Source organism: Camarhynchus parvulus, chromosome 14 (genome assembly GCF_901933205.1).
Source record: "Camarhynchus parvulus chromosome 14, STF_HiC, whole genome shotgun sequence".
Classification (NCBI taxonomy): domain Eukaryota; kingdom Metazoa; phylum Chordata; class Aves; order Passeriformes; family Thraupidae; genus Camarhynchus; species Camarhynchus parvulus.
This window is the reverse complement of record NC_044584.1, coordinates 4,387,382-4,663,311: the sequence shown is the minus strand read 5'-3', so window position 1 is coordinate 4,663,311 and position 275,930 is coordinate 4,387,382. Positions and strand designations below refer to the sequence as shown.

The 275,930-nt window shown below is 57.7% G+C and overlaps 7 protein-coding genes across 11 annotated transcripts; 6 read left to right on the top strand and 1 right to left on the bottom strand.

Annotated features, from left to right (window-relative positions):
* The first annotated feature begins 1,847 nt into the window (after nt 1-1,847).
* LOC115909265 (delphilin-like) lies at nt 1,848-35,448 on the top strand. Its single transcript, XM_030958438.1, is given in 23 exon segments — nt 1,848-2,531; nt 5,196-5,350; nt 15,021-15,272; nt 17,535-17,620; nt 18,372-18,441; nt 19,554-19,648; nt 20,975-21,158; nt 22,109-22,279; nt 23,737-23,859; nt 24,908-24,998; nt 25,606-25,723; nt 26,757-27,088; nt 27,595-28,008; nt 28,787-28,874; nt 29,773-29,850; nt 30,760-30,908; nt 30,910-30,957; nt 31,480-31,635; nt 32,121-32,207; nt 32,645-32,774; nt 34,172-34,290; nt 34,768-34,932; nt 35,377-35,448. Coding segments are annotated over 23 exon segments (3,867 nt in total).
* Nucleotides 35,449-44,459: 9,011 nt separating this feature from the next.
* Nucleotides 44,460-55,770, top strand: SLC5A11 (solute carrier family 5 member 11). Its single transcript, XM_030958029.1, has 14 exons — nt 44,460-44,489; nt 45,043-45,147; nt 45,312-45,371; nt 45,740-45,844; nt 47,383-47,488; nt 49,033-49,113; nt 49,569-49,774; nt 50,511-50,646; nt 50,944-51,051; nt 51,312-51,462; nt 52,096-52,264; nt 52,338-52,553; nt 54,150-54,282; nt 55,556-55,770. The coding sequence occupies exons 1-14, from the start codon at nt 44,475-44,477 to the stop codon at nt 55,768-55,770; spliced, it is 1,806 nt and encodes a 601-aa protein (XP_030813889.1). The 5' UTR covers nt 44,460-44,474.
* A 1,235-nt stretch (nt 55,771-57,005) lies between these two features.
* Nucleotides 57,006-98,895, bottom strand: ARHGAP17 (Rho GTPase activating protein 17). Of its 4 annotated transcripts, XM_030958214.1 has the most exons (21): nt 98,783-98,895; nt 81,386-81,425; nt 77,811-77,915; nt 76,466-76,542; nt 75,256-75,367; nt 74,981-75,057; nt 74,212-74,323; nt 73,389-73,457; nt 73,153-73,234; nt 70,917-71,044; nt 69,965-70,076; nt 69,357-69,438; nt 68,865-68,945; nt 68,110-68,223; nt 67,657-67,748; nt 67,377-67,533; nt 65,736-65,957; nt 63,822-63,982; nt 62,582-63,184; nt 59,507-59,551; nt 57,994-58,104 (listed from the first exon to the last, which is right to left on the bottom strand). In XM_030958214.1, exons 1-20 carry the CDS (start codon nt 98,833-98,835, stop codon nt 59,544-59,546), a joined length of 2,487 nt encoding a protein of 828 aa, XP_030814074.1. In that variant the 5' UTR covers nt 98,836-98,895; the 3' UTR covers nt 57,994-58,104; nt 59,507-59,543. The 4 variants fall into 4 exon arrangements, with proteins under 4 accessions (XP_030814075.1, XP_030814072.1, XP_030814074.1 ...); XM_030958212.1 differs by lacking the exon at nt 59,507-59,551 and having other exon boundaries at nt 57,007-58,104; XM_030958213.1 differs by lacking the exon at nt 59,507-59,551 and having other exon boundaries at nt 57,998-58,180.
* Nucleotides 98,896-99,363: 468 nt separating this feature from the next.
* LCMT1 (leucine carboxyl methyltransferase 1) lies at nt 99,364-116,764 on the top strand. Its single transcript, XM_030958036.1, has 11 exons — nt 99,364-99,469; nt 100,402-100,493; nt 101,013-101,134; nt 103,117-103,193; nt 103,970-104,031; nt 110,307-110,409; nt 111,599-111,719; nt 112,409-112,510; nt 113,181-113,272; nt 114,446-114,543; nt 115,989-116,764. The coding sequence occupies exons 1-11, from the start codon at nt 99,393-99,395 to the stop codon at nt 116,009-116,011; spliced, it is 969 nt and encodes a 322-aa protein (XP_030813896.1). The 5' UTR covers nt 99,364-99,392; the 3' UTR covers nt 116,012-116,764.
* A 5,665-nt stretch (nt 116,765-122,429) lies between these two features.
* On the top strand, nt 122,430-127,714 carry AQP8 (aquaporin 8). The gene is made up of 5 exons (XM_030958351.1): nt 122,430-122,641; nt 124,743-124,869; nt 125,448-125,662; nt 127,224-127,358; nt 127,672-127,714. The coding sequence occupies exons 1-5, from the start codon at nt 122,430-122,432 to the stop codon at nt 127,712-127,714; spliced, it is 732 nt and encodes a 243-aa protein (XP_030814211.1).
* Nucleotides 127,715-143,093: 15,379 nt separating this feature from the next.
* Nucleotides 143,094-238,862, top strand: PRKCB (protein kinase C beta). 2 transcript variants are annotated; one of them, XM_030958277.1, is made up of 17 exons: nt 143,094-143,276; nt 143,517-143,548; nt 185,348-185,430; nt 192,352-192,463; nt 193,652-193,780; nt 203,804-203,960; nt 204,468-204,602; nt 206,639-206,735; nt 209,166-209,312; nt 214,163-214,336; nt 218,604-218,695; nt 219,460-219,522; nt 221,008-221,146; nt 223,632-223,712; nt 223,968-224,075; nt 226,541-226,681; nt 238,035-238,862. In XM_030958277.1, the coding sequence occupies exons 1-17, from the start codon at nt 143,104-143,106 to the stop codon at nt 238,185-238,187; spliced, it is 2,016 nt and encodes a 671-aa protein (XP_030814137.1). In that variant the 5' UTR covers nt 143,094-143,103; the 3' UTR covers nt 238,188-238,862. The 2 variants fall into 2 exon arrangements, with proteins under 2 accessions (XP_030814137.1, XP_030814136.1); XM_030958276.1 differs by lacking the exon at nt 238,035-238,862 and adding an exon at nt 233,219-234,848.
* Nucleotides 238,863-247,469: 8,607 nt separating this feature from the next.
* On the top strand, nt 247,470-272,048 carry CACNG3 (calcium voltage-gated channel auxiliary subunit gamma 3). Its single transcript, XM_030958183.1, has 4 exons — nt 247,470-247,727; nt 268,078-268,161; nt 269,734-269,874; nt 271,001-272,048. Exons 1-4 carry the CDS (start codon nt 247,517-247,519, stop codon nt 271,510-271,512), a joined length of 948 nt encoding a protein of 315 aa, XP_030814043.1. The 5' UTR covers nt 247,470-247,516; the 3' UTR covers nt 271,513-272,048.
* The last annotated feature ends 3,882 nt before the right edge of the window (nt 272,049-275,930 follow it).

Genomic DNA, 275,930 nt, shown 5'->3' with positions numbered 1-275,930 from the left:
GTGCCGAGGTCCCGGCTGGCCCGGGTGCCCCCGGTGCTGTCCCCTGCTCCGCACGGCGCTGTCGCTCCGCATTTGCCCTGTGGCTGAAGGATTTCCCTCCACGGGCACTAATCTGTTTTCCCTCCTTCCAGCTCCTAATTCCGCCCAGATCTGCAGGCTCAGGTCAGCGCCAGGCTCAGCCAGGACGAGCACGGCAATCAGTGTGCCCGCGCTCCTCTGTGAGATGGAGATAAAGTTAATTAGGAAAGGAAAAGGCCAGAAAGACCTCAGTGCGTGTGTGGCGCTGAGCTGGAGCCTCTGGAAGGGCTCGGGGCTCCCGTGAGAAGGCCGGGAAGGGGCGACCACCCCTGCCCGCTGTGTCCCGGTGCCACGGCAGCACCGGAGCGGCTCCGGGGGCTCAGCGAGGACGGGGAGCCGGGAAGATGCTCCCAGGAGCGCTGCGGGTACATGGGAAGCGCTTCCAGGGCTGATGGAGAGTCAGGAGAGCTGCGAGCCCTCGGTGGGACAGAGCTGCCGCCGCTGAGAGCCCCCGATGGCCGCGGACTTCTGTAAGTGCTGGAGACCGGGGCGGCGAGGTGAGGCAGAGTAGAAATTCTCCAGAGTAGAAACAGCAATGCAGGGGTGCAGCTCCCCGCTGCTCTGCCGGGCTTTTCCCTGCAGCACAGCCCGCAGCAGCAGTGCTGGGACCATCCCAGGGCTTACCGGGCTCCCGATGGAGCTGACAGAACCCGTGCTCCGGGGATGGGGTTTGGGCACAGATGGGTTTCATCCCGCTGCTGCCAGGCTTGCCCCGAGCTTCACCCTCAGCTCTTCCCCTCTGAGTCTCATCGTCTCTGTAGGATGATTTGCCCAGGTAAAATTGTCTGGGTTTCATTTTTGTAAGTGCTTAATGTGTGTTCAGTGACACAGATGGAATAAACACGGGGGTAAAAAGCTTCTTCACAGACAGCTGAGATGAACTGCAGAGGAAAACCCCGTGTGGATTACTTTAGTGAGTGTCACAGGACGGTGCAGGCACTCACACATCACAGAGTCACGGAAAGGGAGGCCTGGAAGGGACCGTGGCAGGGTCATCTGGGCAGCACAGCTTGGAAAGGGCATCCGAGAGCGCTGTGCCCATCAGCCGGGCGGGTCACCTCGGGCAAAGGCAGCTCCTGCAGATGTTCAGGGCTGCTGTGCCCCATTCTCCTTGGGCATCCTGGAGCCAGTCCAAACCCTTCACGTGAGCCACAAACAAGTCCTGCTGAAAACCATCATCCTGCCATTTCAGGATGCTGCTGTCAGGACAGCTCATACACGGGACTGAGAGGGCACAGATTAATGATCCTGGGAGAGCTGAGAGGATCTGGAAAATTCTAATTTACAGTAATTTTCTAGTGGCAAACAGCTAAAATACTGAGTGTTGAGAAGGGCTGGTTAAAATGAAGCTGCTTTAAGTCCTTGGATCATCTATCCATTAATGTAATATGTCAGAGAAATGAACGAATCATTTAGATAGGCAAATAAATACAAGAACATGCCTAAGTGAGGCTCCTGGTGAGGGGGTAGGTGGGTGCCCCAGGTGAGAGCAGGGCTGTGCCAGGTCACAGCTGAGTGCCACGTGTAGCCCCAACCTTCCCAGCCAACGTGGCCTCCTCAATGGCCCCACCAGCAGCCAAAGATAGGGTATAAGCTGTTATTTTAAGGAGATCTAGAGGAAATACAGGCTCTTGGTGTGTTTCTTCCCAGGGTGAGGGGGACACAGCACACACTGCAACCCCCCACCCGACGGAACGACCCCTAAGGATGGAAAAGGCACCACAACTCCTCTCTTTTCCTCTTTCCCTCCTTCTTTTCCAGTCGCAGCCATGCCGGCAACCAACCAGGGCTGGCCCGAGTCCTTCGGGTTCGGGATAAGCGGCTCGGGGCCGTGCTACATCCTGTGGGTGCAGGAGGGCAGCAGCGCGGCGCTGGCGGGGCTGCGCCCGGGGGACGAGGTGCTGGAGCTGGAGGGGCAGCCCGTGTCCCGCCTGGGCCGAGAGGCGCTGCAGGGGCTGGCCCGGCGCTGCGGCAGCGTGCCCCCCAGCATCGGCGTGGTGTCCCGGCTGCAGCGCGCCAGCATCCCCCCGGGGCCCCGCGGCTGCTTCGGCTTCGAGCTGGCCAGCGAGAGCCCCCCGAGGGTGGCCAGCGTGAGCCCCGCGTCCCCCGCCGCGGCCTGCGGGCTGGAGCCCGGGGATCTCCTGCTGGAGGTGGACGGGACCCCGGTGGCGATGCCCGAGGCGGCGGCCGCGCTCGTGGGGTCGTGCCGCGGGCGGTCCCTGCGGCTGGCGCTGCTGCGGCCGCAGCGTGGGGACAGCGCCGGGGACACGGCCGGGGACAATGCCGGGGACATCGTGGGGGACAGCGCCGGGGACAGCGCCGGGGACACTGCTGGGGACAGCGCCGGGGATATCACGGGGGACACCGCCCTGGACAGCGCCGGGGACCCCGGGCCCTGCGCCGGCCCCGCCCGCCGGGACAGGAGGCAGAAGGCGCAGGAGTTCAGCAGGAAGGTGAGGCCGGGCTGTGGGATAAGGGGTCGGGGCGCTGGGCACCCCCCGTGCCCTGCAGGGTTGGAGATTTGCCACCTCCCGCCTTGGCATGCGGATGGGGAATGCTCCCGACTTGGTCATGTGGGGCTGGGGCGCAGATTTGGGGGACAATCACCCGAAAGAGGAGTCTGGTAATTGCCTGGGAGAACAGATGGGTGCTGCAAAGGGCTTGGAGAGTCCCTGGGGATGACCCCAAGTTCTTGTTCCCTTGCTCTACAAGAGCGTGGAGAGAGCCACAGGGCAGATCCTGCTCTGGCGGTCCCTGGACGTCCCTTCAAAGTCTGAGCCTGTCACCCCGCAGACATTTTAGTTCTTATTTTGTTGCAAAAGGGAAAACATCAATGTGATTACATCTTCATTGTGCTCCTGAAAGCTTCCTAGTGGGTATTTTAGCAAACACCTCGCCTTGTGCTAATTATAAATTTGATCACAGTTGTTTTTTTCAATCTTTCTAATTTCCATTTCAAAGTAGCCTTTTAAAATGCTGTTATGAAAATAACCAGGCCGGTAGGGCTTTTTTTTGATCCCAAGTTAATAAAGGAACAAGATACCCATAAAGAGATTTGTGGGTATCAGGCGAATCCCCTCAGTCAGCTTCTCCATTAAAGATTCACGAATACCCTCTGAGGTTTGGATTCATGGGCGTGGGAAACAGATACCTGCTGATTACAGGAGATTAGCGAGGAGGGGCGGTTGTTCCGGGCCGCCTCCGCCTCTGAAGGCACAACCAGCCGAGTAAAAGATTCCTGCATGATCACAGGAGAGCAATTCTGCTGTGGTGTTGTGAGCACCCCATCAGCACCTCTGTCCCCTCCCTCCCCAGCCCCAAAAGCAGCCGGGACAGCCCTGAGCAGCAGCGTGGGCCGGAGCAGGAAGGCAGAGCTGCTGGAGCACGGCTCAGCTGGCAGATTCTCTCCAGAGGGAATGCACAGCGCAGTGTTTGGAGTGGCTTCAGTTTCTGTGTGATGCAGCAAACACTAAATCCAGCAGGGTGTTTTACCCCCTCCTTTCCCGGGACCCCAGCTCTGGTCAGTGCCGCTGGTGCTGGGAGCTGCCGGTGCTGCTGCCAGGCTGCAGGGTCAGAGGGTGCTGCTGGTTTGTGTTTCACACTGCACTGCCCGCGGGTCACCTTTTCCCAGCCTCCTTTCTGCGGTGGAGCCCCAGGCTGAACGGCCTGGCAGGCAGACAGTGGTGCCAGCGGCACTGGGGCAGGGCTGTGCCAGTGTGCCACAGCCCGGGGGCACCACCAGGGAGGTGCTCACGGTCCCAGTTCCAGGGCAGTGCCTTCTCTCGTCCCCTGTGTGCTCAGGGACACGCTGGGGACCCCATGAGGGCTGGCAGCACCCCCGTGGTGCTGGAATCCCCATCCCTGGGGTGTCCAAGGAGGGGCTGGACGTGGCACTCGGGGCTCTGGGCTGGGTGAGAAGGTGGGGATCGGGCACAGCTGGGACTCGAGGATCTGGGAGATTCTTCCAGCTGAAACTATTTGTGTTTCTGTGATTCCCACCCACCAAGCCCGGGCAGAAATCTCACAGCAGCCCTTTGGGATCCATCGCACCAGGAGCACCACAGCGTGTCAGTCCTGTGCTGGACATGGGGACCGTGCTGACGAGCCAGCCCAGGGGACACTGCTGCTGTGGCTGCCCCAGATTTGGTAACCTTGAAGTGCTGCTGCTGCCAGGAGCGCCTGCAGTGCCTGCACAGAGCCAGCAGCACCAGGGGGCTCTGCCGGGGTCCTGGGGCCAGTGTCACCCTCCCTGGGGAGGGACAAGTGGGACAACACCTGGGAAAATGGCTCTGAATGGCTCTTCCCCTTCCCCAGGCAGGGCACGCCTGTGGCTCCCTGGCAGCGCCACCACAGGGGTGCACACAGAGCCCTGCACACCCCTCAGTGCCCAGGGAAGGGTCAGGGGCTCTCTCCCCTTCCTGCAGGCAAACGCTGCAGTCAAACCTGCACAAAACATCACCTCGCAGGAAATCCCAGCACTCACAGGTGCAGAGAGATAGTCACAGGGAGTTCCTGCACCCCACTGGAGAGGTCCAGGTGAGGAACCAGCTCCCACTGCCCAGGGACGGGGCAGGAGGTGAATAAGGAGGGTCCCCTGTAGGGTACTTGGCTCGATGCTAATTAGCTAATTTCTCTGCCTGTCCCAGCTGGAGAGGATGGGCCATGGCTGGGAGCTGTCAGTGCTGGTTCCAGGGCTGGCACTCACCGTCATCTTCTGTCTCCCCATTCCCAGCAGCTTCCCGGGGCTAAGGGCAGGATGGGCTGCCCAGAGGGATCAGGGAGTGATGCACAAAGCTTAAATAGCTCCAAAAGCCCATTGCAGCATCCTCTGCCAGGCAGGCTCCAGCCTGATCCCATCCCAGCTGCGACCCAGCAGAGTTTGGGAGTTTGGGGTCACTTGTGGACTGTTTGGACCAGCAATTCCAGGGCTGTGTGTGCGAGCAGAGCAGAGCTGTGCGATGGGCTGACCCCTGAGGTGTCCCTGTGCTCCCTGCGTGGTGCCTCCACCTTGGCTGAGCAGGGAGTGGGACACATTTTCCGTGTGCCAGAGCCCCTGCCCGCGGTCCCACGCCCTCCTGCTCAGCGTCCCTTCCCTCTGTGCCCTGTCCCGCCTGCAGGTGGATGCCGTCCTCGGGGAGCAGCCGGAGCTGAAGGAGAAGCTGTTCGCGGTGCTGAAGCAGTACGCGGCCGAGAGGAGGGTGGAGCGCCTGGCGCACGCCCTGAGCCTGCTGCTCACCCACGAGTCCCACCAGCCCCTCATCGACAGCATCAGGTACCAGCGGCACCTCCGCGCTGCCCTGGGGCCACCAAACCGCAGATTCCTGTGCCTGCTGCTGCCGGGGAGCCGGGCTGGGCAGGGCCGCATGGGAGGGTCCTGCAGGGAAGGGGTTGGGGAATCCTGCAGGGAAGGGGTTGGGGAATCCTGCAGGGAAGGGATTGGGATGGTCCTGCAGGGAAGGGATTGGGATGGTCCTGCAGGGAAGGGATTGGGGAATCCTGCAGGGAAGGGATTGGGATGGTCCCGCAGAGAAAATGCCAACCAGCTTTCCAAGGGACAGCTGAGCCCAGCTTGGTGGCACCTTAGCCCAGCACAGGGTGTGTGGGGAGCGTGCAGCCGCCGCCTCTGCCTGCAGCAGGGGATGTGGCTCCCGTTCTGGGCTGTGATGTGGAAGGGAGATGGGATTAGCTGCAGAGCCACTGGAGATTCTCCAGCAGCCTGGCCACGAAATAGTCTGAGTTCTGCAGGGTGAGGGCTTGGCCAGCACTGCCAGCAGCCCTGGAACTGAGGGGCTGGGGGGTCTCTGCTGGGGCCATGGGCTGCCCGGGGTGCCAGGGGATGGTCACTCACCCCGGGGTGCCCTGGCAGTGCTCTGCTGGGGCTCGGGGACCCCAGCGCCTCTGGAGCCCCTGAGCCACGGCAGCAGATCTGGCAGCGAGGCCGGGGCTGGGGCTGGAGCTGGGGCTGGCCCAGGGACACGTGGTGGGATTACAGCCGGGCTGAGACCATGGCCATTAGGGAATCAGGTCTCCATCTGGCCTCGCTCCGGGCCCAGCTTTCCAGTTGCAGCTTTAATCAGAGCAATTGCAGGATATTACAGTTTCCATAACAACGTCCCCGTGCGGGGTCTCTGCCCTGACCCACCATGGCAGGGTGGGGGTGGCTGGGGGCCCTGGCCATGCAGTGTCCCCCTGCTGTGCTGGGACTGCTCTGGGTCCCCCAGAGCCCTGCATGCCTGGGGCCAGCAGGCACAGAGCCCTGCAGGGCCGGGGTGCAGAGGGGACAGCCAGCTGCCCACGCCAGCCTGTCCTGAGCATTCTGGGGGGATCTGAGCGCCAGCAGCTGGGGCTGGGGGAGGGATGGATGGCACTGAGCCAGGCCTCAACCACCACCCCAAACTGAATCACAAAATAAGCCCCCACCACTCACAATTCAGGAAAATTCTTTCCCCCAGCAAGGTCCGTGAAAATATCTCAAATGCCTCGGATATCCCCCCTGCCATCATCCCCGGGGAATTATACAGGATTAGTTCCCCTCACAGAGGGGATTTGAGTAAGTGTCCAAATCTTCTTCCGGACCCAAGCCCCTCTGTGGGGGGCACAGCAGGTTCCCCCCAGCATGTCCCTGTCCCAGCAATCCCTGTGCCAGTGAGGAGAGCATGGCTGGAGCCGGTGCTGCCATCCCCAGCTCGGATGGGGATCATCCCATGGCATCCCATGGCATCCCATGGCATCCCATGGCATCCCATGCCCAGCCTGTGATGCCAGGGGCAGTTTTGGCTCCCCAAAACAGGGTCAGACCCCCTGACTGCCCCCTGCCCCCATGTGAAAGGTCAGCCCCAGGGCTGGGGCAAGGGGTGCCCCAGTGGATCTGGCAGCTAATCTGGCTGTAATGGAAATGAAATATTTAGCTCAGGGAAAAGATTTACCGTCTAATCTTAATGAAATGAAGCCAAGAAAATAAATAGAAGAGATGCCGTGCAGAGCAGGTTTCCCAGCTGTGGGTGCTGGGGCAGTGCCAGGCGTGCTGCTGTGCCTGACCCCAGCTGCTGCTCCCGGGCTCTCTGATGGCTTCGCTGCCAAGCAAGAGCTGTCCCTGCCTTTGCTGTCACTGCGGGTGCTGAGCAGCTCCAGCAGCTCTGGGTTCAGGGTGCTGTGAACTCCTCGGGTGATTCCAGCCCGCTCAGTCTGTCTGTGACTGGGGAGGGGTCTGGGGTCTGTGCCCTGAGGCAGCACCCGGGGCTGGGAGGGCCATGGGGGGGGTCATGCAGGGTGTCCCGGTTCCAGCTCTGGGGTGGGGGCAGTGTGGGGGTGCTGCTGTGGCCGTTGTGCTGTCCTGGGGCACAGGGCAGCCACCCCGGGCACTGCTGTGGGTGCAGTGTGGGCAGAAGGGCCCATCAGACCTGACCCAGCGAGTGTCCTGGGGCTTGTCCTGTGGGATCATCCTGGGGGGACCTCGGGAGCACCCACCGTGCATCCCCGTGAGGCTGTGCCCGGTCCTGCAGGGACCGTTTCCACCTGAGACGGGACAGCCCTGCGCACCCCGGTGATCTCATCGCTGTGCTCGCCCTGAGGAGCCCCCGAGGCTGGGATGAGCCTCTTCTCCCCCGGATGGCCGTGCCACCGGCCAGGGAGGGGGTGGGTGCGGGGTGATGGGTGCCCGCCCTGTTCCGTGCCCCGGGCAGGCGGCTGAGCCCTGGCACGGGCAGGCGGTGGTGGCAGACTGTGTGTCCCCTGGCACTGGCAGGCTGTGTGTGTCCGGCTGTGTGTGCCCTGTATCCCCTGGCACTGGTGGGCTCTGTGTGCCCTGTGTCCCCTGGCACTGCCAGGCTGTGTGTGCCCGGCTGTGTGTGTCCGTGTGTCCCCTGGCACTGGTGGGCTCTGTGTGCCCTGTGTCCCCTGGCACTGGCGGGCTGTGTGTGTCCGTGTGTCCCCTGGCACTGGTGGGCTCTGTGTGTCCGTGTGTCCCCTGGCACTGGCGGGCTGTGTGTGTCCGTGTGTCCCCTGGCACTGGTGGGCTCTGTGTGTCCGTGTGTCCCCTGGCACTGGCGGGCTCTGTGTGTCCGTGTGTCCCCTGTCACACAGGGCCAGCCGCCGGTGAGTCCCCGTCTCCCACTGACCCTGGCGCTGGCCTGATTGGATCTTCCCTGTGCACCAGCTGTATTTATTTTTGTGCTGGTGCTGCTGCCGGCTGTCCTCTGCTGTCCCCTCCCCTGCTGTCCCCCCGGGCTCCCCCCGGGCTTTGCCGAGCTCCCGGCCAAGTGCTGAAGCTCAGCAGAACCCCAGACCCGGCTGGGCACACGGATCCTCCCGGGGCTGCAGCCACCTCTGCTCTGCCCTCCAGCTGGCCTTTTCCACTATTGGATATTTCCCCCCCTTTTTTATCTCAAATGGATTCCATCCCATTTGCCCAGAATTAAGCTCCCGCAGATTTTAATTTGCTGACATTTTTTTCATCTGCCGGGCTGTGGATAGCGGGGATGCTGCAGGCGCTGCGCCGGGTGCTCCCCGCTCCCATCCCCTGCCCGTACGGCTGATGTGCGCAGGCAAAGTGCACAGCTGTGCCCGAGGATGCCGAGACCCGGCTGCCAGGGGGGAAGATGAGCTGTCTCGGGTGAGTAACGAACGCGCCTTCGCTGCGAGTGAGGGAAATGGGTTTAAATCAGGTTCCTCCCGGAATGTGGCAGCCCCTGGCACGGCGAAAACAAGGTGTGCTGGAAGTTAATTAACTCTCAGCACCCGCGCTGCCTCGGAGCTGCTCCGCTCGAGGGATCCGCCCGGAGGGGGAGGCTCCAATTGGGGTTATTCCATCGCGGCAGAGCGCGGGGTTTCTCCCCGCTCGGGCTGGCCCCGGATGGGTTATTCTGGGCCGGTCTCGGGGGCTCACGTCCCTCGGTGCTGCTCCGATTCCTGAGCTGGTGTCAAAGCAGGGCAGAGCTGCGGTTCGGCGGTGCCGGCCCCGCACCCGGTGCTCTGCGGAGCTCCGCCAGCTCCATCCCTGGGCTCTGGGGGCAGGAGCCACCCTCGGGGCCCAGCGGGACACGGGGGATGCCCTCGGTGCCACCCCCACGCCCCGGGCACCCCGTGTCCCTTTGCAGCGCGTGTTTTCCCGGCGGAGCCGTGCCAGGGAGGCGCCAGCCCCTGGCAGCACCGTTTGGGTTAAAAAGATCTGTTTGCAGCGGAACTGGGGGAAATTCAGATCCCATCCTCCCGAGCCGCAGTGCTGGGGACAGCCGCGGGCACAGCCGGTGACACAGTGACACAGGCGGTGTCCTGTTACCCGGGCTGGGATGGGGATGTGTGTGCCCCAGCCCCTCGCCCCCGATGCATCCTTAGGGGAAAGCTCTGGCTCTGTTTGGGCTCTGAGACGTTCTCTTGGCTCTCCTGTAAGTCGCGCTGTGTTCAGGGCTGCGGGCAGGACAGTTTGGGGCGGTTTGTTCCTCCCTGCTTTGGTTTCGCTCCGTTTGCTCCCGGGGCAAAGCCAAGGGGGCCGTGCTGGGAGGTGCTGGGCCGTGCTGGGCCGTGCTGGGCTGGGCTGGGCTGGGCTGGGCTGGGCTGGGCTGGGCTGGGCTGAGCCCGCTCCCAGCCCCGATCGCCGGCACAGCTGAAATCGCTGCCCTCGGGGGCTCCCTTAGCGCGGGATAAATTCCACCGAGCCCGTGTTAATAACGCTCCCAACACAATCTATTTGTCTCAGCTTGTTTTTCACGGCAATAAAACTGCCTGGCGCGTTCCTGTATTAAACTGCTCCAGCCATCTGTGACCGGCCCTGGAGCAGAAATTTCATTTCAGCCGTTAGGATTTAAATATTATGGATTGTGCTGCTTCCCTGCTTCTCAACCCCCTCCACGTACCCACTCTCCAGGGCTGGGGGAGCCTCCCAGCTCTTTTGGGTGTGGATGGAGCACGAGAAACCCCCTGAGTCCCTGGTGCTGATATGCACACAGTCCTCCTGTCCACGGTCCCTTCATTCCCACTGGAAAACCACCTGGGTCACGGGATGGTAATGGAGGAAAAGCAGCTCTTGTTCGCTTCCATTAAAAAAGAAATCCCTAATCTGATGGCCCAGCATATGCTCAACTGCCCAAAAAAGGGGGGAATTAGGGCAGCAGGGAACAAAACGTGCCAGCAGTGAGACAACTGGGAGCGAGTTCCTTTTTTATTGGCGGAGTTCAAATAGGTCATGACCAAAATGCCTCGGTGGGAAATCTCCTGATAGGAGATTAAATTCCTTTGGTGAATCAAGCTCCGGCTGGGATGCAGATGGGATCAGCCCGGCGTCCCTGCACCCCGCTGGAGCCACAACTTTTATTTTGGGAAGGGGTTACTTAGCATGAGTTTTCCAGTGTCTTAAAGAAAGCAGGGAAAGCAGCCTGGAGCTGCAGGAAAAGCCTTTCTGGGGCTCTCTTGAAGGTCTCCGTGTCCCCGGAGCTGTGGGATCGCCCGTCCCTGCCAGGGCAAGGACAGAGCCAGCAGGTCGTGGTGCACAGCGTGGTTTGGGCACAGGGACAGTGGGTTTGGGGCAGCTGAGGGCACCCTGATGCTGATGGGGAAGGGGACAGGCTGGGCACGGGTGTGGATCTGCCCCGGGGCACTCTGATGGATCGGTACTGGAGCTGGGGCAGGGATGTGTCAGCAGAGGGTGTTTGAAGCTCTGCAGAAGCTGCCGGGGGTTCTGGGCTGTCCCCAGGGGCAGCGGGGTGGGCAGGGAAGGGCTGAGAGGGGCTCCCAGCCCCGTGCTCAGCCTGCCTCCCGGGCAGAAAAGCACCTCCATCCCTGCTAACTGGTGCCACTGGTCCCATCGCAGAGCACCTGCAGCCCGGTGAGGGATTGTGGAGCCCCCAGCACGGGGATAACAGGAATGGGATCACAGCTCCGTGCTGCAGTGAGTTCTGCTCCTGCACAAGGGTCTGGAGGCTCCTCATCCCCCGGGCTGTGCCCCCGTCCCACACACACGCAGATAGGTTTGGGAATTTGGGGTTCCTAGGCAGAATTCCTGCTCTGGGGGTAAAGCCTGCAAGAGTTTTCTCTCCTGGATTTTAGCACTTGGCTGGACCAGCAGGGTTTTTCTGGTAGTGGTTTCCACAGCACAGTTCAGACATAATCCAAGTGTAGCTCAGTGTTTTAATCCATTCTGGGACGTGTTTTTCTGCACAACTGACAAACTCAAGGTCAGGTCTTTGCTGGTTGTTTTGGGGCCAAACCGTACATTTTTCATTTCTCCTTCCTTTGCTGCTACCTGGGGATTGTGAGTGATGTTGGCAGCTCTGGGAAGCCTCACATCCTCTTCATCAAACACCGGTGATGTGCGTTATTTAAATTAAAGAAGGGTTTTCTCTTTTATTCCTGCTGAAAGGCACTGCTGCGTTAACCGGGGGGTAAAGGATGCTCTGTGAGGGTTTGGGACCTTGACTCTGCTCCTGCTCCTGATCCTGCTCCTGCTCCTGGTCCAGCCTGGCAGCTCCACCTCCGCACCCCTGGTGCCGTTTGCCTTTAAGGTTTCTCACCCCTTCCCGCAGCACGTAATTTAAACACAAGCACTTGAGAAGTCAACTAATTAGCACCAGGGAGGCATCCCCCCGGAGTTCGGCGCCGAGCCGTGCCCTCCTTTCTGAGGAACGACGAGCTCGTTCCGGCTGGAAACCACAGCGCTGCAGTTTTGGGGGAGAGGAAGGAGAGAGGGCGGGCAGGGCTGAGCTGGGCACCGGGGCAGGAGCCCGGCACAGGCCAGGGGGGCTCTCGGCCGATGCTGGAGCCGCACCGGGGCTGGCAGCGTGCCGGAGGGGCCGGTGCCAGGTGCCGGTGCCAGGTGCCGGTGCCAGGTGGCAGTGCCGGCGCTCGGGCCCGTCTGGCCGCGCTCCCCGGGCACGGTGGGGGTGCCACACGCGGGGCGGCACCGGCTGGCACCGTGGGCGTGAGCCGAGCCCCAGGCTCAGCTGCATGAGGATCTGAAGCGTCTCCCTTTTGTTCCCGCCGCACCCCGACAAATGGGAAAGGACCGGAGTTTCTCGCGGCATTTTCGGTACGTGTCCCTGCTCCGCTGCCCGCCCGGGCCGGTGCTGGCAGAGCCCCCACGGGCATCCCGGGATGGCTCGGCTGCCTCTGGGCGCTGGGGGGACCCCGCTGTGTCCCCGGGACAGCCGTGCCACCGCACAGCCCCGCGGCACCGGTGCGGAGGGAGTCGGGCAGAGCTGGGGTGGGAGCGCTGGGCAGAGGCCGAGTGGGGCTGCGGGCCGGCAGGGCAGCCCGGGGCGATGAGGATGAAGGGCCGGGGGTGGGATGGAGCTAGGCTCGCTGTCCCCTCGCTCCCCCGGCTGAGCAAACTCGTGGCAGCTTCACCCGCCCGGGCAGGCTGGAGCCGGCCCTGCTGCCCTCCCGGGGCCACGTCCTGTCCCGCTGGGCCCCAGCACCGCCATCCGGGCTGGGACCGGCCGGGGCAGCTCTGCGGCCCCCGCAGGACATGTGCGTGTGGCACAGGGGCTGGCAGGACATGTGCGTGTGGCAGGACACGTGTGTGGCACAGGGGCTGGCAGGACATGGGCGTGTGGCACAGGGGCTGGCTGGAATGGAGAGGCAGCTCCCAGCAGGGTGGGCTGCAGGAATGGGACTGTCTGCCCAGTGCTGGGTGCCCGGTGCCCCACCTGGCAGCTGTGGGACAGGAGTGTGGCACAGGCTGAGAGATGCCAAAGGGAGCCCTGAGGAGCTGAGGGCAGGAGATGGGCACAGTGGCACTCTGCCACCCTCCTGGCCAGGCTGCTCTGGGGGTGGGGTGAAGGTGAAGCAGCCCAGAGCATCTGGGGCTTTTCCTGGCCTGGAAAATGCCCTGAATTCACATCCATGTCTTCGAGCAGACTGAGCTCTCCCAGGCGAGTGCAGGAGCTGCTGCAGAGGAGGGCTGGTGCCCCGGGACACAGCGGCACCGGGCATGGGAGCTGGCACAGGGCTCAGGGGTGGGAGAGCCTTTCCCATCCCTGTCCAGCAGGAAACAGAGCTAGGGCTGACCTGGAGCACCCGAGGAGGGAGGAGGAGGAAGCAGAAGGCACGAGGGCAGCGCTGTAGCACCCTGCCCCTGCCTGACCTCCACAGACAGGATGGGCACATCCCTGCTCCGTGAATCCCGGTGGGATTTGCTGGGAGAGGGAAACCCCAGCTGGGCACTGCTCCTTGGTGCCAGGGCAGTGCACAAAGGCAGGTTTGTCCTGGGGGATGGCAGCACGCTGCAGGAACAGCCACAGAAATGGTTTTGCCTGCTCTGGTGGGATGGTTTGTAGCAGTGAGTTGGGTCTCTCCTGTCTGGGCCCTGCTGTGCCCCAGCTCTGAGCCAGTCCTGGGGCAGTGCCAGTGCCAGGTCCTGGGCTGGGTCTGAGCTCCTCAGCCCAGTGCTGAAGCAGAGGCTGGTGCAAAGTGGGACAGCTCTGCTGGAACGAGCAGATGTAATTTGGCCAATTAAATGGGATTGTGCTCATTTTGCCTGTGAGGAACCCGGACTTCTCCCTGGTGGGTGCCCAGCCCGGAGCAGAGGCTTGGGGGACCCACATCCTCCAATGTCTCACAGGGTGAACTATTTATTAGCAAAATTTCACTCTTTCCTTGTTACTGCTTAATCACAAATCACCTGTGAATTGCACCAATGTGTTACTTGTTTTAAATTGTCACCAGATGCTCTGCGTGAGCATCTGCCAGCTTTGGGTGGCATGTGCTCTGTCTCCTGCACCAGCTCTTGTTTTGAGCTCTGCCTTTGGCTGGGGGAAACAGAGATGTGCTGCTCCCGGCAGGTTTGGGATTTGAAGCCTCTCCTCCTCTGTCTCCACCCAGGACTTTGTGTTCCCTCGGTGCAGCTGCCCGAGGGAGCCCGGTGGGATCCCCTGCCAGCCCCGGCTGTGTCCCGCCTGCGCCCCTCGGAGCAGCTCCTGTGGCACCGCTTTGGCCCAGTTGCTGCTCAGGTGGGACACGCGGTCCCCAGGCAGCCGAGGTGAGGTGTGATAACCCCCCTGGGGCTGTGATAACCCCCCTGGGGCTGTGCTCACACCCGCCCTGCTCCCTCTCACACCCGCGAGGTGCCGGCGCTAACGAAGCGGCGCTGCCGAACCTCCCGGGATGGTTTTGTGCAAACGAGCTGCAGCTGCAGGAGTTGCTATAGAAACGCTCGGAGGTGCCAGCTCCTCCAGAAGCCCCTAAACGCGCGAGCGGAGGGCAGGGGAAGGTGAGCAGGTGCCGGGGTCTGCCTGCGGTCAGGCACAAGGAGAAGGAGAAGATGAAGTGTCTGCCTGGTTATGGAGCTGCCCCCGGCCCAGGTGGGAGCGGCGCCTCCTCCTCGCTCCTGGGATCCTGCTGCGCACTCCCCGTGCATCCTCTGAGTGTCCCGGGGGTCCCTGCGGGGGCACAAAGGCCGCTTGGCTGCTCCCACCGGGCAGAGGGGAGGTGACCCGAAACAGAGCTAGTTCTGGGACTGTCCCCTTGCCTGCGGCATCACCGTGCCCGTCCCTGCAGCACCAACCTCTCCCAAGGGCCGCCAGGCTCCTGCCTGGCTGTGGAGGAGCTGGAATGAGGGAATATTCACGGCTGGAGCCCAGGAGAGCAGAGTCTGGGGCAGGAGATGGGGGCAGCCTTTTAGGGTCCCAGAGGAAGCGGGGCTGGAGGAAAGGTTCCAACATTATCATTGCTCCAGCTGAGCTCTGCATGGCATGGGGGAAGAGATGCAGGTGGTGTCCCGGCGGTGTCCCCAGCCCCCTCGGTGTCCCCAGCCCCCTCGGTGTCCCCAGCCCCCTCGGTGTCCCCAGCCCCCGCGGTGTCCCCAGCCCCAGCACTCTCAGCTCTGTGAGGACTGAGGCCAGGCTCACAGGAGGCGTTCAGCTCTTTCCCTTCCAGGGGCGCCCGGACCCGCAGCTCTGTGTCACCCCTGCCCGGCCCCGCTCCTCACTGCCCTCCCTTGCCTCATTTCCCAGGATTTTCATCCCCAAGAAGCACCGGCAGCGCTTTGACGAGGTGGTGTCGCAGAGCCTCATCAGCAAGCTGTGCCGCTCCCGGAGCGAGCACGGCAACCGCCTGCGCCGCAGCCGCAGCGAGGACCAGCAGGAGCGGCTGCTCGTGTCCACCCGCGCCAGCTCCGTGCCCCGCAGCCACGAGGAGCTCAGCAAGAGCCTCCGCAAAACCACCTCGCTCGTCAGCAGCAGCGTGGCCTCGGGGGCTGCCCGCAGGTACCGCCCTGCTGGCTCCGTGCGGATGGAGTGCGGGAGGGGAGCTCGGTGTGCGGCTCTCCCGGCGTCGGGATGAACAGGGATCTCTCCCTCTGGAAGGCTGGGCGGCTTTGTGCCCCTTGTCCCAGCTCTGCGTCCCCTCAGCTCTGCAGGGCTGCCTGGATGAGCTCTGTCAGGAGCTGGGGTGGCACTTGCAGCCTGAGGGGATGTTTGCTCCCCCCTGGGTGGGATGCAGGGTGTGCCAGCAGGATCCGGGGTGCCCAGCTGTGCCAGCAGGATCCGGGGTGCCCAGCTGTGCCAGCAGGATCCGGGGTACCCAGCTGTGCCAGCAGGATTGGGGGTGCCCAGCTGTGCCAACAGGATTGGGGGTACCCAGCTGTGCCAGCAGGATTCGGGGTACCCAGCTGTACCAGCAGGATCGGGGGTGCCCAGCTGAGCCAGGATTCCTGGTTGTGCCAGCAGGATCCGGGGCACAGAGCAGGCTGAAAGGAGGATGGAGCCAGGTTGGGGTTGGTCTCTTTCCCCAGGTAACAAGGGGCAGGATGAGAGGAAACGGCCTCAAGCTGCAGCAGGGGAGGTTTAGTTTGGATGTCAGGAGAATTCCTTCCCACAGGGGCTGTCAGGCACTGTCACAGGGCAGTGCTGCAGTCCCCACCCTGGAAGTGCTGAGGAAATGGTGAATATGGCACTCGAGGACATGGTCAGTGGTGAGCACGGGGTGGTGCTGCCTTGCAGGTGGGTTCCATACCCTGAAAAGTCTTTTCCAGCCCTAGGATGCCCTGGTTCTCCTGGCTGGCCCTGCCCTGCCCCAGCAGGTGTCTGGGAGGCTGTGGGAGGAAGGGCTGTGCGAGGAAGGCAGGACAATCCCCAGCACAGGGATTAACCCACTTCCCTCCGTGCCCAGATGGCCAGACTGCAGTGCCCCCGGGCAGGGAGCTCCTGCCCACCCTGCCCCAGCCAGCCAGCACAAGAGCAGGGCAGCCAGGCTCCTGCCCACCGTGCTGCCAGGCTGAGAGCCACTCCCACGTGAGGGCACCCAGGGGCACCCAGGCTCCTGCCCACCGTGCTGCCAGGCTGAGGGCACCCAGGGCATCCAGGCTCCTGCCCACCGTGCTGCCAGGCTGAGAGCACCCAGGGCAGCCAGGCTCCTGCCCACCCTCCTGCCAGGCTGAGGGCACCCAGGGCAGCCAGGCTCCTGCCCACCGTGCTGCCAGGCTGAGAGCACCCAGGGCAGCCAGGCTCCTGCCCACCCTCCTGCCAGGCTGAGGGCACCCAGGGCAGCCAGGCTCCTGCCCACCGTGCTGCCAGGCTGAGAGCACCCAGGGCATCCAGGCTCCGCCCACCTGGAAACAGAAGGCCAGCTTCCCACCGTGCTGCCAGGCTGAGGCACAGGGCAGCCAGGCTCCTGCCCACCGTGCTGCCAGGCTGAGAGCACCCAGGGCAGCCAGGCTCCTGCCCACCGTGCTGCCAGGCTGAGAGCACCCAGGGGCAGCCAGGCTCCTGCCCACCCTGCTGCCAGGCTGAGAGCACCCAGGGCAGCCAGGCTCCTGCCCACCCTGCTGCCAGGCTGAGAGCACCCAGGGCAGCCAGGCTCCTGCCCACCCTGCTGCCAGGCTGAGGGCACCCAGGGCAGCCAGGCTCCTGCCCACCCTGCTGCCAGGCTGAGGGCACCCAGGGCAGCCAGGCTCCTGCCCACCCTGCTGCCAGGCTGGTCTTCCCTGTGGCTCGTCCACAATGCGCTCCCAGCCCAGGGTCCCACCCTGCCAGCACAGGATCCTGCTGGTTGGAAGTGATCTCGGTAATGCTGCCTTCCCCCAGGTCCCTGCAGGAACAGCCCCCAGCTGCAATCAGAGATTTCCTAATGCTCCTTCCAAAATTTCCTAGAGGAATTTAATTCCTCTCTCGTCAGCCTAGGAGACCTTTGCTCCCTGAAGCACATTGTGTCTCTAATTCTCTGTAATAAAGAATCACAGACTGGTTTGGGTTGGAAGAGCCCTAAAGATCATCCAGTTCCTACTCCCTGCCATGGAGGGTTGGAACTAGATGATTTTTAGCTTTTTTACATATATTTATTCTTTAAATCTATGTATTTATTCCATATTGCACATTTGAAAGACACTTTGGTATCAAATGGGGCCTTGGGAGTGCTGGGGACTTGAGCACTCAGGAGAACCTGGGCTGACAGGGTTGTGGAGGGCTTGGGGAAGGAAACAAGGGCTGGGTTTTGTACTCTGACATGCTGTTTGCCTTTTTCACCCCCAGGACCGTGCGAGTTTATAAAGGCAACAGGAGCTTTGGCTTCACACTCCGCGGCCATGCCCCGGTGTGGATCGAGTCTGTCCTGCCAGGTAGGAACACCAGATTTGGGGCATCACTTCCTGATCTCCGCTCTGAACTTGAAATGTGAAATGCTGTTTGCTAGAAAAGAACAAAAGGAACTTTCCCAAGGCCTGGTGATGGAGTTTTTCCAGTGGAATAATGAGCACCTTTGGTGCAATTCAGTTTGGCTTTATCCACTCCTGTGGTGGTGTTTGAGGCTCCCCAGGACGAGGCAAGAGATGAGAATCTTGACTCCATGTTTCAAAAGGCTGATTTATTATTTTATAATATATATTATATTAAAAGAAAATGATATACTAAAACTATACTGAAGAAAGAGAAAGGAGATATCAGAAAGCTAGAAAGGAATGAATAATAAAATCTTGTGACTGACCAGAGAGTCCATCACAGCTGGAGTGATTGGCCATTAATTAAAAACAATTCATATGCTGGGTAAACAATTCTCCAAATCACATCCCAAAGCAGCAAAACGTGGAGAAGCTGAGGCTTCCCAGCTTCTCAGGAGAAAAGACCCCGGCGAAGGGATTTTTCAGAAAATATGTCAGTGGCACACTCCTTGTTGGGAGGAGTGGGAAATGTGTTCAGTGACCACCCTGACATGCCGCCAGCGCCCCCAGTGCAGGCTGGCCGCAGCACCCAGCTGGGTGAAGGGTGCCAGCCCGCCCAGACAAGCCAGGTGCAGGGGTGCCCTGCCTGGGGTGCCCCTGGAGCCCCATGCCAGGCAGAGGAGCTGCAGCTGGAGCCCCTTTGTGCCCCCAGGGAGCCCGGCGGAGAAGGCTGCCCTCAAAGCTGGAGACAGGATCCTGTTCCTCAACGGCCTGGACATGAGGTACGAGCTGTGCAGGGCACCCAGGGCTGGGCACACGCCGTGGTCACCCTTGGGCGAGGGGAGCAGGAGCTGCTGCGTCCCTGTGTGCTGCCGTGCACAGGGGTTTGCCCTGAGGGGACAGCTGGGGACAGCTCCTTTGGTGCTGCTGTACAAACCTGGCTCTAAAGGAGCATCTTCTCCAGCCCTGCCCTCCTCTGGGCTCTCTGTGCAGGACAGTTCGTATGGCCCGGGTTCTCACTGCAGCCCACCCCAGTCTCAGGCACTCTGAGTTAATCTGTAGGTGTTAAACACCTGATGTTCTGCTTTGGAGAGCAGCAGAGCCCCATCCAGCCCAGGAATCACTCCCATAATGGGAGCATAAGGTTAAAGCCAGGTGGGAATCCCATTTGTACCCAGAATTTAATTCTGTGTGTTGTTTGTGCACAAAGCAATGGGACCAGAGGGACTTGTGCCCCTCACCCATGCTGTGTCCTTGGGTGTGTCTTTCTGCATAAAAACCAAGAGCAAAGGGTTAGAGGAGGCTGCAGGACAAGAGAGAGTGATGAATATTTAAAGGTTAAAGCGATGCTGCTTCTGTCAGGGCTCAGGTTCTCACGTTTCAGCTGATCCAGCGAGCTCTTGGCTGATGCAGCAGTGCCAGGAAAAGGAGACCGGGCTGAGGATTGTGCTCTGAGCCCTGGTTTTGGCAGGCATTGTCCCAGCCTGGCCCATACCCTTCTCCAAGGGCATCCCGAGAGTTTTTCACCTACAAAATTACACTTCGTGTTCACCTTGCCTTTTCTTTTCATGCAGAATTAGGGCAGGCGAGGACAGAGCTGCAGCGCTGTGTTATTTAAAGGAAAAATAATTTTCTGGGTCTGGGTGCAGCTTAACTCTGCCATGGCACTCCTCAGGGTGGGCGCAGGCATTGCCATGGTTATTCCTTGGTGCCCACCCGTGGGGCAGGAGCCAGGCTCTCCCTCGGGGGCAGCACAGGTGGAGAGAATGCAGGGAACGGCAGTGGGGCTCTGAGCAGCACCAGGAGGCTTTCCCAAGACAGAGGAAGGCAGCTGCCAGCTGTGTGCGCTCCCTGCTGCCCCGGGGCTGCTCTGACCGGGCTCTCTGTGCTGCAGGAACTGCTCCCATGACAAGGTGGTGTCGATGCTGCAGGGCAGCGGGGCCATGCCCACCTTGGTGGTGGAAGAGGGCATCGTCAGCTTCTCCAACGGTAAGAGTGCAGGGGAGGGCTCTGGAGAGCAGCCAGCCCAGCCAGCTGCCCAGTTCCTGGGGCAGGAGGGAGTTGCTGGGCACCTCCATGAGCTGAGCAGGGTTAACAGTGCTGGGCACCTCCATGGGCTGAGCAGGGTTAACAGTGCTGGGCACCTCCATGGCTGAGCAGGGTTAACACTGCTGGGCACCTTATGGGCTGAGCAGGGTTAACAGTGCTGGGCACCTCCATGGCTGAGCAGCGTTAACACTGCTGGGCACCTTTATGGGCTGAGCAGGGTTAACACTGCTGGGCACCTCCATGGCTGAGCAGGGTTAACACTGCTGGGCACCTTTATGGGCAGAGCAGGGTTAACACTGCTGGGCACCTCCATGGCTGAGCAGGGTTAACAGTGCTGGGCACCTCCATGGGCTGAGCAGGGTTAACACTGCTGGGCACCTCCGTGGGCTGAGCAGGGTTAACACTGCTGGGCACCTCCACGGGCAGAGCAGGGTTAACAGTGCTGGGCACCTCCATGGCTCAGCAGGGTTAACACTGCTGGGCACCTCCATGGCTCAGCAGGGTTAACAGTGCTGGGCACCTCCACGGGCAGAGCAGGGTTAACAGTGCTGGGCACCTCCATGGCTCAGCAGGGTTAACACTGCTGGGCACCTCCATGGCTGAGCAGGGTTAACAGTGCTGGGGATGCTCCTCTCCCCAGGGCACGCGGCCCCTGCACGGTGGGATCAGGCCGGATCCCAGGCTTGGCTGCTCTCCAGGAGGGCTCATGCTGCTGTGCTGTCCCTGGTGTCCCTTGCAGTGTCCTTCCTGTGCGGTGTGTGCTGTCCTTGTCCGCAGTAACCCAACCCCTGGCTGGGGGCTGAGCTGGGCAGGATTGCCATCCTGCTGCAGGATCAGTGCCTGCTGAGAGCCCAGCGTGCTGGGGCAGGGCAGGGTGCCTCTGGAGGGCAGGATCCCAACCTGGGCACAGCCCAGGTGCCTGTGCTGCTCCCAAATGGCCAGAGCTGGGAGCCAGGCCTGGCTGGTCCCTCTGGAGCAGCACTGGGCTCCTCTCAGCCCCAGTGAGGAGCCCTGGGATGGCCCAACGTGTTTGCAGGTGCACTCACACCAACCCCAGCAGCTCCCTGCTGCACAGAGCCCAGCACCTGGAATGGTTTGGATGTTCTCATTTCACCCCTCAGCCTCGGGCAGGGATACCTTGCACCAGAGCAGGCTGTTCCAAAGCCCATCCAGCCTGACTTACTCCAAAGCACGCGGCCAGTGGCCCTCAAACTGCTGCACTGCCCCCAAGAGAAGCCAAGGAAAGACGGAATATTTATTTTGCAGACTCTGACTCTGCTGAGTCCCCGAGCAGCTCCTCGGCCCTCACCTCCCTGCAGTGGGTGGCAGAGATTCTCCCCTCTAGCATCAAGATCCAGGGAAGGACGTTCACGCAGCAGCTGGAGCACCTGCTGACCCCCCCCGAGCGTTTCACCGTCTGCAAGGCCCTGGAGGGCTTCTTCCACCACCGGTAACTCCTGCCAGCTGGGACCCCTCCCCTGGCACCGGCACACCTGGGGCACTGCCAGGGTGGTTCAGGCAGGGCACACCTGGCACAGGAGCTCTGCTGTCCCTGTGCTCTGCAGCTTCCCCAGCCAGGTGTTCCCTGTGCACCAGCTCATCCCAGCCCAGGTGTCCCGCCTGGGGACAGGACAGATCCTTCAGTTTTGGTTCCTTTAGGTTAAGTTGGTCACCTCTTATCCCGCAGTGCAGGCTGTCCTGCAGCCTGGCTGTCCCTGGCAGCTGCGGGTCCTGTTCCGCCTCTGTCAGTAAATCAGATTTCCTCTGTCAGTGAATCTCTCCACGTTCCATCCCTGTCTCCTCGCTCTTCCCACAATCCTGGCTGCAGCACAGGAATGGCTGTGGCTGGCAGAGCCCTGCTCCTGCCAAGGAGCACATCCCCCTGTCCTGTGCAGGGATCCAGCCACATCCCCTGGTACTCTCCAGATCCCATCAGTGACCTCCTTTCCTGCCCTTGCTTGGTCTCCCAGCAGTGCTTCATCAGAGGCTGTCACAGAATTATGGAATGGTTTGGGTTAGAAAGGACCTTAAAGAACATCTTGTTCCACTCCCTGCCATGGCAGGGACACCTCCCACTGTCCCAGGTGCTCCCAGCCCTGCCCAGCCTGGCCTGGGGCACTGCCAGGGACCCAGGGGCAGCCCCAGCTGCTCTGGGCACCTGTGCCAGGGCAGAATTTCATCCTCTTCCAGGCTGTTCTAACCTCATGGGATGGGGCGCTCAGCTGTTCCCAACAGCCCTTTTCCCCAATCTACACACCAGAATCAGATGGAGCCTTTGGCCCCAGGAGCTGCCAGCACAGCCACTCTCCCGTTTTTCAGGAACAGCGACACGGTCACTGCCCTCTCCTGGTTTTCAGGACCATTGTCACCCTCACTGCCCAGCCCTCTCCTGTTTTCCAGGACCATTGACACTCTCATTGTGGATGTGTACCCGGTGCTGGACACCCCAGCCAAGCAAGTCCTCTGGCAGTTTATCTACCAGCTGCTGAGCTACGAGGAGCAGGAGCACTGCCAGCAAAAGCTTGACAGGTTTCTGGGGTGCAAGGCCTTGGCAGGTGAGAGGCAGTGCCCGTGCTCCAGGATGGACACGCTGTGTCCTGACGGGTGCTGGGAGCTCAGTCCCTTGTGCTGGTGCAGTTTTGGAATGAAACTGGATGGAGAGGAGAGCTGGCACCTGAGAGGGTGACTCTGGGGGCTTTTGGAAGCTGCTTAGGTGTCAGAGGTGAGGAAGTCCAGGACAGCTGGTGGAAGGGCAGCATCCAGGTCAGGGAGGTGAAATAAGGGTGGCACAGTGTCCCTTGGGATGCCACAGAAACATCCCTGCTTGGAAGAGGTGGTGCTGCTCCCCCAAGAAGACACAGAGGCAGTTGGTGATCTCCCTGTTCCCTCACCATCACCCTCACCTGGTTCTGTGGCAGCACAAAGCCAGCGGTGGACTGGGGAGAGCAGGTTTGAAGTGAAATGTCCTAATCTGTGTGTCTGCACTCTTAATTGCTTCCAATTCTGCTATTCTCAGCTGCTCACACAGATGTGCTAATTTTAGACTCAGCAAAGGTAAAAGAAGTGTTGTTTTGGAGGAACACAGTGATTTTAGCAGGAAACAGAACAGCCCCAAGTCCTGGTGCAAATCCTCCCTGTGGCACATGGGACCCTGTGCTCTGTGCACCTGGATCTGCTCACTGGGTTTGCACTCAGGCACCTCTGCTTTGTGTGTGCAGGATCACAGCTCAGCCAGGGGCTGTGGCATTCCCAGGAATTCATGCCCTGCAATTGGTGTGCAGTTCACAGCTGCATTCCAGGAATGCAGAGCAGCAATCCCCAGCCAGGGGAGGAGGGGGCACAGGGGCAGATCTCCCTGTCCCAGGCACAGGGGCAGATCTCCCTATCCCAGGCACAGGGGCAGATCTCCCTGTCCCAGGCTGCTGGTCCCTGGCTCCTCTCAGTGTCTCAGGTGAACGGGGCAGTCTCTGAGCATGAGCAGTGTTGGATGTTCTGGTCTGTTCTGTGTCTGTGCCTGCACCATGGCCAGAGATCTCTGGGTTTGGGCTGGTCCTTCCCCTGGGCTTCCAAACGGGTGATCTCCCATGTCCCAGTGCTCTGCTGGGTACCTCAGGGATGGATGCTCCATCCCTCCATCCCGTGAGCCTCCCTGGGCTGCACATGGACAGTGCATGGGCCATGTGCTCCTTGCACAGCATTCCAGGGCTGGCCCCTCTCCCTCCTTCTGCCTCGGGGCAGGAAGGGTTTACAGGAACCAGCCCAGCTCAGGGCTGCAGTTCCACGTGGGCCATGAGCTGCTGGATGCCAATCCTGCTGGGAAAAGGGACTGGATGTCCCATCCCTGAGCATCCATCCCTGCCCTGGCCTGGCAGGAGCACCTGAACCTGCTCAGCTCCAGGGATGGAGCCAGCAGCTACCTGGGAGTGGCAGCTGCTGTGAGTGCCCTGGGGAGCTCTGGGGGGCTCTGGGGGTACCTGTGCAGGGTGAGGAGGAGCAGTGGGAGCTGTGGGTCTGGCTGGGCCTCACAGAGATGTTTCCTGTGCAGCCGAGGCAGAGGCTGAGGATCGGTACCGCAGCTCCATCCGAGGGGCCTCCCTGTGCCGGGGCAGCCTCAGGACCCCCCGCCCCGAGGAGGGGGCAGCAGGTGGGTGGTTTGGGCTGGATTCCTAGCCGGGGGGGGCTGTCTTCTGCCCCAAGACAACTATATTTACAGACAATGGAAAAGGTAGGAAAAGGAGAAGTCAGAGCAGAGCACAGAATTTTATACAGAATTATAGAATGACAGAATCATTTAGGTTGGAAAAGCCCTCCAAGATCATCGAGTCCAACCTGTGACTGATCCCCACCTCGTCACCCAGCCCAGAGCACTGAGTGCCACACCCAGGGGTGCCTTGGGCACCTCCAGGGACAGCAATTCCATAAGGAAAGAACCAGTTCAATAAGGGAGCACTTGATCATAAGGCTGAATGTTATTTCCAACCCCTTCCATCACTCAGATGTGAACTGCTCCTGCTGGTCTGGGCCCCCCCCGCCTTCTGGGGGTAAAATTTATGGCTTCCCTCTGAACATTCTCAGAGTCCATCCAATCAACAGGGAAAACCACACTTGTGAAATCCACGTGAGGAAGGAGATCATGGTTCAGGGCCACTTTGAGACTCCTGGCAGGCCCCATTGGTGGCCCCAGCCCTGCCTCCCTTCAGGGCACACAGACCTGCCTGTCCCTCTCTCCTGGCTGATGCCAAAGGGCCCCGGAGCTGTGCTCCTGAGCACGACCTCCCCCTGACCTCCCTGAGCACCTCCTGGCCGTGTGGCGTCCCTCAGCTCTCAGGGGCTCCGAGACACTTCCCAGGGGGAGAAGATCCTCTGCCCTGGCTCCGAGGAGCTCTTCTGGAGGGGATTAGAGCCTGGAGAGCAGCCGACAGCTGTGTGTGCTGCAGGGGAGCTGTGCCTGGGCAGATGTTGGCCAGCTGTGGGAGCAGCCCTGTCCTCAGCTGCCCCGAGGGAAGAGCAGAGCAGCTTGGAGCTGTCTGCTGACCCCAAACCCGCCCTGCACTGCTCCCTCGGGACCCCCAGAGCCGGGAGCTGGGGCACGGAGGTCACTGTGTGTCCCAGCAGGACACAGGGGCCCCGTGTGGCTCAGGGCTGTGGGCTGGGGCACAGACAGAGCAGGGACTGGTTTGTCTCTCCCTCTGCAGGCAGTGACACCGTGGAGGTCCCCGTTCGCCTGATCCCCGGAGAGAGACAGGCTGGAGATGGCACGTCCCTCCCGGAGACACCCAACCCCAAAATGGTGTGAGGGGGCAGGGGACACCTCTGCGGGGCTCTGCCCACCTGTGGGGGTGGTGTGTGCACAGGGAGGCAGCCTGGTTCCTTTGCTGTGAGCACAGGGCAGCAGGAAGAAGGGCATGGTGTGTCTGTGGGTGCATACCTGCAGGGGCTGAGGGTGGCCCTGCCCCTCTCTGAGGTCAGCTCCCTGGGCAATTAGTCACCCTTAATGACACTGATGTCTGCCAGTGTCTTCCTGCAGCCTCATCGCTGAGAGGTCTTGGGGGGGCTCAGACAGGGCACAGCAGCCTGGGCTGGGGTGAAGCCTCCCTTTATAGAGTAAGAGATGGGTACTGGTGGGCCAGAGAGTCCCAGAAAGGTTTGGCTTGGAAAGGACCTCAGAGCCCACCCAGTGCCCACCCTGCCATGGCAGGGACACCTTCCCCTGTCCCAGGGTGCCCCCAGCCCTGTCCAGCCTGGCCTGGGGCACTGCCCGGGATCCAGGGGCAGCCACAGGTCGGGCAGCCGGGTCTGTGGGGACTGTCCTGCCCCAGGGCATGGCGGGTCTCTGGGGCGGGTCTCTGGGGCTCCTCAGGCCCTGGCCATGGCAGCAGCTCTGTGTCCTCCCCCAGATGTCAGCTGTGTACGCGGAGCTGGAGAACCGCCTGATCGGGGGCTTTGCCGGCAAGGTGGGCAACGCTGCCCTGCACAGGACGTCCCCCCCTGCCCCCGAGCTGCCACACGCTGCAGGTACCTCTGGGGACCTCAGGGCACGCTGGGTGGTGCTGGCCAGGCGGGTGGGGGACAAGGCAGTGTCCCCTTGGTGCCATCGCACAAGGCAGCAGCAATGGCTCCGTGGGGCTGGCTCTGCACTGTGGGATTTTCAGGCACTCCGAGTGGGATGAGATGAGAATTTGACTCCAAGTTTCAGAAGGCTGGTTTATTATTTTATGATATATATTACATTAAAATGATACTAAAATAATAGAAGAAAGGATTTAATCAGAAAGCTAGCAAGGAAAAGAATAGGAATGGAATCATAACAAAAGTTTGTGTTTGACTGAGAGTCTGAGATAGCTGGACTGTGATTGGCCGTTAATTAAAAACAACCACATGAGACCAATCAGAGATTTACCTGTTGCATTCCACAGCAGCACATAATCATTGTTTACATTTTGTTCCTGAGGCTTCTCAGCTTCTCAGGAGAGAAAATCCTAATGAAAGGATTTTTCATAAAGCATGTGGGTGACACTGCAGAGCGCACTCCACTCTAGCACCATAGTAGTAGCCGGAATCTTCCTACTCATCCAAACTCACCCCCTACTCAGCAACAACCAGACTGCCCTAACCCTATGCCTGTGCCTGGGGGCCCTCTCCACACTATTTGCAGCCACATGTGCTCTTACCCAAAATGACATTAAAAAAATCATTTTCTTCTCCACTTCGAGCCACCTAGGACTAATAATAGTTACAATCGGACTAAACCTCCCCAAACTGGCCTTCCTTCACATCTCAACTCACATATTCTTCAAAGCCATGCTCTTCCTATGCTCAGGCTCCATCATTCACAGCCTAAATGGTGAACAAGATATCCAAAAAATACGACCCACAACCACTGCATGCCTCACCACAAGCAACCTCGCTCTAATAGGAACAGCCCTGGCTGCCGGAGGGCAGTGCTGAGTGGGATGGCTCATCCCATGGGAGCGCAGCCTGGCAAGCTCCCTTCTCCTCTCCTTGGGCCCTGCCTCCCATGCCCGGGGGCTGCAGGATGCCCACGCAGCTCCCCGGGCTCTGTCTGCAGGTGGCCGCAAGCCGGGGCTGGCGTGGCCGAGCGAGCTGGCGAGCCAGCCCTGCTACTACCGGCTGCACAGCAGCGTGGCCTCGCCCTGCAGCACCGAGTCCAACCCCTACGTGAGCCTGGACAGCAGCCCGGCCCCGTCGCCCAAGCGCCGGCCGTGCTCGCCGCTGTCGCGACGGAAGAAGCTGTTCACCTTCTCGCGGCCCCCGCGCAGCCGCGACACCGACCGCTTCCTGGACGCGCTCAGCGAGCAGCTGGGGCACCGCGTCACCATCGTGGATGAGTTCCTCACCCCTGAGAATGACTACGAGGAGGTGAGAGGGCCACGGGCTCACCAGAGCACCGGCTGTGGTGTCCTGGGCATGGAGATGGCCGTGTGCGGGGTCAGGGGACATGTCCTGGGCTCTGCAGGCGGCAGGAGGGGCAGGACACAGCGGGGTGGTGGGGATGGATGGATGGATGGAGGATGAGGAGCATGGAGGATGAAGAGCATGGAGGATGTGGGTGAAGGACATGGAGGATGGAGGATGTAGGATGAGGAGGATGGAGGATGAGGAGGATGGAGGATGGTGGGTGGAGGACGAGAAGGATAGAGTATGGTGGGTGGAGGATGAGGAGGATGGAAGGTGTGGATGGAGAACAAGGAGGATGAAGGATGTGGATGGAGGATGAGGAGCATGGAAGATATGAGTGGAGGATGAGGAGGATGGAGGATGGTGGGTGACGGACGAGGCGGATGGTGGGTGGAGGACGAGGAGGGTGGAGGATGGTGGGTGGAGGACAAGATGCCACCCTCAGCCTCTGCTCTGTGCTCACCCAGATGAGTTTCCAGGATGACCAGGGCAGCTACGTCACCAACGATGTCAGCAGCAGCGAGTACATCAGCAGCAGCGACGAGGGCAGCTCCCTGACCTACTCCACGCTCTCGGACCACATCCCGCCCCCTCCGCTCAGCCCCCCGCCCCCGCCGCCCCCGCTGCAGTTCCACGACCCCCAGGGCGGCCCCGCCAAGGCCGAGGCCCCCAAGGGCAGCGTGGCCCCGGGCCCCAAGTCCCTGGGGAGCCTCCTGCACCCCGTGCCGCCGCCGCCCCCGCCGCCCCCGCCGCCCCCCGTGCCCTGCGCCCCCGCCCTGCACCGCGGGCTGCTGCACCGCCGCAGCGACTCCAACCACATGAGCGTCAAGAGGCTGCGCTGGGAGCAGGTGGAGAACTCGGAGGGCACCATCTGGGGACAGGTATGGCCCGGGAGAGGGGAGGGGGGGAGGTACAGGGGGTCCCAGCTGTGCCCCGGGGAGCAGTGACCTGTCTGAGGCTCTGCAGGGCTCCCGTGCATCCTTCGGTTGTTTGGAACAAGCTGCTGGGATGGGAGGGACCCTGGGAGCCTCCGAGCTGCTGATTTTGTCTGCAGCATCCTGGGCAGCACTCGCCTGCCCTCAGGAGCTGCCTCCAGATGTGTTCTGCAGCTGTTGGGGGGCATTCAGTGGGAAAGGATGGGGAGGGGTGGAGCAGAGAGATGGGAGAGCCCGGACAGGGCAGGACAGGGGAGGGGACAGCAGAGGTGAGGGGTGACACAGGACAGGACCATCCTTTGGCATGGTGGCCATCAAGTGGTGCAGAACTCTGGGGTGGATCCCATCCCTTGCCAGGGTTTAACTCCCAGCCTCTGGTGTCTCCTGGACATGCCATGTTCCCTGTGCCCTGAGCAGCCAGAGGGGAGCTCTGGGATCATCGTCCAGTCCCACAGGCACGGAAACCCTGCAGGTCCCTCTCCCCAGCTCCTGGAATTCCCATTTATCCTTCAGTGAGGGGCTCATGTGCAAGGGGCAATGAAGACAGGGGTGCTCTGTAGGGTTTCAGCTGTGCAGGAGCTGAGTGAATCTGCAGGGCAGTGGCCGAGCCTCTGGTCGCAGGAGGTGCCACCAGCCTGTCCTGGGGACAGGGAAGGAGCCAGCAGAGGTGGCACTGAGGGGCTGTCCCTGTGCCAGCACAGCCCCTGACTCCTCCTCCCCACAGCTCGGGGAAGACTCGGACTACGACAAGCTCAGTGATATGGTCAAATACCTCGACCTGGAGCTGCACTTTGGCACTCAGAAGCCCACGAGTAAGTACTGAGCCCCGGAACAGGTCCTGGTGCCAGCAGAGACCGGTGCCAGCTGGGAGGGACTGGGAGGGGCTGGGGCTCGATGGGCAGCACGGCAGTGCCTGTCTGTGACATCACCCGTGCCATGAATTTGTTCATCCTCGGGATTTTGTGGCTGGGGGCACAGTGGATCATTAAGGTGGAGATGGTTTCATTATCTCCCTTAATTATCTCTGCTGCCATGGTCTATTTTCTCTCCATATTTCACTGGGCACTGAAAGCTTGAGGCTTTCACCAATTGCAGCTCCACTGCTTGAGAACTCTGGAAATGCTGAAAAAGCCACGAAAACATTCCTGTGTCCAAAGAAATCACCACCAGCAGCACTTCACTCTTTGTGCAGATAATCAGTGGATGTCCCCCAGAGCTGTGGTGATGGCTCTGGAGCTCTGTGCCTGTGCAGCTCCCATCACTCCCAGCCCCACGGGATCCTCACCCAGAGGAGTTTTTGGGTGCCACAAGCCCAGGCTGAGGTTGTGGAGTGGTGGTGATGCCGTGGGAGGCATTCCAGTGAAGCCAGCGGGATGTCTGAGCTGTCCTGCAAGGGCCAGGGTGCCCAGCTGGCAGTGGGATGAAATGGGGCTCATCTCAGGGGACACTGCTTGTAGGATGTTTCTGAGCAGTCTGGGATTTTCTGTGTGTTTCACCTCTCCTTTTACCTTTTTCAGCTCCAGCTGAGCCCTCCATTGGGGAGATCTTTGAATTGCAGAATTCAAGGATTCCTGGAGCCATTGCTGTGTGCAAAGCATCCGTCCTCCTCTCTCTCATTCGTGGTTTCATGTTTGCAGGACAGTTTTCTTCCCGCTGGAGCCGCCTGAGCCTGTCCTTACCCACGATTAAATCTTTCAGTTTCTCTTCCAGAGCCAACTCTCATGCCTGAAAACTTTAAAAAGAAAGACGTGGTTGAAATTTTGTCCCACAAAAAGGCCTACAACACATGTAAGTGAAGGTACCCCCAAAAGGGGCCCACAGGTGGGATGTAGAGAGCTGGAAAGGTAAAGGGAAGGACCACGAGCTCCATCCCATGGGCACAGCTCAGCTGCGATGGACTGGACTCTTCCTGCAGCCCAGAGCTGCCCCAGGCTGTGCTCAGCCTGGGCAGGGCAAGGAGGGAACGTTCTGGGCAAGGATGGAGCTTTCTGGGCAAGGATGGGGATGGGATGTGCCTGGTGGTCCTGGGGACCCCTAGAGGGAAGCGGGGCAGTGGAGGGGCGGTGCTGCCTCTCCAGGATGTGTTTCTGGTCGGGACGAGGGTGGGAGGGCTCGGTGGGACCCTGCCAGGGCTCCCCCCTGGCTCTGGGGGGTGTGGGAGCAGGGCTGGTCCCAGGGCCTGTGGGTGAGGTGCACGCTGTGCCCTGGGGGTCTGCGGGACCAGAGCCACCCCGTGGGTCCCCACGCAGCCCCTGCAGGGTCCCAGGGAGGGGACAGCCCTCCCTGAGCCAGGGCTGTGCCTGCCGGGGCCCCCGTAGGGGTCTCACTCTGTGGGGAGGTTGGTGTCCCGCTCCTGTCCCGCTCCTGTGCCCTGTCCTGCTGAGCTGTGCGTCGCTATTCCTGCCGGGCAGTGTGTCCCCCTGTCCTGTGGGGCAGTGTGTCCCTGTTCCTGCCGGGCAGTGTGTCCCCTGTCCTGTCCCCTATTCCTGCCGGGCACTGTGTCCCCCAGCACAGCCGGGCAGCGTCCCCCTGTTCCTGCTGGGCAGTGTGTCCCCCTGTCCTGTGGGGCACTGTGTCCCTGTTCCTGCTGGGCAGTGTGTCCCCCTGTCCTGCCGGGCAGTGTGTCCCCAGCCCTGCCCCTCCCCGGGGTCCCCTCGTCCCCCCGGTGACAGTGACAGCGCTGTGCCTCCTCCGCAGCCATCCTGATCGCCCACCTGAAGCTGTCGCACGTGGAGCTGCGGCAGATCCTGATGACCATGGAGACGGATCGCCTGGAGCCCTCCCACATCAAGCAGCTGCTGCTCTACGCCCCGGACGGGGAGGAGGTGCAGCGCTTCCAGAGCTACAAGGGAGAGCCCCGGCAAGCTCAGCGAGCCCGACCAGTTCGTGCTGCAGGTCCGTGCTCTGGGAGTGGGGCTGTGTGTGCCTGTCCCTGCCAGCAGCACACTGACACCTGGGAGATGCTGTGTGTGCCTGTCCCTGCCAGCAGCACACTCACCCCCGGTGCTGGTGGCACTGGGACCGTGGGGGTGATGCTCAGTTGATGCCTGAGGGGTCTGGCAGCTCCCAGGGGCTGGTTCAGAGCTGCAGAGCCACCGCTGTGTTTGCTCCCTGGTGACAGTGGCTTTGCCCAGCTCTGATTTATTTTCCATTGACAAAGTCACCCGTGGGTGTTGGTGTGGAAGTGCCCATCCTGTGGCAGCACACCTGCCCTGTGCCACCTGTAGGTCCTGTTCCATGCCCAGGGCAGCAGAGGCTCTGTGCAGGGGGACTGTGGCACTGCAGATGGTGACCCTGCTGACGGTGACCCTGCAGATGGTGGCACTGCAGTTGGTGACCCTGCAGAAGGTGGCCCCTGCAGAAGGTGGCACTGCAGTTGGTGACCCTGCAGAAGGTGACCCTGCCCTCTTTGCCCAGATGCTGTCGGTGCCCGAGTACAAGATCCGCCTGCGCAGCCTCCACTTCAAGACCACCCTGCAGGAGAAGACCGAGGAGATCAAAGCCAGCTATGAGTGCATTTGCAAGGCCTCCCTGGAGCTGAAAAGCAGCAAGAAGCTGGCAAAGATCCTGGAGGTCAGAGCGGTCCCTTCTCCTTGTGACAGCCACCACTGGTCCCTGTGCACCCCCACACTGCCCTTCCCCCTGAGGAGGCATTTTGGGGTCCTGGCAGGGGCTGTGCCTGGCAGAGACAGAACAAATTCCACTGCAGGTCCTCCCTGACCCTCCTCAGATGAGCTGTCCCAAATTGCTGTTAATTCATTTGGGTTTGCTTTTAAAAAAAAAAAAAAGCAGGTGGGACAAATGAGGTCGCTGTGTGCTCAGAGGCATTTGCAGAGCAGTGATGAAACTCCTCAGCAGCTCCTGGCCAGTGACCCCCCCCACCAGTTCCTTAAATCCATGGGGACAGTGTTTGTCTGCACATGAATGGATGGGGAACAGAGATTCAGAGTCCTGGGAGATGGGAGATGGGAGGACAGTGTTGGTTTGCACATTAATGGGTGAGGAACAGAGATTCCTGGAGGTGACCAGCCCCTCACGCCCTGCTCTCCTCTTTGCAGTTCGTGCTGGCCATGGGGAACTACCTGAACAACGGGCAGCCCAAGACCAGCAAAACCACAGGCTTTAAAATCAACTTCCTCACCGAGGTGAGGAGAGCAGCTCGCTCCTGGGGCAGGGCACACCGAGCTGGGGGCTCCTTGTGCCCACAGAGCTGCTCTCACAGGGACCCTGGGTGCCAGGGAGGGTGCAGGAGGCTGGATTGACCCGCAGAGGGGACTTCAGGGAGGTTCTGCTGAGGGTCTGGTGGGAATCCCGCCCAGCTGGGGCTGGCCAGGGCCAGGTGTGGGCGGGAGCGGTGCTCACCCCACAGGGGCTGCAGTGGGACACCTGAGGGGTGGGGACAGGGACAGCCCTGCCCTGCAGGAGGGGCATCTCCACAGCCCTGATCTGTGACCGTTAACTGGGTGTGAACATTACATGTGAGTTTAACCCTTAACCCCGGGCACGTGGAGCAGCCCGCCCCGGTGTGTGCGAGCCCCGCTCCCTCTGCAGGGGGATCCTCACTTGTTCTGCTTTGCTGCAGCTGAACACGACCAAGACTGTGGATGGGAAATCCACCTTCCTGCACATCCTTGCCAAATCCCTCAGCCAACACTTCCCAGAGCTCCTGGGCTTTGCCAAGGACCTTCCCACGGTGCCGCTCGCTGCCAAAGGTAAAGGACAGAGGAGCTGCAAGCCCCGGGTGTCCCTGCACTGCCCCTGGGCTGGGTGTGAGCCTGGGCTCAGCCGGGAGCTGCACAGCCTGGCAGGGGCAGCATGGGAGCCTGAGCAAGTGAGGAAAGGTCCTGAGCAGCAGGAGAGCCTTAGGAAAGGCTGAGCTCAGGGACAGTGAGGTGTCACCCATCCACCCCACACTGCTGCCCCTGGGCAAGGCTCTGCTCCAGGGAACGGGGACAGGAGCACAGGGAACAGCCTCAGGCTGGGCCAGGGCAGCTCAGGGTGGGATTTTGGGGAAAATTCCTTCCTGGAAACGCTGCCCAGCCCTGGCACAGCTGCCCAGGGCAGGGGTGGGGTCCCCATCCCTGAGGGGATTTAACAGACCTGTGGATGTGGCACTTGGGGACAGTGCTTGGGTTAGTGGTGGCTTTGGCAGAGCTGGGGAAACAGTTGGACTGGATGACCTTGGAGGGCTTTCCCAACCTAAACGATTCCACAGTCTGTGATTTTAAATGATGCACTGAATCCCTACAAAGCACAAGCTGGATTCCCCTTGCCCACCATCCCCTGCTGTTTGTGAGCAATTCCCTTGGGAATTAGTGCTACAGTGCATAAACAAAGGAGCAAACTCCAGCCTGGAGCTGTAAATTTCCACTGGAGGAAGGTCTGTACCTGGAGCTTTCCCAGCTGGAATTTGTATCTGGCCTAACTCTTAAATAACCCTTCCATCACTGGACGCTCCCAGCTGCCCAAACTCCTGGCACTGTGTCCCCCCTGTCCTGGTGTCCTGTGTCCCTCCTGGGTGTCCATCACCATCAGCCCTGTGTGCTCCTTGCCGTGTTTGGACCCTCCTGACTGCTCTGGGTGTTAGCACCAAGGACTCCTGGTGACCTGGTCCCAGCAGGACTGTCTGTCTGTCTGTCCACCCTGCCTGGACAGCAGGACATGGGCGCAGAGCAGTGCGGACAGACAGACTGACTGTCACTGTAGGACACAAAAGAACACGAGCGCACACCGCTGCTCTCAAGGTGAAGAAAAGAGAACGTTTATTTTCTGACTCCAACATTTATAGTTTCCCTAAAGTGACAGAGGATTGGAGGGTGACAGTGCCACCTCTCCAATGACACCGGACAAACCAACGGCCCATCAAATTCCTCCTCCTCCATAAAATAATGCAAAACAATGAGTTATTTACAGAAAGCGTGTGAGGAAGTTCGTTACAAGAATGTCAACATCAGAAGGCTGAGAAAAACTTAAAAAATCAGGGCGACAACTGCCCCCTGGCCCACGCTCCTCACCTCACCTGTGGGAGCAGAGCCAGCCCCGCGTGTCCCACCCCGCGTGTCCCACCCCCGCGTGTCCCTGCCCTGCTGACCCCGCTGTCCCCCTGCAGTGAACCAGAGGACCCTGACAGCCGACCTGAAGGACCTGCACAGCACGGTGAGTGACATCCAGAAGGCGTGTCACAGCATGCCGGCCACCGCCGAGGACAGGTTTGCCATTGTCATGACCGTATCCTTCTGTGAGAGGGGAGCCCAGCTCTGAGTGCCCCCGGGGAACCCTGCCGCTGCCTGGGGCTGTGCCTGGCACCCCTGGGAGCCAGCCTGGAGCAGGTTTGGTGTGTCCCTGTGCGGCACAGCCCCAGGAACGTGCTGGGACATCTGTCCTTGGGAGCTGTGCTGACAGCGACAGCCAGCACCTCCACGTGTGCCTGTGCAGCATCCCCTGCTGCCAGCTGGGCTGGCACCCAGCCATCTGATAAGAGATTGATAAGGGGGGCTGGGACCCAGCCATCTGATAAGAGATTGATAAGGGGGGCTGGAACCCAGCCATCTGATAAGAGATTGATAAGGGGGGCTGGGACCCAGCCATCTGATAAGAGATTGATAAGGGGGGCTGGGACCCAGCCATCTGATAAGAGATTGATAAGGGTTGGGACCCCTGCCAGAGGTGTGGAGCAGTTCTTTGTCCTTAAGCCAAGCCCTGCAGACCTTCCTGGAGAGTGCCCAGCCTGCCATGCGCTCCCTGGACGACCTGCAGCACAAGGCCATGGAGGAGTTCAGCAAGGTGCTGTCCTTCTTCGGGGAGGACTCAAAAATGACAACTTCCGAAGCCTTCTTTGGCATTTTTGCAGAATTCATGAGCAAGTTTGAGGTGAGTTGAGCCTTTCCAAGGCAGCAGGTGCTGCCTGTATCTCCTGTGGGGTGTCACTGAGGTGTGTTCTTGTGTGTCACTGGGATGGGGTTTTGGGAGCAGCTGTACCCAAGTTAGAGGCAACTTTTCTGATGATGATAAGGTGCAATTTTTCTAACACACAAATCAGCTGGCCAGGGTGGGACACTGAGGGAGGCCTCAAGCCCCAGGGGATGTGGTTGTTCATGGAGTCCTGGAATGGTTTGGGTTGGAAGGGACCTTAAAGATCACCCCATGTTCCCATGGCAGGGACACCTCCCACTGTCCCAGGTGCTCCAAGCCCTGTCCAGCCTGGCCTGGGGCACTGCCAGGGATCCAGGGGCAGCCAGAGCTGCTCTGGGCACCCTGTGCCAGTACCCTGAACCTCCTCCTGCCCCCCTGAGCGCTGCCCTTTGTGTCCCACAGCGGGCTCTCAGTGACGTGCAGGTGGGCGAGAGCCAGCGCAGCCCCAGGATGACCTCTCCCCTCGCCTGGTGACAGCCTGCAGCCACCTGAGGTGCAACAGCTCCTTGCCAACAAAGTGCAATTTGCTCCTGTCCAGCCTGGTTGTAAATACGCTGCTGCCACCTGCTCCCACCCAGCAGGGTCACGGACCGAGGGGTCGGGGCAGGCGGGCACTGGGAAGGCACCACAGGTCACAGAGGGTGACACGAAGACAAACCCTGCACTGGTCCTCACAGAACTTCCTTAGCACCCCCCACCTCCAGGGGATCCCTGAGCCCGGGGTTCTGTGTCCATCTGGTAAAACCCCACTGTCCCACATTCCCCAAACACCTGTGACTGGTCCTGTGACTGGAGACCCTCCCCACGGGCCCTGCCCGAGCCTGGGGGCTCTGCCCAGGCAGCCCTGGGCTGGGGGAGAGCCACAGAGCCCCTGGGCAGCCAGGGCAGCTCAGCAGGGAAGGGAGCAGGGGGATGAGCAGGAGGGAGGGCACCTCCAGCTCCTCTGGGGCCCTGGGGATGCTGCCGAGTCCTGTCCAGTGCCTCTCCAAGACCCTCTGCCCTGGGCCAGAGCACAGGGGGGAACGGTGGAGCAGGGACCACTGGAGGTGGCCCAGAAGCTTCAGTTCCCTTCCCCTGGCAGCCAGTGGCAGTGGAAAGCAGCAGGACCCTGCAGGACCCTTCTGGCACATCCCCGTGGTCCCGAGGACGGATCCGGTCTGATCCTTCCAGCTCACGAGTCCTTCCTGGCCCTCAGCTCTGCACAAAGCTGTGCCAGACGCTGACAGGCCTTGAAACCCTCCCAAGAGAGCAACACCATCAGCACGAGGTTATTGGAACTCGCCAGCAGACAGCCCTGAGCATTTCCATGCCTCCTTGGAAAGCACAGGATCCCCGAGAGCCTGAGAAGGAGCAGGAGTGCTCTGCAGCCCCAGGTGCTGCTCTGGGGCATGGCAGGGGCAGTGGGGAACAGGGCATCCCCCCTGCTGCAGTCTGGAGGGGTTTAAAAGCTGATAAAACAGCTGTCAATCTGTCTGGGCATGTGGCACCTGGGGACAGTGCTTGGGGGAGTGGTGGCTTTGGCAGAGCAGGGGAAGCAGCTGGACTGGATGACCTTGGAGGGCTTTCCCAACCTAAGTGATTCCACAATCCTGGGAGAGCCCCTTTACTGTAGGAGCAGTTTTCATGGGGGATATCCCAGGGAACTCCAGAAGTGTCCAGGACCACCTCCCGGTGTGCACACCCCCCCTCCAGATGTGCACAGCCACCTCCCGGTGTGCACAGGCACCTCCAGATGTGCACATCAACATCCCGGTGTGCACACCCCCCTCCAGATGTGCACACCCACCTCCCTGTGTGCACACCCCCCCTCCCGATGTGCACAGCCACCTCCCGGTGTGCACAGGCACCTCCAGATGTGCACATCAACATCCCGGTGTGCACACCCCCCTCCAGATGTGCACACCCACCTCCCTGTGTGCACACCCCCCCTCCCGATGTGCACATCAACATCCCGGTGTGCACACCCACCTCTCACCATGCACACCCACCTTCCAGTGTACACACCCACCTCCCGATGTGCACACCCCTTCCCGCCGTGCCCATCCCTCTGTCCCCACGGCCCGGCTGTCTCTCAGTGCCCGGATCCCCCCGTTGTGCCCCCGGCACGGAGGGACAGCGTTCCACGGCCGCTGCATGCACCCGCGGGGGCTCTCGAGCTCTCCATGCTTCGTGAGCATCCCCTCCGTGCGAAACCCACCCGAATACCTCGGTGCAAAAACCCACCCGGGTCCCTCCGAGCAAAACCCACCGGTGTGAGTCCCTCCAGCCCCACCCGTGTCCCTCTGTCCCCCCGGTCCCGCACCGCCCCGCAGCCAGCGCCGTGTAGGTCCCGCCTGCCCCCGAGGCCAGAGCAAGGGCTCTGTGTCCCGCAGCCGCGCCGCTCAAGGACACAATCACCGACCGGTGCATTATTTCATTATTTACGGGAGACCTTACAACCCTCGGGTCTCCGGGTTTTGGTATTTTTTTAAACCCCGCCGTAGAAAGTGAGGTATATTTTCACAAGTGTTCTCCGTTTATACAGCTTTAAGTGCCAGGTAGTGGGTAGCCTTGTGTTCCCAGAGGTCCAGGACAGGGCCACGCTCCCTCTGCTCCTCTTTTCCCTTTTGAATGTTGCACACTGCATTCCGTTGATTTTTTCCCCCTTTTTTTTAAAAACACATCCAATATTTAAACCACCAGAGGTTCTTTTGAAACTGTCCTGACAGAAGATGCTGTACATAGATTTTGCTACATGTTGTAACTTTCTGAAATAGTTAGAACTCCAATCCCTTTGGTATTTTTATGTGAATATTTTCAAAGAGCCAGAACTTCTGGTGATATGATTTGATAAGGGGACGATGTATATTCACAGTTCAGTCTCTACCCAATGCCTATGTGCTATTCCTAAAATAAAGCTACTGCCTTCTGCCTCCTGACTGCACAGACCTCTGTCTTCTGTCCAGAACTGCTGCTGGTCATGGTGTGAGGGATTCTGCACCTTCTGCACTTGTTGATCCTGGCTCTGGCACCTGCAGGGTCTCACCTGGCTGGGCTGGGGCTGGTGTGGAGAAGGACCTTCCTGCCCCACACCATCCGGGCTGGAGGGATCAAAATGAGCAGCAAATTCTTAAAATAGTACGGATTTTTAACTGCAGCCTTCAGAAGAAAACATTTAGTGAACTGTATGAGCCAGTGGATTGTTTCCCTCTGAAAAAGAATTCTTGGCTGAGGCTGAGTTCATGTCCCGGGGCGGTTTATCTCCCGTGACACTCGGAGCAGACAGACAGGAGCAGCTCCCTATCAGGTGCTGTGCTTCAGCCGGTTCACAGCAGCGCTGGGAGCTCCCCGGGGCTGGAGCAGCTCCGTGCAGAGCCACCCTCAGTGTCCCTGGCTGGGCACGTCACCTCCTTCCCTGCAGGCACTGACACCACGGGACCCCGGAGATGCGCTCCAGGGAGCGGGGAGGGCGGGTCTGGTGACCTCCGAGGGGCCCGTGCAACCTGAGCCACCCTGAAATTCCGTTTGAAGTGCTCCGACTCCTCCTGCCCCCAGGGACCGGCCCAGGCGGCTGCCACAGCTGCAGGGCCGGGCTGAGCCCATAAAGCAGCAGGAATAATGCCCAGAGCCCCCATTCCCCACGTCCCAGATGAGCCCATAAAGCAGCAGGAATGGTGCCCCAGAGCCCCCATTCCCATGTTCCAGGCTAAACCCATAAAGCAGCAGGAATGGTGACCCAGAGCCCCATTCCTGAGCCCATAAACCAGCAGGGATGGTGTCCCAGGCTGAGCCCATAAACCAGCAGGAATGGTGTTCCAGAGCCCCATTCCCCACGTCCCACACAGCACCCACACCATTCCCTGCACACCCCCCCTCTCCTGGGCTCTGGTAAGTTTTCTGCAGCCACGAGGTCATTCCTGCCCAGAGCCAGCACCTCTGAGCCCCTCTCAGGATTCCTGGGTCATCCCTGCCCACGAGATCATCCTCTCAGGAAAGCCTGGCCTTGGGAAGGAAACACCAGCCCGGGCAGCAGCCAGGGCAGGGCAGGGCAGGAGTGCAGCCCTGGCTGCTCCTGCTCCACGGGCGCCACTTCCATCCTCTACAAACACCGGGAAATGGTGTCCCTTCCATTCCAAACCTCAGGTGATTTGGGGATTTCATTCTTTTGTGCAAGAAACAGAGGGAAAAAGACATCAGAGAGGAAATGAGCAGCTTGAGCACTGTCAGGGTGCATCACAGCTGGGCACATTTGTACCAGGCAAAGTGGAACCACCTGGGAACCTCCCTATAAGTACCTTGATTGTGGCTTGAAGGGCCATGATCTGTAATTCCTCTCCAGGTGCCATGAAGGATGCCAAGGGACAAAGAAGGAGCTCAGTTTCAGGCTGGAAGGGTGGTAAGTCAGGGGGAAAAAGGTGGCACAGACTGGGAGGCAGCGCAAGACACCTGGTGCTGCATTTGCAGCCCTTGAGGATCCACCTTTAGGAAAATTTGGGGTTTCCAAATCATAGCAGATCAAATTAACACATCTCCAATTGCAAGATTCAAAGAGCTACAGTTATGCTCGTCAGAGCTGTGACTGGGAAACAGTGAGATCAAATACAGACAGGGAATTACATGGAATTATCAAGTTTGCACTGGAAGGGACTTTGAAGATCATCCACCCCTAACATCTTCCCCTGTCCCAGGCTGCTCCAAGCCCTGTCCAACCTGGCCTTGGACATTCCCAGGGATGGAGCAGCCACAGTTTCTCCTGTGCCAGGGCCTCCTCACCCTCACAGGGAAGAATTTATTCCCAATTTCCCAGCTAACCCTGCCCCTGGCAGGTTCCAATGCCCTCAGCGGATCACCTGCAGTAAAATCTCTGCTGGTAACTTCAAGGGTGGGACAAGGATTAGGCTTGTGAGGGCACAGTGCCCATTCTCCATCCACCCTCCAGGCTCGTGGGTCACCTGCCCAGCAAGGGGCTCCTCAGCAGGGCTCCTGGGATCTGGGCACCCCAATTCTGGGGATTTATGAGCTGCTCCTGCCATGGTCACCATGCTGTGAGATCCCTCTTCAGCATCACTCTGTGTGTTTTGGCCCTGATGGTTTGTCAGGGTTTTCAGACAGATGATGCTGAAGACAAACCTCCAGCCTGTTGCCAGAGAGGGGCTCAGTTCTGGGATTAACTCCAGCCCCAGCAGCGTGCTGCAAACCCCAGCCCACGGATGGATCCTGCGCTCTGCGAGGCTCGGGCACAAACACAGACACAGGGCTGGCTGTCAGCTCCTCCCTGTGCCACGGGCTGTCAGCTCCAGAGGACATCAGCCCTGATTTTTTATTGTTCTCTGTGCCTCGCATAGAGCACAGATTGCTTAAGAGAATGGCACTCCGTGGAGTTTGACCCGGGAGCCCTGATAGTGAAAATAATGCACTTCTCACCAGAGCCACGGGAGACCAAAAGAGTAACTTCGGTCAATTAGTTTAACTTTGACTATAAATATTCCTTCTCATCCCTTGTGACCCTGTTAACAGCTCCGCTGGCAAACCCCGATTCTCTGGCAATATTTAAGCTGCCTGTCAGTTGGCAGAGCCCTGCTGGTGCCCGGCGCGGGGAGCAGAATAAGACCCAGCTGAGCGCAGTAAGTTCCCTTTCAGTTCTACCTCGAGTCGGGAGCTCCGCGGGGTTCGGGGAGCTCTGCCGGGCTGCTCCGGGCCCCGGCGGGCCGTGCTGGCCGCAGGACGCGGATGGAGCTGGGGACGCTTTAAAATCCCCCCCGAGGAGGCACTGGGAGCCGCGGAGCCTCGGAGCCACGTGGGCTGCGCTGCTGATTGATACAGCGCCGGCCGAGCGCTTCATTCCCATGCCACGGCTGTCCCTGCTCACAATCTCTGGCGAGGAAAGCGCCGCCGCCTGTGCCAGGCACCGGGGGACAGCGGGCTGTGAGCTGAATGCACAACACGGGCAAAATTTCCACTGGGCCGCGGCCGAGTCGGGATCCGGGAGCCCGCGGCGGGAGGATTCCCTCCCTGCCCCGGGAGGAGCCGGAGCGGCACCTGCGGCAGCCCGGGAGCGTCCCTGCCTGCGGGGCATCTGCCCTCCCTGCCCGTGCCCGGGCACGGCAGGGGCTGCGGGGCTGTACCCCGGTCCGACACCTCTGGGAGGGACAGACAGACACGGCTGTCACCTGTGCGCACACCTCTGGGAGGGACAGACAGACACAGCTGTCACCTGTGTGCACACCTCTGGGAGGGACAGACAGACACGGCTGTCACCTGTGTGCACACCTCTGGGAGGGACAGACAGACACAGCTGTCATCTGTGTGCACACCTCTGGGAGGGACAGACAGACACGGCTGTCATCTGTGTACACACCTCTGGGAGGGACAGACAGACACGGCTGTCCCCCTGTCCGACCCCTCTGGAAGGACAGACAGCCGCAGCGCTGTCCCCCTGTCCGACCCCTCCGGGAGGACAGACAGCCGCAGCCCCGTCCCGCCCCGGCTCAGCCCCGCTCTCCCCGCGTTGTGTGCGGCTCCGCAGCTCTGGCCGAGCCGCGCTGTGACCCCAGGCAGACCCGGGTGCTCCCTGCGGGTCCCTCCCAGCCCAGGAGATTCCCCGATCCTGGAATTCTGTGGGATTCTGTGGCCCTGCTCCGCGGGGTCCGAGGTGGTGCGCTGGGCTGGAAGGAGCCAGGGGGAGCTGGAAGTGTGGAGCAGGGTGAGCAGCTTCCCCAGGCTGCCATACCAAACGCTGTTTGTCCTTTCCTAGTCAGAGGTTGGGCGTGCCAGCAAAAACTCAGCAGCAGCCAAGACACATTGGCCTTCAGGAGGTGAGAGAGCAGCGCTCTGGCCATCAGTGCATCCCTGCCAGGAGGGAGCTGGGATCCACAGGGATCCAGGAGCTCACAAGGCATGGAAAAGGCTCTGCTGTGTGTCCCCAGGGCCAGCCTGGTGCTGGGACCACTGCCCTCAACCAGATCACGGCTCTGGCACTGGAGGCTGCAGGGCCAGGATGCAGCTCCCAGCTGTGGGAAGCTGGTGCTGGGATGGTTCCTGCCCTGGGAACTCCTTATTTATTGCCTGACCTTTGGTAAAGGGATGTGCCCAGGGGTGCTGCAGGACACAGGGCAGCCCTTGCCCTCCTGCATCCTCCAGCTCCTCACCCTGTGCTCTCCTGGCTCACCCCCCTGGGCAGCCCTGCAGTGCCACCAGGGCAGGAGTGTGGCTGGTCACACTCTGGGTGAGTCCCCAGGGCACAGGTGAGCTGAGGGCAGGCCCAGCTCAGCCCCACACCTGTTCAGAGGTGTTGTGGGACAGGAGGCTGCCCCGGGCTGGCTTTGCTGCCCTCGGCTCAGAGGCAGAACTCGTCTGACCGCCCGTGATCCGAGTGTCTGTGCCGGCTGTCCCAGCGCCCTCGCCACACCTCCCCAGCCTGCTGGCAGGGACAGCCTATAAGTGTCCCCTGACAAGTGCAGGAGAGGCCAAAGGAGCTGGCCAGACGTGCAGGAAGGGAGCAGCAGACCCCTGGCCCAGGTGTGCAGCGCCACTGGGGCTGGCCTGGCTGCAGGGCTGGTGACTGCTCCTCCTGGGAACCCCTCCTCGGCTCAGCAGGGCAAGAGGAACATCCCGAACCTGCTCTGGGCAGGGCAAGAGGAACATCCCAAACCTGCTCTGGGCAGGGCAAGAGGAAGATCCCGAACCTGCTCTGTGCAGCTCCCAGGGCTCCTTGGGCACCAACTGTGGCCACTGCTGAGCCAGGGACTGCCCAGGTGGCCTCAGCTGCCTCCCACCTCCTGTCCTGCTCTCGAAGTGTGCCCGAGCTGAGGTAAGGAGGACACAGGGAGGAACTGCACTAATTCAAGCACCTGACCAACCTCCCTGCCTGGACTTCATTCTGCCCCTTCTGCCAGGGGCAGCACCAGGGGATGCTCCAGGGAGCCCTTCCAGGGATTTCCCCAGTGCTGCCACACCTCAGTCAGGTGTTTCTGCAGAAGAAAATGGGTTTTTGTTCCCCTTGGAACTTGGTTGCCAGTCTCTGTTCCTGACAAGGAGCAGGGGTGGGACAGTTTCCAGCTCAGGAGGAGACCCAAGTGCTCTGCACAGGGCTCGAGCTCCTGCTGTGGCAAAGGAGGGAAATGCCAGCACTGCTGGGGTTGTTCATGTGCCACCACTCTCTGCTGCCTTGTGAGGGACACGTTCGTGGCAGCAGCTCCTCACTGGGGCCACTCCTGCCCTGCTGCCACCCTGGGCCCCCCAGGCTGTAACCCCCAGCTCTGCTCCTTCCCTCTGCCTGCTCCAGCTGCTCTCACCTTCTCTCTAATGCCCCCATCTCTCACCAGTCAGAAAACCAACAGGAGATCCAGCAGCCCAGCTGGCAGCATCTCCCCATCACAGCAAGGGGCTCCTGGATGGGGCAGAGGCAGGGACAGGAGCCTGCCCAGAGCTCTGGCAGCAGCAGCACCTCAGCACCCTGAGCTCCTCAGTCCCACCTACCCAGGGCTCTCCCTGGCCACCCTCCCATCCTTCCACAGGTGTGTGCAGCAGGCCAGAGGCGTGCCCAGACAGCCATGGAGCCCAGCAGCGTGCCCCCAGCCTCTGTGACCCCCTCGTGGGACGTGTTCCCCCAGCAGACCCTGGAGCCCGTGGACATCGCTGTGCTCGTGCTCTATTTCCTCTTCGTGCTCGCCGTGGGGCTCTGGGTGAGCAGATACCTCCAAAACTCCCTGTGTGTCCTGGGGTGCTGAAAAACGGGGCTGCTCTGGCTGGAACTGGGCTGCTTTTCACTGCACTCAACAGCTGCAGGGGGGAGTTTGCAGGTCCTTGTCCTCTCCCCAGCCTGGGAAGTGCCCTCACTGTCCCTGGGGAGTGCCCAGGCCTGTGTTAGCCAAGGTTTTGAGAGCCCTGGTGAGGAAGAGGCTGCCTGAGCACAAACTACTGCTAACAATGATGTTTTGTTCATCCAGGAAGGAACTGCTGTCCTATAAATCACCCGTGCTTGTCCACAGGGGTCCTGACAGCAGATTCCTTAAATTATTAACATTGTCTAGATATAATTAGGGCAGAAGGACATCCTTTGGCATGGCTTTTGTGGCAGCCTGGCTGTCAGGAGGCGGAGGGGAATAGCTGCTCCCTTTGGGTGTGGTGCACAGCTCAGAGCATTGCATGGATCATCTCTGGGGAAGGGGAGTCACATGTGCAATGCCCAGCATTCCTCCTGAGTGCTCCTGACGCCCAGGGATTCCGCAGTTCTTGCCCAAAATCGCTTTCCTTCCTTTCTGACCTGGAGGGATGGAGTTTGGTTACCCAGAACATTCCATCAGGGCGCCCAGGTGATGGAGAACTGCCTGGGGCTCAGGGCACTCCCTCGGCCCCAGGATCTCCAGCAGCAGGTGTCCCTCAGGAAAGCTTTCTGTGGAGCTGGGGGCAGCTCAGGGGCTGTGCAGGGCAGCCCTGAGCCCGTGCCCCTTGTGTGCCCGCAGTCCATGTGGAAGACGCAGCGCAGCACCGTCAAGGGCTATTTCCTCGCCGGGGGACAGATGGTCTGGTGGCCTGTGAGTACCCCTGTCCCCCTGGGGCACTGCCCCTCACTTCTGCTGGGGCACTGCCTGCTTCTCCAAACAGCAATAAGCAGCCAAAAGTCAGTCCTGTGCTTTGCCAGCTTCATGTTGGCTTTTCCCCCTGGATTTCAGACTGCAGGGCGAGGCTCAGCCCTATGCCCTGTAAAACCTGGCTGCTTCTGGAGATTTCCACATTTCCCTGGGGGCTCCAGCACGGACACAGCTCTGTGCTGGCTGGGCTGTCTCATCTGGGCTGGGCTGGTCCCTCAGCAGAGCTGATCCCAGAACCTGACATTTCTACCTGCTCCTCCCACTTTCTCTGCTCACCCACAAGAATTGGATGCTTTGCAAGCAGGATGGTCCTGAGCACAAGTGGGCAGTGAATGGTGAAAGAGGCTGCAGAGAGGTGCCAAGGCCACTGAACCTGTAGGGAAAAGAAGAAGGCGGCAGAGGCTGATGAGGATTCCATGTCCTGTGCAGCCAGGAGCAGGGACAGCTCCCTGTGCCCCCTGTGCCAGGGCCAGAGCTGGTTTCTCCCTTTCCCCAGGTGGGTGCATCCCTGTTTGCCAGCAACGTGGGCAGCGGGCACTTCATCGGCCTGGCAGGCTCGGGAGCTGCCTCGGGCATTGCAGCCACAGCCTACGAGTGGAACGTGAGTGGGCACGGGGGCTGGAGCCCTGCCCTCCCTGCCCTGCCCTCCCTGCGGGCTCAGCCCCGCTCCTGCTGCAGGGCTGGCAGTCCCCAGCTGTGGGGGCACTGCCCCAGCCCAGCCCAGCCTGGAGCCCCTCTCTGACCCTTCCCTTCCCTCCCTGGCAGGGGATGTTCTGTGTGCTGGTGCTGGCCTGGCTCTTCCTGCCCATCTACATCGCCTCGGGGGTAGGTGGGGATGGATGGATGGATGGATGGATGGAGGGACAGACGGACGGATGGATGGATGGATGGATGAGCTCCCTCCGCTGCTCCTGCCACTGTTCCCCTGGCCAGGCTCGGGTGGCAGAGCTGCTGGCAGGGGGCTCAGGCTGCCCCCAGCCCCTGGCAATGGGCAGAGTCCCCGAGCACAGGGATGCATTCTCACGGTTGATGGAGAGCCCTGTGCAGCATCACAGCAGAGCCAAACCCCAGCCCAGGGCAGCCCCCGGGGCCCTCCTGCTCCTGTCCCACTGCAAACACCCCCGGAGCCCCTGGCAGCTCTGGGGGTGCCCCAGGGACTGTCCCCCCTTCCCTCACTCTGTGTCCCTCCGCAGGTTACAACCATGCCAGAGTATTTGCAGAGGCGTTTTGGAGGCAAAAGAATTCAGATATTCCTGGCCATTCTCTACTTGTTCATCTACATCTTCACCAAAATATCTGTAAGTAAGAAAAAAAAAAAAAAAGAAAAAGGGAAATGGGTTGGATTGAATTCACTTTGGAAATGTGTGCTGAGCAGTGAGGCTGAGAAATGCAAGGAGTGGCTGTGCCTGGATGACCCTGGATGAGCAGAGAAGGGTTTGTGATCAAAACACCCGAGGAAGAGAGACTGTGTTTTAAGGAGTAGCTTCTCTTTTTTTGCTCAGCTAGCACCTGAATGCTTGTTACAGCAGGAGGGAAAGCTCGTGTCGGTGTCCTGAGCAATAGTCCATGCAAAGGTGGGGCTGTGAGGGAGGATGTGGTGGTTGTTAGATTTTGCACCCCTGGCAGCTCCCCCAGCTTCTCCCCTTTGCACGTTTATTGCCTGTGCAGACACAGGTGCTGTTATGGCAGGATGGAGGAGCTGGGACAGGGTTGGAAGAGAAGTCTTCATTCCTTTATTGCACCTGTTTGAATAAATAACTGAATGAAGCCTTGCACAACAGCCTGGTGGCTGTTCATTAACAGCCAGCCAGGGCATGGATCCGTGGAACAGACAGATCCCTGCTGGGGTTTATCCTGTTCCGGGGGGAACACGGTGTCTGACCCTGCCTCTGAAGCTCCCAAAACCTCTGACAGAGGCTTGGAGTGCCAGGGCACAGGGAATGGCTCCCCAGTGCCAGAGGGCAGGGCTGGATGGGGAATTGGGCAGGAATTCTTCCTGGGAGGGATGCACAGGGTGCCAGAGCAGCTGTGGCTGCCCCTGGATCCCTGGAATGCCCAAGGCCAGGCTGGACAGGGCTTGGGGCACCCTGGGACAGTGGGAGGTGTCCCTGCCATGGCAGGGTGGGAATTGAATGGGATTTAAGGCCCCTTCCCACCCAAAGGGCTGTGTAGAATGGATGTGAGTGCTGGGTTCAGATGGCACCAATGGGGAAGGCTCAGCTTCTCCTCTGGATCAAATTGAATGAATCCATTTCCATCTGCTGGAACGTCTGAGTGCAGCTCCTGTGCTCAGGGTGTTTTACCCCTGCCTGCCCTCCCTGGGCCTGTCCTGGAGCTCTCCTGTCCCATTTTCAGGTGCTGCAGAGCAGGTTGGGCAGGGCTGGGCCCAGCCCTGGGGACATTTCTGCTGCTGATCCCGCTGTCCCCATGGCAGCAGGGACAATTCTGGGGGGGCTGGGGAGGGGAGGTTTGCAGGGCAGATTGCCCAGGCCCTGCCCAGCCCAGCTCCCCAACCCTGAGCTGGAGAAGGAGAGAAGCTCACCCCATCCTCTGTCCCAGGGCTGGGCACGTCCCCTCTCGTGGCACCCCTGCCATCCCCTGGCTGTCACTGCTGGGAGCAGCAGGAGGGACAAACGGCTGAGGAGGGGTCCTGGGGCTGCTGTGGGAATGGGAGCTGGGGCTGGGGGGCCGGGGCCATGAACAAACCAGGCTGGTCCCAGGAAAGGGGGGTTTGGGGGCTGAATGTGCACACTGGGAGGGGCTGGTGGTGCTGTCCCTGCAGTGTGTGACTGTGCCATCCCTGCACTGTGTCACTGTCACTCTGCTGTCCCTGCAGGTGGACATGTACGCTGGGGCCCTGTTCATCCAGCAGGCCCTGCACTGGGACCTGTACATCGCCGTGGCCGGGCTGCTGGCCATCACTGCCGTGTACACCGTGTCTGGTGGGTGCTGGGGACACTCCTGCACTGACCCTGCCACTGCCCCAGACCCTGCACTGACCAGCACTGACCTGGCCCTGACCTGCCCCAGAGCCTGCCCCAGAGCCTGCACTGCCCCTGTCCCTACCCAGCCCCTGTCCTGCCCACCCAGCTGAGACATTTCAAGTGTCCCAGGCCAGGCTGGACAGGGCTGGAGCAGCCTGGGACAGTGGAAGGTGTCCCTGCCATAGCAGGGGCGGCACTGGGTGGGCTCTGAGCTCCCTTCCCACCCAAGCCCTTCCAGGACTCCATGGTTCATGCCATGCACCACGTCCAGCCTGGTTTTGCCATGAGTGTGGATATTGGGGTGGGAAAGCAATAGGAAATTCACCTTTTTAGAAAAAATTGCCGGGTGAGGGTAAGTGAGCGCTCCTCAGAGGCCGCCTCAGGTGGTTGCAGGCCGCCGGCGCCTCGAGGAGAAGCCGCGCAGGGCGGTTGCAGCATGAGGCAATTTCCTGTTTCAGTCCTTTCCGAGGTGTGCCGATACCTTCTGCCTTCCCCTCCCCTTGCCTCCTGCTAAGTGCTGTCCGTCAAGCTTAACCTTCCAGCAGGGGCGTCGTGTGGTTGGCTGAAGTTCAAAAGGTGCCCCTCAGGCCCGGGGTCACTGGCCTGTCTAGGTGTCATTGTCCCCTGAGACTGCCCCCCTCGCACCTGGTTGGTGGCACACCTGCCCCTTCCCCTGCCCCTTCCCCTGAGCTTAAAAGGACACTGAGACCACGCGGTCGTCATTCTGTGGAGCTGTTAGCAAGATTCAGAGATGAGTGACCGTGGAATAAAACTCTGGATTCACCCTCCGGCAGAATCCGTCTCCTTTTCCTCTTCACCTGGCCTACAGCCTTGCCATCCGAGGTAAAGCCTGAGTTCCTCCCTGCCTGGACTCGTTCCAGGTACCCAGCTGCAGCATCCAGCTTAGCCAAAGGTGTCTGAGGTGAAAACACCTCAGTTGCCGCCTCTGGTCAGGCAGCAAGGGTCAGACGAGCCCAGGCACGCTCCATCCGGTAATATTGGGATCATATTCCAATACAGGGCATTCCCAGGGTCCATTTCCCCCTTTCCTCGGAGGTGTGAGGGATTTGCAGCACAATGAGCCCTGTAATGCAGAAAGACTCCGGGCTTGGATGCCCTTTCAGGGCTTAGGAGTGGCCAAATGGAAAACAGCCACACAGACAGCTAAAGGTTATTCCTTTCCCACTGCTCACCCCCAGTGATGTAAAATCACAACCCTTTTTTTTCCCCTCCTCCTTTTTCAGCTTGGGCTTTGTTTTAGAGCTTTTCCATGTATTTCCTGTAGACCTGCTTCTGCTTTTGGCTTCTAGTGACACAAGGGTGACTCATGATGAGTCAGATCCTGAGGAATTCCGAAATGCCGCTGGCCAGAGCTGCCCCCAGCATGGACAGAGCCCCCAGCCAGGCTCGGGGCTCAGTTTGTGCTCGGGAGCCTGTGCAGGGTGTGAGGCGCTGTGGCAGAACAAACCCAGCTCACCCCGGTGTGTCCCTCTGCCCTGCAGGTGGCCTGGCAGCTGTGATCTACACGGATGCCCTGCAGACCCTCATCATGCTCATCGGGGCCGTGTCCCTCATGGTCTTCAGTGAGTGCTTCCCTGGGTCCTTGTCACTTGCACTGTGACAGAAACCTCATAAAGTTAAATACTGGGGAGAAATCCTTCCCTGGCAGGGTGGGGAAGCCTGGCACAGGGTGCCCAGAGCAGCTGTGGCTGCCCCTGGATCCCTGGCAGTGCCCAAGGCCAGGCTGGACATTGGGGCTGGGAGCACCTGGGACACTGGGAGGTGTCCCTGCCATGGCAGGGGTGGGATGAGATGGATTTTAGGGTCCCTCCCACCCCAAGCCCTTCCAGGATTCTGTGATTCCATAGCAGAGGCAGCACCTGCAGTGAGTGTCTGCCCTTCTCCAGCCCAGAGGGAGGATCAAGAGCTGCTGGTTTTCAAGTAATGCTCCTGGAGCATCACCCGCAGTGACCCAGAGGCTGCAGTCAGAGTCCTGACCTGGGGGGATGCACTAACAGCTTCTCATGACCCGTTCCAGGTTTTATTGAAGTCGGTGGCCTTGAAGGTCTGCAGGCAAAATACTTTGATGCCATCCCCAGCATCCGTCAGGAGAACAGCAGCTGTGGGCTGCCCAGGGCAGATGCTTTCCACATCTTCAGAGACCCCGTCAGCTCTGACCTGCCCTGGCCAGGAGTCCTGGTGGGAATGACCATCCCCTCCCTGTGGTACTGGTGCACAGATCAGGTGGGTCCCTGCCTGTTCCTGTGCCTGGGTGGATCCCATTGCAAACCTGGGGGCTGCCACCTCACCTGGACTGATTTCCTGAGGGGGATCATCAGTAAAATCTCATTTTACCATCAGCAAAATCAGAACTAGTCAAATCAGTCCTAAAGAAGGAAATCTTGATGTGCACAACTAAATGTTAGTAATCATCTCCATGGAAAAAGGGGTAAGAACGCGTTTGTGTGTTAATCCCAGTCTATAAAGAAGTCGTTTGTTTGTTTGTTTGCTTTTTGACTTGATCCTTTGTTCCTTGTGAGCCACCTGTGGATTTCTTCTCTCACCTTTCCCGGGTCTGGCTCCCATCCCTCCCAGGGACTCCATCAGAGCCCTCAAACCCCTCCTGCTGCCCCAGCTGTGCTTTCCTGCTCTCTTATTTAACTCTGCCCACTCCAGCTCTGTCCTGCTGCTTGGCCAGGCTCCTCCACAGGGCCAGGGAAGTGCCCAGAGCAGGAAGAATGGAAAACCCTGGGCATGGGTAGGTGAGGGTCAGGCCCTGCAGCACAGAGCCCTCCCAGCTCGGCTGGAAGGGCACAGAGCAGTGCCTGTGTTTCTGAAAGGAGCCAGGGTCCAGAGCACAGCCAAGCTCTGTGATCACCCTCTGAGACTTGCAGAGTTCACTGGAGATCAAAGTCAGGATGCTCCATCCCAGGCAGCCCCTGCTGCTGGCAGCCAACCAAAGCCATTCCTTCATTCCTAGGTCATTGTTCAGAGATCCCTCGCTGCCAAAAACCTCTCCCATGCCAAAGGAGGCTCCTTGATGACCTCCTACTTGAAGATTTTGCCCCTCTTTATGATGGTAATGCCAGGCATGATCAGCCGGGTTCTGTTCCCAGGTAAGTGCTGGGGGAGAGTTCTCCTCCCTGCCCCTGGCTGTGCCACCTGCACAGGGCTGGAGGAGCCTTTCCTCAGTCACCTGGGAGGTTCCAGTGCATCAGATGCCCAACACATGCAGAAATGCCCTTCCAGTCAGGAGCTGGATGCTGCCAGAGCAGCCCCAGCCAAATCTGAGCTGAGCTGGCCCAGGGTCACTGGCTGGGAGCCCCCCACGCTCTCCCTTAGAAAGAACGTTTTACAGCACTCAGCAGAGACACTGTGCACTGCTGCCTCTCACTGCCCACTGCTTCTTTCAGACCTGGTGGCTTGTGCAGACCCAGAAGTTTGCCAAAAAATCTGCGGCAACCCCTCTGGCTGTTCTGATATTGCTTATCCCAAGCTGGTGTTGGAGCTGCTGCCTGTAGGTAAGAGCCTGGTGATGGTTCTGGCATGGTGGGGGCGGCACGTGGCAGCCACAGGTGCCTGGGAGGAGAGCTCAGAGGGGCAAAGAGCCTGGGACTGTCATTTAGAGGGGTTTGAGTGGGATGAACCTGCCATTGTCATTTTGAATCAGAGCTAAAACCAGTTTTAAAAGTCCATTCTAGCCCACAGAAGACCTGGAGGCCACCCTGCAGTGGAGCCTCTGAGGGTTCCTCAGGGTGGCTCTGCCTCTCCTTGTTGCCAGGGCTCAGGGGCCTGATGATGTCCGTGATGATAGCAGCCCTCATGTCCTCCCTGACTTCCATCTTCAACAGCTCCAGCACCATCTTCACCATGGACCTCTGGAAACACCTCCGCCCCCGCTGCTCCGAGTGGGAGCTGATGGTCGTGGGCAGGTGGGCACAGCTGGGAGGGGCTGGGCCAGAGCCTGGTGCCAGGCACAGCTGGGCACAGCTGGGCACATCTGGGATGGGCTGGGCCAGAGCCTGGTGCCGGGCACAGCCCCTGAGGTGGCACCACCTGCCCAGCTCAGGCAGGACTGCAGCAGAGGCTTTAGGGCTGTGGGACACCTTGGTCACCCTGAGCAACAGGAGAAGCAGGGCCTTGTGGTGTTGTGGGGTCCCCAGGATGAGGTGAGAGATGAGAATTCCATCCTCCATGTTCTCAGATGGCTGATCTATTATTTTATGATATTATATTTTATTAAAGAATGCTATACTAAAACTATACTAAAGAAAGAGAAAGGATACATCAGAAGGCTAAACAAGAACGATAATGAGATTGTGACTGACTCAAGAGTCTGACACAGCTGATGAATTGGTCATTAATTAAAAACAATTCACATGGAACCGATCAAAGATGCACCTGTTGGTAAACGATCTCCAGCCCACATTCCCAAGCAATCAGATAATTATTTCTCTGAGGCCTCTCAGCTTCCCAGGAGAAAATCCTGGGCCAAGAGGATTTTTCAGAAGGTCCCATGGTGGCAGGGCCTGAGCTCACAGGAAGGGCCTCTCTGTGTCCCGCAGGGTGTTTGTGCTGCTGCTGACCGTGGTGTCCATCCTGTGGATCCCCCTGGTGCAGGCTGGCCAAGGTGGGCAGCTCTTCATCTACATCCAGTCCATCAGCTCCTACCTGCAGCCGCCCGTGGCCGTGGTCTTCATCCTGGGCTGCTTCTGGAGGAGAGCCAACGAGAAGGTAGGGGCTGTGCTGGCCCTGCAGCCCTGCTGGGAGCTGCTCCAGCGCTGAATCCCCTCCCGTGCCTCCCCAGGGCGCGTTCTGGGGGCTGCTGCTGGGGCTGCTGCTGGGTGCGGTGCGCCTGGTGCTGGATTTCATCTACCCCGAGCCGCGCTGCGGGCAGCCCGACGGCCGGCCCGGCGTGGTCAGGCACATGCACTACCTCTACTTCTCCATGGTGCTGGGCGCCACCACCAGCCTCACCGTGCTCCTGGTCAGCCTGGCCACCGAGCCCCCGGCCCCCCAACAGGTGCGTGTGCCCCCTGTGTGCTCCCTTAGCCCCCAATGCCTTCCTGGGTTTTGTGCCCCCTGTGTGCTCCCTTAGCCCCCAGTGCCTTCCTGGGTTATGTGCCCCCTGTGTGCTCCCTTAGCCCCCAGTGCCTTCCTGGGTTTTGTGCCCCCTGTGTGCTCCCTTAGCCCCCAGTGCCTTCCTGGGTTTTGTGCCCTCCGTGTGTTCCTTAGCCCCCAGTGCCTTCCTGGGTTTTGTGCCCTCCGTGTGTTCCTTAGCCCCCAATGCCTTCCTGGGTTTTGTGCCCCCTGTGTGCTCCCTTAGCCCCCAGTGCCTTCCTGGGTTTTGTGCCCTCTGTGTGTTCCTTAGCCCCCAATGCCTTCCTGGGTTTTGTGCCCCCTGTGTGCTCCCTTAGCCCCCAATGCCTTCCTGGGTTATGTGCCCCCTGTGTGCTCCTTAGCCCCCAGTGCCTTCCTGGGTTTTGTGCCCCCTGTGTGCTCCCTTAGCCCCCAGTGCCTTCCTGGGTTTTGTGCCCCCTGTGTGCTCCCTTAGCCCCCAGTGCCTTCCTGGGTTATGTGCCCTCCGTGTGTTCCTTAGCCCCCAATGCCTTCCTGGGTTTTGTGCCCCCTGTGTGCTCCCTTAGCCCCCAGTGCCTTCCTGGGTGCCCCTCACTGCATCCCCGGAAATAGGTGCAGATGGGAGCCCTGCTCATTCCTGGGTATGGGCACACCTAGGCAGTGAGCCGTCCTCTGCTGCAGCCCCTTTGCTGCTCCTGCTTTGAGGGCCATAAATGACACTGATCCACAGTAGATTTCACCAAGAGCTGTTAAGTTTGAGTGTGTGTGTTTCATCTATGACAAATTAGCAATTTCCCCTCTATTTTCCAAGAAATTCCAGCTTCTGGGGCATCTTTACCAACTCTCTTACTAATTTAGCAAGGAAACACTTTTACTCACAGAAAGAGAAACCCAGTGCAGGGAGCACCTCTCCCCTGGAGCAGGTTTGGGCCACTTTGGCTGTTTTCAGTAGATGTGCTGAGGCTGCAGGAAGGCCCTGAGAGCAGAAAGGAGGGGCAGGGGAGCTGCAGAGCTCACAGAGCAGCTCATCCTCTTGCTTCAGGACAGGACTAACCCTGAACCCAGAAATGCCCTGCAGGTGTCTGATCAGTCCAGAGCTCACCTGTCCTCCCTGTAACAGCTTCTCCTCATCTCCAGCCTGAATCTTTCTAGCTTTATGTGGTGCTCATCCCTCTCTATCCACACTGCCATTGAGAACATCCCTCTATAATGAATCCTTTAGCTGTTTGAAGAAAAAATCCCCTATTTCCCACCTGTTGTCTCTCAGCACCCCGACTTCAAGCCAGCCCTCCCTGGCCACAATTTCTGTTCCTTTTGCCCCTCCCTGACCTAACTGTGCCCAGGGACAGTCCTGCACAGAGCTGTCCCCTTGGCACAGACCTCACAGACTCATTTTTGGGGGTGGAGGCCAAGCAGCTGCTGCACAGAGGACAGAGCCCTGGGTCAGGGGGGAAATCTGGGCGCTCTGAGCCCCGGGCAGAGGCTCCTGAGCAGCACCCTTGATGCCCAGCAGTGCTGAGCAGCACCCTTGATGCCACAGATCACCCGGCTGACGTGGTTCACCCGCGGGGATGCCCCGGCTGGGCAGGAGGTGGCAGCAGCCGGGCCCGGCCCCACCAAGGAGCAGCTGGAGCTGAGCCCCGCTCCGGAGAGCGGCCCCGACCCCAGCAAAGGTCAGTGGCCACAGCCCTGGGTGCTCCTAACAGCCTGCAGGACAGGGAACATTAACACTCCTTGCTCTGGAACTCTGGAGATTCGGGGAGTGCTGAAAGAATCATAGAATTAAAGAACAGAGAATGTGCTGAGCTGGAGGGACCCCCAGGATCGCCCAGCCCTGTCCCTGCCCAGACCCCCAAAACCCCACCCTGGGCATCCCTGGAGTGATGTCCAAACTCTCCTGGAGATCTGTGGGGCTGTGCCCATCCCTGAGGAGCCTGGGCAGTGCTAGCACCTTCTGGGGAAGAACCTTTCCCCGAAATCCAACCTAAACATCCCCAGCACAGCTCCAGCTCTGCCCTGGTGCTGTCCCTGTCCCAGGGCAGAGCTGGGACCTGCCCTCGGGAGGAGCTGCAGAGCACAGTGAGCTCTGACCTCCATCTCCTCTTGTGCAGGGGCAAAAAGGCTTTACCTGACATTGTACCTAAGCAGGAGTTCAGTTCCTTTTCTAGTTCTGGATGGATTACAAAGGAGCTGGGTGGGATACAGAGCCATGGCCACTATCCCGTGGCTGGTGCTGTGGCACCTGCTGCCAGAAGTGGCTGGAAAAGGGGAGGGTGGAGGAAAACACAATAACATTGATGAAATTCCCTCTCTGTTTTCCAGCGGTGTTCTCTGATCAGCTCTAGCAGCAGGGAGAGCCCAGAGCCTTGGGCTGAGCTCTTGGCAGACCAGCGAAGGAGAATGTGCCTGTTTGAAATCTTGTGCCTGTTTTAAAGCCTGTGCCTGTCAGGATTGGGCACAGCCCTGTGCAGAGCTGCCCGTGCATTGCAGCCAGGATTCCCATCCCTGTGTTTGCCAGGCTCAGCCCTGTCTGTGTCAGCCTTGCTGCTGTCCCTTTGATCTGTGCCAGGCTGTAGAGAGTTAATGAGTTACAGTGCAGCTCCCCTGCTGCTGGGCAGCCTCACCCTGTCGGACATGAGCGTTGCCTTCCAGCTTTAATGAGGTGTCCCAAGGCATGGGGAGTCCAGGCTCCAGCTGTGGCAGGGCTGGGCTAGAGCAGCACTCACCTGGGGGCACCAAGCAGCTACAGCTCGGGTTTTAGGTTTGGGTTATCGTTTCTGTGCCTGCTGGAAGGGCAGAACCTGAGCTCAGAGCTGCAGGGAGCATGGACTGGTGCTGCAGGGGTGCCAGTGCAGAGTGCTCAGTGAGAGCAGGGGTGTGTTTGTGCACCAAACCCTGCACTGCAGCACCAGGCACTCCTGGCTCATCTCTCACCTCCTGTTGCAGGTGCAGCCGAGGCCAAGGGCAGCTCCAAGCTGCTGAGCACCGTGCTGTGGCTCTGTGGGATGGAGCGCAGGCAGGAGGGGGCTGAGAGCCCGCCCAGGGCTGAGCCCCTGCCCGTGGTGTCCCTGGAGGAGGAGCCCCTGGTGAAGCACATCCTGAACATCAACCTGCTGCTCTGTGTGTGCGCTGGGGTCTTCCTCTGGGCCTACTTCGCATAGCCAGGGGGATGCCAGGCACACACCATCATCTAATCCTAACTGGTGTAAATATTAATGATTAGAGAGGGTTAATGTAATTCTTAATGCTTTCTAAATGTTATTTCTTTATTTAAGACATTTTACAGACGTCATATTTTCCTTATTTCTAATGGGGGCCTGGCTGTGCCCGGGGCCGAGTGCTTGGCACTGGCACCGTCAGACCCCACCTGGCACCAACCAGCTGAGGAAGGTTGGTTTGGTTATTTTAAATATTTAATTTTGCTCTTTGGCCTTAGAGCACTGCCTGGAATTCAGGAAGCCTGGAATCTCTTCCTATTTATGCCTCTATAACCAGCTACGCCCCCTTGGGTCCCCTCTGCTTCAGCTCCTCTGGCCTTGGGGGACAGCAGTGACACCTCGAGTGCCCAGAGCAGAGCCAGGGGCTGTTCTCTGGGCTCTGGTGTGCCTCTGGCTCAGCTGTGCCTGTTCAGCTCCTTCCCTGTGTGCAGTGAGTGCTGATGGACCTGTCTGGGAGCTCTGGCTGAGTTACCACCACTGACACTGCAATGGCAGCACCAGCACCAGCGTGGAAACTGCCCCACAACTGCTGCCAGGGGCACCTGAAGGACCTAAACCAGCCAAACCCACCAGGTGTGCCAGGGCAGGGGTGCCCAGGGCCAGCCACTCACGGCCTGGGCACCCACAGATGTTCTGGGAGTGCCTCAGAGGAGAGCCCTGGGCTGGGCACCATCCCTGGCCCTGGTGCAGCTGCAGAGAAACATTAACGAGTGACAGCTGGTCCCTGCCTGCCTGGAGTCTGTGGGATGGCGGCGCTGCCAACACCTCTGAGCCCCAGGGCCAGGTTGGAGGAGGCTCCTCCTGGAGCCCCTCAGCTGCCCTGGCTCCCTGCTCCCCTCCCCAGAACTCAATAAATCCTGCAGGGTCGTAGCAAACCTCACCCCAGAGCTGGCAGCACTCCCTGTGCAGGCAGTGACAGTGAGACCAGGCAGGAGCACCTGGAAACCTGGTGCATCCCACAGAGCCAGGAATTCCTCCTGTTAAACCACAAAATGGGAATTGGGTCTGGGGCATCCTTCCTGAGCCTGTGAAATGCTGCTGGAAACCCTGGGACAGAGGCACTGACAGTTTAGGGGATAAACATCAAAAGCAGTCACAGGACTGGAGTCTGTGGCTCTTCAAACTGAATTGAGAGTTACAAAGATTTGTTACAGGGCTGGTGTGGTGACGGAGGAAGTTCCCACAGTGCTCCCACTGAAGTCCTTAAGGGAAAAGCAAGCTGATCACTGTGACCTTCAGTACCCAGTGAAGTAACAAAACTAGAATAAAGACGCCTTAAGTTGACAAAAAACAATCTTTAATTTTATAAATGTTCACTCAACTTCTGAATCCATACACCTGTTTCAAAGTTCTTTCAAAATTCAACCGTTTTCAGCAAAAGCACAAACCCCATTTCCACGGTTTCCTCATGAAACAGTTGCCAGTTGCACATGAACAAAGCAGGTTAATACAAATAACTATGAAATCAGGGTAAGTACTGCTCCTAAGTAGCAATGAAATGATTAAAGAGACAGAAGTTCCTCCTACAGCATGACAGTCCTTCAAGGCACTGGATGCATCCACAGCTCCATGGGTGACTGAGAACCAGCAGTCACCACCAGCACTGGGGCAGGGTTTGGTTCATGGCTTGAGGGGAATCTGCAGCAAATCCGAGAGGGAATGTCCCCTGGGGAGAGGAATGTCCCTTGGCAGAGAGATGTCCCTTGGGAGAGAGCTCCTGGGACGGGCTAAGAACTACAAAGAACCTCTAACCGTGCCGTGAGAAGGATTATTTCCCTAATACAGACATGCACTTTAAATAACTAACATTCTGCTTCTTATTCTTTTGGAATTTCTGCTCATACCACCTGTATCAGCACTGACCACGCTTCCTAGGCAGGTTCCTGCAGGAATTCATTCCTTCCATCCAAGAGTTTGAAAACCGTTGTCCAGACCCAGATCATTAAACTTCTTCTGAGGGCGAAACCTGGCCAAAGGCTGGGCTGCATTTTCTGAGAGGTCTGCTCCGAGCCAGGCCAGCCTGGAGCTGGGTGTGCCAGAGGCCCCAGCGCCAGCTGTGCCCAGCTGTGCCCCGCTGCCAGAAGAAGCCTTTCCCTGGTAGGTCTGGGGGTTTTCCAGAGGAGCTGGAAGGCGGCGCCGCAGCGCGGGGTCACAGCGCCGTGCTCTCCGTGTCATTGTCAATGTCCAGCAGCAGGTGGGTGTGCAGCTCTCTGCCCAGCTCTGCAGGAGGCTCTGGAGGAGGGTTTGCAAGTGGCTCTGGAATACTGGAATTAGAGTCTGCACAAAAAGGGAACAGCAAGTTTAGCAGCCGGGCCAGGGCCAGCTCACTGAGTCGGGGCTTCCTGGGCATCTCCTTGGGCAGAGAAGGGAAAGCAAAGATCAACGAAGGCTCTGGGAACAGAGCTGGCCCCTTGGGCACGCAGGGCTGAGCCCAGCTGAACAGCTCAGACCGCTCCTCCTACACACCCTGGGCCAGGCCTGGGCACAGGAACACAAACCCACTTCTTCCTGAAGGAGGGAGGACACCGAGCCTGATCTAGGATCAGATTCCCCAATGCCCCCAGAGAGCTACTCTGGACTTTCATGTCAAAACACTCAGCAAAATAATCTGGCACCTAAACCATCCATCAGGGAACACCACCCGTGACTCTGAGAAGCAACAGGAACAAGGATGGTGTCAGAAGGAGGCAGAAGTTATTTACACCAAGTGCAGATTAAACCTCTCTCCTGGGTGAACAGGGCATGCCATGGTCTTTGCCTCTTCTGAGCAGAGGAGGATTTTATTCAAGGTGTCAAAAAAGGATCTCTGCTGCATCTCTGGTGACTGACTGCCCTGGCAGCTAGAATTATCAGACCAAAAAAATCCCCAGCAGCTCAAAAAAGGGTAACTGAAAATCTTGTCAGGATTTTGGAAAGCTGATTTACAACGTGCCATTACTCCACACAGGAAGTAATTTAGATCACTTAGATCAACAAAAAATCCAAATAAATGCCTTGTTTTCAAGCACAGGAGGCGCAGACAGGCATCCTAGAGAGACTGGGACTCATAACTCTACACGAAATCCTGAGGTTAACCCAGAAGTTACTGCAGAAAAGCTCAAATTAAAAAGGTTTCTGAGCTAAATGACCTGGAGGAGGGGGAAGCAGCCCTGAGTGCAGCCTGCCCTGCTCCTGAGCCCCCCAGCCTGCAGGGATTTGGGATCCTGCACAGAGCAGCTGCAATCCCACCCTGCTCTGGCTTGGCACTGAGCAGGAGCTTCAGCCACAGAACCCCAGAACGGTTTGGGCTGGAAGGGACCTTAAATCCCACCCCAGCCCACCCTCTGCACGGGCAGGGACACTCCCAGCAGCCTGAGCCCCAGGCTGTGACACGGGGAGGGGGCACTGGTGACACAGGACAGGGCAGTGACACCGGGAACAGCAGGAGCCTCTGCACGGACACAGCAGCTCTGGGTGTGTGCACAGACACAGCACAAGGTGACAGTGGCCAGAGACACCAAGAGCTTCACATTCTGCTCTCCAAGGCTTAGTGGGTTAATGGAGCAGGGGCAGCCCCTCTCTGGCCATGCCAGGGACACACACAGCAGGGCACTGGGACGGGGGGTTAGTAGTTAGCACACACATCATTAGCAATTAGCAATTAGCAGCAGTGTCGGCCAATCAGGGGCCTTTTCCTTACCATTGCACTTGCCAATACAGTTCCTACTGAATGCTGGTCAAACATCTGGATTATTTAATAAAACCTTTGATTAGAATATTCTAGGGCTTCTTACTCGAACACCATAAACAGAATTTGAGGCATTACTAAAGCCCAGTACATGGACAAAGGAGTTAACAGTGTCCTGAGGACAGCTCAGGGATCATTATGAGGTTTGCAGGCACCTTAATTTTGTTCCCTCATTCCACTTGTTAAGGTTCAAATTAAAACCAGCAGCTGCACATTGTGAATTAGTGAGTCTGTCAGTGCTTGTATGTGCAGGTGTGAATATTAGAGCAGACACTCTTATGTGACGGGTAGTGGTGTTAATTCAGATTATTAATCCTTTAAAAACACATTGGTCTGGAAAAGGTGGATGCTTTAGCACAGGGTGTACTGCTGGAGGTGAGCCTGAGTGTCACTTCAATCCTCCCCAAGGGGATTTTAGCTGAACAGGCTGGATCTTCTAGGTCTCTTCACCAGTTGTGGAGAGAATCCTCCCTCAGCAGCTTTCCTTTCCCCCTTTTCCTGCACGGCAGCTCCCATGCTGTGTTTACAGCACACACCTGGGCCGATCTGCTCTGCTTTGCAGCCCCCTCTGGCAGGTGCTTCCCAAGCCCAGTTCTAATGAAGCAGCCCCAGCTGGATGTTAATTACAAGATAAGGATTTCTCCCATTACACTGGGGTAAAACAAACCCTCCCTGTCTGCTATCACTGAAGCAATTTCCTCAAAACCAGGAAAACCCTAAAGCGAAAATAAATATGGTCAAACTGTGAAACACTTGGAAATTCAGATTAAGTCTTTCCTTGAAGTTTGACTCATTAGCACAGCTGCTGCTGTTAACTTCATTGAGAAGTGCTGGCAGGATTCAGAGCCCAGCTCCACTTCTGACTTCATCTTGGGAATAAATTATCCCCTTATTTTAAAGATACTGACAAAAGTACAATCAGAAGTCATTTATTTTAAGAATCAAAGCTACTTTTCAGTTGGTTAAGCAGCTCATTTACTGCAGGTTTCTTCATGGAGCCCCATAATGGGCAGGGACACCTCCCACTACCCCAGGTTCCTCCAAACCCACCCAACCTGGCCTTGGCCACTTCCAGGGGTCTGGGGCAGCCTCCAGGCCACCTCTTTCTCCAGTTAACAGAAACCCCAAACGGGAGTGATTTCCCTCCTGATTTCTCAGTGCAACACTGATTGCAGGTCCTGTCCTGCTGTAGCTCAGGCAGGCAGTTTTGAGTCCCCAGCTGCCGGGCAGCTGTGCCACAGCTCAGGGGGCAGCAGCAGCACCCAGGGGCTCCCACCCCAGCAGGGACATGAGAGGGGCGGCCGTGAGTGGGACTGGGCAGGCAGAGCCCCCAGGGAGGCTGGCAGCCAACGTGCCATGGTGCAGCTGCTGTTCTGCCATGGGTTTAGTCACATCAGCCTGGATTTTGCAAAAAAACCCCAGGTGGTTAAAAATAACTGCAAAGCTGAAGTGAGAGCTACATTAAAAAGTAACCGCAAACCACCAAATTGTAGGAAAAGTCATATTTGTCTGCAGTGAGGAGAACAAACCTGCTGGAAACGGGTCACCCATCACACCTGGGCTGGGGATAACTCTGGGGGCCTGGTGTGAAGAGTTAATTCTTTTCAGGGACTTAAGGAACAACTGAATGTCCACAGTCCTACCACAGCTGAGCAGCAGAGCCTTAAACCCTCTTGCAGGCAGAATGCTATGGAGGGACGAGGTACAGAGCTGGCAGAGCACAGTTCCTACACAGGGCTGAGGACACAGAGCACAGTTCCAAGCACATGTCTGAACTCAAGCTACAAACAGGAGCAGTTGAGCTGCAGGCTCTGTGAGTACAAACCTTATTCGCAGTAACCATCCCCACCTGTGAAGGCATTGGGGTAGAGCTGTTAGGCAACAGAATTGATACTCTGCATTCCAACACATCAGGCTAATTCTAGAGAAGCTGCAGTGTCATGGGAAAGTTCCAACCATTATTAATTATAAGTAGATTTAAAAGCATTAGTCTCCCACATTCAGTATCTCTCCCTTCAGAATTTCCCAGAATAAGCAGTGACTCAGCAGGAAAACATTCCAGAATCTGCTGGTTTTCAATGGCCTCAGCAACTACATTTAAAAAAATAAACTTTATTAAAGTAACATTATCCCAACCAAATTGGTAACTACAAGCTTCATGAAGCTTCTGTGAGAAGACAGAAGTTTCTCTTTACTTCATGTCTGTCTTAAAAACAAGGACTGCACTTAAAATGTGAGGCTCTGTAAGTACTGACTTAAGAAATACAGTTTAATACAGCTGATTGTTCAGCTTCTGGATGTCCAACTTAAATGCACATCAGAAGGCTCTGTTTCCATAAGGTAAAACATTCTCTGCGTGTTTTGCCTACTAGAACACGTGTCAGTGACCACTTGTGCCCTTTTCTTATCTCAGTATGTGCTGAAATCCACCATCCTTGGCTACATCTTCTCCCTCCTCTAAATATTTGCTTTTTTGGCAACAGATGTCCAAGCAGAACTGACTGCCAAGATGCTGAGCTGGAGCTGCTGTCACAGCGTTAAGCTTCCAAACAGGAATGAAAAAACCAACAAAAGTTCATCTCCACTTGCCCCCAAACACCTCTGCCTGAGGAAGGACACCCTTGTGTGCAGAGCAGCTGGGTGGGCACTAACTGGAAATGAGCTGTGAGCATTTCAACTGAGATTTGTGCTTCCCCATGGCCCCCCAGCTCCATCAGTGCTTTGGGGTGGGCACTAACTGGGAACGAGCTGTGAGTATTTTAACAGAGATTTGTGCCTCCCAGCTCCCCTCAGCTCCATCAGTGCTTTGGGGTGGGCACTAACTGGGAATGAGCTGTGAGTATTTTAACAGAGATTTGTGCCTCCCAGCTCCCCTCAGCTCCATCAGTACTTCGGAGTGGGCACTAACTGGGAACGAGCTGTGAGTATTTTAACTGCGATTGGTGCCTCCCAGCTGCCCGCAGTCCATCAGTGCTTTGTGCCCTGCCACTCCCCAGCTGCAGCAGCCAGGGGAGGGGACGCACTCACCTGTGACTATTTTCGAGGCCGTTGCTGAGGGGTTTGCAGCAGTCCCGTCTGCAGGCGGCTGCGAGGGCGGGTGCGGCGGGGGCGGCACGCTGGGTCTGTTCCTGGGCTTGGGCACGGGCCGGGGCCGGGGCAAGGTGCCCCCCTGGGGCGGGCAGGGCTCGGGGGGCACGGCGGGGGCACTGCCCGGGTGCTTGCCCAGCGGGGGCGTGTCGGGAGGGGTGGGGGTCTGCGGCAGGGGCACGGACGAGGAGCAGGGGGGCTGATCCAGCCCCTGCTCACCGGGAGGAGATGCTTGGCTGCTGCTGCTGCTGCCCTTGGGCTGCAGGGGAGGAGTTGCCTGTGCTGGGGGCTGCGGGGGTGGGTGGCTGGGAGCCTGGAGTGGGGACAGGCTGCTGGAGTATCTGCGAGGTGCAGACACCTGGCAGGGAGAGGGGGTCTGGGCTGCTCCTGGGGCTGCGTGTTGGGCAGGAGGGGAGGAGCTTCTGGTCGGGGGTTTTGGAGAGACAGAAGGAGGCTGAGCAGCTGGGGAAGAGCTTTGGCTGCCTGGCTGCCCCGGGGGGGGGTTGGCTGGCTTGGGGGGGGCTGGTGCAGGCTTCTTCATAGCTGTGGAGAGAAAAGGGGACATGTCAGCATCAGGGACTAGGGTTTTAGAGGACAGGCAGTGACAGGATACAGGGAATGGCTTCCCACTGCCAGAGGGCAGGGATGGATGGGATAGTGGGAATTAGGAATTGTTGTGCCCTGGCACAGGGTGCCCAGAGCAGCTGTGGCTGCCCCTGGATCCCTGGCAATGTCCCAGGCCAGATTGGATGGAGCTTGGAGCAGCCTGGGACAGTGGGAGGTGTCCCTGCCCATGACAGAGGACAGAACAAGATGAGTTTTAAGGTCCCTTCCAACCCAAAGCATTTTGGGATTCTACGATTCCAAACCAAGCTCCCAAAGAAAACAATTAGCAGCACAAAAAACCCCCAGCTATGTTATCAAAATGAAGTGGTGCATTATCAAGTACAAGCATTTACTGATCAATAGCTTTTGAGAGTTTGTTAAACAGCACTGGTGACACTGTCACCATTCAGAGAGTCCAAAAGTCACAGCTGCCTTACAGCCAGGCCCTGGGGACAAGCCAACAGATTAAACTGCTGTCTGTGTAAGGGCAGAGATGCTGATAAAGTGATTTCAGCAGCATTTCTGCACTACCAAGGCTTGGAACACAGTGGCTTGGGAAGCAATGAACACCCACCTCTCCTCAGGGCGTGGGGACTGGGACCAGCAGCGTTCTGGGGCTGGCTGACAGAGAGCTGGGAGCTGCTGGGCGCTGCCTGGCCCGGGGCTGGGCCTGCCTGCCCGTTCCTCACCGGGGGAGGAGTGGCTGCACTCGTGCTCTCCTTGCACTTGGAGGCGCTGCAAACGAAAATGAGAGAGCCCACGTTAGAGATGGCTGTAACCCTGATGCCTTGTCTGGCTCAGCCGCAGCTGCTCCCTCACAAACCGTGCTGTGGATCAGAGGAAATAATTCTCATGGAAAGCATTGTCAAGCCCTGGCACAGGTGCCCAGGGAAGGGGTGGAGGCAGAGTCCCTGAAGTGTTCCAAACACGTGGATGTGGCACTTGATGGCTCAGCGGTGAACGCTGCGGCAGTGCTGGCTGATGGGGATGATGGAGGATGAGCCAGCTGAGGTGGGTCTGGGCAGGGTCCCCTCCATGCACCTGCAGGCTTCTCGCACTGCTTTGTATTTAGAGTCACCTGCAGCAATTCAGCCCTCCAAAGGGCTGACTTCATTCACTTCCACTGGCACTGTGCAGCCCCTGTTTCTCCAGGTGCTGTAACAAACTGTGAGTACTGGTACAGAGCCTGAGCAGATTTTAAGTCAACTTTCAGACATGACCCCTGAGGTTTCATTTCAGCTGCCTCTGCCACAAAAACCATCTGTGGAGGAAATACTGGTGTGCAGGGGATTTCCAAACGAGCAGGTTTTGTAAATATGTCACCTGAGAACGAGCTCTGTGCACAAGAGTCAGTGCTGCATCAAACCCCACGGTGGGGCTTCACCCTGAGGCTGACATTTGGAGGCACTGCAGGCTTCACACGTGGTTTGTCACAGCTCTCAGAGCACTGAGGAGCTGACAGCAAAGTGCTGCTTCCACCCCTCACAGGGGGAAGTCAGGCTGCTGCAATTAGCCTTGGAGTTCAGGGACACAAGCACAGAGCTTCAAGAGAAATTAAATAGCAAAGAGCCTGTGTACCTATTTGTCCTACAGGAACTAATCCTGAAATATGATAAACTGACTGCCAGTTCTCTAGTAAGCAAGTCTGCTCATCACTAACACCTGCTGCAGACAAATAAACAAAACAAGACATAAACAGATAACAACAAACAAGAAACAACAAACAAGACCAACAGGTTTCTGGTATTGCCACTGTAAGTTTTGCTCTTTCAGCAGCAAACTGGTATCACCTGTGTGCACAGCTCCAGAACATAACCTGGGAGGGTCAGTGTGGGCAGCAGAAACAGAGTGTATTTTTATCATCATCATTTTTTCCCCCAAGAATTGCAGTGCATTAGAAGATGAGCTCCAGAACAGACAGAACTGTGTACGTTATATTAGCAGATGAATTGCAGAACCATGGATGGTATTTTGTAAGACCAATTCTGTGTGCAAGACCAATTCTGTGTGTTACTTCAGAAGCCCAATTGTGGAGCCATACCCGTGCCAGGAGAGCTCCTGCAGGGTGCTGCTGCCCTCACCTGCAGGGCACATCCCAGGGGCACAGGTGGCACCAGGGCAGTGCTGCCCACACCTGCAGGGCACATCCCAGGGGCATGGGGGGCACCAGGGCAGTGCTGCCCACACCTGCAGGGCACATCCCAGGGGCATGGGGGGCACCAGGGCAGTGCTGCCCACATCTGCAGGGCACATCCCAGGGGCACAGGTGGCACCAGGGCAGTGCTGCCCACATCTGCAGGGCACATCCCAGGGGCACAGGTGGCACCAGGGCAGTGCTGCCCACATCTGCAGGGCACATCCCAGGGGCACAGGTGGCACCAGGGCAGTGCTGCCCTCACCTGCAGGGCACATCCCAGGGGCACAGGTGACACCAGGTGGCTGCCAGAGCCGCTGCCAAGCCGCTGCCAGTGCAAGCCATGCCTCTTACCTGGCATCCTCAGTGCCTGGAGCCGGGGGCTGCTCTGCTGGGGCAGCAGAGGGAGCAGGGCCAGCCCCGGGGCCGGGCTCAGCCCCCGAGGGCGGGCAGGGCTCGGCCCCCGTGGGCTCGCAGGGCGGCAGGGGGGGCTGGAAGGCGGGCGAGGTGAGCTTTCTGCTCACTGTGCCACACCGCCGCGGGGTCACAGACAGCTCCAGCACCTTCACACCAAAGCTACAGAGAGAACAGAGAGTGAACACAGCAGGCGGCCACCCCAGGGGCTGCTGCAGCAGGACTCGGGCTGTCCCACCCCCAGACAAACCCCCACATGCAAAGCAGCGACGAGGAAAGCTCTGCTGGCTGCACCACACCATGATGTTAGAGCCACCACTGGCTGCACCACACCATGATGTTAGAGCCTGCACTGGCTGCACCACACCATGATGTTAGAGCCCGCACTGGTTGCACCACACCATGATGTTAGAGCCACCACTGGCTGCACAACACCATGATGTTAGAGCTTCCACTGAGCCCCCACTGGCTGCACAACACCACAATGTTTGTTAGAGCCTGCACTGGCTGCCCAACACCAGCACGGTTAAGACATGCAACAGGATTTGGCTTATCCCCACAGAGGGATAAGCTCAGCGGCAGGGAACAAACGACTCAATGACATCTGGAGACAAACACTGATGACAATGAGGTCAGAGCACTCGAGATCTCACATGTAAATACAGACATTTCCTTACATACCATGGTAGCTCCTCACTAAATGTATTGTGCCACATGAATTTTGTTTCTATCACACACTAAGTTGCAGCAGAGATTTTTAAAAAAGCTACTGGATACAGGCTGTGATTTGGGGGCTGGAATGAGAGATCCTTACAGTCCTCTCCAACCCAAATCATTCTATTTGTGTTTCAAGGAGAACAGTGGAGAAACAGACCCCAACTCTAACAGATCTTAGAATGCATACAGCACATTCATGCTAGAAATTATTTTATTCTTGTTGTGTTAAACACTGAATCTTGAACTGATTTTCTTCCTCCTCTGTGAGTGCTGACAAATTTGCATGTGGCTGGTCACAGCTAACAGGTAACAACATTTGCATCAACAGCTAAAAACAAGCACATCACTTGAATACTCATGATGAGTGATAAGAATGAACGTTACACTACATGTTATATGGGAAACAGCACGTTTTACTGGGAGTTTTTAGCATTCTACTGCTTGCTGTGGCAATACTGTACCATCATCAACTCAGAAGTCCTATCATGAAGGCACCAGGTAACACCACCTCAGCTCATGGGCTTTGAAAGAGAAGCCATGGGATACCAGAAGTTAGAGACTGAGAGAGGCTGCTGCAGACACTTCTGTTCCAGTGACTCTCACACCACCCCCCACGTGTACAGGAGAATGGAGACTGGGAGCAGCAATATCTGCTTGGGATTTGTCATGCATGGAGTGTAACTGGAAGGAAGTAACAGTACATTACCTTTGAGCCATCCTCAGGCTGCAACAACAGGGAATAAATCACTATTGTTATCTACAGCATTTCCATGAAATTCCTCTCCTGACACCAGCGGAGGTGTCTGATTGAAGCCCCATTGGAAGAGGGCTGTAATGGACCCCCAAGGTGAGAATTACACCTACCTTTCCTTCTTCAGCAAATCCCCTTCCATCACAGTCATGCTCAGGGGCCTCTTCCTCTCCAGGGTCCCACATTCATAGTCATTCCCAGTGTGTGACAAGTGATTGGAATTTACAGCAGGAACTGCCACAAACGCCCCAGACACATTGAAATCTTCATCTGAAGAGGGACAGACAGAATGCCTCCTCAGACACACACACATCCCAAGGGTGCCTCACTGCACAAGCCACTGAGGCTGAGCTGGAGGGGAGTGTAAAACTGCTGGGCTGTGGCACAACTCACCTCCAGGGAAGAACCAGTCTGCATGCTGAATGATGGGCTCAATAACTGCCACCACATGCACCGAGGTGGCTGCTGCCATCTCAGCAAGGGATCTGCAGGAGAGATTTGAACAATGCTTTACTCAGACTTCCATCAAAGTAAGAAAATTAAAATCAATTCAGACGACCTAAATAGCAACTTAGGCTAAGCATGATGGATCAGCTGCTCAGTACCAGAGAAAGAGCAACTGTGCTGGACTCCAGACCATTCAGTAACATTCAGAGCTTTTGGAAACACCCCTAAAACCCTCCTGCCTCAAAGGACCTCGAGGCATGGGCTGAAAGAACACTTAAAATATTTTTTAGGTAAACAGTCTGTTGCTGTGAATTGGTAAATTCCTTGCCAAAGGATTTAAACCCATCAATTCTACAGCTTCACCCCATTCTGCTTTGTAGCCTTCTTAAAAGAACTCACCCTTCATTCTTTGCCCACAGCAAGTTGGGGCCCAGGACTATGGCGATGTTGCTCGGCGTCATTTTGTTAACGTCACTGTTCTGGGCAAGCTTGGCCAGAAATTTGATTAAATACCTTCAAAAAGGAAAGAAATAATTAAACAGCAGGAACCACGAGCGTTTCTTGTTGAAAACAAGTAAATAAAAATTCAAGAGCTTGTACAGAGAGCTCCCAACAAGACGGAAATGAGATGAGCAGCCTTCTTGCTTGGCAGCTGCCCAAAGCTTCTGCTCCTGACTCATAAAAGTTGAACTGGGTAGCAGAGAAAGCAGCTCCCATCTTAGCAAAACAGAGCCACAGAAATATTATACTTCCAGAGAAAAACCCTTAATTTCAGCTAGTTTTATGTCCTGTGATGGAAATTCCATGCTTCTAGGAATCACCAGAGCTGGTTTTGCTCTGGTTCATTTCCAAAACACAAAACCAAAAGGAAAAATGAGATGTTTAAGGCAGATCCAGGTGATTTCTAAGACTGGAAACTACAGCAAAGAGCAGAGCATGAGCCATAAGTAGAAAGGCTCTGTGCATCACTATTTCCTGAAAGCCAACAGGGAATCAATCTGAGGACACCACCTATGAATGGCCACTGCTGCATGAAACAAGAGGTATTTTAATAAATCTCACTGAATTTGGCCAGAACAGCACACCTGGATTAGAGTTTAGTTTAACTGGCTTTGGGGTGCCAAGCAGCTGAGCTAAGAGGTGCTCACACCTACCTGAAGTTAACACGGTAATGCTCAGGTAATCTGTTACAAATCCTCCATAACTCCTGCAGCTTCTTATCCTGGTCCTGAATACTGAAAGGACAAAAAAATGCCATGACATCTTACTTTCAGGGCAGGAATTAGTTCCTGCAGTCACAAAGAGATGATGGTATCAACTTCCATTTATGTCAAATAATCAGTAACCTGCTTGTCAGATCCCTGAATTATCTCTACCTGCAACAAACCTGCTTGAGCATCAATACTGGGCAGCCAGCAGCTTGAAGCAGCCCTAATAGTTAAATAAAGTAGATATTTCACCCCATTTTGTGCAATTTTTATTAAGCTATTTATTATTTTAAATAATTTGTTATACAAAATACCCGTCAGTGAAATAATAAATAACTGTGTGAGCTTGGCTGTTTCTTTGAAATTCATCTGTGAAGAATCAAATTTACCAGAGATATGCAGCATGACTTCCTCCACAGCTATTTCTAGCATGCTTACTTGGCAGCTTGTGTCCACTCCTCATACAGGCTGTAGGTCATGAGAGGCTCTGGCAGCTCCCTCAGATAGGATTTCAAGGCACCTGCAATGCAGACAGGGACAGATTGGCTCCTCAGCCATTGCTTGCACACTCCAGGGAAAATTCTGCCCTCACTCTGCAGTTTGATCTGTGCAGTGAATTCCAAGTACCAGGGAAAGTGGCAAGACCTGACACTTGCTCAGACCTCAGCACAAAGGGTCTGTCAGGAATTGGTGCAATTTGACAGAAACATGCTGTAAAACTCTGAATCATCTCTTCAGGACAAAGGACTTATAAAGATGTACTGAAGGTCTAACACAGCTCTAACCTACCTTGACCAGGTTAACACTCTTGTCATGAGAGATGTGGCAGCTGGGCCACTGTGACCACCTGAATTTTACACACCATTATTACAAATACAGCAGCTGTGATCAGCATGGGCACCCTACACTTATCTGTGTCAAACTGTGCAGTGAACTTTCCACTGACTGTCCCTTCTCCCAGTGTAACTGTGGAGATCAGCCCCTGAACAGCAGGAACCTGTGTTGTGTCAATTTACACCTGGTTTGCATTCAGAACACCCCAGTACCTGCCACAGCGTGGGGATCTGAGTAAAACTCATCCAGCTGGGATGTGGAACAGTCCAGGGCAGCTTTCAGCTTTTTTAACTTGGAGGCTCCAGCAGCAATTCTGAACAAGCCCTGCATCAGAGAAATAAAATGCACTGATTGGTAACCACACATTGGCACAGCTTCACAACAGAACACTCCAGCTTTGGCGCCTTCCCCTGACAGCTATGACCCAGCTGGCCCTTCATGTGCCCTGTCACTGCCACCTGACCATGGTTCAGCTCTGTCCCACCCTGGGCACACCCCTAATTTCACTGTATGTGCATCCACTTCCAAAATACTTCACACAGTGAAGTGCTGAGGTTATCCTGTTGCAAAACATTTACCAACTACTAAATGAAGAAATTAGTTAAGCAACATAACAAACAGACCCCAGTTTATGAGCTTCACTGGGCCCTCTTTCCCCCGTTCCTGGGCTGTGATCTGGAATCACCCACCTCCTCTCTCAGCCCTGTAATCTGGAATCACCCAATTCCTCTCTCATCCCTGTGATCTGGAATCACCCACCTCCTCTCTCAGCCCTGTGATCTGGCCAGGAATCACCCACCTCCTCTCTCATCCCTGTGATCTGGAATCACCCACCTCCTCTCTCATCCCTGTGATCTGGCCAGGAATCACCCACCTCCTTTCTCATCCCTGTGATCTGGAATCACCCAATTCCTCTCTCATCCCTGTGATCTGGAATCACCCACCTCCTCTCTCATCCCTGTGATCTGGCCAGGAATCACCCACCTCCTTTCTCATCCCTGTGATCTGGAATCACCCACCTCCTCTCTCATCCCTGTGATCTGGAATCACCCACCTCCTCTCTCATCCCTGTGATCTGGAATCACCCACCTCCTCTCTCATCCCTGTGATCTGGAATCACCCACCTCCTCTCTCAGCCCTGTGATCTGGCCAGGAATCACCCACCTCCTCTCTCATGCCAGTCTCCAGCAGCATCATGACACAGGCTTCGATGGGAACTGCGATTTCCCGCCCGCTGCGCTTCAGGTGCTCTTCCAGGGGAGTTCCAAAAGCTGGTTTTTCAGTCCATTTGTCTAAGTTGGAGAGTATCAAAACACTGAGCAGGATATCTACCAAAGCCTTGAATTACAGCCCAGGCAAGAAGAGAAGAAAGCCTCTAGTACAGCACAGAAACGTTCAGGCTACAGCAGGAGTTTTACAGCCCTTGATTGGTAAAGTCCCTTGGATCATGAGCAAAGAGAAAATGAGCTGCTGGTGGTCAAGGAAAAAATACTTCTGCATCTTTCTGGATGGAATACCACATACAAATTCTGTGTGTAACTGGAATTATAAATAACAAACCTCAACAAGTGCCAGCACAAGGCCGCACGTTCCAGTAGCACTGATTTGTCTCTGCAAGAATCTGTGAGGAAAATTTTGTCCAGACTGCATGACCTGGGCTGATTTTGGTTTTAACTGTATTTATGGTGAATAAAAATTGAGCTGTTTTATTCCTTAAATTTGATCCCTTAAATCAGCAAATTACAATGGATGTTAACAGCCCCAGTGTGTCACATCAGAGCTACCATGGTAACAGCCCAGCACCACAACGTTCAAATTTTCAATTTAATTCTTCACCTCTTGCTTAACTCCAATTTGCACAAATTTCTCCAAATTGAATGTGAATTTCTTCTTTCCTATAATTTACGTTCTGACCCATTTCTGCTACTTTAACTGAAAAAATGCAGATGTAAAAGGTTATTGTTAGTACAGATGTGTTATTTCTTTAATGTGGAAAAGAGGCCAAGAAGGACAAAAACTTCAGAGGACTTCAAAGAGTGCTCTGAAGGCAAAGTGTTTCTGCAAAGGATTTAATTCACCCCTTTTCTTTACAAAACCACATCAATCACCTCCCTTGTCTTGTTTTAGTCCCTCTCGTTTGTTAGCACGCCATGAGATGCACATGGCATTTCCCAACCTCTGCAAATTACAGCAAACATTAGGAAAAGAAAGCTCAGCACTTGTTCAGAGTCCCAGCTCCATCCCTGGCAGTGCCCCAGGCCAGGCTGGACAGGGCTTGGAGCAGCCTGGGACAGTGGAAGGTGTCCCTGCCATGGCAGGGGTGGCACTGGGTGGCTTTAGCGTCCCTTGAACCAAACCTTTGTGGGATTCTAACTGACACTGCAGCTAGGAACACAAGGTGAGAAATTCCCTGCATTCAGCACTTGGCCACCATGACTCCCAGCCCCTTCTAGGGAGGCCAGCTCTGAAGTGTTTGCTGCTCAGCTGCTCTGTCCCAAGTTTCCATGCAAAAATAACAAATTTCAAGCAGCCATATCCACAAAGAACCTTCTGCACAGCCCTGCTGCTGTAGCAGCATCCCCTCCTCTCCCACAGAGTACAGATATCCCACACCATTTTCCACAATGCTCCCACTGATTTATGTCTTGGATTGGTTCATCTTTAACAACCTGCATCAGCTGAAGATACCTGAGCCTTCCTCAGCTCAGACTGTATTTTCTGTATTTTCCCTCAGACTCTGTTCACCTACAGCTCCGAAGACTCAGGGACAGCACAGCCAATATTTTGGGGAGTAGTTTCCAAAACACACAGTGCATCTTCATCCCAAAGAAAGTCCCCTGACAGTGGAAGCTTGGCAGCAGTTCCAGTTCTTCTTAGGGAAGAAATGAAGCTGTACAATTCCATCTTTTAAACAGCTGATAATCAGCACAAGAACCCAAACTCTCTGTTTCCCTGCATGAAGTGCACACTGGGGAAGAGGACTGCACAAAATGAGGGGGAAAAAAATCCAGCTCCTTAAAATCCATGGAGTTTTCCTGATAATCACCTGTAATCACTCAAGAACCAAATCACAGTGACACTTCCATTGGCCTGAAGAGCCAGCTGTGACTCAGCAAAAGGGCACAAGGAAAACAGGTAAGCAAATAGAAAAATCCTTCCTCTACCCTCCTGGGTATCAGAGAGATCCTTAATTAACATTTGATTAGTGTGTTAAACATGGCTGGAGAACTCTGGAGAACAGGAAGATGGAATTATGCTTGGGAATGTAAAATTGTTAAGCAGATCAAAATGGCCTCATTAAATCAGTCTGCATGCAAGAGAATCAAGATAGAGGAGGAGAATATTGTGCATAGGTGGCACAGGCAAGGAGAAGCATCAGCCAGAGCACAGGTTACTTTACCTTGATGGGCTTGAATTTCGGGTAGGACCTTTTCTATGACTGCTAATGCTTTTCTATGGTAATCTGCTTGTGCTTCTAATAACTGAGAACAGAAGCCACATTTTAAAAACAAAAAGAGCATTAGCTTCTGATGAGCACATTAGACAAGACTAAAGGTTTAGCACACAAATGCCACCTCTGAGAACGCAGTGTGTGTGCCCAGCTGTGCAGGAGCAGAGCCCAGGGGCAGCACTCACCGTGACAAAGCAGCGGGCGTACTCCCCCTCCTTGGACACAAAGCTGTACATGTCTGCAGCCAGCTGATCCTTTGGGGAACATGCAAACCAGGACAGCACATTTACTCATCTCAAATCACACAGACACATTCCTTGTGTTCATTTTGCCTGCAGGAAGTTTGAACTGAGAAGCTGTAATGCACCTGCTCTGCTCCAAGTGCTCTTCAAGCTTCAATCATTTCTTCAAAGTGATTTCAGAATCTTAACTCTGGTTTATGCAGCAAAGCAATTTGCCCCCTTCAGTCAAGGACATATTGCCATTCAGCCCAGTTATTTATAGCACTCAAAGACAAGTGCTAATAAAAATGGTTTCAGTTCTCAGTACTCAATGGAGCATTTGCTGCTGAGAAGTGAAAATGAATGTGAGCTGCTCAGGGGTGTCACAGGTCCTGGGAGGTGTCACAGGCCCAGCTTCAGCTTCCTCCAGGTGCCTCCTACTGCACAGCTGCTCCATGGCCCGGAGCACCCAGGCACCCTGAGCACTCATTCATGGCCGGGACACAGCTGGCTCAGACTGAGACTGAAAATAATGTCCAATAACCAACTTAGAAACACCCTGGATGGAGTTCCTCATTGAACTACAGCAATCCAGAGATCAGCTGGCACGAAAATGTCCAATAGCCAACTTAGAAACACCCTGGATGGAGTTCCTCATTGAACTACAGCAATCCAGAGATCAGCTGGCATGAAAATGCCCCCAGGACAGTCACAGCCACATGATTTGCAGCTGCACAGCTGGGCAATGCCGTGGGAGCTGTGGAAGGGACACTCATCCTGTCCTTACCTTGCACTGCTCTACTTTATTTCCAGCTTCATCCATCTCCTCCTTAAGAGATTCTATTTTTGAAGGATGCACTTGGAAATTTGTTCCTGAAGTCTTGTGGGCTTGGTTGTACCTGGGGAAGAAAAGTTTCATTCTGTGAGAATCAATATTCAACACAGATCTGCTTTTATGGCTCCCTTGGAATTGGTTTCTCTCTACAAGAAACAATTCCCACAGTTCCAGAGGTTTTCCAACAGAACCAAAAGGTTCCAAACACACCATTCATGACATGCTGACACAATCCACCAGCAGCTATAAAAATCACCAGGGATCCTGTGTCTGCCCCATAACATGGGTGTGGAAATGCTGAAAATGGCACTCAGGGGTGAGATGAACGGCCCAGGAGCCTCCCAGGGAGATGGCTCCACACAGGGCTGTAAAAGCACTTGGTGTGGTTACACAGAGAGCTCCTGCTCCCTCTTTAAGCTGAGAACTTCAGTGATTCCTTATTTAAATTAAACACTTGCATGAACTGGAAACTGGATGAGTTTCCAACATTTTTCCAACTGTATACAGGCATGTAAGAACTCTGAAATCTTGATTCTGTTTGGATCTAGCAGTCATGGGTCCTCTTCTGGTGTAACTGAAATGTAAGTTTGTCTTTTTTCACCTACTGCCTGCTCCCAGCAGCACTTCAGGAGCAAGCACCAGAGCAGAGCAGGTGCCATGAGATGCCAACAAGGAGTTCACATGGACAGAAAAGCACACAGGAACTAAAATGCTCTCCTACCTTCCCCTTGCAGAATCCCAGTCCAGCACCAGCTTTGCAAGCTGCTTCCTCTGCTTCTGAATGTTTGGGATCTCTGTCTGAAATGAGAATTAGGGGCTCACATTCCATTTTAAATTGTGCATTGTAACAAATTACACGTTGTAGGTTTCATACCCACTTTCCACCACTAACACAGGGCTCCTTAAAGCAGTTTTTAATACCAGCACTGAGATGAACCACTTTTGCTCAGTTTATGCATCAATCCAGGTGTGTTCTCCCAGGCTGAGCTGTCTCACCTCTGTCAGCAGGCACAGTGGGTCTATAACTTCTCTCTCAATCTGTACTTCATGCTGCGAGAGCTCCATTGCCAGTTTATTCTCTGCATCCCCACAGGTATCCAGCATCTTCCTGTAAGAATTACAGAAATTGTCACGGCAGTTGTTGACTGAAGAAGGACTGAAGGCAGAGCAGAGCTCTGCAAAGCTTTGTGCTGTAGAAAGCAATGCAACCCTCCATGGCCTGAACCCGACTGCTCTGTGCTCTCCTGGAGCTATCTGCGACAGGCAAGTGCTGTTATTAAACCTTTTTCTTCTAAATTCCTGAGCCATGACAACACTTTGGAGGCTTCCAGACATCCAGGTGATTGCAGCAGCCCTGAGGGCACAGAACTCAGTATGTATTTCCAAGCCCATCCTTCCATCTCACAGAGAAACTGCTCAATGCAGTATTTCATTTGCTCCTAAGGCCCTTTAATGTGAAGGTCTTAACACCTTAATTCCCAGCAATGCCATCCCCAGCATCTCAGGCTCCAAAGCCATGACTTGACCTTCATTTTATGCTTGTTCTAAGGAAAAGCCCCATTCTGTGAGATTTTTATCCAGGTTTAAATCTCCTGCAGTGGCTCAGAAATATGTTCTCAGAGGTTTCTGAGGTCATTCTACACTGTCTCCATAAGAATTCCCACCAGCAATGAAAAAACCCACTTGGCTCCAGGAATTCAGCTCAGGGAGGTTCATTTGTTTCAGCCACTTTCCTGTTAATTGTAAATAAGCACTTTTCCAGGACAGATAAATCTGGGCTACTTTGAACTAGGAGCCATTAATGCACATTGATATTATTTTAAGTCATCAATTCAAACCTGCAGAATGCAGTTTAAAATAAAAATGCAGTTTAAAAAAATGCAGTTTAATTGTAGAATGCACAACATTTTAAACTTCAAATGGAGATGATAATTCTACTAAGCCACAAAGAAAAAAGACATTTTAAAAGCTTTTATGATAGCAGAGAATCAGAATCCTCTGGAATGCAATTCAGCCTAAAGCTTGTCCCCAGATCATTCCAGAAAAACTGCTTGCTCACAGTTCCTCCCTTTGGATTAGAGAAAGAATCTAGAAATACTAAGTTTTATTAGACTGAAACCAGCCTTTGTGCACCCAGAGGTTCTAATTAGAGCCCTGCAGGCAATAAGATGTCAGACAGCAAGTCAGGGAAAAGGCAAACACTTACCCCAGCAGAGTTTCATCACTCAGCTGGACGGAGCCCTCCTGCATGTTTTGAGCCAGAGCTGTTAGAGGAAGCTTTTTCTGTGGAACAGAAGGAACAGTGCTTAGCTTGGTGCTGCTCACTCTTTCCAGCACATCCCCTCTCAGGTTCTGCTCCCCTTCCATATGGTTTCTATTACACAAACAGCTCATTCCTGGACTCCAGGAAAATGCCAAGTCACAAAAAGTTTTGAGCCCAAGACTCCTATTCTCAGACACTCTGAAAAGCACTTTCTTCTCAGTTTTAGCTGGAATCACTGGCCCAAAGTGTATCTCAGCCACTGCCAAGGAGAGATAAACAGCTTTGAGCCAAGATTTAAGCACCCAGCTTGTCACCTCTCTCTCCTGTGTGCCCCTGCTCCAGGTCTGTTACTCAATAAAAGGGAAGTGTGAATGTGAATTCTTTCTGGCTCTGATGCTCTAAGAAAACCCACCTGCAGCTTTGCTAAGGAGGGCAGAACCAAATGGGTACAGAACAGCATTGCCAGCCAGCTCAGCTGTCAGGGCAGCTCCAGACCTGAGGAGCTGGGGCAGAGCTGCAGAGCTGCAGTCATCTGCCCTGGCTGGGGCACAGCTGCAGAGCTGCAATTACCTCCCCAGGCTGGGGCAGAGCTGCAGAGCTGCAATTACCTCCCCAGGCTGGGGCAGAGCTGCAATCATCTGCCCTGGCTGGGGCACAGCTGCAATCATCTGCCCTGGTTGGATCAGAGCTCCAGAGCTGCAATTACCTCCCCCAGCTGGGGCAGGAGAGCCCCCAGCACCCAGCAGGGACACGAGGTGTCCTGGCACTGCTGAGCTGCTCCAGGCTGTGCTGGGGTGGGCTGGCACTGGTGTGTCACTGGGGTGTCACTGGGCTGGCACTGGGCTGGCACTGGGCTGGCACTGGGCTGGCACTGAAGTTTCACTGGAGTGTCCCTGGGGTTTAACTGGACTGTCACTGGTGTTGCACTGGGCTGTCACCTGTCACTGAGATGTCACTGGGGTGTCCCTGGGGTTTCCTTGGGGTGTCAGTGGGCTGTCACAGCAGTGTCACTGGAGTTTCACTGAAGTTTCACTGAGGTGTCACTGGAGTTTCATTGGGGTTTCATTGGGGTTTCACTGGGATGTCACTGGGGTTTCACTGAAGTTTCACTGAAGTGTCACTGTGGTGTCACCAGTGGCAGCAGCGAGCTGCCCTGGCAGAGCTGTGCTGCCCTGGCAGAGCTGTGCTGCCCTGGCAGAGCCAGGCTGCCCTGGTGGCACTCTGGCAGAGCTGTGCTGCTGCTCTGGCAGAGCCAGGCTGCCCTGGTGGCACCCCCAGCTGTACTCACGTGTCTCTTGTCAGGGTCAGTGCCATGCTGGCCCTGCAGACAGGCAATCAGCCTCTTCTGGGCCAGGTGGCACACGGACCTCACGGCATCCAGCCGCCTCTCGATCTGCTCAGGCACAGGGAGGAAGAGAAAACAACACAAAAACCAGAAGTTATTTTCCTGGCCTCAGCAGAAAACCTTCCCCCTGTACCACACGCCGCTCTGGGCTGCAGATTTCTCAAATTCTCCAGCTTACAAGAAGTGCAGCTGCTTAGCAGAAGTGCCTGACAGCAAAAATGCTTGGGGGAAACTGAAATTGGTTTTCCTCTTCAGTGGCACAGAGATTCAGTCAGAGCTCATGGCACTGGAAAGTGGGAAAGGGAAAAAGCATTGCCCTGCTTGGCAAAAGGGAATCAGGGTGGCACTTGGCATCTGAGATGAATGGCACATGCAGGTACCTAAGACACTAATTTAGAGAGAAAACTCTGGGAAAACTCATCATTTTCACTGTGACCTTGTGAAGTAGGTGCTGAAGACACATCTGACAGCTCCTTCCCACTGTACAAACCTGGACTCCAAGCTGCTCCTGCATGTCCTTCCCTGGCTGCTAAACACAAGGACACAGCTCCCACATGCTGAGCAAAACAGAATCTCCAGGGAGAGACCACTGAGGTTCAAATGGGATATGGAATTAAAAAATAGGAGTCAAAGCCCAAACAAGAGTTCTGTTTATCTGCATCTAATTCAAACATGGCTTAATACACAGTCTGTGAATAGGACAAATATATACACAATAAACTGTTCTTTTAAGGGATTTTAAGGAAGGAATTTGGACTATTTTATTTCAAAGAACAAAAACAAACACAGAGATGAGCAGTGGGACAGAACTGCTCATGGCACAGAGCTCTCTGTGCACAGCACCCAAAGAATGCTGTTTATCTGCATTTTGATGACTCACCAAGAATAACAGGAGGCCCTTTGGAATGGGTTCTATTTAAAAAGCAAGGGAAAAAAAAAAGTAGATTTCATCTGTAGAAATAATCTGAACATATTCCAGTTTTTGACACAGCTCTAAAATCACTTTTATTATATTTTCAGGAGGACAAAATGAACCTAAGCTGAAGTGCTCAAAACTATCATTAAAAATCTATTGGGGTAGAAAAGCTGCAGAGAAACTGCCCAGAGATTGCTCTGAGGGCACAAGGCTCTGCCTTTTATCTACCGAGCACGGAGCAACAAATTCAAAATTAAATCCAGGTGGGAAAAGTCTATAAGGAGATCAATGAACAAGCAGGTATTGCTCTGCTCTATTGTTGCAGCTAAGATTATTCACTTCTCTTGTGTTATCTTCAAAATGAAATTCTGGAATGGTTTGGGGTGGAAGGGACTTTAAATCCCATCCAGGGCCTGGGACACCTCCCACTGTCCCAGGCTGCTCCCAGCCCTGCCCAGCCTGGCCTTGGGCACTGCCAGGGATGCAGGGGCAGCCCCAGCTGCTCTGGGCACCCTGTGCCACCTCCGTGGGAGCAAACACCACCACCACACTCTAAACCATCCTCTTGTTACAGAAGGATTCACTTCTGCAAGGCCAGGCAGTTCGAAGTTCTAACACTGAGCCCAGGGTGTCCCACACGTGGTGCAGGTGCCAGCCGGGGGCTGAGGCACCTCTGAGCCCCTGGCACAGCCTGGGCAGCCCTGCCTGGCGCTCCCTGGAAAGCTCTGCAGCTCACACATTGCCAAGGCTCTTTCCAGGCACCTGAGCTGCAGGGAGGGCAGATGACCGACAGCAGGAACATGACCCCACAACTTCAGTCCTACCCTCTCCTCTCTGATCTGCCCTCTAGGGCACAGAGGGCAAGAACACCACAAAGGACATTAATCTCCTTCAAGCCACCTCTGAAGTGACAGTGTGACCCAGGGGCCACGCTGTCTGTCCCCTCAGGCCATCCCCAGAGTACAGCACATCACACAATTGCTTTATTATCCGCCACAGGGCCGTGCCAGAAAGCAGGGCTATTGTAAAGGCCTTTTGAGCACTGAATTACAGCCCTTGTCTTCAGATGAAACACACTGAACAGACACTTGAAATGGAGCACAACCCTTCAGAAAACAGAACAAAAAAAAGCTGCAACAATCCTGTGGCAAAGCTTGGGCTAAATATAAAAAAGCCCAACTGTGAGCCATGTTTGTGAAGTGAGCAGCACCATGTTTCCAAACTCGTGGGTTAGATAAGAGCCTCCTGCCCCTGCTCAAGCCCCCAAGAGCAAACAAACAAGTGAGTAAATTCTTCCACTTGGGTGTAGCCAGGCTGCTCGGGGCCTGGGAAAGCCTTGCTTGCAAAATTTTTTTGGCAACGAGCAGCAGAGCTTTTGGCTTTCACTTCTTGTTACTATTCTGCAGCTAAGCAAGAAACCAGCTGGGCTCTCACAGGCTACCAAGGTGTTTAACATCCTTTGTGCCTCTGAGCTGCACACCTCCCCAGAAATTAAGAACAGAACTGTCAAGCTGGGAGGATTATTTTTAGTTTAAATAAATTAAGAAATGTTTGAGGTAATTACACTGGCACGGGTGGCTGCCTGGATCCTGTCCAGGTTGAACAGGGCTGGGAACACCTGGGACAGCAGGAGGTGTCCCTGCCATGGCAGGGGTGGCACTGGATGGGCTTTGAGGTCTCCTCCACCCCAAACCAGTCTGGGACTCTGTAATTCTGGGTATTTGTGCTGAACTCATGTCTGAAGGCTGGCACACTCCCTCAGCTGCCTCCTGGACCTGGAGAGCTCTGAAGCAGAGGCACCTCCATCACCTCCCTGCTCCACCTGCAGGCCCTGAGCTCAGGTGAGCTGCTCTGTGATGGACCAGAAATGAGCACCACACTCGAGTCCAGGAGCAGCCAGCCTGACTTCCCTCCCTGACTCGTGTTCCTTTCACAAACCCTTCGCAGAGAAACCAGGGGAAGACAGCTACGTGGGACAAGTCTGCAGGCAAATCTGCTCCATGGAATCAGTCACCCTTGCTAATGTGACAGTTGCAGCTTAAATTCCACCACGAAAGTCGTGTTTGATGAGATGATAAATCTGCACAGAGATGACAAGTCTGCAAACAAATCGATGTCAGCATGACAAATCTGAGAACAAGTATCACAGCTAAACAAGAAGCATTTGTACACTACTTCAAGCAGTAACAGACATTATTAGTGAGCAGTTAGGATGATTTTTGTGCCACTTCTCTTAAGGCCCAGTTGATGTGTCCAGGTGAAAGCAGCGAGGACAGAAATCAGCTGTGCCCAGCAGGGTTTCCTCATCCTCCCCAGCCAGACTGGCACAGCACCAATGGCTCCTGCTGAACAGCAGGCCTGTTCATCTCATTAAAAGCAGGAATGGTTCCTCCTCCATTCTACCAAGCCATGTGATTGCACTCAGAAACAGAAGTGACTGAGTTTTTCTACTCAAAATGTACCTGTTTTTTCAGGTGCCGAAAAATCCAGGGTTCCATCCCTGACGTGTACAGTGTTTCTCCCCACATCAGGTACCCCACAAACCTCAGAAAGCTCACACAGCACAACATTAAAAAAATACATATGAAGCATGTTACAATACCTGCAACAGGTCTTCACTGAGTACCTCTGTTCTCTCAGCCCTAAGGGAGGAAAAAAGACCATTGTCAGACAACTGGCATGTTCAGGGTCACAGATTGCCTCAGCAATTCCAACAAAACCTGCTCAGTTCCAAGTTATGATGCCATGATTGCAAACAGCACCATGTTCACCTGTCCCAGGGGGTTTGGGAAACCCTGACACCCCTGGAGTGCCCAGCCTGCAGCACAAATCCACTGCACCCAGCCCCAAATGGGGATTCCAACTGCACGTGGAATAACCCAAAGCAAACTGAGCCAGTGCATCTGAACCACTGCACCCAGCCCCAAATGGTGATTCCAACTGCACACAGAATAACCCAAACTGAACCAGTGCACCTGAACCACAGCACCCAGCCCCAAATGGTGTTCAAGCACACAGAATAACCAAACTGACGTGCACGAACCACTGCACCAAGCCCCAAATGGTAATTCCAACTGCACACAGAATAACCCAAACTGAACCAGTGCACCTGAACCACTGCACCCAGCCCCAAATGGTGATTCCAACTGCACGTGGAATAACCCAAAACAAATTGAACCAGTGCACCTGACTGTACAGGAATATAAAGCCATGAGAAGAGCAGGGGAGGCAGCATCCTCTCTCTGTGCTGGAGCACTAAAGCAGAGCTTTACCCCTCAGAAGCAGTGGGGATGGCAAACTGAAGCTCCCCACACGCACAGCCTCCACCAGAAATCCCCATCCCCTCATCCTGCTGAACTCCCAGCACTGAAGCAGAGGCTCTGGTACTTGACAAGCTCAGCAGAATTAATGGCATTCCCAGGAAAGGCTGCCTTCCACAGAAAAGCCCTGATGGCTTCCACACACTTCCAAAGGCTGCAGACACACTCCTGTCCCTGCACACACCTCCCACCCCTGCCAGCCCAGCTCACACAAACTTTAAATTGTTCAGTGTTGACACAGGTTTATTTGTTGTTGGCTCTGTGGCTCTAGCAGTGATCGAGTCTCCCTTTGGCAGGCCTACAAAATAAAGATAAATTCAATTTGCCCAATCTCTCCCTCTCTGTGCTCACCGTTACTACACATCTACACCAGGGAGCACTTGGAGGGACTCCAGCACACTCTCTTCCTGTTCTGAGAGTTTCCCCTGCTGCTGCCAGAGTCCCTCAGCTACTCCAGCCTTTATCAGCTCCTGCAATCTGTCAAATAACCCACTGCAAAGGCAGGCATGCACAGCAAGCTCGTGTTCCCGATCAGCCCTCCGCAGCTGAACGTGCCAAAAGCCTCCAAGGACAAGATTCCTTCAGGTTTGGGTTGGTGCTTTTAAAGCATTTATCTGAATTCAATTTTACAGCACATTATCTGCTTCAACTAGTTGTGAACCATAAGGTGTTTAATAATTAAATGCCAGAATAAAGCAAAAGCTCAAAGCCTCAGCCAGACTCAGGCAAAAGCAGCTGAAATACTCTGACAGCACTGCAATATTTATTTGTTGAGGAAAACACAGACAAGATTGATAAACTTTTCTCCCACCCAAACAGAAACATTTCGTCTGACGGAAATTACATCCTGTCAGAGAGCAATTATTTATACTTATTATTTATATATTTATATTGTATCGCTGCATAACGCACTCTGCTGTAACCACAACTTTAATTTAAACCCCCTCAAACATTAGAACAGAGCTTCCATACAACTTCAGAGTAACACACAGTTTGATCTCTCCTTCCCTTCCTTTTCCCTAGAATATTTGATCCACTGGAGCGAACAGAGGCTCAGTATTGTGCCAGCAGAAGTTTGCTCCCAGTTTAAATGCGCTTACCCACATATTGTGGATCATTTGTGAAGTGCAAAACAATTGTATTTATTTTTCTCAAACTGATGTGGTTTCTGCAGGACCCAAAGCCCCGTGGGACAATGCAGGTGTCCTCCCTGGGGATGCTGTCCCAGCCCTGGGTGGCAGCAGGAGCAGGGCCAGGCAGGGCAGAACAGCCCCTGCTGGTGATGTCAGGCTCGGAAGTGCAGCCAGGGAAAACCTCACCCTTCCTGCAGGCCCACATTCCACCTTTAATAAGGAAGCCAAGAAAGAGCCACTAAATAATGTTGTTTTTCAGTGATCACAACCATGAAAGAGAAAACTCAACCCTGTGATAGCAGCACAGCCCATCTCCTCTCGGCACAGGGGAAAGCAGCAAAACCATCAAAGGGACCTGGCTCCCTTGGCATTAACCTCTGTCTCCCTGGAATTAACCTCTGTCTCCCTGGAATTAACCTCTGTCTCCCTGGAATTACAGGTATGACCAGTTTGAAGTTTCCATCCAACTGCAGCTTCGAGGGATGCTAATTCCCTCTGCCAGCTAACCAGGGAAGCAGCAAACTTCTAAAAAAGAACAGATTTTCTTTTTCACTGCTAAACTTCTGTCCTCAGCCCTTGTTAAGGCTTATTTGCACCTTACCTAATTGAAGCAGTGAAGAAATCCTCCTGGAATCAAGAAGTGGAAGCCTGAGCTGCAGAGTGCTCCCAAGGGCTTCCCCAAGGAAGGCCACCAGCCTGGACACCCTGCACTGGAGCTTCCTTCCCCCTGGGCACCCTGAGGCTCTGGAAGCCAGGCTGCAGCAGCCAGGGCTGTCTGCACTCCCAGAGCTGAACCCCACTCAGCCCAAGCAGTGCAATCTGCCTTGCAAAGCCATTAGTGACAGGTGCCCTGCCCAGCCCCTCCATGGGACGGCCCTGCAGGAGCTGTCCCTGTGCCTTGGGGGACAGGATCCCCAGGGAAATGGGGACCTGCCTGTCCCAGAGCCTCCCCACCCCTCTGGTGACAGCAGTGACAATCCCAGAGGTGGTGCTGGCACAGGGACACAGCAGGGCACGGGCAGCACCCTGGGAATGCTGGATTGGGCACACAGGGCTGGCACCCCACCTGCAGCAACAGCACAGGCTTCAGCTGCCCAAACCCCAAATACCTGCTGTGCTCCACTGGAGCAGAATGGAGCTGCTCCCCTGGGAATGGAGCCCCTGAGAGCTGGAGCTGCTCTGCTGCACCACAGGAACCTGACATGAACCAGCTGGCACCGAGCTCTCAAGCCAGCAGTGCCTTTTAAAAGACTGATTGTAAAAAACACAAGGGAACAATCGTTTGTTATGGCTACAATAATCCTCTTAATGACAGAAGGGGATAAAACTACTGAACTCTCTGAAACCAGCACTTCAGGCTGGCAGCAGGGCAGGCTCTGAGCACAGCACAGCTGCCAGGCTCAGCCAAAACCCCGAGCAGAGCCAGCCGTGCCCTCCTTGGTGCCAGGACACTGAGAAACTCATTTCTAACAAAACTCTTGGTTCTTCAGGCAAATTTTCTTTTCAAGACACTAAATACAGTACTTAGCATGGAATAGGATATGGGACAGAAATGCTGGTGCCATTTCCTACTTGTGGGTGGCATGGTCTTAACTCAGTCCAAGCAAAAATCCAATTGGTTTTACAGGGAAAGACTGCACCTTTTTATTCTAGACATGTTAATCACAATACTTTGGCTGGCTGTGACATTTAAAAAATGCATTCCATGTGGCCCTAATTGAACTCCTGTCAGAGTGCTTTATGGTATAATTCCTTTTAATTCCCTTTACTTTTTCCCTTCTTTCTGACCTAGCCTGAAGCCCAGCCCAGCCACAGGGCTCTGCTGCAGCTCAAAGCCTGGCTTGGCACAGGCAGGGTGGGCACAACAGCTCCCAGCCCACAGGTTAAAAACTTAGTCATTTGTCCCCAAAATGACTTGGTCATTTTTGCAGCTCCTTCACACTTCCAGGCCAGAAGTCTTCTCTGCACATCTGGAAAGAGCAGATGGGAATTCCTGAGACAAAAGTGTTTATCTTCCACCAGGAAAGAATATACATTTCCATGTATAATGCTTCATCTAAAGAGTATCTGAGAGCCCCCTGGTCCTGCCCATCAATGGGGCATCAGTACTGAAGCAGGGCTGATCTCCAAGGCAGGTGAAAGCTACAGAACCACTGCAAGAGACTTTTTACAGGGCTGGGGGAATCCCTCTGTCAGATACAGGAAGGAATTCCTCCCTGGCAGGGTGGGCAGGGCCTGGCACAGGTGCCCAGAGCAGCTGGGGCTGCCCCTGGATCCCTGGCAGTGCCCCAGGCCAGGCTGGACAGGGCTTGGAGCACCTGGGACAGTGGAAGGTGTCCCTGCCACGGCAGAGGTGGCACTGGATGGGCTTTGAGGTCCCTTCCAACCCAAACCATTCCAGGATTCTGTGAAATCCACACTCCTGAAAGGCTGACCAGGAAGGAAGGAGAGCTAACCTGCCACATGAGCCATGAAACCCTGGCCAGGGGCAGCAGCAGCAGTGACTCAGTTGAAATGTCACCGTGGAGACAAAGCCTGACTCACCCAGCAGCTGGGCAGGGCGGGGGCCTGGCAGAGGCGATGCCATGGCAGGGCAGGGACAACTCCTCAACCCTGGAAGGCTTTCAGTGGGAGCAAGGAGACATCCAGCCCAAGCTGGAGACAGAATTACAGCCAGCCTTCCCTGCTGGGTGGTTTTTCCTCAAACAAAGCTGTGTTTGTTACCAGGAGGAACCAGCCCAGCCTCTGGTGAGGTAACACCGAGCACCTTGGCGGGCTGGCAGCACATCCTGCCTGCTTTCCACATACAATAGGCAGCACTTGCTGCCAGGAAAAATGAAAGAATCAGCAGCTCTGCTCCAAAACAAGGAATCCAGAATTAGATGACAATTTCCCTTCAAAAAGGTTTGCTTTTCTAACACTCACCAAGACAAACTCCACAGAAAATACAACTCCAAGGTGTTTCAGGACCAAGTCACTCCTGCCTGTTTGATCTTAGGCTAATTTTTGAATGGAAACCAGCATGACCCAAGGTAAACATCAATACTCTGAAGTGGGTTTCAAATGTTCACAAATAACTCAGAGAACACTGTCAGGTGCTAGTCACCACTCACTTTCAGTATTAGTATTCAGGGAACACCACAACCAGCCAGCAGCAGGACTTTTAGCTTGCCTCCTATTCTCATTTTTCACCCAAATTAGAAATGTAAGCTTCTGTGCATGTATTAAAATTGATTTAACTGTAAATCTGATGACCACGGATGTTTCAGTGATGCAGAAGTCCCACCAAAGGCTGCTGTTCTGCAGCTCACCCACCAGCTGCAGCTCCTGTGCTTCCAGTCCTTTAAAAATGGTGTGTCACCTCCAAATCATTTCAGTGACCCAAACACCTCAGAGCTGCACAACTACAGCTCAGGCCGTGGGTAAAGAAAGATTTCTGCTCTTTGCCTTCCTTCTTTATGGTCTGTACTGAGCTCCCCCATCAGACTGTGCTGGTCACCCACTGTGCAAGCTCAGCTGTGACCTCTCCCAGCTGAGGCCTGGAGTGGGAGCTGTGTGCTCTGCTGAGAGGCAGAGCAGGCTGCAGGGAGATAATCATCTTGGCAGGAGAGCAGAGAGCTCCTGGGCAGGGCAGGGAAACCCAGGACAGGCCCTGCACAGGAGGGGATTGGAATTCCTGCCTGGTGAAATGGATCCAAGGCCGGGCTCCGGAGCCAGGCAGTAAATTTAGCCCCGGAGAACAAGCACAGCTCAAGCCAAATCCTATTTTCAGGCCACTCTGGGAGGGACAGGCACTGCAGCAAGGCCCTGCACAGCTCCTCCCTCAGTGGTTTTAACATCACACCTTGAGAGCTCCACCAGACACGGCGCAGTTCACCAAAAGCACTGGTGGCTTCAGTCCAGCAAAGCTGGCTGATCACCTCGAGCCACAGCACTGCAAACCTGAGATGAATTTGAGCTGAACTTTCTACAGGCAAAAATACAACTGTGGTCTGAAAGCAGAAGCCGGTTTACAGCAGTTTTGTTAGAGGGAAGGAAGCCATGTTTCAGTGAGCAGCCTGATGAGTCCAACAACTTGTAAACCTCTGGGTACAAATACAGATTTACAATTCAGTAAATGGTAAATCCAATTGCTTCCAATCACCTGCTATCCCAGCAAACTAAACACTGACTGCTGACCTCCTATTCCGTACCTGGGACAAAGTCACAGCTATTAAAGCTCTCCCCCATATTCTTTTTGACTTTGAAAAACACCAGACCTCTGTCAGGCAAATAACAATGTGACTTCTTTTAAAAAGTGCATTTGACTGGTGAAACTTACTCATAGCTTCTGAAGGAAAGGTGAAGTGTGCTGCAGGGGATTAACATTCTAACTGCTAAAACCCAGCAGTGGTCTCAAGGTTTGTTCCCCAAAAAAAAAAGTCCTATGACAAGCTGTCATAAATTAGTGACCAAAAACCCCAAAGAACCTGAGACAAACTTTTTAAAGTTTCTGGTGTAGCTTATCAAATGATGATGTATTTCCTATGCTTTGCTTTTCCCCCCTTAAATACTAAAATCTACATTTCTTATGCTATACTCTACTACAGAACTTGAGCTTTCCAAACATGTCAGTTTATTAACATAATTTATTTTTAAAAAAGGTACACAAACACACTCCACACCACGTCTTGGCAACTGCTTTTAATATTTAACTGCCAGGTATTTATTTACATTTAAAAGTTTATCCTCACACAAGGTCTCTCCCAAGCAAGCAACAACCTCTCACTTATGCAGAATCATTCATGTAAAATTAGCTGGGTACAGTTCTGCTAGAAGACACAGTCCAGAAAGCAATCTAAGTAATTCCTGAATTGTTATTCCTGAATGTCAGGTGTAATTTTACAACCCCTGCGTGCCAACAAAGCAGCAGGTGCTGCCAGAACAGGGATTCCTGTGCTTTGGGCCACAGCAGCAGCTCCAGGTGAAATGTAACCTGGGCACCAGGAGCAAGAAACGATCCTGCAGCACCTGGGGGCCAGCACCTGGCCAGGGCTGCTCACCTGGGCCCTGCAGGCACCCAGGTGTGTGCTAGGGCACAGCCAGGGCACGGAGCAGGGCTCCCCACAGCCTCTGTCCTGCAGGGGCCCTGCCTGGAGCTCTGTCCTTCCCAATGTGAGCTGTGGCTCCTTCCAGCCCTCCAGGGGCCCTGCCTGGAGCTCTCCCCTTCCCAATGTGAGCTGTGGCTCCTTCCAGCCCTCCAGGGGCCCTGCCTGGAGCTCTGTCCTTCCCAATGTGAGCTGTGGCTCCTTCCACCCCTCCCTGCCCCACGGCAGCTCGGGCTGCAGCCACATCCAGCGCCCCAAACTGCTCCCAGCTGCCAGGGCCTCTGCTTGGCATGGGCTGGGCAGCAGCACCACGACAGGCTGGATAGGGACAGGGAAATCTGTCCCTTTCAGCAACAGCAGCCACTTAAGATCAGCTTAAACTGATAATGGAACTGCACCCTGGGGCTGACATTTCATTTCCAGGAGGTGACATCAGCTGGCAGGGCTGCTGCCACAAGGGGCTGTGTCCTTCTGCTCCTGTCCCTGCCCCGGCAGGAGCATCCCCACTGCCAGCTGCTCCAGGACTGGCCTGGCTGCCAGAAAAGGCATTTCCCACCCTGAGTGGCCAGAGGGGCAAGCTCCAGGACTGACCTGGCTGCCAGAAAAGGGATTTCCCACCCAGAGTGGCCAGAGGGGCAAGCTCCAGGGACTGGGACAAAGGGAAGGGCAGCTGGAATCAGGCTGGCAGGACTCTGGGCACCGAGGCAGCCACAGGTGCGAGCAGAGCCCAGGGCTGGGGATGGCAGGAGGGCTCAGAGATTCCCCCTGTGACTTTGGGAGCTTGTAGGTTTAAGGGATGCAGTCCCCTTGCCAAACCACCTGCTGACACGAGAACTCCTCCACATGTGAAAAGGGAATTTTAAAAACTACCAAAACACCCTCCAACATCTCCTGAACTTCCAAGCAGATCCTGATTTCCACTCCAGCCATAAAACAGGTGGATTAGCACAGACTGAAGACATTTTTGAGCTTTGTGATTTCTTTTCCCAGAAGTCTTGCATTGTCAATTGCTGGAAAGGGCTCCAAGAAGCAGCTCTGCCTTTTCCACAGACAAGCTTTCTACAGGACAGACATGTCTGAATAGGAAAAATATGCACTACAGGAATGAACAAAATTCACTGAACTGCTGAAAAAACCCTGGGCGTTTTTTGTGTATTTTGTTTCTTTTTTTTTTAAACTTTGACAAGGGGGAATGGCTTCACGCTGACAGCAAGTAGGTTTAGATTCGATATTAAAAAGTAAGTTCTTCCCTGGGAAGGGGGTGAGGCCCCAGCTCAGGGCACCCAGGCATTCAATGGCTTCAGTCTTGCATAAGTATCAAAAAGCTCCAGTCCAGAAATTATTATTTCACCAAAGGTAACACTGCTCTTTTTTAATGTATTGCCCAGCCTGATCTATTTTAAGTCTGGGGATTCACAAAACTGGCAAGAGAAAGCCTTGGAGAAGGAACCAAACTGAATCAACACAAGAAGCAAAACAAGGAAATGCAGAAAAGGCAGAACAATGAAGCAGGAATAGAAAGTCAGGCTGCAAAAAGGAGCTGGAAGCATTGAAATAACAGCCAAAAGGCTGCAAGGGAATCCGGGATCTGAAGTTATGTAAAGTCAGCTGGGGACAAACCAGGCACTATTCCCTATGCCCACGGTTTCACAACGGAGCCTTTGCGCTGATTTCCTGATTAACAATTAATGGCTGAGCCCTTGATTGTGTTTCTGCAGGAGGAGGAGGAGGTGAGGCATCCCCGGGATCCCACAGGGCTCCCGCGCTCCCGTTGCCTGGACACAGCACACACAGAGCCAGGAGCGCCCCGCACCAGGGCTCCCATTGCCACCCTGCCCCTGAAACCCAAGCCCTGCCTGTCTGAGGAAAGCAGGAGCCTCACACTAACCAAAGTTTATGATCCTGCACTCGCACACACGCCTGGACCTGCTGTTACAAAAGCAGGATTACTCTGCTGTCCCACAAAGCCCAGCAGCTCAGAACACTTAATCTGCCTGTGAAACCACTCTGCAGCAGGGCACAGCAGCTCCACGCTTGACCCAAAGAGAAGCTGCAAGCTCAGCTCACACACTGATTTCTCTGTGTGAGAATATCAGGTTTTTATCAGCTTCATTTCCTACAGAAAATGGAATTTTTAATCTGGGGATTGATGTTTCCTAACAATTGCTTGATATTTATATGTGAAGAGTCTGCATTTGAATAACTGCTGTATTTCCCACAGCCATATCTCAGCTGTGACTTTTCAAACTGCCTGCAGGACAATTTCTCTCCTAAAAACCAGCCCGCCTTTGAAATTAACTCTCCTATCACTGGCTAAAGTAGCTTTCTTAGCTTTAAACACGGAGGATGTGTTACCTGTGTGTACAACAGCATTTTCAGCTCTCACCAGTGACCTACCTTGTCTGTGCAATATCCAGCTGTACAAGCTACCACTTATCAAAAAATTAATTTTAAATTTCACTCTGGAAGCATCACTGGGGTCCTGAGAAACCAGCGAGGTTATGTATACAAAAATCCACTGCAGCAATGTGGAGCACGGGACAATTTGCAAGACAGAAGGAAAAACTCCTCCTCTATTGAGCCCCAAATGCCATGTGGCCATTCTGCACGCCCTGGATTCACCGCCCTGCAGTCACTGCAGGATGTCCCTGGCACTGTGCAGTGCAATAACTCCGGCAGACAACAATCCCTGTCCAGGAAAGAGGCTCCACCTCAGGCAGAGGAGCTGTGCTGACCTCACCCAGCTGGCCCGGGCTCGAGGAGCTGTTTCCTGGTGAGAAGTTGCACAAGGATCCCGACTGTCCTGTGCATCAGCCATGGAATAGCAGCTTCCAGCTCCAAGGTTCTACGGCTACTTGCTTCCTAAGGAATAAATTTTAATCAAAACCACAGAATCCTGGAAGGGTTTGGGTTGGAAGAGACTGAGGATTGAGTTTAGCCTTCCCAACTGGTACCTACAACAGTCAAACAGCCTGAAAAATGAGGAATCTAGTACAGTAATCCATCCAAATCGCTTGGTATGTCACCACCAGTGCTGTGAAGGCACTTGGCTCTGAATTACTGAAATCAGACTTCCTTACCGAGTTGAGCTGGTGGTTAATCAAACTGCCCTGGTTTCAGATCAGAGCTGTGCCACAGCCAGCTGCTGCCTCAGACAGGGCCCAGTACTGCGGGCTGGAAGCTCTCCTAAATGCTGAAAATCAGAGCTACCTCACTTCAGTTACAATTCCTTTCTTTCTAGAAACTGTGCAGAGTATTAGAAAACATTTCTAACACACAAAGACACTTTTCATTTAACCCCTTCCTAGGAAGATCCTGTTGTTTGGCATTTTGTCATTGCTAATACAATGACCTCTAACAAGCAGCTCTGGCCACAGATCTATGATCATAACCTTAAAATAACATTCAAGCATCTAAGAAATACATTTGCCTTCATCAATTCCAAGTGTGTCCCATTACAGCATCAGGCTGGAACAGACTCTTACATCACTTCTGGCTATTTCAGCAGATCAAATCATGACTATTTCAAGATTTTGACTCTGGGCATAACCTGATACTAAAATTATTCACTCTCAAGAGCCCCCATCAGATCAAGTGAGAATCAAGGAATCATCCATGGTGTGGATTACATTGTTTATATGAATAAACATCAGGAGGAAAAGAGGCCCCTCCTGTGCCTTCAGCCAAGCCACTGCCACAAAAGCAGATCCAGGGGTACTTTTCCTTCCCTATGCTGATGTTATGTCAGATACCAAACCCTGCAGCCTGGATGCACCTAAACCCCTTGGACAACATCCCTTCCCACTCCCCCAGCAGCTCCAGCCAGGAATGGTGACTCAGGCTCTGGTTTCGTGCTGTGGCAGAGCACGGCGTGCCAGCTTTGGCACTGCCCTTCCTGCTGCCCTGCACCTCAAACCCTCCTGGAGCCACCTGGCAGGCACCTGCACAGAAAGAGAACCCTTTATTCTTCATTTTAAGGCACTGTGAGCCAGGCTGTCTCGCGACAGAGGCTGCCTTTATCCTCACATTGTCCTGACCCTGGCAGAACAGGGAGCTGCTGCAGCAGAGCAGATCCCAGGGTGTCTGTCTGGATTGTGAATATTTTATCAGCCCTCTCATCTGCTTCATCAAGCAGCAGCTCAAACACAGCCAAAGGAGAAGAGGACACGCATGCAAGAAGGCAACTAATATTACCCAAATCCCCCAGCTTGGAATCTTTTAATTTCTTTTTCTGCAACAAAAATCTCAAGTATTTTACCCACTGCCCACTCAGCACCTGACATACAAAGTTATATAGTTACTTTTTTCTTTTCACCAGCAGGCTTCAGCTGGTTCCTACTGGAATTCACAACAATTTACTATTCAAGTAAACAAAATTTAATTTGTTGTTTAGTTTAGTTCTCTCTGGGAAAGAGAAGCTTTGGAGTGACCTAATTGTGGCCTTCCAGCACCTGAAAGAGCTGATGAGAAAGATGGGGACAGACTGTTCACAGGGCCTGGAGTGACAGGCCAGGGGGAATGGCTTCCCCAGGTTAGGTGGGACACTGCAGACATGGGGCTGCCAGATGCCACCCCTGGCTCAGAGCTGGGAGCACTCGGGTGGGAAATGCCACCCATGGGATCCCTGGGCATCACACCCTGCCCTGGCAGCGCCTCTGGAGCTGGGCAAGGCATTCCCAGGTTTCATGTGGTCTGGAAGCACATCACAAGCCGTGAGCCTTTCACACTGAGGGCTGAGCAACCACTTACTCATTGATTTAAAACCTGCTGCTGCCCTTGTAAGGACATGACAGAGAAGTTTCTTAAAAACACAACGTAATTTCTGAAGTGTCTAATCTTCAGGACTCTTCGTGACCTGGACTTTAAACATGAGATCATCTTGGCCCATGAGGAATTACAAGATCCTGATAAACTCATTGCCTTTACAAAACCTAAAGGAAACACCAGAACCAGGCCAGAACACATTGTTTTCTTCCCCATTTACAGATGGAACCTCAGGTCCTACCAGGGTTCCAGCACAGCAACCCAGCAGCTCAGCCTCACAGGCCTCCCCACGCTCTCCACCAAACAGAACACTGGAACAAACTCACTACAAAGTCCTCACCTTCAGTGCATTCAGGTGATTTTTCCTTTGCCTTCAGCAATCTGCTTTGAAGGGGACATGAATCAATGGGATTAACAGACATGCTCACAAAATTCAACCTAGACACAGCTTGGATCCAACTTCCAACATCCATTTCTGGAATTATTCCTATAACCTGTGGTTTGTGACTGAGATAACACAGTCCCAAACCCCCACGGGTGCCAAGTCTCACCACAAGCAGCAGCCCCAAACTGAACACAGAAGAGCTGCTTTTCTATAACTGGAACTTCGTCCCGCTAGAAAAATCCAACTCCCAAGCTGCACAAGCCATTCCATTGTGTCCCAGGTCCCCAAAGGGTGCAGGAAACAGATAAATGCAGCGATATGGAGACTTTGTTGAGCCTGCTGGGGTAACTGAGCTCTTTCCCTACTCCCACCCCGCATGGAAACTCCACCTGGCCGAGTTTTGTGCCTGTGCAGAGCCCCCAGTGCCGCTCCTGTCCCACAGCCCCTCCCCAGATGTTTATTCCAGCAGTGACCCCTGGGCTGTCATTGCCCACACTCTGCTCCCACCAGGGCCTGACCTGCAGCCCCAAACCCTGCTCAGGAACAGCATCCCCCTAATTAAATCCACTCCGACTCCTTTGAACCCATCATTGCATTCAGCTGCCATCCAGAAAGAGCTAATGCAATTTCCTAATTAGAGACCTGGAACTTCATTTGGAGATAAACAGGAAATGCTTAAGATAACAATTATAAACACTGAAATGAGATTTTTCTTCTCATGAGCAGTCCGATGGAGACAAATACCAACCTGCAAACGCCCTGTAAATATGAAATATTTCAACCCTGTTTACCACTTCTTCACATACTTCTGCCAAACACAATGAGCAGTGCAAGTAAATAACACTCAGCAGATTTAAATTCTATTAAAGGATGTTTGGGTGAGCCAGAAATTTTCAAATATCCAATTGAAATCATATTCAATTTCCCTACCCCACAAAAACCAGAAAAACATTAAAGAAGAAATTCTTTGTTATTAAATGGCACTGTAAGGTTAATGTTATATTAATGGAATGTTGAGAGAGATGGATGCACTCTTGTTTTATCACCCAGGACACATGAAAAAGCGAGTTTCAAAGTATTATCAACACAACATGACGAAGCAGAAAAACCTTCCTTAAGTAATAATAGGCAGAGCAATTCTGGGAAAGACAAGAATCAATGGATAATGCTTTAGCAGGAAAAAAAAAGGAATAATTTGGATCATCCACATTTTCCATGAAGTACTACTAGAAATTATTGCTTTCCAGCAGGTTTTCCATGTACAGATAAATGTAGACAGCTCCTCCTTGTACAATATTTCAGTATCAGGCACTTTAACATAACTTGCTTTAATGTAATAATTATGTTACAACTCCAGTTCCAACTCAAGACTCGGACATTGCCAAGTGGCTTGAAGAAACACTAAATATAGTTCAGCACAGTAACTTTTATGCAGGACACGAGCTATTAAAAGCCATGTTCCAAATCTCCTGGTGAGTCACAGCAATGCCATGAGTGCAGGGCCTGGAAAAACCTATTTGTACACAAGGAGTTGTATTTGAGCAGTGGGAAAGGAGCACAGAAGCTACAGTAAGTCAGCCTCTTGCATAAAACCAGAGCCTTCTGAGGCACTCTCTGGGCTCTTCCAGATTTCTAATTAGTCAGAGCTGCCTGTCTCTGGTTTAAATTACTGCAAGAGCCTCAGGGCAGATCGAGTATCTCTCCCAGCAAAGGCAGTAAGAAAATCCACCTGTCTGATCTTGGGTGACTTCACCGGAGCCAAACCTCCCCAGCAGTTGTCTGGAATCATTTTTAATCAGAATGGTACTGAGGGATTGCACCTGAAGGATGAAGAAAGAACCTGATGGCAACAACAGCAGCAGCAGTTGGTCCCCTGTGGCCGGAAGCCCAACTCTGGAGATTGTCACAGCCTGAAATGCCATTCATTACCAACCTGAGCTCTGTGAGCAAACAGCACCATGCAGACCTCTCCATGGGCTCATTCCTCATGGAAATTACTCAGCTATGTAGTTCAAATGCTTATTAGTGTATCAGTGCAAAGCTTTGATGACAATAGCTCTGTACATTTATTTTCATTAGGGATGACTGCAGCTATAAAGGAGAATATTCCCAAGCTTCCAATCAAATCTGTCTCCTTTGTAATTTACAAAAGGGTAAAAGGAAACCAAGACAAGCCCTTGTACACAGGTGAAGAATTACTTTGCTGACATCAAGCACAATGCCATTTAAATTCCTGAGCCCAACACTCAGGTGCTCTGCTGGAGTGAGGATCTGCTCAGGGAGCATCCCAAGGGAAGGAACAACCTCACCTCCTCAAACCTGTGAGACAGCAGGTCCCAAACCAGCCCTCAACTGCTCTGTGCCCGGGCCAAGCACACACAGCTGCTCCCAGGGCATACAAGCCCTGGGCCTCCACAGAGATGAAGGTTTAGAGGAATTAGGACAGAAATCCCATCAAAAGCAATCCCAGCACGTGGCCTCGAAGGAATCACAGGCCACCTGAAATTCATGAAGCTCAGAAGTTACTCCTTTCTTCTCCACTCCCTCCCCAGCTAATTTTTTCAGCCTAAGTGAAACTTCCCAGCTGTTTGCAGCTGGATTCAGGATGTAGCTCAAGGTAAAGTCAGCTCTGAGCTGGTTCCTCTGGGTGACCAGCCCTGTGCCCATTGTGGGCAAGATGCCACTTTATGGCAATGCACTACTCCAGCTGATGTGGAACTGATGATTTCCTGGCCAGCCCTGCCTCTGCCCTGCTTTTTGGGAATTATCCTGACTAGGTGTGAGAGCCTTTAGGATGCCATGAGCACCTACACACACCAGGACTCCCAGTCCACTCCTCCAGCTAAGCCTGCCCTGAGATCACCTTGTGGTGCCACCTCCAGTGCCAGGCTGTGTGTCAGTCATCCTGCCCAAGCCTGATATTTCACTTCTTAGATTTCCCAGAGCTTGTGCTGCTCCCCTCAGCAGCACTGACAACAAATCTGTCCAATATATGAAATATAAAGTCCTCAGCAGCAGATTGAACACTTAAGGCAGCCAAGAACATCCATGAGATAATTGCTGCAAAATATTTAACACATCTATTAATTATTGTGGAATCCTGTTCCACTGAGCTAATCCCCTCTTTAATTAGTTTCCTACATGTATTTCATAACTCCATATAATTCCATCTGTGGACTCACAGCCTTCTCATAAATGCCATTCCTCAGCTTTGATGGAGCTCTTGCCCATCCATTCTTATTTCCCATATTGAGGTGCTACTTCCCTGATGCCAGGTGTGATATTTGGGGTCCAAGGCCCAGGATGGCAGCCCTGGAAGCTGGCTGGAAGAAGGGCAGTGGCATTCCTCCCTGCACTCCCACAGCCCCTCATTGAGGCATCACCCCCAGGGCGCCCAGCCCTGCTGAGCCCAGGGGAACTGGCTGCCCTCCCACAGCCCGGGAACCTCAGAGGGACAGAAAGGCAGGGCAGGAGGGGACAGCCCTTCCACAGACTGCACCAGGAGTGGCAGCAGCCAGGCAGGGATCAGCCCCAGGGGATGGACCCCTGCACACATCCCAAATTCCTCCCAGCAGCAGCTCCTTCCCTGCAGGGTCCCCACGGCGCCGGGCCCTGGAACACTGAGCCACCACCCCTGCAGGCATTCACACACCCACAGGGATCCTCCTGACCCCCTCACTCCATCCCAGGGTAAAAAACCAACAAACGGGTTCACCAACTCAACAGAACAAAATACAACTCAACAGAACATAATACAACTCAACAGAACATATCCTACAGCCTGCAGGATCCTGCTGGATGTCTGTCACGTCTTCATGAGCCCTGCACTGCTTCTCAAACCAAATCTGAAAGCCTCAGCCCTGATACCTGGAAGTGAACCCTGTTAAAAGCCCTCCCCGCTATGGGATTTTACTCTGGGAAACAAAATAAGGTCCTGGTGACTACAGGAATGCTTGAGCAGCACATGAAACATGAGCAGCAGGTGAGCAATATGAAACAGTCACCATGAACGAATACCAAACGTGTAAAACCAAACGACTCGGTGTAATTTCTGTAGCTTTTAATGAAAACCAACGACAGCAGTGTAATTTTTAACGAAAACCAACGAGAGCAGTGTCAGCACTTGAGTGAAACCAGCCTGCCCCAGCCCTGCGTGCCCAGGGCACCCAGAGTCCATGGCACAGGTGTGGGGCAGGAACCTGCCCAGACACCACACCCAGCACCCGGGCAAAGGTCAGTGCCAGCCCCCCGGCTGGCTCCACGCTGCCCTGCATTCCTCTGCAGCTGGCCCCGGGGCACAAAGCACCCCGAGCTGCTGATCCTGCCCGGTACAGCCCGGATTGCTCCACATTCCACCCGGGATTTGGAGCTGTGGGGCTGACACATGCAAACAGGGAATGCCAGTAATCCCCCAACAACATCACAAATCCATTGATTCTCGTGAAATGGGAACGAGAGGACGAGGTTGGTTAGGAAGTTGTCCCTTCTTTAATAGCAAAACAAACCTATTAAAAATCTCCTCCTTGGGTTTATTAGCTGGCACACCTGCCCTGGGCTGCGTGGGCTCCAAGGAAAACAAACACCCCGTGGAGGGAGTTCTTGGAAAGGAGGCCACCAAGACATAAACTCAGATAATAACTTTATACTATCAGTACCAGTACACTTTCAATATATACTCTCAACATAAGAACTGATTTTCAAATTAAATCTTTGCTAAAAGCAGGAGGAAGTTTCTGCATTGATTTCTGCCAGAGAAGCAGCGCGGTGACATTTGCATGCTGCGCTCGGGGACAGCCGCGGCTGCGGGGCACTTCCCTGTCTGGGCACAGATTTGTTACTGCCCAGCCGAGTTAAAAACCTTCCGAGTCAGACTCGGACAGCTGGAAACTGGTGGCAATCGTACCCACAGGGCTCCTGGTGGTTTTGTTAAAATCAAGTCCTGGGGAGGCGAGTGAACTCCTGGGGAGGCACTCTCGGAGTGTTCTCAGACGGGAGAGAAAGCAGAAATGGGGCAAACACCTCGGCAGAAAGGAAGCGAAAGGAAACGAAAGCCGCCAGGGCGCAGACAGGCAGCGCCCGATGCAAATGGCCCCGCGGGGCCCGGGAGGGGCTCGGGACCCCCGAGAGTCCCCGGGATCCCGGCGTGGCTGCGACCCCGGGCGGGCGAGGCAGAGCCCGGCACGGCAATGACCGAGCCTTCCCCCCATGGCCCGCCGCTCCCCGTGCTCCCCCCGAGCTTCGCCCCCGAACGGCCCCGCGGCTGCGGAGCGCAGCCCCCGCGCCCGGCCCGGCCCCGGCGCCGCCGCCCACCTGCCCACGGTCTGGTTGGCCAGCTGCTTCATGCGGTTGAACTGCTTCTTCATGGCGGCGGCCGCTGCCCCGGGCTGCCGGGCCCCGCCGCTTCGCGCCGGCCGCCCCCGGCCCCGCCGCCGCCCCAGCACCGCCCGCCCGGCCCGGCCCGGCCCGGCCCCCGCCGCTTCCGGCCCTGCCCTCCGCCTGCACCGCGCGTGATCGGCGCCCCCGGCCCGGATGTCCCGCCCGCAGCCCGGATGGCGCTGCTGCTCAGCGCCGCGGCTCGTCCTGCGCCGCTCGCCCGCTGGCGCCGGGCGCTGCTGCTTTACGAGGGGCAGTCGGACCGAGCCCCCGGCGGGGCCGCCCGGTGCCGAAGAGCCGCAACCCCGTACCCTCCGCATCCCCGCTGCTCCGCCGAGCGGCTCCGGACTACAACTCCCGGTTCGCCTTGCGCTACAGCCGCCGCTTCCTGGTTGAGGCGCTGCATCCCGCGCGCTCTCATTGGGCTCTGTTCATTTCCATGAGCTCACGGACCAATGGCCGCCGAGTTCCGGCGGGGGCTGCCCAATGAGCGGCGGCGGGGGGCGGGCCGCAGGGGCGGTGGCAGCGGCCGGGCCCCGCGCGCTCCATGGCGGCCGCCACCGGCCCCGACGAGGCGGACGAGGCGGTGCGGGGCACCTGCGAGGACGCGTCCGTCTGCAAACGGTACCGGAGCCGGGCTGGGCTTTGCCGAGCCGGGCCGGTGTTCCCCGCGGCGGGGCTGGGCAGTGGGCGGGCGAGGCTCGGGCGGCTCCCGGGAGAGCAGAGCGGGAGCGGTCCCGTCCCGGTACCGGGCTCTGTGCGTGCGCCCTGGGCTCCGGTCACGCTCGGAGCTGGTCCCGCGGGGGAAGCCCCGGTGAGCCGCGGGATGTCCGGGACCCGCGGTGCGGCCCGAGCTGCCCCTGGTGCTCCGAAGCCCGGCGGGCCCGTGCTGAGGCGGCTGCAGTGCTGCCGTGGCTGGCGGTGTCTGATCGCTGAGCCAGAACCCGCCTGGCGCTTTTCCATCTCCTTCCCGCTCCCGCCGGGATGGGCGCCGGCAGGGGATGGGTGTCACTGCCCTGCTGTGTGAATTGAGCCTCTCTCTTGGTCGGGCTGCCCTTGTGGGCTTTAGAGCAGCAGAGCGTTTGTGGGGTGGAGAGTTTTCCCTGGGGAATCACTTGTAAAAGCCATAAGTTCTGTTAAAGAGAACTGTTTTACTGTAACTGATATAGCAGCTCGGGAATCAGTGCAAACACCTTGTCATATACAGCAGGTAGAAGTGAAGCTTCATTTGTGTGCCTGAGGTGCTCCAGACAGACAATTCATCTTCTGGGCCCCCCAGGAGGGAATATTTGAGATTTGGGTCTTTGCTCACAAAATTCTGTCCAATAGTGGAGAGACCATTAAAAGGATGCTTGTTGAATGTGGTAGCAGCTAAAATTTCTAACTAAACTTTATATAATCTCTTAATTCAAGTAGTTCCACACATGGAACAGATTTTTAAACGGTGTCTGCATGTGCACACCCAGGGCAGAGGGACCTTTCCATCGTGTGTATCTTTCAGGGTAAATTTTGGGGGCCTTATTTCATAATTCTCTCTTTTCCCTGCTGCTGCGCAGGTTTGCTGTGAGTGTTGGCTACTGGAAGGACCCTTACATCCAGCATTTTGTGAGACAAGCCAAAGAAAGGAAGGCACCTGAGATCAACAGAGGCAAGTTGGAACAGGGATGGGAACACCTCACCTGTCCTGACAACACCTCTGCACCCTGGGAGCTGGGGGGAGGGAGTATGTGAGAGAGTGAGAGGAGGTTTCTTCACAGCAGTAATTCCACCCGTGCTGTGTCTGATCTTTGAAATATCAATCTGTGAGTCAAAACTCTCTTCCTTTGCTTTCTGAGTTCTGAGTGCGCTGTCTCTGCATGTCCCAGTGTAGAGATCTCCTCAAAGCAGTCAGAAATGTTGGTTTGACCCAGGACAGTTGGGTCCCTGCAAGTGCAGAATTATTCTGCTCTGCTTGAGGTGAAACTTGGCTAAAACTTCTATTTACCCAAGCAGTTGGGTTTTCATCAGTGCATGGGGTTTTGTTTGTAACTAAAAAAGGAAAACAGAAGCCCTTAGGTAGTTAAAAAGAGGGCATTATTGTCCCTGCAGAGTGCCTGGGGACCTGCATGAGTGCTAGCCATGGGGAGTTGTGTGCCAGGGGTGACTCCCAGCTCTGTGTGTGCTGCAGGCTATTATGCTCGAGTGCACGGGGTCAGTTACCTGATCAAGGCTTTCCTGCAGAAGACACAATGCAACTCTCAGATTGTCAACCTTGGGGCTGGCATGGACACCCTGTTCTGGAGGCTGAAGGTAACGAGGGCTGCAGGGGCTGGGGGAGCCCTGGGGGCTGGCCTGGGCTCTGCAGCCTGGCTCTGTGCCACAGGGCAGCACAGCAGCAGCTCCCACACAGGCCCACAGTAGCTGGGCTGGGAAGGGACCGCTGGGGATCATCCAGTGCAGCCCCTGGCCAGGCAGGGTCACCTGGGGCAGGTGACACAGGAACGTGTCCGGGTGGGTTTGGGATGTCTCGTGAGGGAGGCTCCACACCCTCCCTGGGCTCTGCCATGTCAGGGCTCTGCTCTGTCCTCTGTCATGGAAAGAGGTTCTTCCTCATGTTAAGGTGGAACTTGTTGTGGTTTAAGTTTCTGGGCACTGCTCCTCATCCTGTCACCGAACAGAGTCTGGCAGCATCCTCTGACACCCCTGGGAGGGATTTGTATGGATTGATGGGATCCCCTCTCAGCCTTCCCTTCTCCAGACTAACCAGGCCCAGCTCCTGCAGTCTCTCCACATCACAGAGATGCTCCAGACCCCAAATCATCTCTGTGGCCTCTGCTGGACCCTCTCCAGCAGCTCCTTGTGTTTCGTGGGGATCAGGACTGGACCCTGCAGCTCTCCAGGGACGAGGGCAGGGGCAGGAGCACTCTCTGACCTGCTGCCACACTTTCCCCACGTCCCCTGGGATTCCAGTTATGGGTTTATTTATGTAAATCATGGAATCACAGAGTGGTTTGGATTGGAAGGGATCTGAAAAATCACCCAGTGCCACTGCTGTCCTGGGCAGGGACACCTTCCTCTGTCCCAGGCTGCTCCCAGCCCTGCCCAGCCTGGCCTGGGACAGCCCCAGCTGCTCCGGGCAGCCTGCTCCATATGTAAGAGTGTTTGTGTGTGTGTAATTCATGGAAATTCAGTTACTCAGGTGTTGTTTGATGGTATCATTCTGGGTGAACACACCTCTGAGTGAATTGTCTTCCCATTAGCATTTACATGGGTAAATTTGGGTTCTGGAGGGAAGCCTGAGGAGCATTTTGCTTGGTCACAATTTATTGTATTCCATCAGTGGAAAGGAGACAATTCTAATTTTTTTTTCCCGAGATGTGAAGCTTTTCTCTTACCTGCATTTCTGCAAAAGCTCTGCCCATATACTGTTTTGGTAACAGTGATTTTAAGAGCTGAAGTGGGGCCTGTAATGCCAGTTCTTTGTCCTTGCAGAGAGCAGGTGTGGTGCAATGAATGAGCAGAAGCTGGGAGGCAGTTCCTGGAGTGTTGAGTGCTGGTTTCATCTCAGACAGCCACGGGGTGACAGCCAGCACGGGCAGCAGCATCCATCACAACGGGGCTGCTGCAAGGGACAGGCTTGGCACAGCTTCTCCAGCAGGCTGGGAAACCCTGCCAGCATGGAATGAAGAGCTTTTCTCTCTTTTGTAGTCCAGGCAGGCTGGTGTGCCTGTGCTCTGGCTGTGGGCTGGGGGAGAGCTGCAGTGTGGTCCCTGTGTGGGTGAGCCTGTGCAAAACCTTCCTGTTCTTCCCTGGAAGGCTGTGCTGCCAATGCTGTGCTGCCAGTGCTGGTACATGCTGTGGCAGCGTGCTGTGTGTGCTCTCCCACAGCCCCAGCACAGGCTGCAGGGTGTGTTTCAGTGTCTGTGGCTGGGGTCAGAGTCCTTCTCCTCTCAGGTGACATCCCAGCCCCCCCTGGACACGTTCCTGTCGCCTGCTCCGGGTGACCCTGCCTGGGCAGGGCTTGCACTGGGTGAACTCCAGGGGTCCCCTCCCATGTCATCTATGCTTCTGTGATTACATCAAGTGTTAAATAATTTCTTTAGCTCTTAGAGGGCATTCTAACGTCTCTCAGCTGCTTTTTGTTGGGATTTAAGCTGTGGGACACTGTTACAGCACTGTTACAAATGGCACTGTAAGCCAAACCAGAACTGTTCAGGATTTGAGGTTCTGTCTTGTCCTGTGCATGTGAAACTTGAGTCTCCCTAATTCTAGTGTCTTCCTGCAATTCCCAGGATGAAAATCTTCTCCCTAGGAAATACTTTGAAGTGGATTTCCCAATGATCGTTGCAAGAAAAATACATAATATCAAGTAAGTCTGTGTTCCGCTGTGGAGACTGCCTGTCAGTCAGGGCCATTATTTCATCTCTGCTGAGAAACTCTTCATGTTCTGGGGTGTGAGGGTGGGCAGGGCCTGGCACAGGTGCCCAGAGCAGCTGGGGCTGCCCCTGGATCCCTGGCAGTGCCCAAGGCCAGGCTGGATGTTGGGGCTGGAGCACCTGGGACAGTGGGAGGTGTCCCTGCCATGGCAGGGCTGGCACTGGGTGGGCTTTGAGGTGGTTTCCCAAACCATTCCAGGACTGCATGTGGAATAAAGGCTCATTGTGCAGGCAGGCTCTGCAGCCACTGTCCCAGGCTGCAGAAGGGGTGGGTGAAAGCTCTGGGGAGCCAAGCAGAGCTTGCTGTGTGGCAGGGACAGTGTCCTGGCAATCAGAGGTGGTGGAATCTTCTCTTAGGTTGAGGACAGCACTGAATTCCCAGATGTGCCTGTTCAGTTGGAAGCAGGACAGCCAGGAATGTCCTGTTGGAATGAATCCATCAGGGGTTATTGAGGGCTCGTTACAGACTGCCTGGGTTTCTCTTGAAAGGTTCTCTCAGAATTAAAGAAATTGGGTATAAAAGTCAGCTCCAACTTCACCAGGCTTGCAAAGGTTTTCCTTTCCAGCAGAGGGCAGAGATATTCCCTCAGCTGCTTTTGACACACACACACACACACACACACACATATATATATGTTAAGAAAAAAGCTGTAAGCACACTGTTCAACAGGCTTAACTGCTCTGAGATGCTTCTTCCTTCTTCCCACAGATCAAAACCTCCCCTGTCAAAACCAATTATGGAATCCCATTCAGGGGACTCTCTTCTAATAGGTGAGTCATCTTCAAACTCAGTCAGTGATGTACTGCAGCACTTTTAAAACTTTTCTGATCATTTTGTTCTGCTATGTGGGCAGGCTTTTAATGTTTGAAATGCTGTTTGGACAGAGAATTGGGAGAGAAAAGAGGCTTTTTTCTTCTCTTACAGACTCCTGCCCATTTGTTCTGTGTCATGTTAGAAATGTCTTCTCTTTAAGTGGTTTTATTCTGGCAGAAAGTTGTTGGGTTTTTTCTTTTTCTCTCATATGTAGCTCCTTTTCTGTCACAGGAAAGGAAAAAAGTGCTACAGAGAGGCATGGATACTGGATTAAAATATCTGTTGAGTGTTTATCTGCTTTCTGTCTCATTAAGAGCACAAATCTTTACATTTAGCAGAGTTTTCACAGCAGAAACACAGCCTGCACAGTCCAGGCCCATGAGCCAGTGCTGTTTGTTACATTTTAGCGTTAAAAGGATAACAATTTCAGGTGGTGTGCTGTGGTGTGGCTCTTGGTTTGTACCCTCATTAGGGAGCAGACGGCTGTGGGCTCCCATCCCTGGGCAGGGCTCGGAGCCCCCTGGGACAGTGGCAGGTGTCCCTGCCATGGCAGGGGTGGCACTGGATGATCTCCAAGGTCCCTCCCAGCCCAAGTCATTCTATAATTGTGTGTTTGTGTCGGGACTGCACTTGAAAACCGTTTTACCTGTGGAAAATTCCCCGGGTTCCATTGAGTTGATGTTCTCAGTGCAGGTGCTGAGCTGTAGCAGCTGCCTGGGACAGGTCAGGAGGGGCAGCAATGCCCTGCATGCCCCCTCACCTGCTCTGTGTGAGCAGTGTGAGCCTGGCACAGCCTGCTGGGACCACTGTGCCCTTCCCTGGGCACAGCTCTAGCCCAGGCTCTGGGCACATTCTGCAGGTTTCATTGCTGTTATTGCCCTTCCCTTCCCTGCAGATGTCCTTCCAAGGGCAGAGTTCTCCTTGGCCCCTCAGGCCTCCAGAGCCCCAGGTCAGAACAGGGCTCCTGGGGACCCCTGGCTTGCAGCAGGCCCTGCTGGGGCACACCTGGCCCCAGGGGGATCTGCTGCACCTGCACTGTGCCAAGGCAGCCCTGGGTCCGTGCCAGGGGCTGGGTTTGTGTTCCCAATGAGCTGCAGGTGCATCTGGAGCAGCAGGACCCCTGCAGGGCTGTCAGCCTGCACTGCTGGAACCTGGGGCTGTTACTGGCCTGTTCCACAGTCCCAAGGCTCTGGGTTTGTGTTCCTGAGGAGCTGCAGGTGCATCTGGAGCAGCAGGACCCCTGCAGGGCTGTCAGCCTGCACTGGGGCTGTTACTGGCCTGTTCCACAGTCCCAAGGCTCTGGGTTTGTGTTCCTGAGGAGCTGCAGGTGCATCTGGAGCAGCAGGACCCCTGCAGGGCTGTCAGCCTGCACTGTGCAGTTTGTACAGCAGTTCCCACTGCACTGGGCTGTACTGGTGGGACTGGTTTCTCTGGAGCTGCTTGCTCCCCTGCGTCCTGCTCAGGCCTGGGTGTCCCAGCTTCAGTCTCAGCCTGCTCCTGGCTGGTGGAGGCTCTGCTGCACTGCGATCTGTGGGGTGTAGCAGTGCCCAGGACGTGGGGAGGTGGTGGAAGGGCTGTGGAACTCCAGCTTGAGCTGCCCCCAGCCACAGGAGATCCAGTGAGAGCCCTGGGAACTCTGGTTTAGGGTCAGTTAAGGGAAGTGCCAGCAGAAGGGGTGCTGGAATAAGTGGATAAATCAAACAGGTGAGCAGAGAGCTCTTACAGGTCTAAAGGGACTTGACAAGGAGTTTACTGAGCTGCTGCTTGGTCTGTGCCCTGTCATTTAAAACTCCAGCTGGGAGGTTGTGGCTGTGCCTCACATGGCTCCAGAGGGGATCCAGGGAGCCCCAGGGCAGCAGGACTGATGTCTCTAGTGAACAAGTCATGGGAGCTCTAACAGACAGCCTTAGTGGAACACAGAATTCATAGGATGTGTTGGGAAGGAGCCCCCGTGGCCTTTGCAAAGGTAAGTTGTGCTTCCCAGCTCTGTTGAAGTTCTCTAAATCAACACAGCTGTTGGAAAAGGACACCAGAACAGTGCCTGGATTTCAGGAACGTGTTTTGACTGTGTCCTGTGCCAGAGAAATGGCGCAGTGGTTGTGGGGAGGGAATGGTTCTCATATGGATGAGGAGCTGGGATGGAGGGCGAGCATATGTTGTTCATTTTTGTTATGGAGGAGAGGGAGAGCTGTGCTTGAGGGTATGTTGTTGTTCAACACTAAGAAAAAATTGGGAAAATAGTGATTAGTAAGTGGCAGCTTGTTGGCAAATCCAAACTCTGAAGAGTGGTAAAGAACTGTAGAAGTATCTTGTGAAATTAGTGACTTGATGATGATTTCAATGTGGATTAATAGAAAGTGATGCACATAGGGGGGAAAACAGTTTGTGCCTCACATGTAAATGATTATTGCTGCCTTCCTGCAGGATCTGGGTATTAGAATAAATAGATGGATGAAAGCATGAGCTCAGTAATGGTCCAGAAATACAAAGCAATTCTAAGTACTTCTGAGAAAAAGCTGGAAAACAACTTAGGTGCCAGTGTTAGTAGATGTTTCCTCTCTTTGACCTTTCCCTTGGGAGCTGCTGTTGGCCTCTGGAAGGGTGGGATCATCCTAGGGAGACCTCTGGTCTGAGCTGGTACGGGTGTTAGACCTGCAGTGTTGTGGGATTACCACTGGCACAGGGAGCAGCATTGCCAGGTGGGGAAAGGTTACTCAGGGTTTTGGAATCCTGTCCCTCCCTGTGCCTGCCCCCTGCCTCAGTCACACTGCTGGCTCTGTACACCAGGAATGGTTTGTTTAGGCTGTTTGGAACCTTGGTTTGAGTTGTGCTGCTATGGAGTGGCACCACTCGGGCCCTCTCTCTGCTCACCCTGATGCTGTCATGCCATGGCTGTTCCTTTGTGTGCCTCTCACCCCTCCTGCCCTGTCTGGGCCAGCTTGGGCACTTGGTTCTTCCAGCTTCCCTGCATCCCCAGACTTTCTTGTGGCCAGTGTAGGTGCCAGGGGGCTTGCAGGGCTCACCCTGGCCTTCCAGCACAAGCTGGGAGTGTGGCAGTGCCTGCTGGGCTGCTGGATGAAGCTGCAGCTGGGCAGAGCAGCGTGCAGAGCAGGCTGCAGGGGCTGCTGCTCTGTAAAGCTGCACAGATACCTTAGCATGAGCATCCTAATGAAATCACTGGGAGTCAATAGTATCCTGCATGCTGCCTCTTGGAAAAGCTCCAGGAAATTGTTGCACTAATGTGAGAAGGGAGTAAGAGGAGGGAGCTGAGTTGTTGTGGCAGAGGAAGAGCTTGGTGTGCCTGGGGGCTGCAGGGCTGCCCCACAGCTGGGTCAGGACAGCAGGCAGGGCCTGGGGCCTCCCTCCAGCACAGCAGCTACTGCTCCTAACACAGCTGGGAAGAAAAGATTCAACGTGGTCAGGTCAAAAGGCAGCTATAAGCTGCTACTACTCAGTTACTACAAGCTTGTCTTGTTCTGTGCCTGAGAAATCTGAACCACTTGTGTTCCTGTGTGCCAGAGCCTGGACAATAACCACACAGTGTGTGCCCAGGGCAGAACATTCTCTGTTGATCATCCCTGGAGAGCTGAACCTGTGCCCTGGCTGCTTGTCTTTCCCCCCTTCCCCATCCCCTCCCTTGTAGTTCTCCAGTTAAATCTGAGTTTGGTGTTTCTCAAACCTTCCTTTCAGCCAAGCACAGAGAGAATCTTTGTACATGGCTGAGGGTGAGCATCACACAGATCCCCAGGGCAGCTCTAGAGGAGAGCACCCAGCCAAACAACCTCTCTAAAAAACAGCAGGTTTTGGTGGTGGTGCCTGGTGGGAGTTAGTGCCTGGAGTATGGGATTTGTAGTGGTTTAAGCCACCAAATATCACTGGCTGTGCCAGCAGTAGGGCAGCTGGCCTGAGTCACAGCACTGCAGTAAGAATGAGCAGAGGGGTTTGAACACACGCACAGAATCAATTCAGGTAAAACAAACTCTTGTTCCTCAGAAGAAATCAATGGGGAGCATGTGACCGTGCTGCCAAGCTGGACCTGGCTTTTCCTTTTCCAGCTGCCCTGTGCATGGGCAGGAATTGTCAAATCCATTTGCAGCAAGGCTGCGCAGCCTTGGGCAGCACACTGCTCACTTCATAGTTCACAGAACACCCTGAGTGGGAAGGGACCCGCAGGGACATCCCAGTGCAGCCCTGCCCTGCACAGCCCCAGGAACCCCCGCTCTGCAGGGAGGTAGGAGTTGGTGCCAGACCGTGTCCCAGCAGTTTTTGGGGTGTTTGTGGATGGATTGTGGCCTCCAGGCTGGGGACAGTGGCAGTTCCAGCTGCACTCACTGTGTGTTTGCTCCTAAGGGGAGGTGATGGAGCAGTTGAAGTTTGCCTAGTTAAGTGTGATCAGAGTGAAAAGGGGGAAATTTAGGTGAGATGCTGAGGAGAAATCCTTCCATGGCAGGGGGGGCAGGACCTGGCACAGGGTGCCCAGAGCAGCTGGGGCTGCCCCTGGATCCCTGGCAGTGCCCAAGGCCAGGCTGGAGCACCCTGGGACAGTGGAAGGTGTCCCTGCCCATGGCAGGGGTGGCACTGGATGGTCTCTATGGTCCCTTCCAACCCAAACCAATTCAGGTTTTATGATAAAAATGCTCAAATCAGTGAGCTGTGAGCAAGGCACATTTACTTCCACCTTGAAGTGTTTGTGCTCCTTCTCTTCTGGTTCACTTAAAAAGTTTTGTGGTTTATTTCTGGCTTTTATTTCTGTTCTTTATTGAGGTATTTGTGTGACCCAGCCTCCGAAGCCGGACAGGGAGCTGGCATTCATTCCCTACTAATTGTGGTGGCTGACGCTCGCTGTGCCGTATCCATGGACAGAAACCAGTCCCTATTTAAACACTTCCCTGTGTGTGGTGGGGTTTTTGGGTGGCTTTTTTTGATGCCATTATCATGGCCTTGATGTAATCACTTAAATAGAAGGGTGTGGGAAGTAGTAAAGCTATTACAGAACATGCACATGGAAAAAGCCTTGACTCAAAATGTTGAATCATTCAACATGCCGCACAAGTTTTTTTTTTCTCTTTTCTTCCCTTGTAACTCTCTTTCTGAACTGTTTCTGATTCCTGGATCTGCTCCCAAGTGTTGCTGGAATGGCAGCTATTTTCCTTGCTAGTGCCACTTCAGGGGTGGGTCACTTGAAAAGCAGAGGTGCATCCTCTGGGATGTTTGGTCACTGCGTGTTGGAATAACTGGGGAAACCCACACTTGTTCCCAGTTGTTTTGTTCCTGAAATGGAAACCCCTTTCATCCTGCCCCTTCAGCCACTTCTCTGCTCACTCCAGCTGTGCCAGGGGAGCTCAGGCTGGACATCAGGAGGAATTTCTCCATGGAAAGGGTGGCCAGGCACTGGAAGGGGCTGCCCAGGGAGGCCTGGAGTCCCCTCCAGAGCCATCCCAGTATTGTGCAGGACTTTGGCTCTGGCTGGGTTTGCTGGAGCACTTGGGAAGTGCCTCCTGTGGGCACTGGGCTCCTCTGGGTGCACTCCTTGCTGCTGGGTGTCAGAGTCACTGATGGCAGGAGGCTCCTTGGACTCTGGATTTGTCCCTCCTTTGTGCTGGGGAGCACCACAGGATCCTGTTGTATCCCAGGAGAATATCAGCAAAATCAGAATACCTTCTGTCATTTGACTCTTTCCCTAAATGCCACCACTAAATCATACCAAAAGGCTAAATGATATCTCTTTTTTGGCCCCAGGTCTCTGGCTGCTCCCCATATTTATTACATAACTACATATGCAGTTAATTTATATTGCTATATCTGTTGTTAATATTTGATATATTGCCACTTAGCTTGGCTTTTCAGAAATTGATGTACTTTTATGTAGTTCCTGTGTACATACATCGGGCCATCTAAGAAGACTCCCCAAACAAAACAAAACCCTGCCTTTAATCTTGCCATTTTCCTTCTCTCTGCATTCCTGGAAACCATGGTAACAGCTGGGCTAACCTCTCTGCTTCAGCGTGGCTGCAGAGGCAGAGGAGGCTCGGTGCAGGGTCTGCTGGTGATGGAGCCCTGCAAAACACAACCAGGAGGGGAATTCATGGCTTGAAAAGAAGAGCTTGCTGCTCACAGTTTGGTGTAACAGAGCAAACTTGGGCTCCCAGTTCCTGTGCTCCTGGGCACTGTTTTTGATTGGTAACTCCACATCCCTCACTTGTAACGTTGGTCTCTCCACATTTCCTTGCAGATTCCCACAGCCTGGACTCCAGTCGATATTCCATAGTAGGGGCAGACCTCCGTTCCTCCTCAGATCTGGAGGAGAAGCTAAGGAAACACAGCTTGGATATACAGTAAGATCACTGGGGTTTCATTGGCTTTTTGTGGGTTTTTAAGTGCAGGCTTGTGGAAGTCCAGGGCCAGGCTGGATTGGCTTGGAGCTGGGACAGTGGCAGGCGTCCCTGCCATGGCAGGGGTGGCACTGGGTGATCTCTGTGATCCCCCCCAACCCAAACCATTCCAGCATTCTGTGATTTCTGAGTTTTAGCTCTGTAGTTCTTTTCTGTGGCCTCCTCTCAAACCCCTGTTGTTTCCTAAACGTTTTGGTGGGGCTGCAGTGGCGTCCTTGGGATCTGAGTCCCAGAGCTCCTCTGGGGTTCTCTTGTTCAACATGAGGCTTTGGGGGTGCAGGAGTTGAGTTTTTGTGTGGATGATGGACAGACCTTTCAAATGGAAGCAATATAAATAGCAGAGATCTGGCTGGGTGGGAGAGAGCATATGGGGAAGCAGAATGCATCAAATTGCCATTTAATTCTTTACACTTCCATCCTCTGAAATGTTGCCTTGCTTGCCTACATTGCTGCTCCTTGTGGAATTTCTCCTGCTTCTAGTGACTTTTTTTCCCCTTTCATTCCAGCAATTAAAAGCAAACTCAATAATTGTGAAGAAAATCACTTGTGTAGATGTCTATTTTTGTTCTTTTGTGGATGGAGGGGGAAGAGGCAACGTGCAAACTATGGATTACATTTTGTTAGATAATAATATGTGAAGATTGTTTTACAGATACTGAACAAATTTGTCTAATTAAAATTCTTCCTAGAACTTCTTTCAAAGAGAAAACTTCTTTTTTTTCTATTTGTAATTAATGCTTGATTTCACTGATCTCTACAAGACTGTGAGCTGTGTGTACAGGGCACAGTTGTGCTGCAAAGGGAATTTTAACAAGCCCCAGTTCCTGCTGTCAGAGAGGACGTACAGAATGCACAATGTTCTGTGCTCAGGGCTGACTTTTGGGGAGATAGATCCCTAAAATCTCTGGTTCACAGGAGTCTCTGTGGTTCATTGATTCACAGCTGCCAGAGAGCCCAGTTTGAGTCAATGTGATGAAGAGATTTCATTCAGTTTTCAGTGTCTAGTTCATAAAAGATGGAGCTCTTTCAGGAAATTGTGCAGACATGGAGTGACTTGCTTGCTCACAATCCTTAGCAGATTTTTCTTGTTCCTGTGCTGGAAATCATGTTCTGCTGTGGTTTTGTTTTACAGTTTGCCAACGCTGCTGGTGGCTGAGTGTGTGCTGGTTTACATGACCCCCCAGCAGTCTGCAAGCCTGCTCAAGTGGGCAGCAAGCACCTTCCCCGTGGCCATGGTTATCAATTATGAGCAGGTAAAACCAAAGGGGCATTTTTAGACCTGCATTGTTGTCACTAAAATTGCTCTCGTGGGTGGGAGTTGTTGAGGAGTGAGAGTGGGCCACGTCCTTTTGTAGAAACAGCAGTTTCTGCTGAATTTCTGGAGTAATGTGTTTTAACTTGTAGCTTGGTTAGCTCATTGTAGAGAAAATACAGCTATTCTGAAAGACAGTTTCTGAAGTATGTTGAAGCAAAATAATTGAGACTTAATCCATACGTGGAAAAAACCATAGAATATTGATTTAGCTAAAGCAGAGCAAAAAGAACCGATGCTGAGTGCTGGCTCTGGCTGTATAACATTACATAATTACCTCTGTGTTCTTTGGCAAAGTGGAGCAAAAATCACATCAGCATGAACTCTGGTTCTCCTGTGGAAGTAAAACACTGCCTCAGGGGGACTAGGTGGCTCCAGGAATTAGTGACAGCATCTTCCAAGCTGTCAGTGGCTGCTGGAGAGCTGAACCAGAGTGCTGGGAGCTGAGGCTGAGGCAGCTGTGCTGCCAGCCCCGGTGTCCCTGGGGCAGGGGCACTGTCCCCCTGGCACTGGGCTGCTCCTGGGCACTGAGGGCTGCTGGGAGCTGGCATTTTGTGCCCTGGGCAGTGCCAGGGTTTGGCAGGCTGTGCCGGGTGGGCAGGGAGCACTGCTGTGTCCGTGTGTCCCCAGGTGAACATGAGGGACCGCTTCGGGCAGATCATGATCGAGAACCTGCAGCGCCGGCACTGCAACCTGGCTGGGGTGGAGCTCTGCAGCTCCCTGGACTCGCAGGTGAGGGGCACAGGGCTGGCCCTGGGCTTTGCTAACCTGGCTGTGCGTTCTGAGTGTGCCCTGGGGCTCAGCAGGGACCAGGGCCGGGGGGACGGGCACTGAGCCCTTTGCTGGCCCTATTACCGTGGAATCTGGAATGGTTTGGGTTGGAAGGGACTGTGGAGCTCATCCAGTGCCACCCCTGCCATGGCAGAGACACCTCTCACTGTCCCAGGGGGCTCCAAGCCCTGTCCAGCCTGGCCTTGGGCACTGCCGCAGCTGCTCTGGGCACCCCGTGCCAGGGCCTGCCCACCCCCAGGGAACAATTCCCAATTCCCAATACCCCATCCAGCCCTGCCCTCCGGCAGTGGGAGCCATTCTGTGTTCTGTCCCTCCATCCCTTGCAAACAGTCTCTCTCCGTGTTTCTTGTTGGCTCCTTCAGGTCCTGGCAGGCCACTGTTAGGTCATCCCGGAGCTTCTCTTTGCTGGCTGAGTGTCAGTGGTTGCACAGAACTGCTGGGCAGAGCCAGCCTGCCTGGCCCTGCAGAGATCACAGCACACACTTAGGGAGGAGTCTGGGAGCTCTTCAGAGGCCAGCTCCATCAGTGCCCAGAGAGATCCCCAGGGAGGAGCTGTGACTGTGCTATCCCTGGGAGAGCTGGGAGAGCTGTGCTGCCCTTTGTTTTCCAGAGGGAGCGGCTGCTGGGGAGTGGCTGGGACAACGCCCATGCCGTGGATATGATGAAGGTGTACAGCTTCCTGCCACAGGCTGATGTCAAAAGGTACCACTGGGGGACCCCAAAGTCATCCTCAGGTGCCGTTTCCAAGGTCCTTCCCATGCATGTGGGATCCCCTGGTGGAACAGAGGCTGCCCCAGGTGCTGCCCCGGGGGACACAACCCCACAGCCCTCCTGAGCCTGAGGCTCTGCAGAGCCCCCAGGATCGTGCCTGGACCGATGATCCAGAGGGTGAACGCTGCCAGGAGCAGCCTGGGAGTAGTGATGGCTTATTTGGGTGTGACAGAAGGCATCTCCTGACAGAGATTTGCACATGGGAGATGCCACAGAAATGCTGTGTTGAGTTTTTGCAGTCCCCAGGATGTTCCTTGTGAAGATTTTGGCTGGGGTTAGATCACAACACGTTGAAATCGTGAGGGGGAGACTGCTGGGCCTGTAGAACTCAGAGCAGGGACTAAAGGCTGTTTAACAGTCACTCCTCTGCCTGGATTTTGTTAAAATTCCTGCATTAAATGCTAAACAGTGGGAAATTTTAAGGAGTAACTTCTTAGGGACATAATGTGAAATGTGAATTGCTGTGAGTCATTAATAGTTGGAATTAGCTGAGCAAGTTACCTTGGTCAGAATATTCACCTATGGGGGTTTCTCAGAGCCTGGAACTGAACAGGTGAGAGTGGAAATCAGAGGTGGTTTAAATAGGAACAGGGCTGTGTGGTGGGACCATATGGCACTGGTGGAGACACAGAGCTCGTGCTTTCTCTGCAGCATTTTTGGCTACCCTGGATCTGTTCAGCTCCTTGCACTTGTTCCACATGCCAGGAAATAGGGTTATGTAAACTGTGTCCTCCAGACTCAGTGAGGCAAGTGCTTTTTCTTCAGAAAAGTCTTTCCCAGAGTGCTCCTCTGCAGCAGCTCACACCTCAGAGTGCCTTGAGGAACTTTTGCCCCTTAGAGCCTCAGCAGCAGCCCTGGTATTGGTCAGGAGTTACCCAGATGGGTCCTGGAACAGGGAATTCCAGGGATGAGCAGTTGGAAGCGCCCTGTGGGTCACTTGTTCCACACATTGGCAGGGGTGGCACCATGGACAATACCTGTAATTATTCCCTGGAGAGGTAACTGCCTTCCTGGCCATAGTTCTCACTCCCATGGAGTGCACAATTCAGTAAAAATCCTGCTGAGAATCCAGCTCAAATCCCGACCTTTGTTTTATTCCTGCAGAATAGAAGCCCTTGAATTCCTGGATGAAAAGGAGCTGTTTGAGCAGCTCATGCAGCACTACTGCATCTGCTGGGCTTCCAAGGACAGCAGCGACCTGGGTAATGTTCTGCAGCCCCTGGGGGTGCTCCTGCCATGGGCATGTCCTGAGGGAGGGCTGGGCTGGGATGTTACACCAGGTGCACCTCAAATCCCCCCTGTTCCAGGGCTCTGCTGCTCCTCCCTGGGCTGGGAGCACCTCCCAGCTGGGCACTGCTCCCCCACAGCCTTTGGAGGGTTTCTGGGCATCCAGGGGGAAGGCCTGTCCAGCACAGGGGAGCTGGAGCTTTTCCCCCAGAAGATGCCGTGTGGGTTCCTTTAAATAACTGCCTGCTTTATCCCATCAGTGCTAATTGAAAGGTTTACAAATCCCATGCATGGGAAGTGCCATATGGGCACACGGTATATGAAGGCACAGTGTCCTGACAACACAAAAATAAATTTGTATTACTTATCCCAGGCTTCTCTGCACTGTCCCCATTTGCAGCCATCTGACACTGAAGTTTTCCACACTGCTTTCTCCCTGGGGAAGAATATTCCCTCTGAAATCAGCTCTCCTACCTGTTCCTTTTGTTCTTAAAATTCTGTCTCTCCTGGACTGGGATTTCTGTGAAAGAGAGAGACTTGATTTAGGCTTTCTGTAGCATTTGGGTGCTGCTGCTCACGAAATGATAAAATGAGGGGAATTGTTGCTTGGCTGAAGCAGGGATGGCCACAGCCTCTATTTGTCCAGATTACAAAGACAGCTCTGGTGCAGTCGCAGTTTGTCTCTTTCTGGCTGCAATTTCAGGGACCTCAGGCTTTCCAGGGAAGCTCTGCCTGCCCCTGGTATCATTTCCTCCCCTTCATCCTCCCTGCCCTTTCCCTGCTCCTGACCGAGTACCCACGAGCAGATTTTATTTCTTGAGATAGATTTACTCTTCCTCAGCAAATGGGAATAGATTTGGTCTCTGCAGCCTGGCTGGGCAGCATAGCCTCTGACAGAGCTGCTAAAAGGAGATGTTCAAATAAAAACTGGTGAAAGGAGCTCTTCAACACCCTGCTGCTGCTGCTGTGACAGAGCTGCTGCTTGTGCTGGTGCTCCTGCATCCTCCAGAGCTGTGAGCTCCAAACCCTCTGTTCTGCATTGGATTTCTTCAGGCTGAAAGTGGTGACTCCAGCACACATCCATCCTGTTTTAGAGGAGCCAAGGCCCAAAAGTTCAGCTGCTCATAGCCCAGTTCTGGGGTCTCAGCATTGTTCTGTGCTGGGATTAGTGAAAGGACAGTTTGGGTGCTGAGGTTGAGCTGTCTCAGCAGTTACAAAGGACAGAGATCTCAGAGGTGATCCAATGGACCTGGCATGGGTGTGCCTTAATCTCCAACAGGGCTTTTTTATCCAGTGTGAAATTAAAAAAATGAAATAACTCTGAAAGCATCCTTCCTGCTGTGTGTAAGGGACCTAGGTGCAGAGAGGGTGAGAATGAAGCCTCCTTTCTTGCCCCAAACCCCTCCTTGTCTTCACACAGGTCTGGCAAACATCGACTTCTGAGGGCAGCAGGGAGGGAGCCCTGGGAGCTCGGGGCTCAGGCCAGCACATGGAGAGGATGGATTTGCACGTGCCAGCCTGTGCTGTGGCTGGGACACTCGTGGTGCTGCTGCTGGGGACGGGCTGGAGCCTCTGGGTGGATTCAAGGAACATTTTCTGTGGGCAGGACTTGCTCCCGTTCCCAGCCGTTCTGCGGTGGACTTGCACAAGGTGTCAGTAACTCCTGTTCAAAGTTTGCCTTCCTTAGTTTCAAACTGAAAGTCAAGTGTTCTTGGGTTCTTTGATTTGCCTCTCGTGTGTTTTTGTGGCTGTGTAACACGTGCTTGTGACGGGAAGCTGGGGGTGGCTGAGCAGGAGGGAATTCTGTGCATTTCTGTTCTGTTCAGGTCTCCTTTGGATGAAGTGTTGGCTTCTCCAGGCTCCACTGCCCTGCAGGGCTGTCACTGCTGGCAGGGGAAGGGTGGAGGAGAAGGAGGGCCCTGGCTGTGTTCAGTGATGTACAAGAAACTGGAAAAGAGACTTGATTTAACTGGGAAGGGCTTAGCTTGTGGTTTCAGCACTGGCATGCTGAAGAAAGAAATGAATCTCAATTTGCACTGCTTCTGGTAGTATCTTTACACCAGTTCCTCCTTCTCTCTCCCCCCTTAAAAGAAGCAAAACAAACTCCCAACAGCAATGAAAACCCTTGTCCTGTTGTTTGAAATTGAATCTTGCAACCTTCCTATGAGAAAAATAATAAATGTTTAGTATTTATAATTTGTCTCCTGTCTTCCTTGCTAGAAATGACTGGTTTCTCTCTGCTTTAGTCACATTTTCCCTCTCACCCAGTGCCTCACCAGGAGTATTTTTTAAAGCAGTTGCTGGCAGACCCAGAGCAGCTGGGGCTGCCCTGGATCCCTGGCAGTGCCCCAGGCCAGGCTGGACAGGGCTGGGAGCACCTGGGACAGTGGGAGGGGTCCCTGCCATGGCAGGGGCTGGCGCTGGGTGGGATTTAGGGTCCCTTCCAACCCAAACCATTCCAGGATTCTGTGAAATGACCTTTCCTTCAGGAATTCAAAATGAACCCAAAGCCCAGCACAGCCCCACAACCCCTCTGCACTGCAGGGACCTTCCTGAGCAGTCTCTGATGCCCAGAGGCACCAACCCTGTCCTGCCCTTTCTTGGGAATTCAGTGAGGAATTCAGAGGTGCATCACAGCCCATCTCTGCTATCAATTAACTTTGGCCAGACCCCCTCTGGGGCTGTGTTCCCTGAGCCTCCTGCAGCGTCTCTGTGAGTGGGAGCCAAGCTGGGGTGTACCTGCCCTGGAACATCCAAATTGTTCCTCTGGAGCTGGTTCCCCTGGGAACACCCCCTGAGCTGGTGCTTTTCATCTCCGAGGGTTGGAGCACAGCTCACTGCAGGGATGTCCTGGGCTCCATCAGTCTTTTGTGTCTCTTTTGTCATGATTTCATCCCTTTGTGTTCGGCAATAATGTCTCTGCTAGCGTGAGGCAGATCTGGTGCTCCTCAGTTCTATTTTGGGTGCCTGTGTAGTTTGCAGCCCTGCAGCATCCCTGCTGCCCTGGGATGGGAGGCACCAGGGTGCCCTGCCCTGCTGCAGCCGGCTGTCCCCTCCCAGCTCCTCGGCATCCAGCTGGGAGAAGGGGAATCGCTCCTGCCAAAGCTCACAGAGCCTCTGCTGGTGCTGCCAGCAGTGCTGGGGAGGGAAATGGGGTCACCTTGTGCCCCAGGGCTCAGCAGCACTGGAGGAACACCCTGGCTCCCTGGCAGCTGGGGGAGGACAGGGTGGGCAGCCCTGCTCAGAGCTGTGCTGACTGAAGCAGGTCCATAAACCCTTCAGCTCTCTCTGGGGACGGTTTGGGTGTGCAGGGTGCTGCTCTGCTGGGAAGCTGCTGGCTCGGGAGGCTTTTCCAGGCAGGAGAGGTTCCAGCTCTGCCTTCTGCTGCTGCTGACCCCTGTGTGTGCCCTGGATCTCTGCCTCCTGCTCCAGCCTGCCCCTTCCTGGGGGATTGCTACTGATGGGGCAACAAAATGCATCTCTGGGAGTCACAGAATGCTTCAGACTGGAAGGAGCCTTTAAAGCCCATCCAGTGCCACCCCTGCCATGGCAGAGACACCTGCCACTGTCCCAGGCTGCCCCAAGCCCTGTCCAGCCTGGCCTGGGGCACTGCCAGGGATGCAGGGGCAGCCACAGCTGCTCTGGGCACCTGTGTCCTTTCCCCCAAGGAGGGATTGTGTCCAGAGAGGCTGGAGAGGAGCTGTGCTCAGGATGGGCTCCCAGAATGGGGAATGGGATGGGAAGCTTTGCTCAGGAGGAGGCTGGGCCTGTGTCCCTGGCAATGGCAGGCAGTGCTCCCTGCCACTGACTGTTCACCAGGAGCCAGGAGCTCCTCCTGGCTGTCCACACTCGCTCCTGGCTGTCCACACTCACTCCTGGCTGCCCACACTCGCTCCTGGCTGTGGATCCCTGCTTTGGGTGGTGCCCCTGCCCTGCACCTGTGTCCATCCAGGTTACCCATCCCTGAACATCACCTGCTCGCTCTTCACAGACGGACACAAGAAGTTGCCTTCCAGGAAGTTCAATTCTTTAACTGCCAGGGCTTGCCCAGCTTTAGGAGCTGAAGGAAAAGCAGTGGCTGGCTCAGTGCATGGTGTTTCAGCCCCTCTGCAGAGTGACCAGCTCCCCATGCCGAGTTTACACAGGTTTTCACGTGCCTGGGCTGCTGGGGCACAGGAAATGTGGTTATGAGGATGGAAATAACCAGGACAGCCAGGGAGCCAGGGGCCAGGTGATTGCAGGGAAGATGTGCAGGGCTGGGGTTCCAGGAGCATCCACCCTTTCTGTGGGACCTTGGTGGATTTTAATGCTAAGCACCAGAATTAAGAATGTGAAATAGCAGAATTAAGGCCTGGATGGCTTCATCCTCCTTGAGGTGATTTTCCCAGCTCAAACACCAGCCTGGGCTGCAGGACTGACACAGATCCATCCCTGCTCTGCAGCAGGCAGCACTCAGCCCGCCCTGGGGATCCCTGGAAATTTCCATCTGCTCTGAGACAGCGACTGGGAGGAAAACTCTTACACAAGAGGGCTCTGCGAGGGGCAGAGGTCACCTCACCTGTGCACAGCTACGAGCTGCAAATCATTCTGCAAGTTCTCTTTCAGCCCGTTGTGTAATCCCGGGGGCTCTCCGAGATAAATGGGGGAAGATAAGGCAGTGTCAGAGGAGCTGCTCTGATTCTTTATGGCTCTCTGAAAAAGCTGACCCCGTGCTGGATTTGCTGGGGTCTTTCCTTGCAGCACCACGCTGTGCAGGGCCAGAATACTTTGGAATAAATTTTCTATAGATGCCAGCTGGAATTCTGGTGTTTAAAATGTACCAGCACCAATTCACAGAGAGCACTCGAAGCGTTTCAAGAGCATGGAGTGACAGGAAAAAGGGAATGAATTCAAACTGGCAGAGAGGAGGTTTAGATTGGATTTTAGGATGAGATTCTTCCCTGGGAGGGTGGGGGGGCCCTGGCACAGGTGGGTTTCAGTTTCCAACCCAAACCAGCCTGGGATTCTGGGACTGAGTGTAAACAGCACTCAGTGATGTTCTGTAGTGTCTGCCTGAGTGCTTTTTGCAGTTTGGCTGCTTTGGGTTTAGAGCCCCAGAATGGTTTGGGTTGGAAGGGACATTGGAGGTCATCCAACCCTCAGATCTGGCTTTCTCTACAGAGCCTCATTTGGGCGCTTTGCTTTGTATGGGAAAGCAAAGGGAAGGTGGCAGATCCGCACAGTGAAATGAGGAGAGGAGTGAAACACTGGGGGTGGATAAAACTGGGGTGTTCTGGCTGTCCTGCCCAGGTGGATGGGTGAGGAAAACGTTCCCTGTGATTCCTAAAAACCATTTCTGGAAGCCTTGGCTTGTTTGGTGCCACCACTTCCTGTACTAATTGACACAGTTGCTATTGTCACTTATCTAACAAATCGGTGCAAGCCCAAACAAGGACAAAAATAAGTGTCTGCTGATAGGAACAGATTTATCTGTTCTCATCCCCACGCCTTTTCCCACGGGCAGAGTTTCCGTGTGCCTCACTGAGCAAACCTTGGTGCTGAGGATTCCATCTCCTGCTCAGAGCTGGGCTCTGCCCTTGGCATCCTGGGGCACCTCTGGGCACGGGGCAGCTGCTGAAGCTCCCACCCCAGGGAACCCCTTCCCTCAGGGCTGTGCTTTTGTTCAGGGCTGCTCCAGGCCCGTGCTCAGCAGGAATTGAAGCCTTTGTTGCCTGAATTTGGAGCATTTCCTCTGCAGGGCTCAGGCAAACATCCCCGCTCCCTAAGGTGGTAAATGTTTAAAAGCCAAGGACAGGGGTTAATCCTTGCTCTGGGCTGTGACCTTGCCGTGCTCTGAGGCCACCACCGTGCTGGGAGCAGAGCACGGGCACGGTAGCACCGCCTGGGCAGCTCCTGTGCCAGGAACACCCAGCAGCACCCAAATCTGCCACCTCGCTGCCTTTCCTGGCCAGGAGGGGTCCTGGTGCTCCCGGGGCTCACCCCTGCTGCTGTGGGATCTGGGCTTTGGGCTCTGGGACGTCCCAGCTCCTGGCAGTGCCTGCACGGTGCCATGGGAGCTGCTGCAAGGAAGGACCAGCTGAAATCTGGATCTGTGTTACATTGATCTCTCATAATAAGCACCCCAAAAATAACTGAAACCTGGATTCCTTCTGCCCAAGCTCAATTTCTTCCCGAAGGAGCACTGGTCATGCTGGGGGCCATGGGACAGGGGCGTTCCATGGACCTGTTGGGAGCTGGCCCTGGGACACGGTGCCCTGTGAGCTGATGGGATTGAAGCAGGTATTTCCCTGTCCCACAGGTCTGGGGGTCCATGGGGGCCCCCAAGGCCAGGCAGACCCAGCTGTCACCCTCCACATCCCGGCTGTATCTATAAGCTGATGCCAAGAGCTCTTGGCTGCAGGAAGAAGCTCCTGGGGGCGCAATGGGTCAGTGGAGGCTCATTTAGAGGTGCCCTCACTGGGATTCTCCTGCCTGACCCTTGTCTGTGGTGTGGCCACAGGGACAGGCCAGTGGAAATTTCCTTCCCATCCCCAGGGCCTTGTGACAACACCATAAACCAGGCTCTTTACCCTGCTGACAGGAGAGAAGAGCTCCTGCAAACCCCAATCCCCACAGCACCACAAACACGGGCTGCAGGAGCTTGCTCAAGGCTCAGGGCCCATCCTGCCTGGATCCTGGGCATGTTCCTGCTGCTCCAGGAGCTGCCCTGGCATCACCCTGGCAGTGCCCATCCTGCCTGGATCCTGGGCAGGTTCCTGCTGCTCCAGGAGCTGCCCTGGCATGGCCCTGGCAGTGCCCATCTCTGGGTGGGGATCACACTGATCCCTCCCAATCAGTGTTCACAATCAGCCACATCTGGATCCCTTCAGCCCAGCTCAAACCCTGCCAGTGAACCCTTGCTGGTCCTGCTGGGAGCTGGGGGCTGTGACGTGCTGCTGCCTGGGGCTGCCCCCTGTTCCCCCTGCCCTGGCTGAATCTGCTGCTCCAGCAGTGATCCCTGCAGGGTTTAATCAATGTTTGATCAATGCCAGCTTCTGCAGTGGCTGCTGGATCCCTTGGCACCCTTGCCCTCATCTTTATCTGAGAGCAGAGCAAGAGGGACACGAATCCCCAGCCTTGGAACCCTGGGCAGGATGTGGGCCGAGGTTTACAGGAGTTTTGACTGATGGTCTCCACTCACAGGGTGGGCAGGCCCTGGCACAGGTGCCCAGGGCAGCTGGGGCTGCCCCTGGATCCCTGGCAGTGCCCCATGGCTGGGGGCAGTGGAGGGTGCCCCTGCCCAGGGCAGGGGTGGCACAGGATGCTCCAAGCACTTCAGTGCCTCAGAGCACTGCAGCAGTTCTCAGTTCCAGCTCCATTTCTCAGAGCTCCCTCCCCACCAGAGCCAGCCTGGGCCCCTGGGCTGGCAGTCCCAGGCTGTTTCCCAGCGGCTCCTGCAGGCCCCAGGGCTGAGCACAGGTGCCACACTCCAGCTGTGCAGGGCAGGAACCGCATCCTGACCCTTGGCAGAACCCCCTCACACCACCCCACCCCACCACCAGCAACCAAAACCCGAGGGGAAAATCCCCAAGCCTTGAACCACGGCTTGGCAGTGATAACGAGCTTTGATATCCCTGGGGGCCGGCCCAGCAGCTTTTATGACCCCTTTTTTTTCCTTAGCAATGCAACCCCTATCTGTATTTAGAGCCTCCCGTGCAGAGCTGCCTGTCAGACTCAGGGGGAGCCCTGGGGTGGGTCCCTGCTGAGAGCCCTGCAGAGCCAGCTGTGCCTCCAGCCTTGCCAGCTGTGCCCCAGCTGTGCCCCGAGCTGTGCCCTGAGCTGTGCAGGACACTCTTGGGCTGAGTGCCCACTGCAGGAGCTGATGGACACCCAGGCCAAGCCCTCTGCCCCACGGCTGCCCCGCTACGAGCGCCACGTGCAGCCCTGCCTGGCCGAGCTGCTGGGCACTGCCCTCTTCATCTTCACGGGCTGCCTGGCAGTGCTGGAGGAGCCGGGGGGCACGGGCAGGCTGCAGCCCGCCCTGGCACACGGGCTGGCCCTGGCTGCCACCGTGGCCGTGCTGGGGGACATCAGGTAAGGGACACGGGGCAGGGGGTGCCCCTAGCACACGGGCTGGGGACATCAGGTAAGGGACACGGGGCAGGGGGTGCCCCTGGCACACGGGCTGGGGGACATCAGGTAAGGGACACGGGGCAGGGGGTGCTCCTGGCACACGGGCTGGGGACATCAGGTAAGGGACACGGGGCAGGGGGTGCCCCTGGCACACGGGCTGGGGGACATCAGGTAAGGGACACAAGGCAGGGGGTGCTCCTGGCACACGGGCTGGGGGACATCAGGTAAGGGACACAAGGCAGGGGGTGCCCCTGGCACACGGGCTGGGGGACATCAGGTAAGGGACACAAGGCAGGGGGTGCTCCTGGCACACGGGCTGGGGGACATCAGGTAAGGGACACGGGGCAGGGGGTGCTCCTGGCACACGGGCTGGGGGACATCAGGTAAGGGACACAAGGCAGGGGGTGCTCCTGGCCGGGGGGGACATCAGGTAAGGGCACGGGGCAGGGGGTGCCCCTGGCACACGGGCTGGGGGACATCAGGTAAGGGACACAAGGCAGGGGGTGCTCCTGGCTCCCTCCCACTGCGCCCTCGGAGCCCCTGGTGGGCAGCGTGGCCCTCTGGGGGGTGGTGGCAGTGGTGGTGGCATCGGTGGCACCCATAGCGCCGTGGGTTTGGGGCTGGCTTTGGATTGCAGTGTTTCCTTTTTTAGCCCCTTTTCATAAAAATTGTCAAGCTGGAACAGGAAAATTCTCCTCTGGGAGTTGGAACTAGGAGATATTTAAGGGCCCTTCCAGCCCAAACCATTCTCTGATTGTGTGATTTTCTCTGAAGCTGAGATGATTCCTTTCAGAACGATGTCAGAGCAAAACATTTTGACCCAGCTGCGCTCCTCCTCTGGGTATTTTCAGGTTAAAAAAACCCGGGATTTCAATTACTCAACAGCAGCATTTAGACAAATCTGCTCGTTGAAAAGCTGTTGTGTGGAGCCGAGATGTGGATTTATCCCCAAGGAAGGTGCTGGAAGAGTCCCTGGGGGGTTTCATTGCCTTCCCTGTGTCAGCTGCACACAGCCCAGGCATGGGACTGTCCAGGCTGTCCTGGGTGGCCTGGCCAGGGGCAGGGGTAAGCCCTGGGGTCCAGAGCCATGGGGTGATAATTCAGCAGTGCCTGGTGGGAGGGAGAACAGCCCAGGTGGGGTTTGTGCAGGGGGAACTCCTGAGCCACAGTGCCTGCGCTGGGTCCTGCTGCACAAACCCTGGCCTGGTGAAACAGGGCAGCAGCACTGGGGGGCTGCAGCTGAGGGGCTGCAGTTCATACTGAATCCTGAAAGGCTTTGGAGCAGAAAGGACCTTAAATCCACCAAATTCCACCCCTGCCATGGCAGGGACACCTCCCACTGTCCCAGGCTGCTCTCAGCCCTGTCCAGCCTGGCCTGGGGCACTGCCAGGGATCCAGGGGCAGCCCCAGCTGCTCTGGGAACCTGTCCAGCCCTGGCACAGCCTTGAGCAGCCCAGCTCCTCTCCTGGGGGCTCACTCCCAGCTGAGCAGTCAGATGTGCTGATGGTTCCCAGACTCTCTGACTCATCACCAGCAATTATCAGGCTGATCAGTTATGAAACCTGTTCATTAACCCGTGTCTCATGGTAATCAGTATTAATTAGAGGGTCTCTGTGTCTGACTTGCTTGTGCTTTTTGAGGTGAAGGATTTGGGTCTGGTACTGAGTGCCTGGCCCAGCAGCCCTGCTCTGCTGGGGGATGTCCTGCCAGGCTGGTGCCAGCCCCAGCCCTGCATTGCTGCAGCTCTGCCAGGCTGGTGCCAGCCCCAGCCCTGCATTGCTGCAGCTCTGCCAGGCCCCCCTGCCCACAGCTGCCCTGGCAGAGCTGCTCACAGCGACACATCCCCAAACCCTGTCCCTCAAACTGTCCCTGTGGCACTGCAGGAGGGGCCGTGTGCCCAGCCTGCTGCTGCTGCTCTGCAGAGAGGGAACAACTGGATCCTGCTCCCCTGCAGCACGGAGGGACTGGGAAAGCATTGGTGGCTCCAGGCCATGGCAAGAACCAGGAGGGAGCCCCGTGCTGGGTGAGCCCCCGCTGATGCTCCTCTCTCTCTCCTGGGCAGCGGAGGCCACTTCAACCCCGCCGTGTCCCTGGCCGTGTGGCTGCTCGGGGGGCTGCACGTCACCCTGCTCATCCCCTACTGGCTGTGCCAGCTCTGCGGAGGGGTCATCGGAGCTGGCCTGGCAAAGGTACGGACTGGGGGGTGTCCCTGGGGCACGGGGACTGTCCCTGCTCTGCCACAGCTGGCCTGGCAAAGGTACAGACCCGGGGGTGTCCCTGGGGCACGGGGACTGTCCCTGCTCTGCCCAGCTGGCCTGGCCTCCCCAGCCTGCTGCGGGCTCTGCTCTGTGCTTGCTGTGCCCTCTGAGGAGGTACAGGAGGACTCGGGGCGCCTCTGCAGCACTGCCGTGCCCGCCCAGCCCTTTCCCCATGCCCGCTCTCGCAGCACTGTGCCCTAGGGTCCGTTTGGGTTCGGTGCTGCCCGTTCCCAGCACCATGTGGCCCCACACATCCCGGGCAGCCTGGGCTCTCCCCCTGTCCGGAGCGGTGCCCCCGGTACCCTGCGGTGCCCCCGGTACCCGGCGGTGCCCGGAGCCTTCTCGCATGGCTGTGCTCCTGCCAGGCGCTTGGGGCTGCCTCTCCCCCGCAGTTTAGCTCCTCTTTAAGCCGCCCACGCTGCCCCGGCAGGCAGCGAGCCCGTCTGCTGGCACGGGGCACAGCCTGGGCACAGCCTGGGCACAGCCTGGGCACCGCGGCTCTCCCGCAGGCGGTGGCACCGAGCGAGCGCTTCGGCAACGCCAGCGGCGGAGCCCTGGGCGGCCCCACGGCCCGAGAGCAGCTCCCGGCCGTCCTGGGGGCCGAGATCGTGCTCAGCTCCTTCCTGCTCCTCGTGGTCTGCATGGGAGCCGTCAACGGCAGGACGAGCACCGCGCTGGCCCCGCTCTGCACCGGCCTCACCGTCACCGCCGCCATCCTGGCGGGGTGAGACCCTGTCCCTGTCCCCCTGGACCCCGGGACCCCTGTCCCCCCCCCCTGTCCCTGTCCCCTGTCCCCTGCCCCCCCCTGTCCCCTGTCCCCCCCTTCTCTCCCTGTTCTTGCTCCCCCTGCTGTCCCCTGTCCCTCTGTCCTGCCTGTCCCCTGCCCTCTGTCCCTGTGCCCCCCCTGTCCCCTGTCCCCTGCCCCCTGTCCCTCTGTCCCCTGTCCCCTGTCCCCTGTCCCTCTGTCCCCTGTCCCCTGTCCCCTGCCCCCTGTCCCTCTGTCCCCTGTCCGCTGTCCCCCTGTGCCCCCGTCCCCCTGTCCCCACAGAGCCACCAGGGCCAGCGCTCCGGGGCGCTGCTGGCACCAGGCAGGGCTCAGGAGGGACCCTGGGTGTGGGGTGGAGGGGAGGGCACCTCTGAGCACCCTCCATAAGGGCACCCCAAATCCCACCCCGACCTGCTGCACCTGGGATGGGATCCATGGGATGGGATGGGATGGGATGGGATGGGATGGGATGGGATGGGATAATGGGATGGGATGGGATGGACCTGCCCTCCTGCAGCACAGCAAGGACCCTCCCCTGCCCGGGAAGTCCATGAAATGAGCCCAGTGGGTGCTCTGGCAGTTTGGGAGAGCTGATGGGCTGGGGCAGGAGCAGCCCGGGCTCAGCCTGGAGCAGGAGTGGCCTCAGCTCATCCTGCACGTGGCACCGCAGCCGGCACAGCCCCGAGCCCCGCCGTGGGTGATAACCCCGGGCCTGCCCGGGCCGTGTTTGCCCTGGGAAGCCCTGAGCAAACAGGGCTTTGTGTCCCTCGTGTCCCCGCGGCCGCTGGCAGCGCTGCCAGGCTCCGGTGCCACCGTGCCGGGGTAACGAGCGCGCATTAACATTGCAATTAGCAATGCTAATGGAGCTCTGCGTTCAGGCAGCGCCCACCCGCTCCGGCAGGACCCCGGGCCGTGTTTACACAAAGCCCTCGGCAAATATTTACCCTAAAGCTGCGATTGCTGCCGTCCTGCTCCCGTGTGTGAGCCGTGAGAGCCGTGCAGCCCTTCCTGATCAGAGCTTGCCTGCCTTGGCCCGAGCCCAGGGAAGGGGTCCCGGCAGGGAGGGGGATGCTGCTGCCCACCCCTGTCACTGCCCCATCCAGCACTGAGGGGATGCTGCCCACCCCTGTCACTGCCCCATCCCAGCACTGAGGGAATGCTGCTGCCCACCCCTGTCACTGCCCCATCCCAGCACTGAGGGAATGCTGCTGCCCACCCCTGTCACTGCCCCATCCCAGCACTGAGGGAATGCTGCTGCCCACCCCTGTCACTGCCCCATCCCAGCACTGAGGGAATGCTGCTGCCCACCCCATTGCCCCATCCCAGCACTGAGGGGATGCTGCTGCCCACCCCATTGCCCCATCCAGCACTGAGGGAATGCTGCTGCCCACCCCTGTCACTGCCCCATCCCAGCACTGAGGGAATGCTGCTGCCCACCCCATTGCCCCATCCCAGCACTGAGGGTCGGGCGCTGCCCCGTGTCCCGCTGGGATGGCGCAGCACCCTGCTCCCCTTGCAGGGGCGGCGTGTCCGGAGCCTGCATGAACCCAGCCCGAGCCTTCGGGCCGGCTCTGGTGGCGAACTGCTGGAACTACCACTGGGTCTACTGGGTAGGGCCCATGCTGGCCGCGCTCCTGGTCGGGGGGCTGGTGAGGTACGTGGCACCTGCATGGCACTGGCACTGCCACCCTGAGCCTCCCTTTGCCCCTGCTGCCCCTTCCATCGGGCAGGCTCCCAGCTGATGCTTTCCCAGAGGGGTGTCCAAGGCTGGGGATTCCTTTCCCTTTTCCTTCCCATGAGGACAGAGTGACAGCAAAGGCCCAGCCTGTGTCCACATGTGCCTTTGCTTCACCCGTGTCTCGTGTGGTGAATCAGCCTCAGGCTGGTGCTGTCCCCACGTCCCTGTTGTACCCTTGCCTCAGCAGAAACACTGACCCCGGATTTCTGTCTGTTTTTCCTCCCCAAAGGCTCCTGCTGGGTGACCAGGCCACCCGCCTGCTCCTGAAGTGACAGTGGGCACAGGGCCCTGTCCGTGGGCAGTGGGAACAGCCCAGCCCAGCCCAGCCCAGCCAGCGTGGAACCTCCTGCCCCTGCTCCTTCCCTTCATCCTGCCCCCCTGGGCACCTCCCTGGCACCCCTGGGCCAGCCACGGTTCCTGTGCTGCTGGGGGAGGATGGAAATGGGGCTCTGCCGGCCCTGCCATGGCACTGCCTCACCGGGAGCAGCCCCATGGTGCCCCAGGCTGCTCTGGCACTGCCCCTGTGCCATGTCTGACCCCAGAGCTGTGCCCGGGCACCCACAGGAGCCCTGTGCCCCCTGGGTGGGCACCACTGCCCCCTCTCACACTGATGCCGAGCAGCTCCTGCCCCAGAGGGTGACACGAGGGGCCTTTGGGGACAGTCCCGTCTCTGGCCCCTCTGGCACCAGGAGGACACGGGGGTGAGGCACTCGCACAGCTGCCAGGTTGGGCATCCCTGCCCTGCCCTGCCGTGCCGTGCCGTGCCGTGCGTGCCCGTGCGGGGCGGTGCTGAGGGCCGGGGGCTGCTTGGCAGAGGGGGCGCTGCCAGAGGCAGGAGAGGCAGCGGAAGGGGAGGATAGGCAGGAGCTGTGTGGGCAGGGGGAGAGGAGCCAGCGCAGCAGCAGCAGCAGCTCTGCGTCAGCCGGGCGTCCGTCCGCTCCGGCAGCGCTGCCCTGACTCATCCTGCGGCCTCCAGCCTGCCCTGAGGGGCTCGTGGGGACCCTGCGGCCTCCAGCCTGTCCCTGAGGGGCTCATGGGGACCCCTGCGGCCTCCAGCCTGCCCTGAGGGGGGTTCGTGGGGACCCCGCGGCCTCCAGCCTGCCCTGAGGGGGGTTCGTGGGGACCCTGCGGCCTCCAGCCTTGCCCTGAGGGGCTCATGGGGACCCTGCGGCCTCCAGCCTGCCCTGAGGGGGGTTCGTGGGGACCCCGCGGCCTCCAGCCTGCCCTGAGGGGCTCATGGGGACCCTGCGGCCTCCAGCCTGCCCTGAGGGGCTCATGGGGACCCTGCGGCCTCCAGCCTGCCCTGAGGGGCTCGTGGGGACCCCGCGGCCTCCAGCCTGCCCTGAGGGGCTCATGGGGACCCTGCGGCCTCCAGCCTTCCCTGAGGGGGGTTCGTGGGGACCCTGCGGCCTCCAGCCTGCCCTGAGGGGCTCGTGGGGACCCTGCGGCCTCCAGCCTGCCCTGAGGGGCTCGTGGGGACCCTGCGGCCTCCAGCCTGCCCTGAGGGGGCTCGTGGGGACCCTGCGGCCTCCAGCCTGCCCTGAGGGGCTCATGGGGACCCTGTGGCACACAGCCTGCCCTGAGGGGGGTTCGTGGGGACTGTGCCCCGCCCAAGGCTGCCCTGGCACACGGCTGTCACTGCCAGCACCCCCAGCCCCAGACAGACACCCCTCGTGTTCCCTGGGCTAAGTCACTCCGCATTTTGGGAAATGATAACTTGGGAAATGCCTGCTGCTTTCCCAGCCCCCAGCGTGGCTTGGAGGTGCCCTGGGCAGGGAGAGCTGTGCCCGCAGTCCGGGCTGCCCACCCTGCCCAGCCTCGGGGCACCAGGGCAGGTACAGGGCTGGGGACAGGAGAGGGAAAGGGCCGGGCTGGGGCCGCTCTTGGCTCAGGCTGTTCCCCCTCGGGCAGCAGCAGGGCTGGACAGCCCCCGGGTAGGGCAGACGCCTCCTCCTGCTCTCGCTGGTGGCTCTCGCTGTGCCAGGGCAGTTCCCAGCTGTCCCCGTGGGGCTGGCAGGGCGCTGCCAATGTCACCTCTCTATTTTCAGCTCGTTTTCTACTCTGCCGTGCCGGGAGGTGACCCTCGCAGGGCACAGGCACGCACAGAGATGTGTTTTTAGGGAAGGACAGCGCTGCGGAGATGCAGGAGTGAGGGAGGGCCGGGAATGGAGCATCCCTGGCTCGGGGTGAGGGGCGGCTGCTGCATCTCCTGGGCTGGGCAGGAGCCGAGAGCTCCGGGGGCTCCAGGTGAGCGGGAACCTGGAGCTGCTCACTCTGGGAGGAAAATGGTGCAGCCCCCGAAAGGAGACAAATAGCACGGAGATGTCACCGGGGCGGTTGTCATGGCAACGCCGCCGAAATGCCGAACCAAACACGGAGCAGAATCGCTGCTTCCTCCCCGAAGGGAGCCCGTGAGGAGCGGGTGCTGGGGGGACCCCAGCGTGTCCCCGCCCCTGCTCGGGGCACCGCGCTCGGTGGGAGCGGGGCTGGGCCCCCCGGGCGTGACGGGCTCCCCCTTCCCCTTTCGAGAGGATGCTCGGGCCCACAGGAAACGCGCTTGGCTGCGGCTGCTCTGCACCGGGCAGCCTGCTGCACCGCGGCTGCATCCCGGAGCCCCTGCACCCCAAATCCATCCTGCACCCCAAATCCATCCTGCACCGCGGGTACTGCTGGGACCCCGGATCCCCCCTTCACCTCAAATCCATCCTGCACCCCAGCTCCCTCCTGCATCCCAGATCCATCCCACTCCCCATCCCCCTGCTGCACCCCAGTTTCAAGGCACCTCTCCCCAGAGGTGCAGGGCAGGGGGCTCGGCAGGTCCCTCCAGGGCAGTGGTGCCACTGCCTGCAGTGCCTGAGTGCAGGGGACAGCAGGGACAGCAGGGACAGCAGGGACAGCAGGGGGACAGCCCGTGCACAGCCTCGTGTACTGATGTGCTGGGCACACTCATCTTTCGTTTGTCGGGGTGACTTTTGATAAAGCATCTGTAACACCACGTTGTTTTTCCTTGAGTATTATTAAAGTGCTTGATTTATGCTAATTAAATACCAATTAGCTTCCAAGCACTTAATGTGCTTTAAGGACATAAAATACATCTCATTCCCATTCAATTAAATTTGCATCAGGCCTGGACATGGGTCTGCACTGTGTTTTTATCAGCACATGGATCTGTTGGGATGTCGCCCGGGGTTTCCCAGGTTCTGGTGCCTGTTGGCATGGAAGGGGGTGGGGATGGTGCTCAGGAATAGGTGGTGCAGGATCCTGCTGCCAGGGGCAGTCACAGCGTGGTCACTGCTGAGATGAGGGGCTGCAGAGGCACCAACACTCAGCCCCTGCGAGGTGGAAGCTGGGCTGAGCTCAGGGCGCTTGGGAGAGATGCCAGAGGCTGCACAGACAGCAGGCACAGGCTGGCCCAGGTGCCACCAGCTGTGCCCGGTGCCAGCACTTTGGGAACACAGGGAGAACAATCAGGGTGCTGCAGAAGAACAGCCAGCTCTTCCCTGTGCCTGCTGCTCAGCAGCCCTCACCCACAGCCTGGGAAAGGATCGGCTCCCAGCGTTTTCCCTTCCTAACCCTCCCTTCGGCAGGGTTGGAGGGCTCTGGCAGTGTGCTGCCCCAAAGCCTGGCCCTAGAATAGCAGCCCCAAGCAATGCAGCCCAGGAGGGGTGCCAGGAGCATGGCTGGGGGGGTTAGGATGGATGGGCACTATCAGAACGTGCCCTGTGAGGACATCTGGGAGTTCTCCTGCTGCTCAGCTCCAAAGGTTTCCTGCAGCTGGAGAAAGCACAGCTTGAAAAGAAGAGGTGAATTACTCCTTGAGCTCCTGTTGCCCATCAGGCAGACCCGCAGTGGCTGCAGAGCGAACGCCCAGCTCACCTCTGGAGCCGGTGCCGGTGCCAGGGGCTCCCAGGGGTGCTCCGGGCCCGGGCGGGGCCGGGCGGGGCTGGGGGGCTGCGTGGGCCCGCCCGGGGACAGCGGGGGTGGCGATGATGACGCGCGGAGCCAGCTCTGCGCGTGAGCTGGCAGCTGCATGTAGGAGCCGGCAGCGAGGGGTGGAGGAGTGGGAGTGGGGATGGAATGCTGGGGAAGCTTCGGCAGCCGCTGCAGGCGGGATGGGGATGTGGGGATGGGCTCCTGCCCGCCCGGCCCGGCTGTGCCCGCGGGGCTGGGGCCGGCCCCCGGGGCTGGGCAGCGTCTCTCGGCACCGTGCCACCTCCCCAGGGATGTGCCATGGCCACAGCACCGTGCCATGTCCCTCGGCACCGTGCCACCTCCCCAGGGATGTGCCATGGCCACAGCACCGTGCCATGTCCCTCGGCACCGTGCCACCTCCCCAGGGATGTGCCATGGCCACAGCACCGTGCCATCGGCACCGTGCCACCCCCCAGGGTGTGCCATGGCCACAGCACCGTGCCATGTCCTCGGCACAGTGCCACCTCCCCAGGGATGTGCCATGGCCACAGCACCGTGACACGCCCCTCGCTGCTGTGCCATGGCCCTGGCTCCCATGGCAAATCCCACAGCAGTGCCCCATGTGCCCCAGCACTGCCCCGTGTCCCCAGCAGTGCCCCATGTCCCTGTCACTGTGCCCCCCCCCGTCCCCGCTGCAGTGCCCCATCACTGCTCCTGCCGTGCTCCCGGGCTGTGCACAGAGCCCCGAAGCGCCTCCTCACCAGGTTTTGCTCCGGCGGTGTTTCCTGGGGACAGTGGGGACACCCCCAGCCCCGTGCCAGTGCCAGGGCCAGGCCGGTGAGTGCCACAGCTGCTCCCTGCGGCAGAGCGGGCACGGCCCTGGAGCGAGGCTGCTGGGAGGGAAATGTGGGAAGAGGGGTTTTCTCCGTTCCACCCCACTCCTCCTCACTCTACTGATCTTTCATTTCCTCTCACTGGCATTGGCCACCCCTGGAGCTCCCTGGAGAGGGGCTGGCACAGAGGTGTCCCCTGGGGACCCCCGGGTCCCCCATTCCCCGCAGTGCAGGGGGAGCAGAGCCCCCTCCCTGCTTCCCCCAGCACCGAAGGCTTCTTGTGCCCAGCACTGCTCGAGCCGAAGGATTTACATTTTAAAGGGGGTTTAGAATGGATTTGCACAGACGTTTATTTGCAAGTGTTATTTTTTTCAGCTTCTGCCGCTTTGAATGTTTGTGGAGAAGAAATAACAGACAGAAACCACAGCAGGGAAAGCCTCCGAGAACTCGTTTGTGCTCATGCAAATACGGCGAGAGTGGCAGTCCGGGGTCACACCGGCCATCCTCAGCGGCAGCCGGTGCTGCTGTCGCTCCCGGCTGTGCTCCTCAGCCCTGGGAGGTGTCAGCTCCCCCGGTTTGTCACCAGCGAGCGGCGGGGCCGCAGATGCGGGCGCTCCGTGTCACCCCGGGGCTGGGGCTGCCTGGGGCCGGCGGGAGCGAGGGCTCGGAGGGGAACACTGCTCGAGTTCTGCGTCGGCAGCAGCCAGAATGCCGCACAATAAATAGCCTTTTTAATTACCGCACAATATTTACAAGATTGCTTCCTCATTTGGGAAATTAAAACAAATGCTCCATCAAAATGATCAACACTGTGCGGGGAACGCGCGGGGCTGATGGAGGAACCCTCGGGCTGCTGATGGAGGCGGCACTGGCGCCTCGGGGCTGCCTCTGCTCCGGGTCCCGCCGTGCCCGGCAGCACCCGCGGGCTCCGGCAGCTCGGCCTGGCACGGCTCACGGCTCGGTCCGAAGGAGACCCGGGGGGATTGGCAGGGGATGCTGAGCTGCCAGGGCCGCTCACCCCGCCATGGACTCCGGAGAGGGTGGCCGTACGGTGCCGGGGAGGTGGCTATCCCCTTGTCTCCTTGTCCCCTTGTCCCCTTGTCCCCTTGTCCCCTGCCCCAGCAGGGGCGGTGCTGCCGGTCTGACGGGGTCCCGGCCCGGGTCCCTCCCGCCTGGGCCGGTGGGTGGCCGCAGACTCCGCGCTGGGTCCCCGCTGTGCTCCGGGTCCCCTGAGCATCCCCGGGATGTCCCTGTGGGCGGGGGGAGCCTCTGGGGACTGAACCCCCAGGGCTGCTCTTCTCCCAGCCCCCCTCCCATTCCGAGCTCTTCCCTCAGCTCCTTTCCTCCTTGTTTTGGTTTTTTGCAGAACTCCCGTTGCCATGGGAACGGTGACATCCCGAGCCGGGCGGAGCGGAGGGAGCGCGGCTGCCCGGGGCCACCCCGGACACGGGCGGGGTTCCCACGGGTGCGGGATCCCAGGGACGGGGGGTCCCACGGGCAGGGAATTCCCCTGGAGCGCTCCCATTCCAGCGGAAAGAGCAGCGGGATTTAATTACACTCGAGCACCTGCTGCCAGTCCGGCGAGTCCTTTCAGGGGAGGAAATTCCATCTGGAATGACCGGGGTGGGGTGGGGGGAAAGCAGGATGGCCGTTGCATCCAAATGTTCCTTAATAAAGGAGCTCGCAGGACCTGATGGATGCGAGCCAGGAAAATTTGGGATTGTGGAGAATTCACCCTCCTTGTTCCCGGAGCAGGGAGGACGGCTGGGGAGCCCGGGCTGTCCTGGGGTGCAGGAGCGGCTGGGGGTTCATGGGGAGACTGGGAGAAGGAATAGAGAGGGAGAGCTGGGAATGGGGTGGGCTCCGAGCCCCCTGACAGTGCCAGCGCGACCCCCGAGAGACAGGGCACAACCTGGGCACGGCACGGCACAACCTGGGCATGGCACAGCCGGGCATGGCACAACCTGGGCACGGCACAACCTGGGCATGGCACAGCCCGGGCATGGCACAACCTGGGCATGGCACAACCTGGGCGCCGGGCACGCAACCCGGGCACGGCTCAGCAGCCCTGGGCCGGGCACAGCCAGGGGGCGGCCACAACCCGATGGCCGAGGAAATCCCCACGGACGCCAACACGGAAACCCCCAAAAGCTTCTGGGGGCTCTGTGCCCCTGCAGGAGCGCCCCTCGGGCCGGGGTCAGGCACTGCCCGTCCCGGTGCTGCGGATCCCGAGGAGCAGGAAGGAACTGCGGGAGCCGCAGCCGAGAGGGAAAAGCCAGAGAACGATTTACAGCTTCCTGCAGATGGCAACCGGTACGATCTGGCTGACAAACACAGATGAGCAAGAGTGAGGGAGGGATAAATAAACCTCGCGGCTCGTGGAGTAAAACAACCCACCGGGGTTTGCTGCAGAAAATTCCCTCTCGGCCAGCGCCGGGCTCCCCATCCCTGCGCCGGGCCGGGCGGTGCCAGCGCTGCGGCAGGACCGTGGCACCGCGGGGGCACCGCCAGGGCACAGGGGACACCCCCAGGGCACCGGGGACACCCCCAGGGCACAGGGGACACCGCCAGGCACCGGGGACACCCCCAGGGCACCGGGGACACCGCCAGGGCACAGGGGGCACCGCCAGGGCACCAGGGACACTGCCAGGGCACGGGGACACCCCCAGGCACCGGGGACACCCCCAGGCCAGGACACCCAGGCACAGGACAGGCACCGGGGACACCCCCAGGGCACAGGGGACACTGCCAGGGCACCAGGGACACCCCCAGGGCACAGGGGACACTGCCAGGGCACCGGGGACACCCCCAGGGCACCGGGGACACCGCCAGGGCACCGGGGACACCGCCAGGGCACAGGGGGCACCGCCAGAGCACCGGGGCACCGCCGACCGGCCCCAGGGGAGCAGGGCACGCCGTGTCCTCCCACCTGCTGCCTCGGGGGTGCCCTCGGGGCCAAGGAACTCAGGAGCAGCCGAGGCACCGCTGCAATACCAACCCGAGTCATTTCAGCAGAGACCAGGGAAAGCCTCATGCAAGTGTTTTCCATTCCAAAATTATTTTGGGTCCTAAACTGGTGAAGCCCCAAGTCTTTCTAGGGGACTTTCTTTTTGTTCTTATTCTTTATTTTTTTTTCAATGAAACTTTTTCAAAATACTTCTGACAATTCATGACAGGTATGTTGTCCTCTGCCTGCAATACTTTTTTCATAGTTTTTCCTCCCGGTGAGGAGCTGAAGGGACATGATGCGCTGGATGTGGCACTGGGGAGGGTGACCAGGGGGACACCAGGGGACAGCGAGGCAGGACTGAGGCACTCCCGGCCGCAGCTCCGCCTGCCCGCTCGCCCTCAGGCTGGAATAATCTGCAGTGGAAAATAACACGAGATAAAGGCGGTGAGAAACAGCGAGCCCTGCCCGGCGCTGCGGGGTCTGCGCTCCATCCCGGGCTGGTTTGAGCTGGGAAGTGCCCGGGACAGCCGGGCTGGGGCTCTGGGGCTCCATCCCGGGCTGGTTTGAGCTCGGAAGTGCCCGGGGCGCCGGGCTGGGGCTCTGGGAGGGGCAGAGCCCGGTGCCGCAGGGCACAAACCCAGCGAGCCCCGATGTTCTGCGCAGCGCCTGCGGGCAGGGATTTCAGCACTCAGGGCAGGCCGGATAAGCCGGGGGTGGCCAAAGGCCAAAGGCATGGCAGGAACATCTGGGATTTCCATATCCCAGGGTTCTTGAAAGGAGCACCCCGCACATCCCTGCCCCTGCTGCACCCGATGGGGCCCGTGAGTGAGGAGCAGCAGAGCGGCTGTGAGAGCAGGGATTACTGCCTCGGCTGGGAGGAAAACCCTCCCAGGCAAAGCTTAATGAAGAAATCATTGTTCAGGGATCAGCCCTGCGCCGGTAATGAGCCTCGTTGTTATTTAAATGAGGCTCCTGGAAGGGCTGGGTGAAGAATTCATTATGAGATGAATTTTCTGAGCAGTGTGATGAATGATGGGTATAAAAGCAGCCTTCCCTCGGGAGAAGGAAGCTGCAGAGAAATTCAGCTCCTGGGGGAGAGCAGCTGGAGTTTGCCACGGCACAAGCAGAATTACTGTGCAGCCCGGAGGGGACAGGTGCTGCAGCCCGGCCCGGGGACAGCACAGGCTTGTGGCTCTGCTGCTCTCCTTCTTCCCCTTGGCTCTGCCTCCGGGGCTGGGCTGTGCCACCAGGCTGCTCCCAGCCGGGAATTCCTGCCCAAAATCCCATCCAGCCCTGCCCTCTGCAGTGGGAGCCGTTCCCTGTGTCCTGTCCCTCCATCCCCTGTCCCCTCCGCAGCTCTCCTGGAAATCCCACAGGATTTCTCTTCATCTTGCACAGCTCGAGCCCATCACTCACAGCTCGGTCTTGTTGCTGTTGAGTTTGAGTCTTGCTTTTTAATCCAGCGTAAAAATGTAATGCTGTCCTTGACTCTTGGTGCTGTTCCCTGGCTGTCCCAAGCCCAAAGCTCCCTTTTGCACCCTGGTGAGAAGTGTGGAGGTGGCAGTGCCACCCTGCCCCTGCCACCAGCCTGACCTCACCAGGCACTAACCCAGGGTGAGCACAGAGGAAAATCAAAAAGTTGGATCAATAGCGAGGAATAATCACAACTTCCTGTGGAGTTATAGGACATGGAAGCCAATTATCGATCAGATGGTTTGGGAACCAAGCAACAACACCCCAAGGATTTCACCACAAACTTTGCTCAACCAACTGTGCTGGAAGGCGGTTTGATGTGGGCCGTTTCTGGGTACATGAAACAGAATTAATTTGTTCTCCCTGCAAGCCAGCAGCCAGGAATATGAAATATTTAAATAGCCTAAGCATGTTTGGCATGTGCCGAGCCATGCGAGCACCCGGAGTGCCTGAGCCTGCGGGGCGCCGGGCAGTGTCCCCCAGTGCAGGGAGCAGGGGTGTGCAGTTCTCAGGGCTCAGAGCAGCTTTGGGAAGGCATGGTGGCAGTGTCCCTCACTGCAGGGAACAGGGCTGTGCAGGGCTCAGAGCAGCTCTGGGCAGTGTCCCTCACTGCAGGGACAGTGTGCAGGGCTCAGGCAGCTCTGGGCATGTCCCTCACTGCAGGGAGCAGGGCTGTGCAGGGCTCAGAGCAGCTCTGGGCAGTGTCCCCCAGTGCAGGGAGCAGGGCTGTGCAGGGCTCAGAGCAGCTCTGGGCAGTGTCCCCCAGTGCAGGGAGCAGGGCTGTGCAGGGCTCAGAGCAGCTCTGGGCAGTGTCCCTCACTGCAGGGAGCAGGGCTGTGCAGGGCTCAGAGCAGCTCTGGGCAGTGTCCCCCAGTGCAGGGAGCAGGGCTGCGCAGGGCTCAGAGCAGCTCTGGGCAGTGTCCCTCACTGCAGGGAGCAGGGGCTGTGCAGCCCCGGGCAGGGAGCAGCGCCGGTTCCTCACCCCACTGATCCACCTGCAGCACGCCCTGAGGCAAGGAGAGATGGAGAAATGCCCTTGGGCCTGAGGAATGAGGCTGTATTTACACAAACCCCGGGCACCAGGCACTGCAGCTGGAGCTGGCAGTGTTTCACTCCTCTGGCACGGCTCTGCTGCCCCTCACAGCCTGGGTACGGCACCCCCAGGCCATCCCTGCACCCCGGGAGTCCCGGGCAAGCTGCGAGCCTGGGGATGGGCTGGGGGATGGAGGGAGCCCAGTTTAACCCCTTCCTGCAGCCCCCAGCTGCTCCTGCCCCGTGAGATCAGCGTGTGCCAGCTCCGTGCCAGCTGCTGCATCCCCCGTGCCCAGGGCACCCCCAGGGACGGCAGCTCCGCGTTTGCCTCGCCCGGGTTTCCTCCTCTGTGTCCAGCACACCTGGGCGTCTCTGCCCGCCGTGTTTGCCCTCCTGCCCCTGGGCAGAGCAGCTCTGGGGGCCACGGCCAGCTGCAGCGCTCCGTGTGTCCTGATGGCCCCAGGACAGCCCTGCCCGTCCCAGCCCTGCACCCCGGAGCGGGCAGACATTCCGTTCCACACCCGCACTGCCGGGGAAGGCGGGAGGAGGCGAAGGAAATGATGGATTTTCACATCCAGGAGGGGGCAGGGGCTGTGCCAGCCGGGCGGCGCTGTGGCCGTGTCCGTGCGGCTGTGGCCGTGTCCGTGCGGCTGTCCCCGTGTCCCTGTGTCCCCGTGGCTGCCCCTGTGTCCCAGTGTCCCTGCGGCTGTCCCGGTGTCCCCGTGTCCCCGCAGCAGTCCCCCTGTCCCCGCGGCTGTCCTCCTGTCCCCGCGGCTGTCCCCTCGCTCCGGCCACTCCGGAGCTTTGTGTAAGCTCAGGCCACTCCGGGCTTTGGGTGTTTTCTCGCCCAGCGGCGGCTGTGCAGGATCTCCTGCCGCCGGCCGGTGCGTGGGGAGCTGGGTCTCTCCTCACATGAACGCAGCATCTCCCTCTCCCCGCTCCATCCTCGCCGCACGGAGGACGTGGCACACGCGAAAACTGTGAAAGCAGAACGGGAAAAACCAGAGCAGCTGATGCCAGGGCGCTGCGGGGGGTGCCTGTCACCCCGTCTGTCCCCAGTGTCCCCACGGAACCCGGGGCAGGGCCCCCTCCCTCCTCAGCGCCGCCCCCGGGGGTGCCCCAGCCTCGGCTCCAGCTGCGGCTTTGCCCCCGGGCCCTTTGTCCCGTGGGGTCTGACCGAGGCTGTGCTGCCCCCGGGGACCCCCGAGCAGCCTCTGAGCGAGCGGGGGCTGAAGAGCTGCTGTGAGCAGCGACTAGATCCTCCGGGGGCTGGAGGGAGCAGGATTTTCTGCCTAAGATCCCTGTCCCCTCTCCAGGATCTTTGTCCCTTCTCCAGGATCCCTGTCCCCACTCCAGGATCCCTGTCCCCTCTCCAGGATCCCTGTCCCTGTTCCAGGATCCTTGTCCCCTCTCCAGGATCCCAGTGCCCTCTCCAGGATCCCTGTTCCAGGATCCCTGTCCCCTCTCCAGGATCCCTCCTGGCCTGCTGGATGAGGGCAAGAGGACAAACGGATGTGGAGGCTGCCGAGTGCTGCTCAGGCACCTTTTTATTTAATTAGAGCTGGACTTTTCCTCCACCTGTTTCCTGAGGCGGATTTGGGTCCTGAAGAAAAAAGAGATTAAAAAAGAGAGAGGAATCTGTTCTCCAGCTTTTTGGAACTCTCCAGAGGAGGCCGGCGGGGGCAGCAGGGCAGCAGGGCAGCAGCATCCCCCCATCAGTGCGGGCTGGAGGCTGCAGCGCCCGCAGGAGGGGACCGGGACCGCAGCTCCCGCACACCCAGGGGCTCCTTTCCGCACGTGTGGGGCAGAGCTCTCCCAGGAAATGGGGAAATTCCGCTTGGCTTTGGGGCTGTGTCCCTTTGCTGGGCTCTGGGGCTGTGTCCCTTTGCTGGCCTCTGGGGCTGTCTCCCTTTGCTGGCCTCTGGGGCTGGCTGTGCCGGGGCGAGGCCCGTGGCTGGCGCTGTCCAGCACAGCCCATCCCTCGCTGTCACCCGAGCCCCGTTGGTGGGGCTGCGGGATTTCCTGGCAAGGTTCGAGTTCCCGCTCCTGCCCCAGCCCCGCAGCTCACGCCGGGCTCGCCGCTCCCACATTTCCCCGTGGCTGCTCCAGCTCCCCCTTCCTAGGGCAGCTCCTCGGCTGCTGCGGGGAGGATGAGGAGGGGGAGGATGAGGTCCCTTCCTGAGGATGTGAATCACGCTCCAGGGGAGGCTGCCCTGCTCCCGCTGCCTCTGTGCCCCGGCAGCCGGGGAGGGAGCCGAGCTGGGCTGTGGCAGCTCCATGGAGATCCCTGCGTGGCAGGAGTGAGACTCCTCTTCCCACTGCTCCGGGGGGTTTGGCGCCTGCTCTGTGGAAGGCAAAACAGCATTAGAACACAGGCTTTCACGGGAACAGGAGCGAACTGGGCTGGTTTCCCCTCTGCTCCACCACTGTGCTCCCCCGAGAGTGGCTGCTCGGGGTTCTTTGTGTGTGTGTGTGTGAGTCCCTCTGCACACCTGGGGACTGCCCTTGCTTTAATAAATATAACAGCTTCCTCAGAGGAAGGAGCTGCTGCGATGTTCATCCCCATGTCTCAAACTGCTGGGGGGATCTGGGTCCTCAGCTTCTGTGAAAATTAGCATGGCCATGAAGATCCTGCCTTTAATATGACGTGACTCAGAGCACACTAAATAATGAAAAAAGCAAAATTGAGTAGAATTACGTAAACTAAGGAAAGAAGAAAGCAATCCCCTGAGAGCAAGAACTGTACCTGGCTTTTGTGCTTTTGTACCGCGGCCCAGCAGTGACAAAAGTTTGGGCATGATTATCATGATTATCAACACTCGTAGGGGGAAATGAAAGCCATATTCTCTGCATTCCACATGCAGCAGTTATGGGGGCTGTCCTCGGGAAATGGGAACATACGGTAAAAAACAACAAGGCAGAAGCAGGCAGAGCCCAGAATTGACAGTTAAAATGAGCAGAATCCAGCCCGGAGTGGCTCCACGTGCAGCGCAGCAGCGCTCAGGGGAACACCCCTCTCCCCTCGAACAGTGCAGAGGGAAGGAGCCGAACTGCCCTGTAATTATTGCCATTATTGCTGGGTTCCTTCCCGTGCAGGAGGAGTTATTTCTGCTGCTCAGCTCCCTGGCTGAGCCTGCAGTGAGTGGGGCTCCCGGGGCAGAGGGACCCTCGGCATGGCCGGTGCTGCTGGGCACAGACAGCCCCACGTGTGGTGCCCACACACCTGGGGATGTCCCCTCACCCCCTCCCAGCATGGCACAGCACCAGCAGGGACAGCTGCAATTCATTTCTCCTTCTTAGCAGGAAAATCAGACGGTGCTGAGAGATGGAACCAGCCTGCTGTTCCTGGGAGGGTGACATCAGCAGGACAGGTCAGCCCCGTTTTATTACTGCAGTGAACCTTTTAAAGCAGCTGCATAATAACAGCCCTGGGCCTATTTCGGGAAAGCCTCCTGGGTGTTTAATTCCATGGAGTGAGTGGGGCTTTCTTCACAGAAAGAGCATGTAGGATGGAGGGCTGGATCACAGCAGAGCAGGGATGGTCCTGGGCCTCAAAAGGGGAAGGATCACGTGGATGCAGATCCAGAATTAAATCCCAGAAATGAGAATTTAGAAAGACTTTTTTGCGGAAATATGGTTACATATCACTTGGAGTTGTCTCATGTTTTGATTTGAATTCTCATCTCCTCAGCACCCAGAGCAGGAGGACGCAGCACCAGGCGGGCCCAGGGAGACCTGGATGTCAGAGGAGGAGGCTGATGGATCTGATTTTCCATGTCTGTGGGTGCTGTCAGGGAGTGAGAGAAATGAATGGTGGATGTGGTTGGAAAACTCCTCTGTGCCAGCCAGCTGACATGCTTGCAGTGGGTTGGTAAAAGAAGATCATTATTCCAACTGCAAATTCAAATTCAAAACATCATTCCCAGAAGCTCACTGAGCCGGCGGTTTGTGCCCAGCGTCTGTGTGGTCCCCGTGTCTGTGTGAGCCCTGTGCCTGTGTGTGTGAGCCCAGTGTCCCTGTGAGCCCAGTGCCCAGCCTGGCACAGCTGCTGTGCCTGAGCTCCTGCCTGGATCCCTCTGGACTTGACTCATGTTCTGCAGAAAATCAGGGTAGAAAAAAACCATTCCACAGTGGGAAGTCTGGGACTCAGGAGGACCCAGCAGTGTCACTGCCAGTCCTGCAGAGGGCATGGGGCAGTGCAGGTGTCCCCATGGCTGGCACAAACACATCCATATCTACTTCCCACTGAGTCCTGCTCGTTCCCCCACCTGCCAGCTGGGGCAGTGGGACAGGACCTGCCTTGGTGACCCTGCCTCACGCAGGCCACTGGCCAGGTCTGTGCCTGCCCCGGGCTCTGTCCCTGCCTGTTCCCAGTGTCCATCCCTGCCTGTTCCCGGTGCCCATCTCGGCCCATTCCCAGTGTCCATCCCAGTCCATTCCCAGTGTCCATCCCTGCCTGTTCCCAGTGTCCATCCCTGCCTGTTCCCGGTGCCCATCCCGGCCCATTCCCAGTGTCCATCCCTGCCCATTCCCAGTGTCCATCCCTGCCCGTTCCCAGTGTCCATCACTGCCCATTCCCAGTGTCCATCACTGCCCATTCCCAGTGTCCATCCCTGCCTGTTCCCGGTGCCCATCCCTGCCGGTTCCCAGTGTCCATCCTGGCCCATTCCCAGCGTCCATCACTGCCCATTCCCAGTGTCCATCCCTGCCTGTTCCCGGTGCCCATCTCTGCCGGTTCCCAGTGTCCATCCTGGCCCATTCCCAGTGTCCATCACTGCCCATTCCCAGTGTCCATCCCTGCCTGTTCCCAGTGTCCATCACTGCCCATTCCCAGTGTCCATCCCTGCCCATTCCCAGTGTCCATCCCTGCCTGTTCCCAGTGTCCATCCCTGCCTGTTCCCAGTGTCCATCACTGCCCATTCCCAGTGTCCATCCCTGCCTGTTCCCGGTGCCCATCCCTGCCGGTTCCCAGTGCCCATCACTGCCCATTCCCACTGTCCATCCTGGCCCATTCCCAGTGTCCATCCCTGCCCATGCCCGGTGTCCATCCTGGCCCATTCCCAGTCTCCGTCCTGGCCAATTCCCGGTGTCCATCCCTGCCCGCGCCCGGTGTTCCGCGCGCATCCCCGCGGGATGCAGACGCTCTATGCAAATGAAGGGCGGGCCCGGGCCCCATGTAAACCAACATGCAAATCGAGCGGGGGGCGTGGCCGTGCCGAGGCGCGCGGGGGGCGGGGCTCGCGGTGCCGCGAGGTGCCGGGGGCGTGGCCGGCGATGCAGATGAGGGCGGGGCGGTGCCGTATGTAAATAAGGGGGCGTGGCGCGGCGGGCGGTGTCGGAGCCTCCCGCCAGCTGCGGGCAGCGGCCCCGAGCGCGGCCCCGGCAGCGCAGCCGGGCAGCGAGCGGCGGCGGAGCAGCGGCAGCGGAGCGGGCCGGGCCGGGCCCGCAGCCCCCGCGCAGCATGGCCGAGCCGCCCGCGGCAGCGCCGGCCCCCGAGGGCGAGGAGGGCCCCGTGCGCTTCGCCCGCAAGGGCGCCCTGCGGCAGAAGAACGTGCACGAGGTGAAGAACCACAAGTTCACGGCGCGCTTCTTCAAGCAGCCCACCTTCTGCAGCCACTGCACCGACTTCATCTGGTGAGCCTTGCCCGCACCGCCGCGGCCGCTCCGGGACACCGGCTCGGCGGGACATCCCTCCTCGGGCTCGCCTTCGCCATCCTCCGGGCCCCCCCTCTCCTCCCGTCCCCGCTCCCCGTTCCCCCCATCCCATCCCGTCCCGGTCCCCCCGGTGCCCGTCTTCCCCCGGCCGGCGGCTCGGGCAGGGTCGCTGCGCCGCGGGGCCGGGGCCGGTGTCTCACTGCGCCTCTCTCTCCGCAGGGGCTTCGGCAAGCAGGGTTTCCAGTGTCAAGGTGAGTGTGGCGCTGCCGGGGGGCTGAGGGGGTCTGCGCTCCGCGTCCGCCCCCCGGGACCGGCCCCGCGTCCCCGGCGGGCACCATCCCCGGGGCACCGGCCTCGAGCATCCCCGCGGCACCGCGAAGCAGCTTAGTCATTTTTTAATCAACCCAGCAACTAGTCGGTGCCTTTAAGCCGGTCGTGTCTCGTTAGCAGAGATAAGCGCCCGGGAGTTCAGCTAAATCCCCCGAAAAAGGCCGAGGGGAGTTTGTTTTTAATGTACTTAACAGCAAAACATGTGCTGGGTGGCGAACGGGCTGGGCGAGGGCTGCTCCGCGGCTGGAACTGCGCAGCCGGCGAGGACTTGAATGGCTTAGTTGTGTTGCTGGGGGAAAAAATGAGTCTTTATAACCAAATATGTTGCAGTAGCCGGGTTACTATGACCATAATTCTTTGTTCTGATGATGCTGGGGTTCTGGAGAAGCTCTTCGGGGATTCGGGATGTCCCCCCGGGAAATTGGGCTGAATTACCCAGGCGTTATCAGGTTATAGCCAGCCCAGCTGGGGGCTGCTCCTGCTCGGGCTCCCCTGGCCCCTGGGTCCCACCTGCGTGGGGTTCAATCGGGGCTGCTGCTCGCAGCTGCTGGCAGCCAAATTCTCCTTTTGTGAATATTTGGGACAGAGTTTTATTTTGGTGGGTGGCTGACTCCCAAGTTGAGGTATTTGGCATGAAAACAAACGTGCTTTAGAGCTCTGAAAGGCTCCTCTTTGCAGCTGTCCTTGGGGTTTTGGAGTGGCACACGGTGTGAGGAGCTGGGCTGGGTCTGGAGCATCCCTGCAGCTGCCTGTACGAGCAGTGTGAGGCTAATCCAATTTAAATGATGCTGCTCCTCATCCTTAACACTCGCCACACACATATAACCTTAAAATACCAAAGCCGTCTCCCTGCCACCTCCCAGAGCCCAGCCTGGAGGCCTGGACAGGTGTTGGCAGGCAGAGGAGAGAGGATATGGAGACTAAAATGTATCCTAGGGCTGTTTCTCAAGGTCACAGCTTCCCACAGTACCTGAGGTTTCACACATGGGCAGCTCAGTCACGTTACTGAGAGGAATTCTGTGCACCTCGGATCTCTGGTTTGGTGTTCCCAGGCTCTCCTGGCTGTGAATGAATTCCCTGACTTCCCTTTCAGCGAGGTGTATTTGTGCAAACATGATGTCTGTGAAATCCAGAGCGTGTTGTGGAGGGGTGGGGACCACCCCAGCCCGGCAGGGTTTGTCTGCATTGTTTCTAGAGCCTGCTCAGTTCTACCTGAGCATCCAGTTTCGGGGAACTGGCGCCTGTCCAAGTCTCTTCCAGCTGTCAGGAGCTGTTATCCAAACCTGTAATGGTGCTCTTGCTCCAAGGTTTGCCCTCGGATGTTTTTGGGCAGTGTTGAAGCAGCCCTGGCTCAGGGACAGGAGCCCCTGAGAGCTGCAGTGGCACCAGCAGCACTGCCAGGGGGTCAGTGCCACCCCCAGGGGTGTGTGACAGGTCTGTGACATCCCTTTCTGCCTTAGGAACCCCCTTGGCAGGTCAGTCTGGTGTTACAGGTGTGCGTGTGCCACAGGGAATACTGACTGTGCAGCAGGGAGTCCTGCAGCTCCAGCTCTGCACACCAGCCCAGTCTCTGCTTTCCTGAAATCAGGGATCTGTGGGCTTCCCCAGAGCCAGCTGGGACGTGCTGGGGTGCCCAGGGGAAGGTGCTCCTGTGGGGGAGGCAGCTTTGGGGTGATGCCCATGGCAGTGAGGGCACCCCAGCCATGCCCGGGGTGCAGGACACGCCGTGTGTCCCTGCAGGGCACTCCCAGCTGGGGTGCAGGACACGCCGTGTGTCTCTGCAGGGCATTTCTAGCTCAGGAATTCAACCCAGAGGTTCTGCCACTGCCACCTGCTCACGGCTGCCCCGGGGCTTGTCCTGCTGGGAGGCAGAACTGGGGGTGCCAGGGTGGCACTGCCCTGTCCAGCCGTGCCAGGGGAGCCGTGCCCGCGCTGTACTGTGCAGGAACCACCAGCTTCGGGTCTGTGCCCCACAGGTGGTGCTGCAGCTGCTGTTGAACTTGGCCAATGTTGACACGGAGGCAGAAAATGCCAGGGTTGCTTTTGTGTCGGGGTTCCTCAGCCCCACAGGGCTCTGAGTGAGGGTCTGCTCTCCCTTTGCTGAGCACAGCTTTAATTGAACTTTAGCAACTTCCCCGAGTGTCTCCTCCCGTTGTGCTGCGGGATGGCTGGAATGCAGCTGGGGCTGCTCTCAGCTGTTCCCGCTGCTGTGCCCGCTCTAAGTAGGTTTTCACCTGTGCCCTGATTTCTTTCTAGGGCATTTGCAATAATTAGATTGTTAATTAGCTCATTACTTGTGACTTTTGGCAGGAAGTTAGCAGAAACTGACTCTTTGTAGCCTGAAATACTAATGGGTACCACAAAATGCCACTTAATAGCCTGCTAATCTGCTGCTTATCCTCGCGCACCATCTCCTCCTTATCCTTGCGCTCATCTGAACACTTCCTGGGCCAACGTGTCTCTGGTGAGCCAGAAAGTGTCTGGGTGTGGGCAGGGAGGGCTGAGCACAGCCCTCCAGGAGCAGGGCTGCTTCTGGCGGCTGAACAAAACGAAATCAATATCTCGTGGGTGTTGGAGGCTGAGGGAAGTGCCTGGAGCCGCCAGGAAGGTGTGAACTCCTCCCGAGGGAGGCTCGGTGCCCCCTGGCTGCTCTCAGCCCGTGGTACAGAGGGGTTCTCCCCTCTGGAAGGTGCAGCAACTTGTCAGGAATAGAGAAAAGCAGTGTGTGTGTGTTCTGCCCTTCCCGGGCTGGGGTCCATCCGGGCAGTGCCAGCACCAGGGATGCTTTGGGAGGGAGGGAGGGAGCAGCCCCTGTGTCTGCAGCCTGGGGAAGCCAAGCCTTGGCTCTCCTGAGGTGCTGTAGGATGCTGAAGGAAAGGGAACTGCTTTGAAAGCTTCTGAGAGCGAAGTTCTGCTCGCCTCGTGGGAATGTGCTGCTGCTGGGAGCTGGCAGCTCTCTCCTCCCTGCTGGTGTTTCCCCCGCCTTGGCACCCTCGGGGCCATTTCTCCTGCTGCCCAGGCAGCTCCTGGTCCCTGTGGGGTCAGGGATGGGATCCTGTGAGGGAGATGTGTCCCCTGGAGCTGGGTTTGCTCAGCCTGCCGTCGCTGTGGCTGGGCAGAGGTGAGGAGCAGGGGAGCATGATTCACACTCGGGAGCAAAAAATAACCTGCATCTGTCGCTGCTTTCGTGTGTACCATGTAGAAAAGCTCTTGGAAAGGAGAATCTTGATTCTTCCTGAAGAGAAAGGGGGGAAAAAAAAGCGTAATTTGGTAATGTGTGCTCGGGTGTCATGCAGTAACTTTTCTGGGGAGAATGTTTACTTCTTGTCCCTGCTTGTGACTCAGTAAGCAAAGAGACTCCTCAGATTAGATCTCCTTCCCAGGCTTGCACCACACAGAATTCCTCCCGGCAGGTTTGCCTCTCCCTGCCCTCCAAGGCCAGCACTCTCCTTCTGTTTTGTGTTTCCACGAGTCAACATCTGAGCCCAGAGCTGAGCGGCTGGGAAATGTCACCCCGGCCTTCCCTCTCAAGCAAGTATTTCTCTCTTGCTCCGAGCCCTCTCAAGGCACCCTTCCTGCCCCCAGAAGGAAGTGAAACCCATCACACTTTGCTCTCCCCTGCTCGCTCTGCGGGCTGCCTGCCGGCTCCTATTGCCTGCACCAAACAAGTCAGAAACAAAAGCAAAACAAACCCCAATCATCCCGAGTCGCCTCAAACCCAGTAATTTCATGTCAACATATTATGCACACTGGAGGAATGTTAGTGTTCAAATAGACTAATTAAAAATGTTACTGCAATTACTTTTTTGCAACACAAACGATGCTAATTATATAATGCTGCAGAAATTGGAAACGGGATTTCCGAGGGGTTTTGGTGCGGTGGCAACGCAGCTCTGGGTGCTGGAGCCGTGTCCCCAGGCCAGGGGGTGTCCGTTCCCGTTCTGTCCCCCAGGCCAGCAGTGTGTGTCCCCAGCAGCAGTGTGTCGTCCCCAGCCAGCAGTGTGTCTGTCCCCAGGGCAGCAGTGTGTCCCCAGGCCAGCAGTGTGTCTGTCCCCAGGCCAGCAGTGTGTCTGTCCCCAGGGCAGCAGTGTGTCCCCAGGCCAGCAGTGTGTCTGTCCCCCAGGCCAGCAGTGTGTCTGTCCCCAGGCCAGCAGTGTGTCTGTCCCCAGGGCAGCAGTGTGTCCCCAGGCCAGCAGTGTGTCTGTCCCCAGGGCAGCAGTGTGTCTGTCCCCAGGGCAGCAGTGTGTCTGTCCCCCAGAGGGGCTGGGCCAGCAGTGTGTCTGTCCCCAGGCCAGCAGTGTGTCTGTCCCCAGGCCAGCAGTGTGTCTGTCCCCAGGGCAGCAGTGTGTCCCCAGGGCAGCAGTGTGTCCCCAGGGCAGCAGTGTGTCCCCAGAGGGGCTGGGGCAGCAGGGCAGCGCTGCAGAGCAGGGACAGCAGAAAAGGGAAGTGGGGCTGGCCCCGCTGGCTGCACGGACGGGCTGTGGTGCTGCACAGCCCCGTGCACACAGAGCTGACAGAGATGGGAGCCTGTGGCCCCAGCAGGGTCGCTGCCAGGCGGGCCCTGGGGCTGGGGACGCACACCTGGGCTGGCCTTGCTGAGCCCACACTGCCCTGCACTGCGCACCTGCGCTGGCAGGGAGCTGTTTTTTGGGATCTCTTTTGTCGGGATCTCTTTTGTCAGGAGCTGTTTTGGGGTGGTTTTTGGGGCCGGGCTGTGGGGCAGGGACAGCTCTGTCCCTCTGCTGTCCCTGTGAGCACACAGGGGCTCGCCCAGCTCTCTCTCTCACAGTGGAAGTGGTTTCTCCTTCCCTTCCCCCGCAGCTGCAGGGTGGGTTTTTCTTTCTTATCTCCGGAGATAGCTGTCATCCTAAAACCATCTCGGGCCGGCTAATGGGGGGGTCTGCTTCCTTGCTGGGGTATTTGTTGCTGGCTGGCGCCAGCCATAGGATGCTGCCTGTGGGTTTGGAGCTGGGCACTGGGGCGCCCTGGGGTGGCAGCAGGGTGTGCAGCCTGGGGCCTGATGGCTCGGACACCCCTGCAGGGGTTAAAGCACCCCGGTCCTGAGCCTCTGCCATGATTATTCTCCAGCCATTGAGACTTCCTGGGGAATTCAATGCCTGGGCTGTCTCTAAGGAGACTCCTCAGCAAACAGCGCTGGCATTTCTGCACGCCTGCTCGCTCACACACGTGTGATCCTGCAGATCCCCGCAGCCCTGGCCAGTGTGTGGGGCACCCTGCCCTGGCAGCGAGCTGTGCGTGGGCTCTCACTGGCTGGGCTGTCAAACAGAGCAGGACCTTGAGGGTTTGGTGTCTGTGAGGAGCAGGAGGAGGGGCTGAACCTGCTCCCAAAACTTGCTGTGGATTCTGTTATCTGCTGGGCTCTCTGTAGGAGCTGCAGGGAGGGTGGTTGTGCAAGCCCTCGCTGCGGGCTGCTGCCCTTCCTCCTTCCAGCCAGCACAGCTCCTCCTCCTCCTCCTCCTCCTGCAGCCCCCAGGCAAAAACCTGAAAACACCAGCGAGGCTCCTCGGTGCCCCGTTGGATCTATTGGCAGGACCACGGTGCCTGGGGAATGGAATTAACTCGGGGCTGTGCCTGTGACCCAGCCAGGGCAGGAGTGCCTGCATCACCCTGTTACAGGCTGTGCTCAGCAGGGCAAGGTGCAGGTGCTCTCCCCTGCCCTGCAGGTGTGTGCTGCCAGAGGGGGTGTCTGCAGAGGTGCCTGGCACGGGATCGTGCCCAGGTGAAGGGTTTGGGGGCTTTTCCTGCAGCAGCCAGCTGTGGGAGGACTGGCTGCACAGGACACGCTGGCAGACACCCCTGGGCTGGTGCCTTCTGTGCCTGCGCTCCAGCTCAGCCCCAGGGCAGCACAGAGTATGCCGGTGAGGTGAGTGCCACCAGTGAGTCACTGCTCTGCCAGCCCATCCAGCAGAGCCACTCAAAGGGTGAGTAAGGAGCTCCCTGCAGGGCAGGAGCAGCCCCAGGTGCTGGGCAGCGTGTTCCTGAGCTCAGGGAGGCTGCGGGCTGTCAGAAAGGAGCTCTTTGGAAAAGGCAATGGCACAAAACCAGGGGTCCTGGCCTGGGGTCCTGGCTGCAGCCCTGGCCTGGCAGCCCTGTGCTCTGGGCTTGCCCTGTGTCCTGTCCCCAGCTGGGGCAGAGGGGACAGGGAGCTCCAGAGCCCCTGGAGCCCTCCCAGGTGATGCTGCAGGAAATGAAGCCTGGCCAAGGACGTTTCCATTCCCTGGAGTGGCTCAGCCCTGTGCTCTGAGGTTTAGCAGAACCCACAGGTGCTGTGCACCCTGCAGGGGCTCCCTGGGGTGGCACGGTGCCCTCAGCCCTGGTACCTCAACAGACATGTGGGGCTCAGGGGGGCAGAGACCAGGGCTGTCCCTGGGGTTTGCCTTTCTCCAGGGAAAGGGCAGCTCTGCGCTGCTGCTCCCCGGCTCTGAGCCCATCCCTCCTTCCACCCACCCACCCATCGCTGCTCTAGGCTGGTGTTGGTGGCCTCTGTGCCATGGCCAGGAGTCCCTGGAGGCAGAAAGGTGCCATGGACATCAGGGATGGGAAAGGGCACAGAAGCTGCCTCAGTTTTGCCCTGACCCGATGGATGAAGGTGCAAATCTCTCTGGGGCTCGTCAGCCCCACCGGGTGTCAGGGGTGCCAGGGGCTGCTGCCCAGCAGGGAAGGGACAGCCTGGCCCTGTCCTGCAGGAGCCTGCACCAGGCACTCAGTGTTTCCACAAGAGCCACAGAGGGCATGGGGGGGACAGGAAGAAAGCTCTGGTGGTGGCTGCAGCAGCTGAATTCTCTGTTAAGCAGAAGCAATTCCCAGAAGTGGCAGCGCTGGCTGTAGCTGTTCCTGGGAAGGGAAGGCACAGCTCCAAACCACAGCCTGCTCCTGCTGGCACCCAGAGCCGGGCAGGGACAGGCTGCCCGCCCCCAGGAGCTCGGGATCCCAATGGGCACCACCTGGAGGGGCTGTGGGGTCTCTGTGCCCCGTCCCAAGGAGGGCTGTGGCAAGGACATGGCTCTGGCTGTGGTGAGGGGCTGCAGGGACAGAGCTGTGTGCTGGGGGCTGCTTCTCTCAGCACCCCAGATGTGTCTCCCCTCTGGAGAGGGTGGCCAAGGCTGGGCTGGCCCAGCCGAGGGGATGGCTCTGGCCAAAGGGCTCCTCCTGTGTGCAGCTGGTTTGTGTGGCTTTGCTGTGCTCCCCTGGGCTCCAGGGAGCACTTTGCTGCAGGCTCTGAGGGATTGAGCCAGCCTGGCTCTGACTGGCCTCCATAGGAGAAATGAAACAAATGGAAGTGTTCTGCTGTGAGAGGCACCTGAGCTCTGTAACTCAGAACCTGCCAGCAGCACTGGCTTTCCCTGCTGAGGGTGACTCCTGCTCATGGTGGGGAGCTGGCTGAGCCCTCCCAGGGCCCCTCTGGAGCCCTGGCTGTGGTTTCTGACAGCTGAGGCTGCCCCTGTGACGGGCAGTGCCTTTCATGAGAGGTGACAGCTCTGCTCCCGCAGCATCGTGGGGCAGATGGGGCTCTGCTCTGCCCTGCTCTGCCCTGCTGCTCCTCCCTGGCACTGGCTGGGCCCTATTTATCCCCCTCCTGCTCTTCCCATCGTGTGGAAAAAGAAAATAAATCCCAGTGCAGCCCAGTGCTGGAATCAGTGAGTGTTTGGGGTGGGTAACCTCGCGTGCCCCTTGTTTGAGAGCTGAACTCCTGTGGCCCAGAGCAGGAGCCTCCCTGCCCAGCTGATGGGCACTGGCTGGGAGTGCTCAGTGCTTGTGGGCTACATCTTGTCAATTTAAATAATTTGCTGCCATATTTGGTCCTGCTTTTGTGCCAGATTTATACATCTTGTTTAAATCTGACAGGCAGAATATACTTGCTGCTAATCCGAGCTGGACAAGGCAGCGCCTGCCAAAAAATCCAATATTAATAAGCTCCAGTACATGGAAGTTACTGGATTTGCAAACTTGAGGCTTGTTATGGCACAGCTCCCTGAAAAGTGGCTTTTTTGCATCTACTTAAATCTGGGTTTTTCCGAGGAGCCAGTCTGTGAGCTTCCCTCTTTGGGTGGGAAGCTCAGTCTTCAGAACAAGGGAAGCTTTCCAGCTCTGAGCAGGAGATGAGTTGTGTATTTTTGGGGTGTGGTTGGGAAAATGGGGGATAGCTGGTGTCTGTGCAGGGAGGGCTGCAGCAGGAGCTCTGAGCTGGGGCTCTGCCTGTGCTGCCACTCAGGGCTTGTGCTTGGGGACCTGGGGCTGCTGGAGCCAGTCCAGAGGAACCCAGAGCTGCTGCAGGGCTGGGGCCAGGCTGGGAGAGCTGGGGTGCTCACCTGGAGAGGAGAGGGATCCAGGGAGAGCTCAGAGCCCCTGGCAGGGCCTGAAGGGGCTCCAGGAGAGCTGCAGAGGGACTGGGGACAAGGCATGGAGGGACAGGACACAGGGAATGGCTCCCAGTGCCAGAGGGCAGGGCGGGATATTGGGAATTAGGAATTGTTGTGCCCTGGCACAGGTGCCCAGAGCAGCTGGGGCTGCCCCTGGATCCCTGGCAGTGCCCAAGCCAGGCTGGACACTGGATCTTGGGACACCCTGGGACAGTGGGAGGGGTCCCTGCCATGGCAGGGTTGGAACAAGATGAGCCTTAAGGTCCCTTCCAACCCAAACCACTCCAGGGTTCTCTGGTTCTATGTTTAAAATCTCCAGTCTCTTGTGGCTCTGCTCTCGTCTTCCTACATTTGATATTTAGTCAGCAGCAGGGAAGCTAAAAAAGATTCAGATGTCTAAATCTCAGCCTTCAGCTGTTCTTCCTCTTCCTCGTGCTGCGTTGCCAGCGTGTTCCAGCTGATCCTGCTGGTGGATTCCTCCCTGTCTTTTGTTGCCATGTGAAAGGATGCAACAGGAATAGCTTCACCTTTGGGGGGAACGGTTAAATACCTTTATTTTGCTGGTCTGCACAGAGAGCACAAGCTCATTGAATAGCTGACACTCGGAGCACATGAACAAATGCATTTTCATGATTTCCAATTATAGCAGAAGAATGAGAGAGTGAGGTGGTGAAGAGGAGTGAAAGTCGTCCTGGCTCCCCTGAAGGCTTCCTGCAGCCGCGGTGACATCTCGATGAAGTCAGGATTGTTTTATAATATCACTGAGGAGCCGAGTGAGGGGGAAGTGGCCCATGAATTTCATTTGCATCACTGAGTGGATTAGCTCCTGACGCAGTGCAAAGTCATTATTTACTGTGTCTCCGGCTCCGGAGCCCTCCCAGCGCAGCAGCGCTGCTGGGGAGAGGCGGATCCAGAGGGGAGCAGGCGCCAGGGACGGGGGAGAGCCTGTGCCGGGGGAGCCTGGCAGGGGACCGGGGTGATGGAGCCTGTGCCATGGGGATGGAGCCTGGCAGGGGCACAGGGGGATGATGGAGCCTGTGCCACGGGGATGGAGCCTGGCAGGGCTCTGGGGGCTGTGCCTGAGGACCAGGCTTTGGTTCTGCCCTTCCCTGGCGTTCACTGCACTTCCATGCTGAACTTGAGCTTGGCTTAGGAGAAATCCCTGGCCAAGCTCCAGAGCCTGGCCTTGACTGAGAGCAGCCGAGAGGGAGAGGCTGCCTAGGGGACAGCAGTGGTGCCTGAGGCAGATGCACTGTCCCTGTCATGCAGGAGCCATGCTGTACCATGCCATGCCATGGCAGGCAGTGCAGTGCCATGCCAGGCTGTACCAGGTGGTGCCATGCTGGCAGGGACAGCTCTGGAGCCCCTCTGTTCTCACTCAGGATAAGTCACTGCCCCCAGAAGATTTCTGCACAGCTGGAATTAATCTCCCAAGTGATTATTTATAGTTTCCATGCCTCGGTACCATTTTTGCCGTGGAGATGCCTCTGGTGGCTCTGATGATGGAGATGGGCTCTGGGAGAGGCTTTGCTGGTGTGGCCTGCCCCAGGGTTTGTATGGGCTCCTTGGGCAACCAGCCCTGCTGGGGGAGGCATCCACAGCTCCATGTTCTCTTGGTTTCGGGAGAGTTGGATGGAATAATTTGCTTTTTGGGGGTCTGATCGGAGCCAAGTGCCCTTTCATGCAGCATCTGTAATTGCCAGGGGGTTTCTGAGGATGGCAGAGCTGCCAGGAGGGCCATCCCTGTGTGCAGGGGGCACAAAGGCTGAGCAGGGCCCGTGTGTCCCCTCCCCAGCCTGTCAGGGCAGATTTCTGCCCCAGGAGTGGCTCTAGAGCTGGACTAATTCACTCTTGTGTGATGATGTGTCTGAGGACCATCTCCAATAGCTCAGTCCATTCACTGCCAAATTTGTGTTGCTCGCTCGTGTTGATGGAGAGGAGCCTCAGGGCCTTGTGCAAAGGAGGGCTGTGGGCTGTCGCTGGGTTAATCTGAGCCATCCCTGTGAGGAGCAGCAGGGAGGGCAGCAGGACCAGCCCCTGGTGGCTCTGCCCTGGCAGCAGGGCACAGCCGGGGGGGACAAGGGCAGAGCTGCCGCCCGGCGTCTCCCAGGGCTCCTGAGGTGGAACAAGTCTCACTTACTGGGTCATTCAGAGACTGAATCTGGGCTTTTGGCAGGAGGAAAGGCTTTAATTAGCTGCTGCTCAGTAGGGCTGCTATTAGATCTTCAGAGCGAGATGCTGCCGGACTGGAAAAAATGCAGCAATAGCTCATTTGCTCAGGAAGCCATGATGGTGATTTGCATTTCGGTCTGGTGCTGAACCCTTGTAGAGAATTCTTCTAAAATAACTTCAAAGTGCAGCTCAGGTTCCTTCCCTCTCTGCAGCTGGGTGAATGCTGGTCCCAAGCAGCTGGGGTGTGAATTCCTTTGTTTGCAGCACCCAGCTCTGCGGGGAGGGAGGCAGGGCTGGGCTGTGGACATGTCCTGTCAGCGAATGCTGCATGACAAATGGCTTTTGTCTCTCCACCTTGGAGCAGAATTCAATTCTACCTTATTATGTACCTAAAAGGATTTTTCTGCTCTGCCAGCAGCCCCTCTGCTGACCTGAATACCCAAGAGATGTGTAGTAGGGTAGGAAGCTTTGCAGTGCATCTCCTGAGCCTCAGCTCTGCTGCTGCTGCAGGACAAGGTGCTTTGAGGTGTGTTCTCAACACTTTGAAATGTGTTTTGGACATATTTTTTGTTTCTCCTGTGTTGTCAGCTTGCTCAAGTGCAAAATGAGAGCAAACCCCACAGCCTGGGGCTGGCTCCTGCTCCAGGCTCTGTCTCAGAGCTGCCCAGAGTGTCCCAGGCTGGGTGTTTGTGGTGCTGGCTCTGCCACCAGGGTTAAATACCACCAGGAGTGGCTGTGTGCCAGTGCTGGGCCATGGCAGGGCTGTCCTGGCCCCTGCTCACCTGGCTGCCTCTCCTCAGAGCAGCTCCTGGCCCTGCCTGGCTCCTGCTCCCCATGGTGGGAGTGTGGCTGTGCCCTCATCTTTGGTTTGCTGGGAGTGTGGCTGTGCCCTCATCTTTGGTTTGCTGGGAATGTGGCTGTGCCCTCATCTTTGGTTTGCTGGGAATGTGGCTGTGCCCTCATCTTTGGTTTGCTGGGAGTGTGGCTGTGCCCTCATCTTTGGTTTGCTGGGAGTGTGGCTGTGCCCTCATCTTTGGTTTGCTGGGAGTGTGGCTGTGCCCTCATCTTTGGTTTGCTGGGAGTGTGGCTGTTCCTCTCCCAGCTGAGAGCTGGGAATTCCCAGCTGTGCTGGCCGCTGTGCCAGCCTTTGGAAGGTGAGGTCCCTCTGCTGTCACCTGGCTGCAGTTTCCCCAGCAGGTTACAAGGAAAGAGCCTGGTTTATCTTTGAGGTCATTTTAGCCATTTCCCCAGGGTGGCGTGGGTGGGAAAAGTGGGATAAAGTGGGTGACAAAACACAGCACATCCTGCTGGGGACAGCCCTGCAGAGCAGGAAGGGTCCCTGTACCCCGTGCTGCCTGCTGGGCTGGGGACAGGAGCCACAGCAGCAGATCCCACGGTCCCTGCTGCTGGGGAGTTCCCTCCAAAACCACCTCCCCTCTTCTGGGCTCTGTAAATTTGGAATAAACTTAATTCCTCTGCTGTTACTATTAACTGAGTCCGAGAGGATGGAAATAAATGCCTGTTGGGAAGGGCAGGCTGACTCACTTTCTCATTCTCCTGTAAATTTCCATTTAAGTTTCAGTTTAAGCTCAGGTATGAGTGGAGTGAAAGCCAGTAATTTGTGACAAAAACTTCTATTTTAACTCGCGGTAGAAGAACTCCCTTTTTAATTGCAGAAATTATAAGGCTGGATTCCTGTGAGGGAGTGCTGGCTGCAGTGGGTACCTGCTGGCTGCTGTGGGTGCCTCACTCCACGTCTCCCTGTGGCTGCACACCCCTGGCCCACGCTCTGCTTTGCTCTCACTTTCCTGATGGGGTTGGAAGCAGCACCGTTGTGGGATGGTCCTCAGAGCAGCCAACCCTCCCTCCAGCCAGATCTCTGTGGCTTCATGGTGTCCCTACCATCCGTGGCTTCATGGTGTCCCTACCATCCGTGGCTTCATGGTGTCCCTACCATCTGTGGCTTCATGGTGTCCCCACCATCTGTGGCTTCATGGTGTCCCCCACCATCTGTGGCTTCATGGTGTCCCCACCATTTCATGGTGTCCCCCACCATCTGTGGCTTCATGGTGTCCCCCACCATCCGTGGCTTCATGGTGTCCCCCACCATCCGTGGCTTCATGGTGTCCCCACCATCCGTGGCTTCATGGTGTCCCCCACCATCTGTGGCTTCATGGTGTCCCCATCATCCGTGGCTTCATGGTGTCCCCACCATCCGTGGCTTCATGGTGTCCCCCACCATCCGTGGCTTCATGGTGTCCCCACCATCCGTGGCTTCATGGTGTCCCCACCATCTGTGGCTTCATGGTGTCCCCACCATCCGTGGCTTCATGGTGTCCCCCACCATCCTGTGGCTTCATGGTGTCCCCACCATCTGTCCCACCCCAGGCTGGGCTTTGCAGCCTCCCCCATCATTCTCCATACAGAACCAGCTCCATATTTTGGTCACCCTGCCCTTGGCTGGAGCTCTTCCTGCTCTCTGGGGTTTGGGGGCAGCAAACCCTTCCTGCTGTGGGTGGAGGGGCTGCCCTGCATCCCCCAGCACAGGGGGCCCCTTCCTTGCTGTGGGTCCCTTATCTCACTCCTGGATCGGGGGCCCCGGGCTCTGCAGCCAGTTCTTCCCTTATCACTCCTGCCTGGCTGGAAATTCACTTCCACTGTGTCAGAGCGAAACAAGAAAACTTCTTTAAAAAGCAAGAGGAAAGTCATGTGAGGGAGCAGTGTTGTGTCAGCACTCACAGAGGGTTCAGAATAACGTGGCCCATCTGGTGCCTGCCAAAAGGGGAAGCAGAGGGCTCCCAGGCAGGGCTGGGGCACCCAGGGGAGCTCTGTGGGACCAGCTGGGTGCTGCTGCCTGGGCTGGAGGGACCCCAAAGCCCACCCAGTGCCACCCCTGCCATGGCAGGGACACTTCCCACTGTCCCAGGCTGCTCCCAGCCCCATCCAGCCTGGCCTTGGGCCCTGCCAGGGATCCAGGGGCAGCCCCCTGGGATCCTCCCCTCTTGGAACCCCTTTAGGGACAGGAAGGTGCTCCCAGTCCAACATCCCCCGGGAGTGGAAGCAGCATCCCCTCCCTGGCAGCCTGTGCCCTAAATTAGAGCAGCAAGATGCTGCAATGGGTCCATATGGAGACTCCTAAAATAATAGCTGTCAGCTCCCTGCTGACTTGCACGGGGTGCTGAAGCTTTTGGCTTTGGGAATGAGGATTTGGGGAGCAGAGATGCGGGTGGGCTGGGGCCAGACCAGAGGTGCTGCTGGCCTGGCCCCGCCTGGGTCGGGATGGGCACACTCAGGACCATCATCTGCTGCTCCTGGAGCATCCCCCGGGCCCTGGGGAGCTGTCACCACCCGTGCATTCAGCACAAGGCTGAAACTGGGCTGGCAGGGCGCAGCACTGGTGTTAGACGTGGAACCTGGGCCGGGTGTGACTGACGCGCGGCAGCGCTGCAGGCACGTGGGGCAGTGCTGGAGCCCTGGCAGCACAGGGCTCTGTGGATGCTGCTGCTCACGTTCCGGTCCCTCCCTGCTGCCCTTTGGCTTTGATGTCCCTCCTGTGAGGAGCTGGGCCGGTGCATGCCTGATAACGAGCTCCTATCTCATCTTCCTCCGCTCCCAGGGGCCTCCTGGGCTCCTCTAATTGCTCTGCAGTGGCCGTGGGAGGTGGCTCCTGTCAGGACAGCTGCTCCTTTGATCGGCCTATTGCACATTCAGCTCTTGTCCTGCTCAGGTTTTATTTGCTGTCCAGGCCCTGCCAAGCCATTACACTGAAACGAGCGCCTTAATTGCGAGGGCTCAGCATCACCTTGTGGCTCAGCAGCCCCTGCTGGGAGCACTGGGAGCCGTGCTGGGAGCACTGGGAGCCGTGCTGCTGCCCGGGCACACCCAGCTGGGAGCGCTGCTGCTGCTGCAGGAGCATCGCTGGTACCCGGGGGCAGCGAGCAAACCTGTGCTGGGACAGCTCAGAAAAGAGCTGGTTTGTCATGTCCTGTATAAAAATCTGTTTGCTGCTGCGGCTGTTGGGTGGGAGTGAGCAGCCCCTGCCCCCGGCAGTGTGGGGAAGGGGCTGCTGCAGAAGATGAGCTGCAGGGGCAGTGAGCAGGGCAGCCCCTGGGGACAGTGGTGGATCTGATGGAGTGAGACACAGAAATCACATTTGCACTCGGTGATGGTGAGCTGTGGCAGGAGCCTTTGGTCTCTGCATGGCCCTGCTGGAGCTGCTTGGCAGTGCCAGGGGCTGTGCCCAGCTGCGTGCCCTCCCGAGGGGCAGAGCCCAGCTGCGTGCCCTCCCGAGGGGCAGAGCCCTGCTGCGTGCCCTCCCGAGGGGCTGTGCCCAGCTGCGTGCCCTCCCGAGGGGCTGTGCCCAGCTGTGTGCCCTCCCGAGGGGCTGTGCCCAGCTGCGTGCCCTCCCGAGGGGCTGTGCCCAGCTGCGTGCCCTCCCGAGGGGCAGAGCCCTGCTGCGTGCCCTCCCGAGGGGCAGAGCCCAGCTGTGTGCCCTCCCGAGGGGCAGAGCCCAGCTGTGCTCTCAGGTAACAGCCCAGCAGTGCCCGGGGGCTGTTCTCAGGGCAGGATGGGCAGGACAATCCCCTGCTCCCCGTGGAGCTGCCTGCTGGGGATGCTGCTCCTCTCTGCACAGCCTCTGCCTTTGGACACTGTCCGTCCTTTGGGGAGCAGCTCTGGTGTGCCCCCAAACCCTGGGGAGCTGGGCAGGAGGAGGCAGCTCCTGGCAGGGCAGTCCTGGTGGCCTCGGTGCCTTCCTGGGGCTTTCTGTGCAAGAGCTGGGTTTTGTAAGCAGGGCTGTGCTGAAGTAACACAGAAACCGTGCAGGAACTTCCTGTGAGTGACTCTCACTGGCAGAGGAATGGAAATCACACAGCCTTTGCAGAGGTTTAGATGGACAATCTAAGGGTGCATTTCTGTGTGTAACGTGTGAGGAAGGGTCACTTTTTACAGTTTATTTGCATCCACACGGCAGGTGGGGGAGCCTGCTGTGCCAGGGCTTGGGGTAACTGAGCTGTGTCTGGGGGAGGTGCCACCCAGCCTCCCTGGTGCCACCCTACCCTGACAGAAACCTCTCCTGCGTGGTGCAGGTTGCTGCCATGGGGCACCCTGCCTTGCCCCAGCAATGCTGCTGTGCCAGCCGGCTGTGAGCCTGAGCTGCCTGCGCATGGCACTGCAAGGTTCCTTCTGGAAGGGTCCCGGGCCAGGCTGGATGCAGCTCTGGGCAGCCTGGGGGAGTGGAAGGTGTCCCTGCCCATGGCATGGCATGGTCTTACAGGTCCTTTCCAGCCCAAATCCCTGTGTGATTCCTCGGGCTCAGCCTTCTCCTGTTCCCATGGGCTGGAAAGCAGGTGTGGTGTGGCTGTGTGCAGGCTTTGGGGTGAGCCTGGGCACTGTGGGGTTACAGCACCTGGGACAGGAGAGCCCAGGCACAGAACCCCCCTCGTGCTCAGCAGCTCCCTGGTGTGAGACAGGGCTCTGGAGAGGGGCTGGGAACCAGCAAAGCCCGGGGGATGTGGGGGAGGCAGAGGAGGGTCCCGGGAGCCCCACGGGGTGCAGGCAGAGCCCCCCTGCCCTGCACAGGCAGCCTGTCCCATGCTCTGCAGACCATGGAAAACACCAGCCAGGGACCTTTGGAGGCTTCACACTCCGAATTTCCTCCCAGAGCCCCCGTGAGCAGGTGGAGCTGCTGGTGTGGTGTCCCTGTCACCCAGCTGTGCCAGTGTGGTGTCCCTGTCACTGTCCCACCCCAGCTGTGCCCGTGTGGTGTCCCTGTCACTGTCCCACTCAGCTGTGCCCATGTGGTGTCCCTGTCACTGTGCCACCCAGCTGTGCCTGTGTGGTGTCCCTGTCACTGTGCCACCCAGCTGTGCCCGTGTGGTGTCCCTGTCACTGTGCCACCCCAGCTGTGCCCGGGTGGTGTCCCTGTCACTGTGCCACCCCAGCTGCTGGTGTGATGTCCCTGTCACTGTCCCACCCCAGCTGTGCCCGTGTGATGTCCCTGTCACTGTCCCACCCCAGCTGTGCCCGTGTGGTGTCCCTGTCACTGTCCCACCCAGCTGTGCCCGTGTGGTGTCCCTGTCACTGTCCCACCCCAGCTGTGCCCGTGTGGTGTCCCTGTCACTGTGCCACCCCAGCTGTGCCTGTGTGGTGTCCCTGTCACTGTCCCACCCCAGCTGTGCCCGTGTGGTGTCCCTGTCACTGTCCCACCCCAGCTGTGCCCGTGTGATGTCCCTGTCACTGTCCCACCCCAGCTGTGCCCGTGTGGTGTCCCTGTCACTGTCCCACTCAGCTGTGCCCGTGTGGTGTCCCTGTCACTGTCCCACCCCAGCTGTGCCCGTGTGGTGTCCCTGTCACTGTGCCACCCCAGCTGTGCCTGTGTGGTGTCCCTGTCACTGTCCCACCCCAGCTGTGCCCGTGTGGTGTCCCTGTCACTGTCCCACCCCAGCTGTGCCTGTGTGGTGTCCCTGTCACTGTGCCACCCCAGCTGTGCCCGGGTGGTGTCCCTGTCACTGTCCCACCCCAGCTGGCTGCACCCCGGGCTCCCAGCCTTCCCCCACTCTGCCGTGTTTGCCATCAGCATCTGCCTCTGCTCTGCCTGACACCCAGTGATTTTTGTCTCTGTGAAGGTTTCTGAGCAGTCTAAATTGAGGAAGGGGAGGATCGCTTACAGACACGGCACTGGCTTGGCTCTGTTTTGGGGGAGGATTTTGAGGTTTGACTCAACTGTAGCAGCTCCTCTGCAGGGAGGGCTGGATTGATAGTCAGGAGTGGTAGCAGGTCAGGCGGGCTATTTTTGGCAGGGCTGTTTAATTGTGTGGTGTGATTCTTGCGGGGCTGGTGGCTGGATGGTTACTTATCTCCTGTCAGGGTTTGTTAGCGCGAGGCAGCTCTGCTTACACGCGGATATTGAATCAGAAACCCACGAGAGGGGCTGGCATCTGCTCTGTCTCACTTGCCTGGGAGGGTGGCAGGGGATGAGGCACTCAGCATCTCTGTGCTTTAATGCCAGAATCTGCTCCAGAATTGCTGCAAGCCTGTCCTCTCCCCCGTCACGGTGGGGCTGCTGCTCAGGGGGCATCACTGCCCACCCAGGACCTGCCCAGCCCGGCTCTGCTGCCCTCCCTACCCGCTGCACCCCCTGGCTTTGGTTTCAAGCTCATTTTCCATCTCTGCTGCATGCAGGACACGCTCTCAGCAGCAGACAGGGTTTAACCAAACGCTGTTAGCTGTGTAAGCAGTGGTGAAAATGCAGCTGCTCTGCCAGTGTTAGCCATGTAAGCAGTGGTTAAAATGCTGTTCTCTGCCAGTGTTAGCCATGTAAGCAGTGGTTAAAATGCTGTTCTCTGCCAGTGTTAGCCATGTAAGCAGTGGTTAAAATGCTGTTCTCTGCCAGTGTTAGCCGTGTAAGCAGTGGTTAAAATGCTGTTCTCTGCCAGTGTTAGCCGTGTAAGCCAGTGGTTAAATGCTGTTCTCTGCCAGTGTTAGACATGTAAGCCAGTGGTGAAAATGCTGCTGCTCTGCCAGTGTTAGCTGTGTAAGCAGTGGTTAAAATGCTGTTCTCTGCCAGTGTTAGCCATGTAAGCAGTGGTTAAATGCTGCTGCTCTGCCAGTGTTAGCTGTGTAAGCAGTGGTGAAAATGCAGCTGCTCTGCCAGTGTTAGCCACGTAAGCCAGTGGTTAAATGCAGCTGCTCTGCCAGTGTTAGCTGTGTAAGCAGTGGTGAAATGCTGTTCTCTGCCAGTGTTAGCCATGTAAGCAGTGGTTAAAATGCTGTTCTCTGCCAGTGTTAGCCATGTAAGCCAGTGGTTAAAATGCTGTTCTCTGCCAGTGTTAGCCATGTAAGCAGTGGTTAAATGCTGTTCTCTGCCAGTGTTAGCCATGTAAGCAGTGGTTAAAATGCTGTTCTCTGCCAGTGTTAGCCGTGTAAGCAGTGGTTAAAATGCAGCTGCTCTGCCAGTGTTAGCCATGTAAGCAGTGGTTAAATGCTGTTCTCTGCCAGTGTTAGCCGTGTAAGCAGTGGTTAAAATGCTGTTCTCTGCCAGTGTTAGCCATGTAAGCAGTGGTTAAAATGCTGTTCTCTGCCAGTGTTAGCCGTGTAAGCAGTGGTTAAAATGCTGCTGCTCTGCCACACTCCAGAGCAGCGGGCCTGGGGTCTGAGGTGGGCTCAGAGGGCTTTTCCAGCCCCAGGGATTCTGTGTGCCTGGGGAGGGCTCTCCCTGCTGGATTTGCTGCTGGAGGAAGGCCAAGCCATGTTCCAGCTGTGCCCGTGGATGCCCACAAACCCTGGCACCAGCCCCTCTCCCCCTGCAGCTCCCCAGCCCGTCCCTGGGGGTGTCACCCTGCAATGGATGTCCCAGGATCTCTTGGTGCAGCATTTCCATAGCTCCAGCGACAGCAGGCAGTGCCAGGGGAGGGCTTAGGTCCTGCCCAGTCCCTGGGAGTTGCTCAGGCCTGGTGAAGGCATTGCTTTGGGATCTGTGGAATGCTGGGGGCTCAGAACCCTCTTTGACCTTGGGGTGTTTCAGTCTTGGTCAGGAAATCCCACTGTGACCCCTGGAAAAGAGAAGGGGAGGATGAGTACAGGGTGAGGCAGGGAGGGTTTGCCTGAGCTGCCCCTGCTGTGTGTCCTGGCTGTCCCAGCTCGTTTCTGGCCCTGGTTTCCCTGGCTGCCTCCAGTCACCAACGTGTCCAGCCTCCCCTTGGTGGGCTGCTGCGGCTTCAGCTGCTCCCCAGCAGCTGCAGTGTGACCTCTGCAGGCTAAAGAAAAGCTCCTCAAAGCCCCCTGTGCCTGGTGAGGAGCACAGCCCCTGACTTGTGTGTGGTGGAGGGACTCATTCCCTGAGCCATCTGCTGCAGGAGGTGGGAGCCGGGCCCTGGGGATGGTGTTCCTGGGATGGTGTTCCTGGGATGGTGTTCCTGGGGATGGTGTTCCTGGGGATGGTGTTCCTGGGGATGGTGTTCCTGGGATGGTGCCCAGGGACTGTGTCCTGCATCCCACTGGTGCCCTGGGATGGTGCCCAGGGATGGTGCCCTGGGATGGTGTTCCTGGGGATGGTGCCCAGGGATGGTGTCCTGGGACTGTGTCCTGCATCCCACCGGTGTCCTGCCTCTGCCTGGGGTCCTGGCTCTGGGAACACGTGGCCTGGGATGAGTATTTTCAGTAGTTTCATTCTTAGGCTGTCCTTGCTGTGCTGACTCACTCCCAGCTCTCTGGGAACTTCAGCACAGGGCTGCTGTGGGGGCAGAGGGGCACAGGGACAGAGCCCAGAGGACAGCTGGCACTGCTGGGCTGTGGGGCTGTGCTGGTGCCTTGGTTTGGGGCAGCCAAAGGAAGTGTGAGGTCGGGCTGCACTCAGAGCACCACCAGGGCTGGGTGGGGTGCAGGAGGTGCAGCAGCATCGCCCTCAGCAGGGTTTCTCCAGGCTTCCCTGCAGCACAGCTGCTCGGGGGCTCTCTGCCAGTCCCGTGGGAGAGCAGGAAGGGGCAGCAGCAGGGCAGTGCCAGGAGCTGTGCCCCCAGAAGTCCCCGTGTGTGCCCCAGAGCACTGTGTGTGGTATCACTTCCCCAGAGCTATTTCTGACACCGGCAGGTTCTCACTGCTCGGCCTCAGCTTGTCTTGTTTCGTGTCTGGGGAGCCTGAGCCCCAGTTCCTGCTGGGCAGGGTCCGGCTGGGCAGGGTCCTGCTGCTCCTGGCTCTGGGGACATGTGGGACAGGAGCAGGGGCTGCTCTGGGGTCACACACACGGAGCCCCCTGCACCCTCAGAACCTTGGGCTGTCACCTCACCATGCACAAAGGGCCAGGCCCTGCTAAGGGGACTGGCTTTTTTTTCTGCTATCTTCTTTTGTCTCATCTCTGTTTGGGGTTTTTTCTGCCTTTGGGGTCTGTTCTCTGGCTTTTTCTGCCACTGCCTGGTGGGGCTGAGGCTCTCGCTTTGGGGCTAGGTTCTATCCCGCATTTGGGTGCTGAGTCTTGCTGTTGGGTCTTTTTGGGTCTCTCTCTGGCATTGTAGCTACTGCTCTGGCCCCTGGCGTTTGGGGGCTTCATTCCATCTGCTGCTGGGGTTTATCTGTCTGGCTTTTGGCTGGCTCCCATCTGCTCTGGCGTTTGGGGCTGCGGTTCATCTGCTGGCAGGGGGGCTGGTCTATCTGCTCTGGCTTTGGGGTGGCTGGGTTCATCTGCTCTGGCAGGGGGCTGGCTGCGTTATCTGCTCTGGCAGTTGGGGTGGCTCATTCTGCCTGGCGTTTGGGGGCTGGCTGCAGGTTCTATCTGCTCTGGGGTTTGGGGGCTGGCTGCAGGTTCTATCTGTTGGCGTTTTGGGGGCTGGCTGCAGGTTTGCCTGGCAGTTTGGGGGCTGGCTGCAGGTTTTCTGCTCTGGCAGTTTGGGGGCTGGCTGCAGGTTCTGACTGGCGTTTTGGGGGCTGGCTGCAGGTTCTATCTGCTCTGGCAGTTTGGGGGCTGGCTGCAGGTTCTGCACTGGCAGTTTTGGGGGCTGGCTGCAGGTTCTATCTGCTCTGGCAGTTTTGGGGGGCTGGCTGCAGGTTCTATCTGCTCTGGCAGTTTTGGGGGCTGGCTGCAGGTTCTATCTGCTCTGGCAGTTTGGGGGGCTGGCTGCAGGTTCTATCTGCACTGGCAGTTTGGGGGCTGGCTGCAGGTTCTATCTGTCTGGCGTTTGGGGCTGGCTGAGGTTCTTCTTGCTGGCATTTGGGGGTGCTGCAGGTTCTATCTGCTCTGGCGTTTTGGGGGCTGGCTGCAGGTTCTGCACTGGCAGTTGGGGGCTGGCTGCAGGTTCTATCTGTGCTGGCAGTTTTGGGGGGCTGGCTGCAGGTTCTATCTGTGCTGGCAGTTTTGGGGGCTGGCTGCAGGTTCTGGCAGTTTGGGGGCTGGCTGCAGGTTCTATCTGCACTGGCAGTTTTGGGGGCTGGCTGCAGGTTCTATCTGTGCTGGCAGTTTTGGGGGCTGGCTGCAGGTTCTATCTGTGCTGGCAGTTTGGGGGCTGGCTGCAGTTCTATCTGCTCCTGGCAGTTTTGGGGGCTGGCTGCAGGTTCTATCTGCTCTGGCAGTTTTGGGGGCTGGCTGCAGGTTCTATCTGCTCTGGCATTTTGGGGGGCTGGCTGCAGGTTCTATCTGCCTGGCGTTTGGGGGCTGGCTGCAGGTTCTATCTGTGCTGGCAGTTTGGGGGCTGGCTGCAGGTTCTTTTTTGCTCTGGCAGTTTGGGGGGGCTGGCTGCAGGTTCTATCTGCTCTGGCAGTTTGGGGGGCTGGCTGCAGGTTCTATCTGTGCTGGCAGTTTGGGGGGCTGGCTGCAGGTTCTATCTGTGCTGGCAGTTTTGGGGGCTGGCTGCAGGTTCTATCTGCTCTGGCAGTTTTGGGGGCTGGCTGCAGGTTCTGCTCTGGCAGTTTTGGGGGCTGGCTGCAGGTTCTGCACTGGCAGTTTTGGGGGCTGGCTGCAGGTTCTATCTGCTCTGGCAGTTTTGGGGGCTGGCTGCAGGTTCTATCTGCTCTGGCGTTTGGGGGCTGGCTGCAGTTTCTGCACTGGCAGTTTGGGGGGCTGGCTGCAGGTTCTATCTGCTCTGGCAGTTTTGGGGGGCTGGCTGCAGGTTCTATCTGTGCTGGCAGTTTGGGGGCTGGCTGCAGGTTCTATCTGCTCTGGCAGTTTTGGGGGGCTGGCTGCAGGTTCTATCTGTGCTGGCAGTTTGGGGGGCTGGCTGCAGGTTCTATCTGTGCTGGCAGTTTGGGGGGCTGGCTGCAGGTTCTGCACTGGCAGTTTGGGGGGCTGGCTGCAGGTTCTATCTGTGCTGGCAGTTTTGGGGGCTGGCTGCAGGTTCTATCTGTGCTGGCAGTTTGGGGGGCTGGCTGCAGGTTCTATCTGCTCTGGCAGTTTTGGGGGCTGGCTGCAGGTTCTGCACTGGCAGTTTGGGGGGCTGGCTGCAGGTTCTATCTGTGCTGGCAGTTTTGGGGGGCTGTCCCCAGCCCTGCAGCACCGTGCAGGGGTGTGAGTGGGCAGGCTGGGAGGGGGAGCAGCTCCTTGCTTTCCTCCTAATTGCTCTCCCACTGTGTGCTCGAGTGAGCAGGGAGCTGTCTTGAGCTGGGTCCCTGGGGACGCTGCCTGGTTCTGTCATCCCAGCACTGCACCGTCCCTGCACAGGGCCCTTTCAAAGGAATCCTCCTCTGTTTTGACTCGGTCCATCTTCCCCCTGACGTGGGAATGATCCACCTGCCTGCTGATGTGCTGCAGGATGCCAGGGCTGTGCTGAAGGCTGCTCGGCGGGGGCGAGAGCTCCTGGGACGGCTCCCCCGGGCCTGCAGGAAGCTGTGGGAGCAGGGCTCCATCCCCAGCCTTTGCCTCGAGAATTCCTCGCTCCAGACTTGTTACTAGAAGCTGATAATAAAATTTGTAGGAGGTTTTTTTCTGATGGAAAGCGTGGGGGAGTGCAGGAGGAGCTCCCCTGGTGTGCTCAGCGTGGTCTGGGATTGTGTTTGGCACCAGCCCCGAGGCCGGGCTTTGGGGTGGGCACCTGGATTTTGGGGACACGGGGGCTCAGCGGTTTCCTGCAGTGCAGCTGCAGTGTGTGAGCCCAGGGATGGCCCAGGTGAGGCAGGGCTGGCCCTCAGGAGCTGCTCTGGGGGCTGTCCCAAATTGCTGTGATGTCCCTGCAGGGCGGGTCAGTGCCTTCCAGAGCAGCAGCACCGACCTGCCTGGAGCTGGGAATTGTGCTGCTCCTCCCCTGCTCCTCTCTGCGAGCCTGGGATGTGCTAAGGCTGCTCCTCACAGGCAGCTCCCAGTGCCCCGTGCCAGCTGCAGGTGGCTGCTGAGGTGTTGCTCTGCCCAGGTGCCTGGCAGAGCTCAGCTGAGCTCTGTTTCTGTCTCTCTGCAGTCACACGTGCCCAGTGACAAAAACTTTGCATCTTTCTCAAGGAAAGAATGAAATTCCATCCACGGTTGCATGGAAAGTGTTTGCAGGGAGCAGGAGTGCTGGGGGGAGGGAAGCTGCCAGCTCATGGGATGGGTTGGGTTGGAAGGGACCCCAAAGCCCACCCAGTGCCACCCCTGCCATGGCAGGGACACCTCCCACTGTCCCAGGTGCTCCCAGCCCTGTCCAGCCTGGCCTGGGGCACTGCCAGGGATCCAGGGGCAGCCCCAGCTGCTCAGGGCACCCTGTGCCAGGGCCTGCCCACCCTCCCAGGGAATAAATGAAAAGAAGCTTTTTCTGCTCCAGAATTACTCAGCAAATTTCTCCTGGAAGTTGACTTCAGGCTGATTCTGCTGAACATTGATTGTTGGGGTTTTTTGTGTTTGTTTTTGGTTTTTTCTGGTTGTTGTATTTGTAGAAATAATGATGTCTAAGCACTGTCTTACCAGCTGGTCAGGAATTCTCTGGAGAGTTGATAATTTCCAAAGGAAATATTCCTACAGCAGTAACTCCCCGTTCGAGCGTGCCCACATGGAGGCTTTTTCCCTGGAGGCAATTTCTCTTTGGGTGGTGGTTAAACACCTTCTCCTCCCTGCAGCTGCCACTGGCCCTTCTGTTCTGAGCCATCAGAGCACACCTTCACCAACCAGCTGCTCTGGGGCTCCTGGGATGCGCCTTATGTGGGACACTTCTGCATGCACAGACAGTGTGGAGCAAGGGGGAGCAGCTTCAGACCGAGAGCGGAGACTTAGGTGAGATATTGGGAAGGAATCCTTCCCTGTGAGGGTGCCAGAGCAGCTGGGGCTGCCCCTGCATCCCTGGCAGTGTCCCAGGCCAGGCTGGACAGGGCTGGGAGCACCCTGGCACAGAGGGAGGTGTCCCTGCCATGGCAGGGCTGGCACTGGGTGGGCTCTGAGGTCTCTCCCAAGCCAAGCATTCTATGATTTGGTGGTTTCTGTGCACCCCAGGTGCCATCCCAGCCCCATCCCACAGTTCCCAGCCAGCACAGGGCTGCTGTTGCCACGGGAACGGGCATTCTGGAGTGGGAAACCTCGTTTGATTCCCTCTCCCTGCTAGTTAAGGCGCTCAGATGGGTTTGAAGTCACAAATACAATAGTTTTTGGGGTGGTGCAGGGAGTTCAAGGATCTTTCCCTGCTGAAGGAGCTGCCTGAGCTCTCTCGGGGTTGAATGAGATTTTCCCCTCAGTACCCACTCAAAGCCCACTTTGCCAGCTCCGTGTGTGTGGGGCTGCTCCCCCTGCCACCTGCGGGGATAATTAAGACCTTTCAGGTTGCCATAGAGAGTATTTGCCTCCTAATATTGCATCCATTTATATTTGGGATATTTTTCTATGAAACTGCCAGTGCAGAGGCTGCTGTCTTTGTCAGGTGCACCAGTGGCAGGTACAGAAGGGGAGGCCTTAACCAGCCTGTGATTGGCAGCATGGAGGAGAGGCTCAGCGCTCCTGGTATTTCTTTACATTCGGTTTTTGTAACAAACACCATCCAGAACGTTCCTTCCTCACCGAGGGGCCGTCAGCAGCCTGCTGGAGGAGTGATGGGATCTTATGTAGGCCAAGCCCTGGACGGGGAGCGAGCAGCTCCAGAGGAATTGCTCTGCAGTCACGTTAGCCCAGCTGAAATTCATCTTGGTGAACTTGGCCCTCTTGAACGGGCACTGCAGAGTCAGAACAGCACCACCAGAAGCTGTGTGTGCTCCTGGGAGCTTGCTCACCCTCTCTTGCTTCTGGAAACCTTTTCCTGCTTTCCAAACCCCCACGGCTTGTTCAGGTGGGGATGGAACCAGGGCTGGGCTGGGGCTGCAGCTCCAGCCCTTCCCCAGCACTCACCCCTGCTCCTTTGGGAAACTGCAGCGCTGAAAAGAGCAGCACAAAGGGTTGAGTTGAGTTAGAGCTTCATAGCAAAGGCTGCTCTGAAGGGACATGTGAATGCTGCCCTTGGACCCCAGGAGCTGGGGCTGGCAGGGAGGAGAGGCTCTGGGGCTGCAAACACTCACCCCGGAGAGAAAAGGGCTGGGGCAGCACCCAAGCCCTGCCTGGTCACCCCCTGACCCCTCTGGGCACTTCTGGGTGTGGGGTGAGCCTGCAGCTCTGCACAGCTGAGTGCTGGGGGCCTGCAGGGATGCTCTGGAGGGATCCTGCATGGCAGGGTGAGAGCACAGAGTGAGCTGGGCACGGGGGCAAGAGCTGCTCTGAGCCAAGGCAAAGCCCCGGAGCCCCGGGGTCCTTGTCCCTGCAGCTCCCAGAGAGGGGGGACAGAGACAGGGACAGCAGCTCCAGCAGCCCCTGCAGAGGGGACAGGGACAGGGCAGCTCCTGCAGCTCCCAGAGAAGGGACAGGGACAGGGCAGCTCCAGCACTGGGGCTGCAGCTCTCGCTCGCTCCCTGCCCGGAAGGAGCTGTAATTCCATTAACGAGCTGAATATGCTGGGGTCAGCCTTTGCCATCCCAAATAAGGCGGTAATGAAAGGGAATTAGGAGGTAATTGTGACGAACGGCCCCAGCTGGCAGAGAGCTGGCGCAGGTGGGTGGGTGCCGCACGGGGCCGGGGCCGTGGCTGGCGGGGCAGGTGAGGATGGGAGGGCAGGAAGGGCCTGGGGCATGATGTGAGGCAGGAGAAGGTGCAGACCAGGAGGAGATTGAGCCGTGTGAATGTGGTTTATTTGAGAAGCAGCTTGCTGTGAATTAGCATCCTGGCAGGGTGCAAAGCGTGAATTTTCGGGGAGGCACCTTTTGGTGGGTGTTTGATGTTCCGGAGGCCGAAGGGCAGAGAGGAGCTTCCCTCAGGGCGGCTGGCAGTGAGCTGGAGTCCCGGCCTGAACCTGCTTCCTCTGCTTTGGCTGCAGCCTCCGTAACTCTCGGCTAGGCTGTCTGCGGTGCGGGCAGGGGTTTGCAGAGGGACCCGGCTGATTGCAGCTCGGAGCTGCGGGGGCTCGGGAGCCTTTGGCAGCTCTGCCAGGCTGGTGGGGCTGCGGATGGCAGCGCCAGGAGGTGCAGGGGAAGGGAGGATGAGCGCGAGGCTTTCCTGTTACAGCAGCCCCGCGGTGAGGAGAGGGCTGGGCTGGGCTGCCCAGGCACGGCGTGGAGCCTCCCTGCTTGGAGACCCTCAAACGCCGGCTGGGCACGGTCCGGGCAGGTGGCCCTGGGTGAGCAGAGGCTGGGACAAGGTGACCTCCAGAAATCCCCTCCAGCCTGAGCCGTTCTGTGATTTTGTGGAAAGGGAGATGGGAGAGCTGATGGAGCTGCGCTCTTGCAAAGCTTTGGGGGGGCTGAGGAGATGCCGAGTGAGGCTCTGCAGGCCCGGAGGAGCGAGCCCCGGAGCTCCGGGCGGTGCCGGGACAGAGGGGAAGAGGGGTCAGCAGGGACAGAGGGGACAGAGCAGGGACAGCGGGGACAGAGCAGGGACAGTGGGGACAGAGCAGGGACAGCGGGGTCGCAGCCGCGCTCGGCAGCCGGGAGCCAGCTCTTTCCCCAGCTCGGCGATGTGTTGTGACTGTTTATGTAAAAATAACAGATCTTTCCAAATATTTATCGCTGGATCATGTGCTGAGGAGCGGGTGCCGTGCGCTCGGAGATGGAAAGCCGCCCCCGAGCAGCTGCCAATCCGGGCTGGGGCTGGCGCCGCGTGCGGCTCCAGGCAAGGGCAGCAGCTGGGGATGGTCACCGGGGACGGGTGCGAGGGACAGCGCTGTGAACCGGCCTGACATCAGATCTGCTTCAGCGGGCACCTCTCTGAGGGTTCTCTCACCCCAGACCCTTCCAACAGACAGGAGTTTGCCTTGGCAAGAACTCTGAGTGGCTTTGGGGCAGCGTGGAGGGGGAGCATCCCCTGAGGAGCTGGGCTGCTGGGTACGTGTCTCCCTGTGCGAGCCCAGCAGCTCCGGGTAAGGCAAAGCAGCGGAAGGTTAAGGCAGCCCTTAACCTCCCAGGAGCGCTGTTCCTCCTGCGGGAGCTGCTGGGCAGGGCTGGGGCCATCCTGCAGCTCTGCAGCTGCTGCCAGGCACCAGGGCGGTGCTCTGGGGATGCTGCACTGTGATCCCTTCCTTTTGGAAGGGGAAACTCCGGGTGGGAAGGTTGCTGGGAGCTGGGGTGGGATTCTGGACGCAGTTGCTGCAGCTGGTTCTCCTGCCATGCTGAGGTGCTGGCCCTGTGGTGTGTCACAGGTAAAGGGTGAGCATCCCTCCTGCTGAAGATTGGGGTTTTGTTCCAAAAACCAAAGCGGTGGCATGGACAAGCTGGGCACACAGCTGGGGGGTGCTGCCCGTGTGGGAGCTGGAGCTGCAGCCTCCGAGGGGTCACCAGGAGCTTCTGCTGCTTCTCATGCTGGCTGTGCTGGCAGCTCCTCAGGCTCAGCAGAGAGGCTCCTCTGCTCACCTGCTCAGCACAGGGCGCACGGGAGAGGCCAGTGAGAGCTGCAGACATGGCTGGGCACACACAGCTCAGTATTTCTGAAATCTGCCCTGTTTTGTTCCTCTCAAGTGCTGCAGAACAGCTGGGAGACATTTTGGGCGAGCTCACAGATTTTTATTGTCCCACTTAGTCTGTTATGTATGGAGCTCTCCCCTTCATTGCTTTATTCAAACAGCCTGGATGTAAAGCTGCCTCTGGGCACGATGGCTGCGGCGGGGTGGGTGCTGTGCCAGCACAGGATCGGGATGGAATGTCCCCTCTTGGCACCAGGGCTGGCAGGAGCTCTGGGGCTGCATCCCTGTGCTCTGGGTGAGGGTTCTGGAGCCTGGCGAGCTGGGGCTCTGCTAAATTGCTTATCCAAATTCCATTAAAAATGCAAATGGGTTCTTTCAGCGGGACAGAGCTGCATTAAGAAGTAGGGCACGTTGTAAGCATTAATAAAGTCCCACTGGCCAGCAGGGACGTGGACGGGCACAGTGAGCCAGGAAAGCCCTTTGCAGGGCTCCACGGAAATAAAACAGCTCCTCTCCTCTCCCCTGCCCTCCTCCCCTCGAGCTGCCAGCCCAGATAACCTTCTCATGGAGCCAGTGGTGTGTGATTGCACGGGACTGCTCCCCACAAACAGCAGACTCAGTCCCTGGGCTGATGGAGGTTTTAGGACAGCAGAAGGTAAAAGGTTCAGCCACTTTGTTACAACAAAATTCACCTAAATGGTAATTTCTTTTAAAATAAGGTAAAACACGGAGCAGGTTTGATTTCCTCCTCCCCAGCAATGTGCTCTAAAACCCTTCCCTTAATGTGATCCTGCAGGTAGTGTCTGATTTCACCTTCCCTGCTGACCTTGGCCGAGGGCTGGTGCTCCTGTGTCCCAGCTCTCCATGGCCATCACCTTGAGCAGGTTACTGAGCTGGTCCCATACACTGCTGCATCCCAGAGCCTCCCTGGGGCCAGCTGGGGACAGGGACAGACAGATCCCAGGGACAGAGCTGCCCACTCCTCCCGTAGCAAGGTGACTCCTCCAGCTCTGCACTGCCTGTCTGGCAGCATCAATAAAACCCTGCTCTGAGCAGCTCTGGCTGGAGCAGGGGGGAGCAGACACAGTAAATCTGCATGCTGGAAATGTTGTTTTAATATCTTATCCGTGGAGCATCGCACACGGTGCCAAGTGCACGAGCTCGGTGCCAGCTGCAGCCCTTGCCGTGTCTTGGAGCAGAGGTGTTGCTGTGCAGCCTGGCAGGAGACATGGCCCCTTCTCCAGGCAGGAGAGCCAAGCAGAGCCGTGGGATGCCCTTCCCCTCGTGTGGCCCAGGGGCTGCAGTGCCAGGGCAGTGCTGAGGGGTTCTGCTGCTCCTGCTGCTGCTGGCAGACCTCTCAGGGAAGCGAGCATCCCTCTCCTGGCTGGGGCCCAGCAGAGCAGCAAGCATCCTCCCTCCCTTCCTCCCTCCCTTCTCCTTCCCTGCCTTCTCCATGCCCTGCCAGGTGCCAAAGCCCCCCAGTGCAGCCAGGCTGGGCTGGCAGTCGGGGTGAGCCCTGTGCCAGGGCTTGGCCAGGGGGAGGATGAGCACCAGCCCAGCCAAGGAAAGCCAAACCCTCAGCAGGAGCCGGGGCTGAGCATCCTCAGGGTGGCCCAAGGCTTTGCTGTGCCGTGCTGTGCTGTGCCCTGCTGCAGCCCTGCCTCCCTGCAGCTGCTGCTTCCTGCACAGGAAGTGGCAGCGTTTCTTATCTTGGCAGCTCCCTCCCTCCCTCCCGAGAGTTTAGGGCTGAGCAGGGCTGAGAGCAGCTGGAAGGCAGGTCCTGGATGCCCCAGCCATGACTGGAGTGCTCCATCCCCTGTGCAGGGCTGTATTTTTGGGAGGTCTGACTGCACGGAGGGGCCGGGTTGTTGCTGGAACAAAATTGTGGGGGATTGCAGCTCTGTGCCCAGCTCTGTCCATGCCTGATGTATGCCCTCCATGCATCCCTTTATCCATGCATCCCTTTATCCATGCATCCCTTTATCCATGCATCCCTCCATCCATCCCTCCATCCCTCCATCCCTCCATCCCTCCCTCCATCCCTCCATCCCTCCATCCCTCCATCCCTCCCTCCATCCCTCCATCCATCCATCCATCCATCCATCCATCCATCCATCCATCCATCCATCCATCCATCCATCCATCCATCCATCCATCCATCCATCCATCCATCCATCCATCCATCCATCCATCCATCCATCCATCCATCCATCCATCCATCCATCCATCCATCCATCCATCCATCCATCCATCCCTCCCTCCCTCCCTCCCTCCCTCCCTCCCTCCCTCCCTCCCTCCATCCCTCCCTCCCTCCCTCCCTCCATCCCTCCCTCCCTCCCTCCCTCCCTCCCTTCTCCTTGGCTTTGGCCCTGCCCTTGCTCCCCAGCTCTGCTCTTTGTTCTCATGCTAAAGGCCCGTGCTTATCAAATATTTTTTTCCGTGGCCTGGAAGTTTTGCAGCCCATTGAGATTTTCCTGTGCTGTCTGTCCTGCTCTCCTCCTCAGCCTCTCCCTGTCTCTGGTGGGAGGCAGCGCTGCAGGGATCGGCTGTCCCAGGACAAATCCCGTGGGAGTTTCCTCACAGCACAGACTGGGCCTGGAGCTGCAGCAGGGAGCAGTGGGTAGGCTGTGACTTCAGCAGGGCTTGGGATGCTCTCCTTCCCCGTTTCTGTGGCAATTAGGCGAGTGTGTGCAGGATTTCCAGTGTGGTGCTTCTGGGAGGATCTCACCTGAGGGCTGAGCAGCTGGTTGGAGGCTGGCAGGGAAGGGGCTCTTGGGGGTCCCTGGTAATTCCTGGGATCCCCCCTGGCTCCTTTTCCTGACACTTTGGCACAAGGGCTGGAGGGTCAGGCTGGGTGAAGGGGTGAACAGAGCACCTGGCACAGGCAATGCGTTTCCAAAATAGCAAATTTTTCCTGAAAATGGTGCCAGGGCTGCAGCTGTGCGGAGCTCAGGGATCCGGGATGTGCTCGGGGATGGGATCAGGAAGCCTTGACCGGATGCTCGGGGAGGGTGTGCTAGGGATCCTGGGATGTGCTCGGGGATCCTGGGATGTGCTCAGGGATCCAGGGATGTGCTCAGGGATCCGGTGGGAGGATGAACGGGATGTATAGTAGACAGGAGTGAGGTGGATCGTCGGGATCCCGGGATGTGCTCGGGGATCCGGGGATGTGCTCGGGGATCCAGGGATGCTGCCCAGGGGCTGGATCCGGGGATGTGCTCAGGGATCCAGGGATGCTGCCCAGGGGCTGGATCCGGGGATGTGCTCAGGGGCTGGGCCCATCCCTTTGCCCCAGGCCGCTGCTGCTTCCCTGGGCACCTGCTGGCTGCTGGTGCTGCCCGATGGGTGTTTCTTTGGACACCGTCTGCTGATGGGTGAGAGCTGCTGGTGGCTTTCTGGGGAGGCCCTTTGGTGAGAGCTGCTGGTGGAGAACATCCCTCCCCTGCCTGTGGCAGCCTGGGGTGTTTGATCCTCCCGCTGTGGCAGCCGGGAGCGCTTTAAAGCACAGACACCAAGGAACAAATACTGCTTGGTTTTATTTCTCCTCTATTTTAAAGCAGCCCCAGTGCCCATGGAGCAGCTCCTGGCTGAGTCTGTGGCCCACGGGGTGGCTCTGGGTGCTGTGGGAGGGTGCAGAGCGTGGGGGCTGTGAGTCAGCACTGCCCGAGCAGATGGAGCTGCTGTGATAGCACTGCTGGGGCTGGCAGCAGAGTGGGGGTGCTGGGGTGCAGTCCCCAGCCCCTGTGGCCCCCCAGAGCCCCCCTCAGCTGCTCTCACAGGGGACTCCCCCGGGCCAAGGGAGCCCTGCCCTGTGTCCCAGCCTGGGGCTGAGGCTGTGCCGTGCAGCAGCAGGGAGGGGCTGCAGTAACACATCCAACAGCGGCACAGAGAGGGACAGAGAAGCATCCTGAGATGGTCTGAGGGCCCTTTGCTCGGTGGTGTGCGCAGGAGCTGTGGCGTGGCAGGAGCTGTTGGTGCCCAAAGTGCTGCCAGGGCACGTTTGCACTGGGAGGGATCTTTGAAAGCCCAAGTTGGTGCCAGGGGTTCCTGTGCTGGTCACAGCCCCAGGGAAGTGCTGTGGCCACAGAGGGTTCAGTCAGCGCTTGGTGTTGGGAAGCCAGGGCTGTGCACAGCCACACAACTGCAACACCAAATAAAACCCCTCTGGAGGCAGCTTCACCTTAGCGGGGCCCTGGCTAATTGATGCCTTCACTTGTAGTTGGATCGAGCTGTTCATGTTCCTGGGTGTTCAAGAAACCCTTCAAACATTGTTTGGTGTGTGGAGAACAAGCCCTCCTAAGATGCTGCCAGCTGAAAATAAGCCTGAGGCAGCAGCAGGGAAGTCATTACTCTTCATACCGGACACAAAGAAATATGTTTCTGTTGTGTTCGTGATTATTTTTGTTTTCTGCACTTCCTGGAAAGCAAAGGGACCATGCAGTGTAGTGGTTTTTTTTAGACATGCAGAGGGGAGCAGGATTGCAGCCCGTGCTCCTTAGCAGTGCAGAAATTGCTCGCAGCCCTTGCTGTGCAGTAACTCTGGGCTCACGCTCTCCTCCTGATGGGGTTTTGTTCAGAGAGCTGAAATGGTTCACATTTGGGGGCTGGTGCTGGAGCCCAGCTCGTGGCTCACTGGTCACCCTCTGGAGGGAAGTGAGGGCCCTGGCAGAGCCCCTTTGGAAGGGCTCCCTAAGCCCTCACCTTGCAGGGTGTCCCCGTGCCCAGGCTGGAGCCACCTCTGTGGATGTTCACTCTGGCTCTGGCCAGTGGCACCAGTGGCACCAGTGGCACCAGTGGCACCAGTGGCACCAGTGCTGGGACAGCTGGGCGGGCACCAGCTGCAGGCACAGCTGGAACTGGGACCCTCTGAGTGCTCAAAGACTTCACCAACCCGATGTCCCTGCACCTCCTGGCCTGTTTGGAGGTGCGGGCAGTGCCCCTGGGCAGTGCCACTTGGGCTCTGCTTTTGGAAATAAGACAGTGCTCAGAATATCCAAAATTAAGGGGGATGGAGGGGGGAGGATGCAAGGAAGAAGATGTGAGTGAAGTTCCCCTCTCTGTCTTGGAGATAAGCTACAAAATCCAGCTTTAACTGAGTCGAGTTATTAGCACTTTGAGGACTGGGTTTTTATCTGCCTGGAACAGGATTAATAGGCTGTGACACAAAGGGATGGCTTCAAAGCAGGCATTGGCTGGGGCTGGGAGCTGTGGGAGCCCAGCTGGGCTGCTGGGGTTATCTGTGCTGGGACTGCCCTCTCCTAATGCCTGCCCTGTGCTCTGGGCAGCACTGATCCTGCCGGGATCCCTTCCCATCCTTCTCCCTCCTCGCAGGAGCCTGACCCGCAGTTTCAATTACAATATTAAATTACCAGGTCACCAGAGTCAAAGTAGGCTGCCAAGTTTTTAATGATCTTCTCTTTCTTCTCATGTGGAGTTGTTGTTTTTTTTTTTTTTTCCGAGCCTCCTTTCCATCTCTGCACTTTTAATTGAGACCATCTGTAATTTAACACATCGCCACAGTTGTGTAACTGGTGCAGGGTTTTAGGAGGGCTCGGTGCTCATCCTCAGGGACTGCAGCAGCTTTCCACTGGCTTCCAGTGCCTTCCTAAGAAACCCAGAACTAATTGCCAGGACCGTTTAATCTGCTCCCTCGGGGCTTTGATTAATCACTCGGTGCTTATTTTCCATCTCTGGCTGCTGCAGGAGCTGAGGGTGTCGTGGTGGGCTGGGGCTGGTCCCCCGGCTGGCGTGTGGCTGTGGGTGAGTGGAGCTGGCTGCAGGCACCAGGGATGTCCTCAGGGCTGTCCCCAGGGAGCAGAGCCCAGCCCCTGGGGTCAGGGTGTCCTTGCTGCCTGTCCCCACTTGTGTGAGGTACAAACCCAGCCTGTCCATCAGTTCTGCATCTCAGGGCCTTCGCCTCTGCCTGACCTTGGCCAGCCCCTGGCTGCTCCTCCTCCCCCATCACCAGTGTCCCTGCCTGCCCTGGCCGTGCTGGCCCCAGGTGTGGGGCTGTCCCCTCCAGCCCAGCGTGTCCCTCTCACCCTGCCGACCCCTCGGATCACAGGGCTCGTAAGCCAGGCTTTTAGGAACGAGTTAGGAGGGATTGGTAGCATGGAAAGAACCAAACTCCAGCTCGAAATCCTCCCTGATAGTGCTGCTGCTGCAGTGTGAGCTGGCTGTGGTGAGGGACTGGGGCAAGCTCCTTCCCCTCCTGTTCCTGCAGGGCTCCTGTGGGGTGGGAGCTGAGCTGCCCCGGGCAGGGACAGAGGAGCCTGCAGGGGAACAGCGCCTGCTCCTGGCCTGGAGCTGCCCCAGCCCTGCCTCTGTGCTGGGGGCACAGGCCTGGAGGGTTCGGGAGTGGGTGAGTGGTGCCTGCATGCCCTGGGGCCACCGCCGCCCTGCACAGCCCCTCTGAGTGCTGGTGCTCTCTCCATGGCTCCCTGTGCTGGGACTGGGCCGGGCACTGCAGGGTCTGGGGACATGTGCAGGGATAGAATGTAAGGAAATAGTGCAGAGGGTGGTTTCACACTTGAGGAGTTGCAGTTGTACTAATTACTAAAGATTAGGAACAGGCTTGTTTTTAACAAGTTACAGCTGTGCTTAATAATGATGAGTGCTATAGAAGAGTGGGTTGGCTGGGTGAGGAGATGGGTTGGAGTCTGTTGGTTGTGCAGGGAAGAAGAAGGAGTCAGTGCTGTGAAGAGCTGCCCATGAGAAATCACTGACAAGGTATGGGGCTTTTGCAATAAGATACCAACAGGGACAGGCACAGGGCAGGCCAAGAGCTGTTCCCCCAGGCTGCCTGTGCATGCTGGGATGCTCTGCCTGCTGCTCCCAAGCAGCTTTTTTGGACCCAAACAATTTGGAGAGGAAGCAGGAGCTGGACTTGTGCCACGCCCTGGGCGGAGGAGCCACAGCCAAACGTGGCACAGGTTCCTGTGCCAGCAGGAGCCACAGAACCTGGGCCAGCCCGGGGCAACCCCTGTGCCCTGCAGCCTGTCCCTGTCCCTGCAGTGGCTCTGGCTGCTGCAGGCTGAGGATCTCTCTGTGCAGGGTGAGGGTCGGTCTCTGTGCATAGTGAGGGTCTCTCTGTGCATAGTGAGGGTCTGTGTGCAGGGTGAGGGTCTCTCTGTGCATAGTGAGGGTCTCTGTGTGCAGGGTGAGGGTCTCTCTGTGCATAGTGAGGGTCTCTCTGTGCATAGTGAGGGTCTCTGTGTGCAGGTTGAGGGTCTCTGTGTGCAGGCTGAGGGTCTCTCTGTGCATAGTGAGGGTCTCTCTGTGCATAGTGAGGGTCTCTCTGTGCAGGTTGAGGGTCTCTCTGTGCACGATGAAGATCTCTCTGCACACTGAGGATGATCTCTCCCCATCCCGGCTCTGCCGCTGCCATGGTCCCGTCCCACCCACTCCCGTTCCCCTGCCGGGGATGATTGATGCCGCTCATCCCGCTGGCTCCAGCGCGTTCATTGTCATGCAGAGGATGTTGTCACTTCATTCTGGTATTTCATGGAAAACTGCAGGCGGCTCGGGGTGTTTTGTTCATGAAGTCCTTCTGAAAGCACGTGGCTGGGCCCAAAATACTCAGCCCCTTCCAGTGAAAAAGGAGGGGAGGTAAAGAGTTCCCTTTAGGAAGCAGAGGCACAGCAGCCTTCCTGCTCCTCCTGCCCAGTGCTGGGCTGGTGTTGGGAACACTGGGAACGCTGGATTCACAGCAGCTCTGCTGGCCAGGGCTTACCCCAGAAGCTGCAGGTGCCACTGTTGCCCAGCTCTGCTGCAGCTTGGCGTTGATGGTGACACCCCCGGGCCCCTGGTGACATCCCAGGGCCCCTGGTGACATCCCTGCCTTTGTCCCCACCAAGGAGCACCCGGTACACGATCCCGGACCGGCCCCATGTCCCCCACCAGCCCTGGAGCTGTTCCTGGTGCTGCCCAGAGATCCCCGAGGATCACAGCTGGGATTTCACTGGAGCTGACAGTGGGAAAACAGCTCAGGTCTGAGGAGCTGACGATTGCTGTGCTGTAAGAACCCCAGAAAGCTTTTAACCAAAGCTGGGGATTAAATCCAAAGAGCACAAATTTTAGCTCAGCTTCTCTCTCTGTGTGCTCTAAGTGATTAAAAGCTGTAAAGCGCTGTCAGAAATTCAGGACTTCCCCTCCTGGAGCCCTTCTCTCCCCTTATTTGATGATTACCATGCTTCACTGCCTCTGTTTGATGTCGTGAGTGTGATTTTTTAGCATGGAAAGGAAAGCCGTGGGCAGCTCTGCCTGGGGCACATTTTGGTGCCTCGCCGGGGCCGGGTGGTGCCTCTGACCCCGGGGGTTTGCCCGGCGTAGGTGGAGCAGCACAAAGCTCCCCTAAAAAGTCCTTTTCTCTCTTTTTTTTGGTGTTATTTTGTTTCCTTCAGTTTTGCTAATCTGAATTCCAAGCTGTTTCCTAAAGCTGTTGTTCCTTGGGAAGAGGAGTCGTTATCCAAATGAGAATATCCACAGGTTGGAAGGGAGCAGCCACACACTGAGATGTGCTCGAAATAATCTCTGAGCTTCCCTGGTATTGGAGCCATCTGCCAAAGCTCCAGCAGCTCCCTGGGGATGCTTGAACTCCTCCCTGGCTTTGATTTTCAGATGAATCTTGCTTGAACCTTCTTCTGTCTCTGTTAACTCTCCATCTGTCTCCCTCACTTGACATGCTGTATCCGCGGCTGATCCCGGTGCTTCCAGAGCTCTCCCTGGCCCGAGGAGAGGAACAGAGGCTTCCCTTTGCTGGGGATGTGTGTTCTGGGAAGGGCTGGGCTCAGGAGCCACCAGAGGTGACGGCCCTGAATTATTCATTCAGCAAAGCACTGGGGGAAATTGATGATTCCCTTCTCCAGAACATTGGGACAAGGCGTTCATGCAATGCAATTAGAGCACCAAATGGAGCTGGAGCAAGGCAGGGCTCACCCCTGCAGGGAGCTGCTTGGCAGGGCTGGGTGCCCTCTGCAGATGAGGGTATTCCATGTGGGAGATGGGGCCAATCCCCCTCCTGTGCCAGCTGGGAGCCAGCAGGGCACCGGGGCATTTGTCACCCTGCTCCTCCCCTGTGTGCCAGGGCATTTGTCACCCTGCTCCTCCCCTGTGTGCCAGGGCATTTGTCACCCTGCTCCTCCCCTGTGTGCCAGGGCTTTTGTCACCCTGCTCCTCCCCTGTGTGCCAGGGCATTTGTCACCCTGCTCCTCCCCTGTGTGCCAGGGCTGCCATGGGGTTTGTGCCCTTCAGGATGGGCTCAGCAGCCTCAGGGGTTTGCCAGGGAAGCGCTGCTTTGAGCCTTTCCCATTGCTGGGATACCTGTGCCCGTGCTGGGCTGGCTCCCAGGGTGGCCTGGTGCCTGTGTGAGCAGCTTGGAGCTCAGACAAAGAGCTCTTAGGGCTTGTCCTGGGCACAAACCCCAGCCTAGGAGGGGTTTTGTATTCTGAGGGCAAATCTTTGGGCAAAGTGTGAGGGGAGAGGGAGTGTGTGAGGTGAGGGGTGGCAGGGAACGCTCCTGAGCCTGTTCACAGGGCGGAAACAGGAGAGGAGGGAACGTCCTGCAGGAGCAAGGACCATGTGCAGCCTGGGCTGGCACTGCTGCTCCTTCAGCTGCAGCTGCTGCAGGAATTGACAGCAGGGTTCTAAGGCATGCAGCAGCTGCTGCTCAGGGCTGCATCCCTGCACAGCCTGGCCCGCCCCTGACACCTGCACCCTGCAAGCCTGCTGCACCCTGCACAGCCTGCCTGCATCCCTGCACACGGCCCCTGCATTCCTGCACAGCCTGGCCCCTGCATCCCTGCATCCCTGCACAGCCTGCATCCCTGCACAGCCTGGCCCCTGCATCCCTGCATCCCTGCACAGCCTGCATCCCTGCATCCCTGCACAGCCTGGCCCCTGCATCCCTGCACAGCCTGGCCCCTGCATCCCTGCACAGCCTGGCCCCTGCATCCCTGCACAGCCTGGCCCCTGCATCCCTGCACAGCCTGGCCCCTGCATCCCTGCACAGCCTGGCCCCTGCATTCCTGCACAGCCTGGCCCCTGCATTCCTGCACAGCCTGGCCCCTGCATCCCTGCACAGCCTGGCCTCTGCATCCCTGCACAGCCTGCATCCCTGCACAGCCTGGCCTCTGCATCCCTGCATCCCTGCACAGCCTGGCCTCTGCATCCCTGCACAGCCTGGCCCCTGCATCACTGCATCCCTGCATCCCTGCACAGCCTGCATCCCTGCACAGCCTGGCCTCTGCATCCCTGCACAGCCTGCATCCCTGCACAGCCTGGCCCCTGCATCACTGCACAGCCTGGCCCCTGCATCCCTGCACAGCCTGGCCCCTGCATCAGTGCATCCCTGCATCCCTGCACAGCCTGCATCTCTGTACAGCCTGCATCCCTGCATCCCTGCACAGCCTGGCCCCTGCATCCCTGCATCCCTGCATCCCTGCACAGCCTGCATCTCTGTACAGCCTGCATCCCTGCATCCCTGCACAGCCTGCATCCCTGCATCCCTGCACAGCCTGGCCCCTGCATCACTGCATCCCTGCACAGCCTGGCCCCTGCATCACTGCATCCCTGCACAGCCTGGCCCCTGCATCACTGCATCCCTGTACAGCCTGCATCCCTGCATCCCTGCACGGCCTGGCCCCCGCACCCCAGGGACACCCCTGGCCCTGGGCAGCTGCAGCTGGGGCAGCTCTGCTGCTCCCTTCCCAGGGCCAGCCCTGCCCTGCTGGAGCTGCAGCTGCAGCCAGACGTGTGTTCTGCAGCCTTCAAATGCCTGGAACACGTTTTGGTGTGGTTCCTCTGATTGGCAGCTCCTGGAATCGGTAGGAAATCAGCAGGGAAATGCTTGATGGTTTTTGTGGAGGGTTTGTGAGCAGTGGTTTAAGCCAAGACGCCTTTCTCTGTGTGTGTGTGTGTATATATATATATTTAAGCAATACTGTGTTAGCATTTTCTAGCATTTTCTCTCTTTTCATCCTCCACAATAAGACGTTTCCTAGGGTTTGAGAATGCCCTGCTGCTGTTGTGGTTTCTTAGCTGTCAAACCCAGCCTTCCAGGAGATCCTTCCTCGCAGGACTGTGTCAGGATCCCAGGGAACAGAGGTGTGTCATCTTGCCCTGATGTTTTGGTGCAAATATTTTCAGGGCTGAGACGCTGTGCTGGGGCTGCAGTGGAAAATGTGCATCCCAGCAAATCTCCTGAGGCTGTGCAGAGTTCTGGGCTCAGGGTTTGTGTCCTGCCCTCCTCCCAGGACAGGGATGTCTCCCCAGAGCCCTGCAGTGGAGCTGGCCCTGAAGGAGAGTTCAGGGCCAGGAAACCCTCCTGTGCTATGCAGTAAGGAATGGGAAAGGTCAATCTTTCATTCTCGTTGTGTACAAACGGCTCGGGATGTTTGTAGCCAGCCAGTGGGATTTGATAACTTTATTACCCAAATAATAAGATTTACAAATTAACTGTCTAATTAGCGACCTGGGAAAGCTGCTGCTCGTGCTGGGGTTTCTAAGCTGACAAAGACATGGGCTGAAGCTGCTGGAGTGTGATGGCAGCAGGAGGACACGGGTGGGGAGATCTCTGCAGCCTCCTCACACCCACTGGGCAGGTCCTGGGAGCTGGGACAGGATTGGTGCCCTGAGATCCTGCTCCTGACTCACCCTGTTTCCCTTGTGCATGGCAGGAGCACTCACCTGGGCCCTGGGCAGGGTTCCAGTGGAGCTGCCAAGGCCTGTGGAGCCCCCAGTGCTGCTGGGGCACAGAGCTCTGCCTTGCCCTGCACGTGCAGGGAGGTGCTCTGCTCGCCCAGCTTCCAGTGAATTACCCTTGCACAGGTTAGAATCACAGAATCCTGGAATGCTTTGGGTGGGAAGGGCCCTCAAAGCCCACCCAGTGCCACCCCTGCCATGGCAGGGACACGTCCCACTGTCCCAAGCCCTGTCCAGCCTGGCCTGGGACACTGCCATGGCCTTTGAGGTCCCTTCCCACCCAGAGCATTCCATGGCAGGTCCAGCCTGGTGGCCTCTGGTTTCCCTGCAGGGCTGGAATGGCCCCAGCTGCACTGGGGGCTCCCAGCAGAGCCCAGCCCAGCAGAGCCCGTGCTCGGGGTGTCACGGAGCTCTCTGAGCTTGTACACACACTTCAGGAGAAATCCCTGCTAATAGAGTCCTAATTCCTTCCTTCCTGCTTCCCAGAGGCTTCTGTCTCCATATACAAATGACAGAAATGGTGAGCAACGCTTTCAAGAAAATGTTTGTTTGTTTGACTCAGAAAAGCAAGTGAGAGGTCCTGCGAGGAGAGAGCTCTTGGCAGCTGTTCTGCCTCTAAAACCTTCTGGGTTTGTTTTTGTTCACAATGGAAAATGTGAAAAGGAAAATGAATTTACAGCTGGATGTGGCAGGGCACAAAGAGAGGATTGTGAGGTTCATGGCTGATGTCACTTGCCTTTTCCTTGTTCCTTAGGAAAAACCCCATGTTGCTGCAGCTGGAGCCTGCTCTGTTCTTGCCCAGCTCAGTTTGGTTCCTGTGCTCTGTCTCCAAAGCTCAGTCCCTGCTCCTCATCCTGCAGAGGCTTTTATTCAGTGTAACTGCAGCTCTGGGAAAGGATGGGGTAGATGGGAGAGCCCTGGGGCAGGCAGAGCGTGGTGCCTGGGCTGCCCTCAGAACCAGGGCTGGTTCCCTGGGCTCCCTTTGGGCCCTGGGGCTGAGGTTTAATCCTGTGGGGCAGGCATGGCAGGGATGGGTGCTCCCCTCTGAACCAGGGCTGGTTCCCTGGGCTCCCTTTGGGCCCTGGGGCTGAGGTCTCATCCTGTGGGGCAGGCATGGCAGGAATGCTCAGGGCTGAGCCTCCCTGGGGCTGGATGCAGACCGTGGGTGGCCAGGCCAGCCCTGGCAGCCAGCAGGTGACACAGGTGACGTGGCTGTGAGCTGCTGCCTCTGCTGCCCAGCCCAGCAGTGCTGCCACCTCCAGCTGCAGGGCCAGAGGGGCTGAGACCCTTAAGGAGGGTCTGGGCCATCAGCTGGGGTTACCTACAGTGACAAATGATTCTCTAGGGTCTGTCACCAAAGGTGAGGTGCTTGTTTGGCATTTGGGGGAAAATCCAGCCTTGAAATACAGAGCCTTGGCTGCACAAACTGCAGAGACAGCGCTGGCAGCTTCAGGAGGGCACGTGCTGACAGGGTTTGGTGGTTGTGGGGATGGGGTTTAGCTCTGGATTCTTCTCCTGGGAGCCCGGGCAGTGGCAGTGGGGATTGGTTTCCCTCTCCCAAAGGGCAAGGCTGGCACTGACGTGTGTGAGGGGAGGAAGACGTGCGTGTCTTCTGGTCTGGCAAACGGAGGCTGGGGAGATGCTGGAGAGAAGCAGAGCTGTGGGAGGAAGATTGCCCACCTGTTCCCTTGGGTACAATCTTCCATTTTTGGCCACATGCACTTTTCAGCTCAGATCCTGCCAGTGCCAGATTCTCCCTCTTTTTATTCCCAGCAGTGACCTCAGAGCGTGTGCCACGGGTGACAATGAGCTCAGGGAACAGAATTGTTCTCAGCCCTCCTCTGACGTGCACCCGACACTTGGTTCTGCTGTTTTACCAAAAGGCCTGGGGATATTCCATAAGGTTTCAAAACCTGCCAGGGGTTTGCTTGAAAACCCTCCTGGAACTGCTCAGAAATCCGTGTGGCTGTGGTTTGTTTTGGTGCCTCTTGGCTCTCACATGGCTGTGGTTTGTTTTGGTGCCTCTTGGCTCTCACATGGCTGTGGTTTGTTTTGGTGCCTCTTGGCTGCCATGGTGCCATGCCCTGACCCTGTCCCTGTGCTCTCTTTGCAGTTTGCTGCTTCGTGGTGCACAAGAGGTGCCATGAATTCGTCACCTTCTCCTGCCCCGGGGCTGACAAGGGCCCTGCCTCGGATGTAAGTACAGGTCCTGGGCTGGGCTGGGCTTGCTGGGCTGGCAGCACCTGCAGGAGATGCTGCTCCATTCCCTGGGCTGGCAGCACCTGCAGGAGATGCTGCTCCATTCCCTGGGCTGGCAGCACCTGCAGGAGATGCTGCTCCATTCCCTGGGCTGGCAGCACCTGCAGGAGATGCTGCTCCATTCCCTGGGCTGGCAGCACCTGCAGGAGATGCTGCTCCACTCCCTGGGCTGGCAGCACCTGCAGGAGATGCTGCTCCATTCCCTGGGCTGAGGGCACCCCAGGGTTGCTGTTTCTCAGTTTATGGGATGGTGTAGGTTGGAAAAGCCTCCAAGAATCATCAAGTCCAACCATTCCCCAGCACGTCCAAGGCCGCCACTGCCCCACCTCCCCCATGCCACATCCAAATGGCCTTTAAAGCCCTTCAGGGACTGGGATTCTGTAGTTGTGGGGACTCTCACGGGTTTCTGGATACTTTAAACACTCAAACCACGCAGGAACTTGTGCTCAGCAGAGCAGAGGGAACATGGGGAGGCAGAGATTTCCCTTTGGGGCTGAGCCTGCAGCCCTGCCCCGATGTCCTTCTCTCCCTTGTGTCACAAACCCCCCAGCCCTGCCAGCTGAGTCCCAGCCTGGTTTCCCCCAGGATTTCTCTCGCTGTGGATCCCCTGGCTTGGGGGCAGCGGAGCTGGGAGCCCACTGTGCCAGCAGCACTCAGGTCTGTCTGGCAGGTTCTGGGTTTTTCCGTGGAAACTGGCTAATTTGGGGAACTGCTGGGAGAGAGGAGCTCGAATTGGGGAAACGACAGAGCACCACAGCTCTCACCCTTAAAAATAGAAGCGGTGGGAGCAGGCGGCGTAGCAGGCTGCGGGAGGTGGAGGCTCCACTCGCCTGGTGTCCCAGAATGGGGCTGGGCCCTGCCAGGGACAGAGGAGAGGCCTCGGGGGCTGAGGCTCGGGGGGCAGCAGCGGCTGGAGGGGTTTGTTCTGGTGGCTGTGCCCCTCCTGAGCCCTGCTGTGTGTGCACCTCCCCAGGGGCACCCACAGCCCTCCCTGCACCAGTGCCACCAGGCCAGGAGGGGCGCAGGGTGGCCCTGCTGTCACCCAGCCGGGGACAGGAGCCCCTGGGGGCTCCCGGTGCCAGGGACAGGCAGTGCTGGGGGGCGTGGGCAGGGGGCTGCCTGCCCGGAGCGAGGGCTGCGGCTGGGCCTGGGCTGCTCTAAAGGCCCCGGGTCCCCTCCGTGCCACTCGCTGCTGTCCCTGGGGCAGCCGTGGCACTGTGGCACGGGCGCCAGGCAGGTAACAGCTGCCCAGCACTGCTCCTTAAGTCTTCTAATACATCACTTCTGAGAACAAAGATGGAATGCAGTTCTTGGGACTAAGGCAGGGAGACAATGGCCCTTTTATTGCTTTTTTTGTCCTTTCCCTTTTCCTTTCCCTTTTCCTTTTCCTTTTCCTTTTTTCTCTCTTCGGCAAAGGCGGCCAGAGCCCCTCAGGTCTGTCCCTGCCCCTCTGCCAGAGGGTGTCACTGGGAGATGCAGGCAGGGCAAGCTTCCCTCCTGCTGCACTGCCAGTCTTGCTCTTCCAGCAGCATCATTATATCCATAATATAGCATATTTGTAATTATATGATCATATAATCCTAAAGGAGCTTTGAAGCAGGAGAGGAAGAGCTGCTTCCCACAGTGAGGATCCAGAGCCACCTGCACTGGGGGCAGACCTGGTGCCATCAGGCTCTGCTGCTCACTGGGGTGGTTATTGGTAAATCTTCATGAGTATGAATCTGCAGTGAGCCCCACAGAAAGGAGATTATTTTATTGCAGGTGTCAAACCTCACAGTGGTTCTGCTGAGCAGGGCAGGGATGCTGCAGCCTGGCTGGGGCTTTGCTGCCAGCCCAGAGCTGCTCTTCCCCATGGCCTAGACCTGGAGCCAAGGATAAAAATGTGTCTAAAGCAAAATATCTTCTAACTTCGCTCCTTGAGCTCTGTGTCTTCATAGTCCTGGAGAATTGAGAAAACCATTTTGTACCTGTGCAGTGCTTGTGGTCCGCACGAAAGTTTCCAGTTTAGCAGCTGGGTAATTCTAATTACTGGCCTGGAGCTGTGCCCTGGAAGCTCAGGAGGGGATGGAGGTTGGTGTGTGCACAGAGAGCCTGGGGGGAGCAGAGCAGAGCCCTGGAGACAGGGAAATGTCAGAGTCCCTGTCTGTGCTCCCACTTGGGGCTGTTTCTGTTTGATCTGGCTGTGTTTGAGCCTCCTCGAGCAGAGTGGGAGTGTGGCTGTGTGTTTAACCTTGGCAAGGCTGCCGAGCAGGAGCTTCCATCTGGGAGAGAGCACTAATTACACATGCTAGTGTCTCCAAGCAGGAAAAAAAATGAAAGATTAATTGCTTCTTGCAGCAGGGAGTGAAGCAGTGGCTGGAACCAGCGGTGCTGCAGACACGGGGCCGTGTTTGTGCTGCACAGCTCTGCAGGCAGGGCAGGCCTTGGGCTCCTCACTGGTGTCCTGTGTGCCCGGGGTCCCTCCTGGAGGAGGGAGAGCTGCTGAGGAGGGGCTGAGAGCCCCCAGCCCCCTCCCTGTGCGTGACTGACCACAGCGAGGGCCCCAGGACCCAGAGTCAGCCTGGGTAATGCATTCCAGTTGGCAAACCTAATTATAGCTGGAGCTATTAGTAGAATGCATAATTATTTAAATTGTAGAGAAAATAATCATTAAAATGACCTTCTTTGCATGATCCTGCTAAAGGTTATCTAATCAGGATGTGTTAATAAACATCAGAGTTGCTCTGGGAAGGTAAGGGGCCAGTGTAGCTACATTTCAGTTTTGTGTGTAAATTGTCCCCAATTGTGGCTTGGGGAGAGGAGCTCAGGGAGGATTCCAGGAGGGATTTCTCCATGGAAAGGGCTCCCCCAAGCTGTGCCCCCAGGCCCTCTCTCACACCAGTGCTGTCCCTGAGCGCAGGACCCCAATCCCTGCTCCCTGCTCCCAGCTCCTGTCCTTCTGGATCCCTGCTCCCAGCTCCTTTGGATCCCTGCTCCCAGCTCCTTTGGATCCCAGCTCCTTTGGATCCCTGCTCCCAGCTCCTTTGGATCCCAGCTCCTGTCCTTTGGATCCCTGCTCCCAGCTCCTGGATCCCTGCTCCTGTCATTCTGGATCCCTGCTCCCAGCTCCTTCTGGATCCCTGCTCCCAGCTCCTTTGGATCCCTGCTCCCAGCTCCTTTGGATCCCAGCTCCTGTCATTCTGGATCCCTGCTCCCAGCTCCTGTCCTTCTGGGCTGCCCTGGCCAGCATTTTGGCAAATCCTCACAGCCTCCCTGCGCCTTGCTGCTTTCTGTTGTCCTGCTAATTAACTCCTCCGGCCCTCTGCTGTGCCATCTGCCCCTGGAGCAGGCGCCTGCTGCCGCTGGCAGCTCCCGTGGGATGAAGATGTCTCAGCCTTGCTCCCTCCCAGCGCCTTCTGCTGCTGGCCCAGCCCCACGGAGCCCCTGTTCCTCCTGCCAGGCTGCCGTGGCCTCAGCCCAGGGCCTGAGCAGCCCTTCCCTCGCTGGCCTGGGGCTGGGCAGGCTCTGTGAGCCCGGCCCAGAGGGGATGGTGGGGCCTGTGCCCTCGCCTGCCCCAGCCCCCTGCCATCCGTGCTTCCCCTGCAAGGCAAGCCAGACCACTTCTGTCTGCTGGGAGCTGTTCCCTGCACACCCAGGGGATTCTCCACATGGGAGATGTGGGCATCAAACGGGAGGTTTTGGGTTTATGTCCCTGCCAGGGTTTGCTGAGCGCAGGCAGTAAGCTGTGGCTGTGTTGTATTTGCTGTTATGCTGTTTAAATCACTATGAAATTCACTTTAAAATGGTCTCTTCCCATGAACTGTGCTAATTCTTCTTCAGCAGAGATAATTTAAAGCTTTCTTTACAATGAGACGGGGAGGGCAGCAGCCCCTAATCCTGAAGGCAAGGCTCTGTGTTCTGTCAAATGCAGCAAACGTGGGTGCAGAGGTTTCAAACACCCCTGGCTGTCGATGTGGGTCCAGCTGCCCCTTCCTGAGGCTCTGCTGCAGGAGATTTGGAGCTCCAGGGCTCTGTGAGAATGGTGGCACTGTCACCTTCCACTGTCACTTTCCACTGTCCCCAGCCCCATCCAGCCTGGCCTGGGACTGTGCCAGGGCCTGCCCCCTCACAGGGAGGGATTTTATTCTTATTTAGACATGGAAACAGGAGAAACTTCAGATGCAATGAGTCAGGGCTGGGATATTGCAGGGGGGCTGGCCCTGACAGGGAAGGGAAGGGAAGGGCCTCTCCATGCACGGGCTCTGCTCATGGCATTTTGCAGCTCTGCTCCACAGAAATCTGTTCCTGCCCCGTTCCTCAGGCTGGCTCAGCTCTGGTGGGGGAGGAGAGGAGCCTTTTTCTTTTCTTGGCAAACTTCTTTTTAACCATTCTTGTTTTAAGTCTCAGCATCTGCATACGCAGTGTTCTCGTCAGTCCTGTCTCCGTGGTACAAAAATAGTCTCTGTGCAGCCACTTCAGCCCTGCTCAGCGATGAGCCCCACAATTGCCACGTTCTGGCGCTTTCTGAGGCGCTGCCCAAGGTGACACGAGCCCCTCTCTTCCTCTGCAGCCCTGGCTGCTCCATCACAGCCTCTGGCTGTGCCCCTGTGCCTGGGAGGGTCTCAGAGCAGGGCTGGGAGCAGGAGGGGAAACCCTGCTTGGGGCTGGGGGGCTGCTTTGGGGAGCCCAGCCCTGCTTTGGGGAGCCCAGCCCTGTCTGCTTTGGGGGAGCCCAGCCCTGCTTTGGGGAGCCCAGCCCTGTTTTGGGGGAGCCCAGCCCTGCTTTGGGGAGCCCAGCCCTGTTTTGGGGAGCCCAGCCCTGCTTTGGGGAGCCCAGCCCTGCTCTGACTCTTTGCTTTTCCAGCTCTGGCTTCTCGAACTCTGGGTGCCGGTGGCAATTCAGCATCCTTCTCATGGAGTGGGAATTGCCTCCTTCTGCACAGAGCTGGTGTTTTTTATGAATGACTGATGCTCTGGCTTGCCTGAGCAGGAGTCTCTGTTCCTGGAAGGGAGTGCAGCAGCTCAGGGGTGATCCCTTGGGTGGCATGTGCTGGCACGTGTCCCCCGTGTGCCCTGCCCCACCTGTCTGCCCGGTGCACGGGTGCTGTGCTGTGCCAGGGGGCTCCTGTCTCCCAGGACACTGCAGGACAATCAGGATCACAGCATGGGCTGGGATGGAACTTTCCACACCATCTCAAGGTTGAGTCCTGGCTGCCTGCCCCGAGTTTCATGGGGGGAAACTCCCCCCACCTCCTGTTCCAGCCTAAAATCCAGGCTTCAATTCTCTGCTCTCCTGTAAATGTCTGAGGAAAGCAAAGGCTCTCAGACCTGCAGAGCCACTGGCAGGACTGGCTGCTTGGGGTGGCCAGAGCGCAGGTTTGTGACCTGGCAGAGCACAGGGTGATTGTGACCCCTTGTCCCCTCAGCCTTCCCTGCTGGGAGCTGTGTCTGCAGGCAGCTTCCTCGGGGTCAAATGTGAGATATTTCCAGTTTCAGTGCCCTGGCGGAAGCCTGTGCCCGATCCCTGGCACGGCACAGACCACGTTAAAGGGAGCTCTGTTGGTTTCCCCCTCCTGGGTGCCATTGGGGTTCTCTGTGGTGCTGAGCACTAGAGCAGAATGCTGGTGATTAGTGCAGCTGGAGGCTCCAGTGCAACAGTGCCGGGAAATTAATTTCAGGGGGATGGAATGTATTGGTGGTGATGTTACATCTCGCTTCTGATTCCGCTCTTTATTTATTTACTCTGCTCACAGTGCCCTGAAAAGGTGTCTCTGCTAATGCCTGGGCAGCTTTCCAGGCCATTAAAAAGCTGCTCAGCTCGAATGACAGAGCTGGGAGCTGAGCCTCATCCCTAACCCTTAAACAATTAACGTGAGCTGAAATGAAGCTGCTCCTGCTGGAGCCTTCCCCTGGCCTGTGCTGCTCCCCCTGGCCAGCCCCTGCTCCAGGCTCTCCTGAGCCCCACCATTGTGTCCCATGTCCTCTCTTGCACAGAACACGCCAAGAAAGGCCAAACCCCTGCTCTGCCTCAGTGCTGGCTCTGGCTCCCTGTGGAGAAGCTGTTTCTTCTGGAAGTTTTCTCTGGCACAGGTGCCCAGAGCAGCTGGGGCTGCCCCTGGATCCCTGGCAGTGCCCAGGCCAGGCTGGACAGGGTTTGGAGCAGCCTGGGATAATGGGAGGTGTCCCTGCCATGGCAGGGGTGTCACTGGGTGGGATTTAAGTTCCCTCCCAACCCATTCTGATTCCATGATTTGGGTTTGTTTTTGATTCCATGATTTGGGTTTGTTTGGCTCTAACTCCTGCAGACCCTTGCTGGAGGCCACGAGTTTGCCCAGTGGCTGCACAAGGGATAAACTGGGCTCTGCTGGGTCTGCACCCTCTGCTGCTGGGCAAAAATCTGCCCTTGCTTGTAAAAAACCTCAAAATAATAAAGTATCCCCTAAGCAGCTTGAATGCCTGGAGTGTGAGGGGAGGGCTGGCACCAGAGCACGGGAGATGTTCCCTGGGCAGGTTTAATTTAGATGGAATCACGGGTGGCTTTTCCTGCTCTGTGTGGAAGCTGGGCACTGTCCAGCCCTTCTGTTGGTCCGTACCCACCACCTTCACCTGGTGCTTTCCATGCCAAGGCTGAGTTATTGGAAAACAGTGAATCGCCAGCCAAGCCAGCGCATTGCTTTTCCATTGTTATGGCAACACAGATGAAGAGGAATGAAGCTGGATCCTGGTGGCTGCTGGAAAGGTCCCCATGAGTCGGTGGCAGTTGACTGAAGTCCATTAGCAGCACCTCCAGAGCCAGCTGGCGCTTGGAACGGGAAGAGCAGGGCTGCCTTGCCAACACGGGATGCAAGTTCATAATCCTTGTCCTTTGTTTTCCTGCCAGGACCCCCGGAGCAAACACAAATTCAAAATCCACACGTACTCCAGCCCCACCTTCTGTGACCACTGCGGGTCCTTGCTCTACGGGCTCATTCACCAGGGGATGAAATGTGACAGTAAGTGACTGATGGGAGGGGGCTCAAGAGCCCCAGATCCAGGGCTGCAGCCCAGAGCCCGTGCCCAGTGCCAGCAGTGTGGAGCTGCAGGGCTCTGAGTGCCCGAGGGGCACCAGCGGGCACCTCCTCACCCTGTGCGGGCAGTGCCCGGGGCTGCTGCAGGGAGAGGGGAGGGCAAGGCACTGCCCTGGGGGAGGCTCCCCCATCCCTCTGCAGCAGCATCCCCACATCCCCCTGTGCAGCACCCCCACATCCCCCTGTGTGGCAGTATCCCCCAAACTGCTCTCCACAAGCACCCCCACAGCAGCATCCCCGCAGCATCCTGTGCTCCCCAGCCTGCCCTGCATCCCCTGCATCCCCCGCAGCATCCTGTGCTCCCCAGCCTGCCCTGCATCCCCCGCAGCATCCCGCACTCCCCCGCATGCCCTGCATCCCCGGCAGCATCCTGTGCTCCCCTGCATGCCCTGCATGCCCCGCATCCCCCGCAGCCTCGCCGCTCTCCGTGGCTGGCTCCGAGTGACACCCTGTGGCTGTGGCCGGGCGCTGCCGCTCTCCCGGCGCTGCAGCGGGGGAATCGCTGCGCAGGGAGCAGAACACGGGGGCTGGCGGCAGAGGGAAGGGATGGATCGGTAATTTTCCGAGTTAATCCTGTGTGTTCCTATTTAAGGGGACTGGGACACGCAGCATGTGCGAGCTCGGCTGCTCCCTGCTCAGGGATGGGGAAGCTTGGCTGTCTGGGAACAGCTTATTCCTTAGAACCTTGGGAACCCTGCCAAGGGGAAGTGAGCTGCTGGAAAATGTAAATACTGATATAGGGATCTCTATAGATAGATAGCTCTCCGTGCCTCTCCCTGGGTGTACAGATACTCGGGTAGGTTTTAGTGCCCCTCTTTGGCTCCTGCTGGATCCAGCTGAGCCCCCCGGGGGTGAGGGGAGAGAATTTTAACGAGTCAGCAGAACTGAAGCAGCTGAGTGAGGGCCCAAAGCCCTCTGGGGTGTGTCGGGCAGGGCCCAGAGCTGCTGGCAGGGGGTTCCTGTGGGTTGTCCCTGAGCCCAGGCTCTGGATCTCCAGCTGCCCCTGCAGATCCACCTGCCCTGCGTTCAATCCTCACACCAGCCCGGTTTGGGAGGGGGGCAGGCTGTCCCCGTGCCCTGCTCAGGGTGCTGAGTGTGCCCTGTGTCCCCCAGCCTGCATGATGAACGTGCACAAGCGCTGTGTGATGAACGTGCCCAGCCTGTGCGGGACCGACCACACGGAGCGCCGGGGCCGCATCTACATCCGCGCCGACATCGACAAGGACGTGCTCACCGTCGTAGGTACGTGCTGCCGGGGCTGCCAGGGGTGCCAGGGGCTGCCATGGCTTGTCAGGGGCTGCCATGGCCTGTCAGGGGCAGCCAGTGCCCGCTGTCAGTGCTGCCAGGGGGTGCCAAGGGCAGCCAGTGCCCGCTGCCAGTGCCCAGCAGCCCCTGCAAGGCAGGCCAAGGCTTTCAGCCTCCTCTGGCAGAGCTCCAGGGCTCTGTGTGTGATGGCACTTCCAGGCACAGAGTTTTCCAGGCGGTTTTTGAGTGATGAAGAATTTCAGCATGTGCAGGACCCCCGGGAGGGTGTGGTTTGTGCCAGGGAACAGGATTGTCCCGTCTCTAGAGGCTTTTGCCACCTGGATTTTGAGTTCCCAGGAGATAACGCTTCCCCGTGACCCACAAGCACCTCACAAACCACTGAGCCATGTTCCTGTGCTTGTCCCCCTGGGAGAGCCACCAGGAGTGTTCTCAGGAAAAATATCAAGTTGTTGAAAATGTTAATGAGGAACTGGAAGAAGTTGTGGAGGACTTTATAATTTATTTTTTGTTGCATTTGTCCTTAAAGGAGAGCCTCAGTGAAGCAGGCAGAACTATGTTTGCACAAGTCCTGCTTCCCAGGCACCTTCCTGAAGGTTGGATTCAGTGATCTTGGAGATCTCAGTGATCTTGGAGGTCTTTTCCAGCCCTAACGAGCCCGTGGTTCCCTCCAGCCTCCATCAGATGCCGGTGGGGTGCAGATCCCACCCTGGTGCTGTGTTCCCACCGCCCCAGGGGCAGGGAGGAGCTCCCAGCCCCGTTCTGTGCAGCTGGATTTCCATCTCTCCAGCTGGCTTTGAAAGGCTGGGTTATTTCTGGCCCGTTCTGGAGGTGTTGGTGCAAACGTGTCAGCTGTTGGCTTTTCCAGAAAGGAAGGGAAGCGTGCTGAGCTCTCCAGAGCCGAGTGGGAGTGCTTTGGGAGGGGAGAGCTGGGCACTGGGGAGCCCAGATGGCCCTAGAGCACAGTGGGCACCCAGCCCTGGGGAGATGGAGCCACCCAGCGCTGAGCTGGCACTGCTGGGGAACCTCCTGGAGCCCTGGGGCAGCTCTGGGCTCTCAAACAGGGACAGCGAGGGGCTGGAGCGGGGCCAGGGAAGGGAACGGGGCTGGGAAGGGGCTGCAGAATCCCTGAGGAGCTGGGAAGGGGCTGGAGAATCCCTGAGGAGCTGGGAAGGGGCTCAGCCTGGAGCAAAGGAGGCTCAGGGGCCCTTGTGGCTCTGCACAGCTCCTGCCAGGAGGGCACGGCCGGGGGGGTCGGGCTGTGCTCCAGGGAACAGGGACAGGAGCACAGGGAACGGCCTCAGGCTGGGCCAGGGCAGCTCAGGGTGGATATTTGGAAGGATTTCCTCGCAGAGGGAGTTAAAAGCCTCGTGGATGTGGCACTTGGGGACGTGGGACAGTGCTGGCCTGGGCAGTGCTGGAGCAGGGGCTGGACTGGATGGACTTAGGGGGATTTCCCAGCCCAAGCAATTCCTGCAGGACCCACCCTGGGGGGCACAGGGGGCACAAGGGGCACACCAGAGAGCGCTGCAGGCGGGGGCAGAGCCAGGCTGCCGTGAGCAGATTGCACGTGGGGAATGCCCTTTGCAGGCTGCCTGCAGGAATCCCAGCGGGTTTCTGTGCAGGATGGAGGGGGATGCAGGAGGGATGAGGGGGATGAGGGAGATGCAGAGGGATGCATGCAGGGGGATGCAGGTGGGATGGAGCAGCCCCTGAGCCCGGCGGGGTGCGAGGCAGCGCCGTGAGCCCGCCCTGCTCCTGCCGCTCGGGCAAACGGAGCTGCTGCTGCTGCTGCCGGGGACCTGTTCCCCTCTCCCCGGGGAGCCGGGCCGGCCGGAGCAGCCGCTGTGCCGCGGGAAGGCGCCCGGTGCCTGCAGGCGGCAGCACGGGCACGGCCAAGCCCAGCTCCGCTGTCGGGCTGACAAATCCGCAGGGTGTGCCGAGTGCTCTTCAGCTCTGCACTTTCCTCCTCTCCTACTCTGGGTTTTCCCTTCTCTTTGTAAAGCCGGTCTGTCCCTCCCGGTGGAAAACACAGATTTTTCACAGAATCACCGAGTCCTGCAATGGTTTGGGTCGGAAGGGACCTTAAAATTCACCTCCAAAGCTCGTGGGCACGGAGACCTTTGACTGTCCCAGGTGCTCCCAGCCCTGTCCAGCCTGGCCTGGGGCACTGCCAGCGACCCAGGGGCAGCCCCAGCTGCTCTGGGCACCTGTGCCAGGCCTGCCCACCCTGCCAGGGAACAATTCCCCCCGATATTTAGAATGTGGAATGTGTCTCTGGCCCTGGTGCAGGACACAGACACGCAGGGCATTGCCTGGCTGCTGTGGGACAGGAGCAAATGCACCCTCACATCCCTGTGCTGCTCTGGGCTTTGAGCAAGTGCCTCATTAGTGGCAAAAGGCTGTGGAGCAAGGTAGGAAATGCAGGAAATGAACGTGGCACAGGGGCCTTGCACAGTTCTGTAATGGCAGAGTCGCAGTGCAGGTGGTGCTGAGCCTGTTGTACAAAGGGCTGTGGGTATCTGAGCCTGGGAAATGCAGGGCTGGGAGGGCTGGGCTGCACTAAACGCACTGCTGCTCCAGGCTGGGAGCTGTGTGCAGGGCCCTGTGCATGGCTCTCAACCAGAAGCAGCTGTCCCCACCTCAGCTGTGCTGTCCTGTGCCACAGCACCCCACTGCACCTGCATCTCGGGGAGCTGGGGTCAGGGCAGAGGGCCAGAGGGGTGCAGAGATCAGTGAGGAGAGCTGCAGGGTCCGTGCTGTGGGCACTGGGCAGTCTCCAGCGTGGCCTTTGCCCTGCCTGTCTGTGTGTGTGTGAGGCAGAGGATGCCCTGTGTGTGTCTGTCTGTCTGTGTGTCTGTGGAGCAGAGGACGCCCTGTGTGTGTGTCTGTCTGTCTGTCTGTCTGTGTGGAGCAGAGGATGCCCTGTGTGTGTGTCTGTGTGTCTGTGTGTCTGTCTGTCTGTCCGTGTGTCTGTGGGGCAGAGGGTGCCCTGTGTGTGTCTGTCTGTCTGTGTGTCTGTGGGGCAGAGGGTGCCCTGTGTGTGTCTGTCTGTCTGTGTGGAGCAGAGGATGCCCTGTGTGTGTGTCTGTCTGTCTGTCTGTCTGTGTGTCTGTGGGGCAGGGGACGCCCTGTTCTCCTCCCCTTCCCTCCCTCGGGGATGTCCCTGTCCCATGTTCCCGGTGTTCCCAGCAGTTCCTGCCCAGCCGAGCCCCCCTGCCAGCCCTGAGCCTCCCTCTTCACCCACCTGATGAGGGAAAACAGTGACCAAAACTGAAACCAATTATGCTGATTAGATAAACGAGCTGGAAGTGCGTTAATTAACAATCACCGGCCGGGCAGATGCAGCTGTAATGAGTGCTGTGCCTTTCCCATTGTAGGAGCATGCACAAATACATCCTTACCAGAGCATTAATTAGCTGTTTTAACGCACAGGGTGTTAATGAGAGGGCTGGGTGCTGATGGCGTGGGGCTGCTCCTGCCCTGGCTGTTGGTGCTGTTGGAACATGAGAGCTGCAGGTCAGGCCAAGCTCCCTCCCCTCCAAAATCCCATCAGGAGCTGTGGGATCAAGGGCCAGGAGAGGTGATGGGCTGGGATGAGGGCCTGGAGCTCTGACCTTGCAGGGAGCCAGGCTTTGGGAGGGTTTTAGCAGATCCATGGAATCCAAAGAATGGTTTTATTAAAGACCATCCAGCTCCAAGCCCTTGCCATGGGCAGGAGCAGCTTCTCTTTGACCAGGCTGCTCCAGGGCTGTGAGAGCCAGAGTTTCCCTGTGCCAGGGCCTTTTCCTTTGGAGGGCAGAGGGAAGCAGAGCCTCCTGCTCAGAACAGCCTCAGAGAGGAGGGGGCAGCCTATGGGAGCTGCCTGGAGATTGGGGCAAGGATGGGTTTGCTGTGGGCAGGACTGGGTTTGTGGTGGGTGGCAGTGGGTTTGTTGTGGGTGGCAGTGGGTTTGTGGTGGGCAGGACTGGGTTTGTTGTGGGTGGCAGTGGGTTTGTGGTGGGTGGCAGTGGGTTTGTTGTGGGTGGCAGTGGGTTTGTGGTGGGCAGGACTGGGTTTGTTGTGGGTGGCAGTGGGTTTGTGGTGGGTGGCAGTGGGTTTGTTGTGGGTGGCAGTGGGTTTGTGGTGGGCAGGGGTGGGTTTGCGGTGGGCAGGGGTGGGTTTGCGGTGGGCAGGGGTGGGTTTGCGGTGGGCAGGGGTCGGTTTGTGGTGGGCTCTCTTTTCATTTCACATCAAAGGGAACCCCACGTGGCAGATCCAGGAAATCACTTGCTGGGCTTTGCTTATCCAGTGCATGAATCTTGCCTTTCCTTGCCCCTGGGGGCTGGGGAGGGGCCCTGCCCTGGTGCCAGAGCCGCAGAGAGCTCCTGGCCTGCCCCCCGTGCTCTGGGAGCGTGTCAGACTGATGTGCTCCCCCCTTTTGGGGACACGTGGCTGTCTCTTCCCCAGCTCTGCAGTTACAGCTGCCAGAGTCATTCAGAGATTTCGTCTGAGCCGTTATTGAGAAGCTGTTGCAAACTTTGCAGAGTGAATTCGGGTATCGTTCCCCCAGCTCCGCCTGCCCTGGCAGAGAGGTGACAGTGGCAGTGCAGCAGTGTCCCCATGCTGGGCGCAGAGCGGGGCACTGCCCCCCTGAGCCCCCCACCCCAGACATGCCCAGGGCCTGCCAGCATCTCCCCCTGGCCATGGCTGAGCCCACAGTGGCATCTCCTTGGAGCCCAGAGTGATTTAGGACTCGCTTTAAATGCGATCATAACATTCTTACACATCACTGCTAATAATGATGTTACTGCTTCTTAATGATGCACAAAACTGTCAGGATATGAGAGATATAAAACTGTTTTACATCAGATTTAGCTGTCAAATAAATGCCATAAGTGCTGGCGAGGAGCACTCCTCCCCTGCCGTGAGGGATCGCTGCTGTGCCGCTCCACGTTTCCTTTTTCCTTCACTTCATTGTTGATTTCTGCTTGAAAAGCCAGGAAGTTTCTTAAGGTCAAGCAGAAGCATTTCGGTTTTTTTAAACGAATAGATAAAATTATTCCCATTAATGAAATTCTGAGGTCTGCACGCTGAGATAATAACATGAGGTAATGAAATCTCATGCTTCAGGGCATAAACTGATTAACTGCAGGGCCAGGACGGCTTCTCCTGCTCCTCAGAGAGGAGAAGGATAAACAGCAGAGGGCTGCTCGTTGGTGTCCTGGGGCTGTGCTGGCTTTGGGACAGTGGCACATGGAGCAGAGTGGCATTGGTTCAGTGTGACACCATTGTGTGTCTCTGGGACAGTGAGGCATTGGTTCAGTGTGACATCATTGTGTGTCTCTGGGACAGTGAGACATTGGTTCAGTGTGACACCATTGTGTGTCCTGTCCCAGTGAGGCATTGGTTCAGTGTGACACCATTGTGTGTCTCTGGGACAGTGAGGCATTGGTTCAGTGTGACACCATTGTGTGTCCTGTCCCAGTGAGGCATTGGTTCAGTGTGACATCATTGTGTGTCTCTGGGACAGTGAGGCATTGGTTCAGTGTGACACCATTGTGTGTCCCCCCCCAGTGAGGCATTGGTTCCGTGTGACACCATTGTGTGTCCTGTCCCAGTGAGGCATTGGTTCAGTGTGACACCATTGTGTGTCCTGTCCCAGTGAGGCATTGGTTCCGTGTGACACCATTGTGTGTCCTGTCCCAGTGAGGCATTGGTTCAGTGTGACACCATTGTGTGTCCTGTCCCAGTGAGGCATTGGTTCCGTGTGACACCATTGTGTGTCCTGTCCCAGTGAGGCATTGGTTCCGTGTGACACCATTGTGTGTCCTGTCCCAGTGAGGCACTGGTTCAGTGTGACACCATTGTGTGTCCTGTCCCAGTGAGGCATTGGTTCAGTGTGACACCATTGTGTGTCCTGTCCCAGTGAGGCATTGGTTCAGTGTGACACCATTGTGTGTCCTGTCCCAGTGAGGCATTGGTTCAGTGTGACACCATTGTGTGTCCTGTCCCAGTGAGACATTGGTTCAGTGTGACACCATTGTGTGTCCTGTCCCAGTGAGGCACTGGTTCAGTGTGACACCATTGTGTGTCCTGTCCCAGTGAGGCATTGGTTCAGTGTGACACCATTGTGTGTCCTGTCCCAGTGAGGCATTGGTTCAGTGTGACACCATTGTGTGTCTCTGGGACAGTGAGGCATTGGTTCAGTGTGACACCATTGTGTGTCCTGTCCCAGTGAGGCATTGGTTCCGTGTGACACCATTGTGTGTCCTGTCCCAGTGAGGCATTGGTTCAGTGTGACACCATTGTGTGTCCTGTCCCAGTGAGGCATTGGTTCAGTGTGACACCATTGTGTGTCCTGTCCCAGTGAGGCATTGGTTCAGTGTGACACCATTGTGTGTCTCTGGGACAGTGAGGCATTGGTTCAGTGTGACACCATTGTGTGTCCTGTCCCAGTGAGGCATTGGTTCAGTGTGACACCATTGTGTGTCCTGTCCCAGTGAGGCATTGGTTCAGTGTGACACCATTGTGTGTCCTGTCCCAGTGAGGCATTGGTTCCGTGTGACACCATTGTGTGTCCTGTCCCAGTGAGGCATTGGTTCAGTGTGACACCATTGTGTGTCTCTGGGACAGTGAGGCATTGGTTCAGTGTGACACCATTGTGTGTCCCCCCCCAGTGAGGCATTGGTTCAGTGTGACACCATTGTGTGTCTCTGGGACAGTGAGGCATTGGTTCAGTGTGACACCATTGTGTGTCTCTGGGACAGTGAGGCATTGGTTCAGTGTGACACCATTGTGTGTCTCTGGGACAGTGAGGCATTGGTTCAGTGTGACACCATTGTGTGTCTCTGGGACAGTGAGGCATTGGTTCAGTGTGACACCATTGTGTGTCCTGTCCCAGTGAGGCATTGGTTCCGTGTGACACCATTGTGTGTCCTGTCCCAGTGAGGCATTGGTTCAGTGTGACACCATTGTGTGTCCTGTCCCAGTGAGGCATTGGTTCAGTGTGACATCATTGTGTGTCCCCCCCAGTGAGGCATTGGTTCAGTGTGACATCATTGTGTGTCCTGTCCCAGTGAGGCACTGGTTCAGTGTGACACCATTGTGTGTCCTGTCCCAGTGAGGCACTGGTTCAGTGTGACACCATTGTGTGTCCTGTCCCAGTGAGGCATTGGTTCAGTGTGACACCATTGTGTGTCCCCTCTCAGTGAGGCATTGGTTCAGTGTGACACCATTGTGTGTCCTGTCCCAGTGAGGCATTGGTTCAGTGTGACACCATTGTGTGTCCTGTCCCAGTGAGGCACTGGTTCAGTGTGACACCATTGTGTGTCCTGTCCCAGTGAGGCATTGGTTCAGTGTGACACCATTGTGTGTCCTGTCCCAGTGAGGCATTGGTTCAGTGTGACACCATTGTGTGTCTCTGGGACAGTGAGGCATTGGTTCAGTGTGACACCATTGTGTGTCTCTGGGACAGTGAGGCATTGGTTCAGTGTGACACCATTGTGTGTCTCTGGGACAGTGAGGCATTGGTTCAGTGTGACACCATTGTGTGTCCTGTCCCAGTGAGGCATTGGTTCAGTGTGACACCATTGTGTGTCCCCTCTCAGTGAGGCATTGGTTCAGTGTGACACCATTGTGTGTCCTGTCCCAGTGAGGCATTGGTTCAGTGTGACACCATTGTGTGTCTCTGGGACAGTGAGGCATTGGTTCAGTGTGACACCATTGTGTGTCTCTGGGACAGTGAGGCATTGGTTCAGTGTGACACCATTGTGTGTCCTGTCCCAGTGAGGCATTGGTTCAGTGTGACACCATTGTGTGTCTCTGGGACAGTGAGGCATTGGTTCAGTGTGACACCATTGTGTGTCTCTGGGACAGTGAGGCATTGGTTCAGTGTGACACCATTGTGTGTCCTGTCCCAGTGAGGCATTGGTTCAGTGTGACACCATTGTGTGTCTCTGGGACCGTGAGGCATTGGTTCAGTGTGACACCATTGTGTGTCCTGTCCCAGTGAGGCATTGGTTCAGTGTGACACCATTGTGTGTCCTGTCCCAGTGAGGCATTGGTTCCGTGTGACACCATTGTGTGTCCTGTCCCAGTGAGGCATTGGTTCAGTGTGACACCATTGTGTGTCCTGTCCCAGTGAGGCATTGGTTCAGTGTGACACCATTGTGTGTCCCCTCTCAGTGAGGCATTGGTTCAGTGTGACACCATTGTGTGTCCTGTCCCAGTGAGGCATTGGTTCAGTGTGACACCATTGTGTGTCCCCTCCCCGTGAGGGGACCCCAGGCTGTGCCAGCCCAGAGCCTCTGCCAGCCCCGGGCTCCTCCTGCTGCTCCCACGGGGGTCCTGGGGAGTTTCTGCTGGCCCTGGGGCAGGAGGAGGGTGAGAACCACCCCAGTCCCCTGCCCTGGTGCTGCTGTCAGTGCCTGGCACTGCCCAGGGGCCGTCCCTGAGGCTGCCAGTGCTGCAGGGGCACTGAGAACACGTTGTCATGGTGGATTTACAGCCAGGGAGGTGACGGGGGCAGGAGCAGCTCGGGGTGGGGTGTGTGGGGAGCCCAGGCTCAGCAGGGCACTGGGGCATCGTTCCCCATGCCCTGGCAGCACCGAGGGGCACAGGAGCCCCAGAGGGTGGCACTGGGTGGGCTTTAGGGTCCCTGCTGAGCCAAACCTCCCCAGCAGTCGGTGATTCTGTGCCAGCATCCCTGCCTGGTGCCACCCTCAGGGACGGAGGGGCCGGGGCTGCTGCAGGGCCCCCTCGATGTGGATGGAGGGAGGGGCAGCCACACTTCCCACACCTCTCCCGCCTCACAGGCTGCTCTCAGGGCTGTCACCTTTGATAAATGAGCTCGTTTATAAATGCAGAGTTGAATTTTGGCCACGAGTTCGATTCCATGGAGCTGGAAATTGGGCAGTGCTCCGGGAGGACAGCAATAGATGGCAGATTTGGGGGCATTAATTTGCTTTTCAAAGCTCCTTGGTCCCCGGCCTCATCAGAAATTCCTTACTGGTGAGTTGGGAACTGGGCAATTGGCTTTACTCTTCTGACCCTGAAAGTACCTTGGGCCATCCTGTGGTGCTGCAATGGAGCTGGAGTTCTCTCCTCCTCCTCCTCGTGGGACTGGGGGGTGCGCTGAGCCCCTGTGAGCCCCACGCCAGAGCTGCTGGTGGCACCTGCTGGGATTTCGGGCTGTTCCCAGCAGGGCACGACCCTCTGGGCCTGATCCCGGCTCTGGCCTTCCTTGCAAACAGCTTTTCCCCAGGTTATGGCTCGGCTCCATCCTGACCCATCACATTTCCCACCTCTGCTCTCTGTGCTCAGCCTGGGGGGGAGATAAGATCCTTCTCCTGGCAGACAGACCTTTTTGGACTTGATCTGGGCGAAGAGACTCAGCTCAGCCTGGCTGTATTTAATTTGTCCAAGCTGCAATCCAATTAGAAGCAGCTGAGTCACCTCAGGTTTGCTCTTCCCGCTCCGCTCCCGCTTCCCGGAGGAGCTGCTGGCCCCAGGGCTGGGCTGTGCTGCCCAGTGGGCACAGGATGCTGCCCCTGGCATGCCCAGGGCCACGGGGGGCTCCGGGGGGAGCTGGGTGCTGGATGTGGCTGCTCCTGTGGTGCCTTTGGGCTCCTGCTCCCACCTCCCTCCCATGGCTGCTCCCACTCCTCGAGGGGAGCTCCAGCCCCAGGCCCCCACAAATCGCTGCAGTTCTGCTTCCCAGGGGGCAGGAGGAAACAAATCAGCTTCAAACTGCTCAAAGCCGAGAGCAAACAACAAATCAGCCTGTCAGAAAGTAAAAATAATCTCCTGAGCCGACCCTGCAGCCTCCCCCGTGCACGAGAGCTGCGTGTGCTCGGCGCTGCCATGTCGTTCCTCATGTAATGCCCATGTCTGCACAGAGCCAGGCTAATTCTGCTTTTAATCACTATTTTCACACTTACTCTTGGCACGCAGGGAAGTTGTCAGTTGTTGGGTATTTTTATAGCTGGAATACTGAATTTAATCCTTTTTCTCTCTCCCCAGTAAGAGATGCTAAAAACCTAGTTCCTATGGACCCTAATGGCTTGTCAGATCCCTACGTGAAGCTTAAACTAATCCCTGACCCCAAAAACGAAAGCAAACAGAAGACCAAAACTATCAAGTGCTCCCTGAATCCTGAGTGGAACGAGACATTTAAATTGTAAGTACAAGGAAAACGTTTAAATTTGTAAAGTGAATTTTCTCACCACCAAGAATTAACGTGGCTTTATTTGCTCTGATTTAATTATTCCGAGGCATTGAGCTGACTCGAGTGAGAAATGATTCCTTTTGTTCTGTAAGGGACACAGAAGCACCCAAAGCTCTGCCCTGACCCTGCTCAGAGCAGAGTGTGTCCGGGCAGGAGCTCTGTGCTCTCTGTGTGGGTCAGATGTGCTTTGGAAACCAGATGTGCCCTGAAACCAGATGTGCCCTGAAACCAGATGTTGGAGACCCCAGCAGGCCCTGGGGACCATCCCTTCCCTTGCACCCTGTCCATGTGGAGTGTGGGGGGCACAGGGTGAGGGAGCAGCTCAGGGTGGGACCATCCCTGTGCCATCCCTCTGCCATCCCTGTGCCATCCCTCTGCCATCCCTGTGCCATCCCTCTGCCATCCCTGTGCCATCCCTCTGCCATCCCTCTGCCATCCCTCTCCCTTCCTCTCTTGCAGCCAGCTGAAGGAGGCAGACAAGGACAGGAGGTTGTCTGTGGAGATCTGGGACTGGGATCTGACCAGCAGGAACGACTTCATGGGCTCCCTGTCCTTCGGGATCTCTGAGCTGCAGAAGTCAGGAGTGGATGGATGGTGAGATGTGATTGTTCTGTCACCGCCAGGGGCACAGATCAGCCCAGGGTGTTTGTACCTGGGATGGGGCAGCCCCTCAGACCTCCCAGCTTCCCTCTGCTCCAGACACCCCTCCCAGCTCCACCTCTGGGGCTGCTCAGGGTCACTGCAGCCACGGGCTGTCTGTGTGGCACCAGGGCATGGACTGCCTCTGTGGGACCTCCCCCATGGCCTTGGGGGCTTGGGGAATGCAGAGGAGGGCTTGGGTGGGCTGGGTGCCCACAGTGCCACTCCTGGGCAGAGCTGTGGGTGCTCCCACTGCTCCCCAGCCCCGTCCTGTCCCCTCCCGGCTGGGCACAGTGTCTGGCATTTGGGGTGGCATTTGGGGTGGCATTTGGGGTGGCATTTGGGGTGGCATTTGGTGTGGTATTCTCGGGGTGCCCCGTGGCAGGAAGGGAATGATGAGTCTGACTCCCTGTCCTTGGAAGGCTAATTAATTATTTTATGATCTATATGATATTAAAGAATATACTATACTTTACTGAAATGATACTATATTGAATACAATGCTATACTGAAACCATACTCAAGGATAGAGAAAGGATACAGACAGAAGGCTAGAAAGATAATAATGACAACTCGTGTCTCTCACCAGAGCCTTGACTGTGATTGGTCATTAAATCAAAACAATTCACATGAAACCAATCAAATAATGACCAGTTGGTAAACAATGTCCAAACCACATTCCAAAGCAGCAAAACACAGGAGAAGCTGTGAATCAGATAATTATTGTTTGCATTTTTCTCTGAGGCTTCTCAGCTTCCCAGGAGCAGGAATCCTGGCGAAGGGATTTTTCAGAAAACGTGACAGTGACACGGTGGCATTGTGCCGGTCACCTGCCGGGCCCTGATGGGCAGGGCTCCTCCTCTGGAGGGAGCTGTCCCTTCCCAGCTCCCAGCCCCTGTCAGGGTGTGTGTGTGCCGCGCACTGCCAGCTCCCAAAGCCCCTCCCAGCCTGTTAAAAAGCTTGGAAGTGGAGATCTAAGTGGTTTTCCTTGTCACAGCGCCGGCTGGAGTGAGCTGCAGGAGGAGGAGCCCTGATCCATATTTCATACCCAAACAGCCGCAGTTAATGGAGGAACCAGCTCAGAGGCACAGCCTGGGCAGGCAGGGCTGTCCTGGAGCAGCCCCTGGCATCACACCCAGCCCACCTGGGCTGGACACACCTGGGCTGTGCCCCAGCAGGGTGAAACTCCTGCCAGCTCAGCGGTGTTCCCGTGATTTCTGATCACGGCTGCTGAAGCTTTCCTCCTCCTTTGGGGGAGCATCCTGTCTGTGTGCTCGGGGTGGCAGTGCCAGCCTGGCGCTGGCATGTGCTGTCCTCGTGGGGCAGCTGATGAAAAGGGGTTTGCCCACGCCTGTGCCCGTGGCTGTCACCAGAAACACGAGTTTGTCTGTGGGTTGGGGTCAGGACTGGTTTGGCAGGGACACCAGTGCTCCGTGTGCCCACCACAGCAGGCAGGGGATGCACCCCCTGGGCTGGGGGGTCCCCAGAACACAGAGGGCGCCCAGAACATCCCTCAGGCCACTGAGGGGCTGGGGCTTGCCCAGGGGAGGGCTTGGGGGCTCTGCTGGCCTGGGCAGGGTCCCCTGGGTGCTGTACAGGGGCAGAGCCGTGCTGGGGCAGGGTCCCCTGGGTGCTGTACAGGGGCAGAGCCGTGCTGGGGCAGGGTCCCCTGGGTGCTGTACAGGGGCAGAGCCGTGCTGGGGCAGGGTCCCCTGGGTGCTGTACAGGGGCAGAGCCGTGCTGGGGCAGGGTCCCCTGGGTGCTGTACAGGGGCAGAGCCGTGCTGGGGCAGGGTCCCCTGGGTGCTGTACAGGGGCAGAGCTGTCCTGGGGCAGGCAGGGTCCCCTGGGTGCTGTACAGGGGCAGAGCCGTGCTGGGGCAGGGTCCCCTGGGTGCTGTACAGGGGCAGAGCCGTGCTGGGGCAGGGGGCCCAGCCTGCCCAGCCCCTGAGCCTGCCCAGCCGCTGAGCTGTGCCCTCTCTGCCCCTCCAGGTTCAAGCTGCTCAGCCAGGAGGAGGGCGAGTATTTCAACGTCCCCGTGCCTCCCGAGGGAGAGGAAGGAAACGAGGAGCTGAGGCAGAAGTTTGAGGTGAATTGGTTTTCCTTGGGCTCCGGGGTGTTCCTCGCTGCCTGCCTGCCGTGCCCGCAGGAAGGGACTCTCCCTGCCAGCTCTTCCCCTGGCAGGGCAGGGCACGTGGACAGGCTCCCGCTGCCCACAGAGGCTCCAAGGAGAAATGTCTATTTGCTACTCAATAAGCCATGGAAGTTCTGCTGAATGATGGATCCAGACCTTGCTGAGTGAGCAGAAATTGGCCATTTTTCAGGGCAGCTGAAGTCTCCACAGAACCCCAGGAATGAGTGTGGTGCATCTGGAGACTCACATGCAATGAGCCTTGCAGAAATGACAGAGTTGTCCTTATGGTTCTCAGCATGAACTCTGTGATTGCAGCAGACACTGGAGAGTTAGCTCCTGCTCTCCTTTCTTTTTTATCTTGTTTATACACAACTTTCCTGAACATGCAAGGAAGGACAGTTCTAATACAACAGTTGGCTACAGCCAATGGGTTCTGGCTGGACAAAGAACTAACAGCTGGCTTTTGTTGCATTTCATGATGTTCCAGTGGTGTTAGAATGGTCTGGGCAGCCAGGTCACAAAACACCTTGTGCAGAGGTGCCAGAGCACACCTGTCCCTCCCCTTGCTGTGTGCAGACACACCTTCCCTCCTTTGTCCCCCCCCCCCCTCCCTTCTCTGCCCCCCCTTCCTCCCCTTTCCCCCCCCGCACACCTGTCCTCACCTTGCTGTGTGCTCCCCACACCTGTCCTCCTGCTGTGTGTGCTCCCACACCCGACCCCACACCCCCCCCCCCGCCCCCACCCCCCCCCCCCCCCCCCTCCCTGCTGTGTGCCCCCACACCTGTCCTGCCCTTGCTGTGTGCTCCCACACCTGTCCTCACCTTGCTGTGTGCTCCCACACCTGTCCTCACTTGCTGTGTGCTCCCACACCTGTCCTCCCCTTGCTGTGTGCAGAGCACACCTGTCCTCCCCTTGCTGTGTGCTCTGACACCTGTCCTCCCCTTGCTGTGTGCTCCCACACCTGTCCTCACCTTGCTGTGTGCTCCCACACCTGTCCTGCCCTTGCTGTGTGCTCTGACACCTGTCCTCACCTTGCTGTGTGCTCCCACACCTGTCCTCACCTTGCTGTGTGCTCCCACACCTGTCCTCCCCTTGCTGTGTGCAGAGCACACCTGTCCTGCCCTTGCTGTGTGCTCTGACACCTGTCCTGCCCTTGCTGTGTGCTCCCACACCTGTCCTCCCCTTGCTGTGTGCTCCCCACTCCTCCCCTGCAGGGACTCAGTGTTGGGGCAGGAATCCCCCTCCAGCTGGGCTGTGGCTGGAGCTGGGAGTGAGGATGAGGATGAAGAGTGAGTGAGCGTGAGGGTGAGGATGAGGAGTGGAGTGTGCCAGAGCCTGGGACATGCCGGGGTCACCCCAATGGGTGTGGAAACCCCAGAGCCCGCTGCTCCCGTGCTCTGAGGGCTGCAGGTGACCTTGAGCGGGGCGTTCTGCAGCCTGGAGGAGCTGGTGAGAAGCAATTAGCAGCAGCAGAGGCCCGAGGTTCCCGGGAGGTGCAATCTGCAGGGGCTGCCAGCAGCAGCCAAATGGAGCCGCCGGGATCGGGGTAATGGAATTTCATGCTAGGCTGAGCTCAGCACAGCCTCACACTGCCTCACACTGCTGGGAGTGAGAGGGACAAATCCTGGGAGCGCCTCTGTGGGAGCAGGATCAGCACATCACAGCCCTGGCCTGGGCAGGGGGCACTGCTGGGGGCTGGGGTCCAAAAATGGGGCTTGGTGAGGGTCCTCAGGGGGCAGCTGTGATGGCCAGGGGGGCAGGAGGGGCTGTGTGTCTGTCTGCCAGGGCAGGGGGGGCTGTCTGTCTGTCTGTCTGTTCAGGAGGCTTTCTGTTCTGGGCTGTTTCAAATGGGTTTGTGGCTTCCTCTGTGATCCCCTCCAGTTTCAGCTGCAATCACAGAACGACTCCAATGGGAGGGAGCACGGGGCAGTAATGGAGCTGGATGAAAAAGCCCATGTTTTACCTTGATGTATTTATATTCCCCCCTCTTTTTCTGGTGAGGAAGAGCCAGAGGCAGTTTTTGCCCCCAGAGGGATCTCTGGGGCTGTTTGCCATGCTCTGGGTGACTGGGCACGGGGCAGGGTGGCAGGGCAGGCTGCAGTGTCCCGCTGGCACGGGGACAGCGGTGACCAGGGCCACAGGTGATTCCCAGTTCTCTGGCAGAGGTTAAGTGGGAAGCAGCAGTGCCACGTGCCAGGGCTGGTGGCTCCTGCAGAGCCTTTCTCGGTGCTCATCACGCCCACGGAAAAGGCTCCCAAAGCTCAGGGTGCTTTCTGAGCAGGGAAGGAGCTGCTGAGGTGGGATTTTGGGAGCGCCCCCGGGGTTTACAATGCCCATTGTCCCTGCTGTGATGTTCCCCTCCCTGCCCCATCTCCACCTCTGCAGAGAGCCAAGATCGGCACGGGCTCCAAGGCCGCGGATGAGAAGACACGAAATGCCATTTCCAAACTGGACAACAACGGCAGCCGGGACCGCATGAAGCTCTCGGACTTCAACTTCCTGATGGTGCTGGGCAAAGGGAGCTTTGGGAAGGTGAGCTACCCCTCTGTCTGCGCTGAACACCCCTGGGGGGAACTGGGAGCACTGGGAGCCCAGCTGGGCTCCCCCTGTGTCCCACGGGGAACCCCAGAGATGTCTGATGGCACCGCCACAAACTCCATCCTTCTGGGGAGCAGGGGATGAGCTGTGTCTTTAAAGCTCTTTTTGTTTGGTTGGGGTTTTCTTCTTCTCCAACAATTACAAGTATATGGGAACATTTTAATTAACTTCCCAGACCAGTTGTGAGCGGTAACAGAATTTCATTCTCCTGGTGATTATGTGACTTGGAGCCTTCATTTTTCCTGGGGTCTTGCCAACTCTCTTGATTTCCACTCGGGATCCCAGTGCTCCAGGGAATGCTGGGGCTCTGCAGGAGGTGGGTGCAGTGTTTGCTGGTGTGAGGCCTGGCCCAGCCCCACTCTCATTAGTGAATCGCCTTAATTGCAGGCAGTATTGCTGAGCCTGCAGGCTCATTCCTCAGGCAGGTAGAGGAGGTGAGGAGGGTGTGCAGGGATGCACCTGTTGCATTCCACAGCAGCAGATAACCATTGTTTTCATTTTGTTATTGAGGCCTCTCAGCTTCTCAGGAGGAAAAATCCTAAGGAAAGGATTTTCCATAAAGATGTCTGTGACACCCCCGTGCTGTGGGTTGGCATCCCGGGGTGCAGGACAGCCCTGTGCCTGCTGCTCTCTCACAGAAATGTCCCCTGTGCCCCCGCCCAGCCCCTCATCCCCCCAGAGCCAGCGCTGGTGTCTGGATGGAGGCTCTGTGCCTGCGCCGTGTCCCCCGCCGCCTTCTCCCCTTGAATTTCAGCAACATTAGCAAACTCCTCAGCCAGCTCTGCCTTATATAAGGGAAAGTGTGACAGAAACTGTTCCCTGGAACAGCATGTTATAAATATGCTAATTAGCGCTAATTAAAACAGCACGTTGGTTCCTCCGGGTGGATGCAGCCTCGCCCTCACGTGTGCCTGCGCCTCCCCAGGCATCCCTGGGCATCCCGGCACGGGGACACCCAGGTGCCGCCGCCCTGTCCCCGCCTCCTGCGCTCTCCAGAGGTGCCAGATGTTGGGGAGGAGCCGGGCAGAGGTGCCTGGAGCAGGGAGAGCAGCCCAGCTCCCCAGCCCCTGGTGTGCCCAGCAGCTGGCTGTGTCCATGGCACTGCCATCCCTCTCCAGGGCTGGCACCTGCTCCTGTGCCTGCTGCCAGCCTCCCTCCTGCCAGTCCCTGCTGGCTGCAGAGCTCTTGGGCTGCAGTCAGTGTTTGAGTGAGCTCTGTCTGTCTCTGTTAACCCTTTGGCACCCCCATGTCCTGCTCAGCATTTTGCTCTCTGCAGGGTCAGCAGCGCCGACACGCTGCCCTCGGTGGAGTTTGACAAACTTGCTTTCTCTGTGTTCACAATATCTCCAGTCCTTATGCTGGAGCATTCCCAAACAAATCCTCTATATTGCAGGAATAAATCAAGTTAAATATCAGCTTTTTTTCTGCAGCAATAAAAAGTTAAACAGGAATGCAATCTGCTTCCCAGCGAGCGCGCTGGCAGATGGAGATCCCCCGAGCCAGGCCTATGGGGTGGAAATGGAAAACAGGGGCGTGGGGCTGTGTGCTCCTGGCTTGGCATGCTCAGCCCGGGACACAGATGTCCCTGCTGCTCTGGGGTCCCCGTGGGCTGCCCAGGACTGTGGCTGGTGGCAGCTCCACGGGGCTGGCACCGCCAGGGAGACGCTCCCACAGAGGGAGGCAGCGCTTGGCACAGCCAGCCTGGGTTTGCTTTGCTGTATTATAAATAGAGGAGAGTGAAATTAGGTGGCTTGCTCATATTTTTGCAGCTGATCAATCTGTGGTGCTCTGGAGCTGCCAGGCTTTTTGGGGTTTGTGTAGTTGGCTGAGCAGGGTGGAGCCTTTGGCCGCTGCAGCTCTGGGCTCCAGTGCAGGGAGAGCTCTCTGGGCTGGGGTGACCTTCGGGCTCTGCGCTGGGTGTGACACCTGGCAGCAGGGCAGGGCATGGGCCAGGCTGGGTCCCTGCTCCCCTGGCACCCATCCCCATCCATGTTCTGGGCTGTGCCAGGGGCACTGGGCTGTTTGGATCTTCGGTGTTTGAGCACCTTCAGACACCAGCAGGAATTTCTTCCGGGAAAGGGTGCTCAGGCCTTGGAGGGGCTGCCCAGGGAGGTTTGGAGTGCCCATCCCTGCAGGTGTCCAGGGAGTGCCAGGATGTGGCACTCAGGGCTCTGGGGACAAGGTGGGGATCGGGCACAGCTGGGACTCGATGGGCTGGGAGGCCTTTTCCAGCCCAGAGGTTCTGGGGTTCTGTCATACAGAGGGATCCAGCCCAGATGTGGCCCAGGAGTGCAGCCCTGGGTGGGTTCCAGCCCAGATGTGCCCCAGGAATGCAGCCCTGGGTGGGTTCCAGCCCTGGGTGGGTTCCAGCCCTGGTGGGTTCCAGCCCTGGGTGGGTTCCAGCCCAGATGTGCCCCAGGTGTGCAGCCCTGGTGGGTTCCAGCCCTGGTGGGTTCCAGCCCTGGTGGGTTCCAGCCCTGGGTGGGTTCCAGCCTGCCCTCCTGGGCTCACACCTCACACCAGTGTCCCCCAGCCCCTTTGCCTGTGGGTGCCAGGGAGCAGGGCTGGCCCAGCTGGGCTGCCTGGGAAGCTCCTCATGAACCATTCACAGCATGGACAGCCTGAGCAGGTCCTGCACTTATGGGGGTACCCCAGCCAAGCTCTCCCTGCAGAGAGCTGGGAGCCAGGTCCCTTAGGGCAGAAGCAGATGCCAGGCTCAGAGGCTCCCTGCTTTCCTCTGACAGGGCTGTGGATGGCAAGGCAGGTCTGTATAGAACTGATATTGTATATAATGCTCTTACACTCAGGTAACAGGTTTAATTTTCCCTCAAAATATATTCCTAGAGTGGTTACTACTTCTTTTCCACCAATTTTGAGCAACCAAAGCACTTCTGCTTTTGTCACCTAAAAATCAGCTCTGGTTTTAGCACCTGTGTGTGGCGCCTTGTAAAGCTCAGCTGGTGTAAAATGGTGATAAATGGAGGCAATGAACCAAACCAGCTCCATTTGAGCAGAGCCACAGGGGAGGCCAGAGGTGCAGGCGCGGTGTGAGGCAGCTGTGTCTGCTGCCCTGGCACAGAAACAGGGACTGCCTTGGGTTGGAAGGGACCTTAGAGATCACCCAGTGCCACCCTGCCATGGCAGGGACACCTCCCACTGTCCCAGGTGCTCCCAGCCCTGTCCTGGGGCACTGCCAGGGATGCAGGGGCAGCCACAGCTGCTCCCAGTGCCTGAGCCTTGCTGGGCTCCATCCCACATCACAAGGAGCTGCTCTGGGTACCCCGGGCTCTTCAAGGATGAGCAGGTGAATAAATCCCCTCCCAAAGTCCCTGACACCCCTGTGGCTCAGCCCTGCTGTGGGATGAGCTGGCTGCAGCCCTGCCCCACCAATGGCAATGGCAATGTCAGAGCTTTCTCCAGAGCGCTTGGCACCGAGGGGCCCCGGTGCCAGTCCCAGCTAATCCTGACAAGTGGGGTGCCAAGGACAGCCAGGCTCCCCCAGGAGCTGGGAATGCCCCAGAGCTGCTCACAAAGGGCTGTGCCCTGTTCCCTGTGCCCTGTGCCCTGTTCCCTGTGCCCTGCACCCAAACAAGTGGGTGGCACCAAAGACCTCGCTCCCCAGGCTGTGTCCCCTGCCTGATCATCCCTGATCCCCGGCTGTGTCCCAGAATGGAATCACAGAGTCACTGAGCTTGGAAAAGCCCTCTGGGACCACTGAGTCCAACCCCAGCACTGCCACCCTCTGTCCCCAAGTGCCACATCTAGGTACCTGTGACATCCCTCAGGGTGGGACTGTCCCCGGGCAGCCCGTGCAGCAGCAGAGGGCTGGAACACGAGAGGGTTAATTCTGCTGGTCCTCTAAAGTCACCCTGAGAGCCGCTCATGTGTCCTCTGCCCGTCTGGCCCAGCCTGGAGCACATTTCGGTTCCACCCTGTCGATGTTGACTTCACGTAATTTATTCCCCAAAGCCCCGAGCTGCTGTTCCTGATGCCACTGCAGGATCTCTGCCAGCTCCTTCAAATGAAGAGCAATTCATTTCCACCCAGCTCTCCAGTCTGAGGCCGTGAGAGAGGGAAAACAGGAACCAGAGGAGGTTTCAGAGAGGGTTTATTTGCTGGCAGCCCAAGGAGCAGCTTAGGCTGCTGGAGCCTGTGCTGGGTCAGGCAGGGGACCCTGGCTGGGCTGATGGGATTAACCCGGGGGATTGGCACCAGAGGAAGCAGTGAATCCCATTTACTGCAGTGAATAAACCTGCACGTGGCTGGCACTGGGTGGAACTGGGAGGTTGGGTGGATTCTGCTGGCTGAGAGGGGCCTTGGCTGGTGATGAACCAGCAATGATGGGGTCTGCTCACTGTTGTGGGGGGTGGGGGGACTGAGGCAGAGAAAACCATGGGGGTTTTATTACTATTCCTAGAGACTAACTCTCAAATATTTACCACCTTGTAATCTGATGGGCTCTGTGCTCAGCCTCTTGACCCCTCCCCAGCGCTGGTGCCGCTCTGGGGGTGCCAAAGCCCTGAGGAGAGCTGGGCTCAGACACCATCAAACCCCTTGGGCTGGCTCCGGGAGGCACTGGGGAGGAGAGGGAGGCACTGAGGAGGTGAGGGAGGCGATTGTTACTCCTCAGATCCCGGAGTGCTTTCGGGAGCAGCCCTGGCAGCTGTGGGCGGTTTGGCACCTGCTCAGGGCTGCGAGGGCAGCCCCAGGGTGAGGAGCCAGCAGCTGGGGCTGTTTCAGCTGGAGGCTCTGCAGCTGCCCTCAGTGTGCTGTGCCCTGTGCAGGTGATGCTGGCAGAGAGGAAGGGCACGGACGAGCTGTATGCTGTGAAGATCCTGAAGAAGGACGTGGTGATCCAGGACGACGACGTGGAGTGCACCATGGTGGAGAAGCGCGTGCTGGCGCTCTCGGGGAAGCCTCCCTTCCTCACCCAGCTCCACTCCTGCTTCCAGACCATGGTAAGGGCGGCTGCCACTGCTGGGCACACGGAGGGCACCATGGGCTGGGCACCCTGAGCACCAGCAGCCTGACACTTTGGGAAATGCATTGGAATGGTGCCCAAGGCCAGGATGGACAACCTGGAGCACCCTGGGACAGTGGGAGGTGTCCCTGCCCATGGCAGGGGTGGCACTGGGTGGGATTTAAAGTCCCTTCCACCCCAAACCACTCCAGGATTTTATATTCTCTGTACATCACTGCACTTGCCATAGCAATTGTGTGTTCTCTGCCTCGGCAGCCTCACACCTTCTCCAGTTCACTGGCAAAAGTGCCTCCAGGACCAAAATGTGTGTGTGTGACATGAAAGTGTCACGTACAACAGCTGGGCCCTGAGATGTGTCCAGCGGGGAGCTGCTGGTGACATCACAGGTGATTTCCCAGCCCCTTATGGCTCAGTAGCAAAGTGCTGCAATGTCCCCAGGACTCATTCCTCTGATCAAAGCCCTGAGCAGAGGGGGAAACCTAATCCAAACTGCAGGAAATCCACTTTTCCATGGGTGTGTGACTGGGTTTGTGTGAGTCAGGAGGGGGACAGGGGACCTTTAATGCAATCCCTGCCCGGCCCTCGAGCCGTGAGTGAGAATGTCCAGGTGCACGTCAGTGGGAGCCAGCAGGGGGAATCAGCAGAGCCCTTTAGAACGATGACAATGCTTTCCAGGAGGATTACATTTTAATATTGTCCCAGAAATTTCATTTCCCAAACACACTGGGTGTATTTAAAGCCTGCAGCCCGGCTTTGCGGCGCAGCAATCAGACTGTGGCAGGAGCAGCTATTTCACACAGCATCTCCTGGCATCTGAAGTGAGTCAGCACGGGATTATTCCTGGCAGACCTATAGTAGCTTAATAGTAATCGTATTTGTAATGTAATCAAAATGTATAGCAGGGTGTATTATCAAAGGCTGGCACAAAGCACTTTGATTTCTGGGAGCACAGGCCAGAGCACAATTCTCCACCAGGGCTGTTGGCTCAGCGGCTCCAGGAGAGAGAAAAGCCCTAAATCTGCCTTCTGAAGAGCAGGGGAAGATGAGCAAGGGGAGAGCTCCTGCTGGGGCTGGGGGGTGAGAGGTGCCTGTGCTGGGGGATCTGAAAGGCCCCAGGCCAGAGCCTGGGCTCTGGGAGGGGTGAGGGGGGTCCCTGGGTGTCCCCAGGTGAGCTGTGCCTTTGCTGTGACCTCTGGGGCAGCCACGGCCACACTGAGGTGATAAATCACACAGTCCCGGAGTGGTTTGGGCTGGAAGGGACCCTGAACACCATCCATGGGCATGGACACCTCCCACTGTCCCAGGGTGCTCTGAGCCCCATCCAGCCTGGCTTGGGCACTGCCAGGGATCCAGGGGCAGCCACAGCTGCTCTGGGCACCTGTGCCAGGGCCTGCCCACCCTCCCAGGGAGGAATTTTACCCTAATATCTGGTAAGGGGCTGGATGGGGAGCATGGCTGTTGTCCTGGCTCTGCCCCTTGTTCCCAGCGTGCAGCCAGGCAGGGGAAGGAGCAGTTCATTAGAGGGGCACTGGAAGGAGCCCTGGCAGTGCCATCCTCCTGCCCAGGGACAGGGGAGTGTCACCAGCTCCGTGCCAGGCTCTGCAGTGCATTTCCATCTGTGTCTGTGTGCTGCCCAGGGGTGTGGATGCTCCAGCCCTGGCCAGAGCTGTCCTTGGTGGCAGGGGCAGAGCCAGGCCAGCTCGGTGCCCGTTCCCTCTGCAGGGGCAGAGCCAGGCCAGCTCGGTGCCCGTTCCCTCTGCAGGGGCAGAGCCAGGCCAGCTCGGTGCCCGTTCCCCCTGCAGGGGCAGAGCCAGGCCAGCTCGGTGCCCGTTCCCCTGCAGGGGCAGAGCCAGGCCAGCTCGGTGCCCGTTCCCTCTGCAGGGGCAGAGCCAGGCCAGCTGCCGGTGCCCGTTTCCTCTGCAGGGGCAGAGCCAGGCCAGCTTCGGTGCCCGTTCCCCTGCAGGGGCAGAGCGGCCAGCTTCGGTGCCCGTTCCCTCTGCAGGGGCAGAGCCAGGCCAGCTCGGTGCCCGTTCCCTCTGCAGGGGCAGAGCCAGGCCAGCTCGGTGCCCGTTCCCTCTGCAGGGGCAGAGCCAGGCCAGCTCGGTGCCCGTTCCCCCTGCAGGGGCAGAGCCAGGCCAGCTCGGTGCCCGTCTCCTGCAGGGGCAGAGCCAGGCCAGCTCGGTGCCCGTTCCCCCTGCAGCCCGTGGGCAGCCGTGCCATCTGCCTGCCTGAGTCACAGCACGGCTCTGCTGGGCACAGCGCTCCCTTCCCACCCGGAGGAGGGCTCAGCTCCTGCTTTTAGAGCTCAGCTGGCTGCCTCAAGAGCCAGTCTTTTTAGCATTCTTCCTCCTTGAAGCAGATCGATATATTTAGGAGGCAGCTGCAGCCCAGCCCGGCGCTGCTCCCTCTGCCGTGCTGCCTGCTCAAGGTGACATTGCCACACGTGGGCTGCCAGGGCTGCCCTGCACTCTGGGGGCTCCCAAATCCAAAATGAAAAGCTGAATTCCCTGCTCCATGCCCTCAGTGCCGCGTGTTTTACACAGCCCCACTGCCCCTGTGCTGCTGTGCTCCATCCCCTGGGGCTGCCCCACAGCTAGGGGGGCAGCACTGCTGAGCCAAGATCCTCTGGGCGGGCACTGCCAGCTGGGAAATGCCCTGTGGGTGCTGAGCCCATTCCTCTGGGTGGGCACTGCCAGCTGGGAAATGCCCTGTGGGTGCTGAGCCCATTCCTCTGGGTGGGCACTGCCAGCTGGGAAATGCCCTGTGGGTGCTGAGCCCATTCCTCTGGGTGGGCATTTTCAGGCTGGGAAATGCCCTGTGGGTGCTGAGCCCATTCCTCTGGGTGGGCACTGCCAGCTGGGAAATGCCCTGTGGGTGCTGAGCCCATTCCTCTGGGCGGGCACTGCCAGCTGGGAAATGCCCTGTGGGTGCTGAACCCAGCTCCTCTGGGCGGGCATTTTCAGGCTGGGAAATGCCCTGTGGGTGCTGAACCCAGCTCCTCTGGGCGGGCACTGCCAGCTGGGAAATGCCCTGTGGGTGCTGAGCCCATTCCTCTGGCTGGGCACTGCCAGCTGGGAAATGCCCTGTGGGTGCTGAGCCCATTCCTCTGGCTGGGCACTGCCAGCTGGGAAATGCCCTGTGGGTGCTGAGCCCATTCCTCTGGCTGGGCACTGCCAGCTGGGAAATGCCCTGTGGGTGCTGAGCCCATTCCTCTGGGTGGGCATTTTCAGGCTGGGAAATGCCCTGTGGGTGCTGAGCCCATTCCTCTGGGTGGGCACTGCCAGCTGGGAAATCCCCTGTGGGTACTGAGCCCATTCCTCTGGGTGGGCACTGCCAGGCTGGGAAATGCCCTGTGGGTGCTGCCCCCAGTCTCTCCCCAGCCCTGGTTATGGCAGTGCTCCAGCTGCATCTCCTGTGGGCTCCCTGTCCTTCCTTATTTAGGGAGGAAATGAGCAAAGGGGAAATTTTTGTTATGTAATGCTGCCAACCTGCAGCTGCTGCAGTGCTCCAGCCCCTGGGTCCTTCCCTCCTTCCCTCTGTGGGTGGCATGGGGCTGTCGCTGGGCTCGTGCATGGAGGGCCCGTGGCACTGCAGGCCCTTGTCCCCAGCCCCTCTCCAGCTCTCCTGGAGCCCCTTCAGGCCCTGCAAGGGGCTCTGAGGTCCCCTGGAGCCTCCTGTTGTCCAGGTGAGGCCCCCAGCTCTCCCAGCCTGGCTCCAGCCCTGGAGCAGCTCCATGTCCCCCCTCTGGACCCCCTTACCCCAGGGCATGAGTGAGCACAGCCAGAGGGAGCCCTTGGAGCTGCAAGGGGTGAGGAGAGGGGAGCAGCCCCTCCTGCCTGCCCTGCAGACCCTGCACCCCAGCTCTGCCATCCTGGGAGAGGGCTGGGGCTGTCACAGCCCCTCCTGGGCCCGGCCCTGTCCTGGTGGCCGGGGATGGAGTTTGGTCCCCTTGGGAACTGCTCTTGTCTCCGTGCATGCCCTGACTGGAGCCAGGGAGTGCCTGGGGAAATGCCGAGCAGCACTCTGGAAATGGCTCCTGTCAGGAAGGGCAAATGTACTCCTGGGAGGGAGAAACCTCTGGTTTAGGGATGCCTCCCCTTCCTTCTGCAGTGGATCTGTCTGCAGAGGGGCAGAGCAGTCCTGAGCCTTGCCAAGGGATCAGAGCCTGTGGGCTCTGCAGGGACAGCAGCCCGTGGGGAGCACAGGGATGGTGGCTGTGCTAACTGCTCCCTTCTTTCCTCCAGGATCGCTTGTACTTTGTGATGGAATACGTGAATGGTGGGGACCTGATGTACCAGATCCAGCAGGTCGGGAGGTTCAAGGAGCCCCACGCTGTGTGAGTGCAGTGCTTTGGCACCCTGGGGCAGCTGTGGGGTGTGCCTGTGCCACAGACAGAGCCCAGGGCTTTGCAGTGCAGCTCCTGGCAGCAATCGGGGATGGGAAGGTGCAGCAGAACTCTTTGTCTGGTGCTGGTGCCTCCGCCTCACCCTTGGGGTGCATTGTATTGTAAGTAATTGAGTGGAATAGATAAATGTAGGTACCTAAAGGCACAAGGCAGGGGTGTGGAGGCTTCCTGGGAGACACCAGGCCTTTGCTCTGCCTGGTCCTTTCCCAGGGCAGGGTTTGGCTCCTCTCTCGGGGTGCCCAAGCCCAGTGTTCACTGGGGGCCCCTGTTCCTTGAGAGCTGGGCAGAGCAGGATGTGTTCCTGAGAGCCTCCAGATGCCCACATTGAGCACTGAGCACAGCCTGGTGGGCTCAATGGTGTCTGAGAGCCCTGTGAGACCTGGAGGATGCCCGAGGGCAGCGTGGCAGCACTGCTGGCCCCAGGAGCAGGGATGGCTCTCTGAGCCGTGCTGCCAGCCTGTCGTGAGCTGCAGCCCTGGGCCCAGCTCTTGCTTAATTTGTGCCACCATAAGTGACAGCCCCCAGTGGCATCCCTGCCAGCTCAGGCTGCCTTGGGTCATCCTCTGTGATCCTCCTCTGGAATCTCCTGCCTTTCCTTTGGTCACACCTGCCTGACGCCTTCCCTTCGCTGCCGCCCGATCGGGAAGGTTTCCATTCACCTCCTGTAATTATCAGTTTTACACCTCCTCTTTCAGATTCTACGCAGCAGAAATCGCCATCGGGCTGTTCTTCCTGCAGAGCAAAGGCATCATTTATCGGTAGGTGAGCTTGTTCCTCCCTCCCTCCTTCCCCAGGCTCCACCGTGGGCACAGTGCTGCTCCAGGCTCCTGCTCTGCCCCTGCCCGTGCCATGGATGGCACTGGCAGCTGCCCACAGTACCATGACAGCATCCTTAGGGCTGGGAAAGACCTGTGGGGTCACTGAGTCCAGCCATGGACACGTGGTGTGTCCCAAAAGGAGCTGGGGGTGCCCCTGGTCTGGGGGAGGTTCCTGCTTTACCCCAGCTCATGGGAAGGCAGCTCTGGTTCTCTCCTGCCCTGTTCCATGTGCTCCTCTCCACACAACACAAACGCTCCCTGGCAGCCTGGACCAGCTCCAAGCCCGAGTTTGGCTGCAGGGCCCTGCTCCCTTACATTGCCACTGGAGTCAGTGTGTGCCAGTGGCTTGTTCCGAGCTCCGCAGGGCCACCCTGTCACTTCTGCTTCACCACCGAGGCTTCTTTGCCATCCCAGCGTGCTCCCAGCACCCAGAGGTAGCTGCCACGGGCAGGACCAGGCTCACAGGCTGCTGGTTGAGCTCTGGAAGCAGCGCTCGCTGCTCCTCCCTGCTCGGGAGAGCTCCCGGAGCCCAGGGTGGAGCAGAGCATCCTAATGAGTGTCAGATACCATTAAGTGCTCTGTAAAGGGAGATGCCAACAGTGCTGCTGGAGTCAGGAGATGCTGAAGATGAAAGAAGTGGAACAGACTTGACGTGAGGGCTGTTTCTTGCCATCAGCTGCTGTGGAGAGATTCTAGGTCTGTTGGTCCCCAGCGGCTCTGCTTCCTTCCTTCCTCAGAATGTGAATCCCAGCTCGTGTCCGTCTGCTTTTGGCCTGCCAGGGTTCTGAGCGCTGACGGGATAATTAGAAATTACAGCCTTGAACCCAGCCAGAATGTATAAACTGCGCCAGAATGTATAAACTGCACCAGAATACCCAGTGTTTGCTACAGAGGTGTCCTTGAGGCTGCAGCATCCACCCCTGGAGTGGTGGCTCGAGGCTGGGATTCAGATCCAGGGGTCTGTGGTTGGATCCACCTCTACAGCTGGTGCAAGGAGCAGAGCTCCTGGGGGCTGTGTGCCACAAACAGCTACTCTGGGGCTGAGCAGCACAGGGAAGCACAGCTGGTCTGTATTTCAGGGGGGCAGAGCACAGGTGAGGCAGGGACTTGTGCTGAGTGGGTGCTTCTCCATGGTGAGAGCTCCAAGTGCACTTTGATTTTCACAGGAGTGAAAGGAAAAAATCAATTAAATCGGTCTCCTGCCAGATGAGCGCTTTCCATCGCACACTTCAAAGCGCTGTGCCCAGCACAGCATTCCTGTGGGTTAAAAGTAAAATCAACACTCCATCCTGACAATCTCTGACTTATTTTCACTCGTTTCCCCAAACGTTTTCCCATGAAGGGTCTGGGTGTGAGCCATGGGCAGGCTCAGGCACAGCAGGGCTCACACTGTGCCCTGTGTCACCCTCTGCTCTCACCCTGCAGGGACCTGAAGCTGGACAATGTGATGCTGGACAGCGAGGGGCACATCAAGATCGCCGACTTTGGCATGTGCAAGGAGAACATCTGGGACGGGGTGACCACCAAGACCTTCTGTGGCACCCCGGACTACATCGCGCCCGAGGTAGGGACGGAACCGATCCCTGTGCTCCCTCCTGTGGGGTGACCTGGCTTTGGGCAGCTCTGCAGCTGGAACAGGGATTCAGGAATTCACCAAATTCACCATCCATGTGCTCCCTCCTGGGGGGTCAGGGAGCAGCCCTGCAGCTGGGACAGGGATTCAGGAATTCACCAAATTCACCATCCCTGTGCTCCCTTCATGGGGTGACCTGGCTTTGGGCAGCCCTGCAGCTCAAACAAGGATTCAGGAATTCACCAAATTCACCATCCATGTGTTCCCTCCTGTGGGGTGACCTGGCTTTGGGCAGCCCTGCAGCTCAAACAAGGATTCAGGAATTCACCAAATTCACCATCCCTGTGCTCCCTCCTGTGGGGTGACCTGGCTTTGGGCAGCCCTGCAGCTGAAACAGGCATTCAGGAATCCACCATCAGCCTGCAAAGTTCACGCCCTCAGCACTGTGCATCCCCACATCCCCCTAAGGGAGCAGGGATGCTGGATCTGCCTCCCTGTTGTGCTGTGTGCTGCTTCCACCTCAAAGAGCAGCCTGTCCTCGTGCTGCTCTCCCTGCAGTGTGATTTCCTCACTGGGGTTTCCCATGTCCATCCTGCTGCCAGCTCTGAGCCTGCTCTGTCCTTGGCATGCTCAGGCCCACTGCAGGTTGCTCCTCCCTTGCTCCTGGAAATGACAAACCCAGGGCTCAGCTCTGCCCCTCACTGTGTGTGATAGAAGCTTCCAGCACAACATGACCAGTGAGGAACAGGGAATTATCAGTGGATAGTATTTCCATGTGGAGTGGAAATCCTTAGATCTCTCTAGCTCACTGCAGTGAGGGACCATGTGCCTGATGGGGAGAGGCTCCCATCCATGGCTCTAGATCCCCACAAAATGACTTTGCAGTTGATTATTACTGATGTGACAGAGTCACACATGACACTTCCATGGAGTGCTGCATGGGCACAGTTTAATGCCAGACTTGTGAAATTCAGAGGAGTAATTATTCTCAAATGTCTGTTCCCTTCACTTAAAAGTATCCCTCTAAACTCTTGTCGCTCTGCTGAATTTGCAATGATGAAGTTAATATTTATTCATTTAAATGTTTCAGAGAGAGGGATTCTCTTTGCTAGGACATCAGTGCTGTTGTGTGCTGAACCACATTGTGTTTGCTGCTCCCAGTGAGGTTTCCCATTCTCGGATCCAGCGTGTGTTCCACTCCTCATCCCACCAGGATTAATTCTGGTGCTGCTGGTGCAGAGCTTGTGACTGTGGGTGATTAATGCTCCTTCAAAGCAGGACAAATGACCAGCTCTCCCTGTGTTTGCCCAAGTGTTTTCACTTTAACTCTTATTTTCTTCTCCTTGCTCTAATTCATCTTTTTCCAAAAAGAAGAACAGCAAATGGGAAATCGGGATGCAAATCACTTTGGCACCCAGGAGAGGCATTAAAGCCTGCTGCCCCTGGGTCCCCGAGGAGGATCCCACTGCATTTGGGAGCAGCAGGAAGGCTGTGTGGCTGTGGTGCCCTGGCCACGCTCAGCCTGAGCCCTCCTGCTGCCCTGTGCCTCCTCCTGCACGAGCTCCCATGTGCTCAGGCCAGGGTGGCTGCAGGGAGAACTGTGCTGCCATTCGCCTGACCCAGTTCTGGGCCTTCTTCTGTTCCAAGCAGGGCTCTGTGTGCCCAGGTGACAGGGACAGCCTGCACAGGGCCCGTGTGTGACTCCCTCTGATCAAAGCTGTGTGTCATCTGCAGGGTCGTGTCACCTGCCATGTCACCTGCAGGGCCGTGTCACCTACAGGGTCATGTCACCTGCAGGGCTGTGTCACCTGCCGTGTCACCTGCAGGGCCATATGTCACTGTCACCTGCAGGGCTGTGTCACCTGCAGGGCTGTGTCACCTGCAGGACCGTGTCACCTGCAGGGCTGTGTCACCTGCCGTGTCACCTGCAGGGCCATGTCACTGTCACCTGCAGGGCTGTGTCACCTGCAGGGTCATGTCACCTGCAGGGCTGTGACCTTCCCAAACCAGCAGCGGGGGCCAGCACAGGACAGGGGATTTCTTTTAAGTGCTCTTTCCTTTTGAAGGCCTGTGTGGTGTGAACTGTTCCCACCTGAATTTCCCAGGGCACTGTAGAGAGCAAGGGGAGGGTCTGAGGGTTCCTCAGGGGGGGTTCCAGGGCTCAAGTGTGTCCCAGGGAACAGCCCTGTCCTTGTGACCTGCTGCAGTGACCCTCGGGGTGGCTTTGCCCTGTGTCAGAGGCAGGGTGTAACACTGCTGTTGCTGGTATTACACTGATATTACACTGATATTACACTGATATTACACTGGTATTACACTGATATTACACTGATATTACACTGATATTACACTGGTATAACACTGGTATAACACTGATATTACACTGATATTACACTGGTATAACACTGGTATTACACTGATATTACACTGATATTACACTGATATTACACTGTAATTTTTGTGCTGCTGTTTGCAGATCATTGCCTACCAGCCCTACGGGAAGTCAGTGGATTGGTGGGCGTTTGGAGTCCTGCTCTATGAGATGCTGGCTGGCCAGGTGACTGAGTTGGAGCTGATTCCTCTGGGTGGGCTGGGTCCATTGTGAGCACAGGACAGGCTGCTGTGGCATTGCCACGCCTGGCACGTGCGTGGGCTCCCCCTGAGCTGGGGGTGGCACTGGGCTGGGGACTGCAGTGACAGGACTCGTGTCGCTGTGTGCACGCCTGGGGCGGCTCCAGGCCAAGGACCAGAGCAGCCCAAGGGATCTTTGGGATCCAGGAAGGCCCCTGAAGCTGTGTCTGCTTGGCTCCAGGCCCCCTTTGAGGGAGAGGATGAGGACGAGCTCTTCCAGTCCATCATGGAGCACAACGTCGCCTACCCCAAGTCCATGTCCAAGGAGGCCGTGGCCATCTGCAAAGGGGTAAGGGCTGGGCTGGGGGAGTGTGGGGAGGGACAGCCTGCCCCCCTGGGTCCCAGCCCACCCACTGCTCCCACCGTGGCCAGGCTCTGACAGGGTTGGCTTCTGGTGCCTGTGCCCTCCGGTGCTAAAGCCACAGCTTGTGCCACCGTGTGTGTGTCCTAAACCCAGGTTAAAATAACACCTGCATCCTCCCTGTGCCCCTGCACTGAGCAGAAATACAGCTGGGACTGGGGCTGGCCTGGGGGCAGGGGAGAACTGGGGTGCTGCCTGGAGGGTGGGAAGGGAGGGCTCCTGACCACGCACCCTGTGCCCCACCAGTGAGGACAGGGCAGCTCTGAGAGCCTTTGCCTGAAGTGAGAACTGATGCTCAGGGAAAATGGATGTGATTCCCAAACAGTTTTCCTCAGATGAGAGACAAAACCTTCATCCTTCCACTTAGCTGTGATAAGTTGCCCTTCAGGACAACCTGAGGCTCTGCTGGTGTCTCCATGAGGTCAGGGCAGCATTTTCATTATCCTGCCTCTTAATTTGCAGTGAAGCTCTGCCTTGCCCAGCATAACAAGCTGGGCTCTCCGTGGACTGGGCCTAGGCCTGACTTAATTGCAGCCCGAGTTAATTTGGGATGTGATGGATAAAGGCTGGCGGGGTCCTGATGTTGTTCTGTGGGCCTGGGACTGAGCCTCATCTCACCCCCCAGCGCCACACTGCTATAAATAAGTGTTTGTGTAGGAATTTAAGAAATGTTTGCTTATAATAGTTAATATTGAAAATATCTGAGTGTTCTGTATCTCAAAATAGTGTTTCTATCTCCAAATGACACATCCTGCGCTTCTCGCTCCCACTGCGGCATTTCAGAGCCTCTTCCTGGCGTTGCCAGGATTCTGAGCTGCTGTTAAAGAGGCACATTCACTTGTCCCGTGGGGAAAAGCTGCTGCAGGAGCTCCCACCTGGAATGGAGCATGGGGAAGGGGTGCTGCCCTGCCACAGCCAGCAGGAAAATCAAATCCTTAATTCAGAAACCACTGGGTAGATGGAGAGACATTCCCACCGAGGCTGTCAGCATCTGCCATCCTCTTGCTGGTGCTGTTTGGGATGTAGAGGGAAAATCCAGAGTGTTCCTGGTCAGGCAGGGGCTGGGGGACACTCAGTGCTGCTGAGCAGTCCTGGGCTGGGGCGCAGGGCAGGGGCTGGCTGTGTTTGCTGCTGCACCAGGCACGGGGTGGGTGCTGGAAATCACCGAGCAGGGACTGCCCAGCCTGCAGAGCCTGCCAGGCCCTCGCTGCTTGTGGAAGGGCTTTCCAGGGAGATGCTGCCTCGTGAAGCTGCTCTCCATCACTCCTCCAGCTGCAGATGCTGTCCCAGCTGGAGCCAGGGATGTAGAGCTGCTTGCTCACAGAGCAGTTGGTGGCTCTGCTCTCTCCTTGTATTTGTTGGAGGTTTTGTCTCTTCAGGGTTTTAGGCTTGGGGTTTTTTCCCAGGGTTTCCCTTGCTTTCAGTGCCCTGTTGCAGTAAAGATGGGCTCTCCTGAGCCACTTTGTTTTGTGCCCTGGGGTGGCAGGGCTGACCTGTGACCGTGAGTGGTGGGAGGTGTCTCAGCTCCCCAGCCAGAGCACTGGCACCCCCTGTCCCCCCTGGGGGTCCCACAGACCCCAGCCCTGGGACACAGAGCCAGGCTTGCTGCAGCCCTGGCGTCAGGGTGAACTGCCCTGCTTTTAATAAAGCAGTGCTTTTGTTGGGAGTGCAAAGCTCATGTTCTCCATCCTTATCAATGTCTTGTGAATCTCTGGCGTCTCCATCTGATCTCTGAGCAGGGCTCAGACCCTGCCCCAGGATATTAATGTGGTACAACTGCCTGGAGCAGTTCCTGGGGCCCCTTTCCCTTATTGAGCCAGTGAAGAGGAGAGGTTTAGATGATAAACAACATTAATGGACTGTTTGTGCTATTTTTCCTCCAAACTGAGTCTCTCATTAGAAATCCACCTTGTGTCTGCTCCAGGGGTGAGGGGCTTCTGCTCCCAGGGCTGATGGAAGTTTTGGAGGGCAGCTTGTCCATCTCAAAGGGGCAGTGGGGTTTGCAGTTAACTCTGCAGATGCTGAGAATCTGTGCCAAGCAAAGGGACCGCTGGGCAGCTCCCCTGCAGCAGGCAGGTGCTGAGGGAGCCCTGCCAGCACCCTGGGGATGTTCCTTGGCAAACCAGTTCCATTCCCAGACGGGAAGGGGATGTGCCCATCCTGCCAGTGCTCATGTACCTGCCACCTGCACAGTCTGCTCTCATAAAGCACTGTCAGCCTTCCCTGTCCCTGAGTCACTGCAGCTCCTTCCTCAGTGTCCTCCTCTCCTTGGAGCCCCCACGCACCTGGAGGAGGTGGGACACTGATGCGGGGTGTCCAGCTGGGACTCCCAGAGGGGACATTCTGGGGGGCAGCGGGGCAGGCTGTGACTGTTTGCTGCCTCCTGTCCCCAGCTGATGACCAAGCACCCTGCCAAGCGCCTGGGCTGCGGCCCCGAGGGGGAGCGGGACATCAAGGAGCACGCCTTCTTCCGCTACATCGACTGGGACAAGCTGGAGCGCAAGGAGATCCAGCCGCCCTTCAAGCCAAAGGCTGTAAGTGTGCTGGGTCCCCTGTCCCACTGCTGGGTCCCCTCACTGTCCCACTGCTGTGTCCCCTGTCCCACCGCTGGCGAGCCTCCAGGGCCTCTCCCACCCTCGCTGGGTCCTGCAGGTCCCTGTCCCCTTGGGAGGTGTGTTCCCTGGCACCTGGCGCGTGCCACAGCCCTGCTGGGCCAGGAGCAGTCCCTGACACCAGGTCCCAGCTCTGCCTTGCAGAGGTGGGAGCTCCACACCTTCGGTTCCTGGAGCCCTTGGTGTTGCAGCCTGTCTGTTTTGTCGTCCCAGGTCTGTTGGGTTTTCCCTCCCTTTTTCTCAGGTCTTTCTTTCCTTTGATCCCAACTTCATTTCAACACCCAGCTGGGCTCAGTGTGCCTGGCTGGGCAGTGGAGCTGGATTTCACCACAGCTTCTCTCCAGGGTGGAAGGAGGCTGGAGCCTGGCTCTGCAGGGGGATCCTGGCTGCTCCTCAGCCCTGCCTGGCTCTGCTGAGATGAGCTGGGAGTGCAGCCTGGGGAATGGGCAAACCCAGGGGGAGGCAGCAATTGGAAGCTGTTTGTCAAAACAGACAGGAATGCTTGAGTGCTCCTGGTCCAGCTGTGTCTGCAGTGACATCTGTCCCTGTGCCACCAGTGCAGGGGTGCAGCCTGAGCCCCAGTGTGGTGTCCCTGCCCATGGTGCTGCTCTGTGTCCCCAAACTCTGCATGGCCCCGTGCTGTCCCCGTGCTCTCCCTGCCCTTGTGTACACGCAGGAGCAGGGATGTCCCTCCCTGGATTTCCATTTCTCTCTGTCACTGGGGACTGGCAGGGTCTCAGCAGAGTCTCTGGGGTGCTCCAGCTCCTCAAGGCTTGGACTGTTCTCGTGCCTCCCCCGGGTGCTGTTGGCTGCAGTGCCCCAGCTGGGCTCTGCTGTTCCACAGAGAGCTGGATCCACACTGGATCTGCTCTCATGGCTGGTGTCTGTGGTCAGTGTGGGGACATTCATCCTTAATCCATCCTCCCGGGCCAGCTCAGAGTCCAGGCATGCTCTGTGTGTTTACCTGCAGCCTCCCTGTCCCTCTGCCCATAACAGCCTTCTGCACCTCTGCTTTTCCCCTGCTTTGCAGACACCCTGCTCCTTTGGGGGCCCCTTTGGTGCTTGGAAAAACTCTGCTTTCAGGGCAAACGTGGAGTGGGAGCTGCTTTGGTGGAGGGTGCTGGGTGCCTTTAGCTCTGCTCTCTCTCTGTGCCTCTCTGCTCCAGCAGGTTTTTCCCTCCCACAGCTCCTTTCCTGGCTGGCCCAGCTGGAGTGGAGCCGCCCCTGTGGTGGCTGGGCAGGGCCTGCAGAGCCCCAGGGATGGGGCAGGGGCGCTGCCCTGGGGAGCTGCCCCTCTCGCCGGGGCTGCCAGCCCTGCCTGTGTTTGGGGCTGGTGCTTGAATTTCAGGCAGATGTTCTTCCCCAGGATCAGTGCTGGCAGTGGTGCCTCTGCAGGGAGCTCATGGGTGCTGTCCTTGGCTGAGAGCTGCCCCCACAGCCTGGGCTGTGCCCCCTCAGAGGGGAAGGTGCTGCTCTCCCTCCTGCCTGCCAGTGGGGGCACACAGGGTGGGCAGCACAGGAGTCTGGGTGTGCCTGCTGCCTTTCCTGGGAGGGGAGAGAACCTCCAGGGCATGGACCCTGCAGGAGCAGCATCACTGGGAGAGCTGCACCTTTGATATCCAGCTATCAGCAGTGTGGAAGTGCTTGGGGCTGTTTGTGCCCCCCTGATTCACTGTCTGGGGCTGGGATCTGTGCCAGGGATGCTGAGGTACAAGAGGGGATCCCTGAGCTCCAGCTGAGGAGGGATCCTGCTCCACACCTGGATTCACTGAAGGGCACCATGGGGTCATTCTGCAGAAATCTCTGTCTCCTGAATCCACAGCTGCTGCCATCTCCCACCTCTGTGCCCATTTCCCAGTGAAGCTGCTGCTGCTGTGTCCTCTCCTCCCATCTGTCTCCTCCTGAGCAGGTCCCCAGTGTCACTGCCTGCCCCGGGCAGGGGCACAGCGTTGGTGTTTGGTGCTTTACACTGAAAAACCAATGAATTCCATCAAAAGCATTTTTCTCACTGCTCTGCTGCTTTAAACGGTGCAAATTTTGTCCTGTTTTAAATGTCTCCTTCCTCCAGAAATCCCTGTGGCACCAGCCCTGGGAGGGAGGGGGGCTCTAAGCCGCTGGCTGTCGCTTCCCCCAGCGGCTGGCACCCGGAAAATTCCCTGTTTGATAGGACAGGGAGATTAACAGCAGCTGATGTGGGATTTAGGGAGGATTAAGACAACTCAGGTACCTGCTGATAGCTGATATTTCTCCAGCAGTGCTGGAAAAAGCTGTTTCTTTGGTGCCAGCACAGGGCAGAGCAGCAGGGATGGCAGTGGGGCTTGGGCACTGCACAGAGGGTTTGGGGTGACAGGGGGGTGTGCCCCAGTGTTTGTGACCTGTGATTCCCTGATGGCCACACCAGGGCCAAGTGCTGCTGCACACAGGGCTGGTGCTGGCCTGGCTCTTCTCCTTGGCTTGAGTATTTTGTTTTCCTTCTGTTTTTTCATAGTTAGCATCTGTAAAGGTCAGGCTGCAGTAATTGTCTGTATCCAGAGCTTCAAAATAAGGAGTAAGATGCAAATGAGGGCTGGGAGTCAGCTCCCACCTGTCCCCAGCCTTGCCCTTCTGCAGCCCGTGCTCAGCCCTGGGAGCAGAGCCCCATCCAGATTGTGTCCAGGTTTGTTTTGCTCCTCAGAGGCACATGAGTTCCTGTTTGGTGTGAGCTGGGGGCTCAGCCCCCCAGCCCCTCCTGGTCCCACAGAGCCCCCTGTGCCCCTGCAGCAGCAGCCACAGACCCTCTGGGCACATCCCCGTGCTCCTGGGGCCCCTCTGCAGTTTGGGGTGGGGGCTCAGGGGGTCCTGGGGGGCTCTCAGTGCCTGCCCATCACTGCTGCTGGGGAGGGAGCCACAGCCCTCCCCAAAGCTCCATCATTCCCCACTGACAGCAGTGGATGGAGGCTCCTGGCCGGAGCTCAGAGCCAATTCCTCAGTTCCCAGGAGCTCCTGTGCTGCTTTGTGCTTGATTAACCTTTATCACAGAGTCAGGAACAAGACAGATCAGGGGCTGGCTTGTCTTTGGTGGTTCTGACGTGGGGCTCTGCTTGGCTGCTCCCTGCTCTGGCTGGTGCATAACAATTCCTTTCCTGGGTCTGCAGTTACCCTGGGAGTGTGTTTACACTTCCCTGCTCTCCCTGTCTCTCGTTGAGATAATTATTGTTTTTGGTATCTAATTACTCCTTTACTTTACATAAAGCCTAGTGATTTGAAAAGTCTCATTTTGAAAGCACTGAAATCACACAGCAGAGCCCAGGATTATTCACAACAGCATGGGGGGTTAAAAAAAATGGCTTTTAATCTAATAATTTTTAATTGCATAAATTAATTTCCCCCTAACTGCTGGGAGTTAATTAGTACTGAAAGGCCACTCACAGACCTGGGTGTGTGAAAACACCAGTTCTGTGCACAGGGGTTTTGTAGCCTTAGTTCAGGCTGTGCAGGGTGAGTTCTGATGTTTGCAGAAGTGATTTCCTAATTAGATGGGATTTAAGGATTGAGGGGCTGCCATGGGGCAGGTGGATGTGCTGAGGTTGAGCACCTCAGGTAATCCAGTCAGGATTTGCTCTGGGAGACCCTGTAAAGACTTTGGGATTTCCCAGACTGTCCAGCCTCTGTTTCCAGTGCAGAAATTTGGCTTTTCCCTGGCAGAGGGGTGGTCCTGCACCAGGAGCCTTGCAGGGGATGCTCCCTTTGAGAGCAGCAGGGATAAAGGGATGAGCTGCAGCATCCCAGACTGAGCCAGACACAGTGAAAGCACCGCTGACCAGCACAGGGACCCCCAGTGTGGCCCCAAGGTCGTGCTGTGACCCCAATTCCCCTAAATGGGACTGCCCGAGGAGCCCTGATCCTGCCCGGGGTGCAGCAGGGAGCCAGAGCAGCCCCAGGAAGGTCAGACTTGCCCAGGAGCTCCCTGCAAGGCCGGTGGGGCTGTGGCTGTGCCACAATTTGGGACCAAACCCTGGGAAATCCAGGGTGTCCAACCCCTCCCCTTGGCATGCAGCGAGGGTGGGAGGCAGCAGCAGCCTCAGCTCCTGGTGGTCCTTGACTGCATCCCAGGGATCAATGGCAAATATTTCATTGTGCCTTTTGTCTCTATTTGAAATCAAGCAGGGAGGTGATTAAATACAAGGCCATCTTTGGAGCTGACAGGTTTATTTCTGCAGCTCAGGAGGAAAAGCCATTCTGTGCTGGCTATAAATATTGGGCAGGACACACCGGGATTTATGTAAGATAAATTCCCACCCTCCCCCTTTCTCCAGGCAGGATGGAGTGGTGCCTGTACGTTAAAGCCACACTAAAATGAGCACAATTTTTCACTAGATGGCTTTAGATAAATGTAAAATTTCATATGGCGTCTGTGTCCACTGGGCAGGAGCTCGGTTTGGGAGGCTGTAGAGAAGGTGCCCGTGCAGACAGTGACCTTTCCTGCCTGGAGCAGCAGACTGAGCAGCAGGATCCTCCCTGCTCCCCTCAGCCAGGGCTGGCCCAAGCCTGGAGCCTGGAGCTCACCTCCTCCAGGCCTCGGGCTTGGATGTGCCCTCTAGAAACTCAAAGGCAGTTTTCAACTTTAAGGTATTGGAATTACCCATCCATTTTATCTGCATCCAAGCAGAAAGCCCATAAATTCCGCACAGCAGGGCAGGAAATACCATGGATAGATGCAACTTTTCAAATTTTCCATCCACATATTCTTCCCTCATTGCGTGATAGTGAGAAATCCTTGCATATTGAAATATACTTGTGCTTCCTATTCCAATAACTGGCAGCCTCTCATCAGGATTAATTTTCCAATCCTTCTGAGGGGGTTGCTGGTTTGGTTTTTTTATATTTTTTTTTTTTTTCCTAAGGCAGCAGATTTCTCTGTAGCCACAAGGCAGGCAGGGCTGTCAGACACGGCACGTGGGCTGCCCTGCCCGTCTGCACTGGGCTCTGCTGGGGCTGGCACTGGGGCTGGGGGCTCTGGGGGGCCCTGTGTGGGCACTGGGCTCTGCTGGGGCTGGCACTGGGGCTGGGGGCTCTGGGTGGGCGCTGGGCTCTGCTGGGGCTGGCACTGGGGCTGGGGGCTCTGGGTGGGCGCTGGGCTCTGCTGGGGCTGGCACTGGGGCTGGGGGCTCTGGGTGGGCACTGGGCTCTGCTGGGTCCAGCCCTGCTGAGCTCAGGCCTTGGCGAGCAGGAGCTCAACCAAGCCAGATTAGAAATGTGAACATGTGGTGTTGCCAAGGCAAGGGTACCACGGTGCCCACGCTGGAGGGGCTGGAGCTGGAGTTAAATCCACTCAGCCATTGCCCCTTGAGCTTTGTTTAGAGGTCTGAGGAGAGCAAGGGTCTCACTTGGTGCTAAAGGACGTTCAGGAGCTGCCAAAGGAGCAGCCCATCAGAGGCTGATGGATATTCATGTCTCAGCTTCCCTGAAAGCTCTGAGCAGAGGAAGGAATTGGGAAACATCGACTTCTGCATGTGTTTGTCATTAATATTTTATTACATTTACTCCGATGTTTATTAAAAATGCAAATCTGTTTACTTAACAAATGAAAGTTAAATGCCCAGGAAAAATTGTGGCAATGCTTGGAGCGTGTGTTCTCCCTGGGGCAGGGGGACAGGGGCACTGGGAGCTGCTGCCCGAGCTGTGTGTGACAGCAGGGACAGTGGCCAGCCCTGTGCCAGCCCTGGGCATGTGACATGGGGGTGACAGGCAGGGATGGAGCCTGGTCTGTGGCTGTGCAGAGACCTGGCATCACCTGATCCCAGCTGCTGCTGCTCTTGTTATTCCCTTAAATCGGGGTTTGCAGCCTGGGAAGCTGCAGCACCCTTGTTTGATTGCTAAGGAAATTAAATCAAATTTGAGGTTTTGGCACCACTGGGGACCGTGAGGCTGTGGACCATTGTGGTCTGACTGGGCTGTAGGGAAGGGACAGCCCTGGGAATCAGAGCCATGGAGTTCCAGCCTGGTTTGGGTTGGAAGGGACCTTAAATTCCATCCAGTGCCACCCTGCCATGGCAGGGACACCCTCCATCGTCCCAGGCTGCTCCCAGCCCTGTCCAGCCTGGCCAGGGACGGGTTCTCTCCTCTCCTCGAGCGGGGGGAACCTCTGAGCAGCCCAGCCTCTATGAGAACCCCCTGCTCTGGAAACCCCCTGGCAAGGGGGGGTGCCCGTGCGGGCACTGCCCTGTGAGCAGGTGCCAGGTGTGTGTGGGCAGGAGCACCGTGAGCCACCGCAGCCCATCTCATTCCTGCTGCATTCCGTGGCACGGCGGGGTTTGCTGGCCCTGGCTGCGCCATGCCGTGCCGTGCCGTGCCGTGCCATGCTGTGCCATGCCATGCCATGCCCCCGTGACTAACCAGGTGTGCTCTGCACCTTTTCCCGCGGGCCAGCCCATCCCACCTTCCCGCCCCACCCACCTCCGTTCTTCTCTCCTCCCGTAGTGCGGACGCAATGCTGAAAACTTCGACCGGTTTTTCACCCGGCACCCGCCCGTGCTAACTCCTCCCGACCAGGAAGTCGTCGGGAACATTGACCAGTCAGAATTCGAAGGATTTTCCTTTGTTAACTCAGAGTTTTTTAAGCCTCAAGCCAAGAGCTAAGCTGCTGTGCAGATGTCATCCCTGCGTCTGTCATCGGGTCCCAGCTGCCGTTGTGGTGACACATTCCATTGCAGAACTCGCATCCATGGGCTTGCTTTAGTTCCTTACTAGAGTGACCATGTCTCAAGTGTCTTCCTGTTATTCGGGGTGTCGCTGGAGGGGAGTGATGTGCAAGAAATGCTGCAAATGGGCTTTTGTAACATTTTGTTTGGAGAAAATGCAAACAGCTCAGTGGGTGACAGAATGAAAACGGAGACATGGTGACAACTGGGAAAAATCCCTTCATCATGTGCTTTAATTCCTGCTCTTTATTTTTGAAATAACCATGAAAATTTAATATTTAGCCTTCTTAGCCTTAGTGGCAAGTAAGTGTTTTTAATGAAACCATTCCCCAGAGCGTCTCTCTGCTCCCAAAAGCTCAGGAGAGCCAAGGTGCTGGTTCTGGCTCCCTTTTGGCTGTGTCCTGCTGTGTGTCCAGCCCCACCACAGCTCCCCTTCCCTGCACAGACGCTTTGGGCTGGCTGGGTCCCCAGCAGCGGGATAAGTTATTTGGGAAGGCAGAGCTGCCGCTGGCAAAGATTTCTCCTGATTGTGCAGTTTCTAAGTAGCATTTTTTAAAATCAAAGCAAACATCCCGTGGTAAATGGGAAATTTGGAAGAGATGCCTTTGAATCCTTGGTCACCCTAGTAAACACCACCAACATCCATTCCATAGCAAAGCTTTTTCTTCTTCTCAAATGCCAAAGCCATTGATGGAGTTTGTTACCTGTGCTTTAAATGTGTCAAAAATGGTATTGACCCAAACGGGAGGTACTTAACTCTGACCAGTATTGTGAATTCTGATATGAAGGGTGTAAAAAAACTTCTTTCAACGGGTACTTCTATCCTTAGAAATGGCCTGAGTTTTGTTTCTGGCATCAAAGGGAACATTTCAGGAAGGGTGAGTGTCTCTTGAAAGGACAACAATCACGCTGCTTCCCTTTGTACCCTTTTATTGCAGATGTTCGTGGGCTGTCACTGTATCAATCTGCTTGATTTGTAATGTGCCAATTTATTTTTTCTGATACCAATGATAAAATAAAAAGTAAGAAAACCCGCCCCAGAAACCTGCCTGTGTTTGGCAATAACGAGTTTCTGCAGTTCAGCGAGCTGATTCCTGCCGGCAGCCGGGGCTGGAAGCCGCCCTGGCTGCTGGGGGATGCTGGCTCATCCCTGTGTTTGTCCCAAAACTCTGAGGTGGGATGTACTGGAAGCATCATCCGGGAGGGAGCGACTGCCCGCAGCCTCCTGCCGCAGCGCCCACCACTCCGGGCTCCACTCGGCTGGGGAAGGAGCTGCTGTGTGTGGGTGAGAGCAGGAACAACGGTCCGGGCTGAGGACACGGCAGGAAGGACAGCTGGAGGTGAGGATGCGGCAGGAAGGACGGTCCTGGATGAGGACACAGCAGGAAGGACAGTTCGAGGTGAGGACCAGCAGGAAGGACGGTCCAGAGCCAGCACAGCACATCCCTGGCATTGCCCTGAGCTGCGGCATCGCCTTGCACTCCCTGAGCTGCAGAGCCCGGCGTGACCCATCCATCCATCCATCATCCATCCTCCATCCATCCATCCATCCATCCATCCATCCATCCATCCATCCATCCATCCATCCATCCATCCATCCATCCATCCATCCATCCATCCATCCATCCATCCATCCATCCATCCATCCATCCATCCCTGCCCGCTCTCCCAGGAGCACTCGTTAGAAGCGATCGGCACTTGCAGCTGAAGAGGGATTACAGGCTGCTGTTAACCTCCCTGCTGCCTCTGGGAACCCGCTGCTGCCAAGTTCCGGACGCTGCAAGGTTGTTCCAAGAGGTCCTGACCATCAGCGGGAGCTTGGGGACCTGCTGCTGGAGCTCTGCTGCGGGGAGAGGGCTCCGTGGGAGGATCCCCATCCCTGGGCCAGGCAGAAATGCTGCTCCAGGCCAGCCCTACCTGGGCACCGCCACACCGTGCCACCGCCACACCGTGCCGCCGCCACGCTGTCCCACCACCACGCCACCCCACTGTGCTCCTCACTGTGCTCCTCACTGTGCTCCTCGCCACCTGCCAGAGTCAATCTGCCCATCGCTGGAGGCACCGTCAGCCCTGATTGTCCCCTGCACTCCCTTCTCTCCGTGAGACCCACACAGCCATTCCCTGCCTGCTCCCAGAGAGATTGTTCATCATGTTGACAGAGGCCAAATTGCCACCAGTTCAGGCAGAATTCAAGGTAAGATTCCAGCAAACCCACACTTTGCCGTGCTCAGCCTCCAGCCAAGGCCCCAAGGAGTGGGGGCTGCTGGACAGGGCAGTGCAGGGGAGTGGGCTGCCCTGAGCCCCCTCCCGGCCTCATTGCAGCCTCTCCCAGAGCTTTCTGCTGCCCAAAAGCAGCAGCAGGAGGTTTTTCCCACTCCAGGTCTCCCAGGCTGAGCACTCCCAAGGGCTGGGGTGGCAACCTGCACCAGTCACATGTGGATGTGTCATTCCCTTTGCAGCATCCCAAAGCTTTCCTGCTCAGGAGAAGCTCCTGGCTTGGTAGGACAGTGCTGTCCTGGCCCACGTTGGTTTGGATGGATGTGGACTTCAGGAACCACGTGGTCATCTAAGAACTCTCCAGGAGCCTTGGGCAACTTTCCACAGAGAGACCCCGAGCCATGGCCAGGGAGCACCCTGGGGCACCCTGCTGCCATCGAGGTGGGCTTGTCCTCACATTCCAACTGCTTCACCCTTTGCCTGCAGGACTCTGCACCTGAAGTTGACCGTGTCACTCTGTCTGCTCCCTGCTCCTGCTCTGTGCCCCCAAATCCACATCTCCTTCCTTCTCTGTGCTGGAGAGAGGAGCCCTGGGGGGACCCTGGTGCCCAGGGCCCGGCTGGGAGCCACAGACACTGGTGCCCTGTGGAACATTTCCCTGTGCTCACAGCCTGACAGCACAGCCACAGCCTGCCTCCTCTCCTGCCTCTTCTGCTTCTCCTCTCTCGGCTCCTTGAGCTCCATCCAGACCTGTTTTCTTCCCGCCTCGTCTCTGCTCCATCATCCTTGGCTTTTCCTGATCTTCCTGCCCAAGGCTAAAGCCATCCTGATGGGATGTCTGCTGGGGCAAGTGGAATCTGCAAGCATCCCTGAGGTCCTGATGCACTGCTGGCTCATCTCCCAGGCCTCAATCCGGCTGCAGCTGCAGTGTGGTGCCTCTGGCCTCTCCAGACTGACAGGAAAACCTGGCTCTGTGTCCTGGCCGTGCTCCTTCAAGGCATGAAGATGCCCCAGCAGGACACAGCATCTGTCCTGCAGGTCCTTCCCCAGCTCAGCAGTGGGAGCTCAGCCATGGGGGTGGGATGGGGTGCAGGGCCTGCAGGCCCCCCACAGTTACTTTCCTAGGTCCAAACTGGCAGACTAATCCAGGGTTGGAAATCCTGGTGCAGCAGAGCCCAGCGAGGACCTGGCATGGTGGGGCCACACTTCAGAGGCAAAGTCTGGGAAAAATGGAGAACAAATCGTTTCTGCAAGGCTGGCAGGATCCTACCTGTGTCACAGCAGGGGAAGGTCACCCCCAGCAGGGAGCTGGGGTCTGTCCTGTATAGGGACGTGGAAGAAGGGCTGGAGAAGCCTTTTGTCCCCGGTGGCTTTAATAACGAGGCAGAGCAGAGCCAATTCCTGGCTGCCAGTGTCCCTCCACCACTGGTCACTGGGGTGCCTGTGCTGTACCTTCAGGGCTCAGTCACCCTCCAGCCGTGGCTGTGTCACCTCCCACAGCAGGACAGCCCCGAGGCGGGCGCTCTGTGATCTGCAGGGTTTAGAAGAGCAGCCCACGCGCTCCCGGCGCTGGCTCCGCAGTGCTGATAGCAGGTTCCCAGTGCTAATCCTGACACTAACGTCCTTTTTTTCCCTTTTTTGGCTTGGGTGTAGCTGTAAAGTTGTTCTCCTTAAGCAATTGCAAGGAGAAAATGTTGCATATGTGGAATTTTCCTTCTCAGAGGTTTTGAAGTGCTGTGTGTTTTCTCTCTGTACAACCCTGGAGCAAATCACATCCTCCATCGATGAACCAGTGTTGCTTAACACCATATCACGGCATCATTCAAAAATCAAGCTTAAAGCAGAAAGAGCTCTTGCAGCTGATTATTTTGTGCAAATTTTGACATGGTAGTGACTGTTGCTGCCATTTCGAGGCATGTTGCTTCCTCCAGGCTCCTTCCTCCTGTGCAGTGCCGAGCTCTGGTTGCAGTGGGGATTCTGCATGCTGAGACCTGCTCCATGCTCTCTCTCTCTCTCCCGCAGCAAAGGACAGGAGGGATGCTCCCTTCACCTGTCCCTCTGTGTCCTGCTCGTGTGTTTCGGGCGTGTTAAACTGGTTTTCTCCTCTTCCTGCTGCTGGTGCGGGGCTGCTTCTGTTCTACAGGGCTGTGAGCTCCTGCTCAGGGGCAGCTTGAGAAAGCGGCGTGGAGTGTGGAGCGCTGGGACCGTGCAGCTCCCTCGGGGACAGCACACCTCCCTGGGGACAGCGTGGCATCCCAGGGACAGCTCCCCGAGGAGCCGGTGCTGTCACCTCTGGTGGTGCTGTCACCTCTGGTGGTGCTGTCACCTCTGGTGGCTCGCTCCTTCCCCAGATTAACTCTGTGCTTTCCATTTAACAGAAGGACAAACGCGACACTTCCAACTTCGACAAAGAGTTCACCCGGCAGCCGGTGGAGCTGACGCCCACGGACAAACTCTTCATCATGAACTTGGACCAGAACGAGTTTGCTGGCTTCTCCTACACCAACCCCGAGTTTGTCATTAACGTGTAGTCGCGGCGCAGCCCTGTCCTCGCTGTCCCACGCCAGGTGGCCCTGTACATAGGACACTAGTCTTCCGGGATTAGCAGTGCAGACACACGTCCCCTCCCGCCGGCCGCTTCTCCCCGGAGCCTCTCCGTGTCCGTGCCACTCGCTAGCTTGGCTTCCCTAGCCGGAGTGTCCGGGGTGCCAGTTACCGGTCAGTGATACTTCTAGGAACTATAGTTGGTGGTGACTAATAGAGTTTTTAAACAGAAATATACCAAACTGCTACGGTCTCTGTAATTTTCGCAGCGGGACGCTGAGATCCCCGTGGCCCAGCTAGTCCCAAAGCGTTGCTGTGGAATGCTAAGCATGGTTGATCGCTTAAAGCGTTGTGCTGAAGCTTGCGATGAGTGTGAGCTTGTCTTAGAGGAGCCTTTTGTTCAAGACATGGATATATTTGATCAGTGTGGAAAAATCTGCTTCTAGACCTCTTTTCCCAATGCATTGTCCATAGGGTCAGCCCAGCTCCCACCATCTGCCTTCCCTGCCTCGGGCATCGCGACTCCCGACCGCTCCCATGCCAGTTCTTGTAAATCAGAGCAAACCTTTTTCTAAGTGAAAGGTGGGGGGTTTTTGTAACATCTGGAACAGTTTGCAGTTTTGATACGCTCTGTCAGCACTCGCATAAATCTTTCACAGACACTGTCGAGATGTAACAGCTCTGTAAAGGATATTAATATTCTGCCAAAACAAAACACATTTATATTCTTGGTTTACAATTTACCAACTGAAAACACGCCCAAGACCAAAGGGCTGCACTGAGGGCTATTTATAACGGAAACTTTTCTACTTTCCACCCTCTGCTATTCTCTTCCAGGCTCCAAACCCATGGATTTCACAGACATCTTGATTTCCCTGATTCCAACCAAATTCCTGGGGGTTTTAGTCAGTAATATTTTTTTTTTTAATTCTGAGTGAGAAGAGACAATTCCAGCAGCTGCTTGTGAGGCAGAGCCGTGGCGTGCGGGAGGGCAGGGGCAGGCAGGAGCAGGAAGGAGGGAGCAAGGACAGCAGGGAGGAGGCAGGGGTGGGCAGGAGAGATGGGGCAAGGGAGAGGAGGGCAGGAACAGACAGGAACAGGCAGGAGCAGGGAGATAAGGGCAGGAGCAGGCAGGAACAGGCAGGGGCAGGCAGAAGAGGGCAGGAAGAGGCAGAGGAAGGCAGGAGCAGGCAGAGGCAGGTAGAGGAGGGCAGGAGCAGGCAGGAACAGGCAGAAGAGGTCAGGAACAGGGCGAGGAGGGCAGGAGCAGGAAGAGGAGGGCAGAAACAGGGAGAGGAAGGCAGGAGCAGGGAGGAACAGGGAGAAGAGGGCAGGAGCAGGAAGAGGAGGGCAGGAACAGACAGGAACAAGGAGAAGAGGGCAGGAACAGGGAGAGGAGGGCAGGAGCAGGCAGAGGAGGGCAGGAGCAGGCAGAGGAGGGCAGGAGCAGGCGGGCACTGCCCATCGGTTGCCAGCCAGTGGGTGACCCTGGCTGACTGTTGGGTTGGCAGAGGCTGAGCCCCAGGTGAGCATCCCCCAGGCCCTGTCACCCCGCTCCCCTCACAGCCCAGAGTGGTTTGCAGAACCCCAGGTGTGTTTTCTGAGCCAGCCCTGGTTCTGCTGAATGCAGCCATTCCTCCAGGCCCCAGGGAAATGGGGGGGATTTTATCAATCATGAGGAATTCTACAGAGGAAATTCTAGTTTGTAGATCTTTTATAAACATGAAACTCGAGCTTTGGGAATTATTTTTTTTCTTTTAATGGTTCCTTGAGAACTAGCGGCTGCCAGCAGCTGAGGCGCTGTCAGGGGATGAGTGTCCCCTCCCTGTCACCCAGCCACGGGCACTGTCCTGTGCCTGCTGGGGGTGAGGGCTGAGCCCGTGGCCTCGGGTCCTGCCCTGGGCTGGAGGAACCCAAACCAAACCCAGAAAAACTGCAAATTGTGCCAGATCGAGGAGGGGGTTCACGAGGGGCTCTGCAGCAGGCGAGGCCCAGGGCTCGGGGGCTGGGGGCTCCCCGAGCCCAGCACACCCCGAGGACTTGGGCCATCCTCTGCAGACCACAGCTGCACCAGAGCATGTGTGATCCTGTGACTTCAAAGCTGCTGCTGCTGCTGCTGCAGAATCTGTATCACTTCAGTGGTGAATGTTTTTCATTTCCGTACCTTTGGCTCTGAGGGTGCTCCCAGGATGTGCTGGAAGGTCTCGGGGCTGAGGGGCACAGTGCAGGAGCAGCTGTGGGGCAGTCACACCTTTCTGTTTGGAGCTGCTGTGTCCGTGTTGGGTGACACTCGTGCAGGGAGCAGGAGCTGCTGCACGCTGAGCAGAGCGGGTGGCGCGGAGGGGACCTGCAGGGAGGCTGGGACGTGGCACCAGGGATGTGGCACCAGGGATGTGGCACCAGGGATGTGGCACCAGGGATGTGGCACCAGGCAGCTTTGGAGGCAGTTTGGGATTGAGATCCACGCTCCAGGGCCAGCTTGGCCAGTGCCAGGTCCCCTTCTCAGGACTCATCCCTTGAGTATTCCTGACGCTGTCCGTTCTGCTGCTTGCCACACTTATTCCAAGACTTACTTCCAGGTGTCCTGTACCTTCTGTGGAGGGATGTACAGTGGGATGTGCTGGCCCTGCACAGACACTCAGATCTGTGTGCACTCCTCCAAGGAAGGGCAGAGTGACAGGGGTTGAGTCACTGTTTATGTCATTTGAGGATTTAATCTTCACTGTTGGATGGGGAAAGCAGAGCTTTGGGAGGATGCTCAGAGCTGAGAGCCTCAGGAGAGCCCAGGTGCTCCTCAGGTGTGTGGAGACAGCCCAAGAAATCCCTGCCTGGAGCTGCTGGGGATGCAGGGGAGGGGCCTCAGCTCTGCACTCAGTGGCACTGGCAGGGGGGACCCAGAGCCCGGGGGAGGGCAGAGGAGGGGCTGAGTTGGCAGGACAAGCACAGGACAGCCGTGCTGGCTTTGTCCCACGTGGATTACACCCCAGCGCTGCAGGTAAGCGGGCTCAGGCTCTCCTTGGGACAGGGTGCATCAGACAGCTGCCCCTGGGCTGTGCTGAGCCCTTGGGAGCTGCTGCTGCTGTGCTGTGTGCCCTGGCCGGGGCTCTGGGCAGCCTGCTCGTCATGAGAGCATCACCAAAGGAGCTATCGATTGATTTAATGCATTTAATAAATAAATGGGGGTTTGTGCAGCGGCCAGCCCAGGCAGGCAGGGGGGAGGTGAGTGCAGGGCAGTGCTGTGCTCCGATGGTTGTGAGTCCCAGAGCTGCGACCCCGGGGAGAAGCCGAGGGGTTGGAGCACAGGACACGGGACTGGCTGTGCCAGAGGCTGGGATTGCACCTGCAGGGTGCCCAGACCTGCTCCCACTGCCCTGCGGCAGGAGCAGCTGTGCGAGCACAGCCTCTGGCTCCCTGCATGGCCGTGTCACCTGAGCTCTTTATTTCTGATCACATTCAAAGTGGCAATTAAAACAAGGAGGAAAAAAAAAAAAAAAAAAAAGAAAAAAAAAAAAGAGAAAATGTTTATTGTTGATGAGTTTGTGTTTGTGAATTTGATTTCACCTGCAAGTATTTGATGACTTTTCTACATCCTAGACTACCTGCTGTGTGTTGTCAAACGGTTCTCATGAAGACCTCCTTTTAGATGGGCATATACTCTTGATTCAATTTGCTGCATGTATGAAAAAATAAAATATTTAATTTTAAAGAAACCCCGAGAGCTTGGCTTCCTTTGCCCACGGGACTGGGGATGGGTCTGTGGGGTGGGGGTGTCCTGGGGCCGGGGTCCCCCGGGGGGGCCGCACCGGGTTCTGGCACAGCAGGAAACGCCGGGAATGTTCAGGGGTTTGGTCAAAAACCGGCGCAGCTGCGCGGCCGGAGCGGTCAGCGAGCGCAGCTGGCCCTGGGCGCTCCCAGGGAGGAGGCGGCGCTGAAAGGGGCGCGGAGGGAGGGGAGAGAGGGTTAATTGTCACTTAATTACTCGTTAACGGGTTACCAAAGCTGCTGGAGAGGCTCCCCCAGAGCAGCTGCAGCCCCTGGAACCGGGCAGGGCTGGGGGGCACAGGGCTGTGGGCACCGGGCAGGGCTGTGGGCACCGGGCAGGGCTGGGGGGCACAGGGCTGTGGGCACCGGGCTGTGGGCACTGGGCGGCTGCAGCGCTGGGCGCTGGGCAGGGCGTTCGGGACCCTCCGGGATCCCCCAGCACCCGCAGGGGCTCTGGGGCTCCTGGCCCAGCGCACCCCCAGTGCCGCAGAGCCTGCACATCTCTGCCCGTCTCCATCGAGGAAATCCGCTTTTTTAGGAAGTGTCCGTGTGGAACCGGGTGAGGGCGTCGGGAGGGGCTTCTCCCCCTGTCTTTAGGGACGTCAGCCAAGCTTCCAGCAAAATCTCCTCGTCTCTGCCGCCTCGTGTGGCTGATGGTCACCAGGGACACCCCAATTCACCTGGGGGTGGGAAAACTGCCCGGCTCAGCCAGCCCTGGCACTGCGGGCACCCCTGGCATCTGCTCCAGGCTGGGCAGCCCTGGGGATGCCCCCGAGCCCCAGGCCCTGCTCTGCCCTCAGCCCCAGCCCAGGGCAGGAATTTGGGGTGCCCAGGACAGGCATTTGGGGTGCCCAGGGCAGGGATTTGGGGTGCCCAGGACAGGGATTTGGGCTGCCTGGCTAAGCCCCTCCCCGCACTCGCTGCTGGAACGCTCCTGAGCTTTGCCTCTCCTGGCTTGTGTAAGTGAAACATTTGGTTTTGTGACACTTTCCTTAATTATGGGAGCTAATGACAAAGCCATTGTGACAAATGACTCAGCTTTTGATAGTGAAGTTAATTAATTCTGAAGTTAGCGGCTCCATTGGAGTATCTGGAGGAGCCCGATTAGGAGGTGCGCTCGCCCAGCGTGACACGGGCAGCGGGAGTGCGGCTCCCCTGGCAGCCAGGCAAACCCTCCCCGCGGCTGGCAGCGATCAGTGCCCGGAGCGAGGGATTGAAGGCCGGGCATCCGGGTGCTTGCGTCCCCATCCATGCCTCCATCCATCAAAGCGCCCAGGGAACGCAGCTCGTTAATGCTGGACCGAGTGACCAGGAGCAGCTCTGTGCTGGGCGCTGACCTTCAAGAGCGTCTCCCTGAAGCCATCTTTCATCTCTTTCATTTGCATTACAATCCTGTTTGCCTCATTATTCCTTATCCACTTCTTCTTCAAAGGATTTAAATCAAATCAATTAAATTGTGGCAGGCTGGAGCAGCAGTGAACCTTTCCTTGTGGCTCAGCGTGGTCCGGCTGGACCTGACTGCAGAATGGGTTTAATCTTCTGCTATTTGTTCTTTTATTGCCTCTGGGCTACCGCTGCCCACAGATGCCTTTGTTCCCCGTCCACCCTTCCACCCGTCCCATGCAGACTCCATGTACAGGCTGCTCTCTGTCTGACCTTGGGGAAGGGATTCTCTCCAGGGAGATGGGGAGCTGCTGGCCATGGAGCAGCTGTGGGAGCCCAGGGGCATTCCGTGGTGCTGTTCCATCCCTTTCCATCTCCTCTGCTTGTTCTGTCTGCCCAGGGAATGAAAGGATCATGGAATCACTCAGGTCGGCAATGCTCTCTGAGCCCATCGTGTTCAGCTGCTCCTGCAGCACTGCCAAAGCCAGCACTGCCCCGTGATCCCCTGTGCCACAACTGCACAGCTTTTAAATCCCTGCAGCTGTGGGGACTCTGCCACTTGGCAGCCCTTTCAGTGAAGAAATTTCCCCAAATATCCAATTTAAACCTTCTGGTGGAATCGAGGCTGTTTCCCCCTGTCCTGTCCCCTGTTCCCTGGGAGAAGGGACTGGGCCCCACCTGGCTGCCCCTCTGTCAGGGAGTCAGGGAAGCACAGAGGGGGAAAAGGCAGGAGGAACGTCACAAGTGTGGGCAAACCCCCGGAGCTGGGCACCAGCTGCTGCCAGAGTGGCCGCCCAGGCCCGGAAGGTGCGTGGGGCTGGCCCACACACGGCCACCCCTGCTCCCCCAGCATCTCCCAGAATAAAGAGGCTTAATCAGAATGGGTTTCTGTTCCTGCCCTGCTATTTTTATTGCTACTCAACTGTCGGAAATCCAGCAGGGAGAGCAGAGCTGGTAGGGAATTGCTCCGAGCCAGCTGCTCGTGCCATGGGCCCTGCGGTGTGGCACGAGTGGCATTGCTGGCACCCCTGGCAGCTCCTCACGCAGGGAGAGCCCAGCCTCACCGCTGGAGCCCTGCTGGAGCCAGGGGATTGCACCAGCGCTTCCAAAGCGGTGCAGATATAAATAATCCCCTCGTAGGAGTGGGGAAGGATGAGCACATGTGCCCAAGGCTCTGGAGTCCTCATCCCCTCGCAGCCCCCGGGAGCAGGAGAGTGAAATGAAGGCTGGGCAGGGCTGGAGCACCTCCCTGCATCGCTAATGACCCAAACTCGCCTTGTCTCAGCCTCTCTTCCTTCAAGGAAAAACCTAATCCAGCTAGGGATTATTTCTGACTACTTACTTCCTGTCACTTCGCCAATTTAAATGCAGCAGAGCTTTCATCGCTGGATTTGGGAGGACAAAGCCTAACAGATCTCGGGTTAGGACATTTTTGCCTGCAAGGACAGCTTTTTTCTTGCAAGAGTTGTACAATCTTTGCAGTGTGGGCTGGATTTTTTATGTGTTTCTACTTAGCCCAGTGCAGGAGGGTCCGGGAGCAGGAGAGGACGATGGACAGGGCAGGGAACAGGAAGAGGTGATGGAGATGGAGCTGGAGAGCCCAGGCTGCCCTGGTCAGGGTGCCAGGCTGTGGCCCTGCAGTGTGAGCTGCAGAGCAGGACACCAAGGCCACCAAATTCTCATTGGTGCCAAGCCTCAGTGAAGCCCTGGGGAGGCCAGAGCCCCGAGCTCGCTCCTGGAGCTGACACCCCATTCATGGAGCAGTGAGAGGGCTGCAGGGGTGTCCCCACCTCCAGCCCCACAGGGGCCAACACGATCTGACATGGACTTTGCTTCTGTTTGAGCTCGCTTTGTTCAAAGCCTAGGAAACGGTACATGTGCACTCTGCTCACACCTACACACGCTGTGTTAAAATAACACAATTAAGGCTGCAAAATCCCCCACTCACAACGCAATTTGCAGCCCCTCAGCTGTGGGTGGGAGATATCTTTGCTGCCTCTGCGCAGGCCGGGGGCCGGGCAGGGCGCTGGCGTCAGGCGCTGCTGACAGGGACGGGCAGGGCTGGCAGCATCAGGGGCGTTGTGAGGCAGGTGTCCCACAGAGCTTGGCCTTTCCCTGTGCTCTGAGCCACCTGCGTGGTGCCCACGGCATTGCCAGGACCGGGGCCTTGGGAAAACCATGAGGAGCAACTATTTACACAGGCAGGTAGTGACAGGACAAGGGGGAATGGCTGTAAATTAAAAGAGGAGAGATTTATGTTGGATTTTGGGAGGAAGTTCTTCCCTGGGAGGGTGGCACAGGTGCCCAGAGCAGCTGTGGCTGCCCTGGATCCCTGGCAGTGCCCCAGGCCAGGGTGGACAGGGCTGGGAGCACCTGGGACAGTGGGAGGTGTCCCTGCCATGGCAGGGCTGGCACTGGGTGGGCTTTAGGATTCCTTCCAGCCCAGACCATTCTGGGCTCTGTGATTCTCTGCCCAGTGTCCCAGGGCAGCCATGCCCAGGGCTCGTCCCCGTGTGCAGTCTGTGACACCAAGGTGTGACCTGGGAACCAACGTGTGCCTCTGCCAGTGCCACTCCCCAAAACTGAGACACGACAACCCCTCCTCAAAAATGCCCAGAAGATCCCCTGTGACACAGGGTGGGCGCTGCTGACCCCAGGCCCTGTGTCTGTCCCCACACTCCTCAGAGGGCTGTGTCCCCTCCCAGCTCCCAGCTCTGCCTCTCCAGATGGAAGCGCTGGGAAGCAGGAGCTGGAGCCGTGTGCCCGGAGCCTGGGCAGAGCTGCACCGCCTCCAGCCTGGCTGGGAAGCAGGCACGGGGCCCGTGGGGAAGCGGGGAATGAAGCAGGGCGATCCAGAGCCCGGAGCCCGCGGGGAGCCGGGCGGGAGGCGGCGGGGCAGCAATCAGCGAGCCCTGCCTGGGGAGCGGCACCAGCCCTGATTGCAGGGTGAGCAGCTGCTTAATTTCCGCATTCTTAATTTCTCAGTACCTTCATAATTCTCTGTTTGCCTTTTTGGAGTAAATAACTAGTATTTCCATGTGAGTGCATGCAGATGAGGGCTGGGGAAGCATACGGCACCGCGTAAATCAGGCGCTTTCCCGTCTCACCGCGGCCCTTGCAGGAGCCTGATTTCCAGAGGTAAGTGTGTTCTAGGGCTTGTTGGGAAGGTCGCATGAGTCATGGGCTCATCCAGCCGGCTGAGGGATGTTTCAGGGAGCTGAGGAGACAGCGGAGAGGGCGAGGGCAGGGGGGCTAACGCTGGGAATGGTGCAGGAGTGGCTTGTGGGTACGAGGGATGTTCAGGCTGAGCCAGCTCCTGCGCAGGGGATGAACACCGGGCTGCCGGGGCAGGGACAGCTCCGTGCCAGCGTGGGCAGGTGCTGCGCCCTCCCTGGGGGCCGCTGTGTGCGTGTGTGGCCCCAGCCCCTTGTCCCAGCGCCGCCGGTGCCCGGTACCGGAGCGGCAGCTGAGGCACCGAGCGGACTGAGCTGGGGGGACTCAGGGAACCGAGCGGCCCCGTGCCGGGGGCTGGGGCGGGTGGGTGACTGTCCCTGGGGCGGCACTGCCACTTCGTGGGGATTTCCGTGTCCCAGGACAGTCCCGGGCCGGTCCCAGAACCCCGGTGGTCCCCGGGGCGGTCTCGGTCCCCCTGTCCCCGCTCAGTCCCGGCACCCAGTGGCGGGATCCCCTGCCCAGTCCGGGTTTTCTTGTCGGGTCCCTCTCCCCTTCCCCCGGGGCACTCCCGACCCCAGCACCCCGGGGTGGGGTTCCCGGGGCAGTCACGGTCCCCGCCTGGTCCCGGCACCCCGGGGTGGGTTTCCCGTCCGGTCCCCGTCCCCCTGTGCCGGTGGGAGCGGGCGGGGGGCGGTGTCCCGGCGGCGCAGCCCCCCGCGGGTCCCGCCCCCGCCGCCCCCCGCCGCTGCCTTGGCCGGGCGGCGCGGGGGAGGCGCCGGGGAGGCGGCGGGAGCGCACGGCGGAGCCGCTCCGCCGGGCTGGGCTGCTGCGCTCCGCGCTCGGGCCATGCGTGCCGGGCTCCCCGGGGCCGGGCCGCCCCGCTCCGCGCCGCCGCGGGGGCCCGGCTCTCCCGCCGCCCGCGGGGGCATGAGGCGGCGGGCGGCGGGCGGCGGCGCCGGCCCTTCCCCTGCGAGCCGCCGCCGGAGGATGAAGCAGCATGAGGATGTGTGACAGAGGCGTCCAGATGCTCGTCACCACGGTGGGAGCCTTCGCAGCCTTCAGCCTGATGACCATCGCCGTGGGCACCGACTACTGGCTCTACTCGCGCGGCGTGTGCAGGACTAAGTCCATGAGCGACAACGACACGACCCGCAAGAACGAGGAGGTGATGACCCACTCGGGGCTCTGGAGGACGTGCTGCCTGGAAGGTACCGACCCCCGCGGCCCCAAAACTTCGGGGGAAGGGTTGCACCGCGGGACTCCCCTCCCCAGATCCGGGCCCCCGGCGAGCGGCGCATCCCCCGGCCCTCCGAGCATCCCCCGGCCCGGCAGCCCCGCCGCTCCCGCCGCCGCCTTCCGCACCCCTCCCCGGGCACTGGCACCGAGGTGGAAGCTCAGGGGGCCGCTCCTGGCGGGGTGCGGGGGCCGCGGGGAGCGGGTCTGCTGCTCCCCCCGTGCCGGGCACCGGCGGCGGCGGCGGCAGACGGGCTGTGTCCTGCCGGCCAGCTCCGGGCTGAGGGGCCACAGGTCCCTCTCCTGATCGGGAATGCGGGAGCGAGAGGCCCGCGGCTGCTGCCCCTCTCCGAGGCTCGGCCGGCCCCGCGTCCCTGTCACCGGGGGGGACGCACCGCGCCCGGCGCTTTCATCACCGAGCCCCGGCTCCAGCGCCAGCCCCTTCCCTGTGAGCGCACAGCCGGGCAGGGGGGGCTGCTGCTGCCCCAGCGCAGCTCGTCCCCGCGGCCGGGCCCTCCCACGGCGGGGCTGCCCCAGCACGGCTGCCCCGCTCTGCCCGCCCGGCCTCGCCGCTTCGCCCCGCTGCTCCACTCCCGCAGCAGCGCCTGCCTGGCCAGGCCCCAGCAGCTGCCGCCCTCCCGCAGCACAGGCCACAGTTCGGGGCAGTTTTGCCCCAGAGCTGCTGCTCGAGGTGTCTCTGAGCACCCACAGGCTGTGGTTAAAGATGAGCTCTAACAGAGCCAGGTGCTGGTACCTGCGCAGCGATAAATGGCCGGTGGCATCACCCTGGGCCCTAACTTTGACAGTGAGGGCAGCAGCGGGTGTTCTTCGTGCTCAGGAGAACCTGCCCCGCTGCCCTGAGGGGCCCTGGCGGTGTCAGAGCTCCCCGGCCCCGGAGCGACCCCTCCAGCGCCGGGGGCAGGCGCTGAGCTGCTCCTCCGCGTTGGAAAGTTCTCGGTGAGTCACGGATGCAGAAATACCCGGTCTGTTCCTGGTGCTCGGTCCTAAACCCGGTGAAGTCAGTCAGAGCTTTCTTATTGATTCAAGGAGGGTTTGGATCATGCTCTAATTCCATAATAAATAATTTGAGATAATCTGTCTCCCCTCTTGGGCTGAAGGAGCCAAGGAGGCAGCAGCCAGGGATGTGAAAGATGGGATGACTGGAGGCATGAGTAATATCCAAAATTCTTTGGTTTGCTATATGTATTTTTTTTTCCAGCCAATGTTTTATGTTTTCCTCGCTGTGATCAATCACTGCTTTGGAAGGAGCCAGAGAGGCCCCGCTGCCCTGGGCACAGCTCACTCGGGAAAGGGTTGGCAGTGCCATGGCGGAGCTCAGAGCTGGATCCCAGCACTGCACCCCGAGCCTGGGCACGGGGCTGGGAGCAGCAGGGCCGGGGCTCGCCGTGGGCTCAGCACTCCCTGTTCCACATCCTGCCCCGCGCTGGCGCTCTCAGAGCTGCGGGAGCGGGAGCGGGAGCGGGAGCGGAGCCGTGCGGGGCTCGCCCGCACCTGCGGCACCCCCGGGCCTCGTGCGGGGCACGGGCTCCGTCCCCCCGCGTGGGTGCGGTGCCAGCAGGGCTGCGGGGACAGGGACAGGGACAGGGGGGTCCCGGCCTGTGCTGGGGGCAGCACGTGGGGCTGGGATGGTGCTGGGGCTGCCTGCCACCTTCCTGAATCCTGCAGGGGAAGGCGCCTCGCACGCTGTTAACCAGCGCGGTGCTGGCGAGGGAAAACTTCCCCCAGCGAGCTGCGCAAGGCTCGGGAGCCGGTGCGGGGGAAGGAGCGTGCTGGGGCGGGGGCTGAGCGGCCCCGCAGCCGGGGGAGGGCCGGGGGCAGAGCCCGGACCCGTTGCATGCGGCAGGTGCGGTGTGATCCCCGCTGCAGGGCCTCGCTGCCCGCCGCTCTCTGTGCGCTCGCTGTGTCGGGCTCGTAGCAGGGACAGCGGCTCCATCCCCGGGCCGGGACCGGCTCTGTCGCAGGGGCCGCTTCTCCTGCTCTGCACAAATTAGCCCGGAGCGGAGCTCCCTGCCCCTCGGGAGCCGCCTCAGCCCTGAACTTTCCGCCGCCAGCGGGGGCTGGACGCGTGTGCGGGGCAGGAGCCGCGCTGGAGCCGCCGCGGCTCGGCCCGAACGGAGCGGCGGCTCCGAGCGAGCATCCCCTTTGCTCCGAGCATCCCCGGGGCTCCGAGCATCCCCGGGGCTCCGAGCATCCCCGGCGGCCCCGGCGCAGCGCCTGCGTGGGAGCCCCCACCACGTGAGCGTCACAAGCCCTTCGGCGAGAGCGGATAAATCCTGAATGGAGCCGCCGCAGACCCATGGAGAGCCACCCACACTGGGAAACACAAATTAGCGCTTGACTCAATAGCTGGAGCCCAGGCAGGTGTTCCCAGCCTGCTGGGCCGTGACAGTCTGCTTGGAATGGCAGCCTTTGGATCCTGGTTATTGCTTTTACAACGTGTGAACGCTCGGCGGGTGTCCCCTCGTGTGTCCAGCTCAGGGGTGAGCGGGCTGGTCGGTGTGTGTCCCCCGTGGCTGTCCCAGTGTCACTTGCTGTCCTGTGTGCCCGCTGTACTGGTTCGGAAGGGAGGGGAGCACACGGCGCTTTGGGCAGAGAGCTGAAGTTGAGAAATAGCTGCTCAGGCTAGTGGTGTTTTCAAGAAAGTAACAGAACTTTGGTTTTCATCAAACTTAATTAAATTCAGCATCATTAAATGCAGCATCATTAAATGCAGGGAGGCTCCGTGTCCTCCCTGCTGCGTGGTGTAGGTTGGGACTGGCTCCATGGCATCATGCGGATCTGAAACAGGCAGAAGGAGCAGGAGGATTTGGCCAAGGCTGCTCAAAATACCATATTTTAAGGCAATGTGGTACTTTTCCTTTCCTCCTTCATTTCCCTCATCAGAATAAAGTGCTCTGTCATTTCTGGAGGAGGCCAAGCATTGCTCTGCCTGCCTCCCTCACGGAGGATGCTCAGCATCCTGCATTCCTCTGGGGTGGTTTGTGGGGTGTTTTGCAGGGGACACAGACATCTCACGTCCCAGAGCTGTCCTTCGGCTGGGCTGTCTCCCTTGGGCCCACCCTGGCCCCTCAGAGTCCCCTGGAGCAGCTCCAGCACAGCCTTTGCCAGCCAGCAGTTCCTCCTCGTGGGGCCTGGGGAGCTTTCAGGGCTGGTCCTTTGGCATGATCCTGTCTGGATTCACACAGAACACTGCAGGCACCACCAGCTGACCCCACGGCCCTCAGGACCTGCCCAGTCCTTCCTGCACCTCACCTGCAGCTCAGTGGTGGTGGATGGTCACTCCTGCAGGCTGCACCCCAGGGTCATCAGCCATGTCCCTGGGCCGGGGGCTCCGCTGGAGAGCCCAGGAGCTCCTCCAGCTCCCCCTGGACACAAGAAATAATCTCTGGTACCTGTGTCTCCCGTGGCCACATGGGCTGTCTGTCCATGTGCTGCCTGCTGTGAGTCTGGCTGCACGCTGAGGTCACTGAGCCCCTCACGGGGACTCCCCAGAGGGCTGGGACCCCAGCCCATCCGGTGGGACTGGGCAGCATCTCCAGCCCCAAAGTGGAACTGGCTCCCCTGGTTCCTCACTCCCAGTCCTTGGAGCTGGCTGTATAGATGTGGCCATGGCTGAATGAGCCCAAGGCACCAAGCTGCCCAAATCTGCCTGGCCCATCTCCCTCATCCTTCAATACCCCCATCACTCTTTTCTCTGCCATTTCCCTGGTTTACTCCCAATTATTTCATGTTTTATTCAATGCTTCCAATGAAGATGTTGCTGTAGCTCAGCTCTGTCCTTGTAACAGGCAATCCTGTGCAGGAACATCCCTTGGATGGAGGGACTGTCTCTGGGAGCTCCCAGCCCTGGGAATAAAGCACTGTTAATTCTGCATAATGCAGGCCTTTAACTTTTTCAGGAGAGCCAAATCAAATACCCTGTGGAACTCTTAAGAGTATTATGTTACTGACTTCCTTTATCAACTGAATTTATAACTATATCAGGAAAAATGTATGAAGTTTGATAAATCTGTTTTCCACGAGGCTGTTTGACATTTGCCTCCTCCTCTGCTAAGCCATGGGCAGTGCTGGGACACAGCTCCTGCCGCTGCCCATCACATCCCTCCTGGCTTTAAACCAGCTTCTCCCTTCTTCTAGAAATTCAACAGGATGCCAAGGTTTATTAAAATCCATTTTAGATCTTCAGAAGCCTTCTCAGCCCATTCTCTGAATGCTCCTGGGAGGGAGTTCTCTGGTCCTCCCCACTCCATGTTTACACTTTGCAGTCGCTGCTCAGCATCCCCCAGCTCCTGCCAGAACCCGGGAGCCTGTTTGTCTCCAAGCAGAGAACAGAAGTATCTGATGAATAAATAAGCATGTGTCACTTCTGCTCCATGACTGACAGTTACACTGTCATGATCCAGTCATGGTTCACACGTCAGGAAAGCTCCTTCCAACACAATGACAGAACTCCTCCTTGTTGTGCCTTGACCTTTCAGCTGCAGATTTATTTTAACTGATCCCATCAGCCACTTGTGTGTGGCCTGCTACTTCCCATATCAAAGTCCCCGATTTTTAATTTTTTAATTCAATTCCCCCTTTCTGGTGGGCCTGGCAGGGGTGTGAGGTGCAGGAAAGCTCCTGCCCTTGCTTCTGAGTTTCCATTTTCCCTGTGGGTTCTGTCCTGGCTGGTTTTGGCTCCGCTGAGCTGAGCTAGGTCACAGTGAAGGCATTAAACTGGGCTGGAAGCCCTGCCCTGGCTGGGCACCAGCTCTTCCGCCGCCTCCAGCTCCTCTCAGCCCTCTGAGTGAGGCCAAGCAGAGAATTTCCCCAAGGTGACAGCAAGATTGTTTCTGTTAGAAAGTTATTATCTTTAATTTTTAAAAGCGCCAAGCAAATGTCCCTGAGATTGCAATCACCCATGATGGAGCACTTTTTCTCACTACTCATTATGGGCAGGTATTTAAGGAGCTGCTCATCCTGTTCCTCTGTCTGGTCAGTGTCTGGGATAGATTCTCATCTCCACCCCAACGTGGTGCCTGGTGCAGCTCGGTGCCAGTGCTGCTGATGGTGTGGGGGGGCGGCCAGGCCAGGCTGACCACACTGACCACACTGTCCACGCTGACCACGCTGACCACGCTGACCACGCTGACCATGCTGACCACACTGACCACGCTGATCACGCTGATCACAGTGACCACGCTGACCATGCTGACCATGCTGACCACGCTGACCATGCTGACCACACTGACCACGCTGATCACGCTGATCACAGTGACCACGCTGACCACGCTGACCACGCTGACCACGCTGACCATGCTGATCACAGTGACCATGCTGACCATGCTGACCACGCTGACCATGCTGACCACACTGACCACGCTGACCACGCTGATCACAGTGACCATGCTGACCACGCTGACCACGCTGACCACACTGACCACGCTGACCACGCTGACCATGCTGATCACAGTGACCATGCTGATCACAGTGACCATGCTGACCACGCTGACCACGCTGACCACGCTGACCACACTGACCACGCTGACCACGCTGACCACGCTGACCACGTTGACCACGCTGACCACGCTGACCACGCTGACCACGCTGACCACGCTGACCACGCTGACCAAGCTGACCACGCTGACCACGCTGATCACAGTGACCACGCTGACCATGCTGACCACGCTGACCACACTGCCCAGCAGCCCTGGCATGGCTCCCCACAGTGCCCCCAGCCATGGCAGCTGTGGGGCAGGGGAGCCAGGTGGGGACTGCCAGCGAGGGCTGCAGGGGATGGAGGGGCCAGGGCTGCTCTGTGCAGCCAGGCAGGTTTGGGGGTGCTGGGAAGGGCTGTTTGCTCATTTTGCTCTTTGTTTCCTGAGGCCTGGGACGTGTTGAGTTTTCCCGTGTGATGGAAATACAGGATGTGATGGAGGCACCTAAGGAGAGGTGAGGGATGAAGGTGGAGAGGAAGTTACCTGTCTGAGACTGCCTGGTGGGATTACTGGGCTGCAGTTTAACTCAGTGAGACTTTCCATCAGGACAGGCTGGAGCAGGGACAGCCCAGCCCTGGCGCTGCTGTCCCACAGCCCCCAACACGTGCCCCGGGCACGGGGCTCTGCGAGGGGTCACAAACAGCACCCAGGCACAGCCCTGGGTTTAGGGAATCCCTGAGCCTCGCCCTGGTGGAGGATGTATTGGATACAAGTGAATTACTGTCCTCTGATGGAGATGGAAATGAGGCTGGCTGGACCCTCAGGCTGCTCCAGCCCCATGTTCTTGTGGCACATGGCCAGATGCCACGAGTCACAAGAATCCTTCTTCTGGGCACAGAGGGTCTGGTGCCCCTGCCAGCTGGCACCGCGGCTCCAGGGCTGGTTGGAGAGTGTCCGGGGAGGAGCTGTGCCTCAGCTCACTGCCACCAGTTCTGCTTCGAGCGCAGGGTGCAAAATTCACCCTCCTGGGATGCTGCGGTGTTTTCTGGGCAGAAATCCTGACTCGTGGGGCGGGTTAAAGAGCCGGTTCCTTCACTGCCTGCGAGCAGCACGTGATGAGTAAAATGCTGTGAACAGCTCAGAAACAGGCATTTTACTGCTGCATAGGCGTGGTGCAGAGCCTGTCATCTCCGGAGCTGTTCCCGTGTAATAGAGGTGGAAGGCTGAATTTGAATGAGGCTCAAGCGGGTTTTTTTCCCATGCAAGGTCACTGGCTCCACGCCGGCTGTAAATAATTAGGGCTGGCTGCCGAGAGCTGCGAGCCCCGCGCTGGGGGCTGCGGGCAGCTGTGCCGTGCCGTGCCGTGCCGTGCCGTGCCGTGCCGTGCCGTGCCGTGCCGTGCCGTGCCGTGCCGGGCTGGGCTGGGCTGGGCTGTGCCGTGCTGGGCTGGGCTGTACTGTGCTGTGCCGTGCCGGGCTGGGCCGTGCTGGGCTGTGCCGTGCCGGGCTGTGCCGTGCTGGGCTGTGCCGTGCTGGGCTGGGCCGTGCTGGGCTGTGCCGTGCTGGGCTGGGCTGGGCTGTACTGTGCTGTGCCGTGCCGGGCTGGGCCGTGCTGGGCTGTGCCGTGCCGGGCTGTGCCGTGCCGGGCTGTGCCGTGCTGGGCTGTGCCGTGCTGGGCTGGGCCGTGCTGGGCTGTGCCGTGCTGGGCTGAGCTGGGCTGTACTGTGCTGTGCCGTGCTGGGCTGTGCTGTGCCGTGGGGAGGGTGCCCCAGGGATGGGCGCTGGATCCCCGGGCTCCCAGCGAGGTGGGCACTGGCCAGGAGGTGCCAGCCATGACGTTTGCTGGAGCAGCCGGGGAGCGATGCCCAGCTCTGCTGCCAAGAGAGCTGCGTGGCCTTTGGTGAATCCCTTCTCTCAGCAGGAGTTTTGCCTTTTGTGAGGTGAACTCAGGTGGATTCGGCAGTGCTCTCGCCTCCCACGGCTCTGGGGAAGTCCCTCCGCTGGCCTGCAGGGTGATGCCATCCCGTGCCCCTGGCACAGCACCGGGCACTGCTCAGGGGACAGGCCAGGTGTGCAATCCTGCCATGCTCTGTGCTCTGGGATGGGCAGGCCAGGTGTGCAATCCTGCCATGCTCTGTGCTCTGGGGACAGGCCAGGTGTGCAATCCCGCCATGCTCTGTGCTCTGGGATGAGCTGAGGTGAGGCAGCTGAGCATTAATCTTGCTCAGTGCTCCTCGCCTCTCCTGGTTCCTGTTCACATGGGTTTCACCATGGATTTGTAATGAACACACTGTGTACTCCATAACTACAGTAACCTCCTTTTCCAGGAAAATCAGAAACGGCCTTCAATTTATAGAAATGCACTAATCCGTAGGTGTGGGGGGCTGCTGCCCGAGGGATCCCACTTGGCAGGGGGCTGTCCCTGTCCCACCTGCTGCCAGGTGAGGAGGCAGCTGCCGGGCATCCAGTGCCATTAACATCAGCGCCGGCAGTGAGGGGCAGGGGCAGCTCGAAGGGAAAGGCACCGCCCGTGTCCTGAGTGTCTGCAGAGCGCCCGCAGGGAGGTGGGGAGGGCGTGGGGAGGGGTCCTGCCCGCTGCCCGCTGCCCACCGCCTCCTGCCCACTGCCCGCTGCCCACCGCCTCCTGCCCACTGCCCACTGCCCGCTGCCCACTGCCCACTGCCCACTGCCCGCTGCCCACTGCCCACTGCCCACTGCCCACTGCCCACCGCCTCCTGCCCACTGCCCACTGCCCACCGCCTCCTGCCCACTGCCCACTGCCCACTGCCCGCTGCCCACTGCCCACTGCCCACTGCCCACCACCTCCTGCCCACTGCCCACTGCCCACTGCCCACTGCCCGCTGCCCACCACCTGCTGCCCACTGCCCACTGCCCACTGCCCGCTGCCCACTGCCCACTGCCCACTGCCCACTGCCCACTGCCCACCACCTGCTGCCCACTGCCCACTGCCCACTGCCCGCTGCCCGCTGCCCACCGCCTCCTGCCCACTGCCCACTGCCCGCTGCCCACTGCCCACTGCCCACTGCCCACCGCCTCCTGCCCACTGCCCACTGCCCGCTGCCCACTGCCCGCTGCCCACTGCCCACTGCCCACTGCCCACTGCCCACCACCTGCTGCCCACTGCCCACCGCCTCCTGCCCACTGCCCGCTGCCCACTGCCCACTGCCCACTGCCCGCTGCCCACTGCCCACTGCCCGCTGCCCACTGCCTGCTGCCCACCGCCTGCTACCCACTGCCCATTCCTCACTGCCTTCTCAGAAGGGTGCCAGCTTTCCAGCTGGGCTCCAGCACCTCCAACGCACTTCAGCCTCTGGAGTGCCCCTGGGAAGGATTTCCCCTGAAGCTGCTGGATGCATTTCGGGTCGGTGCTCGGTGTGGAGAGGTGGGGGTCTCTCCGGAGGGCTCCCGGCTGGCTTTGCTGTGGTGATGGGCTCTGCTGCCGAGGTTTTGGAAAGCTTTCCTCGGGGTGAGGGGCCGGGAGCCCCTTGCTCTGCTCAGTCCCACGGGGGCTGTGAGCAGCCGCGGCTCGCTGGGGGAGTGCAGCAGCTCCAGATAAGGGCTGTGATCAAGAAGACAGGGCTGTGATAAGGAATGACAGCGCCGGGGTGACAGCGGGTGGCTGTCCCTCGGCTGCGTGTGCTGACAGCCCTGCGGCGGGAGAGGCTCCGCGGGCTGTGCGGGGAGGGCAGGGGCTGCATCCCGCCCCGGGACCTGTAACACAGCCCTGGGAACACCCCGGGGCTGCTGCCGAGTGTTCTCATTGCACACTGCTGCCATTTCCCTGCCTTCTCCTGCAGCAGGTGTGGAAGGGGCTTCGGGATGAACAGTGCAGGCCAGGGCATGCTGCGGGCGTGGAGCTGGCCTGAGTCTTTTGGTCCCTTCCAAACAATTCGGGGGTTCTGAGATGCGGTGATCACTTGTCCAGAGGAGAACTGGAGGGTCCTCTTACAGCAGGCTCTTGGTCCCTTTTGGATGTGCCAGGAGCCCCGGGCTTGGCTCAGCCCTGAACATGGCAGGAATTCCCCACTCCCTGGTGAGTGCTGAGCACACCAGGGTTTGGCAGGAGGAGGGATGGTGCCTGCTGAGCAGGGTGTGATGATTTTCTCAGATATTGCCTGTTTCTTATCTCCTGACACCGCAATGTAGACAAATCTCGTGCTGCTGGGCAGCAGAGGGAGGCTGAGCTGCTCCTGCGCCAGGTCCTGGGAATGGTGCTGTTTAATCACACGGTCCTGTGGCAATGCCAGGGTGGCAGGAAGGGCAGTGGGCAGGTTTGGGAGCAGGTCAGTCCCTGGTGCCATCCTGTCACCCTCCCCGGGGCTCTGTGTTTGCTGTTTGCCAAGAGGTTTGTGCTGAAGGAGGAGAATTGAGGTGGGCAGGAGCCCCGGGGTGGGGACAGGGACAAGGGGGGACGTGTGACCTCCCAGCCTTTCTGGGGACACTGGGCACTCATGGGGATGTTGGCACTGGTCACGTATGACCAGCGGGACTGTAGTGAGCAGTGACAGAGGTGGTGTTTGAGGGTGGCATTTGTGTTCATGCCTCTCGAATGGTCACATTTCCAATTTCACTGGTGTTTTGGTAATTGTCCCATAGTTATACCTTTAATCTCAGTTTGTGCCTGGAGTCACAAGGCGAGGGGAGAGCACCCCAGAGAGACTGCCAACAAGCAATGGCCCTTTTGAGGTGTGCCTGATTTAACCAACTAAAATCAGCCTCGGCTTGTGCTGCACGCAGCTCGTGTCCTGAACTTCCCTGGTGCCAGAGATGGCACCTCCATCCCTCTGGAGAGGCTGGGCTCCCTCCTGACATGGAACAGGAGCCCTGCAGGCCAGGCCGGCGATGCTCAGCCGGGTGTTAAACACCAGCTCCCTGCAGCTGCGTGTGACACTCAGCATCCCCGAGCGCCTCACACAGCGCCGTCTGCGAGGGGCTGGGAAAGGTCGCTGTCACCTGCCGAGGCACACCGTGACCTGCGGCAGCTGCCAGCCCGGTTGTGTGTCCGGCCAGCTGGGACAGTCACTCCTGCCGGGCTGCTCGGCATCCCTGCCAAGGCCTCCATTGCCTGAGCAGCCTGGCTCAGCCCCGTCGCGGTGCAGCAGCTGTGCCACCGGGCCGGGCTGGGCTGGGCTGGGCTGGCCCCGCTCCGAACGGGCACGGGCTGCGAGCCCTGCCCGCCCGGCTGCTCCGGGGGCTGCGAACTTCCCGCGGCCCCGCGGCTCCTTCTCCCCGTGCTGGGAGAATCTCCTGTCGCTCCTCAGCACGTTCCAGCCAAGGATGAACGCGTTCTCTGTGCACCAGTCTTTGGCCTCCTCTCCAGCGAGAGAGGCTGCAGGATCAGAGCGATCGCGCCTTGCATGGGAAGCAGCAGAGCTGCGGCGGGGGGCGAGAGCTCAGCCGGGCAGCAGCGGGAGCCGGGGCTGCCGCTTCTGTCCCGCGGCTGCGGGAGAGGGCGGCGGGGCTGGGGAGGCGGTGTGTGCTGGAAAGAGCTGCGTCTGACGACATCGGAGATACCCTGTCTATTGCCCCGGGCTGCCCCAATTAATTCCCGCTGCTGCCGCCCCCCGTGAGCCTGCAGCAGCTCCGGGAGCTCAGCCCGTGCCCGCAGGGCCGGTGCCGCCGGTGGAGCTGCGGTGCGTGCCCGCAGCCGGGCCCGTGCGGCTGCTGCAGCCCCGCTCAGCGCGGCCGAGGTGCGAGACAGCAGCGCCTCCTCCTCCTCCTCCCCTCGAGCCCCGTGTGCCGGCTCCGCGCTCGGCCCGGCCCTGGGGACCCGGCCTGGGGACTGCGGGGACGGGATGGCCCCTGTGCCCTCTGCAGCGTGCGGGAGCTGCCGGCCACGGGCTGTGCGGGAGATCCCGGCCATGGGCAGTGAGGGAGCTGCCGCCCATCGGCTCTGCGGGAGCTGCCGTCCATCCCGCACCGGTGCCGTGTGTGCCATGGGCTCTGCGGGAGCTCCCGGCCATCCCGCACCGGTGCCGTGTGTGGCACCGTCCGTGCCGCTCCCTGAGGGACTCAGGGACAGCTCTGGGCCTCAGGCAGGGGCTGCTCAGGGCACACGAGCTCAGTCACTCTTTAGAAGCCTCTTGCCACGTCAGTTTGAGCAGATCGCCCCTTGGGGATGAGGGGAGGTCTCCCACAAGGCAGGAGAAGCAGAACGTCCCAGGCAGGCAGGGGCGGCTCGGGGGGGGCTCAGCCCCGCTGGCGGGCGGGCTGGGCTGTGACAGCAGCGGCACCTCCCGCGCAGAGCCTGTGCCAGGGCTGTGAAATCCCCGGCTCCAGCTGAGCACCCAAAGCGAGCAGATGCTCGTGATCTGCATCTCTGCAGTGCTGCCCTACCCGTCTGTAAATTGGGGAGAGCAGAACCATGGAACTGTGGAATGGTTTGGGATGTAAGGGACCCTCACGATATTCAGTGCCAGCCCTGCCATGGCAGGGACACCTTCCACTGCCCCAGGTGCTCCCAGCCCTGTCCAGCCTGGCCTTGGGCACTGCCAGGGATCCAGGGGCAGCCCCAGCTGCTCTGGGCACCTGTGCCAGGGCCTGCCCACCCTCCCAGGGAAGTATTCCTTCCATATATCTAATTTAAGCCTCCCCTCTGCCAGTGTGAAACCATTCCCCCTTGTCCTGTCATTCCCTGCCCTTGTCCGCAGTCCCTCTCCAACTCTCCTCAGGGCTGCTCTCCATCCATCCATCCATCCATCCATCCATCCATCCATCCATCCATCCATCCATCCATCCATCCATCCATCCATCCATTGTCCTCCCAGCTCGTAGCCCCAGCTGCTGGAGCATCACCCCGAGAGCAGGTGGGTGCCCTCAGTGGTAACCAGGAGCTGCTGGGCTGCACCTGGGACGGAGCCATCAAAGGCTGCTGCAGGCACAGCCCTCCCTGCAGGACGTGTGCTGTGGGCAATGTCACAGACCCTGGGCACGATCCAGAGCTGAAAACAGGGCAGTAAAACCGCAGGGACAGCCTCAGGTAAGTGCCAGGGGCTCGGTGGAACTCGCTCTGTCCTTGCTGGCAGAGCAGCACCTGGCTGCAGCAGCGGCGGGACGGGCTCTCAGTGATTCAGAGCCGAGGAGGAGGATGGAAAGCCGAGGGGGAGTGCTGAAGCTCTCTGCTGCCGCCGTCTCGGGGCTTTCACGTCTTTCTCCTCTTCCCCTCAGAGTTCTCGTTGGCTCCTGAAGGGCAGAGCCCTGGGGAGCCGGGCTTGTTTGGCGTTTGCGATGGCAGGGCCAGACAGGCTTGGGGTTGTTTAAAAGCTCAGATGTTTTCTAGTGACAGATTTTGTGCTTTGAGGTTTGGGGAGCTGGGGGAGCTGGGGCTGTTCAATGGCCAAGGTGATGGCGTGAATGGCTCAGGGAGCACGGAGCAGCTTGCCCAGCTCTGACCCGAGTGGAGCAGCTCTGTAGCCAGGAGTGGGGTCCTGCTCCCTGGGCCGGAGGGTGCAGCGTGGGCAGGGACATCACAGCCTCCGACAGAGGAGTCCCTGAGGCAGGGCAGTGTTTCAGGGGCCTGGAGTGTATCATGCAGTGTTTCAGGGACCTGGAGCAGCTGGCTGCTGTGTGCTGGGGGATTTTGGTGCTGTGAAATCCCAAAGTGCTGTGCGAGGGAAGAGAGGCACCCTGCTCACCCAGGCAGGGAGCCTGCTGCCAGTGCAGTAGTGCCAAGGTGTTCCCAAACAGGGCAGGGGGAGTATGGAATCCCCTGGGAGTGGCTCTGGTCTCTGGGCAGCTCAAAAGGGGCAGCTTTTATTTCTGGGATGGGGAAGACGAGGTTGGCGTCGCTCACTGGTTCACCAGCAAAGTTCTCTCCTGATGCTCCGTCTGCAGGAGAGTTCCTCCTTGTTCTCCAAAAAAAGCCAGGAGTGAAACTATGGTGCTACTCCTGAATATGGCTTTCCCCATCTGGGGCGTTGGAGCCGCTCCCCGGGGCTGCTTCCCTCCCGCAGATGGTGAGGAGGCGTTGCTGCCTCCGGCAGGCAGCAGCTAAATCCGGCCGGGCTGGCGGCGCTCGGAGCGCCGGGGCCGGGCCGGACCCGCGGCCGGGGGAGCCGGGGAGCGGGAGGGGAGCGGGGGCTGCGGGGTGCCAGCCCCTCCCTCCCGCTCCAGCACAATGCCCACTGCATCCCCCGGAATAAATGGGCTGTGATGGATCGAGGCCCTTTTAACACATCAGCTGAAAACTTCAAATATTTATACCGGGAAGATGTGACAGAAGTATAGATATATTTTAAAAAAGGCAGGTGCTGGAGTGGTAGTCGTGTATTTGAACTTCAAATAGTTGCCTTCAAATCTATGCTATAAAAGAGGAAGAACGTGATAAATTTAATATCACTTTTTCAGGGAAAACAACCTGCCGAGCCTCCTCCCAGGCTAAATGTGCTTTAAAGATTGACTGTGCAGCTGTAATAACTATTGATGAACTGTAAACATGAAAAGATCTCCCTGCTCCCGGCCTGTCAGGAGCATTAGGGTGGAAATGCTCTGTGCTCCGCGCTGGCATGACTCACCGAGGCCTCGGCAAATGTGTTTATTTGTAAAGATCCTTATTTCAGAAATAGTGACCTTTTTAATGCCTCGTGCAGCGAGCTCAGAAATTCGAAATTGCCTTTTGGCGACTGCCTCGTCTCGCTGCAGCTCTGACAGTGCTTTTCATGGCCATTTACATATTTTTAGCCTGGATATTCTGCACTGTGGGGCTCCTTTGCAGAATGATTTGCTTTTTGCAGCCCTGGGCCTGCAGTGCTGGGCTGAGGGCATGGAGGGGCTCGCTGCCCACCGGGCTCCTCTGGCACCTCCTGAGCTCTGCCCAGAGCCCTCTCTTTATGGCATGGAGTTAGTAACAGCCTCCTTCAAACACGGACCGTGGTGCTGATCACAGATTTAAGCAGCTGCTTCACCTTGAAACAGGGAATATTAAAGGTGGCAGGCCCTGGCACAGGGTGCCAGAGCAGCTGTGGCTGCCCCTGGATCCCTGGCAGTGCCCAAGGCCAGGCTGGACATTGGGGCTTGGAGCAGCCTGTGACAGTGGAAGGGTGGGATGTGTCAGGGGTGGCACTGCGTGGGCTTTGAGGTCCCTTCTAGCACAGACCACTCTGGAATCCTCCAATGATTCCATGAATAAATCCTGTGATGATTGCATGAAGAAATCTGTTTTTCCAGGCTGCTGCACACCAGCACACCAGGATGTCCCTGCTGGCCCCCACGCTGTCACCATCACCTGCTGGGCTCTGTGTCACTGTCACTGCCCCTGCTGTTGGCTGCACCAAAGCCACTGTGACCAGTGGCCGTGTCACTCTGTGCCAGTGGCTGTCCCCTTGTTCCCAGTCCCTGCTTGTGCCAGGTGCCAGCCCCAGCCCTGGAGCAGCAGCGGGGCTGCAGGGTGGGCAGAGCAGCCTCTCAGCCCTTCCCTTCCCTTCCCTTCCCGAGCAGCGTTCCGCAGGGCTGGCATTGCATCCTGCCAGCCCCGGGATGAGGGTGTGCTGTGTGAGAAATGCCACGATCAGTTATTTAACATTTCTGGGGCCTGTGACTAAGGCTGCTGCTGCGTTGTTTGGTGGCGGGCGGTGGCACTGCTCCTTTCTGTGCTGCTGCTCATGCAATGCACTGGGGAAGGACGTTCTGGTGCTTTTCCGCTGCTTCTTGCAGCCTTTATCGGCGCTCTACAATTCCAAGTTGCTGATTTATATTCAGAGTTATGAATATCTCCTTTCTTCTCTTTGTTGGGCCTGTTTTTATTTTTATAGCTGTTTGCTTATTAGCCAGGCAGTTTCCAAACCAATGCAAGCTCCCGTCATGGTGATGAGTTTTCGGGCAAAACTCTCTTAAATCATTCTCTGCACACAGTTGTGCTTTTATGCTTAAATCCATTCTCCTAAGTGATTTGGCTTATAATTGTTTTCTGCTCTGTGAATTGACCTCTCAAAGCACCAGGAGTCTGTGCTGGTGCCTCGGACTTGCCTCTGTGTGCCCATAAGAAGCATAATCAAGCCATGATTGCTTGGACTTGAGCAGCTACTAGTTTTTAATTCTGTGATCCATTCCCCTTCAGCTGTCAACACGGAGTCGAAAATAGCACTCCCCTGTGCTGGATGCCACGCTTCACAGCTATGAAATTGTCATTTATAGGTTTTTAGAAATTCAGAGGACATTTTAATACCGGTGAAGTGAAACCTCCAGCTCCCCATCATAATGCAGCTTCTCTCCTCCCTGGTATAAATAGGTGCTTAAGCAGCCTGGGGATGATCCGGCCTGTGCTCAGGGTGGGAGCAGGCACCCGAGCACCCACAGCCACAGATTCTCTTTGTCTGGATTCTGGCAGCTTGTTTCACCAGAGGATCCCAGGTTTTACACTCCTGACTCTTGGTTTTCCCCCTGGTCCCATCTGGGCAGGTCTTGTCCCCAATGCTCTGGACATGAAACTCGTGGGTCAAACTCACTCCTGCATATGAGAGTGTCTGGATCTGTCTGTTAATTATCCAGCTGGATAATGGGATCACGGAATCGTGGAATGGTTTGGGTTGGAAGAGACCCTAAAGACCAGGCACTCATGCCAGGGTTGGGCTGGGAGCTTCTTCCAGCTCTGGCCAGCTCTTGGAGTGGTGGGAAGGGGAGGAGGGGGATGAGCCCAAGCCCCCTTTGCCAAAGGGGCACAGAGCTCCCACCCCACAGGACAGACCCCCTTCCCCACACCCTGCTGGACAAGGATGTGGGATCCAGGGTTCTCCCAGAGCTGAGCTGGCCACCCCTGTTACCTGCAGCCAGAGAGGAGGCTGGAAGGCAAACCCTTCCCAGGGGCTCATCAGTCAACCCAAGTAAATCTAAAATGTTCATTAAAGAGGGAGAGCGGGATCCTGGAGGATCAGGGGAGGTCCTGGTGCCCCGGGCTCTGCGCTCAGCTGGGCCAGGCCTCCTGCCCTGCCCCATCCCTTACCATCCATGTCTCCAAGCAGGCAAACAAACCAAAGATCATTATTTTTTTATATAATTGCCAGAATTGTATTAATTTAAACAGATAAACTCAATCAGTGAAGCTCATTAATTTCTAGCACACGGCTTATTTACGCCAATTCCGGCTGCTCCAGCACTCACTGCGCTCTCATAGGAATGTCAATTACCTTTTAAAATAAAAATCAATGTTTATCCACTGTTAAAGATAAAACATGAAATGATTTCCTTAGACATGCTGATGAGTGCTCTCCTCCCCAGCATGATCTGAGTGCTCCCGGCTTTGGCAGCTGCTGCCCATTGCCACGTGCCATGGAGGGGACAGCAGAGAGGGGCACCCAGAGCCCCTGCACTCACCTCGGGCCCTGCACCTTCCTGCCCCATCCCAGCATCTTCCCAGGAGCCGGGTGCTTTCCTGCCATGAGCTCCAGCAATGTGGAAGGACAGAGGGAGGAAGGTTGGGAGGATGCAGGGAGGAAGGAAGCTCAGGAGAGCGTGGGGGGAGCCCCTGGAAGCAGCTCCAGAGTGTTACCTGATTACTTTTCTAATGAGGAAAAATGAGAAAACCCTCAGAGCAAAGGGCTGGAAATCACCCATCAGCTGCAAACTTTTTTTTCCTCCTCTATTATTCAGAATTGTTTTGCTTTTCTGAACTGCCTTGTGTAGGTTGCACCAACCCCACAGATTCCAGAATGGGAGATGATGAGTCACTGTCAAAATGTAGATTTTTCCCCCCCTTTTTTTCCCGTTTAACGCCGCTGAGGGAGTGAAGTCCCCGTGCCACGCGCCGATCGCTGGCACCTCGCGGGCTGGCGCTGGCAGGAGCTCCCAGCCCACCCGAGGCGTGAGTGCCAAGCTGTGCTCGCCGTGTCCCCCGTGGGGATGCCCATCCCGGGCACCTCCTGCTCCCCACACCCGCCAGCCCTGGGGTGCTCGGGCTCTGTCCCCTCTGTCCCCAGGTGTGCTCACACCTGGCTCTGCTCGGCCACCACAGCCACAGCCACCTCTGCTGCCTCCTCGCTCCTGCTCTCCTTTCATCTCACTTGGGTTTTTTCCACTGGTGGGGTTTTTTTAAATATATGAAGCCAGGAAAAGCTGTCCTTCGGAGCAGGCGTATCTGTGTAGGTGCCTCTGCTCAGGCACAAGCCACCACCGCAGAGAGGGGGAGAGGGTGTGAAAGGCACACGGAGCTGCTGTGGGGCTGCTGGGCGGCGGGATTGCTGCGGGACAGCTCAGCCCTGCCGGGGAGGAGGAGGAGGAGGAGGAGGAGGAGGATTCCTCCCACTGCCAGGTGTTGAGGGGCCCAGCACCCATCCCAGCACCGGCAGGGCTGGGGGCTCTCGGGTTCTGCCTTCCTTCGGCCGCTCTCCTGGGCTTGGGGCCAGCAGAGGCAGGAACGGTCTGGGGGCTCACAGAGCTGGTGGGATGGCAGGGACAGGTCCCCTGGCTCCCCAAGGCTTCCCTGGCCTGGTGGAGAACAGCCCTTGAACTCAGCTCCAGCAGCAGCTCCAGGGGCATTGCTCAGTGCTGCAGATCAGGGGCTGTAGCCACCCCACCAACCTTCTCTGCTGCTCTTCTAAGCTGCTGTGTGTTTTGATCTCAGGCTGTGTTGAAAATGTGACGATGCAGGAGGCAAACAATGTTCTGGGGGGGGGCTGAGAACCCCCACAGCCATCCCCAGGGCCACAGGAGCTGCTGGTGGCACCCACTGGGCCCTGTGCAGTGGCCACTGGGTGCTGGCCATGGCTAGCACAGACCCAAAACCCCAGAGCTCTGCGATCTCACACCAGGGACCTTGTGCAAAGAGCCCCAGGATGCCTTGCAGAGCCTGGAGCTGGGGAAGGGAAGGAATATGGATGAATTTCTCTCCATCTCTCCAAGCATCTGGGAGGTGGGTGGGAGGTAAAAAAAGATGAGCCCTGAAGTTTTAATTCCTCGGAGATATTTAGGTATCTTGCTCCTGTTACTCAGGGAGTGCAGAGCCTGAGCATCTCTGGGATTGTGCAGCAGGCTCCTTCCTACCCCAGCACTCCCCAGCTCAGCTCCGACCTCTGGTTCTCCAAAATATTAATTTTCAGACAACTTAGACCATAATGACCCGCCACTTCCCTCAGATGGATTTGGTGTAACACAGTGCCTTCAGAAGGCCATTACTGGAAACCACAACTTGGGAGATAACTCGCTTGGATTTATCAGGAGGAGCAGAGAGCTGAGGGCTGGAATGTGACCTTGACTCCTGGCTGAGCCACTGCGAGGGGAGCCAGGAATTTTGTTCTCCTTTCAGAGTGGTCTCAGCTCATCCTCCTCAGCCTGAGTCTTCCTTCGCACACACCAGTAGCGCCCAGAATGGTCCCTGGAAAAGTGGTTCCACCAGATGAAAAGTAATGTGATTTTAACACCACAACTGGAGCTCTTTAGTCTCCCGGCTCGTCGGGCTGGGATCGATATTCTTGGCTGTATTTCCACCACTGCAACCGTATTTCCCTCACAGCCCCTCCCCGTCCCCCCAGCCCTCCCTGGGGGAAGGGGCTCTGAGAGGAAAACAACCTGAGATCAAATCAATTAATTGCCTCTGCATGTGCCCATAAGGGCGGGGCGGGAGCTCGACGGTACCGCGGAGCGGGGAGGGCACAAAGCCTGCCCAGGGAAGGGAAGGGAAGGGGAGGGAAGGGAAGGGAAGGGAAGGGAAGGGAAGGGAAGGGAAGGGAAGGGAAGGGAAGGGAAGGATGCCCGCCCAAACCCGCGGCCGCTGAGTGCGCCGTAGGAGCTCATGGCTGCCAAATGAAAGCCCGTGTCAGCCACCCCAAGGCAGGCTCGCTGCAGAGCCTGGGCCGCCGGGCAGGGCCAGGGACAGCCTGCAGGCGCCCCACGGTCCCGTTGCTGGTAGAGACAAAAAGCCCTGGGAGGTTTCCCAGCTGGAGGGGTTCCCTGGATTGAGGGGAGACCATCCCACGGAGAGTTTGAGCTCAGTTGGGAGAGGCTGCGGCAGCCGCAGCTCCCAGGGGCAGGATTCCCTCTCTGGGGAGCACCTTGGAGGTCAGAGGGGCTTTTTGGGATTGCAGCCTTGTTGTGGTGCGTGCTTGGAGGCTGGAGTTGTGTGTCAGGTGGCTCGGCATTGCCATGACGACGAGCATCAGTTGGGGAACAGAGGGAGTAAAGGAGACAAAACAAATGTCAGAGTGTGAGTGGATGCTGTGGAGCCGGGGCTGCCCCGGGCAGCCGGGCATGCTGCTCTGCCCGTGCCTGCTCCATCCATCCGTCCATCCGTCCATCCGTCCATCCATCCATCCATCCATCCATCCATGAACTGCTGCAGCCCCGCTCTGGCACTGCCTGGTGGCTGCAGAGCAGAGGGACCCGTGGGGCAGAGCCTGCTGGCTCTGGGTACTGGGACAAGGTGGGTGGAACCCAGAGCTGCGAGGAGGAGGAGGAGGCCGGGGGCTGTGCTGTGAGCTGGTGTCCTCACTGTGCCCAGTGCGTCCCCTTCTCCCACAGTTCCCAAAGCAACAGGAGCAGGCAACTCTCCCTCCTTTGCTGTGTCTCCCTCTGGATGACAGCCTGCCTCCTCCAGAGCTTCAGCCTCTGACTGACGCCTGTCGTGCTGCTCAGCTCCCCGAGCACAGCCTGGGAGCGTGCAGGACACCCTGAGGGCTGGCTCGTGCTGTCTGGAGCCCTGGTCCCTGGTGCCATGGCAGAGGGGACAGAGCCTGCATGACCTGAGCACGTGCCCCAGAGCCAGGATGCTGAGGGGCTGCCCTTCCTCTGGGGAGATGCTGCAGTTCCTGCCACCCCTCGCTGCCCCTTGCCGCTCCAGGGCAGTCCCACGCTGGCCCTCAGTGTCCATTTAGAGCATGAAGGGCCCTGGGCTGCTGCCCATCGTGGCCAGCAGGATCTGAGCATTTCCTGTGTCTCCCCAGGAACCTTCCGAGGAGTGTGCAAGAAAATCGACCACTTCCCTGAGGATGCAGACTACGAGCAAGACACGGCCGAGTACCTGCTCCGTGAGTGCTCCCCTGTGCACCCAGCCCCTGGGCACTGCAGGGCACCCCCTCCCTGTGCCCTGGTGTCAGCCAGCAGGGTCACAGCCCCCCGGGCTCCCCGTGCAGCCTCAGGGACCCTCTGGGCTCCCCGAGCCTGGCAGTGCCATGCTCAGTGCCACGAGCTCCTGGCACGCTGGGCTGGCACTCGCTGTCCCCACAGCCAGTCCCAGCAGTGGCTGCACAGCCTGAGTGTCCTGGTGCCCCCACGGGGAACTGGGACCCCGCAGGTCCGAGGTGCAGCACCACAGGGACCCCTCTCGCTGTCCCTGCTGGTGTCCCTGCCCCCCGAGCCTCCAGCCAGGCTGGCCTTGCTGGGAGCACGAGGGGCAGGTCCCGGTGCTCTGCACTGGCAGCCAAGCACAGGGACACAGAGGAAATGAACTGGCACATTTCCTGGGAAAGGTGGCTCCTCCTGTCCCAGGGGCCAGCCGAGCTCCGGGGCAGGACCACGGGCCTTCCCACAGCATCCCAGAATGGCCCAGCTTGGAAGGGACCTTAAAGCCCAGCCCAATGCACCTTCCTACATGGATCAGCTTCCAAAGTGACAGGAGAGAGTAATGAATGCAGCAGATCACTACCTGCTGCACCAAAAATACACTGTGCCTTGGCTTGGGCTCTCATCCCTCAGATAGGGCCGTTATTAAAGCAGAGAAATACAGAGAAGCTCCATTAAAATTCCACTCCTGGGGGCTTTAAAATAGACTTTTTACTTTAAATGTGAGAGGGGGTGGGAGAACTTCAGCACTAATCTACTAAAGCTGCAAAGCCATTTCATTAAACTTGCTCTCCTCTCCACTGGGTGAGCAGAGATGTGGAAATCTGAGAGTCCAGAGCAGCAGCTGGATGAGCAGCAGCTGGGTCAGCCAGGGGGCTGGGGCTGAGCACCAGGCCGTGGGCACAGGGCCCTTCTCCCAGGACCCCTTCCAGCCCCAGCAGCTCAGGGGGTGCCCAGGGCTGCTGCACTCCCCTGCTGCCTCTGTTGCTATTTGGGAATGCAGAGCTTGGGGTGAGCCCTCGGCAGTCTGGCACGCACGTGTGGCTCTGCATGTCAGGGTGTCATTTGTGTCACACTGCCTGGCACCTGCTCACACTGAGGGGACAGCGTCCCTTGGCTCCAGGGCCACCCTCAGCCAGCCTTGGGACTTCCAGGGAAAGAGGGCAAATTCAGTGGGAGATATGCAGAAGGAATCCTTCCCTGTGAGGGTGGGCAGGCCCTGGCACAGGTGCCCAGAGCAGCTGGGGCTGCCCCTGCATTCCTGGCAGTGCCCCAGGCCAGGCTGGATGGGGCTTGGAGCAGCCTGGGATGGTGGAAGGTGTCCCTGCCATGGCAGGGGTGGCACTGGATGGTGTGAGGGTCCTTTCCAACCCAAACCATTCCAGAGCTCCATGACAAGCAGAGGATGCCTGGTGGGGAGCAGTGCTGTGCCTCCCCATCCGTCCTGGCAGCACAAGGGGTGCCCTTGCACAGACCCTTCCCTGGTGCAGCTTCAGGGGGTGCTGGGGGCTGATGCTGCCCCTCTCCCTGTCCCACAGGTGCAGTGAGAGCATCCAGCATCTTCCCCATCCTCAGCGTGGGGCTGCTGTTCTTCGGGGGCCTGTGCGTGGCCGCCAGCGAGTTCTACAAGAGCAAACACAACGTCATCCTCAGCGCTGGCATCTTCTTCGTCTCTGCAGGTAGGAGCTGCCCAGGAGCCCCTCCAGCCTGGGGGACACGGGGGACACAGGGATGGGGTACAGGTCCTCCCAGGCCGTCAGCACTGAGAGGTTCTGAGGTTTGAGAGCTGTTCCAGCCCTGTGGGAAAATCCCCACAGAAGGGAAAGGCTGTCAGGGGTCTCTGGCCACGGTCCCTGTGCCAGACAGGGCTTCAAGTGCTCCCTTGCCCTGCCTCGAGCAGAGCCCATGTGGGGCACAGCCCAGGAGGGGCTCCCCAAGTGCAGCCACCCCTGGGGTCACCGGACCCTGGGACAGGGACTGGGGGCTCTGCCCTCCATCCTGGACAGTCAGTGGGCCCTGTGTCAGCAGCAGCAGGACCAGGCAGAGGGGCTGCCGCATGGAAACCACTCTCTGGAGAGGCTGTTCCTGCTGGATTACTCATTTCTCTGTGCTGTTCCCCACTGCTTCCCCTGATTATCGCGTGACAATGTCTTTGTCTCAAGGAACCGCTCTATTTTGTGTTTTTCTTCTCCCCACAAAAAGACAAATGACTCTTCCTCCTTGGCTGGCAGGAGCTGCTGATGCAGATAAGAAAACAGCAGAGAGAGCATAATTGATTCATTAAGTAAATCTGGGAATGCACCAGCCTCTCCCCAGCCTGCAGCACAGCCCTGCCGGCTGCTGGTGGGGCACAGGCTGCCCCTGTCCCAAACGAAGCCTCAGGACTCCACCAGAAATGGAAAGAGACAGAGCCATTCCAGCTTCCCTGTGCTCCCAGGGCCATTGTGACCTGACTTCATGCTGGGGGGATCCCCCTGTACCCCTCAGGCTGGCTCTGCTGCTGCATGACACCAGCCAGGCTCCTGCATTCCCTGCTCAGCAAAGAAGAGCACAACCAGCTCCTGAAAAGTCCCTTTTCTAGAGAAAACAGTGGTTATTCCTCCTTCCTGGGAATATACAGGAATAAGGGAATGTGTAAGGAATAAATGTGTAAGGGAATATAAAAGTGTCCTGGGAGATCAGCAGAGGTCTGCAAGGGGATTTGGTCCAAGTGTGCTGGCAGAGGGTTGATGCCCCATGGGGACACGTCCCCCCATCCGCTCCTGCCACTCAGGTGAGCACCTGCCCCACCTGTCCCCCCTGCAGGTCTCAGCAACATCATCGGGATCATAGTGTACATCTCGGCCAACGCGGGGGACCCGGGGCAGAGCGACTCCAAGAAGAGCTACTCCTACGGCTGGTCCTTCTACTTCGGGGCGCTGTCCTTCATCATCGCCGAGATGGTGGGGGTGATCGCCGTGCACATGTACATCGAGAAGCACCGCCAGATCCGCGCCAGGTCCCACTCGGAGCTGCTCAAGAGGTCGGCCTTCACCCGCCTGCCCCCCTACAGGTACCGCTTCCGCCGGCGGTCCAGCTCCCGCTCCACCGAGCCCCGCTCCCGGGACATGTCGCCCATCAGCAAAGGGTTCAGCACCATCCCCTCCACCGACATCTCCATGTTCACGCTCTCCAGGGATCCCTCCAAGGTTACCATGGGGACGCTGCTCAACTCGGAGCGGGACCACGGTTTTTTACAGGTCCATAACTCCATCCCCAAAGAGTTCAAGGAGTCTTTGCACAACAACCCGGCCAACAGACGAACCACGCCGGTCTGAGGCGGGCTGGGCCGTGGGCAGGCTGCATGGCATCACCCTCGTGACGGTGTAACCTGTGAAACCCCGTTTTTAAGGACAAACCCGGAGGCTCCCCGTGCCCCTGCCCGTGGGGCTGGTTTTCACTCTGAAATGCCACTGGCCGGGCCGGGCCGCTGCGCCCGTGGCGGGAGCGGGACCCCCGAGGGGAGGGGACGGGGCCGCGCTGGGACCCTGGCCCTGGCGCCCCACGGACTGAGCGGGCTCCAACCTTCCTGGGACAGCGGCTTCCCGAGGTCTCCATCGTTCGTGTGATCATAACCGCAGTGTTCCCATAGCTGTGTGTCCATGGAAATGCTGGCGATAGCCCTGTCCGTGAGAACCCTTACCCGGTAGTGACCTTTCGGTGGAATCGCCTGGAAGGCCGGAGCTGGAAGCACTGAGCTAGTGCCGGAGCGATGCTTGTGTTCCGAACCCCTTTCCCTGTCGTGCTGGATGGAGTGCTCGGGCTGGGTTCCTCTATGGCGTTTCGTGCATGCATTAAATAGCTTGGAATTCAATTTTGTCATGTCGGGTTGGGAGAAACATCCTTTTGCAATTTTCTGTGGTCTTGAAAGGGCTTATTTCCCTCCTTCCCTCCTTCCCTCCTTCCCTTCTTCTCTCCCTCCTTCCCATGAAAGGACCCAGGAGCAGAATTACTCCAGTGACTGGTAGCAAGTATCCAGCGTTTAATTCACCTCTAATGTTGCAAGAAAACGAATTACTTCCCTGCAGTTGGTACACACGCAGTCAGAGCTGACTGTCTGGGCACAGCCGAGGGGCAACGCGCGACCGTGGTGCTGCGGGAGCGGCTGCAGCCGCGTGCGGATGGGGTGTGATTCCCTAATGGCTGGGAGATCCATGAGAAAAACAATAAAATTGTCCGGTTTGGCAAGTTCCTTGGCTGAGTAGGTCACACGGCCCTGCAGTGGCACCGAGAGCGGCGCAGCGTGGCCGGCGGGGAGGAGGGAGGCCAGGCTGGGCTGCAGGGAGCGCGTGAGCAGACGGAGCTTCGGCTCTAAACTCTCCCGCTGGAGCAGAGCTCGTCTAAGTGGAGGCAGTTTGGAAGCAATTGGTCCGCGGTGATGTGTCACTTAATTGAAATCTTATTTAACCTTCTGACAGAAGTGGCAGATTCCCACAGGGTCCCCGGGGCTGCTCTGGGGCCAGCGGGGCTCTCATTCGCTCCTCTCGCAGAAGGGGAACATCTGGTGTGCAGTGTGTGAGCCTGAGCAGCCTCGCCCTGGCTCTGCTGCCCAAAGCCTGCACATCCCAATCCTTCCTGGGAATAATGGACAGGCCACTGGGAAACCCAGCGCAGGTGCTCTGCTGGAGTGAAATCCTCCTGGGAGCTCCACAGGCAGCCTCAGCCAGGGGGCACTTCCTTCACAGAACCACAGAATGCTTTGGGGTGAAATGGACCTTAAAGCTCAAATCATTCCATGGGCAGGGACACCTCCACCACCCCAGGCTGGTCCAAGCCCCATCCAGCCTGGCCTTGGACACTTCCAGGGATCCAAGGGCAGCCACAGCTTCTCTGGGCACCCTGTGCCAGGGCCTGCCCACCCTCACATGGAGAGTTTCAACTCCTTCACCCTTATTTGCTACTGTTGCAAAGGGGGTTGTTCGAGAAGACTGATTCAGATGCTAATTAAGCCTCTTAATTGCCGTAGTTGCTGATTGCATGTATTAAAAACAGTCAAAGGAGACTTGCACCCCCATCTTAGGGCAATTTTTAAAAGCAAAGCAGTGAAAGGGCTGGCAGCGCTAAACAGGAGCAGAGTGGAGTGGAATAGTTCAGTCGGAAGGGACCTACAATGACCATCTCCAACTTCCCGTGCAATTGGGTTTGATTGTGGCTGACCGAAAGCTAAAGCAGGGCCCTGAAGGCACAGCCCAAATCCCTTTTCCCGCTCCAGGCAGGCTCTGAGCGCCCGGGGGGCGCAGAAAGGCTGCGGCGCAGCGCCGGAGCCGCAGTGCCGGGCCGGCTGCTGGTGTTGATGGAGGCAGAGCGGGCAGTGATTGAAGGTGTTTACTGCCACGTGTAATATCTTCCCTTTGCGCCGATGTCTTTCCCCTGGAAGAGAAAATCAATACCCAGGCTAAATCTGGAGGCTTCAATATTTCTCAGAGAAGTGCAAATCAATATGGATTTCTTAACATGTTTAATTTCAATACCTGAAAGTGCACATTCTGCCCATTTCCTGACCTTTCCAATCCCCGGGAGAGGAGGATTAAAAAGATTTGTTCAAATTCAACGAATTGAATCAGCAAATGCCCCATTAGCTTGTTTTCTTTCCGCCAGACCTTGATAAACAGTATGATCGCCCATCGTCTGCGCGCGGCTGCCAGCGCCGCTCCGACGCCAGCCACGCCGACCCGCCGGGCACGGCAGAGTCCTGGTCCCCTCCATCGCGGGCAGGACAGCCCAGGCGGTGGCAGAGGGGCCGGTGTCACACGGAGAGGCACCCGCTGCCCCTCCCCGAGCGCCAGCGGACCCACATCCCCCCGGGAGCCCGATCCTGCCGCGCCGCCGAGCCCGCTGATTTATGGTGCTGCAGTGCTCTATATTTATCTACGATGGCTTTGTGCAGCGTTAGATCATCGTGGGAGCCCTGTAAACACCGCGAAGCGAGCGGGGCGCGCGGGCTCGGCCGGCCGGAGCGGAGCACTCGGGGACGTTCCGCGGTTTTGCCCTTGGAACGATCCCAGGGCCAGGGCAGCCGGAGCGCACAGCCCGCAGGGCCCTCGGGAAGCCGCCGGTGGCGGTGGCAGCCCCAGCAGAGTCTGTCTGTCCCTCGGGGTCGCGCAGAGCCCCCCGCAGGTGCAGCGGGGCCGGCGCAGCCCCGGAGGGCTCCAGCCCCGGCTGGGGCGCTCCCGCTCCGGGCCCGGGGCTGCAGCTCCCGTTTGCCTCCCAAGGGAGGGGTTTAATTGCTGTGTTGGTGCTGCGATGACAAACCCGGCGGCGGAGCGCTGTCAGCCTGCGGGAGCTGCTCTGGCACGGAGCCCGCCGAGGGGAAATGGCAGCTGGGTGCCGGCTGCAGCGCTGAGCTTTGCCTTTCGCCCTCGTTTCCCAATTCCACACCTACATCAGGACAGACGCAATGCCCTCTCCGCTGTCTGCTGCAAGGGAAGCTCCCTAGCCCCTACTCCTGCAGGCTGTTCCTTCCTCAAAAGCATCTTTTGTCCTTCCTGGGTTTGATTTTTCGGGGATTTTTGCAGTTTGCCATAGCTCATGAGAGTCTGGGTAAGGCCAAACCGTTTATATCGTTTACTTGATGGACAGTAATGGTTTCTGTGGTGCCATTACTACCTGTCATCTAAATCCAAACGCTGAGGTGCTGTAAAGGGCAGCCTTTCACTGGGGGCTGGAATAGCTTCTCCAGCATCGTTATCCTGCACATCCGTAAATCCCTGACTGACCACAGCCGCTAAACACAGCCCTCAAAAGTTCCCCAGAAAATTTTCAACAAATAAGATTTTCACCTGCTCTTCAGTAATAAACTGCTGTGCCTCTGCCGTTATCCTCCCTCCAGCTAGAGGAGAAAATCCTCCTCCAGCACCTGAGCTGGTGTTGGAGAAGGTCAGCAGGAGCTGGGGGTGTTTGGGGACGGGGGCTCTGTGCCTGTGGCTGCAGCTCTGGGGCTGCTCCACACTGGGGAGCCCTGACAGGTGCCCTGGGAACACCATGGGAAACAGTGATGCAGGTAAATGCAATTAGGAATTAATTACCACAGCTTCTCATTGCCTGCTCCTGGTGCCCCAGTACCCAAAGGGAGCCTGCAGGAAAGATGGAGGGAGACTATTTACCAAAGCATGTCATGGCAGGGCAGGGAGGAATGTCAGGGAGTAGGTTGGGATTAGATATTGGGGGAAAGCCCTTTCTCAGGTTGCCCAGAGAAGCTGTGGCTGCTGCATCCCTGGCAGTGTCCAAGGCCAGGCTTGGAGCAGCCTGGGATAGTGGAAGGTGTCCCTGCCATGGCAGGGAGTTGGATGAGGTGCTGCTCTCACTTTGCTGAGTTAAAGTTTCAGCTTCTTTAATAACCTGCAGGTCCGCTGGAAAATTGTGACGAGTGGCATCAAGAAGCAACTCGGTAAGTTTATTTTGATGAAATACAATAATTATCATGCTTAGCAGCTGTTGCTATTTAAAATAAGAAAAAACGGGGCTTGCATTGAAAATGTTTTGTAAACCATGTGCACCAACAATCTGTTCCAATGAAACCAGCCATTATGGAAACGGTATAATAGCAGGAGCTCATTATGGAAAGTTAAATTGCAAATCATATTTTGTTTCAAATGAGCTGGATGAATGCATAATTTGCCTCAAAGAAATAGTTTTGTAGTTCTGATCCTCCTGCCAAGAGCTGAAGCTCTTGGGCTGCAGCTGCCGGGGCGGCCTG

Bases quoted from the DNA above. Each gene is read 5' to 3' on its own strand.
- SLC5A11 (XM_030958029.1), top strand. The intron at 49,114-49,568 runs GTGAGTGCTTCC...GACCCGTTCCAG, and splicing joins CGTGTCCCTCATGGTCTTCA to GTTTTATTGAAGTCGGTGGC. The intron at 52,554-54,149 runs GTGCGTGTGCCC...TTGATGCCACAG, and splicing joins AGCCCCCGGCCCCCCAACAG to ATCACCCGGCTGACGTGGTT.
- ARHGAP17 (XM_030958212.1), bottom strand. From the start codon at position 98,835: ATGAAGAAGCAGTTCAACCGCATGAAGCAGCTGGCCAACCAGACCGTG. The intron at 67,749-68,109 runs GTGAGTTCTTTT...TCTCTCCTGCAG, and splicing joins CTGTGGGCAAAGAATGAAGG to ATCCCTTGCTGAGATGGCAG. The intron at 63,983-65,735 runs GTAAGAGGCATG...TTTCGTTTGCAG, and splicing joins CCAGGCACTGAGGATGCCAG to CGCCTCCAAGTGCAAGGAGA.
- LCMT1 (XM_030958036.1), top strand. From the start codon at position 99,393: ATGGCGGCCGCCACCGGCCCCGACGAGGCGGACGAGGCGGTGCGGGGC. The intron at 99,470-100,401 runs GTACCGGAGCCG...GCTGCTGCGCAG, and splicing joins GACGCGTCCGTCTGCAAACG to GTTTGCTGTGAGTGTTGGCT. The intron at 110,410-111,598 runs GTAAGATCACTG...TTTGTTTTACAG, and splicing joins AAACACAGCTTGGATATACA to TTTGCCAACGCTGCTGGTGG.
- AQP8 (XM_030958351.1), top strand. From the start codon at position 122,430: ATGGACACCCAGGCCAAGCCCTCTGCCCCACGGCTGCCCCGCTACGAG. The intron at 122,642-124,742 runs GTAAGGGACACG...TCTCCTGGGCAG, and splicing joins GCCGTGCTGGGGGACATCAG to CGGAGGCCACTTCAACCCCG. The intron at 124,870-125,447 runs GTACGGACTGGG...GCTCTCCCGCAG, and splicing joins TCGGAGCTGGCCTGGCAAAG to GCGGTGGCACCGAGCGAGCG.
- PRKCB (XM_030958276.1), top strand. From the start codon at position 143,104: ATGGCCGAGCCGCCCGCGGCAGCGCCGGCCCCCGAGGGCGAGGAGGGC. The intron at 203,961-204,467 runs GTAAGTACAAGG...CCTCTCTTGCAG, and splicing joins TGGAACGAGACATTTAAATT to CCAGCTGAAGGAGGCAGACA. The intron at 224,076-226,540 runs GTAAGGGCTGGG...TCCTGTCCCCAG, and splicing joins CCGTGGCCATCTGCAAAGGG to CTGATGACCAAGCACCCTGC.
- CACNG3 (XM_030958183.1), top strand. From the start codon at position 247,517: ATGAGGATGTGTGACAGAGGCGTCCAGATGCTCGTCACCACGGTGGGA. The intron at 247,728-268,077 runs GTACCGACCCCC...GTGTCTCCCCAG, and splicing joins GAGGACGTGCTGCCTGGAAG to GAACCTTCCGAGGAGTGTGC. The intron at 268,162-269,733 runs GTGAGTGCTCCC...CCTGTCCCACAG, and splicing joins CACGGCCGAGTACCTGCTCC to GTGCAGTGAGAGCATCCAGC.